Source organism: Rhinopithecus roxellana, chromosome 18, assembly GCF_007565055.1.
Source record: "Rhinopithecus roxellana isolate Shanxi Qingling chromosome 18, ASM756505v1, whole genome shotgun sequence".
Taxonomy (NCBI): Eukaryota; Metazoa; Chordata; class Mammalia; order Primates; family Cercopithecidae; genus Rhinopithecus; species Rhinopithecus roxellana.
In genome coordinates, this window is record NC_044566.1 from 85052043 (window position 1) to 85340400 (window position 288358).

General features: G+C 36.1%; 1 pseudogene; it reads left to right on the top strand.

Annotated features, from left to right (window-relative positions):
• The first annotated feature begins 157266 nt into the window (after window positions 1-157266).
• LOC104666504 lies at window positions 157267-158332 on the top strand (annotated as a pseudogene).
• The last annotated feature ends 130026 nt before the right edge of the window (window positions 158333-288358 follow it).

A 288358-nucleotide genomic window follows, 5' to 3' on the forward strand; every position in this document is an offset into this window, starting at 1 on the left:
TCTTTTCTAACATATTGTACGGCTCCTGCTGGTGGCAAGGATTTTTCTCATGCTATTTCTCCATCCTTTGTGCTTAGATAGTGGCCTGGCAAACATGAAACCTTAAAAATAATGTGTAGACACCCAATACAGGAGCACTCAGATTCATAAAGCAAGTCCGCAGAAACCTACAAAGAGACTTAGACTCCCACACAATAATAATGGGAGACTTTAGCACCCCACTCTCAACATTAGACAGATCAATAAGGCAGAAAGTTAACAAGGGATATCCAGGACTTGAACTCAGCTCTGCACCAACAGGACCTAATAGACACCTACAGAACTCTCCACCTCAAACAAAAAGAATATACATTCTTCTCAGCACCACATCACACTTATTCCAAAATTGACCACATAATTGGAAGTAAAGCACTCCTCAGCAAATGCAGAAGAACAGAAATTATAAGAAACTGTCTCTCAGACCACAGTGCAATCAAACTAGAACTCAGGACTAAGAAACTCAATCAAAACCGCTCAACTACATGGAAACTGAACAACCTGCTCCTGAATGACTACTGGGTACATAATGAAATGAAGGCAGAAATAAAGATGTTCTTTGAAACTAATGAGAACAAAGATACAACATACCAGAATTTCTGGGACACATTTAAAGCACTGTATAGAGGGAAATTTATAGCACTAAATGCTCACAAGAGAAAGCAGGAGAGATCTAAAATTGACACCCTAACATCACAATTAAAAGAACTAGAGAAGCAAGAGCAAACACATTCAAAAACTAGCAGAAGACAAGAAATAACTAAGATCAGCGCAGAACTGAAGTAGATAGACACAAAAACCCTTCAAAAAATCAATGAATCCAGTAGCTGGTTTTTTGAAAAGACCAACAAAATTGATAGATCTCTAGCAATACTAATAAAGAAGAAAAGAGAGAAGAATCAAATAGATGCAATAAAAAATGCTAAAGGGGATATCACCACCGATCCCACAGAAATACAAACTACCATCAAAGAATACTATAAACACCTGTACATAAATAAACAAGAAAATCTAGAAGAAACGGATAAATTCCTGGACATATACACCCTCCCAAGACTAAACCAGGAAGAAGTTGAATCTCTGAATAGACCAATAAAAGGCTCTGAAATTGAGGGAATAATTGATAGCTTACCAACAAAAAAAGTCTAGCACCAGATGGATCCACAGCCGAATTCTACCAGAGATACAAGGAAGAGCTGGTACCATTCCTCCTGAAACTATTCCAATCAATAGAAAAAGAAGGAATCCTCACTAACTCATTTTATGAGGCCAGCATCATCCTGATACCAAAGCCTGGCAGAGACACAACAAAAAGAGAGAATTTTAGACCAATATCCCTGATGAACATTGATGCAAAAAATCCTCAATAAAATACTGGCAAATCAAATCCAGCAGCATATCAAAAAGCTTATCCACCATGATCAAGTGGGCTTCATCCCTGGGATGCAAGGCTGGTTCAATATACACAAATCAATAAACGTAATCCAACATATAAACAGAACCAAAGACAAAAACCACATGATTATCTCAATAGATGCAGAAAAGGCCTTTGACAAAATTAAACAGCTCTTCAGGCTGAAAACTCTCAATAAATTCGGTATTGATGGAACGTATCTCAAAATAATAAGAGCAATTTATGACAAACCCACAGCCAACATCATACTGAATGGCCAAAAACTGGAAGCATTCCCTTTGAAAACTGGCACAAGACAGGGATGCCCTCTCTCACCACTCCTATTCAACATAGTGTTGGAAGTTCTGGTTAGGGCAATCAAGCAGGAGAAATAAATAAAGTGTATTCAATTAGGAAAACAGGAAGTCAAATTGTCCCTGTTTGCAGATGACATGATTGTATATCTAGCAAACCCCATCATCTCAGCCCAAAATCTCCTTAAACTGATAAGCAACTTTAGCAAAGTCTCAGGATTCAAAATCAATATGCAAAAATCACAAGCATTCTTATATACCAATAACAGACAAACAGAGAGCCAAATCATGAGTGAACTCCCATTCACAATTGCTTCAAAGAGAACAAAATACCTAGGAATCCAACTTACAAGGTATGTGAAGGACCTCTTCAAGGAGAACTACAAACCACTGCTCAGTGAAATAAAAGAGGACACAAACAAATGGAAGAACATTCCATGCTCATGGATAGGAAGAATCGATATCATGAAAATGGCCATACTGCCCAAGGTAGTTAATAGATTCAATGCCATCCCCATCAAGCTACCAGTGACTTTCTTCACAGAATTGGATAAAACTACTTTAAAGTTCATATGGAACCAAAAAAGAGCCTGCATTGCAAAGTCAATCCTAAGCCAAAAGAACAAAGCTGGAGGCATCATGTTACTTGACTTCAAACTATACTACAAGGCTACAGTAACCAAAACAGCATGGTACTGGTACCACAACAGAGATATAGACCAGTGGAACAGAACAGAGCCCTCGGAAATAATATCACACACCTACAACCATCTGATCTTTGACAAACCTGACAGAAACAAGAAATGGGGAAAGGATTCCCTATTTAATAAATGATGCTGGGAAAACTGGCTAGCCATAGGCAGAAAACTGAAACTGGATCCCTTCCTTATAACTCATAGAAAAATTAATTCAAGATGGATTAAAAACTTAAATGTTAGACCTAAAACCATAAAAACCCTAGAAGAAAACCTAGGCAATACCATTCAGGACATATGCATGGCCAAGGACTTCATGTCTACAGTACCAAAAGCAATGCCAACAAAAACCAAAATTGACAAATGGGATCTAATTAAACTAAAGAGCTTCTGCAAAGGAAAAGAAACTACCATCAGAGTCAACAGGCAACCTACAGAATGGGAAAAAATTTTGCAATCTACTCATCTGACAAAGGGCTAAGATCCAGAATCTACAAAGAACTCAAACAAATTTACAAGAAAAAAAAATACCCCATCAAAAAGTGGGCAAAGGATATGAACAGACACTTCTCAAAAGAAGACATTTGTGCAACCAACAGACACATGAAAAAATGCTCATCATCACTGGCTGTCAGAGAAATGCAAATCAAAACGACAATGAGATACCATCTCACACCAGTTAGAATGGTGATCATTAAAAAGTCAGGAAACAACAGGTGCTGGAGAGGATGTGGAGAAATGGGAACACTTTTACTCTGTTGGTGGGACTGTAGACTAGTTCAACCATTGTGGAAGACAGTGTGGCAATTCCTCAAGGATCTAGAACTAGAAATGCCATCTGACCTAGCCTTCCCATTACTGGAGACATACCCAAAGGATTATAAATCATGCTGCTATAAGGACAAATGCACATGTATGTTTATTGTGGCACTGTTCACAATAGAAAAGACTTGAAACCAACCCAAATGTCCAGCAATGATAGACTGGATTAAGAAAATGTGGCACATATACACCATGGAACACTATGCAGCCAGAAAAAAGGATGAGTTCATGTCCTTTGTAGGGACATGGATGGAGCTGGAAATCATCATTCTCAGCAAACTATCACAAGGACAAAAAATCAAGCACTGCATATTCTCAGTCATAGGGGGAATTGAGCAATGAGAACCCTTGGACACAGGAAGGAGAACATCACACACTGGGGCCTGTTGTGGGGTGCGTGGAGCGGGGAGGGATAGCATTAGGAGATATACCAAATGTAAATGGTGAGTTAATGGGTGCAGCACACCAGCATGGCACATGTATACATATGTAACAAACCGGCACATTGTGCATGCACATGTACCCTAGAACTTATAGTAGAAAAAAAAATGTGTAGAAAGTACAAATTAATACTTTAAAAATGATAATTATTTTCTCATAGTTAAAGAGGATTATTATGTTAAAATTTACTGTTACTCTCTCACCAGCTTGATATATATGTTTTCCCCTGAAATTTCAAGTTCATAGAAGAATAAAAGGTGGGGCTTCAAGATGACTGACAAGAGGAAGGCATCTGATATTCACCCCTCCACAAAGAAGAACCAAAATAGCAAGTAGCTGATCACACTTCAGACAGATCACCTAAGAGAGAATGCTGGAGTTCAACAGAGCAGAGACAGGAAATACCTAAGGCAAGTAAAGAGAGGGAAATGAGGCAGCTTGCTTCACTGGGATTGACTGGGAGCCTGGAGAACCTCCCCAGTGCCAGGAAAGGGTGAGTAAGTGGCTCCCCAGCAGTCCACATTCACACTGTGGACTCCTGCACCCTTCCACCCGTGTGGGCCCTAAAAGCTGCCTGGAGACCACAAGACAACATTGCTTCAGAGAGGGAGCTTATGCTGATCTATCTGAAGTGTGATTATCTACTTCAGCATGAGCTTACCCACACACCCCTGAGTTCCAAGCAGCTGCAGCTCAGTGCTATCTTGAGAGCATAGGTTATCCAGCCTCTATTCAGTTTTGGGGCACAACAGCCTTGGCATCTCCACATTCTTAGGACAGAAGTGTAAGCCACTGGCAGCAGTCCACATTCCCACTGTAGTTATCTCCAGTAGCAGAACCCACACATATTTAAAAGTGCCCTAGGAAAGGCTACCCTATTGAAGCTGCCACCTGGGGCCAAAACACATGTCCCCCAGCTGTTTATTTACAGCTACTGCCACTGAAAGCAACCCCAGCCTCCCCATCAACAGGGCAGCAGCACACAGCACAATAGCACAGAAGCCCAGCCGCTGCTTCCCCTACCTGAGCCTTCCACCAGGGGCCTGGGGTTTACCACATTCCTCTCCACCACAGCCAGCACATGCACATACCACTGGGGAACCTGACGACAGGCATGCTGCACCTGACTCTACCCCGCCCCCAAATCCCCACTCATGCCTAAACATGCCTTCCTGGGGCCTGGGGATTGTCATGCCCCATCTAACACATGATTACTTTTCCTGGGGCCTAAGAAGGAGCCATCCCAATCCAACACTACCACAATAGCTGGCACCCACCTGCATATACCACCAGTGGGCCTGGGGACTGGCCTATGCAGCCCAAGGCAGCTACTGCCAATATCAGTGCAGACTGCTTGAAAGTAAGGGAATGATCCCACCATTGCTATTGCCATTGTCCATGCCATGTCCACTACTCAGGGACCCAAGTATCTGGCAACCCATACAGCCCCCAAGTGCCACTGTTGGCACCTGAGAAAACTGCCTGGAGGTCCAAGAGTTGACCTGCCCTGAAGTGCTAATGCTGGTGCCAATGTACACTACTCTGGAACCCAAGAACAGGCACAGTAGGCCCACTGAGGCCACCACTGGGGCCCACGAACTGGCCTACCTAGGATTCCTCACCCACAGCAAAACTTCACCATGGCCTCCACTAAGACACTGAGGAAACATAGACCCTACTGACACTGTGACATTATTTACAGCTGAAAAAATCATGCAAAGACTACACTACTGCATGTACCCAGAATCAAGCCTAAGTGCCCTACTCACCCAACAGCATAGACACATCTGTAGGAAAAATCTCCTCCCTCATGAAATTAAAAAAAAAATAAAATTCAAAAGTGACTGATCAACCAGACGTGCAGATGTAAGGGCACAGGAGAAGGACATAGGAAAAGCAAGGAAACATGACACCTCCAAAGGAAACCATTATCTCTCCAGCAACAGATTCTAGCCAAAAAGAAATATTTAAAACACTGGAAACAGAGCTAAAAATAATAACAATAAAGAACTAAGTGAAATACAGGAGAACTCAGAAAAATAATCCAAAGAAATTAGTAAAACAAGTGAAGATATGGATGAGAAATTTACCAAAGAGGTAGATATCATAAAAATAAAACAAACAGAAATTATGTAACTGAAGAATCTATTGAATAAAATACAAAATAGATTCAGAAGCTTCAACAACAGACTAGAGCAAGCAGAAGAAAAAATTCAAAAGTTGAATATAGGTCTTTTGAAGTAAGTCAGTAAGACAAAAATAAAGAAAAAAGAACTTAAAAATTGAAACAAGCCTATGTGACATATGGGACAGCATAAAGTGACGAAATATTTGAATTTTGGGTGAACCAAAAGGTGAAGAGGAAATAAAATGGATAGAAAAACTATTTAATGAAAGAATAGATGAAAATTTCCCATGTCTAGGGAGAGATTTAGGCATCCAGATACAGAAATGAAACCCAAAAGCTGTTTTTTGGAAATGATAAACAAAATTGATATACCACTAGCTAGACTAACCAAGAAAAAAGAGAGAAGAGCTAATTAAACACACTCAGAAGCAAACAAAAATAGACTAGGTGTACGATACTGATACCATGGAAATACAAAAGATCATTAGAGACTATTATGAACAACTACATACTAACAAACTGAAAAACGTAAAGGAAATAGATACAGTCTTGGATGCATACAACCTGCCAAAATTGAATAAAAAACGAATTAGAATCTACCAAGCAAATGGAGAACACAAAAAAGCAGGGGTTGCAATCCTTGTCTCTGATAAAACAGACTTTAAACCATCAAAGATCAAAAGAGACAAAGAAGGCCATTACATAATGGTAAAGGGATCAATTCAACAGGAAGAGCTAACTCTCCTAAATATATATGCACCCAATACAGGAGCACCCAGATTCATAAAGCAAGTCCTTAGGGACTTACAAAGAGACTTAGACTCCCATACAATAATAATGGGAGACTTCAACACTCCGCTGTCAACATTAGACAGATCAACGAGACAGAAAGTTAACAAGGATATCCAGGAATTGAACTCATCTCTGCACCAAGCGGACCTAATAGACATCTATAGAACTCTCCACCCCAAATCAACCGAATATACATTCTTCTCAGCACCACATCGCACTTATTCCAAAATTGACCACATAATTGGAAGTAAAGCACTCCTCAGCAAATGTAAAAGAACAGAAATTATAGCAAACTGTCTCTCAGACCACAGTGCAATCAAACTAGAACTCAGGACTAAGAAACTCAATCAAAACCGCTCAACTACATGGAAACTGAACAACCTGCTCCTGAATGACTACTGGGTACATAACGAAATGAAAGCGGAAATAAAGATGTTCTTTGAAACCAATGAGAACAAAGATACAACATACCAGAATCTCTGGGACACATTTAAAGCAGTGTGTAGAGGGAAATTTATAGCACTAAATGCCCACAAGAGAAAGCAGGAAAGATCTAAAATTGACACTCTAACATCACAATTAAAAGAACTAGAGAGGCAAGAGCAAACACATTCAAAAGCTAGCAGAAGGCAAGAAATAACTAAGATCAGAGCAGAACTGAAGGAGATAGAGACACAAAAAACCCTCCAAAAAATCAATGAATCCAGGAGTTGGTTTTTTGAAAAGATCAACAAAATTGACAGACCGCTAGCAAGGCTAATAAAGAAGAAAAGAGAGAGGAATCAAATAGATGCAATAAAAAATGATAAAGGGGATATCACCACTGACCCCACAGAAATACAAACTACCATCAGAGAATACTATAAACGCCTCTACGCAAATCAACTAGAAAATCTAGAAGAAATGGATAATTTCCTGGACACTTACACTCTCCCAAGGCTAAACCAGGAAGAAGTTGAATCCCTGAATAGACCAATAGCAGGCTCTGAAATTGAGGCAACAATTAATAGCCTACCCACCAAAAAAAGTCCAGGACCAGATGGATTCACAGCTGAATTCTACCAGAGGTACAAGGAGGAGCTGGTACCATTCCTTCTGAAACTATTCCAATCAATAGAAAAAGAGGGAATCCTCCCGAACTCATTTTATGAGGCCAACATCTTCCTGATACCAAAGCCTGGCAGAGACACAACAAAAAAAGAGAATTTTAGACCAATATCCCTGATGAACATTGATGCAAAAATTCTCAATAAAATACTGGCAAACCGGATTCAGCAGCACATCAAAAAGCTTATCCACCATGATCAAGTGGGCTTCATCCCTGGGATGCAAGGCTGGTTCAACATTCGCAAATCAATAAACGTAATCCAGCATATAAACAGAACCAAAGACAAGAACCACATGATTATCTCAATAGATGCAGAAAAGGCTTTTGACAAAATTCAACAGCCCTTCATGCTAAAAACGCTCAATAAATTCGGTATTGATGGAACGTATCTCAAAATAATAAGAGCCATTTATGACAAACCCACAGCTAATATCATACTGAATGGGCAAAAACTGGAAAAATTCCCTTTGAAAACTGGCACAAGACAGGGATGCCCTCTCTCACCACTCCTATTCAACATAGTGTTGGAAGTTCTGGCTAGGGCAATCAGGCAAGAGAAAGAAATCAAGGGTATCCAGTTAGGAAAAGAAGAAGTCAAATTGTCCCTGTTTGCAGATGACATGATTGTATATTTAGAAAACCCCATCGTCTCAGCCCAAAATCTCCTTAAGCTGATAAGCAACTTCAGCAAAGTCTCAGGATACAAAATTAATGTGAAAAAACAATCATTCTTATACACCAGTAACAGACAAGCAGAGAGCCAAATCAGGAATGAACTTCCATTCACAATTGCTTCAAAGAGAATAAAATACCTAGGAATCCAGCTTACAAGGGATGTAAAGGACCTCTTCAAGGAGAACTACAAACCACTGCTCAGTGAAATCAAAGAGGACACAAACAAATGGAAGAACATACCATGCTCATGGATAGGAAGAATCAATATCGTGAAAATGGCCATACTGCCCAAGGTTATTTATAGATTCAATGCCATCCCCATCAAGCTACCAATGAGTTTCTTCACAGAATTGGAAAAAACTGCTTTAAAGTTCATATGGAACCAAAAAAGAGCCCGCATTGCCAAGACAATCCTAAGTCAAAAGGACAAAGCTGGAGGCTTCACGCTACCTGACTTCAAACTATACTACAAGGCTACAGTAACCAAAACAGCATGGTACTGGTACCAAAACAGAGCTATAGACCAATGGAACAGAACAGAGTCCTCAGAAATAATACCGCACATCTACAGCCATCTGATCTTTGACAAACCTGAGAGAAACAAGAAATGGGGAAAGGATTCCCTATTTAATAAACGGTGCTGGGAAAATTGGCTAGCCATAAGTAGAAAGCTGAAACGGATCCTTTCCTTACCCCTTATACGAAGATTAATTCAAGATGAATTAGAGACTTAAATGTTAGACCTAATACCATAAAAACCCTAGAAGAAAATCTAGGTAGTACCATTCAGGACATAGGCATGGGCAAGGACTTCATGTCTAAAACACCAAAAGCAACGGCAGCAAAAGCAAAAATTGACAAATGGGATCTAGTTAAACTAAAGAGCTTTTGCACAGCAAAAGAAACTACCATCAGAGTGAACAGGCAACCTACAGAATGGGAGAAAATTTTTGCAACCTACTCATCTGACAAAGGGCTAATATCCAGAATCTACAAAGAACTCAAACAAATATACGAGAAAAAAACAAACAACCCCATCAAAAAGTGGGGAAAGGATATGAACAGACATTTCTCAAAAGAAGATATTCATACAGCCAACAGACACATGAAAAAATGCTCATCTTCACTCGCCATCAGAGAAATGCAAATCAAAACCACAACGAGATACCATCTCACACCAGTTAGAATGGCAATCATTAAGAAGTCAGGAAACAACAGGTGTCGGAGAGGATGTGGAGAAATAGGAACACTTTTACACTGTTGGTGGGATTGTAAACTAGTTCAACCATTATGGAAAACAGTATGGCAATTCCTCAAGGATCTAGAACTAGATGTACCATATGACCCAGCCATCCCACTACTGGGTATATACCCAAAGGATTATAAATTATTCTACTACAAAGACACATGCACACGTATGTTTATTGCGGCACTATTCACAATAGCAAAGACTTGGAATCAACCCAAATGTCCATCTGTGACAGACTGGATTAAGAAAATGTGGCACATATACACCATGGAATACTATGCAGCCATAAAAAAGGATGAGTTTGCGTCCTTTGTAGGGACATGGATGCAGCTGGAAACCATCATTCTTAGCAAACTATCACAAGAAGAGAAAACCAAACACCGCATGTTCTCACTCATAGGTGGGAACTGAACAATGAGATCACTCGGACTCGGGAAGGGGAACATCACGCACTGGGGCCTATCATGGGGAGGGGGGAGGGGGGAGGAGGGAGGGATTGCATTGGGGAGTTATACATGATATAAATGATGAATTGATGGGTGCTGACGAGTTGATGGGTGCAGCACACCAACATGGCATAAGTATACATATGTAACAAACCTGCACGTTATGCACATGTACCCTAGAACTTAAAGTATAATAAAAAAAAAAAAAAAAAAAAAAAAAAACGAATTAGAAAACCTGAAGAGACCAATAATGAGTAATGAATTTGAATCAGTAGTAAAAACTCTCCCAACAAGGAAACATCAGGAGTGGATGATTTCACCGCTGAATTTTACCAAATTTTCAAAGAAGAACATAAATTGTCGTCAAACTATCCTAAAAAAATTAAAGAGGAAGGAATTCTTCCTAACTCATTTTATGAGACCAGCATTACCCTGATACCAAAACCAGACCTGTTCTATGTTCATGGATCGAAATAATTAACATCACTGAAATAAACATACTACGCAAAGCAAACTACAGATTCAATGCAATTCCTATCAAAATACTAATGCCATTTTTCACAGAAACAGTACAGCAAAGGAAATAATTAACAGGGTGAAATTTGTTGAATGGGAGAAAATACTTGCAAACTGTTTTCCTGAAAGAAGACTAATATTCGCAATATACAAAGAACTAGAACAACTCAACAGGAAACATAAATAATTCCACTCAAAAGTGGGCAACAGTCATGAATAGAAACTTCTTAAAAGAAAACATACAAATGGCCAACAGGTATATGAAAAAAATGTCAACATTACTAATTTTATTTTTAGTTTTTTTTTTGACAAATGTCCATACTGTTTTCTATAGTGGTTGTTCTAATATACTTTCCCACTAACAGTACATAAGAGTTCCATTGTCTTTTCGTCCTTGCTAGCACCTGTTATTTTTTGACTTTTTAATAGTAGTCATCCTAACTAGGGTAAAATGATGTCTTATTGTGATTTTGACTTGCATTTTCCTGGTGATTCAGGAAAAATTGAGAAGAATATAATACAAAACAGGCACAAAATGAGAATAGAATAAAAAATAAAAGGACTTTACATTTGTAAAGCATTTTTCAGTTTATTAATCATATTCTCACAAGTTTTCTCATGTTATCTTTGCAAAACCTCAGTGGCAAAGTAGGAATCATTCTTCTTGTTTTATACAAATTGAGTCTCAGAGAAAATTCAGAAGTCAATTCATGACAAAAATAGGCTAATAAATGGAGGAAGCAGGGTTCAAACGCATTTTTACTATTTTCACATCCCTCCATTTTCTACCAATAGGTGCTACATTTCGGGAGTAGATGTTCTGCAGAGGACCAAGCAATCAGGGTAGATCCTCATGTTGAGACTACAATAAGAAGGGAATAAAAATGTTAAAATATACCCTAAACATAGTGCCACAGAGCTTGATCTGACTGTTTCTGAGCCATCATTAGCAGCAGTTTGTGCTTCTTCAATGCTTCATTTTTTATCATTTCCCTAACCTTAAATAGACACTCATTCTTGATTGACACATTTCTCTACTCTTACATGAACATTTCCAAATTGAGTTTAAACATTTTCAAACATTGATTTCTTTCTTTCACATCTTTTGTTAAGTTTTCTCTTATCTTCAACCCCACATTCAAACCTAAGTTGGGAATTCCTTACCAATGCTGAGGGTGTCTTATATCTTGTATTAGTCAGGGTTCTCTAGAGGGACAGAACTATAGGGTAGATGTATATATGAAGGCGGTTTATTAAGGAGTATTGACTCACAGGATCACAAGTTGAAGTCCCACAATAGGCCATCTGCAAGCTGAGGAGCAAGGAAGCCAGTCTAAGTCTGAAAACCTCAAAAGTAGGGAAGATAACAGTGTAGCCTTCAGTCTGTGTCCAAAGGCCCAAGAGCCCCTGGCAAACCACTGGTGTATGTCCAAGCGTTCAAAAGCTAAAGAATTTGGAGTCTGATTTTGGAGGGCAGGAAGCATCCAGCATGGGAGAAAAATGAAGGCTGGAAGACTCAGCAAGTCTGCTCATTCCACTTTCTTCTGCCTACTTTATTCTAGCGGTGTTGGCAGCTGATTCAATGGTGTCCACCCAGAATGAGAGTGGGTCTGTCTGCCTCTCTCAGTCCACTGACTCAAATGTTTATCTCCTTTGGCAACACCCTCACAGACACACCCAGGAACAATACATTGCATCCTTCAATTCAATTAAGTTGACACTCAATATTAACCATCACATGTCTATTTCCAGAGCATACATACCAATAACACTTTAATTGTATTTATCTTTCACTTAACTATAAGGTCTTTCAGTTTGCTTTATTTAAGTATCAAACAAACAATATGTATGCCAGGGACTGTGTTAAATGCTGAAGATACAAAGTGCAGGGCAACTACCTCCTTATCTTTGACAAATTGAAAACCTAGTGAGGGAAAACAGGCACACAGATTATTCAATGCAATGTGGAGGGTGCAGAGGCAAAGACTTGCAATGAATCTTTAGTGCACTCAGTGCACAGGGGTCAGGTGCAACTTGATACCTCAACAGGAATGCCACACTTTTAACTACACCCAAGATCCTGTATCTGTTTGACAAAGGCAAAATAAACAGGTATTGCTTGAAAGTCAAGTTAGATGCATTGAATGGCAACATACAGAGAAGTAGCCAGGATCTAGATCACGAAAGCCTTTTTAAAATCCCACCTAGTTTGAAATTTCCATGTGTTGAACAGTGTAGATCCTGCTCTATAAGAATTAAAGGGAAATCTTATTAAGCATATCAATTCCACCAGGGAAATCTGAATAAAGTAGGTTAAATACATTAATCTCCAGAAATTGTGATGCAAAATTGATAGAACCCATGATTTTTATTTTTCAAAAGATGATTCTGATGTAAGACAAGGAATCAATGCCTTGGTAACGTTTGGCTTACTTTAAGTGGGTAAACCATAGGTTCGAATTATCTTGTAGGTAGATCCTTCAGTTAGAGGGGTGGAGGGAGAATCTGAAGGGTGCAAGCAAGACTGGATGGTTTTCACTCTGAGAGTGCAAAACCTGAAAAGCCTCAAAAACTTGCTGTTCTGAACTTCTATGAACAGCTGCTTGGGAGCTGCAAGAAAGCTCACCATGACCTTCTGCCTATCCACAGGGAACTGCTGCTTAGAACTGCTATTATCCCACATGGAGCCCGCTCAGAAAGCTGGCAACATCCCATGAGCACAAATAAGCATCAGAGAAATGCCATCTCATAAACAGGCAGAAGCATTTGTGAACACAGCAGTAGGTCTTCTTGTCCACACTTGTCTTGGTGATTATAAGAATTATTCTTATATCCCCTTCTTGGGCATCTTTTTATAGTGATAATCATTCCCACACTACTCTGGACAGCTCTGTAAAAACAGACCCAACGTCCACCCACCTCCCATCTCTGGAATGCTCTCTCAGTGACAAGGTATCCCTTTGGCCAACATACACATCTTTTTCTCAAATCAGTTTCTCCACATTTTTTTTGCCTTAATTAAACCTTAAAAATGCTGTTCCTTTGTAATTTTCTCAAGTAGGAGCTTTTATGTTATTATATCTTCATGCATCTTTAACTGTGAAGACATGGAAACTTCTTTTCTCAATCATTACTGTCCTTTCTATCCATCACCCCGCTCTGACTTCTCTTCCCTTTTTGACCACCTAGATTCTGAGATACTTTACTTCAACAATTCTCTTGGAAATATTCTCAATTCTTTTTCCTCTAGTTTCTTTCATCATACAGCACTAGTAAACTTATCTTAGAAATATTCTCCATTCTGTAATCCCAGCACTTTGGGAGGCGGATGTGGGTGGATCACGAGGTCAGGAGATCGAGACCAGCCTGGCTAATATGGTGAAACGCCATCTCTACTAAAAATACAAAAAATTAGTCAGGCATGGTGGTGCACACCTGTAGTCCCAGCTACTCAGGAGGCTGAGGCAGGAGAATCCAGGCTTGAACCCAGGAGGCAGAGGTTGCAGTGAGCTGAGATCGTGCCACTGCACTTCAGCCTGGGTGACAGAGCGAGACACTGTCTCAAAAATAAAATAAAATAAAATAAAATAAAATAAAATAAAATAAAATAAAATAAAATAAAAATAGACATATTCTCAATAATTTTTCCTCTAGTTTCTTTCATCATACAGCACTAGTAAGCTCCAACGTGGATGATCCCATATTACAGCCTCCATGGCTTCTCCTCAACAGCCAAATATTGATAGAGAATGCCACAACATTCAGCTGCTTTGTTTCAATTAAATTAATACTCTTGCCCTCCCCCGACTTTATTTCTCTAGTAAGCTTGTTTTCCTGTTCCCACAGATGATTTCACAGCTTCCCACTCCTGCAGCCCCACCATCCATTTTATAGATCTTCTTCTTTTAACTGCTAGCTAATTACCTCACCTCAGTTAAGACCACCATTATTTCTTACCTGGGTTGCTGCAACTGCCTGCAGAGTAGTGTTTGATTTCATACTCGCCATCATCAATTCATTATCTATTTGTAGCAAAAATGTAGTTGGAATTGTGCTACCCAATTGCTTAAAATCTTTCAATGGCTTCCCAATGCGCTTAGATTACAATTCAAACTTGTTTCTACAGCTGTCTAGGGGCTGCATATCGGGCCTTTCCTGTCATAATTCTTTAGTCACATTAGTGCTTTTCTTAATGCCTCAAATATGCCAAGCTTTGTCCTACCATGGGTGTTTTTCTCTGCCTAGAATGCTTCTTGCCGACATTTTACCATTACCAAACACACGAATACATTTTTCTCTTTCATTAATCTCAGAAAAAATGTCTCATTTTCAGCCATGCTTTCCTTAGCCACCATTTCTAAAGTAGTCCTTGACTCTTTTATCTTCTGTATGAATCCCATGTCTATTTCCTATTTTGCACAGAAGGAAGGCCACACAACCCAAATTTAGATGTAATAAAACTGCAGTGTGTTCCTATTCTCTGCTCAGTCCCTTCTCCTACTTTACAAATGTGGGTGGGAACGGGACTGCTTAGTTCCCGTCACCTGCTGGGGTTGGGGGAATTTGCTTATCTGTATTTCGGCTTTACTTACAATATTAATAGTGAGGTTTGAATATATGTATTAAATTTCAGAGTTTTAAATTTTATGCTTACTTAAATTTATCTTCTTCCTGTAATAGCAATTAATGAGGGCAAGGACTACTTCACTCTTGTTCATCATCTATATATACAGTGGCTAATACAGAGTAATGTATACATTGACACACAATATTCATCCTCGTTTCAGTAACTATTTAAAGCACAACACATATGATGTGTGTGTGTGTGTGTGTGTGTGTGTGTGTGTGTACTCATTCCTATTTGGATTCAGAAAATTTAAGCTTTTTCAGAAAATTAAAACTTTAACTCTCCGTAAAACTTAAAACTTCCTTCCTTCCATCACCTTTATGCTTCTTAGAGTTACAGATTCAGATGAAGTCAAATTTCAAAAATTAGACTCTTACAAACTTCTCCATGCCTCAAGTCTTTTATATACTTCTGGTTATAAACCAAATGACCAGCCAAATAATTAAACCACATTTCTGTAAATAGTCAGTATTATAGAGAAAAAAACTTGTCAAGTTAATTTTCACCATTGTTTTAGAAAAAGTAAACATGTTTCTTTACCACAGAAATATTTGAGTTGATATTTGAAGATGTCCTCAAAGTTCCAGTTGGATGTGCTTATGTGGCCTTGAAACCCCTGTATTTTTAAATATTGACTTACAGTATTATTATCCAAGATACATTAATTTGGTAAACTCTGCCCTAAACTCTTTATTTTCAGTATTCGTATACATAAATAGATATCATTTCCAGTATTCCATCACTTTCAATCCTTTGAAGTTTTATTGGAGGACAGCAATTATTCCTTTTCTCCTTCAATTATGGCTCTGGATATTTTCAATACAAAAGATCTGGATGACTGTTTCTTAGCTTACTTAGGTGCAATAGGTAAAAATGATTAACAGTCTATTTGCTATGGGCTGTTTCTCTAGCCCCTATCTTTGCTCTGGAAGGGGCATATAGCCCTGTTCATGTAATTCCTTGTTACAACTTGGAAGGCCCTAGCAGAGCACTCTGACCTGCTTATGTCAATGCTGTTAGTCCCCCATCAGCTCCAACTTGCTCAGCTGATGGACTGTAGTTCTAAGTCTTTTCTTCATCTATGGCTGGTATATGAGATTAGCTAGTACTACTGCACTGTGCACTTCACTTCTAGCTTTCTGATAATTTCTATTATCAGAACTAACTATACTCGCCATCCTCTAGATGAAAAAAAAAAAAAAGATGAAAAGAGGTGAAAGAAAAGGTAATTCCTTCTTGTTATTTCATAAATATAAAATCATGTTCTCTGAAAACAAAAATACATCATAGTCTATTAGAAAAGTGCATTGTACTTTGTATTCCCAGGATATAGGGATTGTAACAATCTTATTGTCAGGTTGTTTAAACCCAAACAGTATTGCATAAATTGTATACATGTTTGTGTTGAGTTAATTGAGAGTATATATTTACATTATTTAATGTTTTATAATTACATACTCTATAAAATATTCTACATTTGTATACTTTATACCATATTTCAAACATTGTATATATCTGATCCCTAATGTTAACAATGTCTATATATGTATATAATGTTGCATGTATTTTCTTGAATTTATGTCTATATTTTTTCAATTCAGAGGAATACGAAGTTATCAAAAACAAATAGAAAATTATGTTTGCTTTAATTTCAATTATTATTAGTTCCCTATTCTGTGAAAACCCATGTAAAAGCTGAGTAGGAAAGTGTAAACCAAGAAGCAGGTAAATTTGTACTTATTTGGTCATTTCATTGAGGGTGTATTTCTAGTGTGAGAACACAGGTCATTACTTTAATGAAATTATTGATGCCTTGAGGCAAATATAATTTTTACCATAAAATACTTGGTTGTCGCAAATTTGTAAGGCATAAGGAAAAATAAAAGCAAGAAATATCAACCTATCCACTAAGAACTTTGTAGCCTCCATAAGCCCCTTCCCCAGGATATTTCCTGCTACCCTTTCACACAGGTATCTGCCAATATGAATGTTATGTATATTATTCCCCACATGTTCTTTATAATTTTACCATGTATGTAGCTATCCCTAAACAACATGTCATTTGGTTTCACCTGTTTTTGGCTTTATATAAATCAGATTGTGCCGCGTATACTCTCCTATGACTTGCTTTTAAAAATCATTTTGACCTGCTGAATTCAGTCATGATAATATGTGGTTGTAATTCAGTAACAATCATTACTGTATAGTGTGATGCCATTTTTGTTTTTCCATGTTACTATTAACGGACTTTTAGGTTACACTGTCTTTTTCTGCTATTTTAAACAATGCTACTATAAAAATTTCTGTATCTATTTCTTGGCACACACATGCAAGTGGAATTGGTGGTTCTTAGAGTTTATAGATCTTCCACTTCATTCATATAGTGCTCAATTTTTTCAAAATAGGTTGTATGTATTAATACCTCTACCAGCTTTGTATGAGAATTATCAGATGAAATTTCCTGTTGTTCTTCATTCATATTAAAATTGGATATGCGTTAAAAAATGTTTTTTGCCCATGTTGTGGCATAATTTTATCTCATGTGGTTTTAATTTGCATTTTTTTTGTTTCCAAGTAAGGTTGATAGTATTTTCAAATGTTTAAAGGCCATTTATTTTCTTCTGAGAATAAGATTTCTGCCCTTTTCTTCTTCCAAGTTATTTGTGCTTACTCTCCTTAGGGTAGTCCTCTTTCTAGTCTTGATACTAAGCCTTTGCATATAACTTGCCAGAACACCACAGTTTACCGAGTTTTCTCTTTAGTCTCCCTTTTTAGTATCTTCTAGTTAATTGAAATTCTCAAATTATTAGACTTCATCAGTATTTTCTTTATGGTTTGGATTTTGTAGCTAGAAATCTTTTTATATTCTGAAGTGATATCAAGTTTCTTATTATCTTTGGAAATTAAATTTTATGAATGAATGAGACAGACATTCAATTCTTCCCATGTTCATAGCCAAATGTCCCAGCCCCAGTTGGATATCCCATTCTTTGACAGTGATCTGTAATGCTGTATTTTGTCTGCCCCATTGTCAATTTGTTCTTCTTGTGTCCAGGTCCATTCTTATTTATTACTTTAGTTTACGGAAATCGTGCTAGTTGTTAATGAAATTTTGTCCAATTTGTTTTCTTCAGGAGGCTCTTGGCTATTCTTGATTCTTTTTATTCCCATTAACATTTTGAATCAACATACCAAGTTGTCTCAAAGAAAGACAAAAGAACACACATGAAAATCTTAAGATTTTAATTAAAACTTAATTGACTCAATAGACATATTTAAGGAGAAATGATATATTATCATTTAGGTATTCTTTAATGTTTTTCAGTAACATTTTATATATGAGCCTCGTGATTTTTGTGGAGTGATTTTTTAACAATTTAATTTATAGTGGTTATAGAATTATTCAGATTTATATATCCTCTTGAATATATATTTTATAAGAATAAGTTTATTTTGCTTAAATTTCTCTAAGTTTTTGCTATCAAATTATAATAGTTTCTTATTTACTGTTTGATTTCTGCTGTATCTATAGATACCCCTTTTTTTCATTTCTCTTTTTTCTCTTCCTCCATCCATCCTGTCCTCTCCATCTGTCTCTCTTATACACACACACACATACACACACACACACACACACACACGTGAGAGAACATTTGCAATTCTATTTTTGTATTAGTCTTGACACAGGTTGATGATTTTATAAAAATTTTTACAATTCTAAAGATTCATTACATCTTTCCCACTATATTATTATATATAATATATATAAATATGTTATATGTTATTGTATAGCAATATTATATAGAAATTCACCAATTACTTTTTTTATCATGACTGTTTATTTTCTTTCTCTATGTTTTTATTGTGTAGTCTTTTGTATCTATTGTGTCATATCTATTGTGTTGTATCTTGTATTATTGTGTTGTCTCTTGTATCTATTAGATGACTTATCTCCCTAATTTTTGTCCTTTCTTCTTTTGTGCCAGAAGATTTGCAGTGTACACATTTTCTTTAAATATCACTTTAGCTGAATCACAAAATTTTGATATGTGGTATTTTATTATTTTTCAGTTCTTTTAAATTTTTCTAAAGAACGTTTTCCTTGACCAATGAATATTTCTAAAGTATTGGTGTATTACAAATTTATAACCTGGTGAAATCTTATTTTTTTAACTCCCTTTGTGTTATTTACTTCAGGCTTAATTACTTTGCATTTAGAGTACATGATGCGAGTTATACAGATTCATTTAAATTTGTTGGGATTGCCTTATACCCTGGTGTGTGATCAGTCTTTGAAAGGAAAGTTCATTCCCTAAAATTGTGAAGTTCGTTCCCTAAAATGTTCATTCCCTAAAATTTCTGAAAAAAAAAAAATTCATTCTCTGCAATAGTGTTTATTCCCTATATCTATCTCATTTTAAAAAATCTTGTTAACTGTGTTACTCACATCTCTGATATTCTTACGGATTAATTTTTCTATCTGATCTATAACTATACTGAGAGATATTAAACATTCCTATTATGATGTTGGGTTTGTCAAGTTTTCTATGCGGTTTTCGTTAGTTGTGTTTCACATATGTTGAAGCTATATTATTTTATGTATGCAGACTTAAATTACTATATCTTCCTAGTGAATTGAATATTTCATGACTACATTGTGACCTTATTTATCTATTTTCTCTGTGTAGAAGATTCTGTCTTGGAAAGATGACTGCAATGACATCTCCTGTCTTATAGACTCTTTTTACAATATGATTTGACACTCCTTCCATTGAGAGATGGGTCTTTGTTCCCACTTCTCGAACCTGGGAAACTTGTGATTAAGGGGGAAGTAACACTATGTGCCATCTGAAACTGGATTGTAAAAGGCAGTAACATTTCTACTGAGCTGCCATGTTGAAGAACTGGAGAACATGAGATACTACATAGAGAGGCCACGTGCAGGTTTTCTGGCCAACAGCCAAGCTAAGGTCTAAGCTGAGAGTGGCATCAACAGTAAATCATGTGAGTAAATGCTCTTCCATATGGCATCTATTCTTTGCCATTGAATCAACCCCAGACTTTGAATCTTTCCAGCTAGGGCCCCAGACACTGAGAATCAGAGACAGGTGGTCTCGATGCATTGTTTGAATTACTGACGCACAGAATCTAAAGCATAACATTTTAAAATGCTTTTTAGAGGATTATTTATTAATCTTCCATAGATTACTGAAATAATCTGGTCATAATTAGCTACACCGGCATTCTTTTGATTATTAATTCTGTGATATGCCACATAGGATTTAGTACCGCTACATGTAACCAAACAACCAAACTGAACTGCAAGGCTGCTTTTTTCACTTACATAAAAGAAGTCTGGAGACAGCTCAGAAATGGCAACCCATGGAAGAAAGTTCCTTGTCTCTTTTCCTTATGTCATTTTTAGCACAACGCTTTAATTTTTAACTTTATCTCATGTTCACATTTCAGACATCATGGAGGGAAAACGGGAATAAGTGCAAAATAGGTCTTCCTTCCAATGGACGGATCCGCTATTAAAGAGAGTTCCTTGAAGCCACAGTTTATGCTTCATTAGCTATACCTACCACAAGGCAGCCTGGAAAATGCAGTTTTAAGTTTGACAAATTGCCATTTGAAGAAAATCATTGCTCAGTTGCTAAGGAAAACTGAGAGGTTATATTTGAAATAGTTCCTGCTGACATTATTTGCTACAAGTCGTGCATCTTCTTTCACTCTAGCTGTATCTCTGTTGTTCTAGTGAAAACAGTAAAAAGCTGGAGTGTTTGCAGTTGGACCATTTTTGGATTTTATTAATACATTCATATTTATTGTGATGAGATTGATGTTTATCGACTTATCTTGTGTTTATTTTTCTATCTTCTTATTGAAAATCTTTAAAACATTAACAAGCATAGACTTAGGGCCTAAACGTAATCACTTAATTAATGTACTTAATCTTCACATTGATAATGTTCAAGAGGACTCACTACACAAGCCTACAGCTTCGTGATTTTTATCTTTGACACCAAGATACATGGTAACAAGGAAGTTGTTTTCTGACAGAATTATTTAAAAACAATTCAAGGGATAGGGGATAGTATAATTTTTGAACCATTGTAATGTTACAAGTGTAAACAGCATTTTAAAGACTGATCAAATATTGGAAATAATGTCATTTTGGTTCTGAGGGAAGCCAGAAACAGCTAGTGCAAGTGGAAAATAAGAAGCATGATAGCTATGGAGTAGGTTTAATAGGAGGAGCTAATGGCTTGTGTAATCTGAAGTATGTCTTAGGTATATATATATATATATTTTAACTGTAGGTAAAAGAGCTAACTTCTACTTGCTCTAGAAATGAAGGATTTATTCTAAGAAAATGAGTCCAGGACAGAAATAAAAATACAGCCAGGCCTTCCTGAGTCCAAAGGAGAAAACTGGAGAGCTATTAGCAGAGGATGCCATTCTCTCAGGACAGATTCTGCTTATTGTTTCCTTTTCTGTCTTTCTTTCCTATTTCTCATCTCTGTGGATGCCCAGATGGTTTCTTCAATTTATTTCATTTCCCTCTTTCTTGCATTTAGGTTCTCCAGATTACTCTTCTCATTCATATCCCATAATGATTACCCCAGGTTCTTTCCCATTATGACAACACAGAGTGCATTATTTTTGCCACTACTGAAAACTGGCAAATATCATCTGTTATTTCATAGTCAATTTTTTCTCTGAGAGAGGGGAGTTTTCTGGTTCTGCTTGTATTCTGTATCTGCTTGTATTTCTGGTTCTGCTTGAACCAGGTCACAGCCCTAGTTCACTGACCAGAATATGGATCAATTTTCCATGATCAGGTTTATACACCTAATCTAATCAGTTGAAGCCCAGGTTTGGATAAATCATAGGGTATATAACTCAGCAGGGGCAATCTAGGGCCCTGATAGAAATATATTTAACATATAATGTATGTGCATGCATGTTGGTAGCTTTTGAAGCTGAAAGTATTATATTAATTTTCAAAATTCTAATAATATGTACCTGCTATCCATTGGCAAAGTGGTTCCAATGTTCTCTGCTTGTGAAAAATTCCTATTTTTGACGTGCAGACAGCATTAGAATGATTTTTAAATTCACGTGTAGTTTTTTCTCTTATATGTGTTTAATGAACTTCTAATTTTACAACAGTTTAGATTTACAAAATTGTTGCAAAGATAGTACTAAATTCATATGTGCCCCTAGTTTACTCTACATTAATATGGTACCTTTGGCACAATTAATGAACCAATAGTTATACATTAAAACTAACTAAACTCCATAATGTATTCGGATTTCCTCAGTTTTTTCCTATTATTCATTTTCAGTTCCAGGATTCCATCCAGGATACCACATCACATTTAATACTTATAACTTCTTAGGGTCCTCCTGGATGTGACTGTTTTCTCCTTTTATTTCTTTTTCTTCTTCTAGCTTAAAAAAATTATAGGCTGTTTTCTTGATTTGTTTCAAAAGTCATATTGATAGAGCTTCGGAAAGGCTTTCGTAAGTCTACAGTAGGATTAAAAGCTTAATTAATTCTGTACCTTAATGGAAGTATGAAGTTAAGCAAAATGAAAAACAAGGGTAATACAAAATACTTGTTATTTAAAAAAAAATGACATTTAAAGCCCTATGATACTAATATTCTTGTTGAAATTGTTTTACTTTGCATATCTATTTGCAAAATTTTACTGATGAAATAACTTATTGCTACATTTAACATGCACTTAATTAAACATTATAAAATCTACAAGTCACACTTATTTAAAGTTCTTTCATAATTTTAAATTTAATTATCTGAAAATTATCAATCATCTTATTAGTCAATATTGAAATTGCATGCATGTCAGTATAATTATTAATGCCAGCCCATTTACTGGCTCATTTACTCTGGCTATGCACAATTAAGTGTGACATTTAAAAAAGAACACTGTTTTCATCGTGATGCAATCATTTTTTCTGAAGACCAATAAAAGATCTATTTCTTATAATTCTGTTACTTATTGTTTTTCTGACTAAATTCATAGACCAAGAGGAACCAGATGGTAATGGAAAATATACCAGTAGTAGTCTATTTAATTGGTGTCTTAAATTGTTTTTCTTTCTATTCCAGAAGGATCTATATTTTATTTCTTTTATTACAGGAAGGCAAGAAAATTCAGTCTCTTACATTTTATACTTTACATTTATTTCTCATTTGAATGCTACACATATTCTGTGATACAGATAAAGTAAATATAAATTCAGCATCAGCAGGACTCATCCACCTTTGGGCACAAGTAAAAGCAAATAAATATTAATACACATATTATATTGACTCATTTAACCACATTTGCAAAATGCAGGACCTCCTTCTCTTTTCCAATGGTCTATTCATTCTCTTGTACCATGTGCTTCTTGATGAAGTCCAATCTTAACAAGCCATTGGGTGAGAATGCACTGTTGATTCCTGACACATTAAATGCACTTATTATTTGATTGACTGCTCTTAGAATGTATACATTGCATTTGTTTTTCCTTTTGTATCATTCACTATTTTGTTTAAATAATTTATGTAATTCCTACTATGTGCCTAACTCTCCTTTGTATGTGATACTTTTATGGTGTATCAATAGACTTGTTTCTTGGCTTTAAGAATTTTATGGCCGGGCGCGGTGGCTCAAGCCTGTAATCCCAGCACTTTGGGAGGCCGAGGCGGGCGGATCACGAGGTCAGGAGATCGAGACCATCCTGGCTAACACGGTGAAACCCCCGTCTCTACTAAAAAAATACAAAAAACTAGCCGGGCGAGGTGGCGGGCGCCTGTAGTCCCAGCTACTCGGGAGGCTGAGGCAGGAGAATGGCATAAATCCGGGAGGCGGAGCTTGCAGTGAGCTGAGATCTGGCCACTGCACTCCAGCCTGGGTGACAGAGCGAGACTCCTCAAAAAAAAAAAAAAAAATTTATATCCTTAATTAGATAAATAGGACAAGCAATAGACAGGTACATAAGAAATAGACATGAAAATTTCAAAAAGTGATGGTTGCTATGAAGAAAATGCAGTATGGTTATGTGAGAAAGAGTAATATAGTTGCTACTGAGATGGCGTGTAAGTTGAGATTCAATGATGAGAAAGAACCAAATGTGAACGGTCAGAAGAGCAGGGTTCCAATCAAAAGAAACAGTCAGCTTAAAATCTCAAAAGCTTCAAGAACTTAAGTAGCATTTCCAAAGAAATATGTGGCCATAACACATTGAATGAAGGGAAGAGTTTCTCCTGAAGCGATCTGAAGAAGCCATAATAGGACCAGATAGCCTTACGTTTAGAAAACAGAAGCAATTCTAATTCCAATATAAAAGAGCCCAACGTAAAGGCAGTTATATCATTTAATATCAAGCAAGTGTTCTGTATACCAACCATACTCAAATTTTAACTTTTCCCTGATATAGCATATTCTTTTAAGGTTTCTCCTTTGCTATCAAACCCTTCCACTTTCTTCTTCTCTGCCTGTAGAAAAGCCCTATTCATCTTCTAAGACAAACTAAAGTGTTCCCTTCCCTGGGGATACTCTTGACATCCTCAGGATATAAGGTCCCAGAGCACTCTGTGAATATTGCTTGCATGGAACTTATTACATTTTAATCTGCCTCCCCCACTCCTGCTTTATGAGCTTGTCAATGAAAAGGCTTTATCTCATTCATTTTGCATTTCTTCCCTCCCCACTGCGACCACCAGGTAAAATTGAACTTTTTACAAAATATTACTGGTTGAATGAATAAATAATAATTTAATTAATTGAATAATTTTTAAAGAAAAAATATTTTAAGAAATGTTTAACATTTATTTTTAACTGGGATTAATACAAACAGGCAAATGAAGCTACAACACAGTGCAGATGCAATTTTTGACTTCAAATAAATTGATGCTAATAAATGCATATTGGTTATAGTTTATTGGGTTTGGGGAAAAAGATATACATAGAAAGCTGTCAGAGACTTAGCTACTCTTTTAGTTGAATGCAAAGTGGCAATTTGGCTGATATATATCCAAATGTTTAAATCAATTACTGATCATATTATTTTATAAAAAGAAAAAAAGGTATAATACTTTGAACTTTTTTTGCATTGTTGGTATTTTATTCGAGGCAAACTTGAAAGTACATATTGTGAAAAGTAGATTCTAAGCATTCTTACGGCTGGAATTTCAATATTTTTCCAGCTTGACATCTCTGTTTTTGTTGTAGAGAAAACATCAGGGTGTTTGGTCAAGTGTTGACATTTTGGCAACATCATTACCATCAACTGCTAATGTCAACTTAATTTGAAGGGGTTAAAAAGAAGTTTATAAGGAAGTGAACACAGCTCCCATATGTTAGGAGGCATGCCAGATATTGTTAATGCAAGTGACACAGGTCAGATATTTCTTGAATTTTTCTTGACTATCTGGAAAATGAAGAGCTCAGTTGTTGATGTGCTCATGATAGGTTGATTGCTTACAGAGACAAAAGTTATTTAAATAGATAAGAAATTTCTTTATACTCATTTTATGCTATTTAACAGAGATGAATTTTTGTGAATAAACAAAATTATAAGTGAAATTTTCAAATAACAATAACTGCTTCTTTTTGCTGTCAGCTAAATTATAGTTAGCTTTACAATATAAAATGTTAACATGAAAATATCTAATGTAGTGAAATGGTAATATTCCTTGCAAACTGATGCCAGAAAATGTTAATATATACCCAACAGCTTTAGACCTTATCAGAGCAAGAGCTGAAAGTGCTGCAATATCTGAATAATTAGTGGGGAATATCCCGTTGAACACATTGCCACTTTCAAGCATAGAATCTTAGAAAATCTGCACAAGCTAGTCTCATGTCATTAACTCACACGTCTGAAAGTGAATGCAGGTAAATGTTTCTGATATTCTAGAGAGACACTGGGAGTGATGCAATAATCTTTTACATTGGTTCCATGATCTCTTTATAAGACCTGGGGTCACCATCAAACACAGTAACAGAGACAGGTAACCCCTTTATACTGTAACCCCACATGTTAGAACCTAGTATGTTATCTATTATAATGGGACTTTAATTTAACCTGGATTTTTCAGCCATACCCCTCCACATTTCAGTTCTTCATCCACAGACCTATTAATAATTCATTCAGTATCACTTAGCATACATTTTACATATCAAAGTTAGCAAAATTATTTATCTTTATTATAATGATGATGATTATTATGTGAGGCAGGGTCTCATTTTGTTGCCCAGGCTGGAGTGTTGTGGCTTGATCACAGCTCACTGCAGCCTCCATCTCCTGGGCTCAAGTGATGCTCCCTCCTCAGCCTCTTGGGTAGCTGGGACCACAGGTGTGCACCACCACACCTGGCTAATGTTTTGTAGAGACGTGGTTTCGCCATGTTGCCCAGGCATATCCTGAATTCCTGAGTGCAAGTGATCTGCCCTTCTTGACTTCTCAAAGTGTTGGAATTACAAGCATGAGCCATTGCACTTAACCTAACTTTATTGTTTTCTCATTTTTGACTTTTCTACAAGGAGCACATACAATGAAGGAATTTTTGTAAAGTAAGTAATATAAGGAGGAGGAAAAATATCCATTCATAATCCCACTATTTAGAAACAATAACTATACACATTTTGAAATGTCTAAACAAATATTTAATGGGTGCATAATATACAATTTCTATTGTATAGTTTAAGTTATAATATTTAATTAGTTTCTCTATTTATATTTCTGACCTTGTACTAATATAAGTAAAATCACAATCTTGTCTTTATACCTAAAGTTTTGAATGGTTTCTTCAAAACAGCTTCTAAGATTTGCAAAGATATAAGATAAAAATATTTTTTATTTTTTGGCCAAAAAATGGTGCATTAGCCCCTTCAGAAATTCTTCATATTTATACTTGATCACTAAATGATGGCTAATGTCATAAACTCTTAAGAGGCTGAGTATCATATAATAGAATTTGTGACTATCATATGTAAATAAATGATACTTAAATACTTCATTAATTCAATGAGTATTAACATTTTTTTGATCCATAACAGGAAATTAATATTTGTACCTCCCATGTTGTATAATTCTTTTCATTTATCTGGTGGATTTTAGTGTTTTCATTATCAATTGTTGACTGGCATTGTATTTTCGGTGAAATCTCTAGCATTTATATTTATTTCCTTGCATAGATTAATGCATAGCCTTTGTCTTCTTCTTGGGGATTTTCATCTACTTTGTGTGAAAATAAAATTATTTCTGGAATCCTTGTATATAGTTAGTTGGCTCCACCCCACAGCCACCATTTGTGGTATTACAACTATAGGCAGTATAAGTCAGTTTTCTTCTCCTGTGCTGTCTATTTTCTGCATCAATCAGTTTTTTTTTTCATCAGGGCAGTGAGGGGTTTGCTTAAGTGATATCTTAAGTACTACCCTTTAACATGTTTTGTGACTTGACTTTTTAAGGACAAGGACTAAGTTATTCTTTTATTATCATTCGGCATTAAGTAAAAAGTGGTGTGCACAACCAACACCTTTGTATTAAAACAAAACAATAGTTGCTAATTAATGGCACAGTGCTACTTGGTATTACGATTCTGTACATGTTGTGTTTGGCTCAGATGTACAGTTATGTTTTTTAATTTCTTCAAAAAGACTGTACATTTGGTCAGGGCTTCTGTTATTTCTTTTATATAATCTCTTGAATGCCGCGTACGCAGTGTGTGTTAAATAAATGCTTTTCAATTATTGGGGTAGAATAAACAACTGGGTGTTTTATTTTGTTGGAGTGCTAATAATAAATGGCAAAGAAGTAAAAATTAATCTGCAGTATGAGGCAGAAGTTAAAAAGAAATAAGTTTTGAAACTGTTTCAAAGAGTAAAAACACATTTAGAATAAATGGATTATAAAATAATTGTAACCTAGCTGGGGTTTTTTGTGGATGAAATATAAACTTAAACAAAAGTGTCCCTTGATTATCTTAGTCTCTGAATGTGCTGTAATGACTAAATCAACAGAAGATACACTTGTTCAATGTAGAGTTCTTGGACAAAATACTTATTTAGAAATCTCAATACTGTTTCACATTGAGGATTTGTTCCATCTATTCATTCATGGAATGGTTATAACTATTTTCCCAGATAGATTACATCGAGTAATTTGTTCACTCGAAATTGCCACCATATATTTTTTGGCTTTCAAAGTTATTATTTACTAAATTGAGACACATAAATCATAGGCAAGAGAGGGGGTGAAAATATTTTTCCAGTGTGCTCTGTTTTCCTCCACATATGAGCATTCTTTCAATCACATTCAGGAAGTATTTTCTTTGTCTTTAATATTAAAATTTTTGTAGGTGAATTTTAAGATGAACATTGAGATTTTAAGATTTATTTATAAATTATTAGAGCAGACGAATATAGTATTTTGATACCACATTAGGAACTGATGTATTAGTAACGATATTATTACAACAGTAACAGTACAGCATTGTTTTATTTTAAAAATGGGTTGATCTTTCTTTGAGTATAAATATAGCTTATGTCAGAAATACTTCTGAATATAACTACAGTAGTCATTTAATTACCTTTTTACTGTTGAATATAATATCTACATATAAATGTTGTAACACATTTTATAGACATTTTGCTTAAAATTTATGTTTGATTTCAAAAGCTTATGTGAAATTCCATTGTTTTTGCTCTATAGGCACATTTTAGATGGTTGTATACCATGCGTATATGAGTGTGGACAGACAGGCAAACACATAGGGGCATACAGTTCTGTTGAGAAACTTCTCTATCTTGGTAACAGGCTCATATAAGAGATACTATATGTTTGCTGATGAACCTATTATGGGCAGATAGAAAAAAAAAAAAAAAAACCCTCCTATGCACACAGAAAAGTTAGTTGAAGACTTGTAACTAAAGAGCAAATTTATTAAAACTGAAATGAACAGTTTTAAAATAATAACCATGACGGAATTTGTTACTTTAATCTGATGGCCGGATGGACAAGGGCATGTGGGTTTCTGTCTCACTTCAATGTCCATAGTGCCAAGTGCAGTGTGCCTGATGCAAGGGAAAGCAGTTAATAAATATGCATGAAATGGAAAAATGAATGAATAAATATAGTATATATAAACATATCTGCAAATATGCATATCAGTCGTTGAGGCTGAACTAGATGCTTAGTTACAAGAAGAAACGTTGTATCTTAATATCTTAGTTAACAAATGACACTATTTCAAAACCAAGCATCTTTCCATGTACTGACAAGTATTTATGACCAAAGAGAGCTAAACAATTTACTTCAGATGATTCAGAAGTATAAATAAGACTAACACAATTGAATGAGCTGTTTCCCTGTTCTGGAGAATTCACTTCAATTCCATCTTGATTAGTGGCAAGTGCAGTGCGTCCTAGCTATTCTTGTCTTTTGTTCCTACCTTAGGTGTTTCTTCTGGAGGCATCTGTCACACTGTATTCGGTTCACTCTGCATTCTGTTAATGCTTTGAGCTAGCTGTAGGGTATCTGCTTAGGAGCAACTAGAGGTACTCCCAGTAGGGACAGTGACATGCGGAAAAAATAAGCAAAAACTACCCACGGAGGTACTGGCTTCCAACAATTTTGCAGAAGTGTGAAGATTTACAGTAGAAAATAAAGCACCCCATGCTGGGTCTGGCTCCAAGCCTCCCTCAAGAACTTTCCACTTAGGCAATTTCTTTTATCCTGTGAGCTTAGTGTTCTGTATGAAGGAGTTTAAGTTTCATATTAACAAATTGGCTTAATTATTTTTAACTGAACTGTTAACTACCTGCAGCGACTTTAGAAAAAGCTCCCAACAAGTTTTAGTTTTTCTTTCAAGAGGAAATTACAAAAAGCTGTTAAAACTGAATAGAGTTTTCTCTGGGAAGGAGTAAGATGCCTCTCCAAGGGAGAGCCTGTGCGGCCAGGTGAGAAGCTTATAGGCAAGCACAGCTTCTAGGAAAAGAAGTAAAAAGGATTTGAGCTTGCCCACAGCAACACAGTTTGTTTATCACTAAAGACTTCTTTCCATTACGTTGTTTAAATTTCTAATTTAGTAGCCATCAAAGAGAAGCATTGAGGTATGTTAATTCAGGTGTGTTCTGCCAAACTCCTCAGAGCATATAGGTATGAATATTTTATTATGAAGAATTCAGGGCAAAGAAAATCAGTCTGGTGGGTTTCACTTTGTCCACTGGTGTGGCAGTATTCATTTAAAACTAATTGTGACCAAGAATTGGTTTCTCGTCTTCAATATAGACAGGTAATTGTAGCACATCTATGCAGCACTATATTCACTCTTCTAAACCTCACAAAGTTGCAAAGTTCTAAAATTATAAAACATATTCGTGACTATTGACTTCAGATGATTCATAACCTAAGTAAAAACGTGAAAATATTTCTATTAGCATCTTTTAATTTCATATAATGTTGGTAGAAATATGTGAGGCTTATTCATTTTTGATCATCATTACCATGGTGTTAAATATGATTTTGTTTCATTATGCTAAGCACATTCTTATTCATGACCATACTTTTCTATTATTCTGTGTTGTAATGGTAGTTGTTTAATTCCTCAGTAGAAATTGATAACTTTATTTTATTAATCAAGATTTATTTTGAAAACTTTCAGCTGCTCTTATTCTAAAAGAGAAGCTTCTGGAGCAGTTCAGCGGTGCTTTCTGAGATGCAGATTATTGACCAAGACAGCCTGCACATTCTCCACAGCTTGACTAAACTTTAGCCAGACCTCTTCCTCATTCTAGGTCCCTGACCTCCCTTTCCTTAGAGCCTTCACTTTAGAAAACTTACAGTTTTCTCTGCCTCTTTGAGACATATATCACCTCCTAGTTTCTTGCCAATCTTGCAACCCAGGAATGTCTGTGTCAAGGACCTGGGAGCCATCTCTTAAAATGTATTCATCAAAGAAGATAGCACCCCTATCTCCCAGTTTCTGTGGGAAGCTAGGAGTCTGACTTCGATATAGGATAGGGGATAAGTGGCAGTTAGCAAATGCAGATGGCCTAATCATAGACCAATCTTCTCCCTAACATACTCCAAGACAAACAGATTATGGATAAAATGTAAAAATGTGATGGCTGGTTTGGCATGTGGAAAGAAGATTTACTAAGTGACTTTTACAGTATTGGATAATGATAATGATAGCAGCAATATCATTTTTCTTCCCTTAAGAATTCTAAATTCTTTACAGAGAATCATCAAAACATTGTGATCTAGATTACTAAACATATGACATACATATATATATAGATTTTTTTTTCCTAAAATGTAGCATGAAATAAATGTCTCAAGATTATGGAAAACACATTTAATAGAATCTGAAACACTAGATGGTTACACTCTTTTGTTTTGTTTTAACTACATCACCAACAATTCAATTGTTTATTAATCATTAGAAAAAGAGGCATTATAACTTGACATTTTTTAGGATATTATTTTAGCACCTCGTTTTAAATATACACACTACTGGCCCTGAGACTTAGATTGGAACATAATGTCCGTGAACATTTTGTTCGTTGAATGTGTATTTTCTTGTACCCTTTTAAGGCTTTTTGTCTAGTTGGAATACTGCTGACCGTGTCATTCTTTGACATAACTCTATGTTTTTGAATTTTCTGGAATTAACATGGGTTGCTTGGATAGTTTCTTTATCTCTCTATTCTCCTTACAATTTGTTCCTTTAGGGAATGGTTTATGCTTTGCCACATTACTTTCAGATTCCCCTGGGGCTTGTTTCAAATCCTATTTAGCTTTATATTTAGATATTTTGGTGAATAACATTATTCAGTGCTGTGGCCTACAGTGTCATATGCATGCAGACGATACTCAGATATTCTTTCCAGTCCCTGCAGACCTATGAAGTGGCATGATGTTTTGCATAATTGTCTGTGTGATATTCAAGCATGGATGTCTTCAAATTTCCCTGAATTTAGTATAGATAAAATTGGGTTGCTACTGATTGGTTCTCCAGGATAAGTGTTTAAAATATAATCTATGCTGGTAACCTTAAAAGAGGGATTTCTTTGCTCTAAAGTCATACTTTTGACCTTAGGATTACTGCATAGGTGTGTGTGCATGTTTTGTTAACCACACAATCTTCTTTTTGTACCCACCCTGTGTGGATCTGTTACATAAAGATTTCCTGATTCCAGGAGAGTTTCTGCCACAATTTACAATCAGTGACCTCCACCTGCTACCTTTCAGTCTGATTCTAATACGATTCTAAGACCACAAAATCTTTCACACTTGGCTTTTCAACTCAAGAGTCTATTCTTTTATGCATGAGAACTTTGAAATTACTGTTGATTTGTAAGGTTTAACTAAAAAACTTATTTGTTTGATTTAGCCTTTTAAATATGTATTGTATCTTCTTTTACATTAAGTCCACATTTCACTGTGGAATGCACACATGAAGGACACTTCAAAAATATAATTGGGTTGATTGATAGGCCATGTGAAGTGTTTGCAGAATGTACTGTTTTACAATGAGAAAGGCTATTAATGAATCCACAGTGACTTTGAGCTGTGAATACATGTGTATCTAACATATCCTCTTACTAGGCAGCCAAAGAGTGTACAGTCTTTTAGATACTGCATTAAATAAATGGGGTAGAGAATAATATTCACATGAAATGGTCTCAATTCATTAGTTTGGTAAAGTTTAGGTATCACTTTAACTAAAGGTATTCTGGGTGATAACTGGGACTTTCTTCAAGCCGTTTAAAGAAATGGGGCTTTACATTCTTGTTTGATGGCCTGAGAAATTTGAATTAGTTAAGTCTGCCTTAAATAGGAAAATGCATGGAGTTGGTAGACCATAACACAGAAAAATCTCAACATTAAAGTGATGGTCCCCGAGGTATGATGGTTTGACTTATGATATTTGACGTTATGATGGTGCAAAAACAATAAATATTATCAGTAAAAATTACACTTTGAGTACCTATACAACCATTCTGTTTTTCACTTCTGGTATAGAATTCAATGACTTACATGAGATATTTAACACTTTATTATAAAATAGGCTTTGTGTTAGATGATTTTGCCCAACTGAAGGCTAATGCAAGTGTTCTGAGCACATTTAAGAGAGGCTAGCTAAGCTATGATGTTTGGTAGGACAGGTACATTAAATGCATTTTCTCTTTATGATATTTTCAACTTTATGATCTTTTCAACTTAGTTATAGGGACTAACCCTATGACAGATCTAGGAGCATCTGTGCTTACCTTGCCAGATACAGTTATGTGATTTCTGAATCTGGTCAAGCTTTTCTGTTAAGAATGTAAATATATATATATTGGTTACAGATGGCTACCAGAATTGGTAAAATACAGAACCACAAATGGTTTACAGAGCTCTTGTATATATCCCTTCCAAGCTTATCTACTGGAATTACAAAACAGATATAATAAATGAAATGCTTAAAATGAGAAACAGAGATGCAGAGATATGAAAAGGAACAATTAAGTTAAAAGCATTCACTATATTACTTTCACATTCAGAAAGTATTTCTAAAATATGATGGTAAAACAAAAGGGCATATCTATCTCTCAAGAACCTAAAAAGAGCAGCTATGAAAAACAAACAGCATGCAATTCCTTTCCTTAAAAACAAAAATTGAAAAATGCCGAATACCTTTCATATATGCTTACAAAGATGCCTTGTGTATGCTGAGAAGACAGTATATACGGGTGACTGTGATAATCTCTTATCAAGCTATCCTCAATAAGCAAAACCATGAAAGTCCTACAAGAATATAAATGAATCCATTGGTAGATGGGAGGTATAGGAAATCAAGACAAAGAGGTTTTCTAAAGTTTCAAAGCTTTAGCATGGCACTACAAACTGAATAAAGCAGACTGAATATACTTTACAGAGCATTATAAAACTTTTTACAATTTAAAGTCTTCAGACTGGGCGCACTGACTCCAAGTGTTCACAGACCTCTCTATATCCTACTACTTTACCTCTACCCAACTTCACTTTAGGTTTTTTGACTGGTATTTTACTAAGTGACTTTTACAGTATTGGATAATGATAATGATAGCAGCAATATATCAAATATGAGAAGGTTTGAGATTTTGGAGAGAGATAAAAAGAGAGAGAGGGTGGGAGGGAGGGAGTGAAGAAGAAAAGAAGGAAAGAATGGAAGGAAAGAGAAAAGAGAAAAATAGACAGAATGAAAGAAGAAAGAAAGTGAAGAAAGAAATGGAAAATAAAATTTAAAACAGAAAGAAAAAGAAAGCATGGGAGGAAGGAAGGGAATAGAGAAAGGAAAAGAAGGAAGGGGAGGAGGAAAGAAAAATCACTTACGTGGCTCAAAATAGCATTTTATATCAAATATATAAAATATTTTATAGTAAATATCTCAATCAGTGTTATATGAGGTAATAATTTACTTCACCCAAATTAAGCAGTACTTCAATATTATTTAAATGCACATAAATGAAAACCAATTTTAACGCGCCTTCTATATGTATTTCGAACCAGCACATCCTCCAACTTGTTGTCGTAGTATAGAATACAGGGGCAATGACATTTAAAGTTATTCATTCAGAAAATTCCAACTTGAAGCAGGGAATAAATGAATTCTTACATTATCATCATAAGGAAATTTTATACCTGGAAACTAAGAATGCTGGGAAAGTGTCAAAGCATCTGAGCCATTTATTATTATTTTTTCCTTACTATGAATACAAGTGAAGAGATTCTGATACATAAATTGGTTTCTCACAACAAAATGAGCCAAAAAGGTAAAAAGAACAAATCAAGAAAAAATGATCTATTACAAAACTCTTTAAACTTTGTCTCTTTATTTTGGACTTGTGAAAAGGGGAAAAAGTGCACACCCACCCATGCATCAGTGTGTATTCACTACACATAGCACTATTTGCATTTTTTCTTATCCAGTCAGGCAGTTTGTACATATTTAATATCCTTCTTTCATTTTCGTGCCTATGAACAAGCAGGCACTATCAACACACATAGGAACAGGATGTCTTATGCATATACAATGTGTACCCAAAGACTAAAATTTTGATGAAAACTTGGAAAACAAACATTCATCTCATTGGAATACAATTTGTGAATTTTTCGGCAGTTTCAAGAAAAACTGAAAACTATTTGAGAATAAATGAGCAATTTCACACAACTCTAGTTTGCTTTCTCTTGGTTCCTGTTTTGCTCTGTTATGCATGGTAGAGAATCTTTAAAAGATGCCTTACATTACTGACCCAGCTCTTTCTGAAACTGGTTTTGTCATCATTCAAGTCCTTAAAGAATAATATGAAAGTAAAAGTATGAAAGTGTTTGCACTGAGGAAAATGAAAGATGAAAGGCACAAAAGATGGGGAACACGGAGACTTGTGGATACAGACAGACATTCAGTATCTAATGAACATTGCAAAATGGAACTTCAATAAAAAGAAATAGTCTGCTTTAGTGGAAAAAGAAGAATATTAGAAAATTATTCTTAGAAGAAATAGAGCAGATTTCGAGTTACTAAAACATACAAAGGAGAATTATAGACTGTAGAATTCATAACTGAATTGGTAAAGGCATTACTTAATATAATATTTGGCCTAACACTAAAATGAAAATACATTACGTTCTAATAAAACTTGAGAATATGTTCAAAATTCAATGGTGAAATAGGCTTTAGTACACCCAAAAGAATTTTTCTCTTTGAAAAGACTAGTGTTTGGATTAGGTTTTTTTTTTTTCCTTTTCTTTTCTCCTTTTCCTGAGGAGTGAGAATAGTAGTTTTCAGAAGGCTTGGAAGTTAACTTTTGTTTCCTCTCTTAGACATCAAAGATGTTACCTTTTTGAAAAAGAATCACTGTAGATGAACCACCCCTTTTGCTTTGACTATAAAGAAAATGATAAAAGGATAATTTTTAACCTTTGGCCCATCTTTCATTTCTTTAAATAAATAATGATTCAGGATACGAGAATTGACTGGTATTCAGATTCTATGTTAAAATCTATGTGTATCAAGTCTGTCCCAAAGCAGTCATACAAATCAGATTGTGTTGGTTCATAAATTGATGAAGATAAACCTCTAATCTGCCTCAGTAAGCAGGGCAAATATACTTGTACACCATTGTCAGAGGTGTGTGAACCAGAACAACTCCATTTTGAATGGGAGCTAGGTAAAATGAGGCTGAGACCTACTGGGCTGTATTCCCAGATGGTTAAGGCATTCTAAGTCACAGGATGAGATAGGAGGTCAGCACAATATACAGGTGTTAAAGACCTTGCTGATAAAACAGTTTGCAGTAAAGAAGCTGGCTCTAATGCATCAAAACTAAGATGGCAATGAGAGTGACCTCTGGTTGTCCTAACTACTACACCCCCACCAGTGCCATGACAGTTTATATATGCCATGGCAATGTCAGGAAGTTACTCTATATGGTCTAAAAAGAGGAGGCATGAATAATCCAACTCTTGTTTAAGATATCATCAAGAAATAACCATAAAAATAAGCAACCATCAGCCCTCGGGACTGCTCTGTCTATGTGAGTAGCCACTCTTTCGTTTCTCTACTTTCCTAATAAATTTGCTTTCACTTTATGGATTTACCCTGGATTCTTTCTTGAGCGAGATCCAAAAACTCTCTCTTGGGGTCTGGATCAGTACCCCTTTTCTGTAACAACATCTCAAAGAAAGCCCCTCTTGCCCTCATTTGCCAACCTCCAAATCCAGAATAAAGAAATGAATCAAATTCAAACGATGGCATAATAACGTGGTAAGATATTAATATGTGAATGTATCTAATGTGTCATGTTTGCAAAACTTTGTTAATTTTAGATTATGACATAAATTGTGGTAGCTATAGTGGCTAGAATGTGACTTTATTCTGGTAAAAATGAATTTACTAGAATAAATATTGCAAATATTGCATGTGATTTCCTCTGTTAATGTTAATGATATTTTCACATTTGGTATTACATGAACGTGCCGTGGGAACTGCTGCTACATAACTTGGATTTAGGACATAGGCTTATTTTATCTGTAGTTTTAAAAGTAAGAATTGCAATCTAATGAGTACTCACTATGTATCATACTCTAAGCCTTTCATAAGTTTTAAATTAGTAATTCCTGTGATGATGCTATAAGATCTGATTATCTCAATTTTCTATATTTTAACACAGAGGCACAGAAGGGTTCACTGATTTGCACAAGATACAGAGTTAACAATGTCAGGCCTAGACACTAAGCTCAGGCTGAATGGAGCAGAATCAGAGTTCTTACATCCTTGCTTTGCTGCCTCTAACAACTTTAGTCATATTTAAAATTTGCTGAAGTTCTGTGAGTTAAAATAATTGTCTGAACCACTTGTCTACATTTTTTAATGACTTTAATCCAATTTGATAATCCATGTTATATCTAACAACAAAGAACATAAGAGATAATATTATAAAACACATCAGTGGCACTTTATCTGTTTCACCACCTACATTACACCATTTAAATCACTTTAAGTTATTATAAAACATTGGTTGTGGCAAGAATGCAAACATTTAGGCACTATTATAAAGTGTTTTGAATGCAGTACATATATTATATGGCTCTTTGTGAAACCTTAATTATGTAATGTCCCTTTCAATCCTATATCAAGCTCTTAGTTTTATAGACACACACACACAAGTCTCTATTTCCTTAGGTTCCAAAATTTACAAGACACATGATGAAGGGGCCTATATTTTACAACTGTGCTAACTGTCAAGAATCTCTTTAGATCACTATTTTATTCTTCAGCAAAGATCAATAGAAGTCACTTATTGTGCTTTTTGTGGGCGGAAATAGAAGGGAGATCACTGATGGGCATAATTCAAAATCACACACTGTGTGGGAAAGTATTTGGGAGTCACTGTAACAGTGAAAGTGGCAGCCTGTAAAAGTTATTTAGATTCATTTGAGGAAGAGAATGGCAGAATTAGCCACTCCACAAGACGGCTCTGTCTCTAGACATTTTAATGGCTCTCTTTGATAAATGTAAATTTGCACAGTATTTCAAAATGTTTGAGTGATTTAAGTAATTTGTGTATGAAGCATTTGCCTATATGTACTTCTAGTGCTTCCTAAAATCTTGAGAATGTAATAAAATTTGCTGAGCAGCAGTATTTGGATGTTTCAGAGAGGCCAGAAGAGAAAGAATCTTTTAAAACATCATCAACAGTGAAAGTTGGGAGGTGGAATTAATTTACTGTAGAAAACATGGTCCCTGCATATAAAGTGCATACAATGATCCTTTCAGTTTCTTCCTCTAAAACATATTTTATGTGTGTAATCAAAGTTTGTGGTTCATCTCTTAGGCAATGAGTTAATTAAAATTAGTATGATACATGATCACAGTACAGTCACATAGTAGGTACAGATCTGATACCTAGTAGTCACAAAAAAGATTTGTTGAATTAAATGAATAACCATCCACCTCTGTATGATATGGTATAATATGACATAATTAATTTTTATTGATACCTGCTATTTTTAAGAAAAAATGCTGACACTTTGTAAATATTACATGAGATGGGTGTTACTATTTCAGTTGCATAAATAAGAAATCCCCAAATCATATTTTACATATTTATCAAAAGTCTTCCTTACCTATCATTTACCTTGTTTAATTATGACTCAGTTTCTTTTTGGCATTGAACTAGTTTATTCTCCCTCCCTTTTTAAAGATACATTTGTTTATATATTTATATTTTATGTGACCATGAAAGAATATGTAGTCTTTATTGGTATGTTATCTTAACGATAATATATACTCTCTAAAAACTATTAAGATACATTTTAAAACAAATTGACATAAAGAAAAGTGCCAGATAATTTGCTTTACTACCTATTGGAGATTATATAACTCTAAGAAGCAAGAGTGGCAGGCAACTAATTAAAGTACAAAACAGCTAATAGAAGACTTTCAAGATGTTAATACACCAAAGAGAAAGCATGACACCATAAAATAGAGCATAAGCAGCTATTTGCAGTAGATGTCATACAAAGCAGAAATGAAACACAAGGAGACCCATCAGGGAGCCACAATGCAAAAGAAAATGTTTTCAGTGGAGATAGTTGAGTCCTAGAATAGACTGCTGTGTTGCAGCCAAATTCCAAGGAGGTTCATGAAGAAGCAGCTGCCTCCTGAAGACAGAATTGTAATATTAATGAGTTGGACATTTGCTGACAACAGAAATCCAACAGATCATTGTAAGAATGGTAACGGATTAGTCCAAAGTCTATGATTCCTTTTTGCTGTGCCCTCTAAGTGGACTTCCTTGTAATTGTTTAAACAATCAAAATTTAGAACACTGTAAGGACTCAAATGTATCTCAAAGCTTTATGGAAGAGAAAATGTGATATGTTTTCATAATCATTTTACTGGAATCAGATAAAAAGTAAAGTTAATTACCTCCATTAGGTAACTGCAAAACCCAGACAACTTTTTAAAAAGTCCTGTTATTTCCAACTATCAAGTTAAGTGTAACCAAGGGTTGCTGATAGACAATGACTGTAATTTATTTTTCTGAATGTAATTTAATGTAAAGAAGGATGAACTTATGATAAGTGGATGGATGATCAAATAGGTGTTGATCTATGATAGGTTCATTAATTGTCCCCATACTCTGACAACTACTGATGCCAGGCATCAATTTTATGTTTGTTGCTATTTTTTAGAATACCTAGCATGCAGAGATTCTGAGGAGAAAAGTAAACCATGAAAAACCTTGAGACAAGGGGAGTTTTGTCATCCCTAAATATTTTGAGACAGGAATAATACAGGGTGGTCACAGGTAAATTAAAAAAAAAAAAAAAAAAAAATCCAGGCAGCAGTTTCACATGACTTGAGGCTATGGGTTGCTAAGACCCTGATAAACAGGGAGTGGATCAAGCTGGCTAAGACTGATTGGACCCAACATAGCACTGGATTTGACTTAGGTCCTCACCTAGGACCTCATTATACACTCACTAATATACAAAATCAGCAACCAACCAGGGCCATGATAGTTCTGGGGAAACCTTTATTTGGTGTAAACATGGGTGACACCACAGTTCCTAGAAATCTCCACCTTTTTCCTGGAATTTTCATGAATATTCTACCCCTTGGTTAAAGAAAGCCATAAGGATAGAAATCCCAGCACATTTCTCTCTTGAGTATGCCTACACTCTCCTTTCTTGAGTGTGTACTTTCCCCTGTACAATAAATCTCTGTAATTTCACTATTTTCAGACTAATCCTTGAATTCCTTCTCATGATCTTGTCAAGAGCCTGGACATCAGCTGGGGTTGAGGTTCCACCGGCTTTTGGGGACCTCCTCCAGCCCACCAGTGCTATCATCACTTGTTCTTGTAGTAAACTGGAAGTTTTAAAAAAGCTTCTCTGTCCCAGAGCAAAGTATGTTTATCAAGGCACTATAAATATCTTAAAATTCATATGGAAGATTATAATACATGTATTTTGAGTGACTCCAAAATCATCTATAGTCTCTTTTGCTCTCTGTGTGTGTGTGTGTGTGTGTGTATGTGTGTAAACATATCTGTAGTAGGCTGAATAATGGTACCCAAACGTTTCCAGGTCCTAATTTCTCCTGGGCCTGAAATGCAGCTTCATTTGTCCTTATAAGAAAGAGGCAGAAGAACATTCTATTACAGCAGAGAGAGAAGGTGGTGTGATGACCTCAGCAGAGAGAAAGATTTGAAATGCAACTCCGTTGACTTTGAAGATGGAGGAAACTGAAAGTGATGTGAATCAAAAAATGCAGATCTAGGCTGGTCGCAGTGCCTCATGCCTGTAATCCTAATACTTTGGGAGGCCGAGACGGGTGGATCACCTGAGGTCAGTAGTTTGAGACCAGCCTGGCCAATATGGTAAAACTCCATCTACTAAAAATACAAAAATTAGCCAGGCATGGTGGACACATGCCTGTAATCCCAGGTACTCAGGAGGCTGAGGCAGGAGAATCACTTGAACCTGGGAGGTAGAGGTTGCAGTGAGCCAAGTTTGCACCACTGCATTCCAGCCTAGGCAACAGAGTGAGACTCCATCTAAAAAACAAAACAAAAATGCAGATCTAGAAATTTTAAAAGGCAAAGAAATAAATTCTGGCACCAAAGTCTCAGTCCAGTGTAACCAATTACAGATTTCTGGAACTGTTCAGACAAATCTGCATTGCTTTAAGCCACAAAGTTTATGGTAGCTAGTTACAACAGCCACAAGAAATTACAACACACATAAATATTTTCAAGATATTTATAAATTGTCCAAGAAGAAGATTAACCTAAACTAAGAGAATCAACAATAATTCCCAACTATTAGTATGTATAAGAATTATCTTGGGAGTTTGTAGCACACCAGATTTCTCACCTTCCCCTCAGTGAATCTGATGTAATACAACTGAAGATAACCCAGGAGACTGCACTTCAGCAATCCCTTCCAGGTAATATTGAGAACACTGAAATACATTGACACTGAGAGACGACAGGGACATGACTTCACATGACTCCTGGGTTGGATTCTTTGTTTTAATGATTAAACTGTGCATTTTGCCAGTTAATAGGCTGGCTAGAGAAAGGGTCTCTTCCTCCTGTTTCTTTCCTTCCTTTTCTTCCTCTTTCTTTACTTCCCAAAGTTTCTACTTCCTGATATCTCGTAAACTTTAATGCTATGTTTATGAAATTTTAGATGTATGACAACCAGCAACTTTCTCAATATTGCCAGAAGCCTATTAAAGGTTAAACAATATAAAAATATTTTTGTTCTGTCATATATGTGAACTTTTCTTCAAGGTAAGAGTATAAATATTGTCACCCCACCTATTTGAAATAAGAGATTTTGAGAAAATGTACATTTAGCTATGTAGATTGGAACTGTATAAAAATGACTGTTTTTAAACTTAGATGTATTTCTGAATCACTGATTTACCACTTACGTCTGTATTTAATTGCTATTAGATGCAGAATTGCTCACATTTTTATATTTACTTTTTATTGTGAAAAATCCTAGCATAAATTTATCATCTTCACCACTTTAAATGTGCAATGCAGCAGCGATAAGTATGCTCATGTTGTTGTGAAACATGTCTCCAGAACTTTTTCATCTTGAAAATCTGAATCTTGTTAAATAACTTTCCTTTTTCTCCTACCGTCAGCCTTTTCTAACCACCATTCTGATACCTGTTTCTACCCATGTTGTAGTATAGACACGATTTCCTTCCTTTTTTAAGGCTGAATAATATTTCACTTCATTATATACCGTATATACCGTATTTTCCTTAACCATTCATTTATCCATGGACATTTGGGTTGCTTCCACTTCATGGCTAGTATGAATGGTGCTGACATTAATATGTGCCTGCAAATATATTTTCAAGGTTCTGATTTCAGTTTTTTTAGATATAAAGCCATAAGTGAGATTTCTGGATTATATGGTCATTTTATTCTTAATTTTAAATGAAACTCCATGCTACTTTCCATAGCAGTTGTACTATTTTACCATCACACCAACAGTGCACAAGGGCTCCAATTTATTCATAATTTCACCAAAAATTATCATTTTTTTAGTAGTCATTCTAATGGGTGTGAGGTGATATTGTAGGTATGATTTATAATATTCTGATGATCAATGATGTTGAGCATTTTTTACACTTGGTGGTGATGTGTATACCTTCTTTAGAGACATGTCTGTTCAAGTCCATTGTAATTTTTTACTCCAGTTATGTGATTCATTTTTATTGTTGAGTTGTAAGAATTCTTTATGTATTCTAGATAGTAACTCATCAGATACATAATTTGCAAGTATTTTCTCCCAATCTATAGGCTGTGTTTTAACTCCTGGTTGTATTCTTTGATACATAAAAGTTTTTAAGTTTGAGTAGCCGTTTGTCTTTGTTGTCCTGTGCTTTTGGTGTCATATCTAAGAAAGTATTGCCAAGTCCAATGTCACGAAGCTGTTTCTCTGTGTCTTATTTCTTACAGTTTTATAGTTTCTTACATTTAGGTCCTTATTCATCTTGCGTTAATTTTTTATAAGTTGTAAGGAGGGGTTATTCCGAAGAACTGGTTCACATGATTGTGGAAGATGAGAAGCCCGACCATCTTGCCATCTGCAAACTGGAGACCCAGGGAAGCTTGTGAAGGCTGAAAGCCAGAGGAGCTGATGGTGTAAATTTTAGTTCCAGGGCAGGAGAAGAACAATATTCTAGCTCAAGTAAGCAGGCAGGTAGGAGACGAATCTTTCTTTCCTCTGCTTTTCATTGCCTTCAGGACTTCAAGGATTGAATGATGCCACACCCAGACTGGGAAGAGCAACCTACTTTACTGCGTCTACCAATTTACATGTTAATCTTATCCAGAAACACCGTCTTGGACACACCCAGAAATAACGTTTAATTTGGGTACCGTGTGGCCCAGTCAAGTCAACATGAAAAATTAACCATCACAAAAATAACTTCATTATTTTAATATCAATATCCAGTTTTCTTGGCACCATTTGTTAAAGAGGATGTACTTTTCCCATTGAGTGGCCTTGGCATCCTTGTCGAAGATCATATAACCATTTACATGAAGGTTTATTTCTGTGCTCTCTATTCTATTCCATTAATCTTCTTGACTCTCTTTATGCCAATACCTCACTGTTGTGATTAGGATAGTTTTGTAACATTTTTTTGAAATCAGGGAATGTGAGAACTTCAGTTCTTTTTGTTGTTGTTGTTTGTTTTTTGTTGTTGTTGTTTGTTTGAGACGTAGTCTCACTCTGTCGCCCAGACTGGAGTGCAGTGGTGCGATCTCGGCTCACTGCAAGCTCCGCCTCCCGGGTTCACGCCATTCTCCTGCCTCAGCCTCCCCAGTAGCTGGGACTACAGGCGCCGCCACCTCGCCCGGCTAATTTTTTGTGTTTTTAGTAGAGACGGGGTTTTACCATTCACAGGATGGTCTCAATCTCCTGGCCTCATGATCCGCCCGCCTCGGCATCGCAAAGTGCTGGTATTACAGGTGTGAGCCACCATGCCCAGCCTTTTTTTCCAAAATTATTTGGGTATTAGGGGTCCTTTGAGATTCCTTTTTAATCTTAGAATGATTTTTTTTCTAATTCTGCAAAAACAAAAACAAAAAAAGCTGTTGAGATTTTGATAGAAATTGGATTGAATACAGAGATCACTTTGGGTAGTATGAACATCTTAACAATATCATGTTTTCCAATCAATAAAAATGGAGTTTCTTTCATTTGTGCCTTCTTTAATTTCTTTCGACAATGTTTTGACTATAAAACAAATGTACAAGTCTTTTGACTCCTTGGTTTCAGTTTATTCCCAAGTGTTTAACTTTTTTTGATGTTATTATAAACGAAATTGAATTTCCTTTTTGGATTGCTCAGCATTAGTATAGAGAAATAAAACTGATATTTGTGGTTTTATATACTGCAACTTTGCTGAACCTGTTTATTAGTTCTAACAGGTTTGGATGTGTGAAATCTTTAGAGTTTCTTTACATATAAAATCATTTAATCTATGGACAGAAATATTTATACTTCTTTCTGATATGGCTTCCTTTGATTTCCTTTTCTTGCTTAATAGCTCTATGACTTCTGGTACTAGGTTCAATAGAAAGGGCAACTGTGACCATTCTTTCCTTGTTCCTGATTTTAGAGGTAAGCTCATCAAGCTTTCACTGTTGAGTATGATGTTAGCTGTGGGCATGTCATAAATGGTCTTTATTATGTTGAGGTAATTTCCTTCTATTCTTAGTTTGTTGAGTGTTTGTCACATGCAAAAATGTTAAATTTTATCAAATAGTTTTTCTTCATCAAATTAGAAGATCATATGGTTTTTGTCCCTCCTTCTGAGACAGGCAGGGTGGCTGGTTTCTTGTTTTGATATAGTTTGGAGAAAAAGAACAAAAGCCTCTTACTCAAGCCGTACCTTTCCTGACTTCCAGCCAATCAGCAATGAAAGACTCAATAAATTATTAACCACAAGTTGCTGCTTTAGGCAGCTAAAGACTTTTCTAGGGACCCACATGTGCAGTTAGATTTAAATTTCAACTTATAGTTACCCCTTTCCTAATTTTAATGTTAAAATTACAACCTGGGGTGGAGATTTAAAATCTTAATGTTACACACAATGTATATATGAAGAAACTGGCAAAGCCACTGTGCAAGGGCTAGAAAAACCCCTCTTATACTTGCCCTGACTAACCACTTCCCTGTTGGAAGGCCCCATAAAACAAATCCACAGCTTACCGTCAGGGAACAGCCTATCCTTTACCTTTTGAACTGCTGACTTCCTTGTGCACAAGCTAAATAAATGTTTGTCTTTCTCTGCTGCTATGTCTGGTGATCTCTCTTGAATTCTGTCCTGGGAGAGTACAAGAACCCAGGATGCCAATAACACTTCTGTTAATGAGATGTATTACACTGACTGATTTTCATATGTTGAATCATCCTTGTATGCCAGGAATAAATTCCACTTGGTCATAGCATATAATCCTTCTAATGTGCTGTTGAATTCAATTTGCTAGCATCTTACTGAGAATTTTTTTTGTGTGTCAATATTTTTCAGGGATATTGGTCTGTAGTTTTCTTTTCTTGTATTGTCTCTGCTTGGTTTTGGTATTAGAGTAATCCTGGCCTCATAGGATGCCCTTGGATTCCTCCTGTTTAAATTTTTGAAATGATTTCAGGAATACTAGTGTTAATTCCTCTTCAAATTATACATGGAATTCTCCAGTGATGCCATTTGATCCTGGTCTTTTCTTTCTTGGAAAGTTTTTCATTACTGATTCAACCTCCTTACTTGCTGTCCGTTCTTGCACTGATATATATATATATATATATATACCTGAAAGTGGGTAATTTATAAAGAAAAGAGGTTAAATTGGATGATGGTTCCACAGGCTGTACAGGAAGCACGATGACTTCTGGGGAGGCCTCAGAAAACTTTCAATCATGGTGGAAGGCAAAGGGGAATTAGGCGTGTCTTACATGGCCAGAGTAGGAGGAAGAGAGAAAGGCAGGAGGTGTCACATGCTTTTACACAACCATATCTCAGGAGCGCTCACTATCACAAGAGCAGCACCAAGACGGGAATCCACTCCCTTGATCCAGTCACCTCCCACCAGGCCCTACCTCTAACATTTGGGGATTACAATTCAGCAAGAGATTTGGGCAGGGACACAGATCCAAACCATATCACTTGCTATTGGTCTGTTCAGATTTTCTATTTCTTCATGATTCTGTTTTGTAGGTTTTGTGTATCTAGAAATTTATACATTCCTTCTAGATTATCCCATTTGTTGGTATACAGTTTTTCATAGTATTCTCTGATAATTTTTGTTTTTATTTCTGTGGCATTAGTTGTAATGTTCTCTCTTTTATTTCTGATTTTGTTTGAGTCTGCTCTATTTTTTTCTTAATAATAGCTAAGGGTTTGTTTACTTTTTCGATCTTTAAAAAAAGTGCTAAGAGCTTTTTTGGCCTTTTTTCTGCTGATTCTATTCTCTTTATCTCTGTTCTAATTTTTATTATTTCATCCTGCTAGCTTTAGGTTTGATTTGTTCTTGTATTTTTCTATTTTCTTGAAGTAAAATTTAGGTTCTTCATTGGTAATTTTTCATTTTTAATGTGCACATATACAGTTATAAATGTACCTCTTAGCAGTACTTTTGCTGCATCATAAAAGTTTTTGTATGTTGTGTTTTCATTTTCATTTGTCCCAAGGTGTTTGCTAATTGTCTTTGTAACTTGTTCTTTGACCCAGTTTTTCTTGTACTGTTGAATTCTAGTATCATTGTATTAGGAACATAAAAGACACTTTGTATGATTTTATTCTTAAATTTGTAATGCTTTGTATTGTGTGTCTACATGTGGTTTAACCTGGAGAATGGTACATGTGTAGTAGAGAAAAATGTACATTATTTTGTTATTGAGTATAGTGTGCTATATATGTTTGTTAAGTCACTTTGGTCTATAGTGTTTATTTCTGTATTTCCTTATTAATCTTCAGTCTGGTTGTTATATCTATTATTGAAAGAATGATATTAACGTTTCCTACTGTTATTTTCTTTCTGTCTATTTCTCCATTCAACTTGGCAAAGTTCGTTTTATATATTTAGGAGAGCTGAGGTTTGGTAAACAAACATTTATAATTATTTTATCTTCTTGGTGAATTGGTCCTTTTATCTTTATACACTATCCTTCTTTGTTTCTCATAAAACTTTTCAATTTAAAGTTTATTTTTCTGCTATTGGTATAACCACATTTGTTCTCTTTGTGTTTTATGAGATATCTTTTTTCACCTTTTCATTTTCAGCTTATGCATGCCCTTGGATATGAAATGCATCTCTTGTATAAAATACATAATTTGATCTGGGTTTCTCTCTCTCTCTCCCTCTCTCTCTTTTTTTTAATGGAATCTCACTCTGTTGCCCAGACTGGAGTGCAGTGCTACTGTCTTGGCTCACTGTAACCTCTGCCACCAAGGTTCAAGCGTTTCTTCTGCTTCAGCCTCCCAAGTAGCTGGGATTACAGGCACCTGCCACCGTGCTCAGCTAATTTTTGTAGTTTTAGTAGAGAGGGGGTTTCACCATGGTGGCCGGGCCGGTCTTGAACACCTGACCTTATGATCCACACCTGCTGGAAAGTACAGGTGTGAGTCACTGCTCCTGGCCTGATCTGGGTTTTCATATCCATTTAACCAATCTATATCTTTTGACTAGGAAGTTCAATCAATTTATATCTGTAGTAATTAATGATAGGGAAGGACTTACTATAGCCATTTAAAAAACTGTTTACTTTTTGTCTTATAGCTTTTTTGTCCTTCAATAGTGCCTTTTTGGTGTTTTATTGATTTTTTATTTTCTTGGTGATCTGCTTTGATTCTCATTTCCTTTGTCTATATTATATAGTTTCGTTGTTGTTAACATTGCAATGGCATAATGCATCTTAAAATTGTAGCACTGTATTTTAAACCACTATTGACTTAATTTCAATTGTATATAAATACTCTAGTCTTTTTGGTTATACCCTCCCCTACTCATGCTATTAATGTCACAAATCACAAATCACATCTATAGATGGGATCTATAGATATATATCTATACACACACAGAGAAAGAGAGATGTGATTTGTATATATACAAATCTATTAATATTAATTTATAGTTTTTTCTCTATTTTTGCCATTTAAGTTCTGTGCACCAAAATTATACTAATACTGGCTACTAAATTTTTACATGTATTTACCTTTACTAAAGAGTCTTATATTTCCATGCAGCTTTATGTTTCTGTGGACCATCATTTTATTTCAACTTGAAGAACTCCTTTTAGTATTTCTTGTAAGCAGGCCTAGTGACAATAAAGTCCCTCAGTTTTTGTCCATTTGGAGAAATCCTAACTTCTCCTTCTCCTGAAGCATAGTTTTGCCAAATACAGTATCCTTGGCTGCATTTTTTTTTTTTTTTTTCTTTTTTCTTTCAGTACTTTGACTGAATCATCCTACTCCCTCCTGGCCTGCAAAATTTTTTCTGGGAAGTTCATTGATAATCTTATGAAAACTTATCTATTTGTGATGAGCAACTCTATTTCTGCTTTCAATACTGTTCTTGTCTCTGACTGTAGACAGTTTGATTATAATGTATCTGTGTATGGGTCTCTGAATTTATATGATTGAAGTCATTGGAATTTCTCAAATGTATGTTTCCATTTCTTTCCTTAGATTTAAGAAGTTTTCAGGCATTATTTCTTCAAATAAGATTTCTGACTATTTCTCTCTTTCTTCTTCTGAGATCACCATAAATCACATATTGGTCTACTTGGTGGCATCTTATAAGCCCTTCAGGCTCTACTCTCTTTTCTTTGTTTTTTAATTCCTTTTGCTCCTTTAACTCAATGATTCTAAATGACCTATCTTCAAGTTTGCTATTTCTTCTTACTGATCAAGTCTGCTGTCGAACCTCGTAGTGAATGATTTTAGCTCAGTATTGTCAAACCTAGAATTTATATTTGGTTCTATTTTATTGTTTCCATCTCTTTGTTGATATTCTCATTTTGTTCCTGCATCATTTATCTGATTTTATCCAGTTGTCTACCTGTGTTCCTTTAGCTCATTGATTGTTTTTATAATAGTTATTTTAAATGTTTAGGCAGCTCTTAGATCCACATTCCTTTAGGATCAGTTCCTGAAGTTTTATTTTGTTCCTTTGATTGACTATGTTTTCTTTCTGTTATTGTTGTTTTTGTATGCCTTGTAATTTTTTTTACTGGGATTTTTTACTGGGATGGGAATTTGAAAACAGCCAGTCTTTTCCAGTCTTTGTTTACTGGCTTTGTGTGGGTGAATACCATCTCATTTGTGAATAGTGTTACATTAAACATGAGAGTGCAATCTCTGACAACATGTTAATTTCCTTTCTTTCGTGTATATACTTAGCAGTGGGATTGCTGAATCATGTGGTAGCTCTATTTGTGTGTGTTTTTTTTTTTTTGAGGAATCTCCAAACTATTCTCTATAGTGTTTGTACTAATTTACATTCCCACCAACAATGTACAAGGGTTCTCTTTTCTCCATATCCTCACCAGCATTTGTTATTGCCTGTCTTTTGGATAAAAGCCATTTTAACTGGGGTGAGATGATATCTCATTGTAGTTTTGATTTGCATTTCTCTGATGATCATTGATGTCGAGTACCTTTTCACATACTTGTTTGCTATTTGTATGTCATTTTATTTGAGAAATGTCTATTCAGACATTTAGCCCATTTTTAATAGTTTTAATAGATTTTTTTTTTTTCCTACAGAGTTGTTTTAACTCCTTATATACTCTGGCTAGTAATTCCTTGTCAGATAAGTAGTTTGCAAATATTTCCTCCCATTCTGCGGGTTGTCTCTTCACTTTGTTGATTGTTTCCTTTGCTGTGCAGAACTGTTTTAACTTGATGTGAACCCATTTGTCCATTTTTGCTTCAGTTGCCTGTGCTTGTAGGATATTACTCAAGAAATCTTTGCTCAGAACAATGCCCTGGACAGTTTCATAATGGTTTCTTTTAATAGTTTTATAGTTTGAGTTTTTAGATTTAAGTATTTAATCCTTTTTGATTTATGTAGAGTGAGAGATAGGGATCGAGTTTCATTCTTCTGCATAACAATATCCAGTTTTCCCAGTACCATTTATTGAAGAGACTATCCTTATCCAATGTACGTTCTTGGCAACTTTGTCAAAAGTGAGTTCACTATTGATGTATGGATTTATTTCTGGGTTTTCTAATCTGTTTCATTGGTCTATGTGCCTCTTTTTATATCAGTACCATGTGATTTTGGTTACATAGCTCTGTAGTATAACTTGAAGTCAGGTAAAGTGATTCCTCTAGTTTTGTTCTTTCTGCTCAGGAAAGCTTTGGCTATTTGAGGTCTTTTGTGGTTTCATATAAACTTTAGGATATATTCACTGTTTGTATAAGGAATGTTCTTTGTAGTTTGATAGGGATTGCATTGCTTCTGCAGACTGCTTTAGGATGGTATGGAAATTTTAACAATGTTTGTTCTTCCAACTCATGAACATGGAAAATCCTCCCATTTTTCTATACCCTCTTCAATTTCTTGCATCAATATTTTATAGTTTTTATTGTGGGAATCTTTTATTTCTTCAGTTAAGTTTTTTCTTAGGTATTTTACTTGTAGCTATTGTAATGAGATTGCTTTCTCGACTTCTTTTTCAGATTGTTCACTACTTATTATTGTATATTGAGTTTGCATGCTGAAACTTTACTGAATTTGTTTATCACTTCTAATGGTTTTGTGTGTTTGTGTGTGTGTGTGTGTGTGTGTGTGTGTGTGTGTGGAGTCTTTAGGTTTTTCCAAATATAAGATCATATCATTTGCAAAAGAGCATAATTTGATTTCTTCCTTTCCAATTTGGATGCCCTTTATTTCTTTTCTCTTGTCTTCCAATGGAAGATCTTAAGTTTAGTGGGTTTCCATCCAGTTGCTCTGGCTATGGTACATGGAGGGAAGTGGGGGAGATGTACCAATTACTACAAATTTTTCTGCTGTTTTCACTGAAATCTAGTCCTGGTTTTTAAGGGCCTGGGTTTTGTAGTTTCTCAACCAGTTCCTAGAGTCCTCACAGAGGTATTCTTGTTCATATATAATTGCTAACTTGGTGTTTCTGTATGGGAAGAAGGGCCTGTAGCTTTCTTCTAGTCTTTCTATGTTGCTGCTGTTACTCCCATGTGTGCTTAACGCTTGCATATTTCTGCAATAGAAACACTTCTTTAAATCTTTTCTTAATAGTTTTGTTTCTCTGTTTAGTAATACATAGGAAAAAGAATATCTTAAGACAATACTTATTTGGATTTAATAAGATACATAAGTTATATGACTTTACCTTAAAAACCTCTATTCCTTTATTTATAAAATGAAGACAATAAAATTAGAACCAATTGCATAAAGTTAGTGCAGATTCAATCAGCTCATTTATGCAACAAAGTACTTTTTAACTATTCAGAAAACGTTTGTGCTTCCTCCTCCCCTCCACCAGCCCTCTAGCCTGCAGTGGAAAGAGCACATAATCTGATAAATGGTCTCACTTACAGTCACCAACTTTATTAGATAATAGGTACTCTCTAGAAAACACTGGAAAACAACATATTCAGTAAGTCTTCAAATGAGACTGCAGGAATCTTCACTATATTTCACTTGAAATAAAGCTATTTTTGCACAAACCTTCAGAAAGGCAGGCTTAGTGCAAGAAGAGTCTGAGTCCTAAAAATGTGTTATTGATAATTCTTCTTAAGTTTTTCCTTCCTCCTTCTGCATATTCTATCAGGAAAGAGGGATAGGCTCCCTAACAGTTCCCACAAACCCTCTTCTTAATTCATAGACCAATAAGGACCTGGGCATTGAATCTCTCTATATAGGGTGAGAATTCACTTAACTGAATAACATTATGAGAAAACAATTTATTGAATGAGCTAGATTCTATATGAATATTAGTTCAAATCAAGACAATTTGATAAACTTAGTTATTCAATTGATGAAGTCAGAGAAAATTAGATTAGTTCCATAGCAAAAACTGTAGGTCAGAGCAGGTTAAATGTTATCTCTATTAATAAAGCAAAACCAAGGAATCATGAACAATTCTAACTTTTGGAATGGAAAATAGCTTACAATGGTTTCGGCTAATTCTAATTGAGACGAAATCTGTGTGGCGTATTTTATAATCTACTTATGATATGAAAAGGAAGTGCTGGAAAAGGCATGGTCCCTTAAAATGATAGGGAAGGGGGAAGGGAAGTGCTGGGTAGGGGAGGGCATGGTCCCTTGCTAGGGCTCCACCCCTGGGCCTGTGGCCATGGACCTAGGTGAGGACAGGTGTTGTGTTTTCCTGCCCAAATGCTGCATTTCCTGACACCACCCTGGCCTGGCACACCCCCACCTTGTGCCTATAAAAACCCCTGAGACCATAGAAGGCAGACACACAGGTAGCTGGACATCGAGAGGAACACATCAGCGGAAGAAGACACAAATGGCTGGATGTCAAGAGGATGTTGAGGGGGGCACACCAGTGTTAACTGCACTCCAGCAGACGCTGGAAGGCCAGCAGGCCACTGACTGGCAGAATGACAGGGAGTTTGGCTGGCACAGTGGGAGGAGAGCCCGACCACCAAACAGCCCAACTCCGGGTGAAACCATCTCCCTTTTGGCTCCCCCATCTGCTGAGAACTGCTTCCACTCAAGAAAACCTTGCACTCATTTTCCAAGCCCAAGTGTGATCTGATTCTTCCAGTACACCAAGGTAAGAACCCTGGGATACAGAAAGCCCTCTATCCTTGTGATAACGCAGGGGTCTAATTGAGCTGACTACCACAAGCTGCCGACAGACAGCTAAACTAAAAGAGCACCCTGTGACACATGCCCATTGGGGCTTCAGGAGTAAGCCCCAGAAAACATTCACTCCTAGACACTGCCGTTGGGTGAGAGCTCCACAGCCTGCCCATCTGTTTGCTCCCCTAGAGGTTTGAGCAGCAGTGCACTGAAGAAGTGAGTCACACCCCATCGCAAGCCCTGTGAGGGGGACAAGGGACCTTTTCTCGTTTCAACTGGGGACTTGTCTGGGATAATGGAAGGGGAGTATGAATGAATGTAAAACTGTTGGGTCTGCCTCTCTTCCAAAATCCTGCCACCTCTCTCTCTTTCCTGCAGGTAAGAAGCACTGTTTTCCTTCATGGAGTTTAAAAACTCTGCCCTAACTAGGTGGGTCAAAAGGCAAAGACCTTGTCTCTTTTCTCCCTCTTTCACGGTTTAAAATGGCTCATGTCTCTTTCTTTATAATGTTAGGAGATTTATTACAGGCTGCGGCCATGTTACTAAGTAAAATGAGTGTCTGGCTCAGCCGCCAAAGGTGCAAAACAGAGGAATTGTTCCTAAAGGTGCCGTGTACGCCTCCACCTTGACAGTCGCAGGCACGCACGGCTCAGGGCATCTTCTGTTACCCTTTCTCCACCCACCTCGGGTGCCTGGGCATGCCCGCAGCAGGCAAAGGCTGAGCCCAACATCCATGAGAAGTGCAAGAGGAAGCCGGGGCAACAGCCTACAGCCTACACCCTACAGGGTGCTTCTTACCCACTGTGCCAGAGGAACCTTTCCTCCCCTGGCCAAGGAATTCAACCTGGTCTGAACTCGGGGAAGGATGGGAAAGTTATGACTATTAGCGGGGCCCACTTGCACTAAGCAAGGGGTTCTTCTCCAAACAGCTCCCTGTTTTGCCCCCTGTTTTTCTCTTTTTTTCCTTTTTTAAGTGAGAGACCCTCCGCACCCTGCCCCACTCTGTTTCTGATAGGGAAGGAACAACTCCTACTGGCTGAGAAACACAAATTCGGCAGGGCACATTTGAGATGTTCTAAACAAATACAGACTCTAAAATACCTTTTCAGTCCCAAACTCAATTCCAAGCTTTAGGCTGCGGACCTAGAAAGCAAAACCAGGTCTGAGGGATCCACAGCCAAACAACGGGCACAATGTAAAGGGGCAGGACCAGTTCCCGCTGACTGAGCCCCACCCCACGGAAGGAGGACATGCTCCATGGCATACACAGGCCTAAGGAATTCAAAGTTTGCCGACATCAGGGAGAAACGGAGGCATAGGTGAGGGTGGTCAATTCCTATTCTCCAGGTTTTCCCTGCTTCATGGATACATACCGCATCAGTACCCATGGCCGGCACCTGCCAAGGTCATTGGGGCTCAGGGGCAAGAGGTGGAAAGTGAAAGGAGGATGCTCGCTTTGTAAACTCTCCATCACACGCTGAGCTTTCTCTGAAAGAAGGAAGGGAATGAGGGACACCTGTATTCCCTGACTTTCAGAATGGGCAACCAGTTCTCTTCACCACCCCCATCTGATACTCCTCGGGAGTGTATCCTGAACAATTGAGACTGCTTTGACTTTCAGAATCTGGAGGAAAAATGGTTCATAGCCCTCTGCACAAACATGTGGCCAAATTATGATTTACAGGAAGGACTGGCTTGGTCTCAGAAAGAGATCATTCATTTTGATACCAGCTGGCAGTTGGAACTTTTCTGTAGATGTGAGGACGGATGGTCTGAGGCCTCAGCTTTCTACACCTTGCAAGGCAATGCAGACCTTTGTCAATAGCGTAGGATTGTTCCAGTCCTCCTGTTTTCCATCTCAGGGAAGGCAGCAAGGGGCAAGCCCAGGGAATGAAAAATATGAGTCCCAGAGGCACTCCCAGCAAAGGAGTCAGCTCCCCCCAGCCCTGCTCTTCCGGGTCCACCCCGACCTCCCTATTCAGCTTCAGATTCTCACTTGCCACTCCTAGAAATCCTTGCTGTAGACAAGCCCCAGTCTCACTCTTGCCCCTCCAATAGATGCCCAGTGAATTTGGGCCCCGTGAGATCCCTGTCCCCATCTCTCTACAGGACTGAAAGCAAATTAAGAGGGATCTTGACAAGTTTTCAGATGACCCTGATAGATTATATATCTATCATATATAATAGATATATGAATAGATATATGGGTGAAGCCTTTTCAGAATTTCACCCACATAACTGAACTCTCCTAGAGAGACGTTATATTACCTTTAAATCAGACCCTGATGGACACTGAGAAACAGGCTGCTCTGCAAGCTGTAGAGGGATTTGGGGATGAGTTTTGCATCACATATAGTGTCAGGGAAGGGTGCAAATATTATCCAACTGGAAGAGAAGCAGTACCAGTAAATGACCCTAAATGGGATCCCAGTGATTAGATGGGAGACTGGAAGAGGAGACACTTTAGGTGTGCATAATGGAGGGCTTACGTAGGACTAAGATCAAGGCTGCCAATTGTACCATGTTGTCCATGATTGACCAGGAATTTGATGAAAATCCCACTACCTTCCTGGAGAGGCTGAGAGAGGCCTTGATAAAGCACACTCTCTATCTCATTATTCAGTCAAGTGACAACTAATCCTACAAAACAAATTTATTTCTCTGGCAGCTCCTAACATCAGGAGGAAGTTGCAGAAACAGGCTCTGGGACCAGATAGTACATTAGAGGATCCCCTGAAAGTGACCACCTCGGTCTTTTATAATTGAGACAAGTAGGCCCAGGAAAGAGAGAGGAGATACAGGAAAGAGACAAAGGTTTTAACGACCACCATGCAAGCTCACAAATCCCAGAATTCCCAGGGTGCACCTGTTAACTGCTAAAGATACGGCAAGAGCAGTTATCTCTCTTCTAAAAGTGCGACTGCTCCCATACAAGGTTTCATATGTTTCACCAGGGTGAAACAGTTTGGGGTACCATGTTGTTGTTAGTTTATTTCACTTCTGATCTATGTAATATTTGGCACTACATTCTTTCCTTGTATAATACACACGTTTAACCCATGCACACTTACCCTTATAAAGCTTTTTTTCTCTCACTCCTAGAAGCCATCAAATTCCAAATGGTCAGGCAACCAGAACCTCAGACGATGGCTCCTCTTTGCCAGGAACCCATAGATAGGCCTTTGGGAGAAATCTGACTGCGATTTTCCCTAAAATAACACCCGCTATCAGCAGGAAGCAGCTAAGACTGGTCATCGTCCATATTCTAATGACAGTTAGATATACCTCTTCAGAGGGAGAAAATGATACAGAAGGGAAGGGCTGGGAAGGGCGTGGCTGCTTTACATGATACGGAAGGGAGAAGGGAAGTGCTGGGTAGAGGAGAGCGTGGTCCCTGGCTAGGGATTCACCCCCGGGCCTGTGCCCATGGACCTAGGTGAGGATAGGCGTTTTGTTTTTCTGCCCAAATGTTGCATTTCCCAAGACCACCCTGGCCTGTGATGCCCCCATCCTGTGCCAATAAATCCCCCTGAAACCCTAACAGGCAGACACATGGGTGGCTGGATGTTGAGAGGAGCACATCAGTGGAGAAACACACTGGTGGCTGGATGTCAAGAGTAACACATTGGCGGAAGAAGACACAAGCCGCTGGACTTCGACAGGATGTCGAAGGAATCACGCCAGCAGAAAAGCACACGGACAGATCCTGGTAGGTCATCAGGTTCTGACTGGCAGAACGACATGGAGATTGGCTGGGGCAGTGGGAGGAGAGCCTGGCCACCGAGCCGCCCTACTCCAGGGGAAAAACCATCTCCCGTCTGGCTCCCCCATGTGCTGAGAGCTACTTCCACTCAATAAAACCTTGCACTCATTCTCCAAGTGCATGTGTGATCTGATTCTTCTGGTACACCAAGGCAAGAACTTTGGGATACAGAAAGCCCTCTGTCCTTTCAATAATGCAAGGGTCTAATTGAGCTGACTAACACAAGCTGACTATAGATGGCTAAACTAAAAGAGCACCCTGTAACACACGCCCACTAGAGCTTCAGAGGTAAGCCCCAGTAAACATTCACCCCGAGACACTGCCCTGGAGTGAGAGCCCCACAGCCTGCCTGTCTGTTTGCTCCCCTAGAGATCTGAGCAGCAGGGCACTGAAGAAGTGAGTCACACCCCCCCGTCTCATGCCCTGCGAGGGAGACAAGGAAACTTTTCCTGTTTCACTTTTAGTCACCAAAAATATTTCTCTTCTAATTTAATTACAGGTTATTTAGAAATGGAAATGATTATTATTTCCTTGAAAAAGGCTGTTTTGTGAGCATCGTATTAATAGTGTTTTGCAACTTAGAACCTAAATTAATATAAAACACACTATTCCAATCTCCCAAAATAATGTTTAATATTCTTTAAACGAAGTTGTTTAGAATAAAACAAATTTAACTCAAAAGTGATAATGTGTGTCCATTCTTTCACACATCTTTAGAGGAATTACTGGTGAGTGGTAACACAGCTGCCCCTGAGATCAGCGTGTAGGTGCTTATGATCCCTACAGATCAGTTTGTTTCAGTGGCCCTTTCTCCAACAGCAGTGTGACTCCTTTTTCCTAGCTTCTAAATTCAGTACTTTCAAGTAATCTTTGATTTTTGCCTCCCTTTCCCTATATGTTCAATAATTTGCCATTTAATAATTCACCAAGTTTTATTTAAAGTATCTCTTGTATTTGTTCCTTATTTCTCTTTCAACTACCGCTATTCACGCCCAGGCTCACATATGGAATTACTGCAATAGCTTCTTGATTGGTTTTCCTCACCAGCCTTCCCCTCTCATTATTTCTGTATCCAATGACATAGTAACATTTCTAAATTACTATTTTCATCATGCTACTTCTCTGCAAAAAAACTTTCTGTGGTTGTCCTTGTGGGATAAATTCAAATTCCTCAGTCAGGCATGAAATCTCCTCCACCAGCTGACCCTGTTTACTCATTCAACAAATATTTATTGAGAGTTGACTGTGTGTTTAGCATTCTCAGTCTCTTATAACTCCAAATACCTTAAAGGATTTTACTGTCTTGTTGGAGATTTGTGAAAAGATTCAAGATAAGTTAAATAAAAGAGCCAGACAACAATTTAAGAGTTTCTATAAGACAATGTGTGTTTGTGTGTGTGTGTGAGTATACACTTGTACCTACATATATTTGATAAATATTACATATTGACTATCACCAATTGTATGGTTTCCTACTGCATTACAGTTATCACACTTTATAATGCATATTTAGATATGCTTTCTTAATTCTTCTGCACAATAATTAGAAATAGAGACAAACTGGTGTTAAAACAAAAAGGAAATGTGTGCCAATAATAAAATATCTTTGTCTAAAATATTAAGAAATATAACTAAAATCAAATATATCAGATGTATGACTTATTATTTTGTCTGTTAATGCAAATGTTATAAATGTATTTTTTACATTACTACAAATATACATATATCACAATGCATATTTTCTCTTTCTGGGCACATGGGATATCTGTAAGCCTGTATCACCCATTTCCCTTGAAGTTAGTTTGGGTGGCATGACTGAGTTCTGGCCAAGGCATGTGAACAGAAGTGAGATGGGTCCCTTTTTTATCTATTCTTTATACTTTCTACTGTTTTCTAGACTTCTTTTCACCTGTTGGTGTATCTTTGAAGTTGGTGTATCTTTTCACCTGTCGATGTTCCTTTGTAGTTCTCTGTTTCTGGTGGCTTAGCCACCAATATGGGAGAAGACTGTCTGACTGGCTTCAGACTTTGCATGTGTAAGAAATCAACTGTGTTTCATTACATCACTGCAAGTTCTGAGTTCTTTTTGTTACTGCAGCATCCTAACAGGCATGTTGTGTATTGAATGCAAATTCTAATGTTAGTTTTAATGCTACGATTTTTAAAATGCTCAATAAAATTCACTAGAAAACAAACAAGAATTATATTAAAATAAAGACAACCTTGCACCTGTTCTAAGTATATGTACCTGTATATACATATGCACAGATACGTGCAAATTTGCACAATGTGGTATGCATATATGTATAAAAAGAAATCACATATATACTTCAAAGCCATTGTTATTAGTAAATAACTTGAATTCATTACATATCATATACTTTACCAACTTTAGCTTATTTAATGCTCACAAAAATTTGAAGTCGGGTAGTAATATTAGACTAATTTAAAAATAAGAAACCTAGGGCAGAGAGAAAATAGCTTGCTTATGATTAGCATTGTTAGAAGCACATTGCTTGGGATATATAATGCGACTAAGATAGCTGAGATGTGAGTGACGGAGCATAAATAATCTTTCTGGACAGTTTTCCCAAGCATGGTGGGCTCTAGCTCATTTTTCCTATCTCAGGGATTACCCTGGCCACACTATTGCTAGCTACTCTCTTGCTCACCACCACCACAAGCCTCCTGAGTTTCTCACTCTTTATTTTCAGGGTCGCTTTTAAAATTTTTAATTTGCTTATTCCTTTTTTGTAACTAAGATCTATAGTTTTTGAGGGAAGAGACCTTTTTAGCTTTGCTTGTTGCGCTTCTCTTAACACAGTATCCGATACATAAGGTATTCTTTATTAATATAGTTTAGTTGAATGGATAAATAAATGGCCAAATTAATGCTGTATTTTGGAAGAGTTATATGTTGTGTTTTTAAGCTTTTAGCTCCATTAATTGGGAAGAACTGAATCGTATCCTTAACATGCATGAAGGTTTTCTCTTTACAGATGCCAGGCTAAATACGGGGGTTAAACATAACTTTATCACACAAAAGTATTTAAGTTAGCAGATATACCACATTGTAAGGGTGGAGTTATTTCTATTTATTTATTTTGAGACAGGGTCTTACTCTGTCACCTAGATTAGAGTGCAGTGGTATAATCTTGGCTCACTGCAACCTCTGCCTCCTGGCCTTATGCAATCCTTCCATCTCAGCCTCCTGAGTGTCTGGCACTACAGGCACATACCATCACACTTGGCTAACTTTTAATTTTTTTTGTAGACATGAGGTCTCACTATATTGCCCAGGCTGCTCTCGAATCCCTGGGCTCAAGTGATCCTCCTAGCGTGACCCCCAGAAGTGTTGGGATTACAGGTGTAAGCCATCATGCCTGGCCTAAAGGTGGATAATTCTAAGAGTTTATAGAAGCTCATAGAATTTCAGTGACTTGTATGAAATCCTGTATCTGATCATGGATTTGAAACCTAGCCTGTCTATTTCTTAGCTTAGCAAACTTCTATTACTCTTACCTGCCTTTCCAAAAAATGAAACCCCTATTAATGTTAGTGCTTAAAATGGTTTTATGAATATATAGGATATGAACTTGCCCATGTAACATTAATAAAACTTCTCCTCTTCATAAACTTTTTTTTTTTGAGATGAAGTCTCACTCTGTCACCCAGGCTGGAGTGCAGTGGCGTGATCTCGGCTCACTGCAACATCTGCCTCCTGGGTTCAAGCGATTCTCCTGCCTCACCTTCCCGAGTAGCTGAGACTACAGGCGTGTACCACCACACCTGGCTAATTTTTTATTTTTAAGTAGAGATGGGGTTTCACCGTGTTGGCCATGCTGATCTCGAACTCCTGACCTCAGGTGATCCACCTGCCTCGGCCTCCCGGAGTGCTGGGATTACAGGCGTGAGCCCCTGATCCTGGCCATAGACTTTTTTTTTTTTTTTACTTCTCCTAAGAGTTTTCTTAAGATTATTGCCTTGGGACTTGTATTTTCCTCCTTGATGTTTTATATATTCTCATAACTTCACATTTTTCTGACATTAGCTCTATGTATCACACCCATCAAATGTGTGGCCTATTTTCTATTTCCTGGACAAAACCTAAAACAGGTCTTTACAAACTCCTGCCTTGAGTTCACGTATTTTCCAATGACCCTTGTGCCTGTTGCAATCGATACTGAACATTTAGGCCAATTTAAATTTTTAAAAATGAAATTATAATTATCCTTTCAAAATCCTCAGGATTTTTCCAAAGTATAAAGGTAAAGCCCACAATTCTTACTTATCCTTATATCTGTAGCCTTCTACCTTTTCTTCTACCTTTTTGCCCACATTTTCCATCCACACATGATCCTTCTTTGCCACACTGAGTCATTCACTGAGTCATCCTCATTCCATTTTTCAAAATGAAAACATTGTAAAAATCTTCCCAAGTCATGTTATCTTCGTGTATCAAAGTTTTCTTCGTTAAAGTTCAACTCAGAAATCATTTTCTAGATTTCCTCTTTATGGTCCACCCCTTTCCCACGCTACTGCGAACCATACCTGCTCAATGTCTTTCTTGGAGGATTTGTGTAATCTATGATGATCCTTTTTACACTGTGTTCCAGTTATAGGTACACTCATCTCTTTTCCTTTTCTAAAGGATGTATTTTTAGATTCACTGTTGTATCTCTTAGAGTATCTAGTACATGCCTATTTTTGAGCATTTCTGGAGAAAATAAATCGTTTATATTCCATGTCTAGATTAATCATAGATTTTTAAGTGAGGGGACCATTTTTCCTTAAACATAGACAATCTAAATAAAATTAAAAATTGGTTTGAAATGCAATATTTAAAGATAAGTATATTTTAAGTGGAGAATACCAAGGAATCTAAGTACATCTCATGGCTTAAAGATGATCAAAAGAAATACAAGAAAGGATATAATCAATTATATTTTAAATGACCCCCAAACACACATTAATGTTCACCAAAACCAAATCCTTCCTTTAACATATTCTATCTTAAATTAATTCCTGAATAAATAGTTGGACACATTTTTCTAACTAATGGACCTGAAATTAGGCTATTACACTATTTTCTGATATTATGCCAGTTACAAACTCATTTGCATAGCAAAGGCATTGAGTTTCAGTGTTATCCTTCAAGTAAATATGTTGTTTCTTATAAAATGAGTTACTTGATAATTTTGTGTTACTTGACAATTTTCACATACCTAACTTGTAAAAGGACTTATAATTAATGTAAATAACAAAGCTTTTAAATATCTCTTTAATTTTAAATATTTTAGACTTTGATTCTCTCTTTTGTAAGGATTTAACCTCTAACTCAGTGATTTTCAACACTCAGCATCGGTTTAAATTTAGTACACTTGTAACAATCCAAAATATTAAATATATACACACATATTCTGCATAGCAAAAATGAGTGTTCTTACACATAATAAAGTGATCCATGGAGTAAAAATATATTCATAATATATGTTCTTGAATCACATATTTAAATGATTGACAGTGTGTGCCAAAGCAGCAATGATATCAAGCAACATTACAACAAATCACAGATTTACAGGAGATCTTGTTTCAAAGAAATATCAGAAGACCGCCGGGCGCGGTGGCTCAAGCCTGTAATCCCAGCACTTTGGGAGGCCAAGACGGGCGGATCACGAGGTCAGTAGATCGAGACCATCCTGGCTAACACAGTGAAACCCCGTCTCTACTAAAAAATACAAAAAAATAAAAAAAATAAAAAAATTAAAAAAAAAAAAAACTAGCCGGGCGAGGTGGCGGGTGCCTGTAGTCCCAGCTACTCGGGAGGCTGAGGCAGGAGAATGGCGTAAACCCGGGAGGCGGAGCTTGCAGTGAGCTGAGATCCGGCCACTGCACTCCAGCCTGGGCGACAGAGCGAGACTCCGTCTCAAAAAAAAAAAAAAAAAAAAAAAAAAGAAATATCAGAAGACATCTCACTCACAGTGCAACTCGTTTATACTCCTAACTGTGTTCTGTTCTCTGAAATATAGAGAAATGAAAATGTTCTCACCTTCCCATAATTGTCCTGTGTTCACTTAGATTTCTGGCCTTCTTTTAGAGAGTTGACATTTGGTTCCTGTGTTGATTAGAGCTCACACAAATTACAAATGTAAATGAGAACATCTCATGACCAAATTCAACACAGATTGCCTGTTTCATTCTTCAAATGAAAAAGCAATTAGCCATTCAAACCTGTGTTTTTGGCAGTGTCAATACAATTAATGAAGGTGCAACAATTTTAAAAACAAATGGCTAGTGAAGTTTTATATTTTACATGGTTAAATATAGTTCAATATTATACATATAAGTTTATATTTTAAGTCTAATAAAACTTAATTTTTGAGTCAATTTTACTAAACGTACTTAAATGAATATAGGATATTGTACATATTTTGAGGAGAATGAAGTATAAATATACCAGATAAACTTCTTGTGCTTTTTGAGTGAGTGAGGGAGTATAGCAGGCTGCAGTTGCTCACATTTTGTCTGTTTTTTGGCAAATAAACAAAACCTAAATGTATACAGATATCTCTCTTTGCTGAGCAATTTTACAGCAGCCTGTAATTGCACCACTATTAGTGATAAATTCTGATTTACAGCTTAATTGGCCAGAAGTGAATACAGCCTCAAGGTCACTGTAATAAAGATAGCAGGAATATTCTGGAGGAACATAAGTTAAGCAAGAGATTGTCGGGTGCAGCAAGTAGAGATCTGTTTGAAATATTAGAATACTACATGGGGCTGTATTGTACAGTGCTGACTCCATATATACCACACAAAAGGTCAATTTGAAGTGTTCACAGAAGTCCTACAATAAAATACTTTATATTTAACAACAAGAGTCTGGTATGTTTTTTTCCTACAAGAGAAACCAATAATTACATGATGTCAAATGGGATTAAAAATGGACCAATTAAAGCCTCCAAGAAAGTTAAGTTTTAAAAGAAATGCAGCAGAAAATTGGAGCAAATAGAAGCAAAATTTTAAGCAACCTAGAATTGAATGTGGAGCTAATGTATTTGAGAGATCTTGTTATTTCTCCATAAAAAAAAAAAAAAAAGCTCAGTATATAAGGAGCAATTCTGATTATAGCAGAGGAAATGATAACAAAGATATTACAGAAAAGTTTGAAGCTCACTGTGTTCTTAACTGCAATGAAATATGTGAAAGACACTTTTGCTTTTCCATGAAAACAGAAAAAAGAAGGGAGATCTTACTGATCCATGAGCAATTGATTTTCAACTGATGTCTAAATCATGTGAATCTGAAGCATGATTTAGAAAAGAGAGAACAACATGTGAAATTGCACCAGACTAAGAGTAGCATGAGCCTAGTTCCTAGAGACATGAATAAAGTGAGAGGGTGTAAGCATTTTCAACTGCCTGTAGTCAAAGAAATATCCAGAAATCTAACAAAACCTCTCCTATTAATAGCCTTGCTGGTCACCAGGGACTGTAGCATATTTGCTTTGTCAAAAGGGGTTTTAAAACTTCTTTCTAATGTTCTCATCACAAAAACGGTTAAATATTTGAAGTGGTAAATATGTTAATTAGCTTACTTTAATCATTTCACATTGCATTCCAAAAATCACAATACTGCTTTGTTTCCCATAAATACATACAACCATCATTTGTTAATATACAACGTACGATAAATTTTTTGAATAATATCTAAAACTAGCTATTGTTACTATATTAAATATGCATTATGTAGTAATAATATGGTCTCTATTTTCGAGCTTATAGCACAGACTCAGAAATAGTCTCTTTTCATTTGTTATGAATATTTGAATTCCCATCAGCAGTTATACAAAAAAGAAGGAAATATTGTTAAGGGAGAGAAAACTTGGGGACACTGAGTGAAAGCTAAGACTACAGGAAGCTCTGATAAGAAGCCTTCAGAGAATGAAGCATTGGCTCCATGAAAATACATCGATTCCTGAAAGAGTGTGTTGCAGGAGAGGTAAAGGAACAGTATTTCACATAAACTTTCTGGAAAGTGGATCTTTGGATACCTGCATGACTTGAATTGCCCTGCTTCATGCACAGACTTTTTCTCCCTTGAGATAAACTGCTGTCACAAAGTCTCCAGTAAGACTGCGATATTAGAAACATATAAGGGATTATTCTTAGATTTGTGTTTTTCCCTTCTGGTGCTTTTTTTTTCACCATAAGCACCAGCTGTTAAGGGCTCAAGAGAGTCACAAAATCCCATTATACATAAATCTATAGGCAGGCAACTGCTTGTTGAGGACAAATACATGTGGGCAATATTATAGGCAACTGAGTGCAGTTTTCTCTGCTTAGGCATCATTGGAACCAGGAGACTTGGCACTAGCAGACTTGCGCTAGGCCACCCAGGAAGACTCCACAGGTTCCCACTACCGTCTATAATAACATCTGGCTTTTAAGAAAAATACAACTTACCAAGAAAACTATTTATAAATAAAAGTAAACATATCAAATAAAAGAAAGAAGAATAAAATGTTAACATGAAATCTTGAGAAAACAAAATGAAGAAAGTAGGAAAAGTATTTAATCACGAGTAAGTGGTTGGATGAGTCATTGAGAAGACAAAGTGTATGAAATAGACTAGGTGCACACCTTAGATAATAAACCTATTTCTCCTGACATGTAGAATTTTTGTAGTGCTAGACTGACTCGTAAAGGCAGCATGGGCAAGCTAGGTGTGGTGGTGCATGCCCATAGGCCCAGATACTTGGGAGGCTGAAGTGAGAGGGTCACCTGTGCCTAGGAGTTCAAAGCTGCATGGAGCTATGATTGCACCACTGCCCTCCAACTTGGGTGAAAAAGGGAGACTTCTATCTTAAAAGAAAGAAGGAGAAGAAGAAGTAGTATAGATGGTGATAAAGGCATGAATAGTTTCAGAGTGAATCATATTTCATGATATCCATACGGATTTCCATACCATTTTCACTTCCCAGAAATTAAATGGAGATTCATATGGTGAGAGAAATCCTAGTGATACGAATTTAGATGAGTTTTCCAAAATGCACCAGCTATGTGACATTGAGGCAGGCACTTAATCTCTTTGAATCCTATTTCCTTCCCTGTACTATGGAGTTCATCATATCTGTGAAATTAGATGATTTCAAAGTCTCTTCTTGTTCTAAATATCTGTAATTTCAAACATTTTCTCCTCTTATATACTATTTTTTTAAAAAATAAGCTGATCTACCTTCCTGCTCCTCATCTTCTGAGCTATCTGTTCCCAAGTGGCCTATAGTTATGGCAGCAACAGAAATGCAAAGCACAGGAGAGAAGGAAGTGTTTATCTCCTAAGTTCCTTCACCTACATAGCTAAGCTCAATACCTGGATCCCATGAGCCTCACATTTCCTCCCCATGGAAGTATGCTCACAGAGAAGTGCAATGTGCTAATGTTTTGTTTTGTTTTTTTCATTAAAAAAAAAAAAACTCAGTAGGTTTTGACAAGCAGGTGATAGTTGGTTACATGAGTAAATTCTTTAGTGGTGATTTCTGAGATTTTGGTGCACCTATCACCCAAGCAGTGTAGCACCCGTAACCCAAACAGTGTATACCTGTACCCAATATATAGTCTTTTATTCCCCATCCCCCCCGCCCCACTCTTTCCCCTGTGTCTCCAAAGCCCATTGTATCATTGGAATATCTTTGTGTCCTCATAGCTTAGCTCCCACTTATGAGTGAGAAATGATGTTTGGTTTTCCATTCCTGAGTTACTTTATTTAGAATAACGGTCTCCAATTCCATCTAGGTTGCTGCAGATGTCACTATTTCATTTCTTTTTATAGTATTTCATAGTACGCATGCACCACATTTTCTTTATCCACTTGTTGATTGATGGGCATTTGGGCTGAATCCACATTTTTTTTTTTTTTTTTTGCGATTGTGAATTGTGCTGCCATAAACATGCATGTACAAGTATCTTTTTCATATGACTTCTTTTCCTCTGGGTAGATATCCAGTAGTGGGATTGCTGGATCAATTGGTAGCTCTACTTTTAGTTTTTAAAGGAATCTGCACAACTGTTTTCCACAGTGTTTGCACTAGTTTACATTCCCACCAACAGTGTAAAAGTGTTCCCTTTTCATCACAGCCATGCTAACCTCTATTATTTTTAGATTTGTTTTTTATTATGACCATTCTTGTAGGAGTATGGTGGTACCGCATTGTGGTTTTGATTTGCATTTCCCTGATAATTAGTGATGTTAAACATTTTTATATGTTTGTTGGCCACTTGTATATCTTCTTTTGAGAATTGTCTATTCATGTCCTTAGCCCACTTTTTGACAGGATTATTTGTTTTCTTCTTGCTGATTTGTTTAAGTTATTTGTAGATTCTGGATACTATTCCTTGTCAGATGTATAGATTGCAAAGACTTTTCCCCACTCTGTGTGTTGTCTGTTTACTCTGCTGATTATTTCTTTTGCTGTACAGAAGCTTCTTCGTTTCATTAAGTCACATCTATTTATCTTTGTTTTCGTTCCATTTGTTCCATTTGCTTTTGGGTTCTTGCTCAGGAAGTTAAGACTTTGGTGGACTATTGGGAAGACATGATTGTATTGAAATGTGAGGAAATGAGAATTGGAGGTGCCGGGGTGGAATGATACGGTTTGGCTCTGTGTCACCACCTAAATCTCATCTTGAATTGTTCTCCCATAATTCCCACATGTTGTGGGAAGGACCCAATGGGAGGATAATATGAGTCATGGGGGCATTTTCCCCCATACTGTTCTTGTGACAGTGAATAAATCTCATGAGGTCAGATGGTTTTATCAGGGATTTCTGATTTTGCATCTTCCTCATTTTTCTCTCACCATCACCATGTAAGAAGTACCTTTCACCTCCCACCATGATTCTGAGGCCTCCCCAGTCATGTGAAACTGTAAATTCAATTAAACCTCTTTTTCTACCCCATCTCAGGTATGACATTATCAGCAGCATGAATATTGACTAATGCAGACTCCAATTGTTTCTATCTTGTAGGTCTTCTCCTGAGAAATCTGCTGTTAGTCTGATAGGTTTTCTTTTATAGGTTACCTGATGCTTTTGCCTCATAGCTCTTAAGATTCTTTCCTTCATCTGACTTTAGATAATGTGATGACTATGTGCCTAGGTGATGATATTTTTACAATGAATTTCCCAGGTGTTCTTTGAGCTCTTTGTATTTGGATGTCTAGATCTCTAGCAAGGCTAGGGAAGTTTTCCTTGACTATTTCCTCAGATATGTTTTCCAAACTTTTAGATTTCTCTTCTTCAGGAACACCAATTGTTCTTAGGTTTGGTTGTTTAACATAATCTCAAACTTCTTGGAGGATTTGTTTATTTTTAAAAATTCTTTTTCTTTGCCTTTGTCAGATTGGGCTAATTTGAAAGTCTTGTCTTTGAGTGCTGAAGTTTTTTCCTCTACTTGTTCTATTCTATTGCTGAGACGTTCCAGTGCATTTTGCAGTTCTCTAAGTGTGTTCTTCATTTCCAGAAGTTGTGTTTGTTTTTTATTTATACTGTCTATTTCACTGAAGAATTTTCCCTTCACATTCTGTATCTGTTTTATTTGTTTAAGTTGGGCTTCACCTTTCTTTCGGTGCCTCCTTGATTGGTTTAATAATCAACCTTCTGAATTCTTTTTCTGGCAATTTGGAGATTTCATCTTGGTTTGGATCCATTGCTGGTGAGCTAGTGTGATCTTCTGGAGGTGTTAAAGAATCTTGTTTTGTCATATTACCAGAATTGTTTTTTTGTTTCCTTCTCACTTGGGTAGACTATATCAGAGGGATGTTCTGTGATTCAAGGGCTGTTGTTCAGATTTTTTTTTTTTGGTCCCACGGGGTGATCCTTTGATGCGGTACTCTCTCCTTTCCTCTAGGGTTGGGGCTTCCTGAGAGCTAAGCTGCAGTGATTGTTACCAGGTTCTGGGCTGGTACTGGGGAGGGTGGCAGCAGCAAAGAGTCCCGTGATGTGATTCATCTTTAGGTCGCTCAGCTGTGGATGCCAGCATCTGCTCCAGTGGAAGTAGCAGGGGAGTGAAGTGGGCACCGTGAAGATACTTGGTTGTATTTTTGTTAAGCGTGTTGATTTTGTGTTAGTTGCCCTCCAGCCAAAAGGTGGCGCTTTCAAGAGCTCTTCAGCTATGGTAGTATAGGGAGAATCAGGCAGTGGGTGGGGCCATAGGGCTCCCAAGAGATTATATCATTTGTCTTTAGCTACCAGGGTGGGTAGAGAAACGCCATCAGCTGCGGCAGGGTTAGGCATATCTGAGTTCAGCTTCTCCTTGGGCAGGGCTTGCTGTGGCTGCTGTGGGAGATGTCAGTGTGGTTCTCAGACCAGTGGAGTTACGGTAACCAGGGTAATTATGGCCGCTTCTACTGTATCACACAGGTCACCAGGGAAGTGAGGTAAAGCCAGCACCCAAAGGCCTCACTCAGCTCCCATGCAGCCTACAGTTCAAAAAGTTGGTCTCACCCCGACCATTCCCCTCTCAACAGTACCAAGTTTATTTCTGGCAGCTCGTGAGCAGGGCTGAGAACTTGCCCCAGGCTGCAAGTCTCACAACAGACAAAGCAAGCTCACTCACAGTTCCTAGGCTGTCCCACTGAGCCTACAGTGACAGTCCACTTCCTTCAAAGGGTCTGTGGATTCTCTTGGCTTTCCTGGTATGTTCCTGTGGTACTTCTTAGAGTAAAAGTTCATGCTGTGGATCTCCACATGCTGCTCTGTCTGTGTGGAAGCTGCAAGTTATTCCCCCCTTCTATTTGTCACTTTTCCCTAGTAACTGTTAATTTTGTTTATCAAGCATTTGTTAAATGTCTGTGTTGTTTGATGGGAAAATCACACAAATAAGTCACAGCTCATGCATGTCATAGGATCTTAAACAATGGTTTTGTGATAGAGTGAGAAGTAATATAATGAAAACTATGAGAGCACACATGAAAGGAATCTAACAAAGCAAAGAGAAAGTAGCCTTATTCACCTTCAGGTGAATGTACACTAGATATTGAATTGTTCAGTGAGTTGAATCCGACCAAGTAAAGAGGTCAAGAAAGGATGTTCCAAATGGAGGAAACTGGTTGTTTTTACGCAGAGGAGAAAATTTAGATTGAAGTTTCAGATCAATTCCTATGGTAGTATGAAGAAAAAAATAATAATACTGAAGAAGGGAGGTTAGGTAAGGGTTACTTTGTGGATTACAGTGGTTATGTGTAAAATGCCTGAAATGTAGTAAGAGATTGTCAGATCATTAGTCTCCAAATTCCAGGAAGTTAAGGACTTTATTTCATTTGTCACTGTGTATTTCAGATATACAGAACCACAGCACAGAACCTGACATATAACAGTCACTTAACCAAATGACTATCAAATAATACATGTAATATCTGCAGCATAACATCAAGCAAGTATCAGGCTTGCATTATTTCTTGACCTGAATCACATTATCATAAGGTGATAAAATAAAGCAGGGAGAGGGATATGAGGTATTCATGGAAGATTGTTGTTTTAGACAGGGACCTAGAGAAAGCTCAATGAGAAGATGCTATTTGAAGGATGTAAAGGGCTTAGCCATGTGGATATTGGGGGTGGAGGGCAATGGAGCATTCCAGGTAAAAGGAAGAGCAGGTACAAAAACCCTGAATGAGAGCATATCTATTGATTCTGAGAAATAGCAAACATATAGTAACTCTGGATTCCAGACTATGAGGCATGTGAGAAGAAAGTGGAATCTTCAAGGAAGTAGTGTTAATAATAGACAGCCAGGTTCCAATTACAGCAAGAAGGTGGAGGGAACTTTCATGGAAGTCATTGAATTGAAAGTGATTCTGCTAATATATGACTTTGAGTTTCAGAGAGCACAAAGAAATGATTTGAGTAAATGGGGAGTGGATAAGATAAGCGGCAGAAAAAAAAAAAAAAAAAACGCTATGAAGAATCCAGAGAATGAAAGATTATCTGGAAGTCCAAGATGTTTTCTGGTGACCTGTTTTAACAGGGGCCAGGGCCATGATGAGCTTACTCTTCCCTGTCAGACTCAGGTGCACATGGAGAATCTCTGATAGTTGAAGGATACCATCACCTGCCTCTTTATCAGCATCTTCAACACAGCAGCATTATGTAGCCATATTTCTTTTTACAAAGTGATGAAAGAAAGGAAGGAAGGAAGGAGTAATACAGATAATATAGATAATAATAAATGAAGTAGTAAAGAATATAGATTATATATTAAGTAATATTAAAATATTAAGATATATAAAATTATGTATTACTTATAATATAGTAATTATATTACATATAATATGTCATTTATAATAATATAATTATATAAGATATAATATATATCATATAAAACATAATAAGTAGTAGAGTTGTCAGGTTCTTTATTTTCTATCCCAGAAAATCCCCATTCTATGAAGCTCAATGATGCTCATTTTCTTTCTTTGTTCTTTAAAAGAATGGGGTGATCTCAATCCACAATGTGTGACAGTTATTTTAGGATCAACCCTTTTTTGGTCTTTGTTTTTTATTGTTTAAATTTTAATCTAATTTTGTTAATTGGTTCAAAATTGATGAAGATAATATAAAACTGGCACCTCCCCAAAAAAAGCAGGTTCAATGAAATATACTAAAACAAAACAAAAACAAGTTCTTATTGTTAATTCATGTTCACAAATAAGTTATTGCTCTTACATACATGTTCATGTTCTTTAGTTGACTTTCAGTGGAATAATCATTGCAACTCCCTGAATGGGAAACTATTTTCTTGCTTTTAAAAATGTAGTCAGAACACTATGCTGATATTTGCTTTGTAGATGGAAGGTACACCTAGTGCATAGGGGTGACCTTTTGCAAAAGTTATTTTTATGTTACTTGCCCATGTCTCTGGCATTAAAACCAGTGGCTTGGGGAAAAAGATGAACAGAATAAATGATTACTGAATTTTCATGTAGCACTACCACCCATTAGATTTTTCTTTGAGTCAGGTGCTATACTAGCTACTTTCCACACATTACCTCAGGAAATCAACCTAACGAGGCTGGCGCTAAAATGTCCATTTTTAGCCAGTATGTGTTGTTTCCCAATGTTCAGTCATTCACAATATACCAATTCAGAATTTCAATCCTCGCTATAACCACAAAACACTTCTATATTTTTAAAAAATAATTTTTTATATTAATTCAGATTTTCAAAACTTGCCCTTAATATAATCAAGGATATCAACAAAATCAAGAATTTAAGGTGTTAAACATTGTTAATAAGTATTAAAATAAATGTAATGGAAGTTATTTAAAATGTATTAAGTAAATTTTCAATTATTTTATTTTAAAATATTCCTAAAATAGCACCCCAAATTACCTCCTGTATCACCAGTGTCACCTAGCCAGAGTTTAGGAAATACCTTTCTGCTATTCCGTTTCCCATCCTAAGAGAGAGGTTTGAGCCATGGAGCAGAGAACATAGAATATGCGTAAGTTGCACTTTGGGAGGCCGAGAGGGGCAGATCACGAGGTCAGGAGATGGAGACCATCCTGGCTAACACGGTGAAACCCCGTTTCTACTAAAAAATACAAACAGAAAACTAGCCGGACGAGGTGGCGGGCACCTGTAGTCCCAGTTACTCGTGAGGCTGAGGCAGGACAATGGTGTAAACCCGGGAGGCGGAGCTTGCAGGGAGCGGAGGTTGCGTCACTGCACTCCAGCCTGGGCGACAGAGTGAGACTCCGTCTCAAAAAAAAAAAAAAAAAAAAAAAGAGTAAGTTTTATAGCAGGTTACAAAGGAATTTGAATCACAGGGAGCACACCAAATGATTCATTGGAGTGTTGAAAATACTAAGCATTTATATGGATTTACATTTTCTTCATTCCTTTTTCTATTTTGTTTGCGTTAAGATGTAGGTAATATATAATTTATAAATGTACAACATTGAGGGCTATAATCAAAAATAATTTTTCTGATGAAGTAAAAAATGTCTTTTACTTAGGGTATAAAAATTTATACTGTCCTTGTTCTTCCACCTTATGTCTAGCTTCATGATCTTTGCTTGAATGAGGAGATTCTGCTTGAATGTAAATAGTCACTGGTCCACTGGTCTTTGAAAAAAATTCATAATCCTCGGTACCATAGATATTTAGTAGTAAGGTGTTATATGCCCACCAAAACTTAATAATGTATTCAACATTTTTATTGCGCAATATGTAATACAAAGAGGAAAAAGCAAAAATAATAATCCAGAATTTTGTAATTTTGAAATCCATAAAGCTCAGAAAATAGAAACATTTTTATAATTCACGTGATTATAAAACTTGACCTGACCTGCATTTCTTTGGCAGAAAAAATTGATTTGAACTGGCACGAGGATCTTATGTTCTTTATGCCTTTTTCTCTGGATATATATGCATGATAGAGAAACATTTGACTGAATCACACTGCCCCAGATCTTGCATGTTTTGTTTTAAAATCTAACAAATCAGAATTTCAAGATACAAATGGCTTTAAGAATGTCAAATACAGGATTATAGACCTATACACCAATGCCCTATGCAGTTCATTAAGATCGTGACTTAAAATTGTGCCTCAAAACAACTGTGTTGAATGAGTTCCCCAGTACCCAAACTCAGTATAGCTTTAGTCATTATTTGCCAAGGGATTGTAGACATGCAAACATTAGATGGATGGTCGAATCATTTTACATACTAGTTCTTCTCTAAACCTGATATTTTGTGATTCTATAAAATGTCAACAAAGATGTATATAACCAAATATAAATTATACTTTGATTATCAACACATTCAAATTAGCCTTATACCCTTCTTTTCCGTTGTGATTATATCTAATGTTTTGATTCATTAAATAACTAATACAGATTACATGTCCTACTTAAAATTTATTTATTTATTCACTTATTTTTTGAGACAGACTCTGGGTTTGTTGCCCATTCTGGACTGCAGTGGCTGGCACAATCATGGTTCACTGCAGACTTGACCTCCTAGGCTCAAGTGGTTCTACCATCACAGCCTCCGGAGGAGTTGAGACCACAGGTACACACCACCACACCTGGATAATTTATTATTATTATTATTATTATTATTATTTTCTTTTTGTAGAGAATGGAATCTACATGTGTTGTCTAGGCTGGTCTGAAAGCTCAAGCAATTCTCCTTCCTCCACTTCCCAATGTACTGGGATTACCGGTGTGAGCCATCACATCCAGCTAAATCTATTTCTTAATGGAAACCTGTTGAATAGATAAGGAGTTAGAATTGACTAATACACATAGTTTAATTTTGATATTTAAGCTATGCTCTTGACTGGTAGTTTTGACAAATGTGAGTTTATTTATACAAACATGAAGGCTTTACTGCAAATGTTGGCAGATTTTACTGATACTGCGTACCTAAAATAACAAGCTCGTGGACTTGTCTCAGAAGACAAAGACAGACCATCAGGAAAACATGCTAGTTAAGTCTCTTTTGAGGAATAGCTTTAAAAGAGATGACATGACATACAATAGCAGTTATCACTAAGATGGAAAAATCTGGAAAGCCAGACAGATTTTTGTCCTTGGAATGGTAATATAATTAGAAAAAAAAAATGATGGTAGTGCTATATGTGCACTTTGACATCACCATTGAGACTGCAGTTAAGAAGAGAAATACAGTTCAAGTTAATGTTTTAGTGTCTGGAAAGACATAAAAATGGAAAGAATTATTAACACACTACCATTCTCAAATATTTTAATATAAATACAAATGTACCAGAGGGTGTAAATTCTTTGGGATTAGGGATTCTGTGGCTTGGAATAGTATACCAAGGCAGATGCATAGAAGAGTGAACAGCCCCCTGTAAAACTCATCTCAAATGTAAATTATTCATGTTCAGAACTGGCTAGAGGCATCTAAACCCACATCTCTAAGGAAAATTGTGACCACTGAAACTATTCCTAACTTGAGGCTGTCTTCACACATTTTCTGTAAGTTAGATAAGGAGAGTTGATATGACTATTTTTAGTGACTGGAAGTGTCAATAAGGTCATTGTGAAGACGAATCTAACTTCCTATAATTTATTCATAAATTCACAATGGGGTTATTTATATACATATTCATACACTTTACTTTCTTATTTGTGTCTAAGTGTGACCCTCAGAGACTCCTCAGTTCTCTGGTTCACTATCATAGCCAAAGGAGTGACCTTAGCTCAGTCACAGTGACTTTCCTCAATCATTGAAGTAGTTTGAAGAAAAGTTAGGTTTTCAGTTGCACCTATACTATGTGTTTCAGAAAACACACCCGGATGCATGTGGGAGTAGAGGCCTGTATTATACTGTGGAACCTAAAAGATTAGTGACCACAGAACAGAAGGCACCAGTAGAAATTCAGAAATCAGGGAAGTAAATTGGAAAGAGACTTTGACATTACAAGTGAATATTTTCATATGCATTTTGTCAACGTTGCTTCCTGCTTTGTGGATGTGTGACTCCATTGGTATTCACAACTATGTTACATCGGAGCATCTATGGTCCTTAATTGCTTTCTAGTTTGCCACAAGCAGTGAAGGCTTTAGTAAACAGGGCAATGGGAAATTCGCTATGGTAGGGTTTGCATTTTTATTACATTTTTATTTTGATTAGTTAAATCCATTTTACAGTTGATACAGCTAATGGCCCTAATTCTCTTGATAATTAGTATAAATTACTCAGTTTTGGGGCTATATATCTTTTACAAAATCATAATAAATAAATAAAGGAATTACTCTGAATAACCATGATCCATTTAGTAAATTTCACCCGAGATCTTGCTAAATGATTTTATAGTCACCTGAGATAGTCTTAGAGAAAGAAAGTTATCTTTCTTAATTTCTCATGTTAAAAAACTAAAATTAATACTTACATACTTACCAATGTTATAAAAATGAATGCACAATTACTACAGTTTTCATGAACAGCCGTCTCATATAAATTCAATGTGCCAATATTAAGATTTATGCCATATTGATGAGTAATTTTTAAATTGGAAGATTTTTATCATCTCATATATAGCTAAGAAAAATGAAAATGTCAGGAAGTAAAATGTTAGGCTTCCCTGAGTTTACTTTACAAAATAAAAAAAATTACTTTACAATAATTTTAGATGTATAGAAAAATTACAGATATAGTACAGAAAGTTCAATATAGCTAACACTCAGTTTCCTCTCTTATTATCTTAAATTAGTATGGCACATTTATCACAATTAATAAACCAATGTGATACATTATGTTTAACTAAAGTCCACACTTTATTCGTATTTCCTGAGGTTTCATCTATATTTATTTTCAGTTTCCAGGATCCCATCCAGGATACCACATTTAATTTAGATATCATGATCCCTTAGACTGCTCTGGGCTGTGACATTTCTTGAGTTTACTTTTTGATTTTTTGGATATTGCTATGGTTTGACTGTGTCCCCAAATCTTATCTTGAATTGTAGCTCCCACAATTCCCACGTGTTGTAGGAGGGACCAGGTGGGAGGTAATTACTCATGGGGGTGGGTCTTTCCCATGCTGTTTTGTGATAGTAAATAAGTCTCAAGATCTGATGGTTTTATAATGGAAAGTTTCCCTGCACAAGTAGTCTCTTGTCTGTCACCATGTAAGACATGCCTTTTGCCTTCTGCCATGATTGTGAAGCCTCCTTTGCCACGTGGAACTGGGAGTCCTTTAAATCTCTTTATCTTTATCAGTTACCCAGTTTGGGGTATGTCTTCATCAACAGCGTGAAAACAGACTAATATGAATATTAAATAAAGTATTTATATTCACAAAAGATTGTTGTGAAGTAAGCATCTTATTGTTTTCTAAATTTCTATGATGACATAAGCCAAATTCATATTTAAAAGTACACATACCAAAATTAATATCAATATATACACACACAACCTACATATCCCTTTTTAATTGGCTTGAGATATCCCTTGAAGATGATATAAAATTAATAATTTGCACTCCGTTTAGACACACCTTTGGCATATATAGTCTTCTCAGTGGAACATTTGGGAAATGCATATGGAGAATGTCCTTTGATAATTACTCTAACGCTGCTACTATAGATTCTATGAATAAACCTGTCTTAAGAATAATTATCAGAAATTTTCAATACAAAGTATATTTTAAAAGTTGGTATTTTCACATGTTCTCACTTATAAGTTGGAACCATATGATGAGTACTCATGAACATAAAGATGGCAACAATAGACAGGGGACTACTAGAGGAGTGGGGAGCAGAGGGAGGGAGGGAGGCAAGAATTGAAAAACTAAGTCTTGGGTACTACGCTCAGTACTCTTAATCTCAGCATCACACTATATAACCAGGTAAAAAACCTGCACGTCTACTTTCTAAATCTAAAAGTTAAAATTATTTTTTAAAATATTGTTATATAATATAAATAAAACGTGACTTTTGCATTAATAACTTCAGGAACATTGATGCAAAGGTCTTTCTTACAGTGCAATGTCTTTAAATTGGACCACATTTCAGATTTTTAAGTAGATGGTGGAGCATTTGGGACAAGAGTTTCTGTTAATGTATCCCGTAAGCATCATTAATACATTTCAGTAAGTAAGAAAGACCTCAGAATAAAGACGTATAGGCTGTTCTTGCTTAATTATAAAAGAAATACCTGAAATACCTGAGGTTGGGTTAGTTACAAGAAAAGAAGTTTAATTGGCTCATGGTTCTGCAGTGGCATCTGCTTCTGGGCGTGCCTCAGGAATCTTTCAGTCACGGTGGAAAGTGAAGGGAGACCAAGCATGTCACATGGCAGGAGTGGGAACAAGGCAGGGGAGAGGTGCCACACACTTTTAAATAACCAGATCTCTGGAGAACTCACTCAGTATCATCAGGACAGCACCAAGGAGATTGTACTAAATTATTTATGAGAAATCCACCCTCATGATCCAATCACTTCCCATCAGACCCCACCCCCAACACTGGGGATTATAATTCAATATGAGATTTAGAGAGTACATGAATCCAAAGTGTATCAAAAGAGATCTAATAAAGGGTCAAAGAAGAGAGATAAGAAAAAAATTCACACACTAAACACATCACATATTATTAGAGAAAAAGGAAAAGTATGACAGCTGTGGGTAGAAAAAGCAAATTATTTACAAAGAAACAAAAATTAGATATTCATCAGATTTTTCAAACTCAATACTGGATTTAAGAAAACCATGAGACAACATTTTCAAAATGTTGAAAAAAAAATAGTGCATAGGAATCAATATCTGAATGAATTTTTCTTTAAATAACAAAGCATGACATAGAAAATCTTTCAGAAATGTTTCCACACATACATTTATGCCTCAGGACAGCTACCACACAAACATCTTCAATGAGAATTTTTGGACAAAGTACTTAAAAATAGAGAGAGACACACTCAAGACAATGTTCCAGTTTTACTTTAGGATAACTAAATACATTTGTCCTGATCTTTAACTTAATACATATTATTATATTTATATTATGCTTTTATATATGCATATGTGCACATACTTAAACACAAAGAGAAGTACCTAAATATGTTTATAAGAAAATCTAAATTAAAAATTTAGACAATATTAACAAAATGTCTGGTATTGTGGAAGAGAAGAACACTAAGAAAAGAGAGAGTATGCGAAAGTTCTTGTTTTAGTTGTATCCAAGGTTGGAAAAGGCATAGATATCTGTTTAAAAGAAGAGTAAAAAGGAGATTTTTAAAAAGTAGAAAAAGTGGGACAAATTAAATAATAAACTCTTATGGTAGAAACAGTAACATATTGGTTAAACTTTGAAATAAACATAAATGAACTAAACTCAGAAGTTAAAACACAAAGAGACAGATATATTATGAAAATTAAATTTAGCCTTAACAAGAGACACACCTAAAAATAAAAGAAAATAAAAGCTCAGAAAAGAGAGATATAAAGATATCAGGCCTATTAGCTACCATTGGTACTTATAATAATATTAGCTAAAATAGGTCTTAAGATGAAGATGTTCTTTCAGGAACAAAGAGGTAGGTCTACCTTCCCTGTGACCTAGCATAAACAAGTAGGGTTTATTTCAGGAATGTAAAGTTTGTTCAACATTTCAAAATCAATCCATGTAATTTGTCCTATCAGGAGATCAGAAAAAGTACTTGATGATACTAAACACCATTCTCAAACTAGGAAGAAGAATGGATCATCCTCATCCTATAAAAACCCTCTAGCTAACATACTATTCAAAGGCAAAATAATGAATGGTTTTTCCCTAAGAACAGGAATAAGGTAAGAATATTTGCTCCCAGAATGTTCATTCATTGTCATATGGGAGGCCCTAGACTATGCAATAAAGTAAGATAAAGAAATAACAGTTCTCAAGACTGGAAAGCATGATTGTGCACATTAAAAATCCAAGGAGGTATAAATACTTGAAAGGAAGCAATGCAATATTCTTTATTTGCAAACAACCTCATCTTGTATATAGAATATACTAAGTACTTTATAATAAGATACTAGAAGCAAAAAGTTAATTTAATACCGTCACAGAATACAAGGTCAATGTTCAGAAGTCAATTTTGTTTCTCTGAATGTGAGAAACTAAATTGGATAATAAATCTTCAAAATACAATTTACACTAACAGGAAAAATACAAAGGAAATTTAGAATAGACATGAAGTAAAGTATACAAAATCTCTTCTCTAGTAGCTAGAAAACACTGCTGAGAAAAATTAAATAAGCTCTAAAGAAATGTCGTGCTTGTAGATTGGTAGACTCAATGTTCCAATGTTGTTAAGATGGTAACTTTTCCCTTAACTGATCAGTAAGCTCCACACAACCTTAATAAATATTCCAACAGGGTCGCCCTCTGTTGCCAGGCTGGAGTGCAGTGGCATGATGTTGGCCCACTGCAACCTCTGCCTCCTGGACTCAGGCCATCCTTCCACCTCAGCCTCCCGTGTAGCTGGGGCTGCAGGTGCACACTACTGCACGTTCTTTTGAAGAAATAAGTGATTCTAAAATTTATATGGACTGAGCACTGTGGCTCATGCCTGTAAATCCCAGCACATTAGGAGGCCAAGGTGGGAGAACTGCTTAAGGCCAGAAGTTTGAGGTTATAGAGAGCTATGATTGTGCCACTATACTTCAGACTGGGTGACAGAGACCCTGTCTCTAAAAATATATATAACAATAAAATTTATACAGAAACATCAAGAATCTAGAATAGCCATCTTTAATATAGTTAAGACCTAAAATAAAGCTATAGTTTTAAAGAATGGGGTTGATTTGGAATAGATAAATATATCAATGAAACAGAATACAAGTTGTTGATCTGTTCTGTCCAGTAGGAATGCCACTACACACAGACAGTTATCTAAATTTAAATTAATAAAAATTAAATTAATTTAAAAATTGTTTTCCTCAATCACACTAGCTACCTTTCAATTACTGAACATCAGCCATAGGTGGTTGACTACCCCAAAGGAGAGAGTAGATAATAGCACATTTGATTATTGTACGAAATTTGAACAGTACTAGTCTTGTTAGACTCATTCATATATGCTCAGTTTGATTTTTGACAAAGATACAAGGTCAATTCAAGGGAGAAATGAATATTTTTAACAGATACTATTGCTATTGTTAATGTATATCTGTTTTTAGCAGATACTACTGCAGATACAACTGGAAAACGCCATCAGTCAAAAAAAAAAAGGAAAAGAAAATACAAAAAAGTCAATACTCTGTTTACTCTGTGCACAAAAGCCTGGATCACACTCCTACATGTAAAATTCAGAGCTATAAAACTATTAGAAGAAAACATAAGGCAATAACGTTCTGTTTGGAGATAAAAATAACATACCTAATTGAGCAGAAAAATCACTTGCTCACAAAGGAAAAATAAGTAGGAAATGAAGCTTCATCAAAAAAAGCAATTTTTAAAAATTAAAGAATACCACTAAGAAAATGTAGGTAACAATATGGGAAAAATTATTTGGAATAATTTTATCTGTCAATAGTGCTGAATCCAGATATACATAAAACTAATAAAAATCAACCATAATAAGATGAAAAACCTAATAAAAATTGGAAAAAGACTGGCACAGACATTTCAAACGGCTATGAAACACTTAGGAAAAGTTTTCCTCATTGTTCATTTGGGACATGCAAATTAAAACTGTACAAATTCGAAGCATGATGCACCACACACACACTAGAATGGCTAAAATAAAAAAGTCTGATAAAACCAAATGAGAGCAAGAGTGCAAAGCTACTGGAAATTTCATACATTACCAGTGGGGGCATAAAATCATAAAACCATTTCAAGAATTGTTTTGCAGCTTCTCATGAATTTAATGTACTTTAACCCATTACTCAACCATTTTGTTCCAAGAGAAATGAAAATATACGTTCACAAAAAGAAGTGTAAAAGAATGTTTAAAAGAGTCTTATTTGTAATAGCCCAATGTGAAAACAACCCATATGGCCATGGGCAGGAGAATGAATAATCAAAGAGTAATATACCCCAAATATGTAACATATTGCATATTCATTCTTTCCATCTAGTCAGAGGGAATAATATCTTCTTCCACACAGTTTTAAAATTATGCTGGATGCTACTTTGCAATGCTTACTAAAATCTGTTCTTTACCTGACCAGGCACTAAATCAGGCTTGCTTTCTCATTTTTAGTTTTGAATTAAATTACATCAAAATGCAAGATTTTGAAAAAATAATGTAATGCTTTTAAATCAGTGTTCCACATTAACTGTTTCTGTTAGTTTTTCTGCTATAGTTAGAGTGAACCATTTAGTGGTCAATTATGCTATCCAGCTGTTCCCTACTTGCAATTTATGTGAGGATGCAACTTTGGGAGACTTTCCATGAGAACTAATTGTTGTTCCTCCTATATCCCCTTTCACTTCTCAGTATCCCATAATACAGCCATTTGCCACAGCCTGTAAAATAATCACCCTACTGTCCCATCAGCTATGTGTGTTCTCTGACCTCCTTTCTACTGACACTACCCGTTGTGTTATTGGGGACCCTGATTCTATCAGTGAGACAGTCAATACACATACAATACATACACATACACATACAATAATTTAGGGAAGAAGTTAAGAATATGACCAAACTACAAATGCTGGTAACTTTTGGGAATGAGATGTGCAGGAGTGAGGCATCAAAGGGAAGAAAGTAAAAAGTAAGACGACTGTGATGGTTAATACTGAGTGTCAACTTGAATGGACTGGAGGATGCAAAGTGTTGATACTGGGTGTGTCTATGAAGGTGTTGCCAAAGGAGATTAACATTTGCATCAGTGGGCTGGGAAAGGCAGACCCACCCTCAATCTGGGTGGGCAAAATCTAATCAGCTGCCAGCATGGTTAGAATATAAAGCAGGCAGAAAAACTTGAAAAGACTAGACTGGCCTAGCTTCCTAGCCTGCATCTTTCTCTCACGCTGGATGCTTCCTGCCCTCAAACATTGAACTCCAAGTTCTTTGGTTTTGGGACTCAGACTGGCTCTCCTTGCTCCTCAGCTTGCAGACAGTCTATTGTGGGACTTTGTCATTGTGTGAGTTAATACTTAATAAACTCCTCTTTATGTATATATCACTCTCTTCTATTAGTTCTGTCCCTCTAGAGAACCCTGACTAATACAATGGCAGACATGTTTTTAGTATTATATAATTTACTGGAAAATGTGGAGCAGATTTTTTTTAAAAAGTTATCTTTTCTGAGAACCCTTCCTCAACATTTTCTCTTAAGTGAGATGTGTATTTTCCCTATGATAATTTGAATTATTTTTTGGCAAATATCTTTTCCCTCTCACTACTACTATGAATGGAATATATACTGCCTCAATCCTTGATGTTAGGCTTGTTCATATGATTGCTCTTCCCAAAGGAATGAGAATATGACACATGCAGCAGCATTACATGGGCTTGTTCTGTTTGCCTCAGCTGTCATGAGACGATCATGCTATAGATAACCTTTCCATTTTAGCATGAGGCTCAGCCAAAAAATATGTGGAGAAATCTTGAACTCAATTTGCAGCCTGGAAATAAAGCCCAGGAAAGTCAAAGCCTGAAGACAGACCCTTCTGCCCTGAGTCCAGCTTAGATCAGGCAAATTACAGTGAACCTGTAGAATGTGCACATGAAAATAAATGCTTTTTGTTGTAAACCATTGGATTTTAGCATAGTTACCAATGCACCTTTGCTGTGAAAACAGCTGACTACTACATCCCCAAAGATACCACCCACTCAAAATACTCCTTATCTGTCCTGTTCCTTTGGTTTGTGCAAATGATGTAATATAATAGTGCATGTGGGCTGGGCGCAGTGACTCACGCTTGTAATCCCAGCACCTTGGGAGGCAGAGGCAGGCGGATCATGAGATCAGGAGATCAAAACCAGCCTGTCCTACCTGGTGAAACCTTGTCTCTACTAAAAATACAAAAAATTAGCTGGGCGTGGTGGCATGCACCTGTAGTCCCAGCTGCTTGGGAGGCTGAGGCAGGAGAATCATTTGAATCTGGGAGGCGGAGGTTGCAGTGAGCCAAAATTGTGCCACTGCACTCCAGCCTGGTGACAGAGTGAGACTCCATCTCAAAAAAAAAAAAAAAAAAAGTGCATGCGAAACATATATGACAAAGAAAACACATAAATATGAACTAGTGTTTTGATCTTAATTTCCAATACACATTCTTTTTGCTTTCCAGGGTTTCTACTAATCTAGAATCTGCCCCTCTTATTGTTTCCTATTGTCTTAGTCATTGTCCGTTTGCCTTTAAGTTATTCTTTTATATTTCAGAACTCTAGAAAATTGCCACCTCTTTCACACTTTTTTAGCTCTCCCTTACTTTTGTGCAAATTAAGTGTTCGTGTTGATGGTCCAACTAGTATCTGAAACTCAACTCTATTCATCTTTATCTCTGGTTTAGAAATATCTGGCTAGCGTAGATGTTCCCATAAAAGGAATTCTGCTTTTTAAGTCATGACCTCAAAATTTTACAACTCAGGAAACTACTTCACCCTTTCTAAGACCGTACTCCATGTTAATTTGTTCATTCAAATAAAATTCATGTACTATTTTATGCACAATGTTAAAGGAGATAACACTTCTTAATAGTGTGTACTCAGTACCTTGTTGTTTCATTCTGACTCTGCTACCTGATACCTGAGAACTGACTCATTTTTATAGTCCTTGCCTTGTGCTAATGTCACGCCAATATTCTCTGGGGTGGTATACCTTGAAGACGTCTCAAACGCAGGAAGTTTGCATAATAACTGCTTAAAAATAATTATCCCCTAAAACTACACTGCAGTACTTCCCGTACAGTAGATGGTCAATAAATATTTATTAACAGAATGCTGACATATCCAAAGAGTAACTCTCTAATGAGGCATGGGGAGGATTCTGATACTGTGACTTAATATTACATATTTTAAATTATTTAAAAGAAAAAAAGAACACCTACTTTCATAACTTCTACTTACAGTGCTGATTTCTACTTATAGCCTTGGAAGTAAAACATGTCTTCTTTTGTTTTCTAGTTGTAGAAACAACTTTTGTAGTTGCAGTATTTCATTTTGAATTCAAATTGATACTATGAGAGAGAACTGTAGCTTCAGAAGAATTGAGTATGACCATACAGATGTATTAACAGAGGCAAAATGTTCAGCTTACCATCTGTAATGTTTCTATTTGTGACCTTTGAGGAAAGGCAAGGTAGTAGATTATTTTTCCTGTGTTTCTGAATTGTGCTTTTTATCTCTAAGTAGCAGCAATACAGAAAAAAAGCACAGTGCATATTAAGATGATCCTTGCATGACAAGGAAAGTAATTTATTTCCAATGAACAAGTCAGTCACAAAATCAAAATAAATTTTTTCTCTTTGGAGTCATTGTCAGTTTTGTTGACAGCACGACACTCTCACAAAGAAGGGCAGTTAGGTCTTTCACTATATCCACTAAATTCAGCTGAATGAGAGAAACAGAAAGAAAGAAAAATTACAATCAAAGGTGCTACCAAAAAAATGTAATATAACTGTAACAGATTCAGTTAAGTAAAACAAATAAGATAATTTCTTATTACTTTTAATAATTTTGCCCTCAATTACTCCCTAGAGGAAAGACACATAGAATAAATGCTTCTGAACTGAATTAGCAATGATATTACATGGCAATAGAAATATACATTTCAGCAATCATTATGATGTATCACAAGACCTCAGGTTTTTTATCGTGAGTTTCTTGTGGTAACTAAATAAGTGGAAGATTTGTGTAACATGCGTATTTTTTGAATTTTGCAATTTTATTTTAGTCAGCAATGTAGGCTTACGTGTTTAAGCTCTATATTTTATCTTTGTTCATGTAAGTCATAGCAAATCCAGGCATGAAATCTGCATTCTTCTCATACATACATATCTATGAATGATACCACATTATGCTGTAGACACATAATTATCTCTTTAGAATTTTGATGGAAATTCTGAAGGAACTTGTCTGTGTCAAAATGCAAAATTCTCTAGTATATGACCTTCCCTGACTTACTTGCATTTTGCCTCCCACAGCATTTATGTGGCATGTCTCACAAATGCCTACACTTCCATATTATAGATTTCCTTGTGTTACATATTATTCAAATGTTAACAATGCATCTAAAAGGCTCTGTACACACAATTTACCTATATGACAAACCAGCACATGTACTCCTGTACCTAAAGTAGAAGTCAAAAAATAATAATAATAATTAAAAGGCTACCTAAATCCCTTTTTTCTGAGTTTCTGCTGTGCTGGGAGTATCCTCTATTTGGAGGAAGGACTTACTGATGACATATTCTTGGTACATAGAGAACTCAAAAAGGTTCAGAATTTTTAGTGCCTGGAAATATATATTCGCTAAATAATGTCAGAGTCAATTCAAGCTGCCAATGTGAAAACAATATCGCTATGACCTCATTTAGTCAATTCAGTTAAAACATCAGGGAAGTAACTCAGTGACAAAACTCAAGCAGAACAAAGACTGCTGATTGGTTGCTTTTCAATTTTCTTCTGGAAACTGTGGCTTCATGTAGCCATAAATTATGTGTATTTCTTTTGTGAGTTCTTATTACATCTTTGGCTTAGGAAGTACATGAATATATGCATTCTTGTGTTCGAATCAGATTTATAACTGGCAAAGACATTTTCAGAAAATTATACCTTCACCTCCTTGGGCATTGAAAAAAAGTGAAAGAAAGACTTACAAATTATCTTCTGAGGTAGTGAATAAAAGGTTACTCTTTCCAACTATTTAACAATCTATGACAATAACAGTATTACTGTCTGTAAGAGAGGTTCCTATTGACAAGGTCTAACCTCACATTCTACATTATATTGCTGAGGAAAGCTGTAAACTTTCTACTAACCTGGAAAACTTTGTCATTTAAACTAAGTTGGAAAAGTCATAAGCATATTACTGTTTACATTATGTCCCTAAGTCTAAATTACCATTGCTGATTTTCCTCAAATTTGAAAATTTAGGGAACATTATAAAACCTCAATAGAAAAATCTGTAGTCACAGTTTCATTGTATTTTTTAACTTTTAAGAACCTATTAACAAAATAAATTTGCTGCATATATATTTTGAAAATACAAAAATTTTAGAGGAAAAAAACAAAAAGACTCACCATTCTACTTTCCGAAGGTCACCATATATTTTAATGTATTTTCAGTTATTTGCCAGTCTCTTAATTGCCACATTTTTCATTTCACTTGTTATATTTTTAATTTCCAAGAGATCTATTTCTGTTCTTCCTTTGAAGCCAGGCTGGATTTTGAAAATAAATCACTGCATCTTGGTTTTTCACTTGATATTAATTTATATGCATTTTTGTATTGCTAAATGTCTTCAAAATGTTTGATTACATAATATCCTGTGATATGGATGAGGCATAATTTCATAACATTTCTTCTTTATTTTTATACCTTTTGGTGATTTCCTTGTTGTGATACCTGCATGATAAACACTGATTTGGTATACAGAATTAGATTATTATAGGTTAATTCTGACTTTTATTAGTAAATCAATAATCTGAACATATTTTATTGTTTATTCTTTTTCAAAAACAAAAGTTACGCATTCACGCAGAGAATCACATAGTTTTAGAAATTGTAGTTTCCTGTTCCTCTCCTCTCTTTCTCCCTCAAGACAAATATTGTCAATTATCTCAGCTAATTCATTGTTGCCAAGTTTTAACCACCATATTCTAAATTAATGTGTTTGCCTTTCTACTTCTTAATTTTTTCTATTTGAGGCATTAACTGTAAGTTCTCATTCTGGAGAATGACATTTTACCATTTATTTCTCGTTAGTCTCTAACACAGCATGCTCTTGTCACTCCTGGCTCTCTTTCCTAATGCACGTAAAGCATAATATCAGCAAGTTCCTGATTAGGTGTATATCACTATGTTTGTATGCCACCTATTTTTACCTCTGAAAGCCTGTAAAATTTCAGTGTCCCCCCAGTTTCCTGAAATTTCAAAATAGTGTGCCTTGGTGGGGGCATGCTTTTCTCTAGTGTGCTAAGTACTATGAGACCTTTGTAATTTCACACACATTAGTTGTGGAACATGTTCTTGTTTTATTCAGTTGGTGTTCTCTCTTCCTAGAATTCTCAGTGAATGTTAAACTTTTTGGCTAGTACTCTACATTTTATTGCCTTTACTCTCCAATAGTCTATTTATTTGTGCTTTACTGGGATATTTCCTCAACTCTATTTTCCAACTCTTTTATTAAATTTTTCATTTCAGTTATTATATTTTTAATTTTCAAGAGATCTATTTCTGTTCTTGTAAAAAATAATATTTCATTCTTGTTCCAAGATGTTAGTAACTGCTACTATCTCTAGAATTATATATACACATGCACACATATATATCCCCCACAAACACATATATAATTCTATTAATATAATTCTATGTAATTATATATATTCACAAGTATATATATATATACACACACACACACATTGTATTTTACACACACACACACACCCCCACACACACACATGATTTTATCCTTGGCCATGAAAATGTCTGTTCCCTCTAATTGTCTGTTGTTTTTTATTTTGGCCCCTGTCTCTCAAGTGTGGTTTTCTGCAGTATGTGGTTGGTAGTTGCTGCTTGAAGACTGCTCTGAGTGTGATTTGATGTCTTTTTATATTTTATGACAGAAATAAAAATGTAATTTTTATTTAGTCTAATCCTATGGGAGGTGGGTCAGTTAGGAGAAACATACTGGAGGTTTCCTCATTCAGTAAGTGTATATTTTCTTCTCCATTAACCCTGCCTGGTGTATGCAGTCCAGAATTCTCCATTTTGTCCTTTTCAGAGAACAAAGTCCGGTCTCTTCTAGAGTGAGTGGTTGGGTGATGAGAAACAATTGTTGTACTATTTAGAGTTAAGATGGGGTCTCAAAGAGAGAATGGATCTAACAGCTTCTTAAGACAATTTTTCAAACAGCTTCTTAAGACAATTTTTCAATCAGGGCTCCTTATTTGAAATATCTTTCTTTTCTAGGAATTTGGAATTACCAATTATTGAGGACTTTGTGGTTGAGCTTTCTCTGGTTTCCTAAATCTTTCATCTGATTTGCATTTTCCAAAATATTGTTCTTTTTTTTCTTCTTTACCACTCTTCTTATCCTTGAGGCATTTTCACTTTAAGAAAATTCCCTTTCTTTTTGTTTTCTCCAAAACAAAATTAGTGGTCATGTCTTCTGTTCCTACCAAGGAACAAAGTCTGAACTATAGATTCTTTTTGTATATTTGCTTTTCTGAGATACTGTACCAATTATGTTCTTACTAGCAATGTCTAAGGGCTCTTATTACTTATTTTGTAGTACACTTGCCAACAGTATTTTAAATTTGTCTTAGTATTGCAAATTTGATAGGCAAAGAAATGTCATAATTTAAAATGAGAACTGGGGAAAGCGTCTAACCTGAACTATTATGGAGATGGAAATAACAAGTGCTCCAATAAATGAGTGAAAGAATGAGGGTGACTGAGGATCAGAGATATTTAGCAGTTCTGGGTAAATCTCAAATGATTCATGAAGTTTTTCATTGATAAGAGCTACTTAGCCTTCCATTTTTATTCTGTGTTGGTCCAGGGATGGAATAAATAGAATCTCAAAAGTCTGAATGGGAAAAATTATATCCCAATTTTATTAACTTTATAATAGTATTACCAACAACTATTATCTTGTCACCAGTAGAAATCAAAAAAGTATTTATATAATTTTAAGTTGTAGACTTAATTTGAAAATTACGGTAGTTTGTTTACACTCTAAGTCTTGTTATTTAATGCTAATAAACCTTATATATCTGGTTATAAATCTATTTTTAAAACATCTTATTAAATATATTTCAATATTGTTGGTTTTCATCATAACTTTGTGTATTTTTCTATAGGGATTTAAACATAAAGAAGTTTACAAATCTCTAGTTTTCATCCCTAGATGAAAAAAGTTATCCTGAGAAGAATGAGAATTGGATTAAATTTTAAAGGGTGTGCAAACTTTAAGTATGTTGTTCATTAGATTATCTGCTCAGATAGTTTTAAAGTATTGCTAAGTTTTAAAACATTTTAATTTTATATCTCTTCATTTTGTACTTTTTATTTTACATTTTTAAAAAATTTAGCATTTCACTTTGTGTTCAACTAGTCCCTTCTTCTAAAATGAGGTATAGAGTAAAGTAAGATTTTTGAATGCCTCATTTGTCTTGTACATTTCTCGCTGATGGGTTGGGAATATTCTAAGGAAAGAATGGAACAATTTGCCATTCTAATTAGACCATTGTAGAACTTAATTTGCTGTACTGTAATCACCATGTTTTTTGTTCTCTTTTAATGCAAATCTGAAGTTAAAAGGAGAAAACTCGACTGAAGAAAGTAACCAACAGTCAATTAGTAACATCTGGTGATAAAATGTTTGAAGTGAAGAACAAAGTTGGTCTGGAAATAAATATACATTTTCAAATATAGAACTTGACATTGTAATATGCTCCTCTGAATTATTGATAATAAAATAGAGCAAGTCTTTAAAAGACAAGAGATACATATAGATTTATCAATTAGACAATATCCAGAAAAAACACATTAGAAACTTAACTTTAATCCTTTAGGCTTTTGTGACATACACAATGAAAACAAGATACATACTGTGATATTAAAATACCCAGAGTTCTGATACTGAGAAGACAAGAATACTAATAAAATCTATTTCATGTGGTAATTAAAATAAATAAATAAATAAATTACATATATATATATATATATATATGTAGTATATTATGGCCCCAAATAAAGATAAATAAATGTTCTTGTTTGTGACAGAAAAGGAAATTAACAGAACATTTGTGTCCAAAATGAACATTTGTATCCAAAATTATTTGAGACGGTTTACAAATCGAACATATTAGAAAACAGGAAATTTGGTTATAGAAACTAAACAAAACATCTAACTAAACCAAAGGAGTAGATACCAGTGGAGTTTAGCTCATTAATACAATTGGCTTTACTTTTCCTGTTGCATAGGGTAAAAAAGAAAATCTGTTTACTTAGATTAGCTATTACTAGTGGAATATTTTATTGTTTACTTACATTAGCTTTATTCTATAAGATATTATCTAAAAGATACTTCAAGAAAAATAATCTGTGATAAAATATTGAGGAAATTTGGCAAAGATTGGGACTAGCTTTGAGACTATGTATATTCGACTTAAATAATTCTGACTGTAATGAAAATTGTACTAATTCTACTACTAATAACATCCATTAATATACTGAAGAACTAGTATTTCATGGAACATATTCTGGATATACTCATTTGATAGTCTTTACTTAATGATACATACAATAAGTCCATGTTTGCATGCTCACATTTTCCTAGTTAACAAACTATTTTGAATAAAGTAGCCAGAGTAAAGTCTAACAAACTGGAAATAAATAGATAAAATAAAAAGAAAGTCACTATGGAGAAAATTTAACAGTTTTCTTTTGTGATACATTTTTTGTAATATTTCATAAACTAATTGATGTTTATTGCTAATTTCAACTTCAAAGGAAAATACAGTACATACAACTTATCAAAAATACTGAAGAGAGGCTGGGTGTGGTAACTCACACCTGTAATCCCAGAACTTTGGGAGGCCGAGGCGAGTGGATCACCCTAGGTCAGGAGTTTGAGACCAGCCTGACCAACGTGGTGAAACCCTGTCTCTACCAAAAATACAAAAATTAACTGGGCATGGTGGCAGACGCCTGTAATCCCAGCTACTTGGGAGGCTGAGGCAGGAGAATTGCTTGAACCTGGGAGGCAGAGGTTGCAGTGAGCTGAGATTGCGCCACTGCACTCCAGCCTGAGCAACAGGGTGAAATTCCATCCCCCAAAAAACCAAAAATATATATATATAGAAGAGGGTTGGCATTTTGAGTGCTAAATATAATCTCTGTGAATTAATAAAATAGAATTTAACATTATTAATTCCAATATCTTATAATAAAATATGTGAGACTCCTGATATAACAATTATAATTGTTACAATTACAATGATTGTACCATATATGCAATCCATTTATTTACTTGAAAAATCTCAGGAATTGATTTTCTAACTCTAGATATTTTTTCTGAAAGAAAGTACCAGAGAGACTACTAATCAAGAAATTTTATGATTAAACACCTCTGAATAATAGACAGAAATTTTGATAGAGATAGAAGAAAACTACTTGTCAATGTTAATGGCATTCTTTAATTATGAAAGGGAATACTAACTCAGGGCAAAAAATATTCAGCCTTAAAAATAATAATAAATTCTAAATAATTGCATGTATTTTCTATTTAGCAAAGTTCAGAACCGACAAGTTTTGAGAAAAAGCAGAACAATAAATTTGTTTAAAACAGTTGCAAAGTTTAAGAAAATATTTAACGGAGGATGAAAAGTCATCTACATTTTATAGTTAAATGTCAATTTTCTTATGAACAAGACACATTATTTCTCATTGGACAATGAGCAATATTAACTGAAATTCAAGGAAACATGGGTAGAATAAAAATAATTTCAATCAAATAAAGGCCATTATAAGAGACAGAAAATTATTTCAAATTAGAAAAATAGTTGTATATTTTGTGCCCAAATAGGCGGTCAAAGAAAATTTTAGAAATTATGTTAGAGACTAATAGGCTGAACCAAATGCTTATTTATTGTATTATCTGCTTAAGAATTTGGTGCCTGAGAGAGAATAATAGAACAGTGATTGCCTTTTCAAAGTGAATAAAAGGTGCAATAAATTTCTTCTTTCTTTTTTTTTTTTTTTGGTCACAACTAATATTATTTGCAATAAAAATAGTTAATAATAAATTAAGGCAAATGAGGATGGAATAAATATTTGAATGCATGTGAATTACAGACATTCCTACACTAACATCGGAGTTTTCATTTTAGCCAGGCTTTCCAATTTTGGCATCACATTAATTTTATTATTTTCTTAGGAGGAAATTTAAATTTAAAGCATATATTTTTATTGAAGGTATTTTTAAGTTATGGGTAAATGATATAATGTGCATCAGTGCTCACAAGATATTAAATCAATGTTTTGATCTATTTTCAGATGATTCCAAACCATGGCCAATTTATTTGTCTTTTAAATTCGATTGTGCTGCAGGTATTTAATTTTATCTCAAAGTGGTGCTTTGTTGGCTATTTTCCCAACCTGCTGCAACATTAAGCAAGGCAAGTCATACAAATGACTGCTAACAACTGAAATTGGCATGTATTCTAAGTAGTTGTGAAGGGGATTGGCTGGCTTGAAACCCACCTGAGGGGTCTAACAATTTTCAAGCCATTAGCCTAAGTCTTCTTCCCATGGAGAATATAACAAGATGATCTATAAGTCTGTGGCAAAAAAAAACCAAAAATATTGTCCAATTATTTCTCAAAATTAGATCATTTTGCCTCCCTATTTTGCTCCTACTCCTTGATTGTGTTCCACTGAAAAATGCATGGAATATCAAAAAACATTCTATTTTTGGAACTCTCTAAAAATACCTCTCCAGAAATTCTAAAAAGGTATGTCAATCTGAGATTATGTAATGTCCACAGACTTATTTGACTTTTATATTCTCACTTACTGATTTGATCTTCAAATACCTGTAACCAAGGTTCTTATTATGCACATAGTTCTCTGATGGACTGAACTGAATTGACTAAATCAACCAATACTTTCATAGAAACAGAGCTTGGATCTACAACTGATGTTTATTTTCTCTCTGATTCTCAAAATTACTCTTTGAAAACACTCATCATAATGATTATTACCTCTTACTTATGTCTTCTTTAACACAATAATAAACCAGGGACACAAGTCTTCAAATTGCAATAGTGATAGCAATAACAAAAAAAAGATACTATTGCTATTATACTCTACATTTTTTCAACCTTTGGAACTATAAATAATTTATATCAAGTTTATGGATAGCATTGTCAATATAACTTCCAATGGGAAAAAAACCCTCATAAATCATTGGTATCACCAGTTCTGCAGTCATACATTTAAATGTATCAGCAATCAAACACTTGTATATATATATATATATATATATATATATATAACATTTTAATTACTCATATTTATTAGGTGTTTAATATGTGTCCTAGGCTGTGCAAGCATAGTGGACGCGAAAGCAAACAAAACAGGTATTGTTTATACAACTTACATTTTGAACAAGGAAATGGACAATAAGCAAATACTTAATTGTATTGACATAAAGTAAATGAATAATTCATCTAGGAATCTATTCCTTCAAGTTCCCAAACATTAGTCTATGGGATAAAAATGGCTGTGTTGATACTTTCAAAAGGCCCCTGGTAGGTACCCAGATTTTAAATGTCTGAAAGTATGGCCAAGAAAGTTTTCTTTATACAAAGATAACTCTGCTCCTCTTAGAGCCACAGTCAACACAAAACTTTGGTAACTGATGGTTGAGAAAGAATAACAGAAGCATCATTATGCATGGTATTTATTGAAAGCCCACCATGTGCTAGGAATTACTCCAATTGTTGGAACTGTCTACAGCATGCATGCTCCTTTGAATTCTCATAGTAGTCTTCACTTGATCTTAGCCAAAAGGCTGAGAAGTGACTCTCATAGCAGTCTTATGAACTCTTTTCAATGTAAGCATTCTGAGAGATAGGAAGATTGTGTAATTTACCTGCAATTGCACAGCTATTAAGTGAAGATAGGTCTATATGATTCCAAATCTTGTAAGCAGTATATTTAATACTTTTTCTATTACTACAACTAAGAATCTGTTGAATAAATGTAAGCAAAAGAGGAAAACTGGATAGTGCCAGAGTCCAAAAATGTGAATTAAAATAAGTGGTTCTAGAAACATGTGACTTCAAGTTTAAGTTTCTTTCTGGTATAACTGGAAAAGATGAAAGTAAATCTATGTATTTATGTATATTGGGAAAGCAGAGTTATTTGTGGATGCACTGTGCTCAGAAGTTATCAACTTCAGAATTCATAAAACGGTAAAGAAAATAAATTTAACTTATTACAAATTTATGCAAATTAATGACTATGAAACCTCTTCCTTCTGGAACAACAAAGGACTTGAAATGAAAGCAAAACAAAAACTACAAAGATATAGCCCAGGCAAGAGAAGGTGTTAACATTTTTGATACTATAATTTGAACATGTATCATAGATAATATTTGTTAAAAATTGTATGGGTGCTGTTATGGCATTTATTTTCTGTTCAACGAGTGAGTCTAATAATATATTCCAGACTGGGTTCTAACAAGATGTGGTTACCCTCAAAGTGAACTGGATGCATCAGTCCTCTTACTACAACAGTGGTAAATAAGCAAAATGCTGATCAAGCAGAACACAGAGGCAACTAGCTAGAGAACAAAGAATACATATTATAAAAGGACAAAAAAGTATCAGCAACAATTAAGTAATGGGAAATATTCTCTATTAATATTGCCAGATGTTTTGAATATATAATTGAGAGACAATACTTTCTTAATAATTAGATTATGTCTTAAAACACACCAAAATTATCTTAAAACACCTGTATATGAAACACATATAAATCTATACCTTTAACCCAGTCTATTTTCAGAAATGAACATTAATACTTTTACTTGTAGAGTCTCAGGCAATATGACAACTACTCTGATGGGTACTAAAAATAAAGAAGTGAAATAATTAAAAGCCAGATTCTAGCCCTCAAACACTTGGAAAGAGAGGTAACTGAAATATGTTGACTAGCCTGGGTGCGGTGGCTCACGCCTGTAATCCCAGCACTTTGGGAGGCTGAGGCTGGTGGATCACCTGAGGTCAGGAGTTTGAGACCAGCCTGGTCAACATGGCAAAACCCTGTCTCTACTAAAAATACAAAAGTTGTGGGGGCAGGCACCTGTAATCCCAGCTACTTGGGAGGCTGAAGCAGGGGAATCACTTGAACCCAGAAGGCGGAGGCTGCAGTGAGCCGAGATCATGCCACGGCACTCCAGCCTGGGTGACAGAGCAAGACTCCATCTGAAAAAAAAAACAAAAAACTGATCAAATAGAGTGCCTGCCAAACCAAAACTCAACCCTCTTTTTAAAAGAAGACAAAATCCAGATACTCAACAATGTATACTCAGTGCACAAATTTTTAGATATGTGATAGAGCAAGAGCTTGTATCCTATAACCGGAAGGAAAATCAATGAATAGAATAAAAACTCATGAATGACAGAAATGATGAAATAAGAAATAATGGACTTCAGTACATATATATATACACACACACACACACACATATGCGTGTGTGTATGTGTGTATGCATGCGTGTATGTATATATATGACTTGGAAAAAATATGAATGTAATCAAAGTAGAAACAAAAACTATAAGAAAGAGCCAAATGAAAATTATAGACCTGAAAAATACAAAATATGAACTAAAAACCTTACGGCTGAATGGCAGATTAGAAACTACAGAAAAAAATTGATTGAGCCAATGAACCTGAATAAAGGGCAATGAAAACAATTTAAATTAAAATATAGTTAGCAAGAAATGCCAAAAATCCAACAAGACAAAATCTTGTTTGCCCATAGTACAGTAACAAATAACCCATCATTGATTTAGTGAGAATTCAAGAAGGAAAGGATGTGAAGGAAATGGGAGAAAAATTACTTGAAGTGACATGAACAAAAAATGTTCCAATTTCATGAAAATCTGAATCCAACATATTTAAGAAGCTTAGGCAAGATCAACATAAAAAATACCTAGTTGCATTATAGTAAAGCTGTTAAAAACTAAAGATAAAGAAAAAATCATAAAAAGGAAACAAAGGGACAGAGAAAAGAAAACCCACACACATTATGTAAAAAAGAACAACTATAAAAATTGCATGTGTTTTTATTTTTAAAAACTGCAGAACAAGTAACAATGGTATGATATCCTTAAAGGGCTTAAAAAGTAAGCTGTTAAATCAGGATTCTATAGAATATTTGACAAAATATCCATCAAAAATCAAGGAATAAAAAACACTTTTTTCAGACACAATTACTGAGAGAATCTGTTGAGAATATTTGTATCCTGCAAAAATGTGTTCCCACCATAATTTGTTTTCACTGTAAAGACACATGCATGTGAATGTTCATTGCAGCACTATTCACAACAACAAAGACATGAAATCAACCTAAATGACCATCAATGAGAGATTGGACAAAGAAAACGTGGTACATATACACTATGGAAAACTATGGAACTATAAAAAATGACCGAGATCATGTCTTTTGCAGGAACATGGATGGAGCTGGAGACCATTATCCCTAGCAAATTAACACAGAAACAGTGAATCAAATACCACATGTTCCTATTTATAAGTGGGAGCTAAATGATAAGAACTTATGAACACAAACAAGGAAACAACAGACACTGGAGTCGACTTGAAGAGGGAGTGTGGAAGGAGGGAGAGAAGCAGAAAAAATAACTATTAGATACTGGGGCTTAATACTTGGGTGATAAAATAATATGTGCAACAAACCCCATGACATATGTTTACCTGCATAACAAACCTTCATATGTGAAGGGCAGAAGGAAAACAACTGGAAATGAAACTAAGACCTAGACAACTAAGACATGGCCCAGAAATATAAAGGCATAGGTAAACATAAAATAATTTTTTCTCATTTATAAAATTTACTGTAAAATGCTTTAGCCTTAAACAGCATAGAAACAATGCATTGTGGGGTTCATAACGTATATTGAAAAAAGAACATATGAGGGTAGTATCACAAAAGACAGGAGGAGAGAAGAAAATAAAACAAAAACAAAGATAAATAAATAAAAACCAACAACAACAAAAAAAGAAAAGACAGGAGGAGAGAAAATTGAAACATATTGTTATATGTACATAAATTACACGTGAAGTAGAATATATTATATATATCATGGAACAATATTATAGCTTATATAGGTTGTAAATTCTAGAGAATTTGCTAAAACAAAATTAAAAGCTGAATTGAGTCAATAGAAGAGATAAAATTAAATATCCAGGAATCTTCTTTAAAATCAATAAGAAAAAAATTAACTCAAATAAAAAGTGGGCAAAGGACATGAATAGACACTTCAAAAAAGAAGATATGCAAGCAGCCAACAAACATGAAAAAAAAAATGCCCAGCATCACTAATGATCAGAGAGATGCAAATCAAAACCACAACAAGATGCCATCTCTCACATCAGTAGAATGGCTATTATTATGAAGTCAAAAAAAACAGATGTTGGCAAGGTTGCAGAGGAAAGGGAACACTTGTTCACTGCTGGTGAGAATGCAAATTAGTCTAGATCCTGAGGAAAGAAATTTGGAGATTTTTGCAAAGAACTAAAAATAAAACTGTCATTCACCCCAGCAATTCTATAACTGGGTATATACCTAAATGAAAATAAATCATTCTACTGAAAAGACACCTGCTGTCATATGTGCAATGTAGCACTATTCACAATAGCAAAGACATGGAATCAACCCAAGTGCCCATCACCAGTGAACTAGATAAAGAAAAATGTTCACATATGCACCAAAGAATACTACACAGCCATAAAAGAAATCGTGTACTTTGCAGCAACATGTATGAAGCTGGAGGTCATTATCCTAAATGAATTAATGCAGGAACAGAAAACCAAAAACATTTGGTACTCACAAACACAAAGATGGGAACAATGCTAGATGGGAAGAGATGCTATGACTGTGGAGACAAAAGCCAGTTCTTTGACAAAAAAACTTTTGTCAAAAGTTCTTTGACTGTATTCCCACAAATATAGTTCAGAAAGCAAGCAGAGGCCGGGCGCGGTGGCTCAAGCCTGTAATCCCAGCACTTTGGGAGGCCGAGACGGGCGGATCACGAGGTCAGGAGATGGAGACCATCCTGGCTAACCCGGTGAAACCCCGTCTCTACTAAAAAGTACAAAAAACTAGCCGGGCGAGGTGGCGGGCGCCTGTAGTCCCAGCTACTGGGGAGGCTGAGGCAGGAGAATGGCGTGAACCCGGGAGGCGGAGCTTGCAGTGAGCTGAGATCTGGCCACTGCACTCCAGCCTGGGTGACAGAGCAAGACTCCGTCTCAAAAAAAAAAAAAAAAAAAGGAAGAAAGAAAGCAGAAATCCCCTTTGGGGGATTCCAAAAGGGTAGAGGGAGAGGGGGAGAAGAGTTGAAAAACTAACCTATAGGGTACTTTGTTCATTGATTGGATGATGAGATCGTTAGAAGCTCAAACCTTATGATCACTCAATATACCCACATAACAAACCTGCACATGTATCCCCTCAATCTAAAATAAAATTAAAAAAATAAATCTTGTTTGATAATATATGACAGAGAAAAAGAAATGAGGAACAAAGGGCAATTGGGACTAATATAAAACATAGAGCTTGATGGTACATTTAAACCCAATCATATCACTAAATATAAGTGGTCTGAATAGTCCAGTTAAAAGGGAGAGATTGTATTAAAAAAATAACAATGGACTTCCTGTCTACTAGAAATCAACAATAAAAATAAAGACATATTGGTGAAAGTAAAATAATGGGAAAATATGTACTATCTAAAGAATAATCCTAAGAAACAAAGAGTGGCTGTATCAATGTCATATAAAATCAGGATCTTCCCAAACCTGGCAAAAGAAGAAACAGATATTCTAAGAACAGAATGCTTAATATGCAAGCTTATCTTCCAAATAATACCTTAGCAGTACCCCTCTGTGTATTCAAGTTTGACACTCCTAAAATATTTCCACATAGAAATTTTGAATCATCATGGCCTCTGTTGTACTTTCACAGTTCTTGAATTAATAAGACCTTTACCGCTCACTGTTGCCTAACTTTCCAGCCCGGTTGATTACTTTCCTCACAGGCACCTTAATGCACATGCTGGGCAACTTGCAGCTGTTCAGATGCAAACACAAGATACGTTAATCAAATGTCTCAATATTTTTACACATCAGTTTATCTGAAATGTACATTCCCTCTCCTACATCTGGGTATTTCTTGCAAATACTTAAGTCTTCAGCTCCAACATTACCTCTTACAGAACAGTTTTCATTATACCTTAAACGTGGCTTAGGTTATCTTTACACGAGCTTCTACAGTGACCCCTCTCAGTGCATTTCACCTATTTCTGCTTGCTTTCTGAACTCTATTTGTGGAAACACAAAGAACTTTTGAGGAAAGGAATGCTGGCTTTTGTCTTCACTGTCATAGCATCAAACTCCATGGTTAGTACAGTGAGATGACAGTTTTACAAATTGTACTGACAGTAAGATATTTGATTCTAACGTTTTGATTTGAGCACAGGTACATTATTTTGCAGGTTGGAGAATAAACTCTTAAGAGCTTTTCTTACGATTACTAATAATGTTTACAACAGACAGCTTGGCCTCATTTCTACACTTCTTCATCCTATTTAAAGGCAATCTTGACTTTCATGAAGCTTCTGCAATTTCCAGGTCATCTCAGCTAGAAATATAACAAGATGGGGAGAAATGAAGCATTTTCATATTTCAAGAATAGAGAAACTTACATTTTAAATTACGTTTGAAACACGTCATCCATTTTTTTTCCATGTGAGACTTAGTATCATTGGAAGCAAAATGAGAAATTAAAAATCTAATCTATTTTAACTTAAGTAATTTGATCAAGGAGTTCATTTTCTCCATTTTATTGGTAATACTATATTTTCTAAGTAGCAAATTCAGTTAATACTTATTTATTGAGAGCACACCATGTACCAGGTGCTATGTGGGATGTCATTTAGCAGTAATCACAGAGAAGGAGAAAAGACAGGCATTAAATGAAGTATTAGACAAAAGCAATAAATTGTATTCATGATATGTGTTTAAAACAACATACACTGGATATTACTTGCGATTTCCTTCAGATTACATTGTTGATCAACAAAACGACAAAGAGAAAGACAAAAAGCTGGACCCTAGCCAGCAAAAACCTTTGAAATCTGATGTTGGACTTTATAATGTCTTGTCTTCTCCAGGTCATGTCCTTAATGTTTATTGGACAGGAAACCTGTTTTGTTTTTAATTCAGTGATTGCTCAGCTATAGTAAACCGCTAACACTTTTTAATTTGATACTTTGCATACTCATTACACATGTAACACAGCGGTAGGTTTTACTTTTCCCCAGGAGCAATTTTCTCCAGAATATTAATATTTCAACACTGTTCCTTAATTTTTAGGATCCTTTGCCTTGGTGAAATGGATTTATCTGTTCGAGAAGAAAATCCAAAGAAAACTTCACAAAATTTACTACTTTGAAATAAATATATGGCAACAACTCACAGTAGGGATCTTAGAGAACTTTAGAATCTTTGGTCTTATCTTCATAGGGAGGGCATTGAATGAATGAACTAAAGAGACTATCATAAAAACATGTTTGACCCTGATTCTGATTTTCTCACTGTTGAACAGGTAGATCTTTTCAGAGTTATCACATTATTCATGGGAGTCCTTTCTGTGTCTAACCCTGACCATGAAAATGACTCAAGACAAGTTCTATAATTTTATATGGAATAGGATATTGGGTAAAAGAGAAAGTTTCTTTGGGCAAAAGATAGAAAGAGAAGAGAAGATCAGTTTGAAGCCCTATCAACTCAGGAGAGTAGCTAGTTTAGGGATCTCTTGGGATCTAAGTGTGTGTGTTTGTTTCTACATGGAAATTCTACTTCTTGAGGATTTACTTTTTATAGGGAATCTATGGGAATGTGACCTTTTCAATAGAGAATGAACAGAGTGCAGGCTGTCTGTTCTCCAATAAGAACAACACACGTTGCTGTGGAAATGATTTTTAAAAAATCTTTGGATAACCAGGTCCTTGAAGGAGTATTGACCCCACCCTTTCTAAATCAAACCTGCCTTCCTGGTTAGTCATGTCTGATTATGTTCCCTAATAATCTACTTTGTAAAAAAAAAATACCACTTTTTATACTTTATAACTCTGCACACACTTTTTACATTAAGGATTGTCTGAAATGAAGCTCCTTACCAGCTCTCTCTACAGGAGTTAAATGCCTTGTGGGCCATGGGATTTTGCCCTGTTTGCATGTAACTCTTCCTGCTGGGAAAAGCAATATCCCCCACTTCCAGTTTCCTCTAGTGAATCAAAAGTGATCTCCCACCATTATTTTTGGAGAATCTTCTTTATTTCACTATCTTAGATATGTAATGAAAAAATAATTCATCTTGGACATATTTCACTGCCATTATTTTGAATTAAAAAGTGGGAAATGTTTGAAAGGAGTTATCCAATGAGAGAAAGTAAACTATTCACTGAATAGATACAGAGAGCCCTTGATGAAGCAGAATAAATCTTTAAAACTACATTGACATAAAGAAAATAAAGACTTCCTTTCAGAAATGTACACTATTAGTCAATTAAATTAACAGAACATATTGCATAAATTTATGGCTTGAATGTGAGACCATGAGATGTGTGCTCAGCCATCTGAAATATGCCTAAAGTGGATAAATAAATATGCTATGTAGCTTCTGAATACTAATGCTAAGTTCTTTTTTCTAACAAATGTCTTTATACTAACTTTTATTTTATAATTTATAATTTTATAATTTTAAAAGATATTTTACTGAAGGGAAAATGAAATTACATTCTCTTGAGCTTTTCTACATTATACCATATAGCAACTAACACAATCAACTGTCATTTCTCTTTATCTTATAAATAATTTAAGATTTAATCCAGGTAAGGAGCAGTGATTTCAGGTCACCAAGGAGTGTACACATATCCAGTATCTTCAGTGGAATATGTTTGTCCCTTTCTCTCCATCAAAATTTGAGTGCCTCTGAGTGCACAGAAGTAGCGAATGAGGCCGGGTGCAGTGGCTCACTTCTGTAATCCCAGCACTTTGGGAGGCCATGATGGGTGGATCACCTGAGGTCAGGAGTTCGAGACCTTTCTGGCCAATATGGTGAAACCTTGTGTCTACTCTTTGGCGGTGTGTGTCTGTAATCCCTGCTACTCGGGAGGCTGAGGCAGGAGAATTGCTTGAACCTGAGAGACTGAGGTTGAAGTGAGCTGAAATCGCACCAGTGTGCCCCAGCCTGGGCGACAGAGCAAGACTCCATCTCAAAAAAAAAAAAAAAAAAAAGAAAAAAGAAGAAGAAGAAATAGGGGGAATAAGCTTTTTCATCATCCCATGGTATCTGTTGCTCAGATGGTGACATAACCATTCAAACTTAAAACCATTATTATCAGCACCTTCTTAAACTCCAAAGTTTTTTTTTTTTTTTTTAGTAATAGGCAGTTTGTCACATAATAATCTTGAGAATTTACTTGTTTATTTTTTGTCACAAAACTAAATTACATGGGCAATTTGAGTTGTGCTTATTTCAATGAATATGTGTCATTTATGAAGCTTGATGACAATATGATTATTTAGAAAATATTTGAGAACTTGGAAAATTTTTTCTTTGCTTGTCTAACAAACTCCAAATATCATCATTTTCAGTGCACACCGATGCTAACATAGGGTGCAGGTTTAAACAGCAAGGAAAGTGCCTCAACAATCAATTGAAGTACATATCACTAATGCTGATTGCCACTGGTTAAACTGAAAGACAGTTGAACTAATTGTCTGTGCTGATATATGTATATTTTCACTGATAGAGGTAGGGTTGAAATCAGATGTCTGATTCCTGGTAAGTGACCACTATTTCATTCAAGTAGCTCCCAGACGTTACAGGTACATGTGACATATGCGACTTGTACCTATGGCATTAAGTTACCAATATTCTCCATTCACAAAGAAGACACCTGATTCAACGATGCTAGGCAAAATGCCATGGCAACAGCTGGCTTCTCATTCTAGCAATGATTTTATAATCCTGCTGGAAGGCCATCAGCTGTAGGCTTTTCCTCTTTCTTTGTTCAAGCTCTTTTCTAACACAGCAAGTGAATGTTAGACACTCTTCAGAAAGTGATAAGGAGGAAAAACGTAGCATAGCAATACATGTGGTACTATTCTCCTATTAGCAGTAGAAAGAGAGAGAAAAGAGAAATGGCAGAGCCCACCTATAGCAAATGATAAAAGGATTCTGATGAAAAGGATAAATGTCAAGAGGCTCTGGCCTCTGCAGTGAAAAAACGCTTTAGGGGAGGTGAAAATTAAATTTAGTAAAAATAGTAGCACTAAAAGAATGGTGTCTAGACAATCAGAAAATGAAGAATCTAAATGAATGGAAAGGAGAATAAGTAGGAGATAATCAGCAGGAAAAAGAAACAAAAGTAATAATTTGTATTCACTTCTTTCTTAGTAAAGCTATACAAATAAATTAAAGCAGCAAATGCCTTTGAAAACCAAATAAATCAAAAGAAATTTACAGAAACGTTGGTTTGGAAGGCAACTAGAAAATTGTAAATTTTTTTAAACATATAGTAGCAGAAACATGAGGTAGTAATATTTTGTTACCTGATATAAATAGTGCACTAACTAAAATATGAAAGTCTCATTGACATAATATATAAATCAATGACATAATGCATTGTTCCAAAATGTATACATTAACATTAATGTGTGACTTGTTATGGTACACATCGTAACACCTCAAAAGCTTTTAAATCTATTGTATAAATGATCCAGTTTTCAAAATTATGAGATCATCTGTCAATAGTACTAAAAATTTCATTATTTAAATGGCTGGCAAACTATTATAAGAATAGCATTAATAGACTTTCCAAGTTACTTTGCAAGTTTATTTAGTATTTACACTAATATTTACTCACATGTGGCTTTAGACACTTTCTAATTTTAGTGTTTCAGTTTAAAGAGTAAACAGACTTTCACAATCCTAACTGTACTATTATTATTTTAGTTTGTGTATTGTTTTTAGTGTGTGTGTATGTGTGCCTACAGGTATTTTTACCTCAATGAATTTAATCTCCTTTAAGCTAGGATCCACGATTTTCGTTTCTTTTTGTTACATATTATCTTGCACAGGTTCTTGTGCCTAGTAAACACAGAATAAATGCTATTGAATTGTTCAAAATTAAAATAAAATTTGCCTATAGTGACATGATGTTATTTTCTAAGAAAACATTAATTATATAGACCAATGATTATGGAGTTTCATAAATGCATATAAATGTTGCTGTCATAAGACCATGAAAGACTATTGTTTGTGTCAATGACTTCTGAAGCAGAATTTTCTCTGAATCATGTCTTAATCCACAGCAAAATACATGATGCTAATGTTTCCATAAGAGATGTATTTGGTCCTAAATTACAAACTAAGATAATCTAATACATTGATGAACATATTACGGGACAGTGTGGTCCAGATTGTCCCCTGAGGCCTTGAGAGTGACATCAGTTCCTCTGCCCTTGGTGAAGGAGCTGATATCTTCTAGGACCATTTTTTCGAGCTATTTCCTCATTTCTAGAATAACAACTGGTTCAGCCACAGCAAATATGTGATCACCACAGCATTTCACATCGCTTCCAACCAGAAAATAGAGGTCTCTGTTCTCCACTCTAAGTATGGGAGGAATAGTGAGTGTTCTCATCATGTGAAGATTTATGTCACGATTTTATTGCCATTTACTGAAACTGTCACATATCATATGGATTTCCACATCAGATAACAGCTATTAAAATTGACACCATTACTGTATAAAAAAGAAACAAAGTAAACAAACAAGAATGGAAAATAGACACATACGTGAAAAATGAGTCAAAAAAGGAAAATATTTACATTGCTATTCTTTTTATAAGGTGAAGATCTCTTTTCTGACATATTCTTCCAGGAAAATAAATCAGAGATTACTTTTGAAAATGATCCCTAAAGTTCCACAATTTAAATAATGGCTGTGTTTCCCTGCCCAGTCAAATCCATATAGTTTTGTTGGTTCCTTTTCCATAACCAGAGACATTGCATTTTCAGTGTATCATCCTAGAAGTAACGGATTGTGTGCAAGAAGCCCCTTCACATTATTCTTCTCTAGTTTCCTTCTGTCGACCTGCGAAAGATGATTTAAAAATTTTTATCTTGCTAAATTTTCCATCCACTTTCTGACTGCCCTTTTTAAAAATTTTTACCTTTCTGATGTGTTTGCCAAGACAGATTTCTAAGCTACTTTTTAGTTTTAAGTTACTTCTTGATCTAATCTCACTAATTCCTGCTTAAATAAGCTTGGTAGATTCTTAATAAGCTTTTTTTCTTAAATAAAACTGTCCATGTAAAATAAAACACATTTGCCGAGACACTTGCTTCAGTCTTTATATCTTTCACTATGTTGGTGTATGTGTTATGTGTGTATATATATATGTGTAGTTCACAATGCCTAAGATGAGTTTACACACACACACACTCACTCATGACTAAGACCATACAGCAGTGAAGTCTACACCCAGACAAAGCAGGCTTATGTTGACCTTCCATTGACACAGTTTAAATGCTTTTCCTCTTTTTCAAATGCTTCAATTAATGAAATTAGCTGTTTTATCTATTATACTCTGAGTTTCGTATTTTTAAATTAGCATATTACAATTTTACCCTAGAAAACCTACCAAAAACATGGAAAATGAGAATTTTTACATATTCATACCTTTATTGCAATGTATGCTTTATTACAAAAAAAAACTAGTATGTTTAATTTCAGTTGTTATTAAATACATTATTCTTGTATTCACTTATCTAACAGTATTTATTGGGTACCTTCCACATGCAAACATGTTTGTGTGGTACTGCTATGGACTGAGTGTTTGTGTCCCCTCCAAATGTATATATTGAAATTCTAACTCCCAAAGTGATGGGATTAGAAGGTAAGGCCTTCAGGAAGTGATTTAGTCATCAGGACTCAGCCCTCATAAACAGGTTTAGTGCCCTTATACAGGAGACCCCAGAAAGCACTCTTGCCTCTTCCTCCAAGTGAGAACACAGGGGGAATACAGCCCTGTGTGAACTAGGAAGCAGGTCCTCATCAACCATGGAATCTTCTGATACTTGATCTTGGACTTCCTCACCTCCAGAACTGTGAGAAATAAGTTTTTGTTGTTTATAAGGCACCTGGTCTATGGTATTCTGCTATAGCAGCCAGAATGGACTGAGGTACTGTGAAGACTTTGACGATAACTGTGTATTATTATAGCCCTTTACAGAGTTTTACATGACTCTCAGCTTTTTCTCCTATTTTTAATGTTGATCTGTGTTTAGATCTGAATAAAAACCTTTGGTGGTCACTATACAATACAATTCAGTCGGTATGAGTCTTTGTCATTTATAAATGTTCAGAAAGGAATATGGTGACATGAAAAAAATATTTAAAAATGCCGACAAAAGTTCATCTATTTATGGAAATGAATATGCCAGATATATTCATAGTCAATCAGGAGAGTGACAAGAAAATATGTTTTCAAAGTAAGTGAAATTGGAGATAATTATTACTATCTGTATTCCCGTGAGTAGAGAAAAAAATTATAAACTCAAAAAATTATTTTAGATGATACCCAAGTGATTCTAAAACCCTATAATCTTCATTTACCACAAATGTGATGTAGCAACTTGCCTAGTCATTTCCAAGATTTGTCTCTAGAATCCTTCAGTTTTTATTTCCATAATCCTACAGAATGAATGAATAATTTAATTTAGGGTATGGTATTACTACTTGAATACAAAAGAAGTTTCTGCTGTTTCTTTAAAAATTGTATTCAATGAAATTTAATACAAACAGAGCTTTATTTCTGACTTTTATTTTCCATTAAATTTAGATTTGAGACTATACATTTTTTTCAAAAAAAAGAGAATCAAAGCCTATCTTTTATTAATAAGAAGGATAATTTAAAGAGAATTGAAGAATCAATGCTCATGTTTATGCACACATATTAGAATAAAATCTATGTATACATAGGTATAAATTATAGCTTGGCTAACCAAAACTGTATTATATTACTGTATATCAACTTAGTTCAAAAGAAATTACTATTCTATTTCTGGGCAAACAAATATATGAAACAAGTAAAAAATTCTCTGATACAAACATCTTGGGCACTGAGGGTGGGAAGTAGTGGTTCAAAAATAATAAGAAAATAATGCTTCTTACTTCCAGTTTATAAGCACTTACAATTTCTGCCTATTAATACAAGGCCATCTCAATACGTAAATATCATTGTGTAGGCAGATTGGATAAACTTAAAACATAACTGATTTAGAAAAGGAATGATTTTTCATATCATCCTCCTCCAAATGAAAAAAAAAAAAAAAGCAAGATTGAAAAACTGGGAGAATGTATTTCCCTTTTCAATTCTGTGGTTAATCTGCTATTTTTCAACCTCCTTTCTTTTATTAGACTGAATTATGTTTTACTGGCTCATTGCCCTTTTTGTGAGGTAATTTTTCAATGTACATTCTGAGGTTTCCTTGACTCACTTTTTGAGGATAATTTTAGCACATAGGATTACTATCTACATTACCTGAATAGAAACCTTGTACTTTTCAAATTCATTTTGACAGCTCAAAGATATATCATAAACTTTTCTTCCTTTCTTTCCTCCCTCCCTCTCTACTTTCTTCCCTCCCTTCCTTCTTCCCTAGCTCCTTCCTTCTTCCTTTCTCCCTTCCTTCATTCCTTTTTTCCTTCCCTTCCTTCCTTCCTTCCTTCCTTCCTTCCTTCCTCCTTCCTTCCTTCCTTCCTGGCTTCCTTCCTTGCTTCCTTCCTTCTTTTTCCTTCTTCTGCTCCTCCCTCTCTTTATCCCTCTTCCTTATGTCTTTCTCTCCTTTTTTCTCTTCTTTTATTTTTCTGCTTTCTCTTTCTGCTTTCTCTTCTTTCTTTCTTTCTTTCTTCTTTCTTTTTTCTTTCTCTTTCTTTCTTTTCTTTCTTCTTTCTTTCTTTCTTTCTTTCTTTCTTTCTTCTTTCTTTCTTTCTTTCTTTTTCTTTCTTTCTTTCTTTCTTCATTCTTTCCTTCTCCTTCCTTCCTTTCTCTCTCTTCTTTCTTTCTTTCTTTCTCTCTTTCTTTCTTCCTTCCTTTTTCTTTCTTTTTTTCTCTCTCTTCCTTCCTTCCTTCCTTGCTTCCTTCCTTCCTTCCTTCCTTCCGACTTGTTTGATATACGTTGTTATGTCACTAGTTCCATATAATTGCTCCAGGCATTAATTTTAAAATGCTGACTCTCAAAGGTAGTTGACAACAATTCTGAGTAAAATTGACTACTTTTCTCAGTGACCATTATCATAATCAGTAACTGCTGTTTCCTGATCTTTGTAAACTGTAAACTTTACATACTATTCTCACTCTATTCATGGGAGAGAAAGGCCTAAAAGTCACCCTGAAATTCAGTTTATTTTCACACTCAACATAGGTACCAATATATTATTATTTGTGAATGTTATTAATTTAATAATATGCATGATGAAGAAATTTTAGAGATGAGCTGATACAGTCTATTTAATAAGAATCTTAAGCTCAGATATCACAAATTCACACAATTAGAGATTTTGCAGACCATAGCTAGATCCCAGGTCATCACTCTTTTAATGCTACATTCTTTTCATTACAAGTAAATCTACTGACATATTTATATTTTTTTTGGCCTGCATCATTAACAGTAACAGTCACCAATATCTGTCTAGTACAGTGGCTGACAGAGTCATCAGTTAATTTCTCTTGAACAATAAAAATATTTCTGTATCTTATATTATCTTATTGTCACATAATTTTGTGGTATGCATATTACTAATTGAATTTTACATATTAAGAAACTGAGATTTAGTGTATAAATTAATTACTCATGATTAATCAATTGGTAAAGGGGAAATTCTAATTTTGACTTTGGATATTTCTGACTTTCTTATATGTTCACACATATTTAACAGTCGGAACTTGATAATACCTTTTCTCTGTTTTTCATAAAATAAAATCAAATGAAATAAAAATGTATTTTATAGTATAAATTTTACAGTAGCTTGTTCAATATATGAAAGTGAATCTGGGATTATAATACGTGTAATAGAGGAATTTATTATAAGACAAACTTCAAAATTGTTGTCATCGGTTTTTCTATTCTTCTTGGCACCGTCATTACAGAAAAGCATAAAAGCAGTTATTAAAACACCACCCAGAAAAAAATAATAGAAATTGGAGACAATGTAATAATCTATTTGTATGACTTATGAGAAGTTACATTTTGCAAAAGATGAATAATTTTAAATTAAGATATCAATTGGAACTGAGTTCTAGACATTAATGTTCAATATCAATATGAGAAATAACATATTAATCATCCCACTATTTATTGCTCAGTCCCATAGTAATTTATAGCACAAGTTAAAGAAGAGAAATAACTCAAATCTGCAAATTTAATCTACAATAAACACATGAACTTCAACAAATGTAACTTGCTGTCCTTTTCATACTTTCTTAGTAGGTAGTACTCACTGAAGTAACTAATACTAGCTGTAATAATTTTTTATGTATCCTAATTCCTTTTTCGAGTTATCTTTGTGATTGATGATCTTTTACACACACACATGCACACATAACTGATTAAATAAATAATGATATGTTATAAATTGAAAATACGGTGTTTTCATTAAAAAGAATGAACAAGCTTATAAAAACCGATAAAAGAACGACCTGCAAAACATATTATTTAAAACAAACAAGCAATGCAGATGAATATGAGCGTATTACAGATGTGAAAATGGAAGGGCAGAGGATATACCTGTATTCTGTAAGTTTGAGCACTGAATATCTCTGTGATGATACTCAGGAGGCTGACGGGAGTGTCTGCCTTTAGGAAGGAAAGCAGGATCAGGGGGACAAGAAGACTGATTTTTCATCACACAACCTTTGTACTGTTAGAATTTTTAAAACTATGTACATATATTACATTAGAAAAAGAAAGGCTGGGCGTTGTGGCTCACGCCTGTAATCCCAGCACTTTGGGAGGCTGAGGCAGGCAGATCACGAGATCAGGAGATTGAGACCATCCTGGCTAACACGGTGAAACCCCATTTCTACTAAAAATATAAAATATTAGCCAGGCGTGGTGGCAGGCACCTGTAGTCTCAGCTACTTGGGAGGCTGAGGCAGGAGAATGGCGTGAACCCGGGAGGCGGAGCTTGCAGTGAGCCGAGATCGTGCCAGTGCACTCCAGCCTAGGCGACAGAGCAAGACTCCGTCTCAAAAAAAAAAAAAGAAAAAAAAAAAAAAAAAAAAAACAAAGAAAAAAAAGAAAATAGAAACAAACAAACAAACAAAGAAACATGTGGCCAGGAACGGAGCTCGAGACCAGGCTGGGAAACATCGTGAAACCCTGTCTCTACAAAGCAAACAAAAATTAGCTAGGTGTGGTGGCTCATACCTGTAGTACCAGTTACTTAGGAGGCTAAGACAGGAGAATCACTTGAGCTCTGAAGGCAGAAGTTGCAGTGCACCGAGCTCAGGCTACTGCACTCTAGCTTGAGTGACAAGAGTGAGACCTTGTCTCAAAAAACAACCGAAACAAACAAAAAGCAACCACAGCTTGTCAGTATTTGTGATCTTTATGTCTTTTAAAGTTTGTGTTTGTTATCAATGTTTGTGATCTTCTATTTTGTCTTTGTTTTGTGCAATATAGGGTTTATCAAAGTTTCCAAGTATTTTCTGAAATTATAAGTCAGTTAAAATGCTATAAGAGCAGATCACAGCAAAACATTTTTAAAATCTCAAAATTTCCAACATACTTTTATTTAAAAAGCCTTATAACTGGCCAGCGTCTTCCACATATAATATTAAAATAATATGAATAGAATGTAAAATATATAGCTTCTAGGAAGAATTTTGACAAAATCAAAATTTTGATTTTGTCAAAATTCTTCATCAGTGCTTTTCTCTTCAGTTTTTTTTTTTTTTTTTTTTTTTTTCCTCTTCAGTTTCAGGGCAGATATTTGTCAGGATTCAATATAAGTAATTTGGATGCCAGTTCCTACGCTGGACATATATCAAAAGGAAATGGTTTTACGGAGGAAAGAATTTGAAAACTTAATTTAAGTTTATTATTATAATGTTTTCATTATGTTCGTTATCACTATTTGATTCTTAAAGAACAGTGATGTGTTCACTTAAATTTTTTCAATTATTTATTCATTGAAAAACAAAGCCAAGTAATTACTATTTTCTAACTTACATTGCCTTAGCTGTTACAAGGACTCTCTCAAATGCTGGATTTTAAAAAAGAAATTCTTACATTAACTTGATATTACTTCTCACAAAACTGCTAAGTTCTGTGGCTGAGACATGTTAGCTCTCCTAAGCCCTGTTTAAGTAGTTGTATTCATTTTCTGCTACTACTGTACCAAGATTAATTACTTACACATTGCAAATTTTATTTTCTTATAGTTCTAGAGATAAGAATCCTCAAATAAATCTCACTGGGAAACAAGGTCAAAGCTTCACCAAGTCTGGTTCTTTTCAGAGGTGCTGTAAAAAGAATTCTTTTTCTTGCTTTTTTTCAGCTTCTCTAGATCACCTCTATTCCTCAGCCTTTCTCACATCTGTTCAATCTCTTGTTCTCACGTGAGTGTTCTTTCTTTGACTTCTTCTGAGTCTCTCTAAGAACTTTTGTGATTATACTGGGCTCACTAGGGCAATCCAGGATAACCTCCACATTTCAAGATCATTAATTTAGTCACATCTACGAAGTCCTTGTTTTTTCTATACAAACTCACAGGTTGTAGGTATTAAGAAGGGGATATCTTTGGGGTACCAGTGGTCAGCCTACCATAGTAGCCTACACACAAGGGTCTTAGAAAAAGCCTCAACATAGTTATACATTTAATTTCTCTTCTTCTTAGATAGGAGGCATGAGCAACTACATCTCCAAAATTATTTTTTCAAATGGAAGTTAATTTTGCCATTAGCGCTTTATGCAATTCTGGGTTTCATCCTTTCAGCTTTGAGGATTTATATCTTGGGAAGGCAGTAATGGGTAATAAGCTGCCTTATTGCCTTCTTAAGTCACAACCTCCATTTTTATGGTAATTTAAAAATCTCATAATCTATTCCTTTATAAATTCCATTGAGTTTGTAACAAGGCCCACGTTTAAAGCTTCCTGTAGCCACCAATTATATTAAATAAAGAACCTTAAAATAATGCAGAAATGTGGTCTTCTGAGTCCATGATGCCATAAAGTGACTCCTCATCATAAGCAACAACTGATAATCATCTATTCTACGTTATCAGAAAGTTCAGAGTTAGAAGGAAGAGTTCAGACTTTTATTATATTCCAAACATGAAGTAGATTTTTCTTTGGTGTGAGCTATAATTTTCCAAATGTTGCAATATATTAAAAAGCAATAACAATTTCCTACCTTACAACAGCATTTAAAAATAATCCAAGAGTTTTTATTTTAATAAATACATTAGTTCAAATACATATGCAAAATACAGGAGACTTCCTCACATGTGTGTCTTATAGATATGTATTTGGGTGTTGATACAGGGTTAATTTGAAAGTATGTCTTTTTTTAAGGAATACATTTTTTCACATGTATGCTTACTGTTGAAACAAATATCTTGTGTTGAAAATTTTCATCATGTTTTATGAACTTTTATTTTAAAGATTCCTGCATATTTTACTCTCTATCTTTTGTTACATGGTCTCTGTACATCCTGTTTTATTACTTTTTCTTTGTTTTTATTTTGTTTTAAATTAGGATTGTTATTATTTTCTTTCATAACAATACATGTATGCATATGTTGTTTATTATTTTTTCTATTAGTGTTACTAGTAGTGGTAATTATAATGTTAAAAGATATGCTTAAAATCATTTCCTCCAGTTTTAATAACTTTTAACATTTATATGCATGTGTATAAATACACACAATATGAAGGTATATATTTATTCAATTAAATTATTGTTAAAACTAAAGGATACTACAGATTTTACCAAAACTAGAACACAGTTGGAAAAATTTTGCCTAGAAATTTTGCTTTAAGAAATGTAAAGCACTGAGTTAGCACTTAACATTTTTAATAAAATAAAAATAAAAGGAAGAAGGCTAGATATATTTGTGTATTTCCATAAAACAGAAGTTAAATCTTACCTATTCTAAATTTAATCTTCTGTATAAAGAACTTTCCTATAATTCTAAAGTTTGCTTTTAATAACCCCAAAGACTATTGGCTTGTAATCCTGAGAATATGGATGCTTGTAAAAAGAAACTCCATGTGTTAGAATGCTTGTTGTGCAGGTTATTTTTTCGTCATGAAATATGTAAACTATGCTTGTCATTAACCGGCAGTCTGTAGGTACACTGATTTCATCCTGAAAACAGAGTGCAGATAATTGTAGAGAGAAATGGATCTGAAGTCATTACTCTGCAAAACCTATTTTGCCATTAAAATAAATGTTAGAACACAATGAAAATACATCATTCTTCCACGCAAATGTTATTCCGTAATGAGAATGAAGAAATTCTCATACCTATTTTTGTTCAAACTTCATTCCCTAGGTCCTATTTCTCATATTTTCTACCACTTCATTTATATGAATATGGTTGAGAGTATTAGCTTTCTATTGCTGCCGTAACAAATTGCCACAAACTTGATGGCTTTAAAGCAAAGTAAATTTATTATTATTCATTTTTGCAAGCCAGAAATGTGACAAAGATTTCACTGGAATAAAAGTGTCATAAGGGCTGCATTCCTTCTTCAGGCTCTAGGGGAGAATCTGTTTCCTTGCCTTTTGTAGCTTTTAGAGGCCATTCATATTCCTCTCTTCTGGATCCCTTCCCTCTGTCTTACTCTCTGTCTCCTTCTGACCATAGCAGGGAATGTTTCTCTGCTTTTAAGGATCCGTGAGATTTGATTAGGTTCACTTTGAGAACCCAAGATAATTGCCTTATCTAAAATTTATCAACTCATTCACATCTGCAGAGTCCCTTTTTGTTGAGTACTTATTATATAAGTCTATCTCCAATTCATACATGTATTCATTAACAACAAGCCTGGTGTGGGCAGTTTCTTATTGGGGGCTTCAAAGACAAATAAGATGCTAAAAAATGTTCATTGAAATCGCTAGGTTTTTACCAGGAAGTACACTCATAAAACACATTAGTAGAGTTTCATAACTGGTGTTTCAATACCTAAAGGATAAATTTGAAACTCTTTAGTATGGATGGCAGAGAAGAGCTTTCAATCTCATGACCTCATTATCACAACTTTCTGCTTGTCTCTACCTCATGCTCCAAGCTTATGGAACTAACCACAGTCCCTCAAATCTGTCACATGTTTGTGCTGAAGGTAAAGGATATGTCACTTATGGTACATGCCCCAACCAGTTTCTTGTACTAGTTTAAAAGCAAGAGGCTACTCCTTATACCCTATGACCACTATATAAAGGTCCAGAGATATGTACCTGTTGCAAGAACAACACATAAGAACAACACATAAGGTGGGAAAGGGTAAAACCTTAGGAGTAATTGTAATGGCAAGTCAATTAGCTGGTTCCTTCTGAAATCACTGTTAGAGAATGTCATGACAGGTCACTTGATTGTAAAGATGTTACATAATAGATTGTCAGTGTAGGTATGGAGAATTACAAGATAAACTCCAGCCATGAGTGAGTGAGTAGTAGAGATAATTGTCAGTCTTCAGATAACTGCCTCATTTTCTCATGATGATTATTATTGTTAATATTATTATTGTTATTCAAATTACTGATAATTTATGTACTAGTACAGATTGATGCTACTTCTTTGATTGATGCTAAGGTACCAGAAATTTTACTTATCATAGTTTTACACTATCAGTGCAAATGCCAGCACAGTAAAAAAGACAAACAGTATCTTGGTGTCACTGTGAGAAGAGTTTAACACATTCCACCCTGTCTACCACCCAAAGGATCTTGAGCTACCAGGAGACTATGGACATATAGGCACACATTTTTTAAATCTAAAGAGTGTCTGATCTACGTAAGGGAAATGGCCTAACATTCATGCTATTTCTCTACCTGGAATGTGTTTCTTCAACTGCCTCTTGCGAGATTTTTTATTGGTCAACTCTTAAAGCGTCTAACTCAAGTGACTTCTATACTATGTAAATTTTTTTTCCTTTTCTACAAATAAAATTAACTTCAGGGGTTGACATTTTGAAAATGGGAATGAGACTTTACAATTTTTTCTAATGAATAATCAGGTAGTATTTTTAAAACTCGGATCATAGCAAAGATTCAGGTGTGACTCATTTGAGATCTGCCATTGCCAAAGGAATATCATCATTCCAACCTGTTTAGCATGCATGCAAGGATGTTGTGTGGCTGCTGTGACAGGCACCACTTCAGAGATTCAAGTAAAAGCTACATTATGTTTTCTCATTTGAGTCTGGCATTAAATTACACAGACCAGCACTTTAAAGAAGAAGTTTTTTATAACTGCATTTTTATCAAGGGTACATTTGGATGGTAAGGTTTAGATATCCGTTTTAGCTGAAGAATTGTACAACAGCATAATCCTTTTGAATAAAACATCCATGGATATCCCAAGAAATTATTTTTATATGTAACTCTCAAATACCCAATCCTTTAGAAAATATTTCTGAAAAGACTTTATTGTATTGTGGAGCATAAAAACTAACGCATCATCTTCAGCCAGTATTATTTTTTCTTCTACGAATTTCTTTATAAACTTTTGATACAGGTAACATATATAATTTTTTAAGTTTAGTTTTTTCATCAAGAAACAGGAAGAGTTCACTTCTAAGTGGAATTATTCAACTTATTTCAGTAACTCTTTATTGCCCTCAGACTATTGTCAAGAGAATAGATTTCACAGTTGGATAAATGTTTGTCACTATGCCAAATACATCTAAACAATATAACATTTGAAAAATGTAAACATTTAAATTATGTGATTTAAAGTAATGTAAATTATTTTCACCAGTATTCAGAATTAATATTTTATTTGTAGGACTTTTAATGCCACTTTAAAAAGTAATGTAGAAAAAATATATCTTTTATTTACAAAATTCTGAATGGATAGTGAAAGTAATAACCCCCTTTGGCAATTCAAATCTCTTTATGCTGTAGAGATATATGTTTTCATTTAAAAAATAATACATTTAGAATTGACATATATGCTTCATATGCATAGTGTCTATACTGAAAATTGTGCTTGATTTCGTAGTATTCACTAACCAATTAATTTTACATTTCTTTGCTTCCCAAACTGTCAAGCTGCTCAATGTTTGCTCACAAGTAATATGTTGAATACCAACTATATTTAAGATGCTGTGCTACATGATTGCAAGTTCCAAAAGTGTAAAAGATGGGATTCTGCTCATGGAAAAGGTAAAGAAAATAATGTCATATATTACATTACACCATTACACATTGTGTAATAATTTTAGATAGTCCCCACCAGGGTATCCATAGTGGGCCTCATTTGTGAAAAAATCAGAGTAAATTTAATCCTCTTGCCATGGTCATTGCTTTAAGGAACCCAGGTCCAAGTCAGCCAGTAAATGCTGTGCCCAAGAATATCAGGATGGTTCAACATAGTTGTAACTCAGGATACAGTTTGGTGATAAGAAGAAGGAACAGCCTGCTTCATGGATATGAATGAAGAAGAAGGCACTTGTGGTTGATTGATGCCTGTGGTTATTTTTGAAGCTGGCATAAGACCAAGGCTGACACTTTGGAAGGCAGAGCCTCCAAAATCAAAAAGAATTAGAGCCAAAGGATACAAAAATGTTTGAGCCTACCCTCCTTTTAGATTTTCAGAAATGTAAGTAAATACATTCTTATTTTAAAGTTGACTTCTTAAAGTTGCACTTGAAAACATCTTAACTAATAAATCATCAAAAAACGAAGCTGCCTGAGACTGATGAATTCAGGCAGAAGAAATGAAGGGGAAAAGAGAGCAAATGAGAGTACTTATTGGCTAAGTCAGGGTGGCAACTTCAAATGCTCCAACTCAGGAGACCTATGGTAATGAAGCAAATCAGGCATAAGAAGAATTAGCAGATATTGCCCAGAATACCATTGACATTTTTGAATGTAAATCCAGTACTATGAGATCTATTTTCAAGAATTTTATAGAGGGCTACCAAAGATATTGTGTGGAAGGTGCTTGGAACAGTGCCTTAGAGACATGAAGCAATCAATAAGTGATAACTATTATAGTTTACAAAAATGATAGGAAAGTGTGCGGACAGTCAGTACATTTTAACTTTCTTCTTTTATTCAGAGAGTCAGAATTGGAGTGACTGACATGGGTGTTTGAATACAAAGGATACTAGATGGATAAAAGGAAGAGAGTGGTTAACAACAAAGGGAAAATATTGAAGAAAAATTATAAAACATTAATTGGCCACATATAGTAGTAATTAAGGTCAATGTTCTTATTCATATGTGAGAGCTAAAAAAAATTGATTTCATGGAGGCAGTGAATAGAATGGTGGTGACCAGAGGCTGGAAAGGGTAATGAGGAGGGGGAGATAAAGAGGGGCTGAAAAATGGGTACAAAAATACAGTTACAAGGAATAAAATCTAGTGTTCGGTATCACAATGGGGCAGCTATAGTTAACAACAATTTATTGTATATTTAAAAATTACTAGAAGAGGAGATTTGGAAAGTTCCCAACACAAAGAAATAATACATGTTGGAGGTGATGAATTTCTCAATTACCCAGTCTTTATCGTTATACATTGTATGCTTGTATCAAAATATCACACGTAACCCATAAATACATACATCTATTATGTATTCATAAGATTGAAAAAATTAAAATAAAAAAGGATTACAAATATATGCTTTTGAATTTAAACAGCTTAAATCCAACCTCTATCAGACGATACATGTGCAACCTTAGACAAGTTAATTAACCAGAGTTTCAAGCTTTCCATTTATAATGTGAAAATATTAACAGCAAGTCTCTCATAGGGCTCATATGAGGTTAAAAGCAATAATGCATATGTATTAGTCCATTCTTTCATTGCTATAAAGAACTACCCAACACTGGCTGGGCACAACGGCTCATGCCTGTAATCCCAGCACTTTGAGAGGTCAAGGCGGGCAGATCACGAGGTCAGGATATTGAGACCATCCTGGTTAATACTGTGAAACTCTGTCTTTACTAAAAATACAAAAAATTAGCCAGGCATGGTAGCGGGCACCTGTAGTCCCAACTACTGGGGAGGCTGAGGCAGGAGAATGGTGTGAACCTAGGAGGCAGAGCTTGCAGTGAGCCAAGATCACACCACTGCACGCCAGCCTGGGCAACAGAGTGAGACTCTGTCTCAAAAAAATAAATAAATAAATAAAAATAAATAAAAAAATAAAGAGCTACCCAACACTGGGTAATTTATAAAGAAAAGAGGTTTAATTGACTCACAGTTCTCCAGGCTGTACAGAAAACATGGCTGGGGAGGCCTCAGGAAACTTACAATCATGTCAGAAGGCAAAGGGGAAGCAGGCACATCCTACATGGCTGGATCAGGAGAAAGAGAGAGTGAAGGAGGAGGTGCTACACACTTTTAAACAATCAGATCTTGTGAGAACTCACTCACAGCAAGGGGTAAATTCACTTCTATGATCCAATCACCCTCCATCAAGCCCCTCCTCCAAAACTGGGGATCACAATTTGACATGAGCTTTGGGCAGGGACAGAAATCCAAACAACATCAGCATAGAAAGGACGGGCCAAGATGGCCAATTAGAAGCAGTTGTAGTCTGAAGCACTTACCGAGAGGAATGAAAGGGGAATGTTGATTCAGCACCTTCAGCTGAAATACACAGGATCTCATACTGGGATTTATTAAGCAAACAACTTGACCCACAGAGAATGAAGAATAGCAGCATGGGGTGACAGCCCACCCAGGACTGTATGGTGCCAAAGGAACCCTCACCCCCAGCCAAGGGAAGTGGTGAGTAATTGTGCAAACCCACTGGGGAAACCATGCTTCTCCCACAAATCTTTGCAACTTGTGGACCAGGCAATCCCCTCATGAACCCATACATTAAGGGCATTGGGTCTGATACACAGAGCTCTGTGGACTCTTGGCAGAGCAGCCATTCAGGCACACAGAGACCCAAGAGTTTTACATATTCTGGCCCCAGGATCCCTGGCAAGGTGGGACATCCATCCATACAGACTCTTGGAAAGGAGATTGAATCTAGGGAGCCAAACAGCATCATTTTGTGGGCTCTACTTCCATAAGACCTCACAAGTTAAGACTCACTGGCTTGGAATTCCAGCCAGCCAAAGACAACAGGATGGAGTCTGTCTGAGATGGGACCAAGTTCCCAGGGGGAAGGGTGGCCACCATCTCTGTAGTTCGGTTGACTCAACTGTTCCAGCTTGCCACCTTTGGAGAGTCCAAATGGTTTGGAAAAGGAAGAGCCTCCCACAATGCAGCACAGTTGCTTTGCCAAATCGTGACCAGACTGCTTCTTTAAGTGGGACTCCAATCCATTCCTCCTCACTGGGCAGGACCTTCAGCCACTCCAGCCAGGCTTATACAGACAGCTCTGATCTCTTCCTTGGACCGAGCTCCTGAGGAGAGGGGCAGCCACCATCTCTGTCATTCAATTGAATCACTCATTCCAGCCTGTCAGCTTTGGAGAGGCCAAATAGTCCAGATGAGGAAGGGTCCCCCCCAGTGCAGCACACCTACTCTAACAAAAAGCAGCCAGACTGCTTCTTTAAGTGCGTCCCTCATCTTGTTCCTCCTGACTGGGTGTGACCATCCAACAGGGGTCTCCAGCCACCTACAGGGATGTTTGGGCCAGGAGCAGGTCAGTAACCCTCTGAACAGAGCTTGCAGAGGAAGGATCAGGCTGCCATCTTTGCAGTTTTACAGCCTTCACTGGTGATACTTCCAGGTGAGGGGAAAACTGAGGCAACTAGAGTCTGGAGCAGAACCCCAGCAAACCACAGCAGCCCTACAGAAGAGTGGCCTGACTGTTAAAAGAAAAGCAAACAAACAGGAAGCAACAACAACATACAAAAAAAGACTCCACAAAAACCCCATTTAAAGGTCAGCAACCTCAAAGATGAAAGGTAGAAAAGCCCACAAATATGAGAAAGGATAAACACAAAAACAGTGAAAACTCAAAAAGCCAGAGTGACTTTTCTTTTCCAAATGACTGTCACAACTCTCCAGCAAGGTCACAGAACTGAACTGAGGCTTAGATGGCTGAATTGACAGAAGTAGGCTTCAGAAGGTAGGTAATACAAAAATTTGCTGTTCTAACCCAATGCAAAGAAGCTAAGAATCATGATAAAACAATACAGGAGCTGACAGCCAGAATAGCCAGTTTAGAGAGGAACATAACCAATCTGATGGAGCTGAAAAACACAATACAAGAACTTCACAATGCAATCAAAAGTATCAATAGCAGGATAGTCCAAGTGGAGGAAATAATCTCAGAGCCTGAACACTACCATTCTGAAATAAGACAGGCAGACAAGAGTAGACAAAATAAATGAAAAGTAATAAACAAAACCTCTGAGAAATATGAGATTACATAAAGAGACCAAACCTACAACTGATTGGGGGTACCTGAAAGAAATGAGGAGAATGGAACCAAGTTGTAAATCATACTTCAGGATATCATCCAGGAGAACTTCCTCAACCTAGAAAGGCAGGCCCACATTCAAATTCAGGAACTGAAGAGAACCACTGTAAGATACTTTATGAGAATATCAACCCCAAGACACATAATTTTCAAGTTCTCCAAGGATGAAATGAAAGAAAAAATGTTAAGGGTAGTCAGAGAGAATGGCCAGGTCACCTACAAAGGGATGGCCACCAGACTAACAGATCTTTCAGTGGAAACTCTACAAGCTAGACGAGACTGGGGACAAATATTCAACATTCTTATAGAAAGGAATTTCAAACCCAGAATTTCATATCTGGTGAAACTAAACTTCATAAATGAAGGAGAAATAAGATCCTGTTCAGATAAGCAAATGCTGTGGGAATTCGCCACCACCAGTCCTGCCTTGCCAGGGTTCCTGAAGGAAACACTAAATATGGAAAGGAAAAACCATTACCAGCTACTAACAAATACGACACTGAAGTACGCAGAGCAGTGACACTATGAAGCAACCATATAAACAAGTCTACAAACTAACCAGCTAGCATCATGATGATAGGATCAAATTCATACATAACAATACTTACCTTAAATGTAAATGGGCTAAATGCCCCAGTTAAAAGACACAGAATGGCAAGCTGGATAAAGAGCCAAGGTCCATCAGTATGCTGTCTGCAAGAGACCCATCTCACCTGCAAAGATACAGATAGGCTCAAAATAACAGAATGGAGGAAAATTTACCAAGCAAAGAGAAGACAGAAAAAAGCAGGGGTTGCACTCCTAGTTTCTGATAAAATAGATTTTAAACCAACAAATATCAAAAAAGACAAGAAGGGCATTACATAATGGTAAAGGGTTCAATTCAACAAGAAGAGCTAATGATTATATGTATACCCAATACAGGAGCACCTAGACTCATAAAGCAAGTTCTTAGAGACCTGCAAAGAGACTTCAACTCCCACACAATAATAGTGGGAGACTTTAACACCTCTCTTACATTATTAGACAGATCATTGAGACAGAAAATTAACAAAGATATTTAGGGCCTGAACTCAGCTCTGGATCAAGTGGACCTGACAGATATCTACAGAACTCTCCACCTGAAAACAACAGAATATACATTCTCCTCATCACCACGTGGTGCTTACTCTAAAATTGATCACATAATCAGAATTAAAACACTCCTCAGCAAATGCAAAAGAACTTAAATCATAACAAACAGTCTCTCAGACCACAGCACAATCAAATCAGAACTCAAGATTAAGAAGTTCACCTGAAATCACACAACTACATGGAAACTGAACTACCAGCTCTTGAATGACCCTTAGGTAAATAATAAAATTAAGGCAGAAATCAAGAAGTTCTTTGAAACTAATAGAAGCAAAGAGACAATGTAACAGAATCTCTGGGATTCTGCTAGAGCAGTGTTAAAAGAAAAATTTATAGCACTAAATTCCCTCATCAAAAAACTAGAAAGATCTCAGATTTACAACCTAACATCACAGCTAAAAGAAATAGAGAACCAAGAGCACACAAACCCCAAACCTGGCAGAAGACAAGAAATAACCGAGATTAGAGCTGAATTGAAAGAGACAGAGACACAAAATCTTTCAAAATATCAATGAGTCCAGGATCTGTTTTTAAAAAAAGAAAAAAAAAGTATATATATACACAGCTAGCTAGACTAATAAAGGAAAAGAGAGAGAAGAACCAAATAAACAGAATCAGAAATGATAATGGAGATAGCATCCCTGATCCCACAGATATACAAACAACCATCAGAGAATACTATAAACAACTCTATGCATATAAACTGGAATATCTAGAAGAAATGGATAAATTCCTGGACATATACACCCTCCCAAGACTGAACCAGGAAAAAATTGAATTCCTGAAAAGACCATTAATGAGTTTTAAAATTGAGGTAGTAATAAATAGCATACCAACCAAAAAAGGCTCAAGACCAGATGGATTAACAGCTGAATTCTCCCAGAGGTACAAAGGAGAGCCAGTACCAGTTCTACTAAAACTACTCCAAAAAAATGGAAAAGGAGGGTCTCCTCCTTAACTCATTCTATGAGGCCAGCATCATCCTGATACCAAAACCTGGCAGACATACAAAAAAAAAAAGAAAACTTCAGGCCAATATCTTTGATGAACCTTGATGCAAAAATCCTCAACAAAATATGGCAAACTGAATCCAGCAGCACATCAGAAAGCTTATCCATCACAATCAAGTTGGCTTTGTCCCCAGGATGCAAGGTTGGTTCAACAAATGCAAATCAATAAATGTGATTCATCACATAAAGAGAACTAAAGACAGAAACCATGTGATTATCTCAATAGATGAAGAAAAGGCCTTCGATAAAATTCAACATTCTTTCATGTTAAAATATTTCAATAAACTAGGTATTGAAGGGAAATACTTCATGTATGAAAACTGACAGCCATCATCACAGTGAATGGGCAAAAACTGGAAGTATTCCTTTTTGTAAACTGGTACAAGACAAAGATGCCCTCTCTCATTACTCCTATTCAGCACAGTATTGGAAGTTCTGGCCAGGTCAATCAGGTAAGAGAAAGAAGTAAAAGGTACTTAAATAGGAAGAGAGGAAGTTAAATTGTCTCTGTAGATGACAGGATCCTATATCTGGAAAACCTCATCAACTCAGCACAAAAGCTCAAGCTGATAAGCAACTTCAGCAAAATCTCAGGATACAAAATCAATGTGCAAAAATCTCTAGTATTCCTACACACCAACAACAGGCAAGCAGAGAACCAATCATGAATGAACTCTCATTCACAACTGCTACAAAAAATAAACATAAAATAAAATACCTAGGAATGCAGCTAACAAGGAAAGTGAAGGACCTCTTCAGAGGGAACTACACACCACTGCTCAAAGAAATCAGAGGACACAAAAGGAAAAACATTCGATGCTCATGGTTAGGAAGAATCAATATCATGAAAATGGCCATACTGCCCAAAGTGATTTATAGATTCAATGCTATTCTCATAAAAGTACCATTGACATTCTTCACATAATTAGAAAAAACTATTTTAAAATTCATATAGAACCAAGTAGAGCCCTAGTAGCCAAGACAATTCTAAGCAAAAAGAACAAAGCTGGAGGCATCACACTACCTGACTTCAAACTATACTACAAGGCTACTGTAACCAAAACAGCATGGTACTGGTACAAAAACAGACAAGTAGATCAATGGAACAGAATAGAGAACTCAGAAATAAGACTGCACACTTACAACCATCTGATCTTTGACAAACCTGACAAAAAGAAGCAATAGGGAAAGGATTCCCTATTTAATAAATGGTGCTGGGAGAACTGGCTAGCCACATGCAGAAAATTGAATCTGGACCCCTTCCTTACACAATATACAAAAATTAACTAAGATGGATTGAAGACTTAAATATAAAACCCAAAACTTTAAAAACTCTGGAAGAAAATCTAGGCAATACCATCCAGGACATAGATATGGGCAAAGATTTCATGACGAAAACATCAAAAGCAATAGCAACAAAAGCAAAAATTGACAAACTGGATCTAATTAAACTAAAGAGCTTCTGCACAGCAAAAGACACTATCATCAGAGCGACAAGACAGACCACAAAATGCGAGAAAAAATTTTCAATCTATCCATCTGACAAAGGTCTAATATCCAGAGTCTACAAGGAACTTAAATTTATAAGTAAAAAATAACCCCATTAAAAAGTGGGAAAAGGACATGGACACTTCTCAAAGGAAGACATACATTTGGCCACAAACATATTTTAAAAAGCTTGCCATCACTGATTATTAGAAAAATGCAAATCAGAACCACAATGAGATATCACCTCATGTCAGTCTGAATGGCTAATACAAAAAACAAAACAAACAAAAAAACAGATGCTGATGAGGTTGCAGAGAGAAAGGAATGCTTTTACATTGTTGGTGGGAATGTAAATTATTTCAACCATTGTGGAAGATAGTGTGGCAATTCCTCTAAGACCTAGAGGCAAAAATACCATTTGACCCATTAATGGGTATATACCCAAATAAATATAAATCATTCTATTATAATGATAAATCTACATATATGTTCACTGCAGCACTATTCACAATAGCGAAGACATGAAATCAACCTAAATGTCCATCAATAATAGACTGGATTATTTAAAAAATGGTACATATACACCATGGAATACTATACAGCTGTAAAAAGTAATGAGATAATGTCCATTTCAGGGACATGGATGGAGTTGGAAGCCATTATCCTCAGCAAACTGACGCAGGAACAGAAAACCAAACACCGCATGTTCTCAATTATAAGCAGGAGCTGAGGCCGGGCGGGGTGGCTCAAGCCTGTAATCCCAGCACTTTGGGAGGCCGAGACGGGCGGATCACGAGGTCAGGAGATCGAGACCATCCTGGCTAACACGGTGAAACCCCGTCTCTACTAAAAATACAAAAAACTAGCCGGGCGAGGTGGCGGGCGCCTGTAGTCCCAGCTACTCGGGAGGCTGAGGCAGGAGAATGGCGTGAACCCGGGAGGCGGAGCTTGCAGTGAGCCGAGATTGCGCCACTGCACTCCAGTCTGGGCGACAGAGCGAGACTCCGCCTGAAAAAAAAAAAAAAAAAAAAAAGCAGGAGCTGAATGATGAGAACAAATGGACACATGGGAGGGAAAAACACACACTGGGGTCTGTTGGAGGGGTTAAGGTTGGGGGAGGGAGAGCATCAGGAAGAATAGCTAATGGATGCCTGGCTATTCTGTGATAGGATATTCTTTAATGGGATGATCTGTACAGCAACCACCATGGCACACTTTGACATTTGGGAGGCTGAGGCAGGCGGTTCACATGGTCGAGATTGAGACCATCCTGGCTAACACGGTGAAACCCCATCTCTACTAAAAATACAAAAATGTGGTGGCACGCACCTATAGTCCCAGCTACTCAGGAGGCTGAGGCGGGAGAATTGCATGAACCCAGGAGGCAGAGGTTGCAGTGAGCCATGATGGTGCCACTGCACTCATCCTAGTGACAGAGTGAGACTCTCAAAAAAAAAAAAAAAAGTTGAAGAGAAAAAAAAGAAACTTTCTAGTTTAACCAAAAATCAAAAAACAAACAAAAAACATATTTAGTTCAGTAACAGAGAGTAGGTGCTCAATAAATATTACTAAGTTTATTGTTGTTATTTAGTGAGGAGTAAAGAAGGACCAGTAAATAAGAATGAGAAGAAAGAAAGGGAGCACCAGTTTTAAAAAATAACAAAATTACAAAATGAAAAAGATACAGATTTTTCATAGTAAGAGAAAAATCAATGGCCACAGAAAATGTCAAATACACAGAATACAGAGAACAAGTCATCATGCTGGATAAGTCATCAGAAAGTTACAGGAGGTTTCCATGAAAGTTTCAGTGTTCAGTTTGGAGCTACAGAGTAAGGGATTAAGGAACGGGATGGTAGTAGGAAGTAGAGTCACAGGATGTAGATGATTGTTGGAAATCATAACCAAAAGCAGGAGGAAAATATATGAGAAAACTTGATAAGGAAAGTTTTTGTCTGTGTTTTTATATTAGATTGGTGCAAAAGTAATTGTGTTTTTTACCATTAATATAAAGGAGACCTGAGCATATTGTAATTGAGATAGAAGAGGTCTCAGTAGAGTATCTGGGAAGAGAAAGGGAATGACTATGGATGTGCAATGGCAGAAAAATAGAAATTAACCTTTATTAGGAAGGAGTAAAATTTTTTTAAAATAGAGGATAATGGGAGAGAAAAAACATTTTAAAAAGAGAGTTTGCTGTCAGCTGTAAGCTGAAACCATGATGTTCATATTTCATGATACTAGCCTTCCCAGTATATTAGAATGTTTGGCCAATATTTGAGCACAAGGGATATGGTGTGTTCAAAGAATATAGAAAAGTCTTGGTAAAATTACTTATTTATTTATGTGCATTATTATTCCAGAGAAGATGAGGAAAGTTCGCAAGATGCATAAAATTCACCAAAATAGTAAATTAGAAATATGTGTTATAAAGAGGTGGCAAGGATAGAGGTATAAATAAGTCTAGAAATGAGACTAGAACACAAAAATTTGAGTCACAGTTTGACTCTAACATTATACTATAATAGAAAAGTAGACGAGAAAATAGGATAAGCATATGAGTCACAGCGTCTGTAGAGAGCAAACTATGTTCTCCAAGTTGCTTCCAAGGAGGACACTGCAACCTAACAAACAAAATCCTCATTTCCAACTACTGGTAAACACAGCTTTGAATTGTATAGTGCTATTTCTTATACTGTAATGCTACTGGGATTATACTAAATCACAATTTAATAAAACTAGTCCTGTGGGGAACCAATACAATAGTCCTCATCTATATAAATATCTGATGAGTTAAATAAAGGCATAGGAATTATGGTATCTAGAGAAATAGACTATATAATCTTCAGGCAATCCTTCCTAAATGTTATTTTCTCTTAATCCGACTTTTGACATTAGGCGGTAGCAAGTCTGATATTATGTGCCCTGACAAAAGCTAGAGTTCAGGTCATCTATATTGGCGGCTAAATATGATATGACAAACTTGTCTGCAAGCCAAAATTGATATAGTATTATCAAAGCTGAGGAGGCTGACAAAGGCGTATTCCGATACATCAAACCACCACGATACTCTCAGGGTCAAATGGAGGAAGCACCTGGTAGCAGCATCAAGATTTTCCTGGGTTATTAAATTTGAGTCAGCATAGTTCTTAGGTCTTAGGTAGATGATAAATGACTTTTTACAACCTAGTCATTACTTATGCCAGTTGTTTATACACACTTTAAAAATGTAACACTTTAGATTATTTGAACATTAGTTCATAGAATAGGAAAAATAGTATATTTCTCATTCCCTTGATTTACAAATAAGTAAATCAATAAAATTTTGCTTTGTTTGTTCTTATGTAGTTTTCTTCACCCCTGTTTTCCTCTGTTTCTCTTTTCCTTTTGATCAAAAGGCATTTATTAAATATCCATGTCAATGTGGCTCCTTGCCAAGCTCTATAGAAACAATTCTTAGCTTTCAGACCAGGCCCAGTGGCTCACGCTTATAATCTCAGCACTTTGGGAGGCTGAGGCGGGTGGATTGCCAGGTCAGGCGGTCGAAACCATCCTGGCTAACACAGTGAAACCCTGTCTCTACTAAAAATACAAAAAATTAGGCAGGTGTGGTGGTGGGCTCCTGTAGTGCCAGCTACTTGGTAGGCTGAGGCAGGAGAATGGTGTGAACCCGGGAGGCGGAACTAGCTTGCAGTGAGCCGAGATCGTGCCACTGCACTCCAGCCTGGGTGACAGAGCAAAAATCCACCTCAAAAAAAAAAAAAAAAAAGAAAGAAAGAAAAAGAAAAAAGAAACAGTTCTTAGCTTTCAGAACTTGCATTGTGAGGCAGACAATGACTCTGTCAATAGATAAATATAAGGAGTATTGACAACAGAAGGAAAATGTTAAACACCACAATGTTTGTTTCTTTTCTTTTCTTTTCTTTTTTTTTTTTTTAAGTACAGTCGAGCAGTCCTTTAATGGCAACTATTCTTTCTGAAGCCCACAACTTTTCTTCCTTTTACATGTTTAATGCTTTCCTATTCAGTATTGCAAAATCTCCCTAATGTGTGCTCTGTGTGACATGTCTTCTAGATATTTCAGTCAGTTCAATCAACACGTCTTATAAGCAGAATGATTTTTGTGAAATACTTGTACATTAATAAACCCTTAATGCTGCTAGCTCTATTGTATGAGCAAAGGCTGCTGCTGCTGCTTCTGCATGCATAGCTCCATCATCTGAAACAAATGGTTTATTCTACTTCTGTCTAGGTACAAAAATCTTAACCGTTCTTGGTGGCTTAAGAAATCAAGGCAGCCAGGTGCGGTGGCTCACGCCTGTAATCCTAGCGCTTTGGGAGGCCGAGATGGGCAGATCGCCTGAGGTCAGGAGTTCGAGACCAGCCTGGCCAACACGGTGAAACCCTGTCTTTACTACAAATACAAAAATTAGCTGGGCATGGAGCGTGCCTGTAATCCCAGCTACTTGGTAGGCTGAGGCAGGAGAATCGCTTGAATCTGGGAGACAGATGTTGCAGTGAGCCGAGATCTCACCAATGCACTCTAGCCTGGGCAATAGAACTGAGACCCAGCATCACAAAAAAAAAAAAAAAAAAAAAAAAAAAAAAAAAAAAAGAAAGAAAGAAATCAAGGCAATTTCATAACAGAAATACTGGATACACTTTGGTCTAGGCTGTATACAATCCTCATGAATGGCAGTTGCTGGCTGCTTCTTGCATTCAAACCAATCCATCTGCAATTGTATAATGTTTTCTGTCCATTTGGAAAAAATGTGACTGTCAGATTCTCAAGTATTTACATGGTAGGGAGTTGTGGACATGGGAAATAACATGTATAAAAATTTGTCTCTGAAATGACAAATTAAAAGGAAGCCAACAAATAAACAGCAGGTTATTTTTCTACATGAATAGCCCAATGTTCATAGTGTAGATCAAAACATATGTTTGGGAGTAAAGTCTGAATTTACAAGGAAACATTGAATTGGTCATAACGATTCATTAGGAATGTGAGTGTCGATGTCTAGAAGTATACTATGAAAATATTTCTTCTCTTCCTATTTACCTAATAAGAGAATTAATGTACATGAGGACAAAATGAAAAAAAAAAGTGTTTAAGTTTTACTTGAGTTAAAGTATCATGAATAGAAATTAAAGCGAAGTTTATTATTTTTTACATTATAGTTCTACTCTTCTCCCAGGGAAGAGTCATATTACATTAAAATAAGAATTATATAGTAAAATATTCACTATTTCACAATATATAGTCATATTATCATTAGAATTTTATCAGTTGCAAGTAATAAAAATCCATTGCAGGCCAGGCGCGGTGGCTCACGCCTGTAATCCCAGCACTTTGGGAGGCCGAGGTGGGTGGATCATGAGGTTAGGAGATGGAGACCATCCTGGCTAACACGATGAAACCCTATCTCTACTAAAAAGACAAAAAAAAAAAAAAAAATAGCCTGGCATGATGATTGGTGCCTGCAGTCCCAGCTACTCGGGAGGCTGAGGCAGGAGAATGGCCTGAACCTGGAGGGTGGAGCTTTCAGTGAGCCTGGGCGACAGAGCGAGACTCCATCTCAAAAAAAATCCATCGCAAATTGGTTGAAGCAAATCAATTAATGAATCTAATCTATATCTATCAACCAGCTTTCATCTACCTATCTACTTTGAGAAAACTGTACAGTATAGCTTCTGCGGTTATATCCTTACCCAAAATCTTCTGCACTATGAGTGAGACCAGAGCTGCTGCCAGAAGAGTGGGTCTATAAATAAGTGTTCACTATAGTGATAAAATTCGAGCAACTGAAAGAAGTATCAGTATCCCCACCAGTTTGCAATAGCATAGAACAAAGAAAAATGTAACAGCAACTATTTTAGGAGCAATGTAGATCTCTGCTCATGGCTTAACATATATTTATTCTTATTGTCCCTAATTCCAGAAGGATTCTCAAATAACTAGAGAATTGCTGTGTTTGACTCTAATTAAAATTTAACCTTTTAGATAAGTTCTATTAAAACATAAAATTTATTCTATAATCCCTAGAGATGCAGCATGTATAGTATATTTCTAAAAAGACTAAAGGAGATTTATGGAAAATGTCTGAATAATCAGCCAAGACTTTAACATAAATGTATGCAAATTTGCCAAACATTGATGTAAAATCCTGATAAGTATCCTCAGGAATTTTCCTTTTTATTATGTTAATGGCCAAGATCAATTGAAACATGAAATATATGGAAATTATGGACTTTTATTTAATGTAAGTGCTGCCAATTTTGCAAGGCAAAATACATAAGAGAAGCCATTCAGATTTGGGTTTAATATGTAAGTTGTGAGAAATTTGGTTAGACTGAATCTTTTTCAAGGAAGGGGCTTATCAAAAAATATTACAAACCCTAAACTAGTTAGAGAAGAGTTCAGGCTTGGGGTCTTATTAAGGTGGCCATATTCCAGTTTTCCCAGGATAGAAACAGCTTATACCTATTGTCCCGGTATCTCATCCTATCTTGTTTAACACTGTGCCAGTGTTTTGGGGGGATTTTAAAACCAAATGTTATTAATAGCTGCAATACACTAAGTACAACATCAGATTGTGTGATGCTCCCCCAACTACGCCTCCCAACTGTTGCTTGTTGTTTTTGACAATGGTTTCTATTATTATGAGACTTGCATGTGTAAACAGCGTTCTCTAATATATAATCGGAATGAAACACAGCCGGTGGTAATCTATATTTCTTTTTCCAATCCTTTTCAGATAAAACATGGTTAACAGATCCCTGTCAAAAAAAAAAAAAAAAAAAAAAAAAGTTTATTGTGTTCTCTGTTAAAAGAAAGAGTCCTCCAACACAGGAGGGTGGGAACACTTTCTTCTTCCAGTCTTCCACTTTGCTGCCCCTGGTGGCCACTTGGTGCAACAGCTTGTTGTACCTTGACCCATACAATTGCCTGCTAGGTACAAGAAGCCTCTCGGTCCCCATTGACCCAAACGTGGGAATTTGTATGGGAAACGGAGGTTTAGCAGCTTTGCCATAAGAATATAGAGACTAGTACTGATGTACCAGCATTTCCTGGATCTCAGCCTATTTATTTCACTTTGGCAGAAATGGGCTTACAGAAACAAAGTATATGTTGAATAACAAATTAATTTAATTCCTACTGTTTATCTCATTCTCAAAAGAAATATGAAGACGAAAGTATAAGTTTGACAAAATGTTTGTTAAAACCTGCTGTAAGCTACAAAGGTTAGGACCACAGGAAAACCAGGAAACATAAATCTGCTGCAGCAGGGTCAACATCTGCTTCAGAAATTAGTAGCTATTTTTAAAAAGCTGTGCTCATTGACGATAATTTAATACAAGAAGCTGGAAAAGGTGTATTGACATATCCTGAAGGATGACTTTTCATTGGGATCAAATGACTATTCTTCTAAATTAAGTTCACTTATTTTTAAAATTACAGTATTGTTTACATAAAATTTATGTGGCAGTGCGATTTTCAACTTCATTTATTTTTATAACAAAAGTTTTTATGCACATAGAAAAGTGAAAAAAGTCATAGTTGTTATTGTGTTGGCTACGTTAGGGGATGAAAACTTTCATGACCAATTAGATAATGTTGAGTTTCATATGTATCATCAGAAGCTTCAAAGAACAATATAAATTAATTCTAGTCGTATATTTTTTCGCTTTCCAACTCAGAAAAGATATAAAACTTTTGAATGTTCTTTTTGTTTAAGGTGATATGTCTGTCATTACTGTAAATCCTTTTAGTAATTCATTTAAAAAGTTCACTGAAAATAAAAATATGTGAAGAAAATACAGATTTCAAGTTCAGTAGAATGTAGCATAACTGCATATTGTCTGTACTAATTTCAGAAATCTATGAAACATTGATGTACTTGGAATTACCTTTGGTGCAAGTGTCTCAATGAGCTATGATATATTCCACCAATCAAATACAAGCTGTGGTTGTCAAAATTTACAAACAAGTTTAACTTTGTTTTTGTTAAAAAAAAATTTAAATCTAAATTTTATGGCTAATCTCTACCAATTAATATACTTGTAGACGTGTCGTCAGTGGGGACTTTGTCATTGCTTATTGAGGCTTAAACAACTATTCTCCCATAGTGAGGCTGTGTGTGTGTGAGTGTGTGTGTGTGTATGTGTGTCTGTGTTGTCTTTTCCAGTTAATGTGCTTAGGGTTTGGGGCAGGAGAATCTAGGACTAAGCCACATCAGTTCTCCCCTTAATGCACTCCATCTGCTTACTCTTTCAGTTGTGCTACCATAGTGCTCAATGCATTTCTAAGAGCAACAAAAATGAATAGATCTCACATGAATTGTTTAAAAATAAAGACATAAAAGAAAATACTTTGCATCAAAATGTTCAACAAATGAAACACTAAAAACTTCTGTTTTGAAACATTAGTGTATTTTAGTTATTGAAACTAGTATTGCAAACTGGAAGATACTGAAATCTACTCTTGTAAAAGCAAAGGAGGGGCTGGGAGTGATCACTCATGCCTGTAATCCCAGCACTTTGGGAGGCCAAGGTGGGTGGATCACCTGAGATTAGGAGTTTGAGACCAGTCTGCATGGCGAAACCCTGTCTCTAAAAAAAAAAAAAAAAAAAATTAACTGGGAGTAGTGGTGGGTGCCTGTAATCTCAGCTACCTGGGAGACTGAGGTGGGAGAACTGCTTGAACCCAGGAGGCAAAGGTTGCAGTGAGCCGAGATCTCTCCATTGAACTCCAGCCTGGGTGACAAGAGCAAAACTCCATCTCAAAAAAATACAAAATAAAAAAAAGAAAAGGAGGAAACATGAATTAAATTTTAAACTGTGCTAGTGCAAGTAGAGTTTAAAACTTAATTCTGAAAGTCTACAATATTATTTGGAATATCTTCACATGTGGGAGAAATCTTTTGATAGGGCATATATATATATGTACACACACATATATATATATGTTTTCTTTTAAAATTAAGACTTTATTTAAACTCTGTTTTTTAAACTCCCATCATTTTTGTACCATGTCACAGTTCTGGCTATAATTTGCTCACAATCGTTACAATTATTCATGTAATATTTTAAATCTGCTATTTTCAACTTGAATACATTTTTTATTTAATTGTTTTTTATTTCAACTTTTAGATACAGGGGTACATATGCAGGTTTGTTGCATGGGTATATTGCACCCAGATAGTGAGCATAGTACTTAAGAAGTAGCTTTTCAATCCATGGCTCCCTCCCTCTCTCCCCACTCTAGTAGTCCATAGTGTCTATTATTCCCATGTTTATGTCCATGTTTGCTCCGTTTTTAGCTCCCACTTGTAAGTGAGAACATACAGTATTTAGTTTTCTCCTCCTGCATTAATTCACTCAGGATTATGGCCGCCAGCTCTATCTATTGCTGCAAAGGATCAGATTTTATTCTTTTTCATGGCTGTGTAGTATTCCATGGTGTGTGTGTGTGTGTGTGTGTGTGTGTGTGTACACACATATATATATATATATCACAGTCTCTTTATCCAAACCACCAGTGATGGATGCCTAGGTGGATTCCATGTCTTTGCCACTGCAAATAGTGCTGTGACAAACACTTGAGTGGATGTGTCTTTTTGATATAATGATCTATTTTCCATTGGGAATATACTCAGTAATGAGATTGCTGGGTCAAAAGGTAACTCTATTTTAAGTTCCTCAAAAAATCACCAAGCTGCTTCCCACAGTCGTTAAATTTATTTACTTTTTCACCAAGAGTGCATAAGCATTCCCTTTTCTCTGCAGCCTCACCAGCATCTGTTATTTTTTGACTTTGTAAAAATAGCCATTCTGAACTGTGTGAAATGGTATCTCATTGTGGTTTTGATTTGCATTTCTCTGATGATTAGTGGTGACGAGCATTTTTTCAAATGTTTGTTGGCTACTTGTAAGTCTTTTAAGAAGTATCTGTTCATGTCCTTTGCCTACTTTTTAATGGAGTTATTTTTTGCTTGTTAATTTGTTTAAGTGTCCTATAGATTCTGGATATACACCTTTATTGGCCACATAATTTGCTAGCATTTTCTCCAATTCTGTAGGTTGTCTCTTTACTTTATTGATCATATCTTTTGCTGTGCAAAAGCTCTTTAGTTTAATTAGGTTCCACTTGTCAATTTTTATTTTTGTTACAATTACTTTTGGAAACTTAGCCAAAAACTCTTTGCCAAGGCCAATGTTGAGAAGGATAATTTCTAGGTTTTCTTCTAGGATTTTGAGGTCTTACATTTAAATCTTTAATCTACCTATCTTGAGTTAATTTTTGTATAGAGTGAAAGGTAAAAGTCTAGTTTCATTCTTCTGCATATGACTAGCCAGTTATCCCAGCACTGTTTATTGAAAAGAGAGTTGTTTCCCTGTTGTTTGTTTTTGTTAACTTTGTCAAAGATCAGATGTATGGCTTTATTTCTAAGTTTTCTATTCTGTTTCATTGACCTGTGTCCTTTTTTGTAGCAGTACCATGCTGTTTTGGTTACTGTAGCCTTATAGTGTAATTTGAAGTTGGGTAATGTGATGCCTCTGGCTTTGTTCTTTTTACTTAGGCTTGCCATGGCTATTTGGGCTCTGTTTTGTTTCCACATGAGTTTTAGAGTCTTTTTTTATAATCTTGTGAAGAATGACATTGGTAGATTGATAAGACTAGCGTTGAATCTTTAAATCGCTTTGGGCAGTATGACCATTTTAATGATACCGATTCTTCCAATTATGAACATGGAATATATTTCCATTTATATGTGTCATCTCTGTTTCCTTTTGGCAGTGTTTCAGTTAGATGTATTCCAAGGTATTTCATTTTCTTTGTGGCTATTGTAAACAGAATTGTGTTCTTGATTTGACTCTAAGCCTGGATATTATGTGCATAAATGTGCATTCTAGAAATACTATTGATTATCGTACATTAATTATGTGTCCTGAAACCTCACTAAAATCATTTATTAAACTTGAAAAAGACAAAAATGCCCCTTCTTACTACTCCTGTTCATCATAATACTGGAAGTCCTGGCTAGAGCAATCAAGCAAGATAAAGAAATAAAAGACACTCAATAGCAAAGTAAGAAGTAATACCATCTTTCTTCTCTGACAATATCATTCTATTCTTAGAACACTATGAAAGACTCTGCCAAAAGGCTACTAGAATTGAAAAACAATCTTAAATAAGTTTATTTTAAAAGAGAAATTTATTTCATCATCATAAATGGAGCTGTATATTTTTTGCCTTAACGAATTACAAATAGCCTGTAACTATTAAAAAGTAAATTACATCAATTTTTCTCTGAAACTTTTCAAGTTAAGAATAAAAAACATATTTAATTGAATAAATGTATATTTTTGTTAAAATGAAACAAAATTGATGAAATCTGTCATTTTGCCTCATTTAAACTTAGGAAAGAAGTCACCATCAGTCGAAACAACATGTGCATATTCTTATGAAATATTAAAACAAGATATTTTGAATGGAGGCAAAGAGAAAAAATGTATAAACTGAAATACGTATATATTTCATTATAAATACTATAAAGTAATGAAAATGTGTTTCATTTTACAGAATTTAATTTGATCTTACCAGGTACCTCAGCACCTTTGAAGATAATATTTTCTCCATTAAAAACATTAAAAATATTATGATCTAGACAGAAGAGTCATTTTAAGGAAGAGGTAATTTGAAACCTGTTAACCACAAAATGCAGACATTTATGGATATCTTTCGAAAGAAAAAGGCACTGTCGCTCTATTCAGAGGTAGAGCAGATAAATTGAATCTTTTTTTTTTTGAAATGGAGTCTTGCTCTGTTGCTCTGTTGCCCAGGCTGGCTCACTGCAAGCTCCGCCTCCCGGGGTCACGCCATTTGAATAGCTGGGACTATAGGCACCCTCCACCACGCCTAGCTAATTTTTTGTATTTTTAGTAGTGACAGGGTTTCATCATGTTAGCCAGGGTGGTCTCAATCTCCTGACCTTGTGATCCACCCGCTTCGGCCTCCTAAAGTGCTGGGATTACAGGCATGAGTCACGGCGACTGGCTGAATCTTTTTCTTTTCCTTTAATCAGAAAGATCATATGAGGATAGCTGAAGTATTAGGATCATAAAATACAAGAACCCACGTTTAACTTGTGGAAATTTTTATATTTTTATTGCACTTAATTTATTAGAGGTAGTCCTCCAGATGATTTGCTGACCCATGGCTACATGTGAAAATGTGGAAATCACCCAGTCTACTTTAAGTTAGGAATCAGGTTGAACACTCATTTTGGAAATGTAATGATTGAGCTAGAGTCCTCACTCAGTTGCAGTTAAATTTCTTCTTGTGTATGTTTTTCCTTCAGGTATTAGAACTTTATAGGAACGAGAGATGTATCTAAGGAGGAGAGTGTTGTGATGATGCTGGGGCATTAATACTGGCCTGTGTAATGTATTACATTTCATTTCTGATTCTGAAGCAAATTAACAATTCTAAAAAGAACTATTTTTCAGATTTTTTTGTATATGTTAAAAAGTGTTGATATCTCACACAGTGTGAAGAGAGCTATTGGTGGTTATTTTGTTTTTGTTTCCATATTTTCTGTCATAGTAACCATGAAATCAATCTCTTTGAGGTGACAAAGACTGTCTTTAGTTTGGAGTTACTGGTTTAATATTAGTGTTTTGCATAGATTCTTTAAAAAATTCTGGCAATGTATTTTGCATTCTGAAGATAGATACAGTTTGTGACCAGAACTTGGCCCCTGAGTAGAAGATGGAACAGAAATGAAGTTATTTGAGTGATACAAGAGTCTCATCATAAGAAACTCTTGCCTTTGGAATCTAAAATCATTTTTACATTAAAGATTTTTTTTATGATGCCAGTATATCTGCAAAAGAATACAAGACTGTTAAGGCTCAGGAGGCTGCAGGTGGGTTAGTGTTTTACTGTTGTTATTCCTTTGCCAGCTTATCAATAATCACTGCACGATGGGGATGACTTTTTTTTTTTTTTTTTAAGATAATTCTGAAACTAAAAATTGTCCTTTTCCTGTTGATGTCATTGTGAATATAGAATTGCTCATCCTGGAACTGTAAATGGCAGAGGAAATCAATTTCCTGATAATTCTCAGGAGTATTATATGTACACATTAACAGAGAATACCATTCTTAAAATGGAGTATTTAAATACCATTTAAATACCATTCTTGAAATGGAGTAGTTTTAGTATACAGTACAAAAAGAGAAAGAATACCTTACAATTTTAAAAACAATGTTGACACTGAACTTAATGTCCTAAAAAAATGAGCAATCATAAACAGAATTTTAATATGTTAGTTTATGGGAATTACAGGAAAATAAGTAAATGGCATTGAAATAACAGGATACAAAAGGTAGCAACAGATAAGATCAAATTCAGGTTAGAGCTATTTCTGGATACAGACACTTTAGTCTCTTTTGACACAGTGAGAATGACTAGCACTAGAATCTTATTTTGTTTGACCTGTCTCTGATATGTATGCATGTATGTATGTATTTATCTGTCTACCTGTGTGTCTATTTATCTATCTTTTTCTTTATTTTTAACCTGAGGTATAATTCCTGCTACTGTGTAAAGTGTACAATTTGATGAGTTTTGACAGATGTATACCTCTTCAATATCGTTGCTACAATGAAATAAAAAAACATGTCCATCACCCTCAAGATGTCCTCTAAGACTTCCTTCAATTGCTAATTTGCTTTGTGTCACTATAAATTAATTTGCACTTTTTGAAATTATGTATTTATGTATCTGTCTCTGGCTGTTTATTCTTCTATTTTTATATAGGTGGAATCCTACAGTATTTCTCTTTGGGTATCACTTCTTTCATCCTGTGCAATGATATTGAAATTCATTCATTTTGCTGTATGTATCACTTGTTTCTTGTTATTGTCTATTAGTCATTGCATGGATATAGCTTATGTATTATTTTTCCATTCAACTGTTATTGAACATTTGGTAGGTTTATTGGTTTTTGGAATCATAAATGAAATAGCTAAAACATTCACGTTCAAGTCTTTGTGAGGACATATGACAAAAAATCCAATAAAAATACCCAAGAAGTTTGAGCAGGCATTTCATGAAAGAAAATACATGAATGGCTAATAAGCATGGGAGAAAGTGATCAATATAATTTGTCACTAGAAGAATGCACTTAAAAGCATCGTTAAAATACTAATCCACACCGATGTGAAAGTTATCAATATAAACAAGGAGTCACTTGTGATAAACTCAAAATAACGTCAGGAGATTAGAAAGGGAAAACCCGTCATGCAGACATGCCTGTGATAAGAACTATTGTAAAGACTCTCTGAAGGTTCTTATGCACATAAGCCTGTAATAAAAACTTTTGTCAAGGATTTTCCAAACTGCAGCTTGCTACATGAGTCACAAGGACATCTTACCATAAATATAAGAACCTGTGCCTGATATAGTTTCTACTCATGAGCTGACAGTCAACTCCTGCAATAAGCCCCTCTAACCATTGCTCCCTTTGTTGCAAAATAACTGACATGGACTCCTCCTTTTGCCTTTAAAAGCCTCCTTGTGCCTCAACCTCTTTGATTGTGCCTATGGTTGCCATGGCTCATGTACTCTGCATGGCAATGCTTCTGCTCCTTCCTAAATAAACTGATTACCTTTGGAGAATCTCTGTTTGTCTGTCATTTAGGTTGATGCCTAGTATAGTGGATGAAATTTTTAAATGACTGAAAATACAAAGTTCTGGCACAATGTGATGGCACTGGAAAACAGAAACTGCTGGTGATACTGTAAAATTATAAAACCACTAGGAAAATTGTTCCAGAGTTTCTAAAATAATTGAACATATATCTATCATACGACTCAGTCAGACATCACCTAGCTATTTACTCAAAATAATCAGAAACTTATTTTAAAACCAGCATATCGAGCAGAAATCTGAGCTTTGCTAGTTTGACTGTGTGACTGGCTAGGTTGATTAATCATTCTGAGTTTTAATTTCCTCATTGTTAAAAGTTGGGAGTAAATAACTTTTCATAAAGAGCTTGCTTATCACAGAATACACTGATACTCAGTAAGTGTTAGTTACTTTTCTTTATATGTTAATTGTTCACTGGGCTCTAAAACATTCAGTCCAGGCCAGCTGCAGTGGCTCATGCCTGTAATCCCAGCACTGTGGGAGGTGGAGGTGAGTGGGTTGCTTGAGCCCAAGAGTACGAGACCAGACTGGGCAGCATGGTGAAGCCCCATCTCTAACAAAAAATGAAGGGAAGGAAGGAAGGAAGGATAGAAGGAAGGAAGGAAGGGAAGGAGGGAGGGAGGGAGGGAGGGAGGAAGATTCAATCCACAATGTAGATTTATTCTTTCTAAATTATTTTATCCAGCTATTTAAAGTTTCAGGTGCTAAAAAAATTCATTAAGCAGAAAGGTCTGCACGAGGCATATCTGACTGCACATTAGGTAGATTCTATGGGATCTGATGATATGATTTTTACAGAGAATGGTGTCCAGCTACTGTCCTAGGAAACAAGACACAGGGAAGACCCAGGAAAAAGGCAAGGACACTGGCAGGTCAGTAGAGAGGCAACAACTTCATGATTATTGAGTGACTCTCATGACTTTGTTGAGTACGAATTTGTAGATAATTAGAATACGTTCCCCACGTTATTTATATTGTCTATACCTCAAAGTTCATGTAACTATTCACACTTGCTAGTTGCTATGGTTTGAATGTTTGTGTACCCTCAAAATTCATATCCTGAAACCTATTCACTAATGTGATGATGTTGGGAGATGAGGCTTTTGGGTGGTGATTAGGTCACAAGTGCAGAATCCTTATGAATGAAGTTAGTCTCCTTATCAAAGAGGCCCCAGAAAGTTGCCTTGCTCACTTCTTACCTTGTGAGGACACAGGAAAAAGGCGTTATGTATGAACTAAAAAGCAGACCCTCACCTGACACTGAATCTGCCAGTGATTTGATCTTGAACTTCCTAAATTCCAGAACTTGTGAGAAATAAATTTCTGTCATTTTTCTTGCCATGGTTCATGTACTCTATTAGTACCCAGTTTATACCATTTTGTTATAGCAGCTCAAATGGACTAAGACAGTAGTAAATATACGAGTGATTGTTTATATAACCACTGAAGGGTTACTAAATAACAAGAGTTCAAGCACTAGGAATTGTCCCTGGCTTCGGAAAACTGGATATGGCATGTGAAACACGTTATTAACTATAAATACAGAGTGTTGCAGAAATTCAGAGTGAAAAGTAATCACTTTTCACTAGACTATTTGGGGAAGATATCAGTGAAAAGTGTGTGTATGAAGAAGCAGATAAACATTTCATAGGTGTGTTTGAGAGTGGTTTTATGAGAAAGGATGGGGAGGCTGTAATGTTAGACTGAGAGATCTTACAGCAGCCTGGCTGAAGTAGGGACTTTCCATAATTGAGGAGTGTGGAAGTGTGGCAAGAAAAGCAGTGGCCAGGGGGAGAAGGAGGTGATATTTATCCTTTAGTTACAGAAAGCTATGGAACACTACATGTGGCTCCAGTGTGATCAAAGATGTGTTTAAGAAAGAACAAATCTGTTGGCAGGCCAAGGTAGATTGAGAATCCGGAGGTAGCACAGACACTAGGAGAATATTTAGGTGACTTTTGTGGTAATCTAGGATCAACGTTAATCTTTTAACTCAGTGACTTTTCACTCTATTCCTCTTCTGTGGCCTTTCCAAGTCCTAGATTTGGAACAAATCCTGGTTCCCCTGACTTTGCAATGACCTTGGCCTACTGTGCAAAAGCTGAATTATTAGGAATGTGATTTCAGACCCATTAACTTTAGAGGAACATCACAAAGTTAAGGAGATGTTGTGCTTTTTAGAGGGAAGAAAATGTGTAAATACAGAACATTATCAACAGCTGTCACTTTAGAGGAAAGATCTTTCTCTTTGTTATGTTGTGTCCCCTGAGGAACAAGTGAAGGTCATGTTATTAAAAGTGCTAGTATATTATAGTACTCATGTCAGCTAATTAAATAATCTGTCATATCAAGCAGCTTCTATTTTTCCTGACACTTTCTCTTAATTCCTTCTGTTTCTATTCAGTAGATACAGGGAGTCGGCAGGGGAGAAACCTCAACTGTCAGAGTCAGATTTTCCAAAACGCTGCCAAATAACCCTGTGTGCACTTCATTGTATTTGTAATGTCTTCATTCTGGATTTTTTTTTTTATCAACCTGAATTATTCCCAAGAACTGCCTGATTTATCAAGCACAGCATCTACTTGTAAATATTAAAGAAAATAACAGTGATGAAGAGAGACAACTTTTAAAAACTACTAGAGAAAAAAAAAAACCTGGCTGTTTGAAACAATTATCCAATTGAAAGATTTATGCTCATAATTTGCTCAAGAGTAATTCAGAATTTTCCTAATAATTACCTCAGAATAAACTCTAGGAAATACTGGCCTCTCTGAGGCAGGTCACACATAAAGCTCTACAAATGATAGTCTCATCCTGAGGTTGCTAAGAACATGCCTACAAAGTTTTATTCAGCATTACATTGAAGCTAACCTTCTGCTTTACCAATTTATCTCAAAGAAAGTTTTACTGCCACCACTATCAAAACAGTGTCCTAGAAAACCAACCCATAAATTATGTTCCCTGTTCTTCCAGGTCCCTGAAGCCTCTAGCAATAAATTCTGCAGCCGCCTTCTTCGGTGGAGAGGTTTTCCACCTCATCCATAATGTCTGTATCTTGAGTATTTTCTTATATGTAGTCTTTTAAGTTTTCAAATCTTCTCACTGATTTCAAATTAAACTTTTCTTTTTAAACAAATTAAATTATGAATAATAAAAAACAAAATAAACAAGTGAAAATTCTCATATGGGACGAACCCTTCACTGAGGTCTGTATCAACTTGATCTCTTACTTCTTTTTCCTGATCCTTTCATTCTACTGGATGGACTCAGTACTGTACGAAAGATAGATGTGGTAAGGGCCAGAGGACACTTCCTCTGTCCTGGTTACTAACTCTGGGCTGTAATCCATGCAAGTTCTGGAGGAAAAAAAAAATGGCTCTTCTATATTTGTTGACTGCTATAATACTAACTTTTGGCTAATACTATTTCCCAAGAGTATCTGAGTCCCACTGAGAAAATAAACAGAGCAGACACTTAGGCAAGAGTTTGAAGAATCCTGGATTTAAATATGTTTGTGACTCCACACTTGCCCATCTTCAATCACCCTACAAAACTGAGCTCCATGTTTATCAATCTAATGCTATTGGACAAGACTACACTTCCATCACTGCCCACTTAAGCTGATGGAAGGGATTAGCTGATAATTTGTAAATTTACTTACATCCAGCACACATACACAAACACACACATAGTCTATGTTAGAATATGGAAGGTAAGTTAGTTACTGACAAATCAGTTATTTAAAGTATAACACTTGGTTCATAATTTTCTTTATTATAGAGAGTGGTATTAGTCTGTTCTCATGCTTCTATAAGGACATACCTGAGACTGGGTAATATATAAAGGAAAGAGGTTTAGTTGACTCACAGTTCTGCATGGCTTGGGAGGCCTCAGGAAACTTACAATCATGGCAGAAGGGGAAACAAACACATTCTTCTTCACATGGTGGCAAGAAAAAAGGGTGCAGAGTGAAGTGGGGAAAGCCCCTTACAAAACCTTCAGATCTCATGAGAACTCACTCACTATCATAAGAACAGCATGGGGGGACTGCCCCAGGATCCAATCACCTCCCACGTGGTCCCTCCCTCAACATGTGGAGATTACAATTTGGATTACAATTCAAGATGAGATTTCGGTGGGGACACAGAGCTAGACTATTGCAAAATTATCATACAGGATAAGAAATCATACTTTTAAAATAGGTTTTAAAGTAAACTAAACGTAACATATGAGCACCATATCCTGAGAATATTACCCATGTTAGATTGTATCCCCCCAATTTTTTGTTCTTTGTTTGAACTCATGCTTTTGAATCCATCAATTGCAATTTCAATTGCCCATTAGAAAGAGCATAAATGTTTTGCAATAGAATTTGTCATTATATAGCATAGTTCAAAAACATTTTAATAAAATGAGAAAATCCTCAAAATATGGTAGACATCTTTATATGAGATGATAAGAACACAACTGTATACATGTGTTAAATATACCTATAGAAAACCTATGTAAAAACTATGTTTTTCCACCTCATCATACCTCAAAATATTAAAAATGGCTAAATCTGGGCTGGGATAGAAATTTAGTTAACTTTGTTTTTTGTATTGTAAATTTTTGCATCCCTGAAATTTTTACAGTGAACAATTATTTATTAGTTTACTAAAAGAAAAATAGTATCTTAATTTTAAGTAAAACCTTGAATGTGACATGCATGACACAACCTTATACATAGTAGTTATTCAATAAACATCAAATCCCTTCCCCACTCAGACAGTATTAAATAAATGGGAAAAGATACATTGTGTTATCAATAAAATCTTACATTGTCTAGAAAGCAACTGTACTCAAACATAAAAAGCCTTGGCTAAGAAGAACAGCATAAAACTTAGAGACAGGGGTTAGCCCTGGGCAAGAAGAGCCTCTGCAGAAGAAAGTTAAAATGACTCATTGATGCACTAGGGTCTAATTAAGCAAGTGAAGCATGAGGGTGATATCATCAAAAATTGTTCTAACGGTAGGGAAGCGATTATGGAAACTATTGTAATGGTCAAGTTCACTCATAATGAACACATGAATAAGAAACTTGCATTAGCCACTGAAAGCAAAGTTTTATCTGGAATATATTTTTTTCAATGATAATAAGCAAAGTCAATGCTGACTCTAATTTACTTTTTGGAGGGATGGTGAAAAGTCAAGGTCTTAAGTGATCATAAAACTCCTAGTAAAATTGGAGTAAAATTTTCTGTCAGGTAAATACCATGGTCAGGGACATATAGACAACTTAAAAAAAAATAGAAAAAAAATTACTCAAGTAATAATTTTGGCTTTATGTAGACCACATAGTTAAACATAATGCAATTCAATGAAAAGAATAATTGCATGTTTGGCTTCAATTTTTACACACTTGTCTGCCCACACCCCCTGCCCTTTTGGGCTTTCCTCTTCTGTTTTCTCATGGCCCATCTCACTAATAAACTGATGAAAGGCAATAATCAGAGATAATACTTTTAGCAGGACATTACTCCCTTTGTTCATGCATTTGTTGTGCATTTATCTATTCAATATGTATTTGTTGAGTTTTCTTTCAAAAATATTTTTTGAGTGAGCACTAAGTGCTCAGTAGTATTCTGTTTGCTGAAGATTTAAGGCAGTTAAACTAGAAAATTCCTTCATTGCTATATTTATATTCTAGAGTGTGGCAGATAGACGATAAATAAGTAATATAATTGGACTAGGGCGTGCTGTTGTACATTTAACTACACTGTGAGAAGAATGCCCAAGAAAAAGTGGATGCTGCTCCTGCAAACCACCTGATTGCACTTCTTCTGCTGGCCTCAATGCAGTTGCTGGGGATTTAGTTTGGCTTGTTTCTTTGGCGTTAGGTAAGGCTTCTGACAATGGATCATTTTCTCTCAGCTGCCCTTGTCTCCCTCAGTCCTCTTTGGCTCTGGATCCCAATCCTCCCTTGCCCCTTCTCCATCCAGCTCATGGACCTGAGGGTGTATCCCAGTCTCTACTGTAAGCTGATCTCGTTCTTGCATGTTGAGCCCAAGACTGCTAATATGAATAAAGTGAGTTTTTGTTATACAGGTGCTGAGAATGACACAATCAGGGTAAACCTCAGGGCCTCCATGATCAGGCTAGATGATCAAGTTTATTTCACTATGTCTTGGATGCAGATATTCAGGGAGAAAATGTCCAGAGACCTTAGCTATGCTACTTGCATATTTTACGTGCTGTTTGAAAATCAGAAGGCTCAAAATTAAAAAGCTGAAACTCTTTCTAAGATGATTAGCAAATTTAAGGGAATTCCCAAATAAAAATATGTAAGCAAGTAGAAGTATCCATAAAAATTCTGAAAATAAGGCATAACGTTGAAAGACTAGCACTACCACATTATAACACATATTATAACACTTTTTAAAACCCTCTCATGTTGATGCATAAAATAATAGATCACTGTAAAAGTTGAGAAAACCTACAAATATACCCACATACATGCAGGAGTTTAGTGAAAGATAAAGTATTATTTTCATAATAAGTGCTATTTCTGCAATTGTGTAGACCCATGGAAAATAAATTAACTTAAATCCTATTTTATACTGTTACTCCAGGGAGAATTCCATTTGGATGAAATATTTAAATGTAAAAATAAAACCATAAAAATCCTAGAAGAAGTCGTAAAACAATATATATATATATTTTAATATCAGAATGGAGGTTTTTTCCTCTTCACAGCGTACAACTCAAAATAAATAAAATGTATATGTGTGTGTGTGTCTATATTCCATAGCAAAATCAATGTAAGCATAGACAAAAGACAAATATTAGAAAAATATTTGCAAGTCATATCACAAAGGAGTAATATCCTAACGCCTAATAAAGCCTCTCCCACTAACACAGAAGAAATACTTGACAAACCAATAGCAAAAAGGAAAAAAGATATGGACAGACATCTTTACAGAAAATTAATATCAAAATGTAATCCTAAAAGAGATGTGCAAAATCACTAAAATAGTTAATAAAACTACAGAAATATATTTTATCTATTACTTTTCACCTGTTATATTGGTGAAAACTAAACCATATTAGTAAAGCTATAGGGAATTAGAAGCTGTCATATATTGCACTTAGCCACTGAGTTGCATACATTCTCTTGAATATTTCTACTTAGCCCTGGAACACTGTCCCAAATTGTTCCATACAAGTTTTCTTATCTGCTATTTGAGCCTTCTCTTTTTCTTCCTGACTGCTGTCCTTCATATCAAATCTCTCCTTCCTGTAAACTCTTTTAAAGCTTTCATACTATTATCTATTTTAATTGTCTATGAAATTGTCAACTGTAAGCATCATAAAGCCTAAGCCTTCTCATATTTTTTTCAATAAACCCATTGTCTTAACTTGCTCTTTGCTAATAGTAAAAATATATAGACATCCCAATCTTCACAAGCTTCTACTATCTTCTCATTTGTTACTACCGTAATTCCCAGACGTGGGTATGACCATTTACCCCATTCCACTGATGAGAACATTGAGTGAGGTTACAATCGCATATTGATCAGCTAGCAGAACCTGTAGTGTACCTGTGTGGAAGTTAGAAAACCTATATATAGATCTTGCCTCTTGTACTTTTTGCTCCTGTGAAATTTACTAATTTATTTCACTTCTTTAAGCTAGTTTCCTTATTTATAAAAACATAAATGACAATAATACTTAGCTCAAGGCTTCTGAGAAGAGTAAAGAGGAAAATGAAAAGAAAGTGTTTGGTATAAGACCAGTCATTTAAAAAGTGCTCAACTACTGTTGTGATTATTATTATTTTTCAATAATATAGCTTTTGTTACTTACAGATTTATTTTTCTTTGCAGTGTGCCCTTCTGACTCAGGACCTTTATAGGTGACTTAAATGCCGACCGTTGGTTATTTTTGGTAATGGATTGATGGCAAATTTAATAATTGAAATACATTTAGTACTTTACCAACATACTTTTCTTATATATAATTCAATCAAAGAACCAGTAATAGTCAGGTAAATGGGAGCTGGCATTGAATAGCTTTGTTATCTAGTATTACTCTCACATCAGCCTTTCACATCTGTTTTTGGTTGCATTGTGTATAGTGCATGAATGATACTTAGTTTGATTACTGTCTATTCTTTTCTTTCTAAGCCTTCATCAAAACATTTGTCTCATATCAATATTAATTTCTCTCTAGTTGTTTCTTTTTTTTTCTTTTTGATACAGAATTTAGTATTGCCCATCCACACAATTTAATTCTCAGAATTACAAGATCTGTTTTTACTTTTGTTGTCAAAAGCCCAAACACAGTGAAATAATAGATCATAATTTCCTATTATGAAAAGACTGGAAATAAAAAGTATCTTTAATTTAGAAGTCTCTTTCTGTTGATGTGAAAGAGAAAGTTCCTTTATCTTTTTTAGCTACTGAGTTATGGTCATCATATACATAAATGCTGGCAAGAAAAAATTAAATGTGAAAATTAGTTAGCAAAAAATCATTTTATTTTATGAATATTTTCTTTTTTTATTATGAGTAATGCAAATTATAATTATGTTATTAAAACAATGATTTTAGCAATAATTTGGTTATAATTTACTACACAATTATAGTAAAAATTCTTTCTCTTTCCATAATAATTTATTTGTTGATCTTTAATTCATAGTTCATTTTATGTTCACAATAGCTTGTGAATAAGGTAGCTACAAAATTCCATAAGGCAAAATAAGTTAAAAATAGAATATTTTTTTCCACATAATATTGACACATAACGAGAGACGAGTTTTTGCAACTTCTATTGTGTATTAAACAATTGAAGTGTAATCAGACCAGCTGAAGTGGAAATCTCTAAAGAAGGTATACAAATTAAAATAAATTTTTATACAAACAATTTTTCTGGGCCCAAAGGCAAAGATCTTCTGAGGTAAGATGATAGAACATGGTTCTAAGTTGTTTTCACAAGATGAAAGCCGAATGCTTAAATTGAATTATCTGAGTACATGCATTTCTTCAACAAATAGGTTTTGAATATTTACTCTGCCCCAAATCACTGTCCTAGGAGTAAAGGATACTGTGGTAAATTAAGGTAAAGTCTTGTTTGGTTGGAAATATTTATTTAGATAAAAAATATTGCCACAATATCATTTTATTTATATTTTATAGCTACGTCTACTTAGTAAATACTAGGTAAATTGCATTGAGTACTTAATTTATTAACTCAGGCACTAACATGAGTATATTACTTATAGGAAAACTCCTGACAGCGCTTAGATAAGAAGTATTGCTTCCCTGATTTAAAATGAGAGATTGAGGTTTGGTGAGGTTAGATAATATAGTCTATTTTTCCCAGCTAATCAAAGAAAATATTTGCAATTTGAATCAAGTCTAGTTTGATTTGAATTCATCATTTCCATGTGAAATTATTTAAGCACCTCCATTTTTAGCAGCTAGTATATAGTTGAACACAGGCAGATTATTATGTGTTTGTTTGTTTCTGGTAATATGTGGACCACCAATGTAGCAGGGTACATGCTTGAATATGCTATTCACATTTCTGTAAGAATTGAATCTCCCCATGAAGGAAGTCACCAATTCTAACCCCTACAAACTGCTTTCTACTCTTACGGTGCCTCTGTTTCTGTTCTAATATCTTGAGCTCCACCTATCCCTACTTTTCAACTAAATACATCCCTTAAAGAACTTCCATTCTGAAAAGATTGTTGAGCAAGTAATATAACCTGTATCTAGGCTACTTCCTTCTCTGTCTGTACAACTAGTATTGTCATAGTGCATGCATGCTAAGTTTGAATTTGAGATAATCAATAAATAATTTTAAAATATAAGTATGTCCCATGCACCTAATATATTTAAAAATGCATTTGAAATTCAAATTTAACTGGTTATCTTAGAGTTGATCTGGGAACTCTATTCCTGTTGAGTGTATATACAGAGGCGGACAAGGCTTTTGGTTATGTTGTCACATGGAACGGCGTTACTAGGTGGTCAGTGTGAAGAAGGTTATTCTTTGCAATCAAAATATGTTTACTGAAGTTACAGCCAATGACCTTTCCTATGACCCCTAGAGAACTATCCAGGAGTTGTTCTGCAAACTACCATGCACAATACCCATTATTAAACCAAATGTTTTAGACAATTTTATCTTAAGCATGTGTGACACTTTTGCTAACAAGGGAACCAGCAAGAAGACTAAAGTGTGAAATGTTTTGACAAAGAGTATAGGAAAATAATTTTAGAACCCATGAAATAAGTTGTCTGCATAAGATCATGAAATCCAGACTACTGGTTTATATTTCTGGACAGAAAATTGTCTTACCTTTATTGTTATGTGGCTTAACCTAGGTCATGACAACTTGGAGCCAGTGCTGAGGATGCCATGTGTGAACCATTAATCAGAAATCATAAACAATGAACGTGTGGCTCTTAGTCAGATATAGTGGACTCCAAATAATAAACAATGCATCTGTGGCTGTTGATCACACATTGTGAGCAAGAAAATTCCATTCTCTAACAATGTCAGATAGGGCTAATTAGAGATTCCAGCTACAAATTTCTTTCTTCCTATTTTTCCCCAAGTGACTATCAGAAAATTCCTAAACATATTAAAAATCACTAAGTTGTACATGCTTGCTTGTTTCTTAAGTTCGGAAAAATAGTTTTAATTTTCACTAGTAAACAGTAGTACAATTTTAAATATTTATTTATCTAAGCATACTGGAATTATACCAAAATTGTGTGATGCTGAGGGAAGGCAAGTCAATAAATTAGGCTTTGCTTTACATTGTTTGAGTTTACCTGGAGGTGGCAAGGACATAGGTTTACAAAATGAGACCCACATGAGTGTGCCCTCACATTAATAAGTCTTTATTCCCTCTCTTTTAATTATTTTAGGTATTATTTTAATAATACCTTCCCCTCCTTTAAGAACCTGCCTATCTAGTGTTCTTGTTATCAATTCCAAGTATGAATTCCTACAGAATCTCAAAACCCTCGGTCACCTTTTTGTTCTAGCAAATTTTATAATGCTCTTTTCTCTGCATAGTCTATAGTTTTATTTCTGATAGGAGAAAGAGAGCTCCTTTTCTGTGGATATTGGATAGAAGAGTGTCACTACTATCTTTGATAACATCAACAAACATCTGGTTCACCTCTTTTTTTCTGAATGTGAATTGCTTTTTATATTCTGGGTTTATCTATAAATAGTAGAAGTTTCTGCCAACCAAATGTATGTTTTAATGATTAGATGCACATGAAAGAGACTTTCTGAAAGATGCAAATCCTACAGAGTATGGTCTACGCAATACTTAAGAGCAAATAAGGACAGACAAAGAAGTCTAATGATTTCATTAAAGATGTCACCCTTCAAAAAATTTTTATCCTTAATAATTTATTTTTGATGTAATTGAAAAATCTTTTATCCTTTTTTACAAGGAAAGTGTATAATAAATTATTAATTCAAAGTATGTATTAACATGTGTGGGACACTCTGGAGTTGGATTAAAGATGGTGATAAGTTTAAATGATTGGGGCAAAAATGTATATGAGGAAACAAAGTTGAAAATATAAGAGATTACAGCTGGGTGCGGTGGCTCATGTCTGTAATCTCAGCAATTTGGGAGGCCCAGGAGGGTATGTCACAAGGTCAGGAGTTCGAGACCAGCCTGACTAACACAGTGAAACCCCATCTCTACTAATAATACAAATATTAGCCAGGCATGGTAGCGCACGCCTGTAATCCCAGATACACAGGAGGACGAGGCAGCAGAATTGCTTGAACCTGGAGAAGAGGAGGTCGCAGTGAGCCAAGATCATGCCACTGCACTCCAGCCTGGGCAAAGACTCTCAAAATAAATACATGAATAAAAATAAATAAGAGATTACATAAAAAAATGAAATTAGAAATGAAAGAGCAAACATAAAAATTGACACTACAAAAATACAAAGTATCATAAGAAACTACTATGAACAACTATATGCCTATAAATCAGATAACCTAGAAGAAATGTCCTGAGTGCAGTGGCTCATGCCTGTAATCCCAGCACTTTGGGAGGCTGAGGCATGCACATCATGGGGTCAAGAGATCGAGACCACCCTGGCCAACGTGGTGAAACCCTGTCTCTAGTAAAAATACAAAAATTAGCTGGGCGTGGTGGCACACGCCTGTAGTCCCAGCTACTTGGGAGGCTGAGGCAGGGGAATTGCTTGAACCCAGGAGGCAGAGGTTGCAGTGAGCCGAGATAGCACCACTAGCATTCCAGCCTGCTGACAGAGTGAGACTTCGTCAAAAAAAAAAAAAAAAAAAAAGAGAGAAAAAGTAAAAGGATAAATTCCTAGAAACACTGAACCTAAAAAAACAGAATCAAAAAGAAATAAAAACTGTAACAATGAATAGACCAATAATGAATAAGGAGATTGAATCAATAGTAAAAAAAAACTATCCCAAAAAGCTTAGGTCCAGATGACTTTATGGAAGAATTCTAATTTAGTTCTGCATATAAAGAAAAAAATAATACCAATCCTTCTCATGCTTTTCCAAAGAATTGAAAAGGAGGGAATACCTCCAAGATTTTTTTTGTAAGGCCAGCATTATTTTGACACCAAAGCCAGACAAAAACTCTCTAAATAAAGGACATTTACAGGCCAATGTCCCTGATAAACTAAATGCAAAAATCTTCAGCAAAATACTAGTAAACCAAAAATTAAACAGCATACTAAAAGAATTACTCAACATGGTTGAGTGGAATTTATCCCTGAAATAAAAGGATGGTTCAACATACACAAATTGTTACATGTGACATATCATATTTACAGAATGAAGGACAAAAACCATATGATTATCACAATAGATGCAGAAAAATACATTTGATGAAATTCACAGTTATTTCATGATAAAAAATTCTCAACAAATTAGGCATAGGAGGAATGTACCTTAACACAATAAAGTCTATATATGAAAAGCCCACAGCTGACATCATATTCAATGGTTAAAAGTTGAAAGTTTTCTCACTAGACTAAGAAACAAGACAAGGATGCCCATAGTACCGCAAGTCCTAGACAGAGCAATTAGACACAAAAAAAAAAAAAAAAAAAAAAAAAAAAGAAAGAAAAGAAAAGAAAAGAAAGAAAATAAATAAATAAGTAAATAAAGAAATGCCATCCAAATAGGAAAGGAGGAAGTGAAATTGCCACTATTTGCTCATGATATTATCTTATACATAGATAACCCTAAAAACTCCACCAAAACTGTTAGAACTGATGAATCAGTACCATTGCATGATGCAAAATGAACACACACAAAATCAATTTCATTTCTTTACACTAACAAGGAAATATCTGAAAAAAAAATTAAGAAATCAATCCCATTCACAACAGCATCAAAATATGAGATACTTAAAAGTAAATTTAACCAAGAAGGTGAAAGATCAGTATATTTAAAACAATAAAACATTGCTGAAATAGATTACAACATAAATGCAACAATATTCCATGTTCATGAATTAGAAGAATTAATATTGTTAAAATGTCCATACTTTCAAAAGCACTTTTTAGATTGAAGGCAATCCATATCAAAATTTCAATGTCATTTTTTCACAGATAGAGGAAAAACAATCCTAAAACTCATATGGATCCACAAAAGACCCCAAATAGCCAAATCAATCTTGAGCAAAAAGAACAAAGCTGGAGGCATCATACTGCCTGACTTTAAAACATACTACAGTGCTATATTTATCAAAACAGCATGGCACTGACATAAAAACAAACACACTGACCAATGATGAAGGATAGAGAACTCAGAAATAAACTCACATGTTTATATATTTATGCTCCATTGATTTTCTACAAAGGTGCCAATAAGACACAATGGAGAAAGAATAGTCCGTTCAATAAATGGTGTTGGGAATATTGGATAACCACATGCAGAAGAAAGAAATTGGACCCTTATCTCCTACCATACACAATAATCAACTTAAAATGGATTAAAAACTTGAACATAAATCCTGACACTCTAAAACTACTAGAAGAAAATACAGGGGACATTGGTCTGGGTGAAGATTTCTTGGATAAGACCCTAAAAGCACAGCAACAAAAGCAGAAATAAGCAAATGGGATTGCATCAAACTAATAGCATCCATGCAGCAAAGAACATAATTAATAGAGTGACAAGACAGCCCGCAGACTGGGAGGAGATGTTTCATCCCTTTATCCTCATCTGATAAAGGACTAATCTCAAAAAAAAAAAAAAAAAAAAAAAAAAAAAAAAAAAAAAAAAAAAAAAAGCCTCAAATGTCTCAATAGCTAGAAAAGAAAGAATCCAATCAAAAAGTGGCAAAGAACTTATACAGACAGCTCCCAAAAAGTCATACAAATGCTCATAATCACTAATTATGAGGGAGATTCAAATTAAAATCACAAGATACAAACTCTTACCTTTTAGAATTGCTATCAAAAAGATGAGACATAACGGGTGTTGGCAAGGGTGTGGAGAAAAGGAAACTCTTGTGCAACATTGGTGGGAATGTAAAGTAATATAGCCATTATGGAAACTAGTATGGAATTTCCTCAGAAATAGAATTATGGTATGATCCAGTAATCTCACTTCCAAGTATACATTGAAGAGAATTGAAATAAGTTTGCCAAAGAGGTGTCTACCTTTCCGTGTTCACTGCAGCATTATTCACAATAGCTAAGATGTGGAAGCAACCTAGGTGTTCCTCACTGGATAAAGAATTAAAGAAAATGTGTCATGTGCATGCAATGGAATACTATTTAGCCTTATAAAAGAAGAAAATTCTGTCATTTGCAACAACATACATAAACATCATGCTAAATAAAGTAAGCCAGTCACAGAAAGGCAAATACTGCATGGTCTCACTCATATGTGGAAACTAAAAACTACCAATATATAGAAATAGAGAGTAGAATGGTGTTTCTCAGAGGGGTAGAGGTGTTGAACAGGAAAAAGGGATATGTTGATCAAAGGATAAAAAAATTTCAGTTGGACAGGAGGAATAAGATTTAGTAATCTGTCGCACAGAATAGTAGCTATAATAAATGATAACTCATTGCATGTTTCCAAGTTGTAAGTTCTAACTATTTTCACCACAAAAAATGATAAATATGCAAGGTGATAGATTTGTTATTAGCTTAATTTAATCACTCTCCAATGCAAACATATATAAAAATATCACAGTGTACTTCAAAAATATATAATATATACAATGTCAATTAAAAAATAATAATTTAAATAGTATATTCATGATGAAACCTTTATTGATGCACAAGGTTTGGAGTTCTCAGAACTTACAAAAATAAAGTTGTTACAATGTGACTTAAAATACTAATTTTTATTTTAAAGTAATTAGTATTACACTAATATTATATATCTTAATTTATAATTTATATTAATTATATATTTTTTGCTTCAATAGATTTATGCTGAATATTTACAATGAAAAATGCAAGTAAGTTCTTAGACTATCTGTTGAGAAAAATGAATCAATTTAGGTTTATTGAGCATTTGAAATGTCTGTATCAACTGATCCCATCACAAATCTTTGGTTGGCTGCTTGTCACGCTAACCTTTGCCTATAAAAGAGTGTTTTAGATCAGACTATTCAAGCAGTACCCTATAGACCATGAAGAAGAGATTAGCAATTACAAATTTGGATGCTAGTGTCAAAGAGACGAGGGGTGAAATCCCTGCTTTGTTGTTATCTAGTTCCAAAATTTTCCACATGATATTTAACATTTTCATTGTTTCTATATATTTCCATATCATATTTAACTTTTTCTTTGTTTCTACGTATGTGAAATCAAAATAGTAGTAATATTGTGCACTGAAATAATACTGTAGCATAGAATTGCAAGTGGAAATTAAATAAAACAATATATTAAGCGCTTCTATAGTAGCCTAAATGCAATAAACATTGACTAAATATTAAATAATTTTACAATTACAGGTCTAAATTTACCTGTTGCTACTGTATATCTGAAATGCTTTTTTAATCTTTACCTTTTAGTAAGTAATCTAAAAGTGTATACTGTAAAGATATTCTTTGCAAGCATTATTAGCCCAGCACTCTAGATAGGGACTCTTTGGCTCACTAAAATCCCAATTTTGAATCAATATAAAGGCCCATCGATAAACCATTTAAATGTTTCTTTTTAATATATGAATTGTCCCTTTCTTTTCTATCACTAACCCATCATTGTTTTCCATGATTATCTTACGTGTATCAAGCCAGCACTGTCCAGTAGAATTTTCTGTATTGATGAAGACGTTCTAGATTTCTGTTGTCCAATATTCTAACCACTAACCACATGTAGATATTTAAATTAAATTAAACAAAATTAAAAATTTGTTCTTTACTCATGCTAGCCACATTTCAAATTCTCAATAGACACATGCAACTACTGTCTACCATTTTGGATGGCACAGTTACAACTGGTCCACCTGGCACCAATTTCTCTATAATCAATTCCATTTCACAGAATTCTCCTGGTTTAATATTAATAATGAACAATTTTGATCACACTATTCTCATGCTCAAAACCTCTCTGGTCAAAAGTATATTCTTAAACATACATAGTTACATGGAAAAAATGGTTGCATACTATAAGGGTCAGAAAATATCATTATGAAATAATAACTAAGTTTCAAAAGTTGTGTTTTATTTATGTTTATATGTCTATAAAAATGCTCATAATATTAAGAATGTTTACTTTTATATTTATTTTAAAATGATTTGCATTTCATTTTCTGCATTTTATGCCTTTCCACATTATTCAAATATTTGAAAAGAATTTTTATTGTTTTCTATTTATCATTTTGCCTTCAGATTACTTGTCTTTAGTGTTTCTTAGCACTTGATGGACTTACCACAAGCCTCACTGAGGCAGATGTCCTTTTAAATAGTGGTGTCTAGTAATGATTATACTACCACAGATATGAGCTAGAAAAAGCAAAATAAAATAATTTTCATCAGTTTTGCTTTATTTAAAATTGTTTTAGCTTTCCTTTTATGGCTTCAAAGACTTGTTGAAAATTTCAATAAGATCAGGTGGGAAGAACTTGGTAATAAACAAAGACTTTTGATTAGCATGTATTATCAATTAATATTATAATACTTTGCCTGCCAGTTAATATTTTCCCATTTTCTTCTAAGGATATCAATGAAAGAGCTTTACTAAGAACAAACATGGCTTGTTGAAATCAACAAAGTTTGCCTATAAAATTCACCTAATTTGCCAGTCTAGCAACTCTATCAAAAAAGAAGTTATTCTTTGTGAGCTCATGCTGGCTCCTAACGATCACTGCTTTCTCTTCCAAATGCTCCCAAAGCATCTGTTTAATAACTTCTAGAATTTCACTAGGTCCTTTCATGCCATGCCAAGAAGTTTGGATTTTATCTTATGTACAAAAAGGGAAGAATCTATGTGTTTACAGTTACGTGTTTTTTTCATTAAAATGTACATTTCTTGAAATGAGAGATTGCACTTATTTATATGTCAACCTAAGTATAAATACATAAGTAATAATACTCAATACATGCTAGATAGATGGGTCAAAAATGTGACAATATTTAAAATATTTTGAGGAAACTTTCCATAATGCTTGGCGAGAGGTGGAGGAGTGGTGGCTGCTGCATCTGAGCGCAACTACTAGGTGCGTTCCTTTGCACACCTTCCACATCAGCCTCAACCCACTCGCTGCCAGTAAAAAACGGTGAAAGAACCCACTTTCTATGATGTTTTGGGGGTTAAACCCAATGCCACTCAAAAAGATCATAAGAAAAAGGCTTATAGGAAACTGGCATTGAAGTACCACTCTGATAAGAACCTGAATGAAGGAGATAAATTTAGGCAGATTTCTCTAGCTTATCAAGTTCTCTCTGATGCAAAGAAAAGCGAATTGTATGTCAAGGGAGGAAAACCAGGTAATTAAAGAGGGTGGAGCAGGTAGCGCTTTTGGCTCTCCTGTGGACATGTTTGGTATGATATTTGGAGGAAGAGGAGGAAGTATGCAGAGGGACAGGAAAGGTAAAAATGTGTGTCAGCTGTCAATAACCTTAGAAGATTTATATAAAGGTGTGGCAAGAAAATTGGCTCTGCAAATAAAACAAAAAAAAAGTGTGATTTGTGACAAATGTGAAGGCAGAAGTGTTAAGAAAGGAACAGTAGAGGGCTGTCCCAATTGCATAGTTACTGGAATGCAAATAAGAATTCATCAGATGGGACCTGGAATGGTTTAGCAAATTTAATCTGTGGGCATAGAATGCCAGGGCCATGGAGAACAAATCAGTCCTGAAGATAGATAAAAAAGCTGCAATGGAAGGAAGATAGCGAAAAGAAGATTGCACAAGTCCATATTGACAAAGGCATGAAAGATGGCCAGAAGGTAACATTCCATGGTGAAGCAGACCAAACAACCAGGATTGGAGCTGGGAGACATTACTATTGTGTTAGATGAGGAGCATGCTGTTTTTATTCAATGAGGAGGAGAACTTTTCATATGTATGGACATACAGCTCGTTGAAGCATTTCGTAGCTTCCACTCTTAATGACTGAACTATAGTCATCACCTCTCATCCAGGTCAGATTGTCAGCATGGGGACATCTTGGGTGTGCTAAATGAAAGAATACCAATTTATGTAGCCCATATGAAGAGTTGCCAAATTATCTAATTGAAGGTAAACTTCCTGAGAATGGCTTTCTCTCAGCTGATGAACTCTCTTTGCTGATAAAACTCCTACCTTAGAGGAAGAAAGTAGAAGAGACTGATGAAATGGATCGGATAGAACTCGTGGACTTTGATCCAAATATGAGAAAAGATGATACCATGACAATGGAGAAGCATATGAGGATTAAAAACATCATCCTAGAGGTAGTGTTCAGTGTCAAGCCTCTTAATGGGGCCAGTGAATAACACTCACAGTTGGCATTTTATGTGCAGCAGTGAATGAGTGGAGGGCTGTAATTATAATATGCTTACTGCTTCTTATTGTTTTTGTTTCAATAGTCAACTATAGTAGTGTTTTAAAAGTTGTGTTAGTCTTTTTCATGCTGCTGATAAAGACATACCTGAGACTGGGAAGAAAACGGGGTTTAATTGGACTTACAGTTCCACATGGCTGGAGAGGCCTCAGAATCATGGTGGGAGGCAAAAGACACTTCTTACGTGGCAATGACAAGAGAAAAAGGAGGAAGAAGCACAAGCAGAAACCCCTGATAAACCCATCAGAATCCCATAAGACTTATCCACTATCACGAGAATAGCACAGGAAAGACCAGCTCCCATGATTAAATTACCACCCCCACTCCCAGTCCCTCCCACAACACACAGGAATTCTGGGAAACACAATTCAAACTGAGATTTGGGTGGACGCACAGCCAACCCATATCAAAAGTTAAATGAAGAATAAAGGCAAATATAAAATCTCTGACTCTGCACTGTATGTGTGATGACTTCAGTGTGCAAGATGAAATTTAATATCTGTAAAAACTGCTTTAAAAAGAAGTTCTATTAGCATTTGTTAGGCCAAATCTTGTTATTGGTTTCATCTGTGTACATGAACAAACTTGAACTGAAATGCTAGGTATATGTCTAGGCTGCAGTGTATGACCTTTCATTCTTAATCTATAAAATTAGAACTGTATTTAACCGGCAATTAGAAACAAATAAATGTAATTTGTAGAGAAGTGTTGGTTTGTATATTATTTGTATTATATAAGTTCCATTGTGATTCCTCTGCATTTATTCTGTTGCCTCAACCGTTACTTGAAGATGGCATAATATAATTTAGGTTGTGGTATCAATGATATAAATGATACTTTTCTAAAGAAGGAATTTTTCATAACATGCTGCTTCTCGAGGGCTTGAACTTCTAGGATCGTGTTCCCTTCTGCACACACACCCACACCCACATGCGCATATATACCCATATACATAACTTGACCAGTCCTAGTTATTTTTACTCCTTTCTCTTTGGACCATAATATGCCCCTAAGTAGTAACTTCCAGAGATGGGTAACTTAAAAGTTAAAGGAAAGAGGCCTCGACATGGACTATTAATTTTCATGTATACTATAGAGAGTGTTCCTTTGGTATGTTACAGGCTTACTTTAAACCTTTTGACTTATGCTCCAGAGTAACTGTAATTTAATGTTTGTAGTATAGCAAATTATAATGAATAACTGTAATTGTACATTTAAAAGTTTCATCATATGTTCACATGCTTAAATATGAATATCAGAATTCAAGTAATTCTTGAAATGTATGAATGCCTCCTCAATATACTGATTACAAAGCGTTTCTCAAAAATATTTTGAGTAGGTGAGCTAAATAACTAAGCACATATTTAAGAAATGTTATTTTGAATAAAAGACTGAAAGGAGATGGGGAGTAAGCAGGTATAAAGCTGCATTCTGGGAGACTTATTAAGAATCTATTGAGAGTGTTAAGAAAAGATGGGGACCTGAGTTAAATAATGATGGGAATATATGGGGGTAAATGGGATAAATAGATGATTAATTGATAAACAGATAGCTATATGTGTGCACACATATGTGTGTGCCTATATGTACATAATTGATTAGATCACATAAATTCAAAGATTTGTAATGACATCCAAGTTTTGGGCTTAAGTATCTCTATGTTTCAGGATATTTAAATTAAATTAATTCCCCCATATGACTATGGCTTTAAGTGCAATAAGATGGTTACTCCTTGTTCATAAAATGTAATTGCGTGGGGCAGCTCTGTTCAACAGTCACTTAGGTTCCTAAACTGACAGGGATTTCCAAGCTTTCTATTTATGGCAATCAAGTTTGTCACAAGATTCTCGCCAGCTAAAAGAAAATTCAAATGAAGGAGCATGCATTGGGAATGTCTGGGACCATGTGTGGAAATAGAACACATCACTTCCTCTCAAATTAAATCAGCTGAAAATCAGTCCTATGGCTGCACCTAAGCACAAGGGAGGCTGAAACATATTTTAAGTGATTAAGAATGAGGAGAGGAATGTAAATTTAGGTGAGCACTTGTCATTAGCAAAAGAATGAAAAAAAGGAAAATAATAGATGTTATAAGGCTATAAGTTCATTTTGGAGCATAAGCCTGAGGTACTACTTAAACATACATATAAAGACGTGTCTATTAAGAGAACAGAGGGGGGGCGGAGCAAGATGGCCGAATAGGAAGAGCTCCAGTCTCCAACTCCCAGCGCGAGCGACACAGAAGACCGGTGATTTCTGCATTTTCAACCGAGGTACTGGGGTCATCTCACTAGGGAGTGCCGGACAATCGGTGCTGGTCAGCTGCTGCAGCCTGACCAGCGAGAGCTGAAGCAGGGCGAGGCATCGCCTCACCTGGAAGCGCAAGGGGGAAGGGGATCCGTTTTCCTAGCCAGGGAACTGAGACACACAACACCTGGAAAATCGGGTAACTCCCACCCCAATACTGCGCTGTAAGCATACAGGCACACCAGAATATATCCCACACCTGGCCGGGAGGGTCCCACGCCCACGAAGCCTCCCTCACTGCTAACACAGCAGTCTGCCGAGATCTATCGGCAAGGCAGCAGCGAGGCTGGGGGAGGGGCGCCCGCCATTCCTGAGGCTTAAGTAGGTAAACAAAGCCGCTGGGAAGCTCGAACTGGGTGGAGCTCACAGCAGCTCAAGGAAGCCTGCCTGTCTCTGTAGTCTCCACCTCTGGGGACAGCGCACAGCTGAAGACCAACAGGGGAAGTAGCAGGAGCCGGTGCAGACGCGAACGACTCTGTCTGACAGCTTTGGGGAGAGCCGTGGATCTCCCAACGCGGAGGTTGAGATCTGAGAACGGACAGACTGCCTGCTCAGGTGTGTCCCTGACCCCTGAGTAGCCTAGCTGGGAGAAATCCCCCACTAGGGGCAGTCTGACACCCCACACCTCACAGGGTGGAGTACAGCCCTGAGAGGAAACTTCCAAAGGAAGAATCAGACAGGTACACTCGCTGTTCAGCAATATTCTATCTTCGGCAACCTCTGCTGCTGATACCCAGGCAAACAGGGTCTGGAGTGGACCTCAAGCAATCTCCAACAGACCAACAGACAGTCCTTCTGACTGTCAGAAGGAAAACTATCAAACAGGAAGGACACCTATACCAAAACCCCATCAGTACGTCACCACCATCAAAGACCAGAGACAGATAAAACCACAAAGATGGGGAAGAAGCAGGGCAGAAAAGCTGGAAATTCAAAAAATAAGAGCGCATCTCCCCCTGCAAAGGAGCGCAGCCCATCGCCAGCAACGGATCAAAGCTGGTCAGAGAATGACTTGGACGAGAGGAGAGAAGAAGGCTTCAGTCCATCAAACTTATCAGAGCTAAAGGAGGAATTACGTACCCAGCGCAAAGAAACTAAAAATCTTGAAAAAAGAGTGGAAGAATTGACAGCTAGACTAATTAATGCAGAGAAGATCATAAACGAAATGACAGAGATGAAAACCATGACACGAGAAATACGTGACAAATGCACAAGCTTCAGTAACCGACTCGATCAACTGGAAGAAAGAGTATCAGCGATTGAAGATCAAATGAATGAAATGAAGCGAGAAGAGAAACCAAAAGAAAAAAGAAGAAAAAGAAATGAGCAAAGCCTGCAAGAAGTATGGGATTACGTAAAAAGACCAAATCTACGCCTGATTGGGGTGCCTGAAAGTGAGGGGGAAAATGGAACCAAGTTGGAAAACACTCTTCAGGATATCATCCAGGAGAACTTCCCCAACCTAGTAGGGCAGGCCAACATTCAAATTCAGGAAATACAGAGAACGCCACAAAGATACTCCTCCAGAAGAGCAACTCCAAGACACATAATTGCCAGATTCACCAAAGTTGAAATGAAGGAAAAAATCTTAAGGGCAGCCAGAGAGAAAGGTCGGGTTACCCACAAAGGGAAGCCCATCAGACTAACAGCAGATCTCTCGGCAGAAACTCTACAAGCCAGAAGAGAGTGGGGGCCAATATTCAACGTTCTTAAAGAAAAGAATTTTAAACCCAGAATTTCATATCCAGCCAAACTAAGTTTCATAAGTGAAGGAGAAATAAAATCCTTTACAGATAAGCAAATGCTTAGAGATTTTGTCACCACCAGGCCTGCCTTACAAGAGACCCTGAAGGAAGCCCTAAACATGGAAAGGAACAACCGGTACCAGCCATTGCAAAAACATGCCAAAATGTAAAGACCATCGAGGCTAGGAAGAAACTGCATCAACTAACGAGCAAAATAACCAGTTAATATCATAATGGCAGGATCAAGTTCACACATAACAATATTAACCTTAAATGTTAATGGACTAAATGCTCCAATTAAAAGACACAGACTGGCAAACTGGATAAAGAGTCAAGACCCATCAGTCTGCTGTATTCAGGAGACCCATCTCACATGCAGAGACATACATAGGCTCAAAATAAAGGGATGGAGGAAGATCTACCAAGCAAATGGAGAACAAAAAAAAGCAGGGGTTGCAATCCTTGTCTCTGATAAAACAGACTTTAAACCATCAAAGATCAAAAGAGACAAAGAAGGCCATTACATAATGGTAAAGGGATCAATTCAACAGGAAGAGCTAACTCTCCTAAATATATATGCACCCAATACAGGAGCACCCAGATTCATAAAGCAAGTCCTTAGGGACTTACAAAGAGACTTAGACTCCCATACAATAATAATGGGAGACTTCAACACTCCGCTGTCAACATTAGACAGATCAACGAGACAGAAAGTTAACAAGGATATCCAGGAATTGAACTCATCTCTGCACCAAGCGGACCTAATAGACATCTATAGAACTCTCCACCCCAAATCAACAGAATATACATTCTTCTCAGCACCACATCGCACTTATTCCAAAATTGACCACATAATTGGAAGTAAAGCACTCCTCAGCAAATGTAAAAGAACAGAAATTATAACAAACTGTCTCTCAGACCACAGTGCAATCAAACTAGAACTCAGGACTAAGAAACTCAATCAAAACCGCTCCACTACATGGAAACTGAACAACCTGCTCCTGAATGACTACTGGGTACATAACGAAATGAAAGCGGAAATAAAGATGTTCTTTGAAACCAATGAGAACAAAGATACAACATACCAGAATCTCTGGGACACATTTAAAGCAGTGTGTAGAGGGAAATTTATAGCACTAAATGCCCACAAGAGAAAGCAGGAAAGATCTAAAATTGACACTCTAACATCACAATTAAAAGAACTAGAGAGGCAAGAGCAAACACATTCAAAAGCTAGCAGAAGGCAAGAAATAACTAAGATCAGAGCCGAACTGAAGGAGATAGAGACACAAAAAACCCTCCAAAAAATCAATGAATCCAGGAGTTGGTTTTTTGAAAAGATCAACAAAATTGACAGACCGCTAGCAAGGCTAATAAAGAAGAAAAGAGAGAGGAATCAAATAGATGCAATAAAAAATGATAAAGGGGATATCACCACTGACCCCACAGAAATACAAACTACCATCAGAGAATACTATAAACGCCTCTACGCAAATCAACTAGAAAATCTAGAAGAAATGGATAATTTCCTGGACACTTACACTCTCCCAAGGCTAAACCAGGAAGAAGTTGAATCCCTGAATAGACCAATAGCAGGCTCTGAAATTGAGGCAACAATTAATAGCTTACCCACCAAAAAAAGTCCAGGACCAGATGGATTCACAGCTGAATTCTACCAGAGGTACAAGGAGGAGCTGGTACCATTCCTTCTGAAACTATTCCAATCAATAGAAAAAGAGGGAATCCTCCCTAACTCATTTTATGAGGCCAACATCATCCTGATACCAAAGCCTGGCAGAGACACAACAAAAAAAGAGAATTTTAGACCAATATCCCTGATGAACATTGATGCAAAAATTCTCAATAAAATACTGGCAAACCGGATACAGCAGCACATCAAAAAGCTTATCCACCACGATCAAGTGGGCTTCATCCCTGGGATGCAAGGCTGGTTCAACATTCGCAAATCAATAAACGTAATCCAGCATATAAACAGAACCAAAGACAAGAACCACATGATTGTCTCAATAGATGCAGAAAAGGCTTTTGACAAAATTCAACAGCCCTTCATGCTAAAAACGCTCAATAAATTCGGTATTGATGGAACGTATCTCAAAATAATAAGAGCCATTTATGACAAACCCACAGCTAATATCATACTGAATGGGCAAAAACTGGAAAAATTCCCTTTGAAAACTGGCACAAGACAGGGATGCCCTCTCTCACCACTCCTATTCAACATGGTGTTGGAAGTTCTGGCTAGGGCAATCAGGCAAGAGAAAGAAATCAAGGGTATCCAGTTAGGAAAGGAAGAAGTCAAATTGTCCCTGTTTGCAGATGACATGATTGTATATTTAGAAAACCCCATCGTCTCAGCCCAAAATCTCCTTAAGCTGATAAGCAACTTCAGCAAAGTCTCAGGATACAAAATTAATGTGCAAAAATCACAAGCATTCTTATACACCAGTAACAGACAAGCAGAGAGCCAAATCAGGAATGAACTTCCATTCACAATTGCTTCAAAGAGAATAAAATACCTAGGAATCCAGCTTACAAGGGATGTAAAGGACCTCTTCAAGGAGAACTACAAACCACTGCTCAGTGAAATCAAAGAGGACACAAACAAATGGAAGAACATACCATGCTCATGGATAGGAAGAATCAATATCGTGAAAATGGCCATACTCCCCAAGGTTATTTATAGATTCAATGCCATCCCCATCAAGCTACCAGTGAGTTTCTTCACAGAATTGGAAAAAACTGCTTTAAAGTTCATATGGAACCAAAAAAGAGCCCGCATTGCCAAGACAATCCTAAGTCAAAGGGACAAAGCTGGAGGCGTCACGCTACCTGACTTCAAACTATACTACAAGGCTACAGTAACCAAAACAGCATGGTACTGGTACCAAAACAGAGCTATAGACCAATGGAACAGAACAGAGTCCTCAGAAATAATACCGCACATCTACAGCCATCTGATCTTTGACAAACCTGAGAGAAACAAGAAATGGGGAAAGGATTCCCTATTTAATAAATGGTGCTGGGAAAATTGGCTAGCCATAAGTAGAAAGCTGAAACTGGATCCTTTCCTTACCCCTTATACGAAGATTAATTCAAGATGGATTAGAGACTTAAATGTTAGACCTAATACCATCAAAACCCTAGAAGAAAATCTAGGTAGTACCATTCAGGACATAGGCATGGGCAAGGACTTCATGTCTAAAACACCAAAAGCAACGGCAGCAAAAGCCAAAATTGACAAATGGGATCTAATTAAACTAAAGAGCTTTTGCACAGCAAAAGAAACTACCATCAGAGTGAATAGGCAACCTACAGAATGGGAGAAAATTTTTGCAACCTACTCATCTGACAAAGGGCTAATATCCAGAATCTACAAAGAACTCAAACAAATATACGAGAAAAAAACAAACAACCCCATCAAAAAGTGGGGAAAGGATATGAACAGACATTTCTCAAAAGAAGACATTCATACAGCCAACAGACACATGAAAAAATGCTCATCGTCACTCGCCATCAGAGAAATGCAAATCAAAACCACAATGAGATACCATCTCACACCAGTTAGAATGGCAATCATTAAGAAGTCAGGAAACAACAGGTGTTGGAGAGGATGTGGAGAAATAGGAACACTTTTACACTGTTGGTGGGATTGTAAACTAGTTCAACCATTATGGAAAACAGTATGGCAATTCCTCAAGGATCTAGAACTAGATGTACCATATGACTCAGCCATCCCACTACTGGGTATATACCCAAAGGATTATAAATTATTCTACTACAAAGACACATGTACACGTATGTTTATTGCGGCACTATTCACAATAGCAAAGACTTGGAATCAACCCAAATGTCCATCTGTGACAGACTGGATTAAGAAAATGTGGCACATATACACCATGGAATACTATGCAGCCATAAAAAAGGATGAGTTTGCGTCCTTTGTAGGGACATGGATGCAGCTGGAAACCATCATTCTTAGCAAACTATCACAAGAAGAGAAAACCAAACACCGCATGTTCTCACTCATAGGTGGGAACTGAATAATGACATCACTTGGACTCGGGAAGGGGAACATCACGCACTGGGGCCTATCATGGGGAGGGGGGAGGGGGGAGGAGGGAGGGATTGCACTGGGGAGTTATACATGATATAAATGATGAATTGATGGGTGCTGACGAGTTGATGGGTGCAGCACACCAACATGGCATAAGTATACATATGTAACAAACCTGCACGTTATGCACATGTACCCTAGAACTTAAAGTATAATAAAAAAAAAAAAAAAAAAAAAAAAGAGAACAGAAATACAGTTTCTTTTTTTTTTTTTTTTTTTTTTTTTTTTTTTTTTTTTTTTTTTTTTTTTTTTTTTTTTGAGACAGAGTCTTGCTCTGTCGCCCAGGCTGGAGTGCAGTGGCCGGATCTCAGCTCACTGCAAGCTCTGCCTCCTGGGTTTATGCCATTCTCCTGCCTCGGCCTCCCGAGTAGCTGGGACTACAGGCGCCCGCCACTTCGCCCGGCTAGTTTTTTGTATTTTTTAGTAGAGACGGGGTTTCACCGTGTTAGCCAGGATGGTCTCGATCTCCTGACCTCGTGATCCGCCCATCTCGGCCTCCCAAAGTGCTGGGATTACAGGCTTGAGCCACCGCGCGGGGCCAGAAATACAGTTTCTAAGGTCTAGTGGGAGGTTTGCTTGGACTTGCAGATTTAGAAATCATTGGTTTCTAGATCATTGAAGTCACGAGCAAAAGGATTGTAAAATTAAAGTAGACCAGGTGAGAAAAGAAAAACGGAGGAAAGAAGAAAAAGCTTATAGATAAATCTTAGACAAAACAAAACCCAACAAACCTAACTCTGTGTAATCAAAGAAAGACTCTGAAAAAGAAAGGCAAATCCCAGGAAAAACGTATCATGGCAGCCAAAAGACCCAGGTGAAAGATAATAGCATAATAAATGAGAGTGGTCTTCAGTTTCGAGGACCACAGAGAGATTAGGTCAGATTAGGATGGAAATGTATTATTTGCTTTTGGCAACACTGAGACAGGTGTGCATTTTAATAAACCAGTTCCAATGGTGTTATGAAGGAGGAATTAGATTAAAAGTTTAATAATTAGACAAAATAGATTGTGGCCAGAAGGATGAGAGAAGGGAAACACTTTTGTTTTTGATACTATAGTTAAAAAACACATCTTAGGCATTTTATACATTAAAAAAAGAAAATATTAGAGGTGGAAATAATTTAGACACAGGTGAGAGGATATGGAATCTCAAGTATGAGCAAAAGGATTAGCCTCATGCAGGAAAAGGGGTATCTTTTCTTTAAACAGTAGGAAGGTTCAGAATCACCATCTCACAGTACTCTGAGATATAATTTGTTGAATTTTTAAACTTTGATTTACTTAAATAGCTTGAAAATATTTAAAATATAGTTCAAATTTAATTTTACAGTTGTACCAGCTATTTCACTTATTATATTTGTTAATAACCTCAACCAAGAGTCTTGTGTTGAATGCTTATTATGTTAATAATGAACTAAGTTTTTTTAAAAGTACCAAAAAGAAATAAAAGGCACAGAAAATGTTTCAATGAGCATTAAATAACGTTGCAATTATAAAAAAAGTATATATTAAACAATGATGTGGAGATTAAATTAGGAAATGTAGATCTTAATGTGGGTTTATTTATATTTGCCTTAATAATTGTATTATTTTTAACAAAGTGTATATTTATAATGCTTACGTTAGATTCAGGTTATTGACTTTGCTCTGCCACCACATAAAGAGATTGGTCTTATGTTTATCCTGTTCATTCAAATCCAATTATACTCACAGTAGTAAAGAATAGAAAAGTAGCTAATTGTTGGGTGTGAAATTTAGAAGTTTCCATTTTTTATAGTTACCTGGAATAAACAACATAATGAGCTTGATTCTTTCCACCACAGGGTGCATGGACTTAAATTTGGGAATAAGAAAGAATTTTTAGAATCATATTAGGTTAAATATCTTCACAGTCATTGAGTTTAATCATATTTTTCTAAAGTTTGGTTTCTAGTAAGAGTTTGGAATGAAAAAATAATAAAATAGTTTCACTCACTCGGATTCTTGACTTTCCAACAAGAAAGCTGAGGCAGTATGGCTTATTGGGCACAGAGGTTTTAGAAATGCTACTTTCTTTCTCACCCTTGCTAGAATCTGATTAAGAAGAGAATTGGGTTCCTGACAAAGCCAGCCTCAACAACTAAACTGGTATGGGGTCCATAATGATGTTCATTATTAAATTGAATAATTTGTACTCTTAGCTTCTTACATTTCTTTGAATTTCCACACGTACACTGACCACTCATTTTTTACACCTGTTAAAGAACGTCACAGTTATATGGACTCTTAGATCTTAGAGCTCCTATAATCCAAAATTTCACTCAAATGGAAATCAAATCTGTAATCTTCCTACAGTGGATGACCAATTCAGACTGGACAATGGTCCGTAAAATTTCCATATTTCCTTGTATGCCCTCAAAAATACCATTGCAAAGGATTGTACTTGTAGCCAGGAAGCATCTTTAAGGCAGGAAAGAGTATATGACTTTCTAACAATTGTTTTAAAAACTAACAAAAACAGAACAAAATGCTTCTAGAGATTAACTTTCGACTTGAGAGCCGTGACTGCTGAATGAACCTACAGTCTAGTATTCAAATAAGTGTACTGCCTGAGTACATTTTTATTTCAGGACTGATAGATTTCTTGTAGGCTAATCATTGAAATGGCTCAAACCTGCAGTTTCAATTTTACCAAACCAGGCAACACTTCAGTTTGCAGCTCTAAAACTAGAATTTACTGACAGGCAAGCCAATGCAAATATGCACCGTAGGCAAATGCCACTGAGTTCTTCCTTGTGAGGGAAACCAATAGCCGTGACAAAACAATGTGTATTTTAACACGCTTAAGTGCTCTAGTCAAAAACTTGGGTTATACAGCTTTCAGAATTAACAAAAATATTCATTTGTATTTTATTGAGAAATAAATTTTTTAAACAAAATGTGGTTCAATTTTAGACAATATCAATATTTTAACTGACTGCTAAATATTAAATTTTCTTTTAAAAAATAAAACACCCTGTGAGCAAACTCAGAAACCTTTAGCTTAATATGTATTCAGCAGTCATGACTGATGGTAAACTAAGAAACATAAAATATACAAGCAAAACTATGCATATGGTCTCATCATATGCTTAGATATTTTATTTATAATCCATTGATTTATATTCATAGTTAAAATATAACATGCATAAAATATTTGCTTATAGTTATAGTTATATATTTATGGGAAGAAATGAAAATAAGTTTCCAATGTCTACCAAAAATATCTTCACTAATGATTTTAGAACACATTACAATGGAATATCTAAGGCAAAACTTACAACATGAAGGATAAAACTTTTTATCCCTATGCTTACTTTCACGAAAAAAGAAGCTATTTGGTAGTAATAGGAAAGTAATCGAAACATATTTTATTTACTAGCAGCTAATATTGCAAGAAAATGAAACTATCTTTATTTAAAAATGACTCTAGTAACTGGGACAATTTAAAAGGGAAGATAATTCTTCTTGGTTAATAAAGATCTATGTGTCAAGATATTCACTAGATGGATATATAGCATTTATATGTGTATATATATGTATATACACATATATATGTAAATCTCATAGCTTGAAATTTTTTTTGTATTTCTCCCTTATAGCTTTTATTAAATGCATATTCCTTAAAGCTTCTTCACACCTGTAATCCCAGCACTTTGGGAGGCCGAGGCAGGCAGAACACGAGGTTAGCAGTTCAAGACAAGTCTGGCCGACATAGTGAAACCCTGTCTCTACTAAAAACACAAAAATTAGCCTGGCATGATGGTAGGCGCCTGTAGTCCCAGCTACTTGGGAGGCTGAGGAAGAAAAATTGCTTGAACCCAGGAGGCAGAGGTTGCAGTGAGCTGAGACCGCGCCATTGTACTCCAGCCTGGGTGACAGAGCGAGACTCTGTCTCAAACAACAACAACAACAAAAACAAACAAACAAAAACTTCTCTTTCACCCCCTCCTCACTCTATTCTCTTCCCTACTTTCCCCCACCCTCACTGCTAACAACTGAGCCTCCTGAAGGGCCAGTGTTACCCTGGGCTATATTAGAGAATCAGACAATCTTTTCCAAATGTAACTCTGCATTCACAATTTAACTTTAAAATATGACATTTTGTGTGCTTATGGAAATCAGATACCAGAATTTACAATTAGACAATTTTCCAATGATGAAAGGTCATGTAGGAAAATTGTAAAGAGGGGTAAATAGCCAACATGGAATATGTAGAATATGAGACAGGACAAGCCCAGAGAAAAAAGTACTAAGACGGTGAAAATTTCATGGCAGAAAGTTTTGCAAGATATTTTGAGAAAAAAAGTAATAACATGTAGGGGCTTTAAAAATATAATCAATAAAAGAAGGGAGGGATAGGTATAATGATTGAATGTTGGTAAGTGACAAAGAGAAGGCAAAGACACTCAACTCTATTTTACTTGTCTTTGCTTGTCATTGTGAGTGATCTATGAACTAGAAAGGATAGAATGAATGCTGTTGAGAGAAATTTAACTTTAAAGCGGGTGAAAAGATTGCAATAGTTGCTCTGAATAAGTTTAGCAATTCTGGCTCGGATGAAATATATCCCAAAACAAGGAAGGAATTTGCCCATGAGACAGTGAGGCTACTGTAATTGATATCTAGAATTTTAAAAAGAAAAAAAGGGAGCTACATATTACAGAATGTTTCTTAAACTAACAATAGCAACAATAATTTATGAAATGAGAGGAAAAAGGGAAGAGAAGTAAATTTCCTTATAATGACTGATTACTGAGTGATGTTGATCTCAGACCAAATTCAGAACCAATTGTGTTATGGAAAGTAACAACTATTCAAAACCAGCATGGAGTCACTGAGAATGAAATATAGAAAATGAGTTTTGTAATCTCCTTTCAGGGCAATGAATATGTCTTGATTGGGTGTACCTGGTAGAAATAAAAGTTTTTTTTCTTTCTTTAATTTCTCCTTTTGGCAGCCTAGCAAGGCTAAAGATCAGGATAAATCTAAAAATACAGTGTATCCAAATTTCAGAAAAATGTTTTTTATGAATATTTTTGCATAGTGTCTTGGAATAAAAATAAAACATTAATTGTAGTATGACGTGGGTTAGTGGTTCAATCTAGTTAACGGAAAATAAAATGTGATTCAGACAAAGCTGCAAGTAAACCAGCTATGCTGCAGTTAGCCTTAAGCCATTCTGAACAGCTATGCCTTATCGGTTAGAATGAGGAAGACAAAGCCACAACCACCAACGCAAAACAGTGGAACAGAGTCTATGGAAGCAGAGACACCAAGGTGCCCAACCACATCTAGAAGTCAGCCAGTCTTGCCATCCTTTCAGATTAAGCACACAAACACAGAGCTGGTGGAGACAGGATAAACTTTGCATAGATACAGGATAAGGCTGTAACATTTAAGGCTTACCTTGAAAATGCCAGATAGCAGAGGAGTGTCTTAAAGGTCTATTTTTCTAAGAACACGTGACTTCACATAAAATCCAGGTGATCGGGCAGCAAGTCATGGTGTAGTCTCCAACGGCTATGGCAACCTTTCATAATCCAAGAAACTGTCAATGTCATTTTACTCAAGGAGGCTTTCAGATCACATATTAGGGGTTACAGATTATAGTTGATATTTAATATTCAAAAGACACAAAAATATCATTTAATTTGCATAGACTTGCAGCCATGTTTTTTTGGAAATTTCCTGGAAAGGGATACTGGCAAGAAGCAAGAGGACTTTACTCATCAAATTAATGGTAGTAGTAGAAAGCATAGAAGTAGAAAGTAGTAGCAGCAGTAGTTCACCAGGGTCACTACTAACAGCAATCTGGGTTTCCCTTTGGAGTACTTATCTAAGTAACTACCAAACACACGATTCTGTGCAGAAACCTAGTCCTTTGGACTTGACCAACATGAAGATGGAGTTTAATGGCACTTATTAATTTATTAATTTGTGAGCATCCAGAAACCCACCTTTCATCTTTATGTGCTAGCTTTGAAGCCAGGAAGGAGACATAAAGAAGTACTATGGACCAAGCAGCTAAGAATTGCATCATGCTCCCTGGGCTTGTAGTTTCGCTTGAAATTACATTCAATTAAGCGAGAAGGAACTGGGTAGAAGACACGGTTATACATAATATTTCTATTATTCTGTTTCAGCTGGTAAGGGCCTGAAGTTATCAGTGAAGAAGATCAAGAATTCTAATGTCAATGAACCTTGGAAGGCTAGGCAGGTGTAGGAAGGATGAATTCTAAGTCCACCATTTGTAAACTATATGAATTTGTACAAGTTGAAACCATTTTCAGTTGTATATTCCCATATGTAAAAAGGGAAAAACTGTACTTATTTCACTTCATCAATAAAATAAGGTCATCCGAACTAAATCACATAGCACAGGCTATCATTACTTCAGGTAGAAAGCGTTAAGACCACAAAGATCACATTCATTTTTTTCCAACATCATACAGTGCCTTGCACAATGTAGAATATTTGTTAAATTAAGAAGTTCTATCATATTCATAATTTTTGAACAAATATTTGCATTGAATTAGGGAACATATGTTTAAATAGGCAGATGACACATGTTTGGCCAACACACACTGCTTTTAGAGAGACAGCATTGCCTGTGAGAAAAAGTATGGTCTTTGAAGTAAAGTGAAATAAATAGAAAACTTGGTGCTACTGCAAATGATTCCATCATAATCTAGCTCTTTGACCTTGGATATCTTGAGTCAAGATATAAAACATAAAGCTCCAAAACATGGAGCTTCAAGTTTTTTTTATTTTTTGTGATGATAGGTGATTAGATTATGTAATATTAAAAGTATTCTTTAAATCTGTGCTTTTGTAATCATAATTTTTTTTTTTTACCTAGATTTGAAGTAAAAGAAACCACTGATTTTAACAAAATAATTCTCAAAATAAGACATTTTCTTCTCAGTTATGGCACATGCTTGTAAATATATGGACCTATATATATTATTAGCAATGTATATGTTTATGCATATTTGTCAGACAAGTATTGAAATCTTATCTGGGAGATATAACCTTATGGCATTCTTTTATTTATTTCTTTTGATATATTTAAGAACCCTATAAGACATTCAAATGTGAATCTATTTGTGTATGGTAATATAACACAATTTTATAAAAAAAGAAATATAATGTATACTTTATTGTAAAAATAAACTGAAAATATGTTGATTCATAATATTTATGATAAATTAAACCCTTCTATATTTCATCTCCTATAATGTTGTCTAATTGTTTTGAGAATTTTTACCCATATTGTGTCAGCAAGATGTCATATCTTACCTTGAGAAACTGATGTCAATTAATCCAGTGATCTACTGCAATTTATTTCTGGTAACCAGATAATCTATTTTTACATACAGATTAATGTATTACATTAATGTCATCTCAGGAAGCACTGAGAGAATTCTTAAAATTGAAGAGCACACTTTTTCTCTTAATCAAATAAATTTAAAATATTGATTGGAAAATGCTAAACTTGCAAGTATGTTTTCTTAAGTCCATACATTGACTATATTAAATAATAATAATAACAGCAGCATTAAACTACATTAAGGACATGACTTGAACTAACAAAGCTAGGAAATTTTAAGGTGACATGGAAATTTATCATTCATAGCAGTTTCTAACCATTAAATCCCTTTGAAATCATAGTGACATTTTCTGCTTTAAGCACCATAGAATCAAGACATTCAGCCAGTCCAGGCACTGCACAGAATCTATAAAGAGAGCAGGTGTTTTATGTGACTGACCACAGTGGATTCATTGAAAGATGATGCTTCATTATGAATTCAGAATTCCTCAAGCATTTCCTCTTTCACACAGCATTGTTTACATTTGTATTAGAGTAAAATCCACATTTAAAAGTGAAATCCTTTACAAACTACCTGCCTTCAATCTCTGGCGTCTAGTCTGTCCCATCTGCTGCTGGGAGCATATCACTTCCCTTCCTCAGCCACTTTAAGGATTCTGATAAATATAGAGTCCAAGTTGCAGTTACTCTTTACTAAATTGTCAAAAATTTAACATCTGATTATAAAATAGTAATAATAACAATTATACTGAAATAAATTTATTATTAAATAATTATTAATTTTGGTAAGCACCATTATGAATATCAATGGTTAACTTTTATAAAGTGTTTGCTTTTTGCAAAGCACCATGGTGAATGAAATACATTCTTTCATTTACTATATCAGAGATCCCATTTCAAATTTGTACCACCACAATTGACCCAGAAACTTTGTTTTATAGTACACTGAATTAATGTATGTTTCTCAAATGCATGCATGGTTAAGTAATCAGGTATCTAGCACGTGCCTATTATGGTTTAATAGATTAGCTAGATATAATACAAATGAGTTTACAATCTAATTGGCAAGACAACATAATGAAATAATTTTTAAAAATACAACCTGTGTATAAATGTAATTGATGGCCTTTCTTTATCAAATGGGAAAAAAGTATGGTTATGTGTATATCTAAGACCTCAGAGACATAAACTTGAGATATGGCTGACAGGCTGGCAATATTCAACATTATCCAATTGTGCTGCTCCATGCCTGAAATAAGCAAATTGTTTGGGAGAAGCTTGATGTATCTCTGTTGCCTTTGAAGACCCGGGGGAAAAACAAAACAAAGCAAAATACAACAAAAACTCAAACTGAAAGACTTAAGAGTATCTGTGGACTAATTATTTTTCCAGACTGATAGCTAAAACTTTGGGAAAGAATGAAGAAATGGAAGCTAGCTGTTTTATTCATAGTTGAGGATATCATTTTTCTGGTACTTTAGTTATCATGACAAAGCAATGGGCAAGGAGACTGGTTGCTGCCTCCTCACATGGTAGAAGGCTGAAGGGTAAAAATGGCCAAGACAGTTTCTTCAAACCCTTTTACAAGTGTCTTAATCCCATTCGTGAGGACAGACCCCCACTTCTTAATACTATCTCATTGGGTCTTAGGTTCCTATGAATTTTGGGGGGACACATATATTCAAACCATAGTAATAGCATATTAAAAGCATAAGTATTAATACGACTTGGTGAGCAGAGCAATGTGAAGAGAAATGCATGATGTAATGGATTGAATGTTTGCATTCCCCCAAAATTCATACGGTGAAGATCTGAACCACAGTGTGATAGTGTTTGGGAGACTATTTGGTTTAGAGTGGGATTCTTATCCTTATAAGAAGATACAGCAGAGTGTTTGCTCTCTCTAGCCTCTCCATGTGAGGACACAGCAAGAAGGTGGCAGTCTGAAAGTCAAGAAAACAACCTTCACCAGAACCCGAGCAGGCTGACACCCAATCTTGGTCCTCTGGCCTCCAGAACTGTGAGAAAATAATTCTTTGTTGTTTAAGCCATTCATCCCATCTTATTTTGCTGTGACTGTCCAACCTGACTAACATACATGTCTCTAACTTATTCAATGAAAAGGAGTAACACAGGAAGAACATATTGAGAACATTTATAATTTTATGCTTTGTTGTTACATGCATGATTTATGAAGCCAGGTAAAGAGTCTGTGAGTAGGGCTACAAATAAGAAAAAGAAAGAGAATTAATATTGTTGTGGATTCATGTTGTACCAAAATCTGACTGTTAGGAAATACAACATAAATATAAAATAAATATGATTTGAAAGAATGTCTCTGATACACATACATACACAAACAAAATGAAGATTATGGTTAAAAATTTGAAAAAGATTTCCAACTTAACACAAAACCATCTGTATGCAAATGATGGAGAACTTGAACTCTGTGAGCATTTGTTTGAAATCTAATTCTGCTAAAAGGATGGCATCTAATAAATTTGTTATTTACCTTGCTGACAATTTCATCTTGCATGAGGAAGCAAATGGGCAATTGCTGGATTTCATTCAGACAGGCAAAGAAAATTGGCTGAGGATGTAAGAGTGATGGAAAACTTTCAATTAATGTGGTTCTGTCTATTTGGAATCAGGAAGGACAGAGTTGCATAGCAGACTCAAAGACATACTCTAGATTATTCTTATGAAAGCTGAAAAAGGTGAATGTGACCCTACAATTTTCATAGGTAACTCTAAAGCATGTGTCAAGAGTGTTGAAATGTTCTGAAATACTTTTTTATGATACATTTCTGCATAACGATCGTGTTTAGGAGACAGCAAGTGGATCCTATATGATAGTTTGGGGGAATCTACAATAAGCTTGAATCTAAAGCAGGTTTCCAAAGATGAAAAGCAGGGCACAAAACCAAGACAAATGCAAAAGAAAACCAAGAAATTTTAAGAATAGAAATAAATTAAATCCAGAAATAAGTTACTGAGAAAAATGCTAAATTCTGTTGTTAGAACAGAAAAAGAATATATATTAGCAAGGTAACTGTGACATCTTAGAGACAAAAGTGCAATATTCATGGAAGGTAGAATCAAAGCTAAATGATCAATTTCTGAATAATTTTGCTTAGTTCAGTACGACGATTGGTCTTCACCAATTATCTCCTAATAATCTTTTTTATACACCAATAATTCAGGATACAAGCCTGAAGTTGTCTCAGATTGAATTCCACAGAACCAAATACTGAGATGGAGATTCGTATAAAAATGATTTGTTAGGAAACGTTCTTGGTGGAGTAGTGGCGGGAATAGGGACGTGGTGCGGAAAAGGAAGTGTATTCACTTCGTAGGGCTGCTGCAACAAAGTGCCACAAAGTGGGTGGCTTGAACAACAGAAATGTATTGTCTCATTTTTGGATATTTGATATCTAAGATTGTGTGTCGGCAGGGTTGGTTTCTTCTGAGGGCTGAGAAAGTAAATCTGTTCCAGACATTTCTCCTAGCTTCTGGTGATTTGCTAACAATCTTTGCCTTTCCTCGACTTGTAGATTCATCATCCCATCTCTGCCTTCATCTTCACATGGCATTCTCCCTGTATGTGTGTCTGTTTCCAAACTCCTCTTTTATATAAGGCTATCAGTCAGTTATTAGAGATCACCCTAATAACATCATTTTAGTTTGCTTACCATTGTAAACACCCCGTTTCAAAATAAGGTCGCCTTCTAAAGTACTGGGAATTAGGACTTCAATGCATCCTTTCTGAGGGACACAATTAAACCCACAACAAGACAGGAAGCCAAACAAGGGTGTAATGTCTAGCTAAATTCCTTGTTAGATAATTTGGCACAATTCCCCAGGAACTCTGCAGAAACTGTAGCCTGCATTTCAGGGTTACCTGTCCAGGAACAAGAAAATGGGAGTATTTATTCCACTGCACCATCATGCTTTGGTTAGTGATTGCCCTGGGTAAGCATACGTTTCCAGACACTTCCAAATCTAGACCTAGCAGTCTAATGCCAAGACTCTAGTAAAGGACTGAAGGAACTGGCTTTTGGGGTGGAAAGCACATTGAGAGCCAGTAATGCATGAAAATCACAGAAAGACTTGAGAGGCTATAAGCAAACACTAACAATGTCTGTTTCAAACTGTCACAAAAGAGAAAATAATTCATTTAAATGCTTTTACATCTCCAGAAGTGGAAGAATTCTATTACAGGATGCTTACAAATATATTGTAATTTTAACCATAAAATCACTGTAAATAGTCTTTGAGAAATATGGGAAATACAAAAGATTATCTAATATTGGTGATGAGCACATGTTCTATTTTTGAGAAGACAAAGTATTCATTCTGGTAAATTTGATGTTTAATGAGAGTATTTAGAAATGACATCACTTGTCACTGTTAGTCAACATGAATTGTTCAGGAATTCATTATGAACAGTAAGAAAAAATAACATAATGTCTTTTCAAATGCATTTCAAGGGAATATTTAGAGGGTTGCCTGTTTGAACAACTTTATAGGTGCCATTTACATGATGTTCCAAGAAACTATGTAGCACACAATTTTCTTGGTCATTTATAGTGGACCTGTACGTGTAGGTGTGTGTAATAATTTATCTTGACTTTAAGAGTACATTTAATAGAGATTCTAATATAAACACAATCGAGAAAGAGCTGTATCTATAGCAGATTAGACTCTATGGTGATGAATAGAGCTGTACAGAGCTAGGAGGTCAGTAATAGCATACAAAGGGGTCAATTTTTAGATTTTTCTGAAATATTATCAATCGCCTCAGTAAAAGCATATTTTATCAAAATGTCTTATTTGTTCAATTATTTGTTTTTTTTTTTTTTAAAAAAAAAAAAAAAAAAAAAAACCTAGTGCGTTGAACACCTACAGCATGTCACAGCTATTATTGAATCTGAGAAACAAAGTTGAAGGACATGGTCTTTTTCTAAAGGTGCTTACAGCCTGGCTGGAAATCTACCTTAATAGTAAAAATAATACTAATTAAAATGTATCAGTTCCTATAAGTAAATCACTAGGCAATAGACTTTACAATCAGCAATAGTTGCTAGGAACAGTTCATATTTTCTCTCCACTTTTACTTTACCAAGGAGAAGTGGTGCTGATTTTTTATGCAATCCAAACATATTTATTGAGTGGACTAGATTTCTGGAGGTCCAAACATTAATAGCAGTGTAATACATCTGACATGGTCCAATGTGCCGTCAATCTTGTTTTAAGATTATTTTGTTCTATATACTTGGAATTGTAAGAACAACTCAGAGGTGATAAGGGCTGTTATGCCATCCATACGAAGATTTGGAGTAGTCAGCCAAGATCAGGCCTCTTAGTGACTGGTCTATTCTACCTACTACAGGCTCTTCCATTCCGCAAAGCAGAGAGAAATAAGATTTGAGTTTGGTCTTAAAAGGAATGGAGCAATAGAGTCTACCAACTTCAGGCTTAATTTGAAGTATTAGACCTACCACCGATATAAGTAAAAGCAATCAAGCTTGATTCATTAGAGTTCTATGCCATGGTTAAGGCAAAATCCTTACTGGTAACAAAGTATGTTCCTTCTCTGCTTTCCATATATCTTAGAACATTAAGTTTTCAGAGTGGATTTTCTGGAAATGTCTTCTGAGATAGGAAGTTGCATGAAGAATATTCACTTAGGAGTGATTGTTCTTGTGTAACATATTTGTGAGAAAGTGAGGAACATTGGATTGGGCAGAAGGTGAAGTTGACCCTCAATGCAGTTGTGACAAAACGCTTAGTTATTATTCAGAGTCCTGGATATGGGATAATTAAAAAAAAAAAATTGTGCCAATTTGTAACACAGAGGCTAACCTTTTGTTTCTATTAATCTGTCATTGGCTGTGAGTGGCCTCTGAGCAAGGGATTTCCTGGTGGCAAAAGACAATCCTGAACGTGGGGAAGAGCTATCATCTGTCACCAGTTAATACTTCCAGAATTTGGAGTATGAGTGATAGACTTTTAAAAATGATACTGCATGGCACTACAGTATTCATTACAGTTGATTAAAAATATTGAAAAAAGAGGAAGGACAAGGTGGGGGAAACTTTTCTTAGATACTTCCAACAAAAGAACATATGCAACCAAAATAGTATGGTTGTTTGGGGGAACACATAACAGTCTAGATTCAGGGTAGGTTAACAAAAATAATGTAAGACACAAAAGACTTCAACAGCAAGGGACTGATGTGACTGGAAAAGTCAGACATGCATGGTGGAATTGTGGAGAGCCATCTGTTGGGATATTAAAGATTTGTCCCCACGGACATCAGTGTAAATAATACAGTTCTACAGACTAATTTCTTGTGCTCTTTTTAACTTTGAGTTTTACCAAAACTCAGTATAGATTACTGAGATTTCAAGGCTACCAGAATTAAAAAGTTAAAGTTATTGTATATATACGTGTGTGCACACATATGTGCGTGTGTATATATTACATATGTGTGTGTACACATGTATATATATGTATATTATATATGTGTGTACATGTATGTGTGTACACTCATATATACAGACTTGTTCTTTTTTTATATATATGATAATATCGTTTAATGGGTGACTTGATACAAAGTTAGTTTGTAGAAAAAATAGACATGCTATGTAAACAACAATCACTGAGAAATATTAAATAGAATTTGGAATAATAAAATATTTGGTAACAAACTTAAGAAGAAATATGCAAGATTAATATTAAAAATGCATATACTGCTCTTAGAAGACACAAACAGAAACTTAAAAGCTAAGATAAACGATGGTGTGTATAAGATAGTTCACACAATGGAGTTTCTCACATTAAACTCTAATTAACAAAGTCAAATGAAGATACCAACAAACTCCCTTTCTGTAAAATGGTAAACTTATTCTATCATATAACTATATGACTAAATAAGAAAGAAGAGACAGAAGCATTCTAAACTTAAATATTAACAAGAACGAGCCTTCATTTATATTAAAACATGGGTAAAAGCTGTAATAATTAAAATAATATCACACCAGTTGAAAAATTGACAAACAGATCAATAGAACAATACAGGATGTCCAAGAAATATGCCAAATTCATACAGGAATTTAGTACATGATATGGTAATAATAAAATTTCAAGTTACTGGGAAAAAAGAAAAATCTTTTTTTTTTTTTTTTTTTTAATACTTTAAGTTCTAGGGTACATGTGCATAACGTGCAGGTTTGTTACATATGTATACTTGTGCCATGTTGGTGTGCTGCACCCATCAACTCGTCAGCACCCATCAGGTCATCATTTATATCATGTATAACTCCCCAATGCAATTCCTCCCCCCTCCCCCCTCCCCATGATAGGCCCCAATGTGTGATGTTCCCCTTCCGGAGTCCAAGTTTCCTCATTGTTCAGTTCCCACCTATGAGTGAAAACATGCGGTGTTTGGTTTTCTCTTCTTGTGATAGTTTGCTAAGAATGATGGTTTCCAGCTGCATCCATGTCCCTACAAAGGACACAAACTCATCCTTTTTTATGGCTGCATAGTATTCCATGGTGTATATGTGCCACATTTTCTTAATCCAGTCTGTCACAGATGGACATTTGGGTTGATTCCAAGTCTTTGCTATTGTGAATAGTGCCGCAATAAACATATGTGTGCATGTGTCTTTGTAGTAGAATAATTTATAATCCTTTGGGTATATACCCAGTAGTGGGATGGCTGGGTCATATGGTACATCTAGTTCTAGATCCTTGAGGAATTGCCATACTGTTTTCCATAATGGTTGAACTAGTTTACAATCCCACCAACAGTGTAAAAGTGTTCCTATTTCTCCACATCCTCTCCAACACCTGTTGTTTCCTGACTTCTTAATGATTGCCATTCTAACTGGTGTGAGATGGTATCTCATTGTGGTTTTGATTTGCATTTCTCTGATGGCGAATGATGATGAGCATTTTTTCATGTGTCTGTTGGCTGTATGAATGTTTTCTTTTGAGAAATGTCTGTTCATATCCTTTCCCCACTTTTTGATGGGGTTGTTTGTTTTTTTTCTTGTATATTTGTTTGAGTTCTTTGTAGATTCTGGATATTAGCCCTTTGTCAGATGAGTAGGTTGCAAAAATTTTCTCCCATTCTGTAGGTTGCCTGTTCACTCTGATGGTAGTTTCCTTTGCTGTGCAGAAGCTCTTTAGTTTAATTAGATCCCATTTGTCAACTTTTGGCTTTTGCTGCCGTTGCTTTTGGTGTTTTAGACATGAAGTCCTTGCCCATGCCTATGTCCTGAATGGTACTACCTAGATTTTCTTCTAGGGTTTTTATGGTATTAGGTCTAACATTTAAGTCTCTAATCCATCTTGAATTAATCTTCATATAAGGAGTAAGGAAAGGATCCAGTTTCAGCTTTCTACTTATGGCTAGCCAATTTTCCCAGCACCATTTATTAAATAGGGAATGCTTTCCCCATTTCTTGTTTCTCTCAGGTTTGTCAAAGATCAGATGGCTGTAGATGTGTGGTATTATTTCCGAGGACTCTGTTCTGTTCCATTGGTCTATATCGCCGTTTTGGTAGCAGTACCATGCTGTTTTGGTTACTGTGGCCTTGTAGTATAGTTTGAAGTCAGGTAGCTTTGTCCTTTTGACTTAGGATTGTCTTGGCAATGCGGGCTCTTTTTTGGTTCCATATGAACTTTAAAGCAGTTTTTTCCACTTCTGTGAAGAAACTCATTGGTAGCTTGATGGGGATGGCATTGAATCTATAAATAACCTTGGGCAGTATGGCCATTTTCATGATATTGACTCTTCCTATCCATGAGCATGGTATGTTCTTCCATTTGTTAGTGTCCTCTTTTATTTCACTGAGCAGTGGTTTGTAGTTCTCCTTGAAGAGGTCCTTGACATCCCTTGTAAGTTGGATTCCTAGGTATTTTATTCTCTTTGAAGCAATTGTGAATGGAAGTTCATTCCTGATTTGGCTCTCTGCTTGTCTGTTACTGGTGTATAAGAATGCTTGTGATTTTTGCACATTAATTTGGTATCCTGAGACTTTGCTGAAGTTGCTTATCAGCTTAAGGAGATTTTGGGCTGAGACAATGGGGTTTTCTAAATATACAATCATGTCATCTGCAAACAGGGACAATTTGACTTCTTCTTTTCCTAACTGGATACCCTTGATTTCTTTCTCTTGCCTGATTGCCCTAGCCAGAACTTCCAACACTATGTTGAATAGGAGTGGTGAGAGACGGCATCTCTGTCTTGTGCCAGTTTTCAAAGGGAATTTTTCCAGTTTTTGCCCATTCAGTATGATATTAGCTGTGGGTTTGTCATAAATAGCTCTTATTATTTTGAGGTATGTTCCATCAATACTGAATTTATTGAGTGTTTTTAGCATGAAGGGCTGTTGAATTTTGTCAAAAGCCTTTTCTGCATCTATTGAGATAATCATGTGGTTCTTGTCTTTGGTTCTGTTTATATGCTGGATTACGTTTATTGATTTGCGAATGTTGAACCAGCCTTGCATCCCAGGGATGAAGCCCACTTGATCATGGTGGATAAGCTTTTTGATGTGCTGCAGAATCCGGTTTGCCAGTATTTTATTGAGAATTTTTGCATCGATGTTCATCAGGGATATTGGTCTAAAATTCTCTTTTTTTTGTTGTGTCTCTGCCAGGCTTTGGTATCAGGATGATGTTGGCCTCATAAAATGAGTTAGGGAGGATTCCCTCTTTTTCAATTGATTGGAATAGTTTCAGAAGGAATGGTACCAGCTCCTCCTTGTACCTCTGGTAGAATTCAGCTGTGAATCCATCTGGTCCTGGACTTTTTTTGGTTGGTAGGTTATTAATTGTTGCCTCAATTTCAGAGCCTACTATTGGTCTATTCAGGGATTCAACTTCTTCCTGGTTTAGTCTTGGAAGAGTGTAAGTGTCCAGGAAATTATCCATTTCTTCTAGATTTTCTAGTTGATTTGCATAGAGGTGTTTATAGTATTGTCTGATGGTAGTTTGTATTTCTGTGGGGTCGGTGGTGATATCCCCTTTATCATTTTTTATTGCATCTATTTGATTCCTCTCTCTTTTCTTCCTTATTAGTCTTGCTAGCGGTCTGTCAATTTTGTTGATCTTTTCAAAAAACCAACTCCTGGATTCATTGATTTTTTGGAGGGTTTTTTGTGTCTCTATCTCCTTCAGTTCTGCTCTGATCTTAGTTATTTCTTGCCTTCTGCTAGCTTTTGAATGTGTTTCCTCTTGCCTCTCTAGTTCTTTTAATTGTGATGTTAGCGTGTCAATTTTAGATCTTTCCTGCTTTATCTTGTGGGCATTTAGTGCTATAAATTTCCCTCTACACACTGCTTTAAATGTGTCCCAGAGATTCTGGTATGTTGTATCTTTGTTCTCATTGGTTTCAAAGAACATCTTTATTTCTGCTTTCATTTCGTTATGTACCCAGTAGTCATTCAGGAGCAGGTTGTTCAGTTTACATGTAGTTAAGCGGTTTTGATTGAGTTTCTTAGTCCTGAGCTCTAGTTTGATTGCACTGTGGTCTGAGAGACAGTTTGTTATAATTTCTGTTCTTTTACATTTGCTGAGGAGTGCTTTACTTCCAATTATGTGGTCAATTTTGGAATAAGTGTGATGTGGTGCTGAGAAGAATGTATATTCTGTTGATTTGGGGTGGAGAGTTCTATAGATGTCTATTAGGTCCGCTTGCTGCAGAGATGAGTTCAATTCCTGGATATCCTTGTTAACTTTCTGTCTCGTTGATCTGTCTAATGTTGACAGTGGAGTGTTGAAGTCTCCTGTTATTATTGTATGGGAGTCTAAGTCCCTTTGTAAGTCTCTAAGGACTTGCTTTATGAATCGGGGTGCTCCTGTATTGGATGCATATATATTTAGGAGAGTTAGCTCTTCCTGTTGAATTGATCCCTTTACCATTATGTAATGGCCTTCTTTGTCTCTTTTGATCTTTGATGGTTTAAAGTCTGTTTTATCAGACACTAGGATTGCAACCCCTGCTTTTTTTTGTTCTCCATTTGCTTGGTAGATCTTCCTCCATCCCTTTATTTTGAGCCTATGTATGTCTCTGCATGTGAGATGGGTCTCCTGAATACAGCAGACTGATGGGTCTTGACTCTTGATCCAGTTTGCCAGTCTGTGTCTTTTAATTGGAGCATTTAGTCCATTAACATTTAAGGTTAATATTGTTATGTGTGACCTTGATCCTGCCATTATGATATTACCTGGTTATTTTGCTCGTTAGTTGAGGCAGTTTCTTCCTAGCCTCGATGGTCTTTACATTTTGGTATGTTTTTGCAATGGCTGGTACCGGTTGTTCCTTTCCATGTTTAGGGCTTCCTTCAGGGTCTCTTGTAAGGTGGGCCTGGTGGTGACAAAATCTCTAAGCATTTGCTTATCTGTAAAGGATTTTATTTCTCCTTCACTTATGAAACTTAGTTTGGCTGGATATGAAATTCTGGGTTTAAAATTCTTTTCTTTAAGAACGTTGAATATTGGCCCCCACTCTCTTCTGGCTTGTAGAGTTTCTGCCGAGAGATCTGCTGTTAGTCTGATGGGCTTCTCTTTGTGGGTAACCCGACCTTTCTCTCTGGCTGCCCTTAAGATTTTTTCCTTCATTTCAACTTTGGTGAATCTGGCAATTATGTGTCTTGGAGTTGCTCTTCTGGAGGAGTATCTTTGTAGCGTTCTCTGTATTTCCTGAATTTGAATGTTGGCCTGCCCTACTAGGTTGGGGAAGTTCTCCTGGATGATATCCTGAAGAGTGTTTTCCTACTTGGTTCCATTTTCCCCCTCACTTTCAGGCACCCCAATCAGACGTAGATTTGGTCGTTTTACATAATCCCATACTTCTTGCAGGCTTTGTTCATTTCTTTTTCTTCTTTTTTCTTTTGGTTTCTCTTCTCGCTTCATTTCATTCATTTGATCCTCAATCGCTGATACTCTTTCTTCCAGTTGATCGAGTTGGTTACTGAAGCTTGTGCATTTGTCACGTATTTCTCGTGTCATGGTTTTCATCTCTGTCATTTCGTTTATGACCTTCTCTGCATTAATTAGTCTAGCTGTCAATTCTTCCACTCTTTTTTCAAGATTTTTAGTTTCTTTGCACTGGGTACGTAACTCCTCCTTTAGCTCTGAGAAGTTTGATGGACTGAAGCCTTCTTCTCTCATCTCATCCAAGTCATTCTCTGACCAGCTTCGATCCGTTGCTGGCGATGGGCTGCGCTCCTTTGCAGGGGGAGATGCGCTCTTATTTTTTGAATTTCCAGCTTTTCTGCCCTGCTTTTTCCCCATCTTTATGGTTTTATCTGTCTCTGGTCTTTGATGATGGTGACGTACTGATGGGGCTTTGGTATAGGTGTCCTTCCTGTTTGATAGTTTTCCTTCTGACAGTCAGGACCCTCAGCTATAGGTCTGTTGGAGATTGCTTGAGGTCCACTCCAGACCCTGTTTGCCTGGTTATCAGCAGCAGAGGTTGCAGAAGATAGAATATTGCTGAACAGCGAGGGTACCTGTCTGATTCTTACTTTGGAAGCTTCCTCTCAGGGGTGTACTCCACCCTGTGAGGTGTGGGGTGTCAGACTGCCCCTAGTGGGGGATTTCTCCCAGTTAGGCTACTCAGGGGTGAGGGACCCACTTGAGCAGGCAGTCTGTCCATTCTTAGATCTCAACCTCTGTGTTGGGAGATCCACTGCTCTCTTCAAAGCTGTCAGACAGAGTCGTTTGAGTCTGCACAGGCCTCTGCTGCTTCCCCTGTTGTGCCCTGTCCCCAGAGGTGGAGTCTACAGAGACAGGCAGGTTTCCTTGAGCTGCTGTGAGCTCCACCCAGTTCGAGCTTCCCAGGGCTTTGTTTACCTACTTAAGCCTCAGCAATGGCGGGCGCCCCTCCCCCAGCCTCCCTGCTGCCTTGCGGATAGATCCCCGCAGACTGCTGTGTTAGCAATGAGGGAGGCTCCGTGGGTGTGGGACCCTCCCGGCCACGTGTGGGATATATTCTCCTGGTGTGCCTGTCTGCTTAAAGCGCAGTATTGGGGTGGGAGTTACCCGATTTTCCAGGTGTTGTGTGTCTCAGTTTCCCTGGCTTGGATAAGGGATTCCCTTCCCCCTTGTGCTTCTCAGGTGAGGCGATGCCTCGCCCTGCTTCAGCTCTCGCTGGTCAGGCTGCAGCAGCTGACCAGCACCGATTGTCCGGCACTCCCTAGTGAGATGACCCCAGTACCTCAGGTGAAAATGCAGAAATCACCGCTCTTCTGTGTCGCTTGCGCTGGGAGTTGGAGACTGGAGCTGTTCCTATTCGGCCATCTTGCTCCGCCCCCCCAGACTTGTTCTTTTTACGAGGAAAAGGATATATTTATATATGGTTGTTCTTACTAAAGAAATAAAATAATATCTATTATACAGCAAACTTTAAAAATAGCTGTTGAATTTTATGCCATAAATTTCCCAAAGTTCAACATTTGGGGAGTTTGGTTTTCAGTATAATAACTTACATAAGATCTTCTGTGCTCTGTTATGTTTTCAATATAACATTACTTGATTATTTTACAGGTGTCTTATTCGGTTTAGGCTGCTGTACCAAAATACCATAGCCTGGGTGGTTTACAAACAGCAGAAAATTATTTCTCACAGTCTGGAGACTGGGAAGACCAAGATCCAGGTGCCAACCTATTTGGTGTCTAATGAAGTCCCCCTTTCTGGTTCACAGATGGCTGCCTTCTTGTTGTGTCCTCATATAGCAGAAAAGATGAGGGATCTATCTGGATTCTCTTTTTATAAGGGAATAAATTCCACTTAAAAAGGTTCCACCCTCATGATTTAATCAACTTTCAAAGGCTCCGTCTCCAAATATGATAACATTGAGGATTAGGTTTTAACATATGAATTTTGAGAAGACACAAAGATTTAATCAATAGCAGATACTTATATTAAGTACTATAAGTATCTTAAAAACTTATAAACTTGGCTGTTTTTAGGGAACTCATGTTCCAAAAGGTTGATGTTGATCATAATCACAGAAGACACAGTTCCTAATGCCGTAATCCATAATGTTGAAATCCTAAAAAATCAAAATCCTTAAAGTCTAAAATCCCTAGTGTTTAAAATCCTGAAAATTACAATGCTGAAAGATTAAAATCCTGAACGTTGAAATCATTAAAGCTAGATTCTGGGGAAAGGATGAGTGTGTTTTTGGTTGTATGCAGGATGGTTGCATCATGTTAGCCAAAACTATTACTTTGTTATTGTCTTTATTTGGATATTAAGTTTGAGTTAAGGAGATGTATACAGGTGCCAGGTTGACAAGGGGTGGACTTGTGGACTTCCCTTTAGGGGTCAACTGGACTGACTAAGGAATATGTAGAGACCTGGTAAAACTTTATTTGGGGTGTATCTGTGAGGGTGTTTCCAGGGTAGATTAGGGTGTGAGTCTGAGTGGATTCGGTGGGGAAGGTCTGCCCTCAGTATAGGTGGGCATCATCCAATTGGCCAGGGACCTGAAGACAATAATACAGAAGGTGAATTCTCTCTATGAGATCTGAGACAGACTTTTGCTTCCTTTGACATCAGAACTTCAGGCTTATTGAACTTTGGACTCCAAGATTTATACCAGTGGCCCCCTGGGTCCTGAGGTTTTCAGCCGTGAATAGAGAGTTACACCCGCGGCTTTCCTGACTCTGAGGTTTTTGAACTTGGACTGAGCCCTGCTACTAATATCCCAGGGTCTCCAGTTTGCAGATGGCAGTCATAGGATTTCTCAGTCACCATAATTATCTGAGCCAATTCCCCTAAAAATATCCCCCCTTATATATCTATATACATACCCTATTGGTTCTCTGGAAAACCCTGACTAATACTGATTTGATATTGGGGAAGCCAAATCTAATTCCTTCTTACTGTATTCCTTACAATACCATGAAATTGCCCCCTCACAAAAAAAGTGCTGATATGTTAAGTGTATGAGGCTACTTAATGGTGAAAGATAAAAGTTTAAAAGCTAGTTATTATTGCTGCTGTGAAAGCAGAAAATCACTTAATTGCAACAGTTGAGCAATAACCAGACTTTCAATAGATAGCATATTCTTACAAAATAAACCACAATCAACTCTCTAAAATACAAGTGGAACAAGTGTGTAGAAGATCATAGAAGTGAAAATGTAGGTGAAAAATACAAGAAATCATCCATGCCAAATTATTCAGTTGTGTACGTCTTCTGCCCATTCCCACACAGCGCCAATTTGCTAGGCCATATATTTTATCTTTGCAGCATTTCCAATACTGAAGGTATAAATTGTGTCTAGACTTTCAGAGAGTTCTAATTAATTTTATACATTTTTGGCAGATTTGACTCCACAAAAGTGCATTATCACAAAGTTGAGTTTGTGTGTTAGTATTTTGGTAAACATAAAACTGTTTGAAATTTCTCAGCACAGGGAGAGATTTCCTTTTTTGTGAATCTGTATTTGTGAAAAACAGAATTTTTTGAGATCTTTGCTCTTTGGGTGATTGCATATATCATGGTGACTCGTCTAGATTTTTTATCAAGCTCGTCAAAAGACTCAGATTATCTATCAGAATATTTAAATGACTGTAGTTATAAGGCCGGATGCACATAATTACCAACCATAGTGATAAGTGTTTATACATTTTGCTTTTTGACCTATCTCTTTATGAATACAGTTTGTCTATTCATAACTGTTATACTCATGCAACATCCTTAGTATACCTGAGTGTTTATGCTTGCAAAAATACATACATTGTTATTGCCTATTTAGTGACCTATAAAGTTTTCTGTCATGTTTTGACGTTTTCAAATAAACTGTCTTTTAAAAATGTAAATAAATATCTTTTAAATAACTTGTAAACATTATTTTTCCAGAATTACATTTTTGTAGTTTTGATCTCTTGGGATTATACTTTTTGGGATTTTTGACTTTAGAGACTTTTATCTTTAAGGATTTCAACATTCAGCATTATGGCATACAGGATGGTGTCTTCTGGGATTTTCACCCAAACTCTCAAAAGTTGCCTTTTATGTATATATGTACTTCTTTTCTGTTGTTGTTTATATGTGTCTTGAATATACTTAGCTTTTTCTTATATTTGGCATATCAAGTTAATTTGTCAAAGTTTACAATGTTTCTTAATATTTTCTGAATTATTTCTGTTATTAAATTCTATAAATCTCTCCAATTTTCTCAGATAAAATACTAAACCATTAAACCTAACTTTTTGAAGACATGTAACTGAATTTGTTTACAAGTATTTAGCATTCCTAAGTGTCTGACATTAGTTTCTCTACCAATTTGTTGATTGAACTGGTATGAGAGAATAAGTTGTGATTAGATGTTAGTATCTTATTAACAAGTATTATTATTTCTTTCTCCTTTTACTCCTTCATTTTTGTCTATATTTCTGAAGGTAAACTTGTGTCATGCTTAAATTTTAATTTTGGTTTTGTAATTTTTCAACACAGTAGACCTCTCTTCCTGTTGGATTCTGTCCTGTAGACCACCGTACAAGCTTTGGAATATATTTGAGGAAAGTTTCAGTCAAATATTCTATGAGATTTTTAGAGAGATGAATGAGTTAAAATATTTGAAAAAACAAGGACAGGATAGAAAGCCCTCTCATTGTTCATCAAGGCTAATTTGCATATTCAAATTATCAAACACGATGTATTTCTAACACTTGAATATATATGTATATATCTATAAGCATACACAAATACTGTATATATTTTCAATGATATGTTGGATGGATTGAAATCTTCAATGAATTAAATGATATAGAATAGTATGTACATCTTTTAAGTGGATGTTTAAGAGTGCTAAGCAACATGTGAAACAATTATGCAAATATATGCACTAATATATTTAGAGTAATTAGATGCCATAGAAAAGAAAGGAGACCTTCTGGTGTATGTTAATTTATTAGCTTTGCATTGATATATGATGAAAATCTCAGTTTCTATTTTTCTTTCAGCACTAACATATTGTATGTGGTTTACATATATTTAAGGAAATAATTTTAAAACAGAATTTGAATATTTAGAGTTTATAGAATGCTTTTTTGCAAAATTAAACTAAGGTAAGCTATTAAGTGCTTATCCCAAGGTTTTATTTAATGCCTACGAGACAGAAAGACATTATTTGGTATATGATGTGTTTACAGTTTATTTATAACTATTTATTTGATTTATTGCCAAATCTATACTAAATTTCATAAAATTTATATTTTTTCAAAGCCCACATAGCAACCCAAAGATTACATGATTGACCCTGAGTAACCTCAGAAATGAGACTTCTCCTTCTTAGATGAGAATGATATATCCAGGGAATGAATCAGCCCACTCATTTGGGCTACATGCTCAGTGCTGGGTCAAATACTGCATTTATAAAGTGTTTATAATGGCACCTATGTCCTCCCAATATGACCTACAGAGTTTATGGTCATTACCAAAGAAGCTCCATACCATGAGACATGGGATCTGGCTTCCCCAGCAGCTGTTCCAAGGCACCATGTATTCCAGAAGTACTGAAATTGGGATTTAACCATTTCTGCCACTTTCACAACTCCCTTGAGGGAACTTTCTCCAATGAGAGCTTAGAAAACAATAAGGGAGCTAAAGATAGGCAGATAATTTCCCTTCCTATCTCCCAATGACTGCTCGTAGTTTTCCCTCAATCCTCTCCAGAATGATCCTTCCTAGATGAACGATAGTGACAGTGAAGCAGTGACTAGCTGGATAACACATTATCATGTATTTACTCCCATTCTCTCCCAACACATTGAACTTTTCCTTCACTCCTTCCATAGTATTACACATCTCACTGAAGAGTCAGCAATTACTCTTTGACTTCATTTCCTAGGGATTCCAAGCTAAGATAAACACTATCTCATTTGTTTATTGTGTTCATTGCTTGTAAGATAAGTTCCATGAGTTTTAGTGTTTTCTTTACTACTATATCTCCATTGCCTAAACCTTCCTGGTTTATGCTAACTCCTGGATAAATAACTATTAAATTCAAAATTAATGGACTCCACTTTAGGTTACATGGCCTCAGCAATACTATTACAAAAAGAAGTGCAAAAGAGGACTCTTACGACAGGTATAAAATGAGTACTCAATAATTCTTCAATAATATTGGGAAAACAAAATTGATTCCATGTTGACTCCTAGCCATTTACTCACTAGTATCTGCTGTGTGTATAATGCAGGTTGCTCAAAGTATAGTAATAACAAGAGAAAATCTTTGCCTTCAAAAAACATACAGTCTAGCATAGGCATGCATACATTCATAATTGCCTTAAGGCTTTTCAGAAAATCTAATATATTATAATCACCTCATTTTGCATGAGATAAAACAACTGGGCTTTATATAGGTGATTTCCATCCTGTTGCTACTTCTATTTCTAAGATAGAGGTAGTTAGCAGGGATGGAAAGTCCACTCCAAAACAAACCACTTTGCTTAGATCGCTAGAGCACTTTGCGTATTGAAATCTTGCAGCAAGCTAAGATGGAGTAGAAACACAACTCAGCAGTTTTCTTCTCTGTTCTAGTATTTATTTCTCCTTTTCCATCTGGCAACAAGAGAAAATAAACAAAGGCAATAGCATCTGTTGCTCCTGCTGCTTTGAATTAAGCTGACTTAGTTTAATCAGTTTGCCCCCATTAAATCCATTGCTGCACCTTCCCAGGTATTAGTCTGACCTTTAGTTTGACACTCCTGTTTGTTGGCTTTACCAGATTTTTTTTTTTTAAAGACGTAAAGCCCAAAGAGATTGCAATTAAAAAGTCAAAGATGTTTAACAGCCTTTGCTTTAGTCGTATATGTGGATATAAACATAAGGTTTTAAAATCCAAATTTCCATATTAGTGTCTATATTTAAAGCACAAGTAATAAGCCTCTGTTATTAAAAACAAGGGATTGCCTAGAGATTTATTTTAAATGATAGGCTTTTGAAGCTTTGGTGATGGTTGTGGGGTGGTTCTCCTTGATAAGGAGATGGGATGTAAGAGAGATTACTAAATGATTTTGAATTTCGGGAATGCACTGGTTTTTATGCAGATCTTGATATGCTTGCTCACACAAATACATTCCGTAAATCTGTCTTAGTTCCCCAGAACTCAAGGGTAATGTATTTCCTCTTGAATTCCTGTCCCGATAACCTGATCAGCAACACACACACAGACACACAGACACACACACACACACACACACACTCCCCTCATAAAAAGCAGTCCTAGCTTAGAGAAAGAGGTGTCATTTCTAACACATCAATCTAAAGGTGAGAGAATAAGAACAATTTCTTCTCAGGAAGCTGTCTCTGGGTATTCCAAATCTCTTCACATGATTGTAAAGCAACATTATACCTGGAAAATGTTTAGAAAGTTTGCTCTTTATTTTGAAGTACTTAATTAGAAATAAGCTTAATATGAAAGGTGTTATGCAATTAAACTTGCTGACCATATTAACATTTAAATGAGAACAAGCAACATCAAGATATTCAGAATTCAAGTTCAGGAGAAGATGCTCTCAAGACTCTGACAAAGAAAGAGCATTTAGGATCTATACTTACAAGGTTCACATGCTAATGATCACTTTCACTCATAAAAATACAGCCAGTAAACATTGTCCAAAAATACTCTAAATCATAGCCCTCAGTTCCAAGAACTTCAAATTCAAACAGTATGCTTTGATGGTTAATGAACATAAAGTTTACCAAGTTAAAGGTTAAAACATACTACTGCAACAACTACTCATTTTTAGTAAATACGCAGTATTTTTTTTAAACTCACATTCTGTTACTTGCTAGTGTTTTTTATAGCGATGAACAGTTGTGTTTTGCTTAAACAACAGTTGTGAAATGTCTTGTGCTGATACTTGGTAAAAACGGAAATATCAACATTGTTTACGTAGGATTTTCAAGCTGTAAATCAGTCAAAGGTACGTTCTGTTCTGCAGTCTACCTATTAAGTATGAATGGGCTTTTCTGATTGGTCTGACATTTTACTTGACAGTGTCAAATATCAAAGACAGTAATACCCATTTAAAAGTAAAACAGAATGAAATGTTCATCGTTTTTGTCAAATACAGAACAAATGATCCTTGTAAGAATAAAGCACTTTGCTACTCTCAAATCATCCAATATTCAAGAGCGCATTTACCAACAGTCATTAAAGTAATTTTGTTAAGAGTGATTTTTGTGTACTAGTGATTTTTTAGACTTTTTATTGAGAATGTGAAGTATTTTACTCTTTAAATTGAAATTCTGTCATAAATAAACATCACTGGATGTTTTTAAAAATTAACTTGCCTTCAGAATTCTTCCCTTTGTTCTAAATCTCTTCCTTTTTACGGACTTATAGAATAGAGGAGAACAGAAATTTCATGAGTGCCTACTATGTGGCATGTTTCACATACATTGTCTAAGTTTATTCTTCTAGTAACCCTGCTATCTTGTTAATTGCATTTAATAGGAGAGGAAAAGGAGCCTAAGTGAGATAGAGGAATTTTTGAATAATACGTCACCTGCCTGCTCCCTCATTCCACGTGTGTAGGGAGCAAAGCCTGTATGTTATTCATTGTTGTCTTGTCAGGAACAAACATGAATTTTGCCACACAGGAGTGAGGGCCCAGTGGTGGCTGAAAACTGTCTCACGTAGGTTTGTGATTGAAGAGTGTTTCCTAACCCTGTTGAGGTTGGATTTTTTTTGGGGGGAGGGGTCTACTCAGACTTTTGTATAGTCTAACCCACTATAAAATGGAGATGGCAAGTCCATCTGAGATTGTTGTAAGGTGAGGATGTTGTGCATATGTCTGTCACAAATTAAACAATTGGCAAACAGTATTCATTTTTCTAATGATATTCCATATTTATTTGTTGAGCACTACTGAGGAGAATACAAAAACGCTTTTGATTTTATGAACTTCAAATATCTGAGACAGGTCTCAGCTAATTTGGAAAGTTTATTTTGCCAAGGTTGAGGACGCGCACCTGCGACACCGCCTCAGGAGGTCCTGACCCCATGTGCCCCAGGCAGTTAGAGCACAGTTTGGTTTTATACATTTTAGGGAGACTTGAGAAATCAGTCAACATAGGTCAGATGAACACTGGTTTGGTCTGGAAAGGCGGGACAACTCGAAGCAAAGATCAGAAGACTCAAAGCAGGGAGGGGGCGTCCAGGTCATAGGTAGATAAGAGACAAATGGTTGCATTCTTTGATTAGCCTCTCTGAAAGAGGCAATCAAATATGCATTTATCTTGGTGAGCAGAGAGGTGACTTTGCATAGAACAAGAGGCAGGTTTGTCCTAAGCAGTTCCTAGCTTGACTTTTCCCTTTAGCTTACTGATTTGGAGGCCCTAAGATTTATTTTCCTTTTACAATTTTCATGCAAAATGAGCAAAAAGAAATATTTTTGAAGAATAAAGAAAAATATTCTAACCACTAGGTTTATGAAGCCTTTGTACCGGAGCCCATTACTGCAGATTTTTATGAAACTGGAAGAAAAGCCTTGCAAACGACCTATTTGGGGACATTCATTTTCACTTAAAGTACAGTATCAAATGAGGTTTCATAGGGGAAATAAACGAACAAGGCAGAAGAACACATTCTTTCATTTTTGTGATTCTATGTAATGAAAAATTATTTTCCTAGGCTCCTTAAATAGAAATATTTAAATTGGTGTATTTGAATACATATAAATAATTTACCAGAAATGAGGGCAAATCTGACAAAAATGGGATTTTCTTTATTGTGTATACAATAAAGCTGTATTTGTAAGAAACCATTTCAAGTGTCTTCTGAGTTTGAGTGTTAATTAGCAGACTTTTACTTTTTAGATTACGAGTCATACTTTCATCTAATTTCCTACTGAATTTAATAATTAATTACATTTGCTCTATGCTTCGTTAATTCTCTGGAAACAAATCACAGTTTTAGTGTCTTTTATGCATCTAAATTTTAAAGTTTTCACTTTCTAGAAAAATAAATAGATCATCTTTTGGAGAATCACTTCTATTCCAAAACTCTATTTAAATAGAATTATACATTTTATGTAATATTTCTTTATATGTTAGAAAGACATGTAAAATATATTTCTACAGCATATAAGATAGAAATGTGTATAGCAATTTAGTAAATACTAACACACACAAAGATAACAGTAAGAAAGCTGAAAGCAACTCTATTCAGTAAAGAACATAAATAAATATTTTGAGCAGTAGAAGTTCTTTTTTAAATTATCTTTTAGAATCGTCCTGCCCTCTACTTTATTTGGAAGTTACAGATTGGTTAGTCACAGAGTGATTGTCAGAGATCATTTATCTAACATTTTATTCATTAATGAACTTTGCCTGAAACAGTTATTTCACATTTATCATTTATTAGCTGAAAATTTTCTTTCTATATGTAATAATTTTTATACTTAGATTGACCTATTTGGTTATCCTGAAATAGTTCGCATAGAAAAAATATAGGATGAATATTAACAACTTTTCTTACCTTTTTTCCCCATTATCTCTTTCATGAGTATCATTTTGAAATTAGGGGTTTTTCTATTTCAATATGGGTCAATCCACTGTAGTTACTATTCTTTCCAATGATCAGGTTCTTCTGTATCTGGCCACTCGAAGCTGGTTTTTGTGAGCTCCTGTGTCATTTTTCTTGTTATTTTATTCTCTCAGCTTTATTGAGGTATCGTTAACATTTGGCAAACACACTTTTTGAAAGTGTACAATTAGAGAAGTTTCAACACATCTATACACCCATGAAATCATCCCCACAATCAAGAGAATGAACATAATCATCATGCCCCCAAATTTCCTTAAGCCTGTATAATCCTTCCCTCCACACTCCTACCACCAGCTCCTTCTCCATCCTATGCCCATTCATGTGCTCCCAAATTTCCTTAAGCCTGTATAATCCTTCCCTCCACACTCCTACCACCAGCTCCTTCTCCACCCTATGCCCATTCATGTGCTCCCAAATTTCCTTAAGCCTGTATAATCCTTCCCTCTACACTCCTGCCACCAGCTCCTTCTCCATCCTATGCCCATTCATGTGCTCCCAAATTTCCTTAAGCCTGTATAATCCTTCCCTCCACACTCCTACCACCAGCTCCTTCTCCATCCTATGCCCATTTACTAGGCAACTGCTGATCTGCTTTCTGTTTCTACAGTTTTGCCTTTTAGAGAATTGCACATAATTGAAATTGTATAGTATATGTGTTTTGTGTTTGAGTTCTGATACTTGCCATGATGATTTTGAGATGGATCAATGCTGTTTGTATTAATATGTCTTTATTGCTGAGTAGTATTCCATAGCAAGCATGACTCACATTTCTTTATCCATTCATCAGCAGATGGATATTTAAATTATTTTCGCTTAATGGCTATTACGAATAAAGTTGCAAAGAACATTTATGTACAGAATTTTGTATGTACATATGCTTTCATTACTTTTGGGCAAATATTGGAGTAGAATGTCTAGATTAGATGATAGGTGTATGTTTAATTTTTTCAATAACTGTGAAACTGTTATACAAAGTGATTGTACTATTTTAAATTTCCAACAGCGGTATAGAAAAATTATGTTTTCTCAACTTTTAGACATTCTAATAGGTATGTGCTTAACAATTGCATTTTAGCATTTTCATGTGCTTATTTGTTACCTGCATCTTTCTGAGAAAGAGTTCAAATATTTAGCCCATTTTTATTGTGTTGTTGATTTTCTTACTACCGTGTTTTGAGAGTCCTTCATATTTTGGATACAAGAATTTATTAGATATATACATTGCAAATGTATCCTTCCTATTTGTGGATAGCCTCCTCTCTCTCTTAAAAGCATCTTTTGGCCAAGTGCAGTGACTCAAGCCTGTAATATCGGCACTTTGGGAGGCCAAGCAGGGTGGATCACTCGAGGTCAGATGTTCGAGACTAGCCTGGCCAACATAGTGAAATCCCATCTCTACTAAAAAAGTACCAAAATTAGCCTGGTGTAGTCCCAGCTACTTGGGAAGCTGAGGCAGGAGAATCGCTTGAAACTGGGAGGTGGAGGTTGCAGTGAGCTGAGTTCACACCACTGCACCACTCCAGCCTGGGCAACAGAGCAAGACTCCATCTGCAAACAAACAAACAAACAAAAAAGATGTCTTTCTTATAAATTATGTTTTACTATTATATTAGATAAATATTTCATAACCCAAGATGACAAAGTTATTACTCCTATGTTTTCTTCTAGGAGTTTTACACTTTTAGATTTTACATTTAGGTCTATTATCCATCTTTAATTAATGTTTTGTACATGGTGCAAATTATGGGTTGAAGGTTGTTTTCTTGCATATTTTCCAGTATCATTTATTTTGTTGATGTCATAACAATTTTTGTTATGATGAATAATGCCACTATGAAACAACATTTTGTATAATCATTTCATACTGCCAGAGTAGAAGAATGCATATTTTCCCTTACGTACCATAGAGTTGGAGTTTTGACAATAATATGTTAGTTACCAATATATATGCAAATCTCTCTCTGGACCCTACTGCATTCTATTTTTCTACTCATCTGCCTTTATACTGGTACCACACTGTCTTGATTTTTCTCTTGATTATAGTAGATATATTGTAAGTTTTGAAATTAAGTAATTTTGCCAGACATGGTGGCTTATGCCTGTAATTCCAGCACTTTGGGAGGCCTAGGTGGGTGGATCACTTGTTCGAGACCAGTCTGACCAATATGGTGATACCTCATCCCTACTAAAAATACAAAAAATTAGCCAGACATGGTGGCAGGCACCTGTAGTCCCAGCTACTTGGGAGGTTGAGACAGGAGAATCACTTGAACCTGGGAGGTGGGGGATTCAGTGAGCCAAGATCACACCACTGCACCCCAGCCTGGGCAACAGTACAAGACTCCATCTCAAAAAAAAAAAATTAAGTAATGTCAGTTTTCCAAATGTTTTCTTCTTTTTCAACATTGGTTAGACTGTTCTAGGTCTTTTTAATTTGTATAGACATTGTAAAATCAATTTGTCATTTTCTATTTTTAAAAAAACCCTGCTTGGTTTTTATTCGGATTGCATCAAATTTGTAGGTCTATTTGGGTTAAATTGACATCTTGGTGATATTCAATCTTTATACCCATCAGGATAGTCTATTTCTTCATTTAGGTCTTCTTTAAATTCTTTCAGCAATGTTATATATATATTATATATAATATATTTATATATGTATTATATATGTATTATATATATATATTTATATATAATATATTTATATATGTATTATATATAATATATTTATATATTTATATTATATATATATTATTTATATATATATTATATATATATATATGTACTGGACTTTTAAATCTGCCATATTTATTTATAAGCATTTCATATTTTTGATGCTCTTGTAACTGGCATTTAAAATTTTTTAATGTTTGATGCTAGTATAAAAATAAAAATGTATATTTTGATTTTGTATCCCACAAGATTGCTAATTCTATTCTGGTACCTCTTTTTTCTTGCTTTATTGTACTGACTAGAAACTCCAGTACAATACTGAATAGAAATTGTGAGACTAAACTTCCTTATTTCTGATCTTTTGAGGCAAATATTCAGTCTTTCACTATTAAGTTGGATGCAGCACTGAGTTTTTTGTAGATACTTTTATAGATTTAGGAAGATACTTCGTATTCCTAGTTTGCTGAGAGTTTTGATCAAGAAAGTACATTGGCTATAGGCAAATGCTTTTTCTGCAAAAGTTAATGTAACGTTTATTTTTGTGGTTAAAAATGTGTATATGTGTAAGTACAACTCTTTGTATACGATTTTGTATCTTACTTTTAAAACTTGACCATATATCCATAGGACAAGATGAAATCTTCTCATTACTTTTTACAACTGCGTGTTTAATATGTGGTTATACTCAATAACTTACTCAGGTTTCTATTAATGGATTATGGATTGTTTCTAATTTTTGTTATGACAAATAATGCCACTATAAAACAACATTTTGCATAATCATTTCATACTGCCAGAATAGAAGAATCCATGTTTCCCCACACGAACAGCAGAGTATGCTATGAAACATTGGAGTTTTGCCAATAATAAGTTAGATTTAATATCTTGCTTTTGTTTCAATTTATATGTATCGTGTTTTGACTAAGATGTATCTTTTTATAAATTTAAAGGGCATTTGTATTTTTCTTTAAAATTCTCTGAATTGCTTTCTCAGATCTGTATCTCATTAAGATTTTGATTCTTTTATTCTCAAGCATTAAAAACTCTTTAAACTTGGAATAGCATCCTTTGTCTATGACATTAATTGCAAATGTTTTAGTTTACCTTTGTTTTTATTTCTTTTTTGCTTTATTTATGATGACTTTGCCTTGTAAATGATTTTATCCTTTTTTTTTTTTTTTTTCTCTTTCATTGCTTCTGTATTCCAAATGCTACTTAATGGGAGTACTTTCCTTGATTTACATAAAAAAGAAATTCGTTTGTTTTCTTCATAGGTCCTTATATTATTAAGATTACTATTACTATTATGCCTCTTACTCCTTTGAAATTTATCCTTGTATATACATGATACGCCTTTAGCCCCTGCTTCTGTTACTCACCTGGGAATTAAAAGCAAACTCCCTATGTTTTGTATTCGTAGCAGCCTATATATAACCCCTATGAAATGACCACCCTCTAATTTGGATTTACATTTCCATTCAACTTAAATGCTCATAAAGAAAACATAGAATTGTAGACTACACATCTTCAAAACATTAAAAGCAAAACAAAACAAAATAAGCAAAAACATCTCCATTTCATCTGACTTTGCAATTTTATTGGTAAGATACACTTGAGGTGCTCTGGTAGGTATATAGCATGTGTAGAAGGTACATGGGGCATCTTTTCCCCATTAGATCTAAGAGTCATTCGAGAAATCTAAGGAAGTCTGGAGTTTCTTTATAATGTAAAATAAATATTGCCAATGTAATAAGAGGTATAGTTATGATTGTGTAATGTTATTTTGAACTCCTCATTATACTGGGTATTATAAATCATTTGTGAACACATTAAAGTAAAATTCTCTAATTGTGGTTCTCCTGATAACCTAGGAAAGTAAAAGATGAATTTCTTTAGGCTGTTGCAGAATACAAGATTTTAAAAACAAAAGAGTAAGCCCTCTCCTTTGCTTTGTCTCTTCTTAAAAGCATTTCTGTCCTCCTCTGTAATGTAAATTGTCAATAAACTAATTAAAACATAATCACACATTCTATTTCCCAATGTTTAGATTATAAAGGTCAACATAATGGCACAAAAACTTTAACTGTCAAATTTATTTTTAAATTTCTGAGAAATAATACCGTATATTCCATTCTATCCGAGCACTTTAGCGATTTTCTAAGCAGCCCTCAAGCTAGAGGGAGGGACGTGGTATCTTTTCTGGGAAGTTATTCTCTTCTGTTTTAAATTCAAGTGAATCAACCCCTGTGAAACTTATTTGAAGAGAGTAATTAATAAGAAAATATTAGCAATAGAATGGAGGTGCCCCTCTGACTTTTTGCCACTTTCAAAATAAAATGGTTCTGTGGAAATGATATTGCAGCCATATTGTTTGATAAAATAAATAAAAGACAAAGTCAAATAAAATCCAAAATAACAAAAAGGACCAAAGCATACACAAAAGAGAAAAATGTGAGGTTAGTTTAGAGTATCTGAGCCCTTATGTGGTGCCTGTTTGGAAACTGCTCATATTTGCATGAAGTTAAATATAGGATTTTGTGTGTATTGATAATACTTAAAAAAACAAGTAAAACCTGAAAAATACATGCATATCTTTTAAGTATATTAGTACACTATACAACATTTTAAAATTATCTTAATATTGTAAGCACAGACTTATTTTTTTCAAAAATGTATCCAATTTGCAATTTGCTCTTCTATATTCTGACTATATTTTAACTACCTCTTTAATCTTATTGTAAAAAATGTAAAAGAAATACTTGATTCTTTATCTTATATGCACCATGTAATCAATATCAAGGTCCTTGTAAATATTACTTGATTAGGTATCTGGACTAAGTCTAGGCAATTATAATTTCTTGCTCAGACCTTGCAATGGTCACCTACTTATATCAATCTCCAGATAATCCGTATATAATTCATCATCCACTAAAGAACCACTGCCTTTGTCCTATTAAAATACACACACAGACACACACACAGACGCACACACACAAAGAGTATCATAACATTTTATCACAACCTTTCTCTGATCAAGTATCTTCAATCACATCCCGTATTCTGACTCTACCCCCTCTGCTGCATCTCTCTACTTCAAAAACCTAAAACCCCTAGCCTGGCTTTATTTACTCTATCTATCTTTAAGCTGTATTGTCTGCCAATAGTCTCTTTCCAGGCTTTTACTGACTATCCTCTTTTGTATTTTTCTAATAAAATTCAAAGGAATTCCAATAACATTCAGTGAAATTTAGTGACTTGCTTCATGGTTTACACCTCTGCCTGTTCAGTGAGTGCACTTTTTAATGTCACAGGCTTTCTGTACACAGGATAATAAAGTAATAAACCAGTATTTCCTTAACAACAGTCTAAATTGGCTGGCTGCAGTGGCTCACACCTGTAACCTCAACATTTTTGGAGGCTGAGGCAGGGAAATCACTGGAGCCCAGGAGTTTGAGACCAATCTGGGCAGCATTGCAACTTTTTCTACCAAAAGTACAAAAAATTAGCTTTTGTGGTGGCACCAACCTGCAGTCCCAGCTACTTAGGAGGCTAAGGTGGGATAATCACTTGAGCCCAGGAGGCAGAAACTGCAGTGAGCAGGTTGTTTCTGCTGCTGCATCAGTGAGCGCAACTATTCTGATCAGCAGGGTCCAGGGACCATAGCGGGTTCTTGGGCAGGGGGAGAAACAAAAATCAAAACCACGGGCGGTTTTGTCTTTCAGATGGGAAACAATCAGGCATCAACAGGCTCACCCTTGAAATGCATCCTAAGCCATTGGGACCAATTGACCCACAAACCCTGAAAAAGAGGCAGCTCATTGTTTTCGCACTACTACTTGGCCCCAATATTCTGTCTCTGATGGGGAAAAATGGCCACCTGAGGGAAGCACAAATTACTATTCTGCAGCTTGACCTTTTCTGTAAGAGGGAAAGCAAATGGAGTGAAATACCTTATGTCCAAGCTTTCTTTTCATTAAAGGAGAATACACAACTATGCAAAGCTTGCAATTTACATCCCATAGAAGAACCTCTCAGCTTATCCCTATATCCTAGCCTCCCTATAGCTCCCCTTCCTATTAATGATAATCCTTCTCTAATCTCCCCTGCCCAGAAAGAAATAAGCAATGAAATCTCCAAAGGGCCACAAAAAACCCCAGGCTATTGGTTATGTCCCCTTCAAGCTGTAGGGGGAGGGGAATTTGGCCCAACTCGGGTACATGTCCCTTTCTCCCTCTCTGATTTAAAGCAGATCAAGGCAGACCTGGGGAAGTTTTCAGATGATCCTGATAGGTACCTAAATGTCCTACAGGGTCTAGGGCAAACCTTCTACCTCACTTGGAGAGATGTCATACTATTGTTAGATCAAACCCTGGCCTTTAATGAAAATAATGCGACTTTGGCTGCAGCCCGAGAGTTTGGAGATACCTGGTATCTTAGTCAAGTAAATAATAGAATGACAGCTGAAGAAAGGGACAAATTCCCTACCGGTCAGCAAGCCATCCCCAGTATGGATCCCCACTGGGACCTTGACTCAGATTATGGGGATTGGAGTCGTAAACATCTGTTGACCTGTGACAGGAAATTGACTTCCTCCTGGACACTGGCACGGCCTTCTCAGTGCTAATCTCCTGTCCTGGATGACTGTCCTCAAGGTCCGTTACCATCTGAGGAATCCTGGGACAGCCTGTAACCGGGTATTTCTGCCACCTCCTCAGTTGCAATTGCGAGACTTTGCTCTTTTCACATGCCTTTTTTGTTATGCCTGAAAGTCCCACACCCTTATTAGGGAGGGATATGTTAGCCAAGGCTGGAACTATTATCTACATGAATATGGGGAACGAGTTACTCATTTGTTGTCCCCTACTTGAGGAGGGAATCAACCCTGAAGTCTGGGCATTGTAAGGACAATTTGGAAGGGCAAAAAATGCCCGCCCAGTACAAATCAGGTTAAAAGATCCCAACACTTTTCCTTATCAAAGGCAATATCCCTGAAGGCCTGAAGCTCATAAAGGATTACAGGATATTGTTAAATATTTAAAAGCTCAAGGCTCAGTAAGGAAATGCAGCAGTCCCTGCAACACCCCAATTCTAGGAGTACAAAAACCAAATGGTCGGTGGAGACTAGTGCAAGATCTTAGATTCATCAATGAGGCAGTAATTCCCCTATATCCAGTTGTACCCAATTCCTATACTTTGCTCTCTCAAATACCAGAGGAAGCAGAATGGTTCACTGTTCTGGATGTCAAGGATGCTTTCTTCTGTATTCCCCTGCACTCTGACTCCCAGTTTCTCTTTGCCTTTGAGGATCCCACAGACCACACGTCCCAACTTATGTGGACGGTCTTGCCCCAAGGGTTTAGGGATAGACCTCACCCGTTTGGTCAGGCACGGGCCCAAGATCTAGGCCACTTCTCAAGTCCATGCACTCTGGTCCTTCAGTATGTGGATGATTTACTTTTGGCTACCAGTTTGGAAGCCTCATGCCAGCAGGCTACTCTAGATCTCTTGAAATTTCTAGCTAATCAAGGGTACAAGGTGTCTAGGTTGAAGGCCCAGTTTTGCCTACAGCAGGTCAAATATCTAGGCCTAATCTTAGCCAGGGGGACCAGGGCCCTCAGCAAGGAACAAATGCAGCCTATACTGGCTTACCCTCACCCCAAGTCATTAAAACAGTTGTGGGGGTTCCTTGGAATTGCCGGGTTTTGATGACTATGGATCCCCAGATACAGTAAGATAGCCAGGCCCCTCTATATATATTTTTTTTTTTTTTTGAGACGGAGTCTCGCTCTGTCGCCCAGGCTGGAGTGCAGTGGCCGGATCTCAGCTCACTGCAAGCTCCGCCTCCCGGGTTTACGCCATTCTCCTGCCTCAGCCTCCCGAGTAGCTGGGACTACAGGTGCCCGCCACCTCGCCCGGCTAGTTTTTTGTATTTTTTAGTAGAGACGGGGTTTCAGCGTTAGCCAGGATGGTCTCGATCTCCTGACCTTGTGATCCACCCGTCTCGGCCTCCCAAAGCCCCTCTATATTTTAATCAAGGAAACCCAGAGGGCAAATACCCATCTAGTAGAATGGGAACCAGAGGCAGAAACAGCCTTCAAAACTTTAAGGCAGGCCCTAGTACAAGCTCCAGCTTTAAGCCTTCCCACAGGACAAAACTTCTCTCTATATGTCACAGAGAGAGCAGGTATAGCTCTTGGAGTCTTTACTCAGACTTGTGGGACAACCCCACAACCAGTGGCATACCTAAGTAAGGAAATTGATATAGTAGTAAAAGGCTGGCCTCACTGTTAATGGGTAGTTGTGGCGGTGGCTGTCTTAGTGTCAGAAGCTGTCAAGAAAATACAAGGAAAGGATCTCACTGTCTGGACTACTCATGATGTAAATGGCATACTGGGTGTCAAAGGAAGTTTATGGCTATCAGACAACCATAGCACCAAGCACTACTTAGATACCAAGCACTACTCCTTGAGGGACCGGTGCTTCAAATACGCATGTGCATGGCCCTGAACCCTGCCACTTTTCTCCTAGAGGATGGGGAACCAATCGAGAATGACTGCCACCAAATTATAGTACAGACTTATGCCAACCAAGATGATCTCTTAAAAGTCCCCTTAGTTAATCCTGACCTTAACCTATATACCGATGGAAGCTCATTTGTGGAGAATGGGATATGAAGGGCAGGTTATGCCATAGTTAGCGATGTAACCATACTTGAAAGTAACCCTCTTCCCCTGGGGAACAGTGCCCAGTTAGCAGAACTAGTGGCACTTACCCAAGCCTTAGAACTGGGAAAAGGAAAAAGAATGTGTATACAGATAGCAAGTATGCTTATCTAATCATACATGCCCATGCTTCAATATGGAAAGAAAGCGAGTTCCTAACCTCTGGGGGAAGCCCCATTAAATACCACAAAGAAATTACAGAGTTATTGCATACAGTGCAAAAACCCAAGGAGGTGGCAGTCTTACACTGCCAAAGCCTCAAAAGCGGAAGGAGAGGGGAGAACAGCAGCATAAACGGCTGGTGGAGGCAGGGAAAGATGAGCAGAAAGGAAAGAGAGAAAGGGACAGGAAGTCAGAGAAAGAGAGAGGAAGAGACAGAGAGACAAAGTCAAAGAAGGAAAGAAAGGAAGAGACAAAGAGGGAGTCAGAGAGAAAGAGAGAGACAAAGAAGTCAAAGAGAAAGACAGAGAAATGGAAGTAGTAAAGAAAAAACAGCGTACTCTATTCCTTTAAAAGCCAGGGTAAAGTTTTGTCTACCCAGCCAAGGTATATTCTTCTTATATGGAACATCGACTTATATCTGCCTCCCCACTAACTGGACAGGCACCTGCACCTTGGTCTCTCTAAGTCTCAGCATTGATATTGCCCCAGGAAATCAGACCTTATCAGTACCCCTCAAAGCTCAAGTCCGTCAGCGCAGAGCCATACAACTAATACCCCTACATATAGGGTTAGGAATGGCTACTGCTATATAAACCTGAATAACTGGTTTATCTACTTCATTATCCTACTACCACACCTCTCAAACGATTTCTCAGACAGTTTGCAAGAAATAACAAAATCTATCCTTACTTTACAATCCCAAATAGACTCTTTAGCAGCAGTGACCTTCCAAAACTGCCAAGGCCTAGACCTCCTCACTGCTAAGAAAGGAGGACTCTGCACCTTCTTAGGGGAAGAGTGTTGTTTTTACACTAACCAGTCAGAGATAGTATGAGATGCTGCCCGGCATTTACAGGTAAAGGCTTCTGAAATCAGACAATGCCTTTCAAACTCTTATACCAACCTCTGGAGTTGGGCAACATGGCTTCTCCCCTTTCTAGGTCCCGTGGCAGCCATGTTGGTGTTACTCGCCTTTGGGCCCTATACCTTTAACCTTCTTGTCAAATTTGTTTCCTCTAGAATCGAGGCCATCAAGCTACAGATGGTCTTACAAATGGAACCCCAAATGAGCTTAACAACTTCTACCAACAACTCCTGGACTGACCCGCTGGCACTTTCACTGGCCTAGAGAGCTCCGCTCTGGAGAACACTACAACTGCATGGCCCCTTCATTGCCCCTATCCAGCAGGAAGTAGTTAGAGTGGTCATCGGCCAAATTCCCAACAGCAATTGGGGTGTCCTGTTTAGAGGGGGGGATTGAGAGGTGACAATGTGCTAGCAGCCCTCACTCACAGCACCTCTGTGGCCTCTGCATCCACTCTGGCAGAACTAGAGGAGCCCTTCAGCCCACCACTGCACTGTGGAAGCCCCCCTCTGGGCTGGCTGAGGCTGGAGCCAGCTACCTCTGCTTGCAGAGAGGTGTGGAGGGAGAGACAGGGGAGGGAACTGGGTCTGCGTGCAGTGCTTGCGGGCCAGCGTGAGTTCCAGGTGGGCTCGGTGGGCCCCACACTCGGCGCCAATGGCTCAGGGCAGTTAGGGGGTTAGCACCCGGGCCAGCAGCTGCGGAGGTTGTGCTGGGTCCCCCAGCACTGCCGGCCAGCATGCACCATGCTTGAATTCTCACAGGGCCTCAGCTGCCTCCCTGCGGGACAGAGTTCCGGACCTGCAGCCTGCCATGTCCGAGCCCTCTCCTCTGCGGTGGGCTCCTGCACAGCCAGAGAGCCTCCTCCAAGAGTGCCACCCCTGCTGTGCAGTGCCTGGTCCCATCAACCACCAAGGGCTGAGGAGTGCAGGCGCACAGTGCAGGACTGGTGGGCAGCTTGGCCTGAAGCCCCAGTGTGGGATACACTGGGTGAAGCCAGCTGAGCTCCTGAGTCTAGTGGAGACTTGGAGAACCTTTATGTCTAGCTAAGGGATTGTAAACACACCAATCAGCACTCTGTCAAAATGGACCAATCAGCTCTCTGTAAAATAGACCAATCAGTTCTGTGTAAAATGGACCAATCAGCAGGATGTGGGAGGGGTCAGATAAGAGAATAAAAGCAGGCTACCCGCGCCAGCAGTGGCAATGCGCTGGAGTGCCCTTCCATACTGGTGGAAGCTTTGGTCTTTTGCTCTTTGCAATAAATCTCTGCTGCTCACTCTTTGGGTAAAGGCAGCTTTTATGAGCTGTAACACTCACCACGAAGGTCTGCAGCTTCACTCCTGAAGGCAGGGAGACCATGAACCCACCCACCAGGAGGAAAAAACAACTCCAGACCCACCAGCTTGAAGAGCTGTAACACTCACCCTGAAGGTCTGCAGTTTCACTCCTGTCAGTGAGACCACAAACCCACCAGAAGGAAGAAGCTCCAGACACATTTGAATGTCTGAAGGAACAAACTCCAGACATACCATCTTTAAGAACTGTAACACTCACCGCGGGGGTCCACGGCTTCATTCTTGAAGTCAGCAAGAACAAGACCGCACCAATTCCAGACACAGCATCACTGCCCGTGACTCTTAGGGCTTCATGGGGAAGACAGAAGAACCCCAAAAAGATATGTGTGGCACTTTTTTTTTTCTGTGTTCCTCAAGGGGTTTCCAGGCTGCCAGAAGTCCCCTTTAGAGCTTTTCATGTGGTATCAAAGGTGGCAGGAAAAGGAGGAGTACAAGTAAATGGGAGAGCAAGTCTCAGAGGAGTCAATTTGGAGAGATCTTAAACTTCTCCAAAAGGTTAATGAAGTTTTACCCTTTTGTTATCAAAAATCACGTCAACAAGAAAGGAAGGAAACAAAGGGACAGATCATATAATTTAAAAAAGATACATATTTTAGTCAGCTGAAAATTTTTTTCTGGGGTGAAACAGGATACACTAGAGAAAAAGCAGAGAGGCCCTTAAAAAAATTATGACCTGAATATCAGCTTTTAATTAAGCCAACTTTTGATCATATAATTCACTTAAAAATATTTTAAATATACATGCAGCAAGCTCTGTCCCATGAGCAGTCAGCCTTTCACCAGAACCTAGGAAATGGTGTCTTTCCAGCAGCCTTTTCCCTTATGACCTGGGAGGATGTTCGTCTCCTCCACTCACCCATTAGTTCTCAGCAGTGACAGGTGGTGTGTCTTTCCAACCCAGGATAGGAAGCAAAACTATGGAAAACAAGTTGCTATTACACACTAAATACAAACCAAAGTTTTAAATAAAAGGTATACCCAAACAAATGACTCCAAACCAAAATACATAAGAATGCATGAGAACAAAAACCAAAAGCCCTTCTTGGCTATCACAAAGGTCTCCAAAGAGGGAGTAAAACTTCAACCTTCCCAAGATCCAGACAACTCCAAATAACAGTTCAAAGAAAGAAAATTTTACCAGCCACAAATGGAGCACAGCCCACATTTCTGTTCAGCATGTTTTCCAGAGTTTCGGTTTCTCAGCTGAATGTCTGCAAAGACCTGACAATCTGTGTTCCATACAAACAGGACATTTTAAAACAGGACAAGTGGAAGTCAAAAGCTGTCTATGCGGGTAGAAAGGATTACAAAATAAATGGTACGGATACACAAATATCAAACTTTTTTTTATTAATGTTTCCAAGGGACTTTTTTACCCTGGCCAGGAATTCAACCCAGGTCACAGTAGTACTGACATAAATTCCAAGCCACTAGACTATAGGTCTTTTTGCAGATTCTGCAAAAGATCCAAAGCAGAAAGTTTGTGTATGAAAAAACATTTACTTTTGTTTTAAATCTGATTTCTGCTTTCTTCCTTTTATTCTTGCCAAAGAAGGTTGTAAGTCTATAAATTTCTATTATATATTTTCGTAGGTACAAAAAGATAGTTGTTTAAGATAAGAACTCTCTAAAAAATTTTCTTTTAAATATAGCCAATTTGTTTATTCTGTAAGTGACTCAAAGCAAAAGGCCTTTGTCATGAAAAGTTCCAGAGATAAGGTTTCAGGTTTAGATTACTATAGATATAAGTAATGTTTTTAAAATAGGTGCAGAAAATGAATCCTCTTATGATCCCCAGAAAAATTAGCTCCGGGAAATAGGCTAGAAAAGCAAAATACTCTTGTTGCTATAGAAGGTTAAAGATGGTATTTGTGTGTATGCTGCCTCCAGTATCCCACAAATCTGTGGCGGGGGGCACCAGTCACCGACTTGTTAATCTGTGGCACTGAGTAGGCTCTCCTGGGATTGGACTTTCCCAAGACTTACCAGGCAACAAGGATTGAGATCGCAAAAGCCCCTTATGGATGGGACTCCTCATGAAGGAAAACTCCCTAGAGAGTTTGGCAGATTTGAAAAAACGAGTGTGCTGTTTTTGCGTTCCTAATCTTTTCAGACTGGTCATTGGATGTGACCCAAATCACACCCCACAGAAGGCTGAGACCAAGAGAGAATGTTCCCACTTTGTCACAAGCCAAGTTCTCAAGGACATAAAATAAAACATGAAAGGAATCTTACCCGGTTTCTATTTCAGGGTTTATGGTAACCCTCTTTATGACAAAACAACACAGTAAGACAGAGACAAGGCAGAAAATAACGACTATTTCTGGGAGGAAAAGGATCAGACAATGTAAATATTCAAACAAAATATATACACCAGAATTGCTACACCTAAGACTACTCTGTATAAATGATTTACTCCCATCAGTCTCAAGTTTGAAAGGAAAAAGGTAGTGTTTTTATCATTTGCTCAACTGGATTCTATAGAGAAAGACTGGGAGTCTGACTACTAAGAATTTCTTACCGTTTCATGAACTCTTCAGATCCTAGGTTCCTTGGCTGTGGCTTCCAGAAGAGCAGAGTGGTTTTGGTATCCTGCTCACAGTGCCCAAACTGTGGGGGCCAAGTGAAAACTTGCCCATCATTCTCCGAAGGTTCACTGAAAATCAACTGACAAAAGGAAGATTAATAGGAGAAAAGACACACAAAATTTATTAACATACCCACATTATATGGGAGTCATACAAAATTTGATAACCCAAAGAAAAGGTCAGATAATTGATGCTTTCATATCATCTTGAGATTACAGGAAGAATAAGGGCTTGCAGCATGGCAAGACAGGTTATGAGTAGGAGAGAGAAAGCATGGAGCAAAGACAGTCTTGTTGTATAGATAAAACCTCACAGATAGCAGGTCTCAGAAGCCATACATGGTAACCTGTGATAAAGCTTCTCTGTCAGTCTTTCAAAGGGGTCAGATTTTAAGTTAATCTTACCTAGATCTGAACAAAAAGGGAGGGGACCTCAGGGAAAGCCTAGCTGTTTGTTTCACCAATGCAGATTTTCTCTACAGATGCAAGTCTCTTTGACAAAAGCAGCTTGTCAGGACTATTCTTGTCTGCAGCCTCTCTGAATCACCATCCTGAAAGATGTCAAAAAGTTTCTTTTGGGATGAATTTTTTTTTGTTTGTATCTAATTTTCACACACGTATAATACTGCATACCAAAATAAAATTATTTCTCTGTAACTGAACTGAGACGTCTGGCAAAATACTTTATGTCTCTGGAATCCCCTAAATTCATTCAAAATTTCTATTGAAACTCGGTGACCCATTAATTTCTTAGTATTGGTTTTGTTTTATCACATTCATTTTTTTTTCTGAAGCACCTACCTCCCAGATTTCCCATTTTTGTCCCATATCTCCATTTGGTTTTGTCAACCTAAAACAATGAGATTCAGAAAATATCACTAAGTATAGAGTTTATTTGAGCCCAAGGCTTGAGAATGACCTTGAGGGTAGGGAGGCTTGACTGAAGTCCCATACTCATGTCTCTCTGGTCTGATACATTTTGCAGATGTCAAATAACTCAGACTTCTCTAAGCTATTTTTCTTTTCTCATTTTGGTCACAGAAAAGCTTATAATTTTATTACGTGTTTTTCTCTGCAATAGGACTCATGAATTCTTTGAATTTTAAACTTTGATATGTGCAATCAAGCTTTTAGTATTCACAAAATCCTTTTCTTTCTCAAATCTCTGGTTCTTAAAATTGAGAAACATGGCTTTAAAATTGCTCTTTGCTAAAGAGTTGTGTGTCTACTGCAACGTTGGCACTCCATTGAATTTCTCTCATTAAGACAAGCAACGACCTGCTAATTGCCAAACCCTATACATATATTTAGTCCGTATTTTATTTGACCCCTCTAGCCTTTAGTATAGTTAATTACTCACTGCTTGAAATTTACCTCTCCCAGGATGTCTGGGGAAATGTTTGTTCTTGATTGTCCTCCTATCTCTACAGAGTGCTTATTCTAGCTATCATACTGATGTCCAAGAGGAAACTATATACTTTCCTCTTGTAATTTAGTCTGCCCATGAATTTCACTGCCACTTGATAATGATGAAAGTGAAAAGGGGAAAGTTCCCTTGTTCCCCTCGTAGGGTGTGTGACAGGAGGAGTGGCTGGCTTCTTCAGTGCCGCACTGCCCAAACCTCTAAGGGGCACATACAGCAGGCAGGTTGTGAGGCTCCAACCCCACATCAGCATCTAGGGGTGAATGCTTACAGCTCCTGAAACCCCAATGGGTGTGTGTTACAGAGTACTCCTTTAGTTTTACTGTCTGTCGGTGGCTTGTGTTAATCAGCTCAATTAGACCCTCTTCCTGATGGCAAGGACAGAGGACTTTCTGTATCCCAGGGTTCTTGCCTTGGTGTACTGGAACAATCAGATCACATATGCGCTTGGAGAATGAGTGCAAGGTTTTCTATTGAGTGGTGGTAGCTCTCAGTGAGGTGGATGGGGAGGCCAGAAGCAGGTGGAGAGGGAATGTAGTTTTACCCTGATTGGGGCGGCTCAGCAGCAGGACTTTCGTCCAACCATCCCTGCCAAACTTTTCATCGTTCTGCTTGATTGATAGCCTACTGGTGTCTGCCGGTGCCTATCGGTTTGTTCTTCACCAGTGTGTTCCTCTCAACATCCGGCCACTTGTATGTTCTTCCATTGGTGTGCTCTTCTTGATGTCCAGCTGCAAGTGTGCTCTCCACATTAGGGTCTCAGGGTTTTTATAGGCACAGGATGGGAGCGTGGCAGGCCAAGGTGGTCTTGCTACATTTGGGCATGAAAACAGAAATGCCTGTCCTCAGCTAGGTCCGTGGGCACAGACCCGGGGTTTGAGCCCTCACCTGGGACCCGTCTCTTCTCCTCCTAGCACTTCCTTGCCCCCCTCGCATATCAAAAGTATTCACAACTAGATTTCCAGCACAGACCCTTGAATTCCTATATGGAAGCCCAGCATACGGTCACTGCTTCTTTGCTTGCTTGTCTTACCCTGGCATTAACAGTACTGTTTCATGTAATCTGGCTCTGCTGCCTGTCCAGTCTCATATCCTGCTATTTTTCTTCTCTAACATTATGGTTTAAAAAAAGCAAACTACTTTAGTTGCTTGAAAATGCTATACTCTCACTCTTTCAAGACTTTACACAAATTACTTCCTCTGTTGAGAATGCCTTCTCCAACACTACTTACCACCAGGCATGACGCTATTCTGTAATACATCATTCTAATTCTCCCTCCTCAGTAAAACTCTCCTGGACTTCCTAGGTCAAGTTTTCTTTTCCATAAGCTTCTTTTCTGTACTTTGCATATAATCTTTGGTATAGCAGTTACTTTGTTGTGTTGTACTTGTTTGTTACTGTATTTAGTTTTGTAAAAAATTCTGAGATATTTAGAGCACATTGCCTATTTTATTTTGGTATTTATAAAACCACATGGTGGACTAAGTAGAATAGATAGTCAATAGATATTGACTAGATGAATGAATGGTATCTGATCCAGTCTTGCTTTGGACATCTTACTAAATGCACATCAGTTTCTTCATATGTGCTTTGTCTTGGTATACGTGTTGTCATTCCTCATGAGTAGAGACTTCATGTTTTCTATTAATTTGAAGATGCCCCCTTGGTGTACTATTGCCTCCAGTTAGTCATTGGTTATGGCTAGTTTGATATTAAGTAATTTTTTAAAGATTTTTTTTTTTTTAGTAATGGTCATCTCTGGCATTACTTCTTATCAGGGTGGAATCTGCCCACTCTCAACAGGGAGAATTATTAAAAACTTACGGGTGAATGCAGTGGCTCATGGCTCATGCCTGTAATCCCAGCCCTTTGGGAGGTCGAGGCAGGTGGATCATGAGGTCAGGAGATCGAGACCATTCTGGCGAACATGGTGAAGCCCCATCTCTACTAAAAATTCAAAAAATTAGCCAGGTGAGGTAGCGGGTGCCTGTAGTCCCGGCTACTCAGGAGGCTGAGGCAGGAGAATTGCTTGAACCCGGGAGGTGGAGGTTGTAGTGAGCCAAGATCGCACCACTGCACTCCAGCCTGGGTGACAGAGTGAGACTCCATCCCAAAAAAAAAAAAAAAAAAAAAAGAAATAAAAGAAAAGAAAAAAAAAGTAACTTACACATACAGCTCTAGTTGATCTTCTCCTAACCTGATCTATGCACATCGGCAAAATTTAAAATACAGTGACAATTTAATTATTAAAGCTTTCAGTATAATTTTTAATTTTATAAAATATTTATCTAGATAAGACTTTATTATTCAGCAATTTGTCTTCTATTATATAAGAAGACATGAATCTCTTCCAAAATAACTCATTCAGAAAAATTAGATGTTATCTAACATTTAGAAAATAACACTGGTTCTGGAGCAATACATTTTTATTGTAAAGGGGTGTGTGTGTATGTGTGTTACCAAAACACCAGGGGTTTAGTCTAGGTCCTGCTGCTACTGCTCACGGCACAGAAAGCCAATCATTGAGACAAGAGTTAGGAAAGAAATGTAACAATGTGTAAGAAAACAGGAACTAGGGAGGGGCAAAGAAGCAATCATGATGAATGTGGGGTCCAGCATCTCACTGTTTGGATACGGTAATCTGATGAGTTTCATTTTTTTGACACTTTTTTGAAAGGCCTGAGATTGTTTCCTGATGAAGGAACTCAGAGAAAACAAATAAAAGTTTCAAGCTTTAAGACCAGAAGGGTCAATTTCTATGTATATTCAAAAACTATGGAACTATTAAGTCGGTGTCATTTATAACTCATATGTCTGTAAATAAATGTGGACAATCCAATACCTATTTTACATGCATAAATACAGAAATAGACATCCTGGTGGACATGGAGAAGTTCTCTCAAGCATCTAGTTCAAATCTCTTAAATGTTTTATTAGTCTTTTGGTTATCACGGTTTTTAGCTGATTTTTTTCTCTTTGTAGTTTTCTTTGTAGTTTATATAAAAACAAAGAAAGTTAATTTTTAAAAAGATCCTTTTTGTTTTATAGTGGTTCTTCTAAAATATTATCTTTATTTTTATCCTTACCTCAGTTTTTGTTCTAATAAAATGCAAATAAAACTTTCAAATGTTTTAAAGAATATTTCTAAAACACACACTTACATAATTACTAATATATACCTAAAGTAGATAAGTCAGAAGTTTAAAAGTTATAGCTAAATTAGAAAGGGAAAATGTATTAGTAGCAGTATGACTTTGCACTATGAACTTCAATAATTTATTGCTAAAATTTAAGGTACTCAGGGAAATACTTTAACTGTGCAGAATTGTGGAGACCATCCACTGTCTAGGAGGAGATGTGCAGAAAATCTTTGGTCTTGTAAGAATCGGTGATCAGCAATTGGCCTTGTGAGAAGAGTGAACACATTATAGCATATCAGTTAGGGAAATCTGATGCTAGTTGATGGAAAAGGCCTAGCTACAATTGAAAACATAATTTATTCAAGGATTTGTTACGGGGGAAACCTTTGGAATTTTAAAGAAAGTTGTGTGAGAGGTGAGATTCATTCTCTTTACATTATAGACGTACTGCCCAAAACTGTCTCCCCATTAATGTGTTCTCAGTTAACATCTTCTTGGTTTTTAAAACTTAAAGTTCATAGAATATTTGATCCTTTCTTTTTTTGGTTGATTTTTGCCAGTGTTAACATATGGATGATTTTTATTTAAGGGTTCAAAGCATAATATATCAGATGTGGGAAAACTTGCTATCCAAAAATTGGTAAAGTATCACAATTATGTTTGGATGCTTAGAAAAGTAGGGTAAATGTCAAAAACAAGGATGTGCAGGTGCAGTTATGAACATTTTTCTTTCATTTATTTTTATTTCACTTAATTAAATAAGACTTTTTTTTTGCGACAGGATCTCTCTCTTTGCCATTCAGACTGGAGTACAGGGGTGCGATTATAACTCAAGCTCACTGCAGCCTCAAACTCCTCAGCACAAGGGATCCTCCTGCGTCAGCCTCTTGTGTAGCTGGGGCTACAATTGTGTGACACTACACTTGGCTTTTTGTGCTGTTGTTGTATACACAGGGTCTCACTATGTTTCCCAGACTAGTCTCAAACTCTTGGCCTCAAGTGATCCTCCTGGCTGGTCTCTCAAAGTGCTGGGATTACAGACTGAGTCACTGCCCCCAGCTATTCTTTCATTTAAAAACTGAAATTGACTAGATGCTGCTAACACACCATATTAAAAATAGATGAAATTAAGCAAAATGTAAGCAACAATCAGTTTTATAATTTTTTAACCTACAGAATCAATCACCAATCATAAATTTGTATTCCTTCCTTCCTGTTAGAGATTGTCTAGAGCAGCACTAAAATGATGCAGGAATCTGTTCTGAATCTCAAATTTGTCCTGAGATTGTTCGCCCATTACCTGGATCCTCTCATGCATTACCATTTGCAACAAGAAATAAATGCTCTTTCTTTCCCTTTTGTCAACCACCTTCCGGCTTCATGTTCTACTGTACTGGGGAAATAGGAAAGAGTTTGTCTTTCAAAATTGCCTTATTTTAACTATACATTTCTATTTGTATGTTTTATTGAATTTATTGCTGTGTGTTAGTTTTTACTATATTTTATCAAAAATGTACTGTTGGTGTAATGGCATGAAAAATGTACATGCCAATTCAGAGAGAAACTGTTAAAAATAGATTGGTGATCACACGGTGAAACCCCGTCTCTACTAAAAAATACAAAAAAAATAACTAGCCCAGCGAGGTGGCGGGCACCTGCAGTCCCAGCTACTCATGAGGCTGAAGCAGGAGGCTGAAGCAGGAGAATGGCCTAAACCTGGGAGGCGGAGCTTGCAGTGAGCCGATATCCAGCCACTGCACTCCAGCCTGGGCGACAGAGCAAGACGCTGATTCAAAAAAAAAAAATAGATTAGTAATCAGAAAATGATGTCTTAAGCATGTAACATAGTAATGTGTCCAGAATTGGTTGATTTTTTGGTCTCGCTAACTTCAAGAATGAAGCTGCAGAACCTGGTGGTGAGTATGACAGTTCTTAAAGATCGTGTGTCTGGTGTTTGTTCCTTGTCTGGTGTTTGTTCCTTCAGATGTTCAAATGTGTCTGCAATTTCTTTCTTCTGGAGGGTTCATGGTCTGGCTGACTTCAGTAGGGAAGCTGCAGACCTTCGCAGTGAGTGTTACAGCTTATAAAGGCAGCGTGAACCCAAAGAGTGAGCAGCAGCAAGATTTATTGTAAAGAGAGAAAGAAGAAAGCTTCCACAATGTGGAAGGGGACCTGAGTAGGTTGCTACTGCTGGCTCAGGCAGCCTGCTATTATTCCCTTATCTTACCCCACCCACATCCTGTTGATTGGTCCATTTTACAGAGAGCAGATTGGTCCATTTTACTGAGAGCTGATTGGTCTGTTTTGACAGAGTGCTGATTGGTGCGTTTACAATCCCCGAGCTAGACACAGAGCGCTGATTGGTGTATTTACAATCCTCTAGCTAGACATAAAAGTTCTCCAAGTCCCCACTAGATTAGCTAGACACAGCACTGATTCCTGCATTTATAAACCTTGAGCTAGACACAGGGTGCTGATTGGTGTGTTTGCAAACCTTGAGGTAGACACAGAGTGCTGATTGGTGCATCTACAATCCTTTAGCTAGACATGAAAGTCCTCCAAGTATCCAACAGATTAGCTAGATACAGAGTGCTTATTGGTGCATATACAATCCTCCAGCTAGGTAAAAAAGTTCTCCAAGTCCCCATCTGACTGAGGGGCCCAGCTGGCTTCACTTAGTAAATTCTGCACCAGGGCCTTGGGCAGAGCTGCCAGTCAGTCCTGAGCCCTGCACCTGCACTCCTCAGCCCTTGAGTGGTTGATGGGACCGGGCGCCCCAGACCAGGGGACAGCGCTCATCAGGGAGGCTCAGGCTGCACAAGAGCCCACCACAGGGGTGCTCGGGCATGGTGGGCTGCAGGTCACGAGCCCTGCCCTGAGGGGAGGTGGCTGAGTCCCGGCAAGAATTCAAGCCTGGTGTGGTCAGGCTGGCAGTGCTGGGGGACCGGTGCCTCCTCTGCAACTGCTGGCCGGGTGCTAAGCCCCTCACTGCCACTGTTGGCCCAGGTGCTAAGCCCCTCACTGCCCAGGGCCAGGGTCACCAGCCAACCGCTCCAAATGTGGGGCCCACCAAGCCTGCACCCACACAGAACTCGCCCTGGCCCATGAGCACCACCCGCACTTCCCCTTCCCTCCCGCACCTCTCCTTCCACACCTCCTGGCAAGCAGAGGGAGCCGGCTCTGGCCTCAGTCAGCCCAGAGAGGGGCTCCCACAGTGCAGTGGTGGGCTGAAGGGCTCCTTGAGCATGGCCAGAGCAGAGACCAAGGCTGAGGAGGCACTGAGAGTCGGCAAGGGCCACCAGCACGTTGTCACCTCTCAGTAACATGATAGTTTGTTTCATACATATAAATATTTTACCGCATTTTAGTTACATTTTAGGAAATTAGTTGGGAGTTTTTGTTTTATATTTAATAATATAAATTTTCCATTTAAGTTAACCTGGGAAATAGGCATCAGGTAAGCATTTTAAGACAGATCGTTTGGTTTTTCAGGACGGGATCAGGAATGGATTGCTGATGTTAAGCAGGAGATGCTTAATCTTTATTTTTTAAAGTCTTTTTTTCTGTCAGAAACAATAGACTTGTAAATAGGAGATGGCTGTACCAAGTTGAGGAGGTCTATGCATAGATTTTTCATATTTCAGGATTGGAGTTGAATTGAGACAAATGTGATATGTGTGTATCCTAAATTGAGTTTTGCATCTCTGAAGCAAGGTTGAGAAAAACTTGGGGGTAACGCTTTAGTAATTTTTTCCTAATGACAGTACCAGAAGAGCCCACTGGAGGCAAGGTTTTCCAACCCCCTGACTCCAGTAAGAATGAACCTAAATAATTTCAAACAGATAGTTATTTCCGCTTCTAAGATACATCAAGGAAATGAGAATCTACCCTTTGGTAACTAGTTCCACTATCTCACAGTCAGTTTGCCAATATGCACTATTAAGAGGCCTAAATGCACGCATTACCGACACAATGGCCTATAATTGTGCTTTTGAAACTGCTACACAATATCCAATCTATGATTATTTAGGGAGTTTACATCCACCCATTATTGATGCAACAGCCCTTAATAGCACCTTTGTTGTCAGAGGGTGTTGTGTTGCTTAATATCCCCAGCAGTGTTTGAAACAAATTGGTAAAACACCACAAACAGTTGGAAGATTTCAGATATTTATGTGTGAGTATTACAGTCTACACTTAAAGTTGCATTTACATATTATGTAGCTGGAGGAACACTTCAATCTTTTGGAACATTTTTGAAAACCATTCCAAGTCAACAGAAAGTTTCACATTAACCAGAGTATAAAATGAACAAGCATCGATGCCACAATACCATGGTTAGGATGTTTTTAAACATTACATTTCAAGCATTTAAGAAAAAATGAAGCAAATAAAGCTCTATTTTTTGTTTTTTAAAATTCCCTAGCTCTTCAGGTGGCAACATTTAGCTAGGGAATGCATGCTTATGTTAGTTTTTCACTATAATTCCAAAAGAACAAAATAAAGTAGAGAATCAGGGGTAAAAATCCAGTGAGAACTTTGCTATCATGTATTGTTTTCCATGGAGAAAGTTAACAGGCCCATAAAGCAAAGGAAGTGAATAGTGATATTTCAGAACCCAGGTTGCTAAGAAAATTATTTTCTTTAATATTACATTTAATTCAAAGACTAATTTTTTTTTTAATCTCTGAAAATGTCTTTTCTGGATACAAAGTGATGGTCACTAATACTTTTTGGTATGATATACACATATCCAGAAGATAGCACTAACCAATGTGTAGCAATAAAGGATATAAAGTCAGAAGAGAAGACAGGAAGGGAGGAGAGCCAAGGGGGAAGGAAAGACAAGAAAGTAAAGAAAAAGAAGGAGAGAAAGAAGAAAGAAGAAGGGGAGAGGAAAGAAGGAGGGAGGGAGAGAAGGAGGGAGGGAGAGAAGGAAGGAAGGAAGGAAGGAAGGAAGGAAAAGGAAAAGGCAAACAGACAAAGACAAAGAAAGAAAGACAAAGAGACAAAAGGACAAGGAAAGAGGAAGAGATAGGAAGAGGAAAGAAGAGAGGGAGAGAGAGAAAGAATACTTTGATTTGGTAATTGGGTAAAGATGGTTAGAAAATACTTCTTTGAAAGTTCTATTTATAGTTCTTTGAGTTATTGGGAATCTGTAAGACTTAACTGCCAACACATCCAACTCTTTCTTTTCCCCTGAGTGAATTACAAATGTAAATATAAACTAAATACATACACTTTATATAGATTTTCTCAGAAACTATTTTTAATAGTTTAGTCAAACTTTTACCTCACATTTTTGTCTATACTCTCAAGTGTTTTTTTTTTTAAAGTTTTTTGAAACCTAAGTTTAATTAGCTTATTCTTTCTTTCTAATCTGTTCTGCAGTTCAGAGGCATGTGAAACCACAAAGCAAGATAATAAGCATAAGTGAAATAATGCAACACACTGAAACTAATTTTAATTTATATTTCTCTCTACTTCTGACTAAAAAACGAAGAAGTTGAAGTTCTAGAAGTTGAAAAGCTGCAGTCAAGTTATTTTGAACATATCACAAACTCAGTTTTATAAAAGTGGAGCCTTTGCAAATTCAAGTCATAACCACAGATAAAGGAAGTTATTCAATACTTTTTCATTTATTTTTAATTTTTTAATATGGGGTCTTGATCTGCTGCCCAGGCTGAGTGCAGTGGTGTGATCATAGCTCACTCATCTTCCACATCCTGCACCTGAAAAGTTCAGGGGATCCTTTCACCTCAGCCTCCGGAGTAGGTAGAACCATAGGCAAGCTCCACCATGCCAGCTAATTTTTCTTTTCTTTCTTTCTTTTTTTTTCTTTAGAGACTGGTCTCACTCTCTTGTCCAGGCTGATCTCAAACTCCTGAGCCTCCCATCTCAGCCTCTCAAAGCAACAGGACTATAGGCATGAGCCACTGCACCTTGAATACTTTTGAAAAAAGGTATTTTAAAAGTGAATAGTAAGCTTCCACATCTGAGAAGATGAACTAGATGTGCTTTCCCATATTCATCCCGCTGAGTATATCTGAAAACCCTAGTATTATATACATTAAGAAAGGGCCACTCTGAAAGGTGTAGAGAAGAAAGGAAAATACCTAGGAAACTTAAACCCGAGGATGATGATGAGTTTCTTGGTTTTACTTTTGCTTCCCACATCCCAGATTTAGAGGTGAAAAAACAAGCAATGAAGAAATGCCAACAGATGCAAACAAACAAACAAAAAAGCAACCTAACCTTCTATTTGTGGCCAAAGGACCAGGAGAAGTCAATTGATCAAGATAGAAAACTTTTACACAATAAACTCTCCACTCCATCCAAACACCAACTCTGGTTCCTCTCCTACCCATGACAGCAAAGGCCAGGTGAGGAACACAAACTTCCACACTTGTCGGGCTGTAACAAGGCACCCAGGGTTCCTCATTGGAGTGTGTCAGGAAAGACCTGTTAAAGACCTGGAACTTTCATCTCCAGCAAGTGCATACCCCATTCTAGGTTCCCACCTCTTCCCACAACAATGTCAGTGGAGACCATGTATGGAGGCTGGGCTTTTGTTCCCACCTGGAAGTAATAAGTTGCCATCCTCATCCCCAATAGAATGGTGTCAGCGAAGACCTGTTGGAGAGTCAGCACTTTAACCACCTGCCCCTGGTGCCTACTGCATAGTGTCAATGGTGACTACATGGCAAACAGCAATTGGGACACCATTATCCCCACTGGACAGCCAGGGCAGTATCAGTGCAGGACTAATGAGAAGCTGGAACTCCTTCCCATGCCCACCAGTTATGAGAAAATTCCACAGCTTGAGTATCAACAGAGGCCAAGTGGGTTAGCTGGATTTCTAGCCCCATCTAGCAGTAACAAGGCATAACCTTCCTCTTTCCCTTGCCCAAGCAGAGTCAAAGGAACTTACCTAAAAATGAAGGTTTAAATAAGATCTGGAGTGTCAATATACAATATCCCAATGCCAGATTCCAATTGAAAACGATTTGTAATACAAAGAACCAAGATGATCTAAAACTAAATGAAAAAAGATAATCAATGATGTCAACATTGAGATAATAGAGAAGTTAGGATTATCTGACACAGATTTTAAATAGGTACGAAAAGACAAGCTTGAATGATCAATTAGAAAAACACGTAGAACAAATGAAAAAAATAGACTTGGCAGGACACAGTGGCTCAGGCCTGTAATCCCAGAACCTTGGGAGGCCGAGGCGGGCAGATCACGAGGTCAGGAGATCAAGATCATTCTGGCTAACATGGTGAAACCCTGTCTCTACTACACAAAAATACAAAAAAATTAGCCAGGCATGGTGGTGGGTGCCTGTAGTCCCAGCTACTCGGGACCTGAGGCAGGAGAATGGCATGAACCCGGGAGACAGAGCTTGCAGTGAGCCAAGATGGAGCCACCTGCACTCCAGCCTGGGCGACAGAGTGAGACTCCGTCTCAAAAAAGTAGAAAGAAAAAAATAGACTCAGAAAAGAAATGGAAGTCTCAGCAACAAAACAGAAGATGTGAAAAAGATCCCAATGGAAAATTTAGCACCAAAAATCACAATAACTTAAATATAATGTCCAAGGATGGACTCAATAGCATAGTGCAGGGTCAGAGTAAAGGATGCTATGAACTGACGGGTAGAGTAAGAAAAATTACCCAACTCAAGCTGTATAGAGAAAATAGACTGAATAAGAATCAGCAGACATTCAGAGACTTGTGGGAGTATAACCAAAGGGTTCATATTTATGTCATCAGAATTTAGAAAGGGGAAGAGAAAGAATTTGGGGGTGAAACAGTACTCAAAATAATAATAGCTGAAAATAGTCCAAATCAGTCAAGAAACATAAAACTGCAGATTCAAGATGCAGGGTAAACCCCAGATAAAAATCCTAACTATATTCACACCAATACGCACCATAGTGAAATTTCTGGAAACTCAAGACAAAGAAAAAATCTTGAAAGCAGTGAGAGAGCAATGACACCTTACCTATAAAGAGAAAATAATATTAGTAATGAATTTCTTATCAGGAAACAGGAGGTCAGAAGGAAGAAGCACAACATTTTTCAAATTTCAAAATAAAAGAACTGTCAATCCAGAATCCTATATACTGATAAAATATTCAGGGGAATTTAAGACATTCTCAGATGAAAGAAAACCAACAGAGTTTGTCCACAGCAGACTAAGCTTTTTCTTCTTTTCTTCTTCTTTTTCTTTTTTTTTTTTTAAGACAAAGTCTCACTCTGTCATCCAGGCTGGAGTACAGTGGCACTATGTCAGCTCACTGCAATCTCTGTCACCTGATTGAAGCAATTATCCTGCCTCAGCCTCCCGAGTAGCTGAGATTACAGGTGCCCACCACCATACCTGGCTAATTTTTAAAATATTTTTGTAGGGCTGGGGTTTCACCATATTGGTTAGGCTGGCCTTGACCTCCTGACCTCAGGCGATCTGCCTGCTTCAGCCTTTTTTATGGCTGTGTAGTATTCACTGGAAAATATATACCACATTTTCTTTGTTTAGCCCACCATTGATGGGCATGTAGGTTGATTCCGTGTCTTTGCTGTTGTGAAAAGTGCCGCAATGAACATACGAGTGCAGGTGTCTTTTTGGTAGAATGATTAATATTCCTTTAGGATATACCCAGTAATGGGATTGCTGGGTTGAAAGGTAGTTCTATTTTACATTCTTTGATAAATCTCCAAACTGCTTTCCACAGTGGCTGAACTAATTAAGCATTCCCTTTTCTCCACAGCCTCACCAACATCTGTTATTTTTTGACTTTTTAATAGCTATTCTGATTGGTATAAGTGGTATCTCACTGTGGTTTTTGATTTGCATTTCTCTGATAATTCATGATGTTAAGCATTTTTTCATATGCTTGCTGGCCATGTGTATGTCTTCTTTTGAGAAGTGTCTGTTCATGTCCTGTATTGTCTGTTCTCGCCTTACTATAAAATAAATATCTGAAACTGGGTAATTTATAAAGAAAAGAGATTTCATTGGTTTACAGTTCTTCAGGCTGTATAGGAAGCTTGATGCTGCCATCTGCTTGGCTTCTTGGGAGGCTTCAGGAACCTTACAATTGTTGTGGAAGTCAAGGCAAAGGGGAAACAGGCACATCACTTGGCAAAAGCGGGAGAAAGAGAGTGAGGGGGAAGGTGCTACACACTTTTAGACAACCATATCTCATGAGAGCTCAGTCACTATCATGAAGATGTACCAAGGGAGATGGGGCTACACCAATCATGAGAAATTTACCCCCATGATCTAATCACCTCCAACCAGGCTCCACCCTCAAGACTGGGAATTTCAATATGAGATTTGGGCAGGGACACATATCCAAACTATATCATGTCCTTTGCCCATTTTTTAATGGGGCTGTTTTTCTGCTTGTTGATTTGTTTAAGCTCCTTATAGAACCTTTTTCATATATCCGCCAATCTCCCTCATCCCCCTCCACCATTAGCAGACTTAGGTAATCAACTTCTTCATGATCTGTTTTTTACTCCTGTATTTGTTTGTAAAAATAAACAAATGTATGCATGTTTTTCACTTCTTTCTTACTTACATGGTAGCATAGTATATAAAGCAGTTTGGTTTTTATAACTTAAAAACACACGCCAGATATCACAGAACATCAGTTCATAAAGTTTTACCACATTCCTTTTTACAATACATTTATATACTATGCTACCATTTGTGTAATAAAGATTTGAAGATAAACCATAGTTTATTTAAAAATATATATATATATATTTTCGGACCTTTAGGTTATTTCCAAATTTTTGCAATTACAAATAATAATGCAATTTGCAATAACAAATACTTCTGCATATGTAATTTTCAGTTGTTGGAGGTATATTATTAAGGGAAATTTTCAGAAGTGGGATTGCTTCATCAAAGGGTAAATGCACAAGTAGTTTCAGTAGATATTGCCAATTAGCTTTCAGAGAGGCAAGAAATAACTAATCCAAATAATTTATGAATAGAATGCTTACTCGTATATTCTCAGTGTTGGGCAGTGTGGTGTTGTGGTGGAGAATTGTATACACATTCTATGTATCTCTCTATACCTCAGGATTTCATCTTTCTTTTTTCTCTCTTTTTTTTTTTTGAGACGGAGTTTCACTCTTGTTGCCCAGGCTGGAGTGCAATGGTGCAACCTTGGCTCACCGCAACATCCGCCACCAGAGTTCAAGCGGTTCTCCTGCCTCAGCCTCTCAAGTAGCTGGGATTACAGACATATGCCACCATGCCTGGTTTGTATATTTAGTGGAGATGGGGTTTCTCCATGTTGGTCAGGCTGGCCTTGAACTTCTGAACTCAGGTGATACGCCCACCTTGGCCTGACAAAGTTCTGGGATTAAAGGCGTGACCCACCGCGCCTGGCCGGGTTTCGTCTTCTAATTATTAGCATGTGAAATGAGATCATCGCCTACTTGCCAATGTATATTGATGTTTACTATTTAATTACTTTTACTTCGAATATTTTTTGTGTTTTTTAAATCATATCATCTTGAACTTACAAATTACTTTCAAATATTTATTAAAATGTTTCACATGCATGCTTCTATTAAATTGACTTTCAACTGTTTACTAATCTTAATTTATTATTGCTAGTAAATGGGATTGGTATGTATTGTACCCTGCTGGTTGTTTAGACTTACTTTAGGGACTGGCATTTGTTCAGTATTGGCAATTGTTTCAGGCATGATTGACAAGAATGAATATTGCATTTATGCGGTGAAGATATTTTTTAATTGTGTTGTTTAAATATCCTATATGTTTATTAATTTTAGATACATTTAATCTATCAATTACTAAGTAGGGCATGATAAAAATCTATTATGACTGGGAGTTTGACAATTTCTTTATGCATTCCTGCAAATTATTTGCTATGTGAATTACACTGATAGACTTTTCATTACTTTTCACCTTAAGTGAATTGAAAATAATGTTTTATATTTCTATTTCATTAATTTTATCTGTAAATTTAACATACATACTTGAGTGATTAGAGTTTAAAGATAGAGTATTTTTAACTTTGCAAACACTTTAAAATTCTATCATTAAAATCCCCATTTATCAACTGATTAGTATTGTAGTTCTAACTCATTTTTCAGCATCAGAATAACCATAATTTGTTTTCCTTATTTAATTCAGTGAATGCTTACTTCATTAATCTCACCTTTAACAATTTTCTTACCCATCATTATTTCTTGAACTTCATTTCTTTATTCTAAGCTTAATGCCTTCTTCTTGAAATATATGGTATATTGTACTCGGTTTTTTTAAGTAGTTTCAGTGGATTTTTTTTTTTTTCCCTAGTGAGAAACTCTTGATGGTGTACACCATTCTTTTTCTGAAAATGTAGTATTTTTATCATCAGCCTTTCAGTGACACTACGAGCTGTATATAGAATTCTAGGTGCAGGTGGACACCTATTTTCTCTCAGCACTTTGAATATAATCTCATATTCATACGGTTTAAATTTCTCCTACATTCTCAGATATTAATAGAATGTCTTCTATGTTCCAGACAAAGTTGTTTATTCTGTGGGTACAGTACTTTGTTCTAAACACTTTTCCAGATTCTAAGGATACAGTTAAAAAGACAAAGTCCCTGCTATATCTTAGCCCCCTCATCGTAGCTCTTGCCTTCTTACTGAATGGAGACAAGGGGATCAGTGCTACAAAGATTAAAGGGGGAGGCAATGATATTTGAGGGTGGTACATTATTTAGGGTGAATGTAGAAGGTTTTTTCCAAGTAGAAAGTGGATGAGGAAAACATCCCAGAGAGAGAAAAAAGGAAGCAAAAGAGCTTGAGACAGGAGTGTGCTTAGTGTGTAAAAGCAAGCAGGCCAGCATGGTGGGAGTGCAGTGACAGGAGAGAAACAGGAGGAAATATCAAAAGTGTAACAGTGTGTGTGAGAATGTAGATTCTTCTGAATGGAAATGTAATTTTATTTTAATCTGTGTGAAATGAGAAGGCTTGGAGGGTTCTGAGCAAAGAAGGATGTGATCTGACTTTCTGTTAAATAATTTAAAAAGAAATCTCTGCGATTACAAATGCAAATAGGGAAGGAAAAGGAGGATTGAAATAGAGACACCAATTAGGAAACTGTTGTGATAATACGTATAAGAGGTTGCTTCCTGTGGGGGTAATTTCGAAATATCTTAAAGAAATACTAGTAGGATTTGCTAAAGGATTAGATAGATGAGAGAAAGTTATAGATGGCTGCAATGTTCTTGGCTTGAACAACTGGCAGAATAACTACCATTTACTGAGATGGGGAAGAGACGAGAATAGAAATCTCAGGAAAAAAAGTATCCAGGGAGATATCTGCTGTCTCTGTTTTCACCTTATATAATATACCACCCTTCTCCAATTCTGATTGCATGTCTTTCATCCTCTTTAATTCTTCTTTTACCACTTATCTCCAACAATATTATGTATTTGTTGTTTATTACCTGACCTAATAGTGGTGCTTCATTTGTAGCTCATCTATTTTTCTTCTTTGGGTCTCTTTCTCTGTTTACAGTTACTTCAAATTATACCAATTTAGTGTGGAGAGGAAATTTTTTAAAAATCTTGCTTGGATATTTTTTTCCCTCTAAAACGGAAAATTCATGTCTTACATAACACTTGGAAAGTTATCTGTCAACATTTTTTCATGTATTGCTTTTCCATTTTACTTTCTACCATCATTGTAAATGCAATTAGATATTAGGCCTCATTTTCTTCCCAATAGTTTTGACTTTTCATATTCATTGTGTCTTATCTTTTTTAGATCTCATTTTAGATAATTTTCTTGGATTTATTTTCGAGTTCAGTCTTTTTTCATATAAATATAATTGCTTTTTAACATCTTTATTGAGATTATTTAAATTTCAATAGACATTTTAAAAATTAGTGATAGTCATTTTTTACACAATGTTTTCTCTCTTTCTCTCTCTCTCTTTTTTTATAATTTTAACTACTTTTATTTATTTATTTATTTATTTATTTATTTATTTATTTATTTATTTTGAAAGTCTTGCTCTGTCTCCCAGACTGGAGTGCAGTGGCGCCATCTCGGCTCACTGCAAGCTCCACCTCCCGGGTTCACCCCATTCTCCGGCCTCAGCCTTCTGAGTAGCGGGGACTACGGGTGCCCGTCACCACGCCCTGTTTTTTTTTCTTTTTTTCTTTTTTTTGTACTTTTAGTAGAGACGGGGTTTCACCATGTTAGCCAGGGTAGTCTCAATCTCCTGACCTCGTGATCCACCCACCTCAGCCTCTCAAAAGTGCTGGGATTACAGGCTTGAGCCACTGTGCTTGGCCAATTTTAGCTACTTTAAATATAATTATTTTATGTTTCTATTATCAGAAGTGCTTTTTGCTCTTGATGGTCTTTATGGGGCCTGTAATTGTCACTTCACAAAAGCATCTTTAGAGTAAGTTTCTTGTGAATAGGAATTTAGTGTATCTAGTTTCAGATTATGCCTCTACAAAAAAGGTTTTCATTTGATTTACCAGGAGCCCCAGAAAAATTGCAAAACATTTATTTTTTTAAAAAATCCTCTTTCTTGAATTTCTTTCTCTTTCTTTCTTTCTTTTTTTTTTTTTTTTTTTTTTTTTTTTGAGACGGAATTTCTCTCTTATTGCCTAGGCTGGAGTGCAGTGGCACGATATGGGCTCACCGCAATCTCTGCCTCCAGGGTTAAAGCAATTCTCCTGCCTCAGCCTCCCGAGTAGCTGGAATTACAGGCGCCCACTATCATGCCCAGCTAATTTTTGTATTGTTAGTAGAGATGGGGTTTCACCCTATTGGCCAGGCTGGTCTTGAATTCCTGACCCCAGGTGATCCGCCCTCCTTGCCTCCCAAAGTACAGGTGTGAGCCACTGCGCCCGGCCTGAATTTCCTTAAATTTAGAAATAGTACACCCTAAACTCTCATGAGACATAGTGTATGGAAAGAGACATAGAGACAGTGGAATTTTCTTCTTTTTTCCCACGGAGAGCTCAAATAAAATTTCTAGTAACTTGCCTGTGCCAGTATACAGGATCTTTCACTCAATATTTGTTGAGGAAGTGCATAAATCAGTAAATAAATATTTAGAGAGCTAAGATACCATGATAATATAACATAATACAGTTCTAAGTACAATTCTAATAAGTATACTTAGAAATCTAATAAAATTTTATTCATGTATTACAATAAAATAGGGTGCATTTTGAAGTAATCATTCTGAAAAAATATTAAAATCTCATGAAGTGATATTTGACTTATAGTATAACACTATGAATCCATAACAATAAAGGCATTATGGAACTAGCACAAAAAGAGTGAGACTGATGAAATACAGGAGAAAATGAAAAAGTGATTCCAGTGATGCAGTAATCAGGATAAGATGAGAATAGCAGTTCGAATAAGCAGATTCAGAACTGATTAATCAATAAATCGTGTTGAGGCAACTAATGAACATTTTGAAGAATAAATATCCTTATCCTATATCTTATACCAAAATTAATTCCACATGAATTGCATTTTTTGAGCAAATGCTAAAACCAAAAATGTATATCACATAATGTGAAGGGATATCCATGTATCCTTATAGAGAATATGCTACTGTAAGAATGATACATAACATGGAGCACCCAAGGGAGCTGATTGGTAGATTGTTTTAACTTTTATTCTGAAATAATATTTAGGCTACTCACAAGTTGTAGAAAGAATGTATCCATTTGCATATAGCCTTCAATCTCCTTTCCCAAATAACATTTTACATAAAAGTAATACAACGTCAAAACAAAGAAATTAACATCGACATACTTCCCAATTGTCCCACTAATGTCCTTTCTTTGTCTTTCATGACTTTGGAACTTTTGAAGAGTACTGGCCAGATATTTTGTAGAATCTCTCTCAAATTTTTGTCTTATGTTTTCTCACGGTTAGAATGAAGATTATGTATTTTGGCAATAATATTACGGAAATGATGTTGTGCTCTTAGAGTGTCATATTAATTAGGAGGTGCATGATGCTGTGTGTCAGTTTATCAGTTACACATTTACTGTATTTCCACCTTTAGTAAACATCTTACGGGGAGGTATTTTGAAACATTGAAAATATCTTGGTTTTTTTCATACTGTTGCTCACAACTTTAGTATACACAGATGATTCTTTCCTGGAAGGATTTTTACTGTACTCTTTGCCAAACGGTAATTTTTCTTTCCATTATTTTTCTACATTTATTAATTGAAAATTCTACTTAAGAAAGAGCTGTACATTTTCTCCATGTATTCATTTACCTCTTAAGTTATTTATTTATGTCAGTTTGAACTCACGGATACTTACTTTACACTATGGATTATAATCTGTCAATTATGTTGTTTTTGTTTGCTTGGTTTTTATTTATTTATTTATTTTTTGAGACAGAGTCTTGCTCTGTTGCCTAGGCTGGAGTGCAGTGGCGCGATCTCAGCTCACTCTAAGCTCTGCCTCCTGGGCTCACGCCATTCTCCTGCCTCAGCCCCTCCTAAGTAGCTAGGACTACAGGCGCCCGCCACCATGCCCGGATAATTTTTTTGAATTCTTTTTTAGTGGAGACGGGGTTTCACTGTGTTAGCCAGGATGGTCTCAATCTCCTGACCTCGTGATCCACCCGCCTCGGCCACCCAAAGTACTGGGATTACAGGCATAAGCCACCGCGCCTGGTCTCAATTATGTATTTTGATGTTCAAATAATCCTAGGTTTGATCATTGACACTTCCTTCAGGTTGGCTGCTGCCAGAATGGTAGAGTTGACTGGACCAACATGGAAAACTTTCCATGTATTAGAAAAATCTTAAACAAAAGTTGTAACACAAATATATAACTAATCAGGTTATTAACTAAAAACGAAAGCATCATTAATAACTTTAATACATATATGTTTCTACAAGTTAAATAATAGGAACCAGTAAAATATGAAAAGCATAAAAAACCAACAAGCATTCAAAAATTAACAGGTGATGTAATTACAAACTGTGGTTTTTATAATAAAGAAAATGGACGTCTAAACAAAAGATTATAGTAATATAATTTTTATTTTTGAAAAGACTTCCAGTAAGACAATAATCTGTGGTTTCAGAGTTTATAGAAACAAATGCTAGCTAACAATCATTATGAGAGTTTAAATTGGTATCAGTTTTTGGAGATAAATAAGGTAATGCATATTAAAAGTCTTCATGCTATCATATTTCTAGGAATATTTTATCAAGAAATACTGAGTTTATATAAAAACTTATCTAAAATAAATTTGACCTCAGTGTTGTTTATTGGCAAACACTGGAAAAAAAGTCAAATGCTCACCCAGATGAGATTGATAAAATACATTATAATTTAGCAACATAAGGAGATATCAATGGAAGATACACATGTTCCTAACAGTAGTTACAAGAACACTGAAATTATGGGTGATTTTAAATGTTTATCTTTTGTATGTCCATATATTACAAATTTTATGTAAGTTTTATTTTTAATGAGATAAAAATCACAATGAATCATAAAGCTCTTATTTTGGGTAGATCAAGCCACTCCTTACATTGTTTTATCTGTGGAGCAAAATAATAGCAAAGATAAGGGTCATCTATGCTCCCAAATTTAGATTCCTGTAAACATTTGCTTTCATATGATTGAAGAAAAATTTTTTTCCAGGTAAATATAAGCAGAATCTCACTCTGTCGCCAGATTGGAGTACAGTGGCCCAATCTCCGCTCACTGCAATCTCCACTTCCCAGATTCAAGCCATTCTCCTTCATCAGTCTCCTGAATAGCTGGGACTACAGGCATGCGCCACCACGCCCAGCTAGTTTTTGTACTTTTAGTGCAGGAGGGGTTTCACCATCTTGGCCAGAACAGTCATGATCTCCTGACCTTGTGATCTGCCAGCCTTTGCCTCCCAAAGTGCTAGTGTGTCCGCAGCTGGTTCCTTCTGGCGGGTTAGTGGTCTGACTTTAAGAATGGAGCAGCTGACCTTCTGGATGAGTGATACAGCCCTTAAAGATGGCATAGACCCAAAGAGTGAGCACCAAGAAGTTTTATCTTGCTGAGTGAAAGAACAAAGCTTACACAGTGCGCAAGGGGACTCAAGCTGGTTGTTGCTGCTGGCTGGGGGTGGCCAGCTTTTATATCCTTATTTGTCCCTGCCCGTGTCTTGTTTCTGTCCTATCAGAATGCCCTTTTCTCAATCCTCCCCACGATTGGTTACTTTTAGAATCCTGCTGATTGGTGCATTTTACAGAATGCTGATTGGTTCATTTTGCAAACCTCTTGCTAGCTACAGAGCACTGACTGGTACATTTTACAATCCCTTGTGAGACAGAAAAGTTCTCCAAGTCCCCGCTCAACCCAGGAAGTCCAGCTGGCTTCACCTCTCACTGGGATTACAGGCTTGAGCCACTGCACCCAGCCAAGCAGGTATTTTTAAATGGAGTACTGTCTTCTGTTAGTGAGACTAGTGACCTATCTGCATGCAATCAGAACAGCCTTTTGTTTGATGACTGAGTTATACAACCCTAGACAACAATTTAAAGACCTTTTGCTTTTGAGTTGACAAACTCTATGTACAAAATCTTCTGGCTATTAATTATGTTGGAGACTAGCACGCTCTGAGACCTGATTCACTTGTCTTAGATGCCCACTTTCTAATAACAATAAATGTCTGCAGCAGACACTTAACTGGGAGGTGGCAAAGTCATAAAAATGAGCTTCTATTCTCTTATTATTTCTGATGACTTTTCTCCATGTCCAGGCTCTCACTTTCCTCTCTCATCCTCATGCTACAAATGTTATCTGTAATCAGGAGTGAAGGGATGGATGCACACTGCAGGCTGTCACCTGAGTGATTGCAGCATTTTGACAGGGTAATAATACTTGGAAGTAGTCAGGATGAAAGAAGCATCCTATAATGTTTTTCTTCCAAAATACATATATAATATACAAAATCATTAATGCATGAGTTTTTCTTTACTTTCAGTCAAAATGTCCATTTTTAAGGTCATCTAGGGTGAGCTATTTAATTCAGCCAATTTTTCAACCTTCTATCTCTGGTAGACCATTTGGCAATGTAATTCTCAAGACTGTCATGTTCAGCAATTGGACTGGACAGAGCCTTATTGGAGAAGGGCTTTTCCCTGATTAATCACAATCAGCTCCCATGTTCTGAAGAGCACTGAAAATTTGTGGAACTAGTTTTCAGAGACACTCAAGCCAGATGTTTTTATCAGAAGTGGTACTTTTTATATCCACAAAATTAGAACCTGAAATTCATTGTATCACTGTTCCATGAAACCAAGCTCTTGTGTTACCAGTGTAAAAGTCCATAAAGTGCATATAACTTTTTTTCTATTTGCATCCTAAATAAAATACTCTGTCCCTTAATTTCAGAGTTTATGTCTACATAGTTTATATACTAGTGAGCTAAATGTTCTAAAAAAATTTACTTCTTTGGTTAATGAAAATATAAATTTTAGGGTAAAATATTTTAATGAAAGTGAATATAATTTACAATTATTTAAAAAGCAATAACATTGGATTTTTAGCACTAGGTGTTTTAAAATTTTATCTTGGGATGAATCTATGATACAAATTTGATATGAAGTCACTTCAGTTTTTATAATGACCATTCAGCTTTATTCCAAAATATCATTCTTTATCAGTCACAATATTAGCATTTAGTAGCTATTATGAATTGGACAATTTTTAATTACATAATTTAATTATATAGCATAATTGTAGATGCAGCTTAAAGTAGTGTTTATAGTAACTACACATGAAGGACAGAAAATATTTTAAATATTGATGCCACTGTCTCCACTAGCAAAATTGAAAAATAAAGTAACACTTGAGAACAAGATTTGTTTTGGTTTGTTTTGCTGATTTATGTATTTTTAGATTTCCTAATGCTTTTATTAGATTGTACATATTGCACAGATATGTAATTTAAATATCTGAAATACTAAATAGGTAAATGAGTGAAAGTTATTTTTTTCTCTTGCCCTCACATATCTTGTTACCTGCTTTTCCCAAATTTAATCTTTGCTGTTAGTTTATTGGAGATTCTCTCAGAGTTCATATATGAACAAATATGTGTAAAAATATTTTTGCCTCTTTTGCTCAGTATTAAAGTGCTTCAAACATTTTTCTACTACCCCTTTTATTCCTTTCTTTGTTTACTGAGTTATATACCTTGAACATTTTTTCTCACATAAAAATATTTCTTAATTTTTATGGCTGTGTAATATTCTGCTCTATTAATAGGTAGAATATATGTATATAATATATCTTATATATGTGTGTATATATCTGTAATCAGTGTTTTGTTTTTTGATTTCTAGATTGTTTTAATTTTTTGGCCTTAACAAACATTGCTACCCGGAGTAAAACTGCACACATATGATTTCACCTGTATGTATGCAGATCTGTAGGAGAAAGACCTAGAAATAAAATTGCTATTTCAAAGTGTACTTAAAATGTTTGTAGGTATTGGTAACATTGCATTAGAGTTAGTTCTGATATACACTCCCACTAAGAGTGTATGAGACATCTTGCTATATAGGTATATAAGGCATGTATGTGAGCTTCTTGATTAAACATTTTAAGAATCTTATTCTCAAAACTTAGTTTGTTTCGCTGCAAATGTGTTTAACAGTGCTCTAACTTTTCTCTCTTCTAATGTGTCAAGGGATATGGCAATCTCGTATCAGTAACAGTGGTCTATTAATGCAATTCTTCTCAAGTAGAAAGACAAAATGTACTCCACCATAGCTTGCATTAAAATCTTGGTGAAAGGAAATGATAAAGCACGTAATTAGAATTCTCTCCACCAAGAATTTACGCACCCTTTCTTAATTTTGTGAGCAAATGTGAGTGACTGGGTATGACTATCGCTGTCCATGAAACTAATTTTTTAGAAGATTAGTCATTTATCCACATAATCCTTTAAAATAGGCTGGTCAGTGTGAGCAATAATATATTTGGGAACCTGACAAAAATATGGTAACAAAATACTAACACTCTGGACATCAATCATTGTAAGAAACAAAAATGTAAGTTTCAGAAAATGAGCTTTCTTCAGTGAATCAGCTTCATGGATTAGAATTGTACCTGGCACATGGAAGATCCTGCCTAATAGTATTATTTTAAAAATGGCTTATTCATTATGTTATAGTAGAGTAAACACAGTTTTTAAAATCATACTGATTTCAGTTCTAATGTTGAGTTGGCCATTTGTTAGGTGTCCCTGAACAACATATTTAAACTCTCTGGGTCTCAGATGCTCATCTACAAGATGAAGCACAAATAGTTACCTTACAGTATATTAATAATATGATAGAAATAAAATTTCATTCTGTAGCTTTTTCAGATCCCAAGTGGAAGAATCACAGCATCAAACTAGCAACTTCCACACCAAGCAAATTTGCCACAGTCCCTCTGCAGTCATTAGAAAACAGTTGATCCACAGGACTATTCAAATGAAGGGTAAGCAGGCCTTTGCCTGTCCCTCTGGCACACCAAACAGCTCCACCCACAACCGTATTAATACAACCAGGTAGAAAATTGTCAATATCAACACTCCTTTTTTGTTTGTAAAATAACTGATTGGATGTATTATTATCCAGGAAGGATGTGTGGCATAGGCATCCCTTATTTGATAATGCAACCTTAACTAGCCTAGTTCAAGTTTTCCAAAGGCTTCCTCTATGTTTAACGTTCTACAGTCTCCTTAACTGTTTTTACACATTGTAAATAAGTCTCTGTTACTCTCAGACCCAAGAGTATACTGACTCAGATTTATTTTGAGAAATAATCTTGATTTTCCTAGAAGTACTGAGATGACTTTACAAACCTTATCTTATCTCGTAAGTAAATACCATGCATTTTTATTTTTAGCCTTATTCCCAATCTCCCAAGGTTAAAGAAATTAAATATCAAAATTATATTTAACTGACATTAAGCTTCAATACATATTAGCACATGCTAGCAAATTTGTTTAACTGACTTAGCTCTTGCTTGTTTCTTTAAATCACTTTTAAGGGTGTAAACCTAAAATACAACACTTTTTAATTTTCCCCAAATTGTATATGTTTGATACTATTTAGAAAATACTATATGCATCCTATATTTTTTCTCTACATGATTATATGTCAGGTGTTCAATGAAGTCGCTTAGAAATTAGTAGGAAGACAACATAGAGAATAATATAAAAACATGGTTCAGAAAATAGAATATACTTGAAGTAAAATGAAGTCCCTATATAGGTGTGTGTGTTCATGGTTGATGCAAGACCTTGGTTCTTGTCTTCTTAGTTTAAAAGAATTTGAACAGGAGACACAGCAAAGGAGATGTAGGCACAGAGTAATTTATTGCAAAGGAGAAAGAATATTTTGAAAGTGATCTGGGAGTGCTGGGAAGGGAAGAGTGTAGTCTCTTTAAATGATAAGCAAAGAGGAAAGAAAAGCGCTGGGTAGAGGAAGGGCATGGTCCCTGGCTAGGACTCCACCCCCACAGACCTAGGTGAAGACAGGCGTTCCTGCCTTTGCACCCAAATATTGCATTTCCCAAGACCATCCTGGCCCACCATGCCCTGATCCTGTGCCTAAAAAAACCCTATAAAAACCCCAGAGACTCCAGCAGGCAGACACACACGTGGCTGGATGTTGAGAGGAGCAGATTGGCAGAAGAAGACACAAATGGCTGGATGTTGAGAAGTTATCGAGGTAATCACGCCGGCAGAAGGCCACATCAGCAGGCACTTGCAAGCCAGCAGGCCACTGACCGGTGGAAGGAGGTGGAGTTCGACTGAGACAGTCAGAGGAGTGCCCAGGCCACCCATTCTACCAACTCCAGGGGAAAATCATTTCCCTTCTGGCTCCCCCATCTACTGAGAGCTACTTCCTCTTAATAAAATCTTACATTCTCTCTCCAAGGCCACATGTGATCCAATTCTTCCCATACACCAAGGCAAGAACCCAGGATACAGAAAGCCCTCTGTCCTTGCAACAAGGTAGAGGGTTTAATTAAGCTGGTTAACATAAGCCGCCTATAGACAGCAAACTAAGAGAGTACCTGTAACACCCGCCCACTGGGGCTTCAGCTGTAAACATTCACCCCTAGACATTGCCATGGGGTCGGAGCCCCCATGGCAATACATGCAGCCTCCCCATCTGTATGCTCCCCTTCGCACGCCCTGTGAGGGGGACAAGGGAATTTTTCCCATTACAAAAGTTAAGTGCAGAATAGACAGTACATCCTGAGAGAGAGAGAGAATTCAGGGTGGGCTGTTTCTGAGGATGGAACAGTAAAGACTGGCACTAGAGAGACTCCCTTTATGGGAGCCTTACATGATTATTCATAAGGAGATGGGAAGAGGTGTCATTAGTAAGCATGTTCTAGGTGGTCCTCTGGGTGCACATGCATTGTAGCTTTACATGTTTGCTCATAGGTTGCATGTCTCACTAGCATCTGAAATCTCCACAGGGGGTGCTTTTTTTCCCCCCCCACTATTATAATGATCAAAGGGTTATTCTGAGGACAGGTAAAATCCAAATGCGCATTCTCCCTATAGGGGAAATTCCCTACTGGAGGTAGCTTTGCTTGAATGAGCTTGACTACCATGCAGATGCTGAGGCTTACTGTGTTAATTATACGGTTCCATGGTTTCAGTATCCTGAGAACATGGTTACTTTCCTGACCATCTACCCTGCCTCATGTGTACCTGAGAAGCTCAAGCAGAAAAAGCAGGAGAATTAGAGATGTTTTTACATTTATGATTTTCTTAATTTCAATAAACCTTCTGCTTTGAGCTTACAAGATAATATATTTATCAATATGCTGACACTGAAATAATCTCAGGTATTTAGAAGAATATGTACATGAAATTCTAGGGCCAGGCGCAGTGGCTCACACCTGTAATCCCACCACTTTGGGAGTCTGAGGTGGGCAGATCACAAGGTGAGGGGATCGAGACCATCCTGGCTAACATGGGGAAACCGCGTCTCTACTAAAAGTACAAAAAGCCGGGCATGGTGGCACACACCTGTAGTCCCAGCTATTTGGGAGGCTGGGGCAGGAGAACTGCATGAACCCAGGAGTTGGAGGTTACAGTGAGCCAAGATCACACCACTGCACTCCATTCTGGGTGACAGAGAGAGACTCCATCTCCAAAAAAAAAGTATATGTGTGTGTGTGTGTGTGTGTGTGTGTGTGTGTATCTGACATAGTCCTATGATTCAATGTTTTGTACACCTCTCTTTTGTGCACAGAAAAGCAGAATCTTTCATTAAAACCTTTTTTTTTGAGTGAGAGTTTTCTGAATATATAAGTGATGAAAATGCACAAGTCTATCCAGGGTCCACACTCCCTATTTGAGATCCTCAGTGCCTTCAGATCCCATCTCTAATTTTGAGTCAATTATGTGTATCACTAGCAGCTCAATCAATTAAAAAAAAAAAAGTTTCTGCAACTGTGTTCCTGGCTGTCTGCCCAAAGAAAACCCTTCTTCTTCTTCTTTTTTTTTTTTTTCTAGATTCCCACTTGGTGTGCACTTAATCAAATTAACTCCAAATAGAAAAAGTGATATAGAGATCAAAGGAAAATGTTTAACTATAAATTACCTGCACATCTCTTGGGAAAGTATTATCTCCCTTTAGATTAAGAGTAAAAGTGTTTCTTTCCCTTGTATTCATTTTGAATCTCCCCAGTGTAATGTTCAGAATATATAGAAAAGATAATATTAAAAAAGTACAGTCAGAAGGCTGTCTTCTGCTTATTGATATTCTCCAGGCATTAGTCATCAAGATGAATGTGATAGTTTGGAAATGGTAAAAATAAATACAATGCCTATATTTTAAATTCAACAATATATTTACAAGATATCATGTGATCATACCTTAATCTCATTTTAGTGATATTAATTTAGTCTGAATTTTTTTTGGAGACCAGGGAATATTATGGGATTATGTTTTAGGGTAAATTTATTAGTGACAAATTTGTTTTGTTCTTATTTTCATTAAAATGTGCTACTTATGTTGGTACGGTTTTTGCTGGTTAGGTGCCCACATTCCAAACTGCCTCTGCAAGTGACACTAATTGGCAAGTCTTTTGGCAGTCACAGCAAGGAGACAAATGACCACTGGAGGGAGAAACTAAGCAAGGTATTACCTGCAAGTTAGGGTTAAAGTGCAGAGCTAGGAATCTATATTGCCATTAAATTTGTTTCCACTTGATGTCAAGAAGTGAGAATCTGGAATTTCCAGGCTGTTAATTGAAAATTGTTCATAGGTATCATTCCAAATATAAATTTATCAAATGTTGGCTTCTGTATGTAACGGCTAGAACAAAGAGTGCCAATAAGAAAATCAGGTAGCTTCATCATTATTATAATCATTGCATGAACTTTGAAATCCTTTCTGGCATACAATTAAGTGATGTTGTTATAAGCTTATACAAAATATTTTAATAGCATTATCCTGGCTTTCCTAGATAAACATTTCCAAGTGGCTATGACAGACGGGTACACACTGTCACTGTTTTAGGTAATCTGAGGAAGAACTACACAGATGACTAGTCTCCACAGACTTGGACTTTAGGAGACCTTATTTTTAAATGGACTATTATATAGGGTTCCAGTCAGGATGGTGGGAAAAATTGTAAAATAAACACAAACTTTCTTGGAAGTCCAGAAGGTTTTTGCAAAAGCCTCAGGATAGAGTTGTGGGTGAAGGCAGCCTAACCCTCTTTGAGCTATAACAAGGGTAATTAACACAGGAATGCAGAGGAGTCTATCTAAATAGTTTGTGTATTCATGTGGTCCTAAGACTAACCTTTGACCATCCGTGGGTGCGTGATTACTCTCTCCTGAGGGGATGGCAATGGTAATTACCTTCTGGTGGTGTTTACTTGAGACTTTTATCATTTAATGTGTGCTGATTAAATGCAAGTCGGGGCCTTGGTTGCAACTCTTTACAGCACTCTGCTGGTAGACTGTAAGCAACCCAGACTCTCAACTGGACCGACAAGCATAATATCTGTGTCAGTGTACACTATTTATCTGTCGTTGGGTCAGGGTCTGCAGGACGGACCCCCACAGCATTGCAAATAGTCAGAGAACTCCCCTTACCTTGTTTTCGATCTGCAAGATATATTAAAGAACATCAAGTTTAAATTGAGGACACACGAATGACACAATTATGCCAATTGTGAGAAGCAGATATTTTTGGTAGCATAAGTGAGGTGTCTGAGTTTCTTATGTTATTTGTAGTTACCAGTTTTTCCTCCATGTTAATAATTGTTTTTAATACTATATTCTTGGAAGGCACTCCATGAAGCAGGACGAAAAATGATAAAGGTGGGCATCAAAGCAAAAGGAAACCTGGTAGATGTCTTGGATTGGCTCTTGAGATTTCTATTTTGTTTGACTTTCTCACCAGCATGAGAGCCCTAGAGGGCATTATGTTAAGCGAAGTAAACCAGGTACAGAAAGACAAATACCACATGATCTCACTCATATGAGGAAGCTAAAATGTTAATCTCATAACAGCAAAAAGTAGAATGGTGGTTACCAGGGGCTGACGTGATTAGACTGGGGCTCAGGAAGAGCAGAGTTAAGGGGATGATGATCAAAGGATACAAAATTTCCAATAGGAGGAATAAATTCAAGAGATCTATTCTATAACATGGTGACTAGTGTTAACAACATATGGTATTCTTAAAAAATGACAAGAGAGTGAATGTATTCTCACCACAAAAATGATAACTATGGGAGGTAATGCAAATGTTAATTAGCTAGATTTAGTCATTACGCAATGTATATATACACATGATGTGCATGATAAATACAATTTTATCTGTCAATTTAAAAATCAATTGTATATATAAACATGTATATATAAAGACATACATGTATATAAATTGTATATGTAATTATATACTTATATACCTATATGTATATAACATGTGTAATATAGACATATATTATATGTATGCAATATATACATATATTATATACTACGTATAATTGTATACATATATAAATTATATATAAACATGTATACATAAACATTAAATGTATATACAAACATGTTGTGCATTATAAATACAATTTTATCTGTCAATTTAAAAATTAATTTTTTTAAAAATTAGTAGCTGAAAACAAAGTTCTACTCAGTAGAATGTGGTAGCTGGAAACCTAGACAGATGTAGCTATGCTCTTGAATTCTGCCCTAATCATTTAAAAACTGTGTGAACTGGGACAAATAATTGGACTCCTCCAAAGTCTTAGTTTTTTCACCTGTATACTGGAGAAAACACCACCTTATAACTCTGTTATGAAGAATAAACTAAATGTCATACACAAAGAATGATATTTAACACTTTTGGAAGTGCTCAATATGTTGTAATCAACATCATTAGCTTGGAAAAGAAAAGGAGGAGTATATGTGACATGGCATTATTTTTCTAACGGCCCCATAGCTCATAATATTTAAGAGTGATGGCTTACGAGTTGATGGCTGAAGAACTCTAGTAGAATATAAGCAAGCTAATTCTGCAGGTCTCATAAGAAAGAGAATTGTTAATAATAAAAACCTAAGAATGCATAATTTGTTTAGTGCCATATCATAATTTTAAATTTTAAAATTATATTAATTATAAATCTCAATCTGATAAGGTACTATTAGATTCACATAGTCACTGTCATTTTTATCAAATGCTGTTTGTCAAATAGCATCTCCTCTCAAGTATAATGTAAAACTCAAGGACCTTTAAAAGTTGAGATTTTTTTTTGGTGTCTGTCTGATAAATGTTACAAACAGTAACTGATTCTCTGTGTCTCTCTTTCTCCATAAATATGTATACATAGCTTAAAATATGAAAATGTTGTATTTTTTCTCATGTAAGAGCTCATGATTCTTCAAATATGATATTAGATTTAAATCAGGAAAATTTAATTAAAGAATAAAAATATACAGCCTAATTATTTTGCTTCATGGCATTTAAGCTTCTTTATATGTAAGGCAAGCATTTCAACAGATACTACATTCTTCATTCCATCTATGAATCAAACCTACCTGACAAAAACTGTATTACCTGGATAAACAGTTAAAAGAGAGTGTTATAAAAAGAATTAGCAGGCAATGAGGCAGGTTTTATATGGAACCTTTCCGATAATATTTTACAATACATGTAGATAAAAAGTGTTAACAGGACTGATTTGTTTCAATGCCAGAAAACTATGTCCTTTACCCATGTATCTACACAATTTTTAATTATTCATGTATTTCTTTAAAAAGTACTTTCCCAAAGCATTTTTATACTATATCAACATTTCATGCATGTTAAAATAGTAAAAGATAGTAATCAAAAATGTATGTAAAATCAAATACAAATCAAAATCCTAATAATTTTCTCAAATACCCTAGCATATCTCTGGCATGCATACATTCCAACTTGGACACCAATCACTTGGTAATAAAGTTTTATTTTATTTGTTTGCTCTCTCCTGTATTTTGCCCTAAATTCCAAAAATTCTAAATGTAATTAAAATGTTTTTAAAATTTAGATTTTTATGCCTCTGGATGTGTGTTTGTGTGTGTGTGTACACATGTATATACCTGTGATTATTCAAGGAATATACACAGAAAGGATAATAAAATAATCATTAGACAAGTTGTGTTAAATACAAGTTTCTATAAGCAGACTTGGATGGATGTAAATGTGCTCTAAAATAATGTTTAAAAATCAATCTCAAAACAGTCTTTATGCATATATCTTCATTAAGTAACTTAAATATATTTATCTATGTAATTTGATGATGGTTGCAAGTTATGAATTGAGATAATACTCTACAATTGTTGATGGATTTCAACAGCATTTTTTACATTAATTATATATTTATTGGTGGCTTCCGGTAAAAAAAAAATTAGACAAGTACCGACTAGTTGAAAAGTACTATATCATTGAAGTACAGTGGCATGAAGATGAAATGGATAAAATTAGATGAGTTTTTAATGCTAGTAGATAATCTGTGATTTAATGCTAATAGACCTAACACATTTTCAGAATAGCTTGGCCTTTAACTCATGATTCCTATATATTTCAGATGTCAGCAATCAGGAAGTGATGAAGATTAGGGCAGCCACCTCAAGGAATTTGATTGACAAAGATGTGCTTCCAAAAAGAATGATATTGATTTAATTATAAATAGCTGACAAATTGTTGAATATCGTTCAAGTCTTGGTAGCTTAACTTCTACCAAGGCTGCCTGCTGCAGTGTATTTAGAGCATACCAAAAATTACCTCAAGTTTATTAGAAAATCTTTTGAGTTTCAGGAGTGAGAGTTTTTCTTGGCCAAATACAAGACAAAACCCTTGAATATGTTCCTTGTATGATTTTATTTGTAAATGTATTCTATTAGGGTGAAGAATGATCCCCCAAAACTACAAAATCATTGTTGCCTGTTCTAATCTGAGTTTGTGGCATTGCTTATTTTGCATGCTATTTGTCTTTACACTTTTCCATTTATTTCCAGATTAAATACTATTGTATGATAAAAGAATCAGAAGGAAAAATAGTTATTTCAGTGTGTTGGACTTTTCAATTGATGGGAAAAACAGTAGGGCACAAGATTGTTTTGAGGTGGGAACTGAACTATAAACTTTGTCATACTGATCATCCTTAAGTGAAATAACAAGTTCAATTACTTTCTTCCATGAATTACCCTCCAATAACATCAGTTGGAAACACTAGTTTAACAATAGGTCTGTAACCCATAATCTCTCTTTTCAGTGACAGAGATGGCCTCGTCAAATATCTCTCTATGCAAAGCCTCTTGGTAAATGCACTTATAATATTTACGAGCAGAAAGATAATGGCAAACTCACAACTTGGAAATGTTTTTGTCAGGATACATGTGGTCTCTCTGTGATGTTAAGGAGCTCAGAATTTATGCATTTAGGAGGCATGGCTCACTGACAGATATCTCATATGTTATATAGTAATAGAATATTAAAAAGAGATGCTTCAAAACTGAATGCATTCCTCTCTTCACACAATGATCTGTACGCATTACTTGAATATCACTTAAAAAAATTGTATCAGAACATTTCCTAATCTGGGAGAGAAATAATATTTGGAAAATTCCATTGACAATGGCAAATTATGCCAGGAGAAGAATGCTTGACCTCTCTGTACTATTGCCTTTGTCTTTGAGTCAGTAAACTTGGTTCCACCTAAAATCTATCATTTGTGTTAAGGGTGATTGGACAATTTGATCCTTTTTATTATTTACAAGGCAGCATTCTCTTTCCTCTTCCTAAAAAAGAAATTGCAAAACTTATTTTGTGTGTACATAGCCTACTCTTTATTTCATTGATTTTGTTCTAATTTATTGGCTATTTTATATTGCTTTTCTGTTGGGAAATATGTAAGTTTTGCTTCCCCACCTACACTGGTACCTCTTTAGCCTAAAGGTAAGTGTATAGCTGGTGATCAAGTATCACTTAAGGAGCTAATGAAATTTTCAGATGGTGGATTAGGTCTTCTTTGAAAATCTCTTTCAGAAGGAAATTAAATGACACACGTTTGCCGGGGCACATGGTAGTGAGAAAAGTGAAGATTTAGCTGATGAGAAGGCTGTTAATGCTCATCAACGCAGGCTCTTTTTTATAACAGGGATAAAAGTCAGTTCAGTGATTAAACTGGGTTGTTTGATTTCCTCTTCCAATCATTAGCTTTGTTGTGGGCAACAAAATGGAAGAAGCATTGGTCAGAGTTTGCACAAAGATAATCCAGTTCAGCCAAAAAGCAGAATGAGTTGACAGAAGGAAGCAAATGAACAAGTAATAACTAAGCGAACCCACATGGTGCTATTAAATGTAGGTGTAAATAGTTCGAAATCTGTTTACATTATTTCAGGATATAATGTCATTATACAAAATTTAAATTTGAAATTGTAATTCTATGCAATCAATGTTCAAAGTTTTATGAAAAGGAGGCTTTTATAAAGCAAATCTAAAAATGACAGTATTTTAGAAAAAAATCCATTAAAACAGTTACTCAATTATTATACTGCATGGTAAATATTTGCATAATTTTCTGTTCTATATTGACAGCTTTTTGAGCAACATCTTTTCAGTTATTCATTGGGTAAGAACTCCTTTTTCCTTGTTCACAGTGATTATTCAGAGTGATCATTCAATAAATATTTCAAAAATAAGTAGATGAATGCAGGACATTTAATTTTTTTTATAAAATGGTCCAGCCCATTTTATAATAATGCCCAATAAATAATTATTTTAAAACTATGTAGAATATTTCAGTTAGAAACTAGGAAATGTAAATTGATTGATAGGTTTAGATAACTGTTTCCAAATGCTTAGTCTATGGGTTATTTGGTGTTAATTGTGAAAAGAGTTTCGTGCACAAGTGAGTTTGGGAAACTTAAATATATATTATTACAGCAACATTTTCAAAACCTCTAACATGCTAATATATATTGAGAATAATGAAAAAATATAATATTAATTAATTCACAGCCTTATTTGTTTTAGGAAATCCTTAGACCTCAAGACACAATTTAGGAAACCCTGTTTTTAAAAAATTTGGTTTATGTAAAAAATTTAATACTTTCTTTTCAAAACTCCATGCAGAATCAGTAACCAGTCTTTCTTGCAGTTTGGAATAGTGTTTTTAAAGGGTAATGTTTCCCAGGGTAAGTGAGAGGCAGGGCTGGAATCCAAAATTTTACTGTGGCAATGGCAAAGCATTTACAAAAGACACCGAGTTAAACTGATGGCCATAAGCACAATTTATTTTATAAAATAAAATTTTCTTTGGATCCCTGTAATTCTATTGACTATAATGCAATTATGACGAATCCAAAAATTTATGAAATTTTACAATTTGGGGGACAAAGTTTGTTGTTAATCCAGTCTGGGAAGTTACTATCAAATTACCACTGATCATTTTACATAATTTTTTATTCTCTTCATAAAGCTGGGGCTTTTGATTTTAGTTCGATTCCTGCTATTTATTTGAATCTCCTATAATATGTAGTTTTTGAAATTTAGTTTCAATGTTTTCACATTTTTTTAAAAGTCAGAAAATGGAGAATCATATCTAAGTATTCTTTCATGAGATTCAGATTAATAGGTGAGTTGAGAGAATAACAAATTTGTAGAGGAGAACTAGAGGCAAGATATAATTTTTTTTTTTATTTCTTATGTTTTCTTGTGCTACTTTCCTTCCTGCTCCAGCCAAGTCTAAATGGACACTAGATTTTTAACGTGACCTATCATAATATGTTCTAGTTTCTTAGAATGTAATGAAAATAGTGAAATTTTTGCAATGAAAAATTGCACTTTATAGGAGATGCTGCTAAGCTTTAGAAATGAAGAAAAGTCTTAAACATTGCCAACTTTTATAATCATAAAATCAACTTTTATAATCATAAAATCATAAAAGTTCATACTTGAGTACTACAATAATATTTATTAAGAACTAAAATTGCAGGCACTATCTAAAAGATAGATGAAACAAGATCGTCACAATGTGAGTATGCAGTTTAAATTATACAGCAAATTGTTGGACCTAAAAATGTTTAAAAATAGATTCTAGAGAAAAGGTGGTTATTAATTGAAAAAAAAATTAGCATAGAACAATCTCTGAAATCTTTACTTTCCTCTCCAATTATCTTTCATTTTAAATGCATTCTAGAAGTAATAGAATATGTGTATCTCTGTGTATAAATGTTTATATCAATTATACATAATTAATATATCATACTCAAAACCATGTATTAGCACCTAGTACTGAGTCTAGCACATAACAGATGTTTAATAAATAAATGAAAACCCTTTGCTGCATGTTGGCTTTGTGCCGGGAACTATCTTCACAGAAACCAGAAACATAAAATCTGGTTAGCAAATGTAGACACTTAGGAAAAAATACCAGGAGAAATAGTACATAATTCAGCACGTTCGAAATATTATATCACTTTTTTAAAAACAATGGGTCATCATTTGAAAATAATCATGGAGAAGTCTATTAAGAAGGTAATACTGGGACAACATCAGCAAAAGCATTGTGTCAAGAAAGACAAAGTTGAGACTGTTATTAGCCTTTCTGTATATCAAACTTGTTAATAACTGTATGGGTTTATCACAAAAATTTTAGCCTACAAGCTCTGAAAAAACTGGTCCGTGATACCAAATTTATAATCATTAACTGGTTAAACCAGCTTCTGCTATTCGTCATATAGTCAATTAAATATTTTATAATAACAATTCTATCTAACAAATGGATCAAAGTTTGTATTGGCCAAGATGTTCTTCATCCAAAAGAATGGTTATTCTAGGAAACTTCACACAATTAGAAACCAACTTGGAATGTCATGCAAAGGACAGATTTTCAGAAATAAGCTTGTGTTTGCTAAATGAAAATTCTTATGAGGTGATTTGAGTTTTCTGAGTCCTCTCTTCCTGAGCATACTGTCTGAAACTTGCTTTGTTTCAAATCTCCAAGTTATTCTTTCTTTCTTTTGATTGTTCCATTGGGTCCACTTTTTGTTTCAGGAGGAGATCCTCTACTAGGCACTAATCTTTCTTTTAACATCTTTTCAGTTCCAGAAACTATCTCTGTGGGTAAAAATATACTCAAGGGAGACAGTTCTTGGATTAGTAACTTGCAGATGGAGCATGAGAAAGGAAGTAGGAAAAAGTAATAAAGTTAAGAGAACAGTTTTTTAAGTGCTTGATTGGAATCAGCACCACTTTCACTGGCTGCTTCTTTTTTTTTTTTATCGACATATTTGTCAAGATCCGTTCAGAAACAGGGCCTAAAGTTTTGCAAACACACCTTAAAATCCCAAACTAATGTTTAAACAACTTTATGCAATTTTCATCTTATAAAATGATTTTGTTAGCTGATAGGATATAATAATGCCAATAATTCTTAACCTTTGTACATAGCAATGTCATTATTTTTATATGTAGACGACTTTACAGTTTTTTTTTTTTTTTTTTTTTTTTTTTAAGATGGAGTCTCGCTCTGCCACTCAGGCTGCAGTGGCGTGATCTCAAGTCACTATAACTTCCGCCTCCTGGGTTCAAGCCATTCTCCTGCCTCAACCTCCCAAGTAGATGGGATTATAGGTGCCTTTACACCCAGCTAATTTTTTGTATTTTCATTAGAGGCAGGGTTTCACCGTGTTGGCCAGGCTGGTCTCGAACCTTGTGATTCGCCCACCTCAGCCTCCCAAAGTGCTGGAATTACAGAGATGAGCCACCACGCCCGGCCAAACCTTATAGTTTATAAAGCACATTATAAAATAGTTGCCCTTGATGTCGACAGAAATATCTTAGAACTACTTACTTGATAAAGTTTCTGCATCACAGAGAGATTGTCACATAACCTATAGGATTTTATAACTTTGACTAGAAATCAGGTGTTTTGACTATGAATAGTGTAATTTTTCAAATACCTTATCCTGTAGAACTTAAGTCAGATGCTCTATAGAGCTAAAGTTGACCTTAAGACATCACTTCAGCTTCTGTCATAACTTTACCTGATGCCCCATAGGGTCTAAGGCTTAGATTATGTCACTCTCTGACTTTCAGCGTTCTCTTTAAAACACACACGATCCTCCAAAAAGCATGGGAAAAATTTTCACGGTGAAGCTTAGTCTAGATTTAAAATTTGACCTTTTGGTATAGAGACAGTTTTAAGACATAGGCAATCAGAAATCCTGGTCAGTTTTGAAAATCCAAATTGACTTTGCGTGGCAAATGGAGTAACCACTAGATTTGTCAACTCTTCTTGAATTGGATCCTTAATTTCTTGGACTCAGTGGGAGAGTCCCCACTCCTCCTCCTAGAGTAAGCTCAGGATAACATGAACCAATCAATGTGTCCCAAATCTATTACTGGGGAGCATAAGTCAGACATATCAGGGCTAATGCACTTCAATTTCTAACTCGAGCTATTGTTGAAATAGATGCTTTTATCTTTTGCGTAGAATTTTAATTTAGAAGCATGTTGTGTAGAAGAACTTTTTAGTTAAACATGATACAACAATTTTCTTTATTGTTTAAAATATATTGTGTATTTTTTTAACATTTTAATTAAAAGTACCCTAACTGATACAGCAACAACATTTAATTGACTTCTCTTAAAGACAAAACAATGCCCTGAATCTTGGCAGAGCAGCAGCTTCTACCATCTCTTAATAAGCCCTTAATTACATCATAATGAACCAACCAGCTGCCATTATTATTCACATCTGTTTGTTTTTACCTTGCTTACTATAAAAATAAGAGGAAAGCTGGTGCATTTAAGTTTTCATCTTTTCAGAAAGTTATCACTGAAGAAGTGGTACTTCTCAAAAAAGAAATTTTCACAGACATTTTGGTTTCACTATATCTTTCTTAAATGAATATTTTATCAATAAGCTCTAATCATTATGCAATGCATTTTCACTAAATTGCTTTTTTTCCCTTTAGTTGGTGTCGTCTACTAGTCAAAAAAATTGGCATTTTTGTTTGAAGAGGAAGTGAAATCGTTTTATTTGCCTGACATGTAAGTTCTAAACTCTATGCTCTAACAATTAGTTCTGAAAAATTTCTAGTGAGTCTATCATTTCTAGATTAGATCTTCTTTCATCTGATAGTGTCACAGTAATCATTTTCTAATGCTTTATATACTTTTCTCAGTAAAGTAAGCATTAGGATAAAAGAGGTTATTTGAGGATGTAACTGAATATTTAGATATAGGCAGCATAACACAGGTAGAAGTATATTGTTTTTAGTGTCTGAAAACCTATATATGAAAAAAAAAAAAAAAAACAGATGTCACCTCCACTGGAGTAGTCATCTCATTCTTTTCTTTTAACTCTATTCTTAGATGTTATGAAATTTCCCCAAAGGGAGATTCTGTTGCACTTGACATTACCTCAACTCAATGTGTATTCTAAAAGACAACCATTCTATTATAATTTAGGCAATAAAGACATCAAATTAAAATATCATAGGAGATGATTATTGAATAGTTGGATCAAACACTGGGAAACCAGGAATATGTGCTGGAATTGGAGAAATGCTATGGAGTTATTATAGGAACGTTCTAAGCAGGCTATGTGAAGACACATCACAGTTGACCTGTGTAATGCTGCAGAATTCTCTGAAACCTCAGCCAGCAATCAGCTGATCTACAGAATGCTCATGGTAGCCTAAAACATACTCCCCCTTAAAGAAGACACAATTCTAGTCCATTATGCAGCATAGAACAAAATTTACTAAAAATATGAATACATACGAAATATGTATTTCAAATATGTATGAATACATACGAAATATATATTTCAAATATGTATGAATACATATGAAATACATATTTCAAATATGTATGAATATATATGAAATATATATTTCAACATATATGAATATATATGAAATACGAATATATATACTTACGAAAATAATACAATTTACTTGCAAGTTTTTCTGTTCTATGGATATGACACTATTTTAAAATATCCTATTGTTTACATTTAGGCAGCTTTAAATTCTATAATATTATAAATAATGCCTTAATTGTAGGTTGGTAATAAAAAAGGTCTTCAAAACTTTATGAAAAATGAATATTATGAAAAAACTATGTATAAATTAAAAACAAAATTTACACCAAAATAAACTTATAGTAGCTTTTTGTAACATCTGAACAGAATCTAGGCTGAGGCACTAAGAAGGATAAGATATGAGTTTGAAAAATCCCTATCAGAGCAACATTATTTTTCTGCTAAAATTGAAGCAAGAACAAACATCAGATTTATGAAGAATCTAGGATGGAAGAATGGTAAAATCATTAATGGTTTACCAAAAGTTTATAAAGACAATGCCCCAAAGAAATCAGCAGTTTACAAACGAAAAACTCATTTTAGGAAGGGACAAGACATTGAAGATAAAGCTGGAAGCCACAGACCATCCACATTAATTTGTGAGGAAGAAGCTAATCTTATCTGTGCGCTAATTGGAAAGAACCAGTAATTAACAGCAGAAACAATGTTCCAACACCATAGATACCTCAATTGGTTCAGCTTGGACAAGTCTGGCTGAAAAACTAAAGTTGAGCAATGTTTCCACTGAACGAGTGCCAAAGCCATTGTGCCCAGAGTAACTGAAAACAAAAGCAGAGCTTTCCTTATTTCTTTTTCGCTTTTTTTTTTTTTTTTTTTCAGATGGAGTTGTTCAGGCTGGAGTGCAGTGGTGCGATCTTGGCTGACTGCAACCTCCACCTCCTGGGTTCAAGCAATTCTCTGCTTCAGCCTCCCAAGTAGCTGGGATTACAGGCACCTGCCACCACGCCCAGCTAATGTTTGTATTTTTAGTAGAGACAGGGTTTCACCATCTTTGCCAGGCTTGTCTTGAACTCCTGACCTCAGATGATGCAGATCCACCTGCCTTGGTCTCCCAAAGTGCTGGGATTATAGGCGTGAGCCACCGCGCCCAGCCAAGAGCAGAGCTTCCCATGGAGATTTTAAACAAGTGGGATCAAAATCCTAAAGCATTTCCTTGAAGAAAACAGAAGATTAAATACAGCTTTACTAGTAAAGTACTGAAGACAAAGACAAATACAATGGCTACCATGAGGTGAAAGCGGTCCAGTCAAAGCAAAAAGGAATCAGTCAAGAGCAAACTTCATGGTAACAGGTTTTTGGGTATGTTTGAGGCATTTTGCTTGTTGATTTTCTGGAAGGTCAAAGAATGATAACATCTGCTTATTATGAGAATATTTTGAGCAAGTTAACCAAAGCCTTGGCAGAAAAATGCCCAGGAAAGCTTCACCAGAGAGTCCTTCCCCACCACAGCAATGTTCACTCATCTCTTCAAACAGTCATAATTTTTCAAGAGTTTCAGCAGGAAATCATTAGGCCTCCATTTTACAGCCCCAATTTGACTCTTTCTGACTTCTTTTTATTTACTAATCTTAAAAAATCTTTAAAGAGCACCTATTTTTCTTCAGTTAGTAATGTCAAAAAGACAACATTAAGATGGTTGAATTCCCAGGACTCTCGGTTTTTTAAGGATGGACAAAATGGCTGGTATTCTCACTTATTAAAGTGCCTTGAACTTCTCAGAGTTTATGTTGAAAAATAAAGTGTATTTTTTTCTTTATCTTTTAATTCCATTTTTCTTTGAAATTTGAGTCCTCTCATGCTTTAATGCACATCCCCTACTAAATTCCTCAGAAAAAATTCTTAACCTTTGTTAAAGGTATAGCTATTTGCATAGTCCTTGAAACAAATTGTCAAATGACCTCCGAAGAATTTGACATAATATATGCTCCTAGCCGCTGCTTAATAAAATGTCTGTTTATTGTGCCTTTGGAGACACTGAGTTTTAGCTAACAAACATTTGCCTTCTTGCTGGATAAAAGCATACCTTTTTAAAATCTGCCTTTACTTGGTTAGGTCACCTTCTCCTGTTTTCTTCTCACTATCAGACCCTCTCTATAAACTATGCTCACATTCCTCTGACCCCCAGCACAGGTGACTCTTATTTTTTGGAGTTGGATATTTTGTCTTTCATTATTCTCTTTCCAATTTAATAGATAGCAGTAACTTTGTACCCTGCTAGCTTCAGATCCATTTTGGATGTACAAAAAAAAAAAAAAAAAAAAAAAAAAGAAGACTAATGAACAACATTGACTTTTTTACTCTTTCCATTTCCAATGTAATAATCTTGGAAATAATCTGTCTCTGACTTACTAGGAAAAGGAAAGTCTCAAAGGAAGAAATGAATAAAAGAGAATCACAATAAGTTATATTTCTGGTTCCCTCATTACAACTTTATTTATTATTTATGCATCTTCTTTTGTGAAGTGTCTCTTTATCTCTCTTATCCTTTTCATTATTATTATTGTAAGGAACTAACCCAGTTTTAAAAAGCTGTCATTAGATTTTGACTTGGATCCCTCTTTTGTTTTTCTTGGCCAGATTTTCTACTCTGCAAAGAAGAGAAATTTTTGTAATAAGTTTAAAAGCTCCTGTTGATTAGAATTTTCCCACAGACTCTTATTCATTATTACTGTTATCAGTCCAGACCAGATCATTAACATAATCCCTCTATGGATTTTGAAAGTATCATTCAATCATTTACAGGAGTTTCAAATACAAGTATTTTTTTAAAATCATAGTATATACAACAGCTTTTGATGAGCACAGTGTAACTTGACATCTGAAATAATCTCGTTTTAAATTACATTTTACTGTGTAAACTGAACCTGAAATCGTATAGAAATATTAAACTCATTATATAGTATTCGGCACTTCAAAAATGTAAATATTTCAAAGTCCCTTTAGAAGCATTTAGAAAGTATCTCAGACCCAATATTTATTTTCACTTAAGAGGACTTAGGGTTTCTCATGTGAAACACAGATAGGGACTAGCTGATGTAGAAATCATTTCTTTGTCGTTTAGATTATAATTTATAAATGGATTAGTGCTATGGGGTGGTAATTTTCTCCGTAATGAGAATCAGAGATACAAAACCTTGTAAATAATATTATGATAAAAATATAGCTCTAGCACACCAGAAAAAAAAAAAAATCATGAGAAAGGAAACAAAAATAGGTTTACATCAACCTTTTGAATTTGTGACTTTAGACCTTCTTCCAACCAATAAAAATCTTAATAAACTAGCACAAAAATAGTCTCTCTATATAACATTAGTTGAATTAGATCTAATGTTTTAAAGATTCAGGAATTTTCTGGGCAAAGTTGGTACAGTTCCAGATCAAGTGATAGCTTAATATGGTTATGAGAATAACTCATCCAAGTTGATTATAATTGTTTGCTTTGCATCCACAAGTTTACAGTAGTACTGACAAAACTTCTTATTTTCCTAGGAATTACAAGGGTCCCCACAGAGCATTCTAGGATAATTACAAGAAAACAAAGGAATGTGTAGTATGGTTTTTATTTTAACCAATGTTTTCACTCTGCTCCTGTTGTGCATTATTTCCTAATTTTATAGGAAAAGAAGTCTGAGAAGTTCATCTCGTTTTTACTCCTGCCCTTCAATGGAATATGATCCAATGAAGGACAGGAGCAGCATCTCATTCCAGACTGTATCATTTGTTAACAGTTTAGTTTTAAATATATACCAGATGCTAAATAAATGTGTGTTGTTGAATAAATCACCAATGCATTATTTTTGTCAATCAATTTAGGGAAAAGAGTCAGTTGAGTTTGACTAAATTAGTGTTTTAATTTGATCAAATATTTGTCCTACTAACTCATGCATACACAAATATCCAAAATGTTTTACAGGCATCTGTTTGTTATTTCAAGTAAAAAAATCATATGCATTTAATAAAGTACTTTACTATTTGTATTATAACTGATATTATAATTAATTTCAGCAGAATATATATTTCCTCTCTCTACAAAAATATTCTTTTCAGATTTGGTAGCCTTTATATCAGGCATTTCTAATATCCATGAAGAATTACTTTGATTCATTTTTTCCACCAAAATTTGCCATGTGACTTGATTTTAACAAGTTTTCCATCATTCATTCTTTTCTTTTACAGGTTCAAGTCTTGTGTTTTGTTGCTTTGCTGCACTGGACTGATCAGGTGATGAGAATGGATGGGACTAAGATGGCTCAACAGTTACCTTATGGAAATCTGAAGACAGCAAACCATGAACAAGACACACAGAAAGACAAAAATGTTTCCAAGACAGACCAGGAGGGTAACTTCAAAAATGTTAGTACTATTGTCAGTATTGGGGAAATTACTGCAACAAATAGTACTTTCATTTATTTTGAGCAGCTCTGTCATCGTGCTGACTATGGGATCCAATGCATGTGCTGTTAATAATTGCATGCTTAGCAGGAGGCAACAACTGTTATAATTAAAAATTAGTTTCTATGTTAAAAAAAAAAAACAATACTAGTAATGGTGGACTTTTAAGCCATAACAGTAAAAATTAATGGGATAGATCATAGATGTGGAATGTTGCAAAACATATGAGATGAGATATTAGCTAATAATTTAGGCTTTTCATTGCAATCTTATTATCAACATTTTCCAAACCTGTACTGAACATCTAGTGACATATGATTCAAAACATACTGTGTTAGTCCGTTTTCATGCTGCTGACAACGACATATCAGAGACTGGGAAGTAAAAGAGGTTTAATTGGACTTAGAGTTCCACATGACTGGGGAGGCCTCAGAATCATGGTGGGAGGAGAAAGGCACTTCTTACGTGGCAGCAGGAAGAGAAAAATGAGGAAGAAGCAAAAGCGGAAACCCCTAATAACCCTATCAGATCTCGTGAGACTTATCCACTATCATGAGAATAGCACGGGAAAGACCAAACCCCATGATTCAATTACCCCGTGCCCCCGGGTCCCTCCCACAACACATGGGAATTCTGGGAGATACAATTCAAGTTGAGATGTTGGTGGAGACACAGTCAAACCATATCACGTGCAAAAATAAATATATAATAGAGATACAAAACTTGTTATAGGACATTTTGTGTAGTAAATTTGGGATTAAGTGAAGAGATTGTCAAGAAAACGAGAAGTCTGAATAATTTAGAAAAATATTCATATTGTTTTACATTTAGATCTGTTTTGATTTGTTTTGATAGTATGATCAGGTCTTATTTCAATGGTGGAAATACTGGAAGCAAAAGAATTGGGAAAAATCCAAGGACAGCCAAGATGTAAGTTCAACAGCGAGTAATAATGGTACAAATAGGACAGGCAAAAGTTTGCAAAAGGAGAAAAGGAAATGGGAAGAGGAACGGAACCACTCCTAGCATGAGGAACAAGACCCTCAGAAATATATCTTAAGTTATCTTGGCAGTAGAATCAGCTAGTGCAGCTCATCATAGTCATTTCTGATAAATCCTTTTCAGTTTTTTATTACAAGACATTGTTCATCTGCTGCCTTCAGCCAGCAGTGCCCTATACTGTTTCATTAGCTACCTAAATCCTTCTCAAAAGTGAAGGTAACTTTTTGGATGAAATTTTCTGTGATCTTCTTAGGCAAAATAAGATTGTCTTACTATATCACATTTGCAGTATATTTCTTTTACCTCTATTTAGAGCTTCTGTAATTGTGTATGACATTTTAGTTTGTTATATGTGGTACTTTCCATTAAATGTTAAATTTCTTAAGATATAGACATATTTTTAGCAAAAATTTTGTTCTCAGTGCCAAGAATGGTAAATCACATAAAGTAAATGTAAAAAATTTGATTAAAATTGAAGATAATAGATAACTAATACAGGATGACATATTGAAGGAATTTGAAGAGGAGAACAAAGATCTTGATCCATGATATGATGGTAACCCTCTACAAAATAAAAATCAAAACTAAAAGTTGTGCTACAATGTGAATAAATTCCAAAAGCAGAAAAATGAGCATAATAAACCAGAGGACATACATGTATGATTTTATTTAAATAAAATATGCCAGAGGACATATATGTATGATTTTATTTAAATAAAATTTTAAAAATTCAAAAGTAATCTTTGAGGTTAGGATTCATGACATTGGCACCTCGGTTCTGACTAAACAGAAGGAGTATAGGGCATCCACTGGGCTGCATATTTTGCTTCATACACATACTGGTCAAAAGAATCTCTTCTACTTGTGAAATTTGTTGAGCTTTAGATTTTGATTTGTGTGTTGTACTATATGCATGTTATACTATTGAGAGCAGCTGGAGGCAGCTGCTAGGCAGATAGGAGTGGGTCCCCAGTGAAACCCCCCTACAAACCAAAGACAGTTTAAAGCCTGAAAGCCAAACTACACATTAAATCCTCTGACCGGATTGGGAACTTGTCTTCCTGTTTGGTGCATTTTCCTCTAATTGATCCCCACCCTTCACCTATTTTACATATGCCTACCTTTTCCTAATTGGTTTTCTACACTGTTATACTCACCTTTGAGTGGTGTCTTTGCTTTAATCTTTTCTTCATACTCACAAACCAATCAGCATGCATGCCCCATTCTGTGCCTATTACCCATCCTGTGCCTATAAAGACCTCAGACTTCAAGGAAGATAACCTGTCCTTTCCATCCCCTCTCCAGCTTCCCTCTCTGCTGAGACCTGTTTTCATCCCTCCACAAAATTCTCCTCTTTCACCACCCTTTAAGCATCCATGTAACCTGATGATCATGAGGTCCTCTTCTTGGACTCCAGACAAGAGCTCGGGACTCACTGAAGGCGGGTACCCAGAAAAGGCTGCCATATTGGCCCTTGACCTTGCAGGCAGAGGGCAGTCAGGCCAAGTAACAAGGCAAGGGGCCAACTGAGTGGCTAACATGCCACCGTCGTCAGACTGTGGACAATATAACTAAAGGAGCATTGTAACACCCTTTCTGGGGCATGGGGTCACAGGCATCCTCACCCAGGTGCCACCGCAAGGGGCCAACCGAGCTGCTAACACACCACCATCTGCAGACGGTGGAACTAAGAGAGCACTGTAGCACCTCCTCCAGGGTTGTCATAGGCAGCTCCACCTGGGTGTCACCGCAGGCACCGCACAAAACTTGCTCCTATATTGGTGCCTGAAATGTCCGATTGAATCCTGCACTTGCACATTTACATTCTCCCTCCTGCAAGGGGTTGAGTGCAGTGGGTTGAGTAAATGGGGTACCCCGTCATAAGTTTGAAGAAGGGGATAAGAAAAATCCTGAATCACTATGATAAAAAATTTTGCAACAGAGTGTAGGTTAATCAAAGTCTGTGTGGGGAACATGCTTGAAAGCAATCATGAAAGTGCCATGACACAGGTCTCAGTAGAATCTTTCATGAAAATCTCACTTCAGGATACAATAGGCATAGAAACGGCCAAAGATGTAGAGCGTGTGTGTGTGTGTGTGTGTGTATGTGTGTATTCATGTATTCTCTGGTGTAGAAAAAGTTTGAAATGTCATACACTGATAGATATCTCAGACCTTACAGAAATGACCCTCCACCACATTTGGTGATCAATAAAATGGGCTATCTTTGAACAACACAAAATAAAACAACTCAGGTGATGGCTACATTTTGATCAATACATTCTTATTATGATTTGAAACAACCTGAAAGTTTGTTAGAATATGTAGATAGCAATTAACATTTTTTAAAAAAGCGAAAGAGCTGATGACAAAACATTGGATTTTGTGGCTACAGGTAGACATGAACTGTGAGTCGCTAGTAGCATTTGTCATTCAGCCCTTCAGACCAAATAGTACACCACATGGGAGCTGAACACAGTATTTAAGCTTGTTTGCAATATACTAGGAATTCAATTTTATTTTCCCCATCTGTTGTTATTTTTTATTTCTGATTCACAGTTTAAAACTAAACTGAATACCATTGTGTATGTTTTCTAAACGACCAACATAATATGTGTGTTAAAATCCCAACTCTTGGCAGAGAAAAGAATAAGTCCAGTCGCCTTCATTTGAACTTTCTCTCCATTCAAATAAAAAACATTAGGTGAGTTATAAACTCACAACTCATCCCTGACTGCCTATGCTTGAAGTCAAATTGCATTTTTGAAGAATTGAATACTTCTCTAGCTAACTCCCCTGTGCATAGTTATTCTACTTCTATTTTCCTGAAATGAGGAACTGCTATTGTGTAATGCATCTGGAGGTCATTAAAATGAAAGTTGGTAATTTCTGAGCATGGTGCTGATAATAAGATTTACTTTGTTTTATGGATAAGTTTTTATATAATTGCCCAGTTATTTTAGATGAATTTTCCAAAACTAACGATAAATGTTGGCCTCTGCTAGCCAGGCTAATGTGCCATTTATAGAAGTGGTACACAGACATGCTTATTGGCGTGGGATCTATAAATGCTGTAAGAGAAAAGTAGTGGCTTTTCAGCTACAAATCTTTCAGATACTGTGGATATTTATTTATTTATTTATTGAGACAAGGTCTGGCTCTGTCACCCATGCTGGAATACAGTGGTACAATCATGGCTCACTGCAACCTCTGCCTCCAAAGCTCAAGTGATCACCCCACCTCAGCCTCTCTAGTACAGCCATATGCCACCATGTCTGGCTAATTTTTTGTATTTTTTGTAGAGAAGAGTTTCACCATATGCCCAGGCTGGTCTCTAACTCCTAGATTCAAGAGATCTGCCACCTCAGCCTCCCAAAGTGCTGGGATTACAGGCATGAGCCACTGTGCTTGGACTACTGTGGATTATTAAAAAGTATCTTATTTACATGGTATTTACATTGAAATGCTTACCTTTTTACACAATGCTGAACTGCTTATCTGAAATTTTAATAACTCTCCAAGGGTTTCCTTATTTGCATGGAAACAGCTAATGCTTATGACTTTCTGATCTAAAATTTGGAGACCTACTAGGCCTAATCTTCATGTATTTTGAGATTAAAAATGACTGGGAAAGGTAATTATTCCAGTTACCCGGTAAAATAAAGAGTATCGAAATTAAGAACGTATTTAATAAATTTTCTATGTCTAGTATCTAGTCCATGACACTCGTCCAGTGATTGGGCAAAGTCTTCTGTAAAGGGCAAAGTTAAACTTCTGCTGCTGCTGTGCCGTAATTTTTAATATATTTTTAAAATAGCAGATCCAGCATTTTCATTTTGCACTCAGCCCTGCAAATGACATATCTGGTCCTAATACGTATCATTTCATGTATAATTTGTCACGTGTTTTCCACCATTAGGGTTCTTGTGAAACCCTTCCCTGGAAAATCAGATCATCATCTTGTCTAGAACATCATTTTTCTCATCCACTAGTTAGCATTGGATGCCTTCACTTACTCTAAGCTTCCTGTGTACAGCATCACTGCATTGTTCCCCAAATTAATGCCAGTTAAGTAGTTCCCTGTTGTTTTTTAAATCAATAAATCTCTTTGAAGATGGAAATAAAAGTTACATAATTCATACGATATCAAAGTCAGGGTTTAGCCGGGAAAACTGAAGCCATGGTAGGTATTTTTCTAATAGAGAGGATTTGACACTTCCCCGCAAAAAATGGTCACGTAAGTGTCAGAAGGCTTAAACAAAACAAAACAAAAAGACAATGCTAAAGTGACACAGATATTAGTAACTACAGGAATCAATTACCCACCCTTAGGGCTCGGACAACAAAGATTGAAATCTCAAACAAGATTGAAATCACTAGAACATGCATGGAAAGTGGTTTAGTGCCACTGGTGCTGCTGCTGGTAGCTCTGATGTGGAAGAGCGTCGTAGCTGGTAATCTGACCAGCTGGTACCTCTGAGGGATGCATGGTAGGTGGTAACAGGAATGCTGCAATAAGCTGGGGTCTGGAGTGGTACCTGGCCCCTGTTATGGAAGAAAGCAGCAGAAACTGGAGACCAAAAAAAAATCTGTTTCTTCCTTGTCCTGCTTTCTGAACTCCCTCCAGGCTCAGGCCCTACCAGACAGTGAGTAGCAATGAGTCTGGGAAACAGTGTGCAGACTATCCGTCTCAGTGTCACAAAACAGAATACAGAAAGTTAAGCTTGGGTTTAAAGGTAACAAGCCAATAAAAAAAAAAAAAAATTTTTAATTACTTAGTTGCTCAAGAGAAAAATCAACAAAATATGTCTTTCATGCTTTCTCTGTAATGTATGCATTACATAGTTAATAATATCGATATACTAAATGTATTATTGCAATTTATGTTTGCTTAGGATGTTCCACTGTCTAAAACGATGATATTGGACTCAAAGCACAAGCCATATGAACACCTTGGTGAGCAAAGGAAATCTAGCTACCTTAATTCAGATGGTTTCTCTTTAAAGATTCTTCAACAGGACTTTTAGGTAGGTATCAAACAGCCAACCAGTCAAACTTGTACAACCTGATGAGCGACTAGACTCTGTTGCAAGTTGTGTGACAACTTTTTCTACAATCTGCTTTAGCAAGTGGGAAAACCCAAAGAAAAATCTTAAGTAAGCAAATAAATTACTTTTTGGAACTATTTAAAGAATCAAAGTGGTGTTTGAAGTAGATAATTAAAAAATTAGTATAAAGTATCTACCTAGAAAGAAAGCCTGCATGTGACACTCTCTATCAGTGTTTTATAGGAATAAGCAAATTTGGTGACATTTCTAAGATGATACTATACTGTGTTGAATAAATAAATGATGGATATGGGCTATGAATGTAGGTCAGAGTATTCATGTTACCATTTAGGTCCCTAATCAAAAAGAATAACTCTTTTGATGACAAAAAATCAATAATTAGAGAAGAAAGCTTCCTTTGAGGACTTTAAGGCAATGGCTTTAAAAGTAATATTCAGCCTGTGCAGACAGTCCCAGAGTGGAAGTACCAGAGTTTATATGCATGCATTTCAAAGGATAATATAGTCTCAGATGAGTGAAAAGCTGAATCTTTGGATTGTACCCTACTCTGCCAGAGGTCAATAAACATTGGCTTAGATGTTAATCTTTAAGAGCTTTAGGAGCGATATATATATATATATATATATATATATATATATATAATATTTTATATTTTATATATACATACATATATATACACACACACACACACACACACACATATATATATACATAGCATTCAGCTCTTTTAAGAGGAAGAAGAGATGTTTTGTGATTTTTCTTTTCAGCAGCCTAGAAGCAGTTTTTACCGTTAGGAGCTGTACACTGCACTGGATCAGTGACTTTCAAACTTGGATGCAAATTAGAATCACCTGTACAACTTTTGAAACACCAAGATCTGGAAATCATTTCTGAAAGCTTTTATTTAGTTGGCTTGGGGTGTGGCATGTACAAAAGAATTTTTTAACCACATATTCCCAAATGCTTTCTATGTGAGGCAAGGGTTGAAAATTACTGCAACTAGTGTATTCTTGAGGACCCTGAGCATGAAATAAGATAATCTCGAGACTCTTTAATGCTGCATTATTCCAACATCAACTGTACTTTTAGGTTACTTGCTCTTAGAATTGTTACTATAATTTTCTGGTCTGTTATAGCTACTGAAAATACTACATATTTTCATCTTCCTCTTACAGCAATGGCATGTGACAAAGAATTTGAATTTTCAGTGGAGATTGTGAGGTTTAAGATCGTAAAGGACACATGAACCACCGCTGAACCATGGATCTCAAAGCCCCTGCTTTAGGACTACAGTTTCAAGAGATCACATTCTATGCAAAGAGTGCGAGTAGCTGGGTGCATTGTTACATCATCACATGATCACTTGCACACCTGCCAGCTCTTCTGTGCAGACAAGTGGTGACTTCCTCACTCAGGGAGAATTGCCAGACCATGGTTTCTTCTGCCAATTCAATTCCTATAATCTTAGTCCTGATGGTCTTCCAGGAATGCTTTTCTCCTTAATTTCTGATACCTACATAGATGAGAATTTGAATTCCTTATCACCATCCTGATTTCAGATCTGAAATTTTAAATATGAGATATTTAACTGTGTTTACTATTTCCTGGTAACACTTTATAGCAGGAAAAAAAGTCCCTTCTGTTTTTAAGGTGAATAAAATGAAGAACAGATGATTCAGAAATGTTCAGTGTTATTTAATAGTCAGCATCAGAGCTAAAAATTTAAGACTTTGGGTTGGTCTTCATAGCCTTCCAAGAATGCCTTGCTCCTTAATTTCTAATAGCTACATAAATAAGGTATCAAATTTTTGACCATTATCTAGACTTTAGACCTGAAATTTGAAACCTGAGTTGTTTAATCATGTTCACCATTTCCTGATAACACTTTACAGGAGGAAAAAATATTCCCCTTTGTTTGGAAGGTGAATAAAATGAGGTACGGATGATTCAGGAATTGTTTGATGTTATTTAATAGCAACAGCAGAGCCAAGAACTTAAAAATCTAGGTTTTCTGGCTCCTGGTGTAATGCACTATCCACCAGATCATTGCTGACATTGCCCAGTAATAGAAACACTGAAATGAGACATCTGTTAAATATTGTATGTGACAAATGTTCATATAAGTACTCTCAGGCTTACTAGGAACATTTTTAATACTGATATATTTCATGATACAATGTGAAAGAAATACAGTGAAATATATATTTTTACAACATAAATTTTCAATTAATTTTTTATCATTTTCACTGGAGATAATTAATAGACCGAATATATTGCCTGTAAAAATGTGAAGAATATGGTCTATCCTAGAGTGAGAAAATAATATTAGATGTTTATCAGCACCATTAACACCTTCTTCTGTGAAGTCAATATATAAATATATACATACACACACATACATACACACATAAATATATACATACACATAACTATATGCATACACACATACACATACACATATAAATATATACACACACATACACACATACACGTGTGTGTGTATGTGTGTGTATTTATTTATAAATTGATTTCATAGAAGAGTTGGTTTAAAGGTGCTTAATATATATGGTTAATTTGCTATTTTGAATGGCAATCAACTATTTTGGGGAGTCAGGAGTCTAAACTTTGAGGAGAAAGACTTTTGTTTGGTGAAAAGAGCACCATGAAGCACACATCCATTGGTATTGCATCCCTGTCCCCTCTAGAGCCTATGTACTAAATTCCATTGAATTAGATTTCCAATGTTCATCACGTTATGTGCAAAAAACAGTGCCCAATATCAGCTATACACACTCTGTGAATAAAAGGATTTGAGGTATACTGAACCCTTCTACTTTCCCTCAACAATGAATATTTCAACAAAGGTTCTTATCATCAAATGGAGATTATTGTGCAGAACTGTCATTTGTTTTTAAGGCAAATGTATTGCACCAGAAAAATGAAGCTAAGTTTTTGTTATATAGTTGGCTTTTCCTAATTCCTTCCCAGAATATCTTAAAATATCTTAATTATTTTAAAAATTAAAAAGTTAATGTAGAGTTCGAGGGGCAGAGCAAGATGGCCAAATAGGAACAGCTCCAGTCTCCAGCTCCCAGGGCGAGCGACACAGAAGACAGGTGATTTCTGCATTTTCAACTGAGGTACTGGGGTTCATCTCACTAGGGAGTGCTGGACAATCAGTGCTGCTCCGCTGTTGCAGCCTGACCAGTGAGAGCTGAAGCAGGGCGAGGCATCGCCTCACCTGGGAAGCACAAGGGGGAAGGGAATCCCTTGTCCTAGCCAGGGGAACTGAGAGACACAACACCTGGAAAATCGGGTAACTCCCACCCCAATACTGCGCTTAAGCAAACGGGCACACCAGGAGATTATATCCCACACCTGGCCGGAAGGTCCCATGCCCACGGAGCCTCCCTCATTGCTAGCACAGCAGTCTGCGATCTAACTGCAAGGCAGCAGCGAGGCAGGGGGAGGGGCACCTGGCATTGCTGAGACTTAAGTAGGTAAACAAAGCCCTGGGAAGATCGAACTGGGTGGAGCTCACAGCAGCTCAAGGAGGCCTGCCAGTCTCTGTAGACTCCACCTCTGGGGACAGGGTGCAGCTAAACAACAACAACAACAAAAGACAGCAGAAACCTCTGCAGATGCAAATGACTCTGTCTGACAGCTTTGAAGAGAGCAGTGGATCTCCCAACCGGGAGGTTGAGATCTGAGAAGGGACAGACTGCCTGCTCAAGTGGGTCCCTGACCCCTGAGTAGCCTAACTGGGAGACATCCTCCACTAGGGGCAGACCGACACCCCACACCTCACAGGGTGGAGTACACCCCTGAGAGGAAGCTTTCAAAGCAAGAATCAGTCAGGTACACTCGCTGTTCAGCAGTATTCTATCTTCTGCAGCCTCTGCTGCTGACACCCAGGCAAACAGGGTCTGGAGTGGACCTCAAGCAATCTCCAACAGACCTACAGCTGAGGGTCCTGACTGTTAGAAGGAAAACTAACAGGAAGGACACCCACACAAAACCCCATCAGTACATCACCATCAATGACCAGAGGCAGATAAAACCACAAAGATGGGGAAAAAAAAGGGCAGAAAAGCTGGAAATTCAAAAAATAAGAGCGCATCTCCCCCTCCAAAGGAATGCAGCTCATCGCCAGCAACGGTTCAAAGCTGGACAGAGAATGACTTTGACGAGACGAGAGAAGAAGGCTTCAGACCATCAAACTTCTCAGAGCTAAAGGAGGAATTATGTACCCAGCGAAAACAAACTAAAAATCTTGAAGAAAGAGTGGAAGAATTGACAACCAGAATAACTAATACAGAGAAGGCCATAAATGAAATGACAGAGATGAAAACCATGACACGAGAAATACGTGACAAATGCACAAGCTTCAGTAACCGACTCGATCAACTTGAAGAAAGAGTATCAGCGATTGAGGATCAAATGAATGAAATGAAGCGAGAAGAGAAACCTAAAGAAAAAAGAAGAAAAAGAAATGAACAAAGCCTGCAAGAAGTATGGGATTATGTAAAAAGACCAAATCTATGTCTGATTGGGGTGCCTGAAAGTGAGGGGGAAAATGGAACCAAGTTGGAAAACACTCTTCAGGATATCATCCAGGAGAACTTCCCCAACCTAGTAGGGCAGGCCAACATTCAAATTCAGGAAATACAGAGAACGCCACAAAGATACTCCTCCAGAAGAGCAACTCCAAGACACATAATTGCCAGATTCACCAAAGTGGAAATGAAGGAAAAAATCTTAAGGGCAGCCAGAGAGAAAGGTCGGGTTACCCACAAAGGGAAGCCCATCAGACTAACAGCAGATCTCTCGGCAGAAACTCTACAAGCCAGAAGAGAGTGGGGGCCAATATTCAACATTCTTAAAGAAAAGAATTTTCAACCCAGAATTTCATATCCAGCCAAACTAAGTTTCATAAGTGGAGGAGAAATAAAATCCTTTACAGATAAGCAAATGCTTAGAGATTTTGTCACCACCAGGCCTGCCTTACAAGAGACCCTGAATGAAGCCCTAAACATGGAAAGGAATAACCGGTACCAGCCATTGCAAAAACATGCCAAAATGTAAAGACCATTGAGGCTAGGAAGAAACTGCACCAACTAACGAGCAAAATAACCAGTTAATATCATAATGGCAGGATCAAGTTCACACATAACAATATTAACCTTAAATATAAATGGACTAAATGCTCCAATTAAAAGACACAGAGTGGCAAACTGGATAAGCAGTCAAGACCCATCAGTCGGCTGTATTCAGGAGACCCATCTCACATGCAGAGACATACATAGGCTCAAAATAAAGGGATGGAGGAAGATCTACCAAGCAAATGGAGAAAAAAAAAAAAAAAAAAAAAAAAAAAAAAAAAAAAAAAAAAAAAAAGCAGGGGTTGCAATCCTAGTCTCTGATAAAACAGACTTTAAACCATCAAAGATCAAAAGAGACAAAGAAGGCCATTACATAATGGTAAAGGGATCAATTCAACAGGAAGAGCTAACTATCCTAAATATATATGCACCCAATACAGGAGCACCCAGATTCATAAAGCAAGTCCTTAGAGACTTACAAAAAGACTTAGACTCCTTACAATAATAATGGGAGACTTCAACACCCCACAGTCAACATTAGACAGATCAACGAGACAGAAAGTTAACAAGGATATCCAGGAATTGAACTCATCTCTGCAGCAAGCAGACCTAATAGACATCTACAGAACTCTCCACCCCAAATCAACAGAATATACATTCTTCTCAGCACCACATCACACTTATTCCAAAATTGACCACATAATTGGAAGTAAAGCACTCCTCAGCTAACGTACAAGAACAGAAATTATAACAAACTGTCTCTAAGACCACAGTGTAATCAAACTAGAACTCAGGACCAAGAAATTCAATCAAAACTGCTCAACTACATGGAAACTGAATAACCTGCTCCTGAATGACTACTGGGTACATAATGAAATGAAGGCAGAAATAAAGAAGCTCTTTGAAACCAATGAGAACAAAGATACAACATACCAGAATCTCTGGGACACATTTAAAGCAGTGTGTAGAGGGAAATTTATAGCACTAAATGCCCACAAGAGAAAGCAGGAAAGATCTAAAATTGACACTCTAACATCACAATTAAAAGAACTAGAGAAGCAAGAGCAAACACATTCAAAAGCTAGCAGAAGGCAAGAAATAACGAAGATCAGAGCAGAACTGAAGCAGACAGAGACACAAAAAACCCTCCAAAAAATCAATGAATCCAGGAGTTGGTTTTTTGAAAAGATCAACAAAATTGACAGACCGCTAGCAAGACTAAAAAGAAGAAAAGAGAGAAGAATCAAATAGACGCAATAAAAAATGATAAAGGGGATATCACCACTGACCCCACAGAAATACAAACAACCATCAGAGAATCCTATAAATACCTCTAAGCAAATCAACTAGAAAATCTAGAAGAAATGGATAATTTCCTGGACACTTACATTCTCCCAAGTCTAAACCAGGAAGAAGCTGAATCCCTGAATAGATCAATAGCAGGCTCTGAAATTGAGGCTATAATTAATAGCCTACCAACCAAAAAAGTCCAGGACCAGATGGATTCACAGCTGAATTCTACCAGAGATACAAGGAGGAGCTGGTACCATTCCTTCTGAAACTATTGCAATCAATAGAAAAAGAGGGAATCCTCGCTAACTCATTTTATGAGGCCAACATCATCCTGATACCAAAGCCTGGCTGAGACACAATAAAAAAAGAGAATTTTAGACCAATATCCCTGATGAACATTGATGCAAAAATCCTCAATAAAATACTGGCAAACCAGATCCAGCAGCACATCAAAAAGCTTATCCACCATGATCAAGTGGGCTTCATCCCTGGGATGCAAGGCTGGTTCAACATACGCAAATCAATAAATGTAATCCAGCATATAAACAGAACCAAAGACAAAAACCACATGATTATCTCAATAGATGCAGAAAAGGCTTTTGACAAAATTCAACAGCCCTTCATGCTAAAAATGCTCAATAAATTAGGTATTGATGGAAAGTATCTCAAAATAATAAGAGCTATTTATGACAAACCCACAGCCAATATCATACTGAATGGGCAAAAACTGGAAAAATTCCCTTTGAAAACTGGCACAAGACAGGGATGCCCTCTCTCACCACTCCTACTCAGCATAGTGTTGGAAGTTCTGGCTAGGGCAATCAGGCAAAGAAACAAATCAAGGGTATGCAGTTAGGAAAAGAAGAAGTCAAATTGTCCCTGTTTGCAGATGACATGATTGTATATTTAGAAAACCCCATTGTCGGCCGGGCGCGGTGGCTCAAGCCTGTAATCCCAGCACTTTGGGAGGCCGAGACGGGCGGATCACGAGGTCAGGAGATCGAGACCATCCTGGTCTACACGGTGAAACCCCGTCTCTACTAAAAAATACAAAAAACTAGCCGGGCGAGATGGCGGGCGCCTGTAGTCCCAGCTACTCGGGAGGCTGAGGCAGGAGAATGGCGTGAACCCGGGAGACGGAGCTTGCAGTGAGCTGAGATCCGGCCACTGCACTCCAGCCTGGGTGACAGAGCGAGACTCCGTCTCAAAAAAAAAAAAAAAAAAAAAGAAAACCCCATTGTCTCAGCCCAAAATCTGCTTAAGCTGATAAGAAACTTCAGCAAAGTCTCAGGTTACAAAATTAATGTGCAAAAATCACAAGCATTCCTATACATCAGTAACAGGCAAACAGAGAGCCAAATCATGAATGAACTTCCATTCACAATTGCTTCAAAGAGAATAAAATACCTAGGAATCCAACTTACAAGGGATGTAAAGGACCTCTTCAAGGAGAACTACAAACCACTGCTCAGTGAAATCAAAGAGGACACAAACAAATGGAAGAACATACCATGCTCATGGATAGGAAGAATCAATATCGTGAAAATGGCCATACTGCCCAAGGTTATTTATAGATTCAATGCCATCCCCATCAAGCTACCAATGAGTTTCTTCACAGAATTGGGAAAATCTGCTTTAAAGTTCATATGGAACCAAAAAAGAGCCCACATTTCCAAGACAATCCTAAGTCAAAAGAAGAAAGCTGGAGGCATAACGATACCTGACTTCAAACTATAATACAAGGCTATAGTAACCAAAACAGCATGGTACTGGTACCAAAACAGAGATTTAGACCAATGGAACAGAACAGAGTCCTCAGAAATAATAACACACATCTACAGCCATCTGATCTTTGATAAACCTGAGAAAGTCAAGAAATGGGGAAAGCATTCCCTATTTAATAAATGGTGCTGAGAAAATTGGTTAGCCATAAGTAGAAAGCTGAAACTGGATCCTTTCCTTAGTCCTTATACAAAAATTAATTCAAGATGGATTAGAGACTTAAATGTTAGACCTAATACCATAAAAACCCTAGAAGAAAACCTAGGTAGTACCATTCAGGACATAGGCATGGGCAAAGAGTTCATGTCTAAAACACCAAAAGCAATGGCAGCAAAAGCAAAAATTGACAAATGGGATCTCATTAAACTAAAGAGCTTCTGCACAGCAAAGGAAACTACCATCAGAGTGAACAGGCATCCTACAGAATGGGAGAAATTTTTTGCAATCTACTCATCAGACAAAGGGCTAATATCCAGAACCTACAAAGAACTCAAACAAATTTACAAGAAAAAAACAACCCCATCAAAAAGTGGGCAAAGGATATGAACAGACATTTCTCAAAAGAAGACATTCATACAGCCAACAGACACATGAAAAAATGCTCATCATCACTGGCCATCAGAGAAATGCAAATCAAAACCACAGTGAGATACCATCTCACACCAGTTAGAATGGCAATCATTAAAAAGTCAGGAAACAACAGGTGCTGGAGAGGATGTGGAGAAATAGGAACACTTTTACACTGTTGGTGGGATTGTAAACTAGTTCAACCATTATGGAAAACAGTATGGCAATTCCTCAAGGATCTCGAACTAGAAGTACCATATGACCCAGCCATCCCACTACTGGGTATATACCCAAAGGATTATAAATCATGCTGCTATAAAGACACATGCACACCTATGTTTATTGTGGCACTATTCACAATAGCAAAGACTTGGAATCAACTCAAATGTCCATCAGTGACAGACTGGATTAAGAAATGTGGCACATATACACCATGGAATACTATGCAGCCATAAAAGGGGATGAGTTTGTGTCCTTTGTAGGGACATGGATGCAGCTGGAAACCATCATTCTCAGCAAACTATCGCAAGAACAGAAAACCAAACACCGCATGTTCTCACTCATAGGTGAGAACTGAGCAATGAGATCACTTGGACTCGGGAAGGGGAACATCACACACCAGGGCCTATCACGGGGAGGGGGGAAGGGGCGAGGGATTGCATTGGGAGTTATACCTGATATAAATGATGAATTGATGGGTGCTGACGAGTTGATGGGTGCAGCACACCAACATGGCACAAGTATACATATGTAACAAACCTGCACGTTATGCGCATGTACCCTAGAACTTAAAGTATAATAAAAAAAAAAGATTTAATTAAAAAATAAAAATAAAAAATAATAAAAAATATGTAGTTCTAAAAAAGAAAGTTAATGTATATAAGAAAGAGATTATGTCCTTGAATATGCTTATAAAGGCTTAGTCCTCTTGTGGAAGTGCATATATAAGTGCAAATATTTAAATAATAATATAATTTTCTGAGAAAAGTAGAGCCATTGGTGGAGGATATTTCTTTCTTTTTTTTATCCTTTTGGGGAACTTTGTTTTACCATTTGGGGGCAGCTGCTTCCCAATCCCATGGGCCTTATTTTCTCACATAGAGCTGGAAGTTTGGTGTCACTTAACCACACTACGGTAGATCAGAGATGTGGCCAAAAGGAATCATCTCTATGGTGTTAGCTGGGGCTAATCTTCACTTCAGGACTCCCTCTTTACAGGCTGTTCAGACCTAGGGCTGTCACTGGACATGTTTGTGATTCCTAGAAATGAAGACAGTACAAAGAAATGAGAGATGAGGTATGGAGAGAAAATATGTCCTGACTGATGTTCAAGCTCCAAAATATGTCCCTGAATATTGGAAATATTTTCTTGAGCCATCATGCTTATTTTGTTATTTTCTGATTTTGAGTACATAAAATTAAATCTGTATAATTATGTGGTTTGATCTCATTTTATATAGGTTTGAGCTTATTAATATACTTAGAGCATTCACCTTAAATACTGGAATTGGCATTGGGCATTCTTTTTTTTCTCTCTCTCTCTCAATTGTTTGCCTGCAAAAATAACTGGACATAGTCGAGTACTTGCTTATAGTGGCTTCAGAACTTGATTTAGACAGAAAGGTATTTGGAGAAAACTCCCCAAACTAATATCCAGAAACATTAATAGAGTGAACTGTTGCAGTCAACAAATACGGTTTTCTTTTCATTAATTTTTATGAAAAAAGGAAAGGTAAAGCCAGGCATGGCGGTTCACACCTATAATCCCAGCACTTTGGGAGGCCAAGGTGGGCGGATCACCTGAGGTCAGCAGTTCGAGACTAGCTTGGCCATGGTAGTCTTTAGTAGAGATGGTGAAACCCCATCTCTACTAAAAATACAAAAATTAGTCAGGTGTGGTGGCACATGCCAGTAATCCCAGCTACTCAGGAGACTGAGGCAAAAGAATTGCTTGAACCCTGGAGGAAGAGGTTGCAGTTCACTAGTCACTCAGGTAGACACTGGAAGTAGAACAAAAACACAAAACAGATCTTCACTCCTAGTCCAACAAAGGAAGACAGGTATTGATCAAATAATCATAAGCAATATAATTATAAAATGGACTGTGATCTTGGAATAGATGCCATGATATCCTATAGTGGGGGCTAGGATTTTAACTGGGAGTAGGAAAGTGTCAGGAAATCATCTGTGATATAATTATTGGGCATTTTAATATTTTTGAATATTCCATTCATCTTTTCAGGGCAAGATCCTAATTTTCCTTTTGCCCTGTTTAACTTTGCTTATGCCATAGTGCTAACATATGTATAACTATGAATTATTGGAAGCAGCTACATAAAGCTCCAAGAAAAAAGACTGTTCTATATACCATAGCTATTAGCCTACGAGCAGGGTATCAGTACACTTCTGTTCACAATATAAACCCATTATTGTAGAGGTAAAAACACAAGGCACTTATATTTTGTTTCATTAGTAGTTCACCTATAATCTAGGTGTTGACCAGCTGTGTAAAAATATTGAGCAAAGGAGGCGAAATTATTGAATATAGTAAATAAAATATGCAGTGTAAGTCAGGTACATTGTTGGAAAATATTTAAAATGAAATCTGAAAGAGTACAAATTTAAGAATAATCGAACATGTTTGTGTATATGGCAAACTGAAATTTTTAAAACATAAAATTATTTAGTCTATTTCCCTTGTTCATAAGGGAGAGTTCTAAAAGTAACTAGAATCCAGGGGTCCTAAGAACTTTACTATATTTCCTATTAATGCATACCATCTTAAAGTTGGAGTTATAAAAAGTAGGAATACATTTTATTTATTTCAATATACTTGATTTGAGATTTTTAAGATGTGTTTGTTTATGTTTGAAGGTAAGTAAGCAGAAAAGCTAGGTGTTTTTGAAAGAGTTTTACCATTATTAGTAATTTAGAAACTATTGATACCTCTAAATCTGCTTCAAAAGATTTTGATTAGGTTTATTTTCATGTATGAAACATGGTTTTATATCTAAGCCTAGCAAGTAGAAATTGAGTCAATTTCAGGAATAGTAAAGCTTGTGATAAAAGAGATAATTCTTTTTCAGCTACATTTTCTCCTAATAGTATCTGTTCCAAATATTCCACAGAGTCCCCAGTAGTATAGGTGAATTGATTTTATGAAATATCTGTTTAATTGGAAGATGACTGTCACATTTTGAGTTACATAATTAATGTCACAGTTATGACATTTTCCTATAAAATATTTTCATTTCTGTGAATATCAGTAGCGTTTTTCCCTTCTAGTATTCATTTTGGCTCTGGGCTTTTGCCAGAGCTAATCTATTTTCTTTTTAAAAGTATACTTCTATTATCAAAACCAAATACAAAAAATTTTTCTTTTTCCTGAGCAAATGACTTAGTTGCCAGTCTGTATCAGGTTTATGAACAACTCATATCCTTCTGAAAACCACATTTAAATATTCTGTTTATTTTAGCTCTGTGGGTAAAGCAGTGTGGCATTATCATAAAAACATGAGTTTTGGGGTCCTGTAAGCTGGCACACCGCTTACCTCTGAGGGTTGCTGGTCTTGTGTTCTGACATGCAATGTCCCAGGAGCAGCCATCTTGCCTGATTGCCACACAGCCATTGCCCTGTGTGAAAGTTTCTATACTGATTCTCAAACAAGAGCCCAATAAAGCAGGCTGTGTCAAACATTCATTATCATCACATCTGAACATCTCAGAACATCTCTATGAGCTTTTATGTTGCCAAGATGTTTACTATACAAAAGAACGAGGATATATTTTAAAAGATCATAAATAGGACATTCAGTGATACAGGCTTTGTGATCCCCTAGCTTGGAATTTGACAATAGGTTATAAATGATGCATCAAAAATACCTTTATAATTATTCTCCATTACAGATCATGTTTAGTTAAAAAGAGTAATCGAATGGTTTTTATCCCAAGAAAAGGCACAAAAAAAAAACTGCTAATGTATAACCTGGTCCTTTTAATGTTACTTCTGATTTTCTGCATACTTATATAATTTTATACTTATGACCCTTTAAAACTTTAGTTCCCCATGCATAGGATAAGACAAAGTAATATCAGACCATTCTGATGACTTTTAAAGCTGCTGTTAAAATAGATTTATTTTCATTTACTTAAACAGCAATTCTGCATCTTACCATAAGGATTTCGTAACACATTATAAATAATCCTATTTATATACCACACACAGGTTTAGGATTGTCTAGATAAATGGAAGAAAATTAGGCACATATATTAACTCGTTGTGGACCAAGTATGATCTAATGCCCTGAAAAGGTGAATGGAATTTTGAGTTCTTGCCAGTGAGTAAATTAAGCACTTGGAGAATCTTCATTTAATGATCTCATGAATCCTCATAATATTCCTTATGAAGTAGATGGCAAGTTGTATTAGCCCCATTTGTATTACAAGAAAAATGAGGCCTGAAATTGTTGCAAAATTTCAGTAGATAGATTGAGGTATGTGTTTCTATCACAGTCTGGTCCATGGTATGATATCACTGCACATGCGTTATAATTACCCTGTGCGTGTAAAATTACTTTTGAGCTCTCTTCAAATTGAATTTATATCCTTTTAATTTGTGTTTTATACCTTTTTATATATCAATAACCGCTATGCCCCAAAAGCCATTTCTAAGACTCATATTTTGCATTTTTCTGAGTACAGATCTTTTCCCATTTGTAGAAACAGCTGCGTTAAAATCTCCCAGAAGAGGCCGGGCGCCGCGGCCCACACCTGTAATCCCAGCACCTTGGGAGGCCGAGGCGGGCGGTTCACGAGGTCAAGACATTGAGACCATCCTGGCCAACATGGTGAAACGCCTTCTCTACTAAAAATACAAAAATTAGCCGCGTGGTGGCCGGCACCTGTAGTCCCAGCTACTCGGAGTCTGAGGCAGGGGAATCCCTTGAACCGGGGAGGCGGAGCTTGCAGTGAGCCGAGATCGAGATCGTCCCACTCCACTCCAGCCTGGAGACAGTGGGAGCCTCTGTCAAAAGAAAAAAAAATCCTCACAGATCATAACTTTTAGTTCTGGACACTACTCAGCCCTCCTTTAAAATACCAATATTGCAAGTGGATATGGAGCCATCGTTTAAGTGGTTCTGTAATTAGTAGTACTATCATTTATAGACTGTTGTGAGAAGACATTACTTTAGCTATCCAGAAACAAGGAAGACAAAGAGTCTTAGCTATGGAAGTCTTGCTTATGTAGTTCGACTTAGCAAAGCATTGAAAAATAAGAACAGAATGAGATTAAACGGGAAAAATACTGAATAGGAACAAGTTCATTTTGAACTGCCATGTCATTTGATTTCGAATAATCATACAGTTCTCATGTGTGAAGCTAAATGTTCTAGTGAAACCTCATTCTACATCATGGTGAAGTAATATAAAATATTAGGTCTTACTAGATTTTTATGTGTAGTCTCATTTTTGCCATTTTTAAGCAAATAGTTGATATAAACAATTTCATAAAAGTTTGATTTGTACATTTGCAATTATGTATTGTGGTGGATTATACAATGAAATTTGGCTTGACTTTGATGTTCTGTACATTCATATACTTCTATGAGATGAACACCACATTGATACTTTTGGAACGGAGAGTATGACCTAAGTACATACAGTTTACCTTGTTTAAAGGAATAATTAGTTGTCTTCCCATTGTCTCCACTGAACTAACCATTATTCTGAAAAATGCTGCAAGTGTAATAGCACCTACAATGATACATTCTTGCTTCTGGTGTCACTCCTAGAAAGAACTCTTCAGTTTCTGTAAAAGATACTCCCTTCAAATGCTGAGGCAATAGAGTAGCCACTTGAACAATTAGTAATGGGTTCAGTGTCAAACTCAGTGAAGACTTCAGAATGAAGTAGGCATATTTGTATCATATACATGAGATAATTAAGTTGATGAGAAGTATTACATAGCAGTGATTATCTATGAGAAGGAATGAAGGAGATGTAAGGAGATGTAAGCAAGACCATTAACTTACTTGCTAATATATTATTTTCTTAGAGTAAAACAGAACACAAATAAACATAGTAGTAATTCATATTTGAGTGTGGTGATATGAATAAGAGTTTTGATTACATTAATATTTTGTGCTTTTTGTGTTAAAAAATTTGTTAAAAATAAACTATTGGAGGGAAATAGAGAGAGAAGAAAGGTTGAGAACACAGTTTGAATTATGATTTTGAATCTTGGTATATACTTACTTTGTCTGTGACTATGAGAACCTTCTTTATCCATCACACCTCAGTCTCCAAATCCATTAAGTGGCAAAAATAAATATCACTAGCATTGCTGCAAGGATTCAATGAAAAAAATGTCTGGAAAAGATTTATCATTATACCTTTCACTTAGCAAGCTTTCATTACATTATTTGTATTTGTTGTTGTAAAACAAGTGGATTTTTTTAAAAAAATTAGAAATTATTTACATCCTGATCAATTATCTTGTTATAATATATATTTTTGTGAAGATACAGGCTAATAACTGTCAGGTACTAGTTATCTAAAATTCAATGGTCTATTTATATAGTATGTGAGCTCTTGGGCTTGCATGAATACATAATATAAATTATCAATAATTTGAGGATGAATATGCAAACATTATGTAGAAAAAATATAATTACTAAGAAAAATGATTAATTTGAATCTTAAAGCATTTAATAAGACACACATGAATGTTCAGGTAGAATTAGAACATTAATTTGTGGAATAAAATGGCGAAGGATAGAGAAAAGAACTTAACTGTTTGGACATTTGTGGCCATGTACCCAAATTACTGTTCAAATTGGATTGGAAACTTGGAATTGATGTGTTTTTTTTTCCCGTGATTCCTTCTTCTCCATTTTTAATGTTATTTTCCTTACTCCTTAGTTTTAATCATTTATTCCTTAGGGGCTTGAACCTACTTTTTTCTGTTATAAATTTCTAGAAAAAAAAAGAGATAAGTGGTATAGTAATAGACTTGGGATAATTTCGTTCTTCCATTTATTTTTGTTTATATTTTTAAAATACCTGAAATAGAAAAGAAGTTTATTTTTTCCTGTTATAAGAAGCATTCAATTGGTGCTCAGTGAATAATAAATCATTATAATAAATGTGTTGACTAGATTTCTTGCAGAGTTGCTGAATTCTGGTTTCTATATTGTTGGAGGATGTGTATATATTGTTCCATGTGTTACTGCAGCTAATTTAAGGAGGCCTCAAGTATCTTCTACAAGAAAAAAAGAGAGATTTAAATGAATATGTGAATTCTGGGGAATATATCATAAATTGCATTCTTTTACTAATTTTCTTCTATTTTTATAAGTATAATATAGCCAATATACTTCATCATTTTCTCTTTTTTTGGGAAATTTGTCATTTGCTTGTTTGTTTGTTGCTTTAAAGCCATCAATTTTGCATCTCATTCTTGTTTCTGCTTTTATTCTTCAATTCTATTATTAGTAGGAATAGTCTCTGTTCCAGTTCTGTAATGGTGCCATTTTATGACCTTCTATTCTTTCTAACGCATGTCACTCCTTGTTTTTTTTAAAGTTTCATTCTGTAATAAGACCACTGCAGTATATTACAGAGGAATATAAAATGAAGGCAGGAATACTAAGACTCTGCACAACATTGTTCTCCTTTTCATGACATCAAAAAACAATATCAAACATGTATCAATTACACTACTCTGCCATTTTAAAAATTGTGAATAAGAAAAGTTTGGATATTGAATTAATTAAAGACATAGAGGAACATTTCAGAATGTTCTACATCTTTGATTGTCTATCTTATTATATATAAAGTGAACTAAGAAAATCTATATGATAAAAATGACAGATAAAATCTACCTCTACATATAATTTTTTTTTTTTTTTTTTTTTTTTTGAGAAGGAGTCTCGCTCTGCCGCCCAGGCTGGAGTGCAGTGGCCAGATCTCAGCTCACTGCAAGCTTCGCCTCCCGGGTTTACGCCATTCTCCTGCCTCAGCCTCCCGAGTAGCTGGGACTACAGGCACCCGCCAACTCGCCCGGCTAGTTTTTTGTATTTTTTAGTAGAGATCGGATTTCACCGTGTTAGCCAGGATGGTCTGGATCTCCTGACCTCGTGATCCGCCTGCCTCGGCCTCCCAAAGTGCTGGGATTACAGGCTTGAGCCACCGCCCCCAGCCGCTGCATATAATTTTATAAATCAATACGATGATCTCAATGTATGAAAGATAAATGAAAGAAAATAAAGTGTAATGTAATAATACATATGCCAATATGTAAATACACAGATATGACTTCCAGAGAAGGTATTATAAGAGTCAATTGTGTGCACCCTATTTCTGACAGCTACAAATGTAGATCAATACAGGTGACTCATTAATGGTTTAAATACCATAAGATGCATTGCCACTGGGGATGTGATTTTCTGAAATAATGAACAGCTTTGAGAAAATGTCATACAATATATATATATAGTTATTTCTGGGTATACAGTTTTTGGATTCCCAGAAAATTCAGTGTATATAAAATTTACAAAACAAATACTTTGTGTTTATGTGTAAAATGGAGTTAGATTCTAGTTTCAGATCCTTATAAGTAGCATGGATTTTGTTTTGTTTTGCACTTGAAAGAAAGCTTACTGCTCACACAAGGGACTGAGTTCTAGTGAGAGCTGGTCTGATACAGGCAGGTTTGGGCTCGTTTGCATAAACTAGAGGGGGGTAAGTTGGGTCTTTATAGAAACAAACAGGTTGGACTGAGACAAGAGTAGCTGCAGACGAGGCTTAAATTTCTGTTAGTTGGCCAGGCCTGTAACCCCAGCTGCTTAGGAGGCTGAGGCAGGAGGATCACTTGAGCCCAGGAGTTTGAGGTTATAGTGAGCTATGATCGTGCCACTGCCCTGGGTGACAGAGACCCTATCTCTAATGAATAAATAAACACATAAATTTCCTGTCATTTCCAAGGATGGAGACACATCATGCAAGTGTGTTCTTATCAGCTTGTTAAATTGTGGTTCTAAAGAGGAAAGGGAGGGTGAGACTTTTAGAAAAACCTGTGGTTTAAACAACTGACATGGAGCCAGGCTCTTTACTACAATATTCCAAATTTGAGACGGTATAACTATAAGTGCACCGCTATTACTGCTACTATTTATTATGACTTATAATAATAATTACTACTATGTAACACTATAATGTAGTATATATAATAATATAGTATAAAATAGTATATTATGAATTACTAATAGTAATAATTATATTAGCAGTAATGATAGTATTTATTGACAGTACTGATTTTTACTTTGCCTCTGAGTGGTGGCTCACCCTTGTCATTCCAACACTTCTGGAGGCCAATGAGGGAGGATTTCTAGAAGCTAGGAGTCCAAGACCAGCCTGGACAACATAGTGAGACCTAATTTCTACAAAAAATAAACATTAATAATTACCCAGGCATGATGGTGCATGCCTGTGGTCCCAGCTACTCAGAAGGCTGAGGTAGGAGAATCACTTGAGCCTAGGAGGTCCAGGCGACAATGAGCTGTGATTGTGCCTCTGTATTCCAGCCTGGGTAACAGAGCAAGATACACTCCCTCAAAAATTTTTTTTCATCTAGTGTCTTCCATGTGTCAGGCAAGATACTAAACACTTGCATATTATCCTTTAATTTTTACAGTCCTAACACAAAACAAATATCATTATTGCCACATTTGAAAGAGGCAAAGATTAGAAAGACATGAAAAATTTTACTCAAAATTCTTAAGGTTCGACACTAACAATCATACATTTGACTTTGTAAAACTTATCTCACTTTCAACTGAGATATACTTACATTTTAGAACTCTATATCACATTTTAGAGCTCTATATTTCAATTGCTTAGTGTCTTTCTTGTAGAAACAGGGCTTCAAACTAATAAATACTCTGTGTGACATTAAAACCTTGTATGGGATGTAGGAAAATCTTTATTGCATAAGGCTGTCTCACCTAGACCATTCTCTTCTTTGAAATGACAATAATATCCCCCAATCATTAAGACAAAAAACTTCTACACATCTTAGAATCCATGGAAAAGCAGTTCTCAAGGAAAAACATATGGTAAACAACCATCGATATTAAAATATTCCTGATAGATCTGTAAGAAAATATTTATGTTTTGAATGGTGTCTTTAGAGTGCCATCATAAAACTTCAATGCATTAATTTCTTTTTCTTCATAGTTTTTATAAATTCTGTCACCAAAGTTTATATATGTAATAGGGTGTATGCTGCATGAATGAAGAGAGACAACAATAACAATATTACCCCCATCAAGTTTATTTAAGGACTTTTCAGAAATCAATACTTCATTTTTCAAAGCAGAAAATAGCCCCTTTGGCATTTCAACTGTCTACTTTCTTAAAAATGTATATGTAATTTTGTCAATCCTAGAACACCACTTTTCTGTGCATATACCTTCATTTCATTTACATAAGGAGCATGTTTTATAATACGCACTTTCCTGCTTGTATAGTTAAAGCATATCCTCGTATTCACCCTCATGGCCCACATGATACTCTGCAATCCATTATCACTGTAACTGTAGGTTTTAAAATAAATTTGTGTTTCAGCCAACAGGGGATTTACAAATACTCCCAGAAAGATGATAATATAGCAGCAGCACAGTCATGAAGGAAAATGAGGGCCTCATAGTATTCCTGAGGGCCTTTTGAATAGACTGACAAAAAGGACAATCATGTTACAGACAGTTAAGAAGAGAATAGATGATAAAGAAGTGGAAGTGGTGTTAGCTCTTACTAATTATCAGAGAAAAATCTGAAAGTAGAAGGATGAAAGTAAAGCAGACAATTGCTTGCCAAGTAACAGTTTTATGTAAGTTTTTGCCGAAAACGACTCAATTTTTATAGGTTAGCATTCTCTAGAGATGTCAAAAATGGCAATAATATTTAAGGAAACAATAGGAAATAAGATCTACAATGAACAATATTATAGACTACATTTATCTCTTAATCTTATATGTTTGTATGTGTATATATACATATAATATTTGGAAATATCAAGATTGAAAAATCTAAGATTGACAATTATTTTGACCTTATGGAAAACTATTTTACTCAGTCTTCAAAAGTACAATGAAAACATCAAAAGTTTTCTCTAAACTAGCAGTTTTTTAAACAAATACATCTAATACGAACAAAAATAATTTCTCAGACAGCATAATTCATCTTATCTTCTCATACCTATGCACAGAGGCATGATATTAATATATTCAGGGCCTTTGATTGGAGACTTAACATTTACACTGGCATAAAACATTAATACTATCATCCAAGCATGAAAATTCCAAATTAACAGGAACCAATGCTGCTATTCAGGCAAATTGGGAGTTAGCATGAGAAATAGCAGCAATTCTATAAAACATGGTTTAACAGGATATTAAAAATATAGATTTAAGCTTTATTCTTAATATATGGTAGGATAAGGTGTTAATCCATTTGCCATCTCTGCTTTGAATTTCATGCTTTCTTTCCATGAATTTAATAAGAATACCCAATGACGATTCCAGGCTCTGAATCCCAACTGTTTGGCTTCAAATCTCACTCTGCCAAGCAACACTGGGCAAGCTTCCCAAAAACGCTGTGCCTCAGTTTCCTCATCTTTAAATGCCATAATAATTTTGCTGCTGTTCTAGAGATGACACACCTGGAATATAAGAGGCACACAGTGAAGGTGAACAATTTTTATTGCTTTCTTTAAAACCAAATGATTTAATTGAAAAGTCAAAAATGATTAATGGTAATCTATACAACTACACAAAATAGTTGTTTAGGTAGAAAATTATCTATCATATTAATTAAAATATTATCATGTAATTATTAAAGCTAATATTTTTATTTTTCTCCAAAATTCAAAGACATTGTCATTTTGCTGTGTTTAAGCATTTTTCTTTCTTTCTTTTTTTGATATATCAATCTTAGCAAACGTAGTCAGCAACAACTTAATCAATTTTTTTAATGAAAGTAGTGCATCTTTAACTATCATATGTGTTATTTATATTAACTTCACATATTTGAAATCCATGCATTTCAATTTTTGTTTCCAATTCTTTCTATCTTTGTGCACTCTTAGAAAAGTAATGAATGATCCAAATGTCTTTCCTCACAAACTTGAGTTTGCAATGATGAAATCACTCCTGAGCCAGGAATACAGTCCACAGGAAGGGAAGACACTAATGAAAATTAACATTCCAAAAGAATCTACGGCAGCTGTCATCATAAAAAGAAACTGATTAGTGGTTTGGACGGTGCTAACTCTGTAAATTATCAAACAAAATACTGCAGAAGCATCCATTTACGTATATGAAAATTACAATTTGAACATCACACTTAGAGCACATTAATCAACTTCATTCTTTGTTTTTATGGGTAATGAGGCTTTACAGAAAGGTAAATAGCCAGCTAAATAAAGTTGCTTAGTAAAAATGGATTAAATATATTCATACTTTGTAAAAAAGAAATGTGCTAAGAGGTGTATAAATAAACGAAGCATTCCCCTGGTCATTTATTTCTATTTTTAGGTTCTACTTAGATTTTCTACCTTCTGGCTTCTTAATTGTTTATCTTCTATCCATTTCAGTTTCTTTCTTAGTCACTGTATCTGTTAAATGAATTATAGGACTTTAAAAACTGATTAATATAAATAATCCTACCACCTTTTACTTAATATCTAACATATAACCTTAATTAAAATACGTTGTTTCTTAAAAGCTACTCAACTCACATAATTTGTTGTAGGGCTATAACAGTAACTATTCCCTGTGGTGAGAATGGCTTGAATTATTTCTAATAAATTTTTCTGTCTTAGATGTAATAATTTGTATAAAGAAAGCCTTTCTTTTCATGAGAGTTATATATATATATATATATACACACACACACACAAATAATTTAATTATTATCCTTACTTAACTAAATTCATCTAGATCAAAGTGTATCTAATCTTCACTGTGTGATTACACGCACTAAACATTTTCAAGTATCTTCCTGCTAGCACCAACTTAGAGAAATTCAGGAAAGTCAAAAATTAATATATTAATTTTAATTATACATATATATAATGGAAACAATATAGAATATGGCTAATCTGCAGTTCTGATAATCTATGGAAAAATGGACTAGGAAGATGAATAAGCCAAACATCCACATGGTGAAAGAATAATTGTTTCTTTAAATATTTATTGACTACTTAACGTGCACTAGGGATTGGAAAGGTAGCAGTGAACAAGGTTTAGATGACTGGCAAATATGGCACCGACTTGTACTAACCAATGGTGGAAAATCATTGGGGAACTGAGAATACAGTAAGTCAAAGGTATCAGTGAGAGTATTAAAAAGCAGATGATTATATTTCAAATATAAAAGGTACAATTTCCAGTGTACCTATGCCTTAATTATTTTTTGTCTTGGTCAACTTTCTTACAGTGGATTACAGAACAGCACTTTGGCGTCTCATTTTCAAGTGTCAAGTGTAGACATTCCATTATGAAGATTACTTGAGAATCCCACTCCACTTTTTATTTGTTATATATATATATATTTTTTTCTGGTCAGTGTTTTCAAATTTGCCTCAGGCTTTATGATTATAATCCCTTAATTATTACCCTTACTTAACTGAATTCTTCTAGACCAAAGTGTATCAACTCTTCACTGTGTGATTACATGTATTAACATTTTCAAATATCTTTCTGCTAGCACCAACTTAGAAAAATTCAGGAAAGTCAACAATTAACAGATTGATTTTTACACAAAACAATAATATTTGTCTAGTGTTTGTCTTCATATGAAGTAATGTTTTTCTCCATATAAGATGTGCTAGAATACATGGGTGGATATTGTAAAATTAAAGTTAACAATTCTGGTTTATTCCAAATTTGGAGAAGATGAAATGCATTGGGTTTAATAAAGAGAAATTATATTTGGTGGGGAAAAATAATCTTAAGTTTTAGAGAAGTAAATTAACCAAAAAGTGGTCATCTTTGTGGGTGATATGGTACATTATTTAAAATTGTGGTACATGCTTTTTATATTGTTTATATTTAATAATTTTGTGTTAGATATACAGAAAAATTTTTATGTTTATCATGCTCAATTTGTACATTAAACACAGCCACCCTGCCTGTATACTCAAAGGAATAAAAAAGGCAGATTAGCAATGTTTACCTTAACCTTTTAAACCATAGTGTTTCTTACATGCAAAATTATCAGACTCTAGATGTTCAGGCAGAGTAGAAGGATAAATATTCACTTGGATCTTTTCCGTGTTTTTGACTAATATTTTCCTTCAAAAAGTATATGTGTATAGGAAACTTCTAAAACAAATCCCACTTACTGGTTAATTTTTACAGTATTTTTCTTCAAAGAGCTTCTATGTTTAAAATTATTTGAAAATGCTTTTTGTCTGTCACACCATTAATCAGTGATGATTTACCCAGCAACTTATATGTTATAGGCGATATTCTAATTTGATTTTCTAAAATTGTGCCTTGTCAGTGCCAAAGTGAACAGATGCTTTGGTGGTGGTGCCTTTCACAATCAAGGTTACACACACATTTTTCACACAGCAAAAGAGTCTTTTCATTATGTCATTTTCAATATGTGGTTCTACAAAAAATATTTCTCCTATTTCCCTGCACACATTTACTTAATAATTTCTTTATTCTATGTAATAGCATAGTAAACATATGTCATTTCTTTTATATTTCCAATGTTAGGAGTTAATGTTGGTTCCATAATTAGAAACCAAATGACTTTCAGAAATAGTGCTCTATAGACTGTGGGAATACAGGAGACAGTTTGTTAGTGAGAAGAGAGAAACATGGGTGCAATGGCCTTCCCTGGCTTTGTCTTTCTTCCTGTAGCATGTGAGAAGTATGAAATCAGAAAAATTGAAAATTAAATTTACCTTCATATAATCACTGTATGCTTTCCCACACCAATTACGGGCCTAAATTACAAAGGTGGCGTTCTTATTATTCTGTGTATGATTTTTACCTTAGTGGTGGAGAATCATTTCTGAAGTTCTTTGAAGAGTTTTCACCTCCACTAAGCTCATTCTTAGAAGTATTCCTGTCTTTCTCTCTCCCCCTTTCTCTGTTGTAAGATATATATTGTTAAGATATTTAAGATATTTCAAGTTAAACATGTAAATTTCAGTGAAACTTATAATATAGGAAACACTGTTAATCTGTGGAATATTTTGAGACGATTTTGCTTTAAAATGCCTTGGTGTGGTAGCCTTTTCTAGATATTTGCAATGCTATTCTCTTTGCTAATGATTTATATTTTGTTTTCAAAATGTTTGCCTACTTGTTTGTTTTGCTGACTTACTTGCTTCTTTGTTTTAGTATGAAAGCTGTATCAATTAGTTTTGGTTAAGTTATGCTATAGTAATGAGTCAGTCTCAAAACTCAAAAACCTACAACTACAACTTCTTCAATTATATTTGATGTCTTTTGTGGGCTATCTGTGTTTTTTCATGTTGGGACCTAGGCACGTTCTCTATGGGGAATATCCTAAATCTCAAGGAAAAGGGAAACGAAGGCATGGTGACGACACTTAAAACTTTGGTTGAAAGTAGTTCTCATCACTTCTGCTCACATTTCTTGGCCAAAGCAAGTCAGTTCCTGTAAGCAAAATGAAGAGAAGGGAATAATTTGAAAAAATAATACAACTCCTCACAGAGGAATTTAAAATAAATGACATGGCCAGGTGCAGTGTTCCATGCCTGTAATCCCAGCACTTTGGTAGACAGAAGCAGAAAGATCATTTGAGCTCAGGAGCTCAAGGCCAGCTGAGCAACATGATGAGACCCCATCTCTACAAAAAATGCAAAAATTAGCCAACAATAGTGGCCAGCACCTGTAGTTCCAGCTACTCAGGAGTCTGAGGTAGGAGGATCACCTGAGCCCTGAGTTCGGGTGGCTGAGGCTGAAGTGAGTCAAGATTGCATCGTGGCATTCCAGCCTGGGAGACAGAAAGAGACCTTGTCTCAAAATAAATAAATAAATAAATAAATAAATAAATAAATAAATAAATAAATAAATATTAATAAAATAAAATTACAAAGAAAAAAATGAAAAAATATAATTGCCCAAGACCTTTCTAAGAGTAACACCTCGCAGAAAATTTGTGGGATTGTACCTGTACTAAATGCTCCTCCTAAGGTTCTTTTCCTTGACAGAGAGTGATTCTATGGAATATTACTGTGGTTAAACAATTTGAATTTGTGCTTATTGATCTCAATCTCTTAATATATCTGCTCTTAGCTGGAAGGAAATACAGAACATCACCTCTTCTTTGGATGATTTCGGTGGGTGTCTTGGTCATTTTTTTTGCAAAGTGTAAAACTTCTGCCATTTCCTTCACTGACAGCCTAACTCATTTATTTAATGGACTGTGATTGATTCAAAACATAGTTGCTGCCAATTATTCAGAATTTATATCATTGGACGTAAAGCTTGTTCCCGTGGCACTTGTTGAAGGTCATGTTATACTACTAAGCTAACTTCGGTTCATAATGCTTGTCAAAAATAAAATCTTACCTTCTTGGACTAGATTTCTTTTCACCACTCATAATTTGAAATCAACTAAAACAGGGTTCCTAACATCTTCCCTGCTGAAATATGTCTCTGCAGGTGGTCTCTCTTTGAGCTACAATACACCTGCTTCAAGGAACTCCTCCATGTCTATTGATATTGGCTTCAGGTTTAAATCTGAACTTAAGATGTGTTTGTTGTCATTGCCACTTACCTGATTTTAACTAATTAACTCAGCAGGAGAGATAACGTTTTTAAGTTTAATGTCATTGCAAAGCACCTTGAGGTACCACAGCATGACAAGATGACATAAAAGTTAGTGTGTATACGCCTCCACCTTCTTTTCGAGTTAGGCACCCTGGTGGCTTAGACAAATGCATTGGTTGTTCAAATGGAAACTTGATACTAAAAGCCATGGGGAGAAAAAAGACTGAATTCTAATTTGATGTTTCCAGTCTGTTAGAAACATAAAGAAATGGGGAAATCAGTTATAATTCCTATGGATCCTTGCAATCAGATAGAAACTACTGAGATGTGGAACAAATTCCTGAGACAAGTGCTTAATGATACTGTCATTCTTATCCCATCTCCTCTCTTTTTATAAATACTGTGGTATATTATTTTTAGCCAGCATTTGTATAAGATTAACATTTTAAAACTTCTTTCACATAAATTATTCTTAAAGTTTCTGTAACTATGTTGTATTATTATTATCTCCATGTGACAAAAATAAATAGAATTCTAAAAGTTGAATAAAATTATCCAAATGTTTAGAAATTATAAAGGAAATTAGCATTGAGAATCAAACTCAGATATCTTCTTAACTAGTGTTGCTTATGTGGATTATTTTAACAATTAAAATTGTGTAATTTTATAAGAAGTGAATGGTCTAGGAAACAATACTATGTCTATAAAAATTACACTAGTGTAGATCGTGGTTGAAATATTATGGCCGGTGTGGTGGTTCATGCCTGTAATCCCAGCACTTTGGGAGGTCAGTGTGGGTGGATTGCTTGAGTCCAGGAATTTGAGACAAACCTGGGCATCATGGCAAACCCTGTCTCTACAAAAAATACAAAAATTTAGCCAGCTGTGGTGGTACATGCCGGTAGTCCCAGCTGTTCAGAGGACTGGGGTTGGGGGATAGATTGAGCCTGGGAGGTGGAGGTTGCAGTGAGCGGAGACTGCACTCCAGTATGGGCAATAGAGCCAGACCTTGTCTAAAAAAAAAGAAAATGAAGAAAGAAATATTTACTAGTGGCACCGTAAAGAATAAACTAAGTTAAATCAAATATGTATTACATGTTGCTCTGGTTTATAAAAAAAATTAGAATATATAGATATCCAAGCACTTATAATATGTATGGAATATTATTAGGAAATGAAACTTGTGCATCATGGTATACTTGGAAAAGATGTGTGATTTTAACTATCGGCTTATATTTACAAGAAACTCCTTGAATTGTCCTATTGGATTATGATAGTGTTATGGGAAAATATGTTACAAATTTGTAGGTAACAAACTCTTCGTATGTGTATATGAAATCAAATGAGAAAAGGCCAGTTTATTTTCACTTTTCCTATTTTTAGAAATGAAATTAAAAAAAATATCG